Consider the following 223267-nt stretch of genomic DNA (forward strand, 5'->3'; position numbering starts at 1 on the left):
GGTCATTTGTACTGACCTCTGAAAGTCTTATTTACAGGATGTCTGGAGAAGGACATTAAAGTTGGCATCATAAAATCTGAATACTGACAGAGAGGCCATAACACAGAGAGATAGGTGACAGTTTATGTGTCTATTTGCGCTGCTGTAGATGTTGTAATTGATTATCATCAGGAATGAAGCTGCTGTTGTGGTTATGAGGAAAAAAGCAGGCTGGGATATTATGTCACAGAAGGAGCTTACTCAGCGTGTTTGCAGAGTCCACTGTATATCTCAGAGCCAGCTGACTCTATAGAGTCCAGAATACATGGTACTACGTTCTGGCAAGTTCCTGTGGTGACGAATGTGAACTAATGTAATTAATTTCCTATTCAGCCAAAACTTGCTTATTTGTAAACCTACAGGATTTACACCCTGAATTTTAGTGAATTGAATTTTAGTGCCTAGTTCAATGAAAGTACATAAGTACTGACACCAAAATTAACTTATTACTGAAATATCGTGGACATTGAATTGAAAATATCCTGCCAAACACATATTCAGGTGATTTTCGCGAAATTAGACTTATGAGGTGTCATGAAACATTTTGATAAAAAAGTAAATGAAAAGAGTATCAAAATAAGAAGCATACAGTTACAAACATCTCTTCAGGTACTATTTTGCACATGATTTCAAATGACATCATACAAACCAATTAAGTTGTTTTTTCCACATTTAATGGGAAATTTTTAATTACCGCAACGTGTCTGCATTTGGATTCTTTGACATGGAAATATTTATAATTAAAAAATCTAAACAATAAAAAGCTTCAGTGCATATTATACTATAAACATTTACAGTAAAGAAACATGTGGTATTTGGTGATCATTGATAAATGTTGAGACAATAATAAGGAATATAAATGTGTCCAAGACCAATTTTCTCATCCTTCGCACAATTTTCAATCATTGTTTAAGCTCTCAAGGAACGTACATTTAAAAAAAATGTTGGAAGGGACATAATTGACTGTGACACTCAAGATGGCTACCAGGTAAGCAGTTTTTATTTTTTCTCTCAAGATAAAAGTTGAAATTTTGTTTGTCATAGCACCTAGACAACTTTTTAGTTCTCATTACCGAAACATGAGTTTGTAAATGCATATATTTAATGTAATATCATGTTGCGGAAATGATCATTTTTGATAATGATAATCTAAAAAATTTAGTAATTCTATGGGAAATATTTTTAAATCCTCTAAAAATAATGGTTATAGTAAGTTCAGACATTAATCTTATATGTGCAAAAAAATGGCTTCAAGGACTTTTTAAAAATTCTGATGCTGGACACCTTCTAAATCTGGATTTCTTGAGAATCACCCGTTTGTGTATTTTGATTTACTTTTGATTTGTATACCGCATGCAAAATATAAAATAAATTGTATCTGCATGATGCACCAAACAATAAAATAAACTGTATCTGCATGATGCAGCAAACAATAAACTAAACCCTTTCTGCATGATGCACCTAACAATGCAGCACTGCTTTCTGCAAGTCACTTTGGAAAAAAGCGTCTGCTAAATGCTTAAATGTAAATAGTCTCCTTAGTGTTTAATTTATTTCTTCTCATAATTTTTAACAGTAAAAAAACACTTTTGTATTCTGCACTGAAAAACAACAAACATAAAGAACTTATTCAAACAATCCAAGCAGTGTTTCAAACACAACACAACTTCCAAAAATAATGCATAATTCTTTACTGGTAGAACAACACAGTCAAGCCAAAACGTATGTGAAATACAGTACAACTTACATGACAAATGTCCAATACTGTATTTTATGTTAGTACCACCATCAGTCTTTGTAGGTGTGCCAGTTTTAGGATATCAAAAGGATATGCTTTCTAATAGCAGCAAATGTTTATGGGCTAAACGTTTCTCCTGTTCTTTTCACACCATGTAAAAACCCTTTAGAGAATTCAGCATTCTTAACGTTGAGCATCTCTACTAGGGAATACATTTATTTTCTATTAATTGCACTTAAGGAATATAATTTTAACCCCTTATAGAGAGAAATAGGTTTGGCTTACTCTGACATATTCTGTCCTTGTTTCCTGTAAATAAATAACAAGGCAGACACACTAAAAGCTGATACAAAGAAACAATTGTAGGTTTAACACAGATAAAAACCAGAAAATGAATGTCTGATTCTAAATTTTTACATTTGTTTTTTTAAGAATACAGTACAATATCAACTACAGGACATATCTTATATTTTCAAATGCTTTATCTGCAATTCATTTCTTGGATTGTGTTAGACCTACTTTACGCTTCTCTTCTCTGTTCTGAGTCTTCACATTAAAATCACTTAATATAGAAAATCTGCAGGTTCGCATGCAGATATCCAAACAGTTATTCTCCATTCAGTAAGGCCAGATGAATAGATCTTTGTTTCATTATGTATCACATATGAACCTCCTAATGTGTGCAGTCACAGGGACACAGCTCTTGTTTCAGGACAGTGTCATGCACATCCCCAAGTTCAGTCATGATCAATACAAGGAAAGCTGAAGAGAAGTGAAAATAGGTTTCTTAAAAGAACTTGTCATCAATACGGAAGTGAGGTCGGGTGACATCATCAGGGTTGATGAACACAGAGATAGACTTGCCTGGATTTTCTGTCACCAACTGTTGTAACTTCTTGGCCAACCGGTCATCTGGCTGTTGTTGATCTGCAGACGAGGGATCGGCCAGTGGGGAAGGCAGACCCGAGGAGCTTCCACGACGCTGCATCTCCTGTGTAAGTCTATTGGCAGCCTTGGCCTGCTCAATGATGGAGCGCAGGTGCTCAGCTGGATCGGACCGTACCAGCGCCAGCTTGCGAGCGTGAAACATGGCTGTCTCGTCACATAGGTGCTCTAACATGTTACACTGGGGAATGAAATAGTTAGGGCAGTTTTTGTTAACCAAGCAGTGCTGCAGGTCGTCGATGAGACCGAGCATGAAGTGTGAAGCGTAGTCTTCTTGTGACAAATAGGTTGAAGGTAGACGGTCACAGGCCCACAACATAATGCTGCGTAAAAAATATGGACTAACAGCTGTAGGTTGGGCAAGCAGCTTGATGATAATGGCCTTGCATGCCTGGTAAGCTTGCATGAGTCCCGGTGAGATACATTTTTTTAGCTGCACCTCACTGCGGGCAAAGGAGAGACGCCACTCGTTGTCCCGGCAACCGGAGACTGAGGAGGCAGGCAGCAGATAGAAGCCACTGATAACCTCTTCCTCCGTGATCTTCCCGTCCCAGAAATGGTTCTCCATCAACCAGCTCTGGGCAACTGCTGGCCAGCCTTTGAAAGACACCACAGGAATAATGTCATAAAGCATGCGGCTGCTGCCCACACCTAAAACCATGGACAGCAGCGTGCTGTGACGTTCAACTCGTTCCACCCTCGGCGTGCCCCTTTGCGGCTTGCGCTGTAACTCTGCCAGTACCAATCCAACTGCTTCTTGGAACCACTCAGCTACCAGTGTGGGCGAGAAGAAGTAGTTGGTGGTGCCATTCAGATGGTCAGTCAGCGTGCAGCAGTCCCTCCAGCGGCTGATGGTACCCTCGTCAAAAAGCCGCAAGCTTAGCCACGAGTGACCCAGCGTTGAATGCCGCATATCCAGTGTGACAGGTTGGTTTCGGTCGTGTAGCTTTAGCGCGGGAACCAGCAGGGTGAAGGCCATGTCATAGTCAGAGCCACGATTGTAGATACCAAGCTCATCAAGATCCATGTCCACCACACCTTCTCGCACACCACCGGACAATAATAGATACTCGTTTGCGACCGGCAACTTTTGGTCCAACTTTTGCACCATGCCTGAAACAGAGAGAAAACGGAGGATAAATGCAAGGTTAATATTAGGTGAATTGTTAAATAAGTGTATATTATTGTTTTAATAAAAAGTTAGTTCTTGTTGTGTTTTTCAATGTTATGTTTCATTTTTTGTAGTATATTTACATAATATTTTAGTTTTAATATTAAATGACTGACAAAGATAATGCATTTACTGAATTTTTTTTTAATGCTTAATAACTTTTGTGAACCCATGCCTTGAAAGTTACTAAGGGGACTATTTTCGGCTACTGCGTAATATCACTACGCCTCCTGCAGCCATGTTACAGCAGCAAGTCCTTGATTATTACACCAGAATGAGAGTATAGTTCCTAGACATATCTGCCTAGAAAATCGCAACTTTTAATTTTCTGACGGTCTTAATACACGCTTTAACTATGCAGAAGAGTCAAGTTTTAAATAGGAAAAATATCGAAACTCTTTGGTTATTTTTTACCGCGATGCTAATGGTATAATCAGATTCAATGGATTGTGCTAAGCTATGCTAAAAGTGGTAGCGCCACACCCGTACATCGGCTGAGTGGATTCCAAAACGGGAAAAATTAAATATTTAACTCTTGGGGAGCTGGAAAATGAGCATATTTTAAAAAAGAAAATAATTTTCTAAGCTCATGTCTCCCTCTAGTGCAAGAAAGCGATGAAATAATATTTTTCATAAAACGAAAACAATACTAAATAAATGTAATTGTTTAAAGCAACACTATGTAGTTTTTTTTACCTTTAAATAATGTCTCCAAAATTATTTCAGGGATAGAACAACTTTTAACTGGACAAATTGTACTGTTGCTGCAACCTGAGCAGCCTCCTAGCTGCTACAAGCACACTCTGAAAGTGGCGGTGGAGGGTAGGAAACACAGCCCCGCCCCTCCCCCTGCCTGCAGAAGAGTGTCTGATACCAGGCACTGTTGCGCTTTTCAACCACATGGGGGAGCTGTAAGTCATTTTTACATGGAAACTACATAGTGTTGCTTTAATATGTTTATTACTGTTTGTTCAAATAACTTACAATCTGTTGAATAAGAAAGATACTGCTGCTGACTGTCAGGAGGAAGCGCCACATTAATGTGATAAGCTTGATATGTCACCATAAAAAAGTCGATTATAAATTGCAATTTACCTCACACCAGGAGGACACTTTTCACATTTTAAACATATGTGTGAAAACAATTCTTGGTCTATTTAATGTACAAACACTTTTTCACTGTACAGGTACTGGTCTGCCTCTGTGGAAGTCTCATACAATAAATAGAAATACGTCACATCACTTACTTCTGCATTTGAAAATAAGTTGGATGTGTGCTAAAAACTGAAGCAAAACTCTATAGCTTCATCTGAATGTATTTTATATTTTCCAAATGTTATTTTGGAACAAAATAAGAAGTGTGTAAAAATTATATAACCACATTCCTGTACAACCAACTAATTTGATAGTGCACACTTCCTGTCACATGACCACAGCTCTTTAACTTCTCTGCAGATGGCAAAGCACTTTCCTCGGGCATCTATTTTCAGTTGATCAATATGAAGACCTGAAAGCCAACACCAGCGCTAGGAAAAAGCATCAGATCAATAGAGAATGCAACGTCCTTTATGGTTGTTATTTGCATCCTATAGTGTGTGTGCTGGCTTTAAGAGTATAAAGGCAGATCTTTAGGCATACACACACACACAGTTGTTGCTGGTTATGAATGCAGGCAGCATATTTAATCGTTCTTAAACAGGGAGTCCCCCACCAAGATTAACTCTTACCTATTATCTTTAGGGATGAGGATATGAGAATACAATATTTAGAGATGTTTTCAGTATGAGAAAGTTTAGATAAATTTTCTTTGGAATCTTTTACAACTATAAATGTCAGAATATTAATCAAAAGATCAAGGTTTGGCTGTTGCATGAAGCTGTTTGGCTCTAGTGGTTGATACTGTAACCATAGCTTCACGTTGACTGGTATGAATGAGTGAGTGAATGCTTGTAAAGAGCTTTGGATGGCCATGGGTCTATTGAAACCGCTATATAAATGCAGTCCATTTACCATAAAAATTGAAACAAAAACAATTGAGATAAATAAAAAAGCACTACACATAGAGCTCTCCATTCATGTAAATCTGGATTATCAACTGTAGATGGCACTGCATTTCATTCATTAAGTGTTGGTGATAAAATTATAACATCTGTTAAAAAACTAATTCAAAATAAATGTGACAGATCATTTGTGTATGGGAGCATATGCCTCCCCATTAAATTACATTACGGAGGCCAGTGAGCATTTTAATTTTCTTATTAAATCTTCTAACATATCCATGACCCCACCTCTGTGTTCAACAAGAACTATTGTGAACTATTTCCCACTCCTCCGCCCCTTCCTATCCTTCTTTCAATTTTTTTCTCACAGTGATTCCAACTCTCACAGACATCCAGTATCACTTTTGTTCCATCTGTCTCATTTGCATACACAGACACTGCTGGCCAATCAGCCTCCTGCTATCTGAATTGAGCCTGAATGAATGGAAGAGACTAAAACTGTGAGAACAGAATGAGACTGAGGGCTGTATATTACTTCTGCCTCAGTGCATATGAGGTTCTCACAATCGTTGGAATGCTGGTTTACTCCCATTGCCGCCTAGTTTGTAATGAAAACCCAGTAGGTTACTTGACAGGCAATACTATCCACATAAATATCCACAATACTAAATCTGTCTCAGACCACATGGTGCCATGCAAGCGTGTTTAGTGCGTGTCATTAAATAAAAGAGGATTTAATGCATCTTACTGGAGTTGTCACTGTGTCTAGGTGTGGTGCCAATAAACATAACTATTAAACTATTTTAATTTAGGTTTTAAATGAACAGTAATATAACTACTCAACAATTATGCACATATGAGGTCTGCTCTGTCCATGGTACTGACCATTATCAACGTAAAGCGATTTGTCTACCTTCTCGAGTTTTCCATAATAGCTTTCAACAGATTCAACATGTGGACATCTGATCCCGTCAAACAACAGATTAAGTATTCACCCGATTAAAGCTGTGGTATTAATTTTTCGCAAGGGGGTCAAACATGAAACCGCGTAACAGACCGTGGATTCAGTATAAAGATTTTGATATCGCACAACAACACCGTAAATGTTAAACTGGCATGTAATAAATAACATATGCAAATGTTAAATTTTAGTACATGCATACCTCATATTTAATTTCTGCGTACTGTAAATATATTGTAGCAATTATAAAACGACAATGATAAGTACAACGTGTGCTTTATCAAATCAATAATGGGAGATGATGTTACCGAGCATGGAGAAGATGAAATCCTTGGCTGTGTGTATTTCCAGTGCCCTCTGGTCATCATACTCGCGTTGGTCTTGTTTACTGAATTCATGGATAAGATGGTTGAGCTCCTCAATCTTCACTCCGGACCTGAAATCAAGCTCATGACAGCGCCACGGTTTGTGGTTGTTGTTGTTGTTCAAGCCGCCCGGTGTTGCCGTTGGACTGTTTCCCAGACTGCTAACGGACCCGGTCCGGCTGGATTGAGCTGGGACCGCCATCTTCACACACTAGAGAAATCTTGGGGGATGTAACGTTTTGTCTGTCGTGGGTTCCCCTCCTTTAAACATCAGGTGGTCTTTGAATAGGCGTGTGATGTCATGCAATCCACAGTTTACACCTATAACAAAATTACAAATACTGTATTGCCCAAGTAGTTGTAAATCACGCAGTCGCGTGCGTGTCTTCCACAGTGAAAATATGGAGAGAGAGTGAGAGCTAGGGAGAAAAATAGGAAAGCCTTTCCTATGATAATTGGAAAAACTGCAACAAACGATTATTTCAATTCACAATTTTTTATGCAATTGGTTGATCAATCTGACAAATACTTTTATTTTGTGTATTATAAATTCGTGAATTAAATAACCAATAAATAATAATACTGCTATTATTTCTGCCACCAATCTTAAAAAAAAAATCTGCACATAAAAATTGCTGTTCATAATACAAGTGTTCAATAAATACAATATTATGTATACACCTTGATGTACTCTTTTGGCCTTTGTACTATAAGGAGGTAATACAAATAGGCTATTTAAAGGGGTAGAAGGGAGAGGTGGTAGGTAGTGATAAGCTGTGCACTATTTGAGGAAACAACCATTTTAATCAGTGTACGAAACCATCCGGTGCACTCATTAAAGCAACACTATGTAGTTTTTTACCTTAAAGTAATGTCTCTAAAATTATTTCAGTGATACAACAACTTTTAACTGGACAAATTGTACTGTTGCTGCAACCTGAGCAGCCTCCTAGCTGCTACAAGCACACTCTGAAAGTGGCAGTGGAGGGTATGAAACACAGCCCCGCCCCTCCCCTGCATGCAGAAGAGTGTCTGATTCCAGGCACTGTTGCGCTTTTCAACCACATGGGGGAGCTGTAAGTCATTTTTACATGGAAACTACATAGTGTTGCTTTAACATGATGGACTGCAAAAACGAGTATACAACTCACATTTAGCCATTACCCATTGACATACATAACATACATGACAAGACAAAGAATCTGACACAAAGTGAAAATGCTTTATTATTTGTGTGCCAAACGTATAAAACCCGCAAGACTCTTCTGACACCTAAACAGAAAATATCTGTCAAATAGTACATTTAACAAAATATACATTTAGCACACATTACAGTCTTAATAGCCTCAAATAAAATTCACATTTTTTACATTCCTTAAAGGACAAGTTCGGTATTTTACACTTAAAGCCCTGTCTTCAGACCGTTCACGATGAAACAGAACGGTCCCGACCGAAACCCGGACATACGATGCTGTCCCGAGAACCTTCAGGTGTCTGTTCCATCACCTCCCTCCTCCACAATGGCTGCATAGGTGCACTGGAACAATCCCTCCCAAAATGCACCAAACCCTCGTCCACAAAGACGTGAAACCCACCGAGTGGTCAGGGGCGTTCACCGACACGCTCACACAAAAATCGCCGCAAAAGATGCTTTCCAACAGGTTTTATCGTAGTTTTTGTCCAACTCCATTGACTTCTATTAGATGTGCTGTGAGGTACGGTATTACTCCATGCCGGGAACTTTGTTTGTATTCTTGCAATTGGCAAAGGCATTTATCGCCACCAACTGGGCCGGAGTGTCTATTATTCAAGCTCTCAACGGAAGAATATACGGGTGTGAGGCGTTTGGAAAAATAGGTCAACAAGTTTACAACGAATGGTAAAACACCTGTTGGAAAGCATCTTTTGCAGCGATTTCCGTGCGAGCACACCAGTGAACACCCCCGACCACTCGGTGAGCCCCACGTCCCTGCAAACGAAAGTTCAATGCATTCTAGGAAGGACTGTTCCAGCGCACCCATACACCCATTGCAGAGGTGTGGGCCGATACAACAGAAACCGAAAAATACTCGGGCAAGCATCACATGTCCACATTTCAGTCAAAACCGCTCCGCTTCATCACAAACAATCCGAAAACAGGGCATTAAGTGTAAAAACCGAACTTGTCCTTTAAGCACATTACCAAACATCACATGACAAACAGCTACAGTTTGTCAAGCAACTTTGTCATGAGAGCCTCGAAACCCTGCTGAGCCGACTTTAGCTGCGCTAGAGTCTCCTCATGACGCCGTTGACTGGCTTCTTCCGAGTCCAGCAAATATTGCATCAATTCACTATCCACCTTTTGACGCTTACAAGGAGGTGTTGGTGTGGACGTTGGTGGTGTTGTTTGGCATGGTGCAGCTTGAGGTCTGCGCACATCTAGACCCACTGATGTGCCACTGCCAACAACAGGGAAGACCACATCATGCTGCTTTCCAAGAAGGTCATCCATTTCTGAATAAAACTGAAAGCGGATTTTGTGCTTCTCTGGCGTTTTATTGCTATCTTTAATTTTTTTATAGGCATCTACAAGTGTATACCACTTCCTGGTCACTTTGTCAGGGCTAAAAGACTCCTTAAAATGGGTGGACAACATATCTGCAACATCTTTCCAAAACGCTTTTTTGCTGCCCTTAGGAGATTTTAGCCGTGCAATCAGCTCGTCCAGAGTTTTGGGTAGTCCTTCGCCTTTACTTTCGATGTGTTCCCGCATACGGTTGATCAAAAACAAAGTCTGCTCTGTGTTGAAGGCAACATTTGCTGGCATTGGCACAGGTGAGTGTGATGTACTAACAGCAGGAAAGACCACATCATGCTGGCCTGTAAAAAGGTCATCCATTTCTGAATAAAACTGAAAGCGGATTTTCTTCTTCCCTGGAATTTTATTGTTTTCAATAATTTTTTTGTAGGCTTCTGCAAGTGTATTCCATTTCCTTGCCACTTTGTCAGGGCAGAACGACTGCATGAAATGGCCAGTCAACTTTTCTGCCGCATCTCTCCATAGCTTTTTTTTACTGCACTTGGCAGTTTTTAGCCGTGCATTTAGCTCTTTCAGAGTTTTGGGGTGTCCTTCACCTTTACTTTCAATGTGCTCACGCATAAAGTTGATCAAAAATAAAGTATGGTCTTTGCTGAAGCCATCATTTGCTGGCATTGGCACAGGTGATGGAAATGCACTGGATCCAGCATCAATGCTCTCTTGGCAGCCCTCTAAAACACACATAAAAGAAACAGGTTAACAACATTAATAACATTATTACTATGTGTGTATTATTATTACCGGTATTTATATTATTGTTATCTCACCTGTTATGGTTTGCAAGTCTTCAGCTTCAATCACGTTGATCTGGAAAGTCAGGTCCTCATTCAAGTAGAATGTGGTGGGGTCTGCTTCCTTCTGATACAAGGGACCAGAAAATGGAGTGCTTCTCTGGGCATCCATGAACATGTTCATGTTGGTGTCCAAATATACTAGAAAAAACATACACTGTTAACATCACTGCTGCAGTGGAATATCACTTGATCAAAACACATCTTTAAAAAGCTGAGTTTTGCAGAACATGCAAAAGTAGCATGTGCTTCAACATATAACATGATCAATAACTACAGGTATCATAATGCCTTCACATGCTATCGTAAATACGTGTTTCCCAGGTAAAATTAGCAAATAAATGCCCTCTAATGTCGTGTTAACCTCTGGGAAGTATAGAAATCATTTTGAGACCCAAATTGCTGAGATGGACAGCCCTTAAACTTTAAAAATGGCAGGTGGGAGAGGGATTTCTGCTGTGGCATGCATGCTTCATTACTTTTTATCTGCACAGCTTCATTGCCTTGTTGTGTTGTTAAAGTAGTACATATTGTGTTTAAATAACATTTTCCCAAGACACATGCAAGTATACCTGGCGTCCCGTCCTCTATTATTTTTGACATCAATGCACCTGAACACAACAAGCTTGTAATCACGACTTCGGATGTGGGAATTATCAAATTTGCAATAGCACGTGAATGCAACATTACTACTCTCTCACTTACCGTTGGTTGGCTGAGAAGCCATTTTGGATTCTGAAGTCGGAGTTGCTTCGGTTTCTCCCTCTATTCCAGTTTTCAGTCGCTGTGTTGAACGCAGCATTGAGGATATAAGTATGCTAAGTCAAAGAAAAACAATTTAAATCTTAACAATGTAATTCTTAAGCAATATATTACAACATTCGCAATACATATTTGATATAACAGACTAAAATGATACAATGAGTTAGTATATGGTTACAATATAAGTGAATAAAACGCACTCAAGGCTTATCACACATATAAAATACACAGAAAACAAATTACCTCCTGCGTCTCTTTTCTTCTTCCATTACATTTTTTAGGTGGACTTCATATTGGTCCTTTAATTGTTTGTATTCCTCAACAGCAAGAACAACAAATTTTTGCTTGGACGTATCCATCTTGGGTTTCCGACTTGTGTAGCGTAACTCGGGTGTGACGTAATTCCCAGCGCCGAGTTCACGTACAACGCCGCCGCCATATTGAGGAGGGCAAAGCTCCCCAAACAGAACACGCAGAAGTGGACACAAAAAATAAAAACACATAACGCTTGCATTTCCTAACCGATTGCAATGGTCACGATATACGTGAAGTTCTCCACTTTAGATTTTAAGTTATATAATTATTTTATCAAACGGTGCTGCCTACGTCAAGTCAAGAGTTCAAGTGAGATGTGAGGCGTGACCTACTTCAAGCCGCGCTGCGCAGATTCAACGAAATGACATTAAAGTACCGCGAGAGCGATGGCTTTCGCGGTGCTTTGATGTCATACGCCGATCGGTCTGCGCAGCGTCGCATAAAGTCAAACACGCCTGTACAGTATCGGTTGACTGAAGTTTCTTTTCGTATCACGTGCCTCCTGACGTCGCCAAAACAAAACAACAGTGATTGACCCCCGCGTTACAAAACACTGTTTCGATTCGATAGTAGTATAAAAGGACATGGCATGGAGGAGTTTTTGTTATTATAAATGGACCAAAACAGATTCGATGAATGCATTAATGCAGAACAGGTAACTAATCAGTTCTGGGATGGGTAGTTGTCGCTGTTGCTATTGCATTGACACTAAGCTTTGAACAGTTGTTCATCCACATCGAGTCCTGCAAGTATAAGAGGACATCACAAACTTTTTACAAGCAGTGTAGGACACGTGACTTGCAAATGAACTGTAGTAGCTAGCTGAATAGGAAAATGTACAAATGCACACTTAAAGTAACAGCAAATCCTTTGTGTGTTTTTCCTGATAGATACACCATCCTTCTTAGCAAAGACGTGGCTTCCGCAATGCTCAGCGACAATCCAAAACAAAAAGGGGTGTTCCTGAGGAGGCAGATGCAGGTGGGGCAGGAGGACGTAAGAATTCTGTGCCACCCCATCCAGATGCACCTGTGCCACTCAGGAAACCAGATCGACTCTTCAGACCCCTGGTTTTCACCGTGGTGGTAGTTCTACCCTGTTACAGAGATGAGAAGACAAGATAGCTTTTTATAATGAATGTTGATGCTGTTAAACTTTTTCTCTAACACCATTTTAGATTACAGGCTGCTCGTTTGCGCAGCTGCCATCTTGCAGTATTAATCAGTACAGTCACGAGTTCAGATGGCCATGGAGGAGGCCAATAAGAAAAAACTAAATAATCTTGAAGAGGTAACTAAGACAGTATTAAGTCAATACTACAGAGTAAGAGTAATCTGCACTTTATGCAGGTTCATGACACAACTGGCACAACTAGTGGAATCAGCTGTCAAACCTCCAGAAGCAGGTGATTATGTTGATGTCTGGCATCGATGAGTTGTGGAGTGGGCTGAGTGAAGGACAGAAGACAGTCACAGGTTGGTTGTGCTTAACCAAAAAGCATGGCTTGTAATTTAAGTCACTATTTCTAGGTCCAAACTGATGTGTTTTTTTCTGAATTAAGATCACAGCCCATTGTCCTCTTGTTTTTTAGGTATCATAGCTCTAAACACTTTGGTATTGTGTTGATGGAAAATACGATCAGCGCTTCATGGTCAAGTACTTCACCTCTAACCCTGCCTCCAGTAAGTGAGCGTGAAAACACAGAAATATGTTACATATCTATAGTCTACAGTTCAAAAAAGATTTCAAAAAATAATAGTGGATTCCACTTGGTTTTGCATGTCCCCATTATTTTGGGGTGGATTAGTTGCTTTCACCTCTTTGCTTTTTGTAATAGAGACAAGGTGTTTTCCTATGGTCCTGTCGTCCTTCAGCCACTACTCTGTCATTCACATGATGGTTAACATGTATGTGCTGTTGACTTTTTCCACTACCATTGCCTCCCTGCTTGGGAAGGAGCAGTTTCTGGCCCTTTATCATGTCTGGAGGTACTATTGAAGGTAAACAATTCCACCACACCGTCCACACATTTAGGATACCGGGTTTCAGATTAACACAATCCATACTCACAACGCTTCGGCATGTTTATCTCACTCGTAAGCTTGACAGACCTCCCACGCCTACTTACGGTTGCTAAACCACAATTGGCCTGTGGCGTTTTTCAGGCGTGGCTTAGCGAAGGAACAATTAATTTATCTCTATAACTCTGTTTTTATATCAACGTTATACATCCGGAAAGTAGAGGTCTGAAGTCCAAACCGGCCGCTCGCTGTAGTCCTTGAAAAGCAAATTTTGTTTAAGAAAATATATCGTTTGGCAGCGAACTTTGAGCTTTATAATATAATATAATAATAAATAAATTATATAAAAATGGCGCTTTTACATAGCTGTGTTGCAAATAGGAGTGTTCAGTCAGATGGTAATTATCGCAAGAAAATGGCTTTGTAAAACAAGACCGCTTCACCTTCCATTTTGGCCTTTTTCTCTCTGTGTGTTTATTTTTAGAAGTCCTGTTGACTGTACATTCAGCTAACTGTATTCATTAGATAATTTATTAATGTATATAATTCTGTTTCAGACTGAATTTTAAGGTGTTATCTCTACATTCGTCAGTTACGTTTTTAAGACAGCTACGAGACGTCTGGGCCCATCGCTCGGAGCTGTAAGTTTCATGCATCAACTTTTAAAAGGATACTCACCCTCAATTTGTTCAAACTTGTATAAATTGCTTTGTTCTGCTGAACACAAATGAGGATGTTTCGGATGATGTTTGTAGCCAAGCAGATTTGGGGCACCACTGGAAAAATAATAAAATGCAAGTGCCCCAGATGTGTTTGGTTGTTAACATTTTTCGAAATATCTTCATTTGTGTTCAGCAGAACAAAAAAATGTATATAAATTTTGAACAACTTGAGGGTGAGTAGATAATTACAAAATTTGCATTTTTGGATGAACTATGCCTTTAAGTTTTAAATCCAGCCTTAAGACCATGGACATTTTTCAATTCAATGTTATTTATATAGCGCTTATCACAATTTGTAATTGTTTCAAAGCAGCTTTACATTAATAGAAGCAGGGGAAAACACAGAAAAATCAACAGACAATAAAAGTAGCAAAATACAGCGTGAAGGCAAGCAGAAAAATTATGTAGTCACTTTTATACTAACTGACAATTTTTTCCATTGACAAAATCTATTTTCAAATCAATTTCCTCAGTTATTAACTTAAAGCTCAGATGCAGCTTTTAAATGGTATTATGAAGATGTCATAACATTGAATATTAAAGACCGCCAATGTTCTTAAGCGCAAGTGTAATTGAATTTACAGTAAAAGCTGAGATGTGAGTATTGATCTTTATCCTGCAGTCAGGTGCCGTCATGACTGTATTGGCTGCTGTCTGCACAAAAATACCAGAAGCTTAGCTGGGGATCATTTTACTTCCTGTGGTCAGCTTAAGTGCTGGAAATGTAAGTGTGGCTAGGCGCATTCGTATGTATTTTGTTCTGTATATTTGGCTTAGTATAATCATAAACCTTTTTAATGTGCTTTAGGCTTTGAAAGCCCTTGTTGCCTTGGATACAGCTGGTCTTCTTTTTGGCTGGAGGTTGTTCGACCATGCGGCCCATCTCGGGGGGGCTATATTTGGAGTGTAAGTGCCTCATTGCTCTCCACACTACAAATATTACTAGTTTTATCATTTTACAGCAGTGACCCCTGAAGAATTTTGATGTACACATTTTTGTTTAGATGTTGTCTGGTCTCTGGATTAAATGAATATTTTAAATGTTGTAGCTTCTCTCACACCTCTCTTCTCATCTCCTTTCTCATAATTTCTTTCAGGTGGTACATCCTGTATGGTAATGATATGATCTAGAGGAGGCGTGAGCCACTGGTGACATTTTGGCATGAGTTAAGGAATGGGTCACCTGGGAGATCCCAACCAAGTTGAGGTGGGGGTCAAGTTTAGGATTGTTTTATTACTTCTAGATCACAAAACCCTCTCAGATTGGAAAAGTAAATGGGAACATCAAGCTGTATACTCCGTGATGACTGACATAGATTTCATAGATGATTAAAACTGCATATAACAGGCAGTGCCTGTCAGGCACGTAGGCAATAGGCCTATAGCTCTTTACAAATAACGAAAAAACATCATAGGGTTTATAAATTGGTTGATTGAATGTGTACAAAGACACTGACTGAATGTAACTCAGTGTGATTTTTCTTAGTGTGTACACATTCTGTATGTGTGTATGGAAATATGTGATGTTCTTTTGTGTACTGTACATGGCAAATACAGTGAGGTGCCCTTTATATAGATCTTATAAATCTTATATAAATATTACATATTCTACTGTATATTCCCTACAGTGTATATACAGTAAATACACAGAAGTTTTAGGCCACAATACCATTTGTTTTAGCAATGGTATAATGACAATACTGTATATAATTATTTTTCAGTCTATTTATTAGAATACCTCCAGAAATTGCAGCATGCAGTATTAAAGAAACAGTTTTTATAAGCTTAAGTGTCAGGCATAAAGTATTTAGTGTGAGCTCCCTTACACTTGAGCAGTAAAAGGAACCTACACGCGTTCTTAAACCTAAATGAAATAAAAGAATAATTTCTAATTCAATCTAATGACTTCAGTCTTCTCAAAAGAGTTCAAGGGTTGCAAAGTGCCAAGGGAGGTCAACACTAAATACTGACTTTTGCCATTTAGTTCTGAAAATGGTGATTTTTGTTGGTATCTTAAAGGTGCAGTGTGTAATTTTTAAAATGATCTCTTGACAGAAATGCAAAATAATATACAAAACTATATCATTAGGGGTGTATAAAGACCTTTTTATAATTAACCATTGTGTGATTATTACCTTATAATGAGACTTTTTTTATGTACATACACCGAGGGTCCCTTACATGGAAGTCGCCATTTTGTGCCGCCATGTTTCTACAGAAGCCCTTAACGGACAAACTTTTTTTACTAAGTGGTCTCCGACGATGACATGTTTTTCCGGTAGCGGCTACTGTTGCTTCTCTATGCGTTTCAAAAGTGAGGGGTGAGCAATGGACTGAGCCGTTGGTTGCAATTCGCAACCTCACCACTAGATGCCGCTATAATTTACACACTGCACCTTTAAAGGACAAGTTCGGTATTTTACACTTAAAGCCCTGTTTTTAGATTGTTTATGATGAAATAGAACGGTTTTGACTGAAATTTGGACATATGATGCTGGCTCGAGAATTTTCGGGTGTTTCTTGTATCCCCTCCTACCTCTATAATGGTTGTAGAGGTGCACAGGAACAATCCTTCCTAAAATGTATTCAACTTTCGTTTACAAAGACGTGAAACTCACCGAGTGGTCAGGGGTGTTCACGCAAAGAGTGAAAAATACATAGGAATTGTCATTATAACTTTTCTAAAACAACAAAGGTGGTGGTAACCTAAGACTTTTGCATAATACTGTACAGTGTACATGCTACATGCTCTTAAGATCAATCCTAAATTGTGTTTTTACAAGAGGTTTTGTCTTTAAATATAAGAATTTTCTTGAATCGAAATCAATGAAATATTTTCTGCCATCAGAAGATGTTTTCACATTTTTTTATAAAAAATAATTTTACACTCTTTACATTTGTATGTACAGAATCTTACACTTATCTGTATATTACGCTCTCAGAAAAGGTACAAGAAGGTACAAAAGCTGTCAATTGGGCAGTACCTTTTCAAAAAGTACATGTTTGTACCTAAAAGGTGAATATTACCTCAAATATACACCTTGGTACTTTAGAGGTACATACTGGTACCTGAAACGTATATCTCTACCAAAATGGTACATATTAGGACCTTTTTTAAAAGCTACCCCTCCAATGAAAACTTTTGTACTGAGAGCAGTAACTACTCGCACATTTTACAACGATGTAATACAAAAAGTTGATCCATTATGGCTCCATAACATATAAATACAATAAAATATACAGTACATGCAAAGTTCATTTAAAACTGAGAAAAGAGTATCAAAATAATACTTATATACTGTAATTATACAACGGTTATACTGTAGCAGTTCTTGCAGCGTAACCCAATGTGTCCCAGTCAGTGCATCCAAAATCGGAAATGCTGTGAAAAAGGTGCTGAAACAATAATGGCTGTTCATCTAAGCATGGCATATTAAACTTTAATTTCATATTCATGTTCTTCGTTTTACTTCACTCTGCCGTGCACTGACCCTCTTCAGGCCGGAGCCACAACAAGTGGGTCCGTTTGCTCCGATGAATTATTCATACAGGAGACAAAATTCTTGGGGGGCAAATCAAGGAGCTGGAAAAAAACAACAGCAAATGGTAGCACACAAGAGAAATACAGGGTTTTTAACACAGGACAGGTAGTTGTAATGAGCTTAAAACACTCACTGGACTGGGAAGTGGCTCTCTATGGCAAAAGTTTTGTTTGATATATGGACCAAAACGTTTTGCTGAACATCCCAAAATAATGGCCACGGCAATCACTATCACCACCGCTGTGCTCACCATAACTGGTATTCCAAATTCAGGTGTGTTCTCTAAAAGAAAAATGCCAATGTGAACAAATCTGTCAGAAGGCAAAATAGCATACAATTCAAATAAAATTCAATAAGCTAAAAAATAAAAACAAGCAAAATACAATGCAGAACGAGAAGCAAAATATTATATTTTAGAATTTTAAATAACTTCACACAAATAATTCCTGCTTAAAGGCAGAATAGGCAGGAATTATCTAAAAAAACTTTTTTACAAATTTGTCTTTATATACCAATACATATGTAAACTGTAAGTACTCTGAAAAAGAGAGTATAAAACTCGAGTGTCTGTAGACCTCTCACGACTGTTTTAAACACAGCTCATTTTTCCATTCACTCCACCCCCTCCCTTCAGGGTTTCTTCTAAAGCCACGCCCCCAAAACACATGAACGCGCTGGGAGCAGCATTTACCTCAGACGAGCTGAGAGAAAGGAGCGTGGTGCATATAGTAACATCATGTCACAATCACATGCAATAATACACCTAACTGTATCACTATGAATATAAACAAATAGGATGGCTTTTAGTACTCACTATTAAGCTAGCATATCGATACTGGTTAAGTTTAAAATATATTTTGTTTTATTCGGTAACAAACGAGCTAGTTAGATTTATAAGACAAAGCTAAAAACAGATTGCATTGATACAAGTTTTTTATTACCATCAGTTACACTGTGATGAAGGTGAATTTCGTGGAAGATTCATAACATAAACGGTGTTTTGCATGGAAGAGTTTCCGTGATGAAAGCATTGTTGATTCTAATGAGGACTACACACCGGAGACAAAACCGCTACCGCATCGTCGACTCGAGGAAAGCCACGCGATATTTACTCTCGTTTGATTTCTTCGTTTATTCCTTTTTTTGCCTTCGCTGACTGCATATGCAGGTACTGTGAGTTCTGAATGCTCTTTCTCTGACGTACTTTTGCTCTTCCTAGAGTGCCTCGTGCACGTTCAAATCAATCAGGTGTGCGCATGTGTGGGCAGATCCAGTAGCAACAGGGGTGGTGCCATGGTCGCGAGAGAGAGTGATAGTCGCTCAAGCCAATCATTTGTTTCGTCCCGAATTGAAATAATGAGCTGTGTTTAAAACAGTCGTGAGAGGTCTAAAGACACTCTCTTTTTCAGAGTACTTACATTTTAATTATGTATTGGTTAGGGCCGGGACTTTAACGCGTTAATTAAGATTAATTAATTACACAAAAAATAACGCGTTAAACATTTTAACGCATTTTAATCGCACTCTTTAACGGAGTCATTCGTAAATGCTGCAGACCCTGTTTTAGTTTGAGAACTCCGGGGTTGTGCTGCAGTGTAAATAAAAGTAGACGGAACCTAAACGAACAGCTGATTTTAACGTGACAACGCATCAATTTCAAAGTAAAAATGATTTATTCTGGTAAATGGAGGTTTGCAACGGAGGTTTTGCCCAATAAACATCTACTAACAAACTACAGATTATTTTAACATGTATCCTAATGTCTGTTATATGTTAATGTTTGAGTATTGTTGGGTTTAAATATTGTTGTAATGTTGTTGTTTTTTTTCAATTTAATTAGCTTATTACGAGTTTAATTTAAGTTTTGTTTGCTACTTTAAAACGAATTTCGTTTCAAATAATTTGTCTCGTAATTATAAACAATGTTTTGTTGTTAGGTTTTGTGAATATAAATTAAAAAGAACATTAAAAGCAACACCGTGCATCTCATTGATGCATACGCTAACGAATGCCAAAACATGCAGTGAGTAGCCTATATCACTTACTTTTTTAAAAATCAGCCTGGCAGTGCCCAGAAATTAAATTTACACGCGCATTTAGAGCATAATGTAGCAGCACGTTTGATTTGCGGAGTGCTTAAGACTTTTAAAAATCAACTTCATATTAATTTTAATAGGCTTCTTTGACGGAGGACACGCACAGAGAACAGCGACGGCAGGTAAAGGAAAAAAGTTAAATGGTGTTTTTCTGACGAATAGAGTCAGTTTGTAAGAACATTTTTAAATGGACTATAAGATCACCAATATGAACTCTGAACAATGAACTATTATAAACATAACAGCAAGAAAAACTGAAGAGCAACTCGCAACATTAAAGCAATAAGCATTTATGTAGGCTAAAGCTATCACCTCTTATTTTTTAATTTAGTTAAGTTTCAATGGTAAGACTAAAGGCACGTACATTATGCAGTGCTTTTCACATCCGAATCCCACTTAAGAAAACTATAAACGATGTGCAACTTAAAAATGTGCATAATATATTTTTTATATATTTTCATTTTAATATAGGCTATATAGTATATTATGTTTTGTTGTTTTTATACGTGAGGTGGGGGATCCGCGCAAATAGGTACCAGAACACAGACAGTCAAAACCTGAGAAGTCCCGAACCCTGCAATTATTAAACAAATGACTACTTTAAGAAATGCGGGCCAGGAACCGGGTCGGGTATAATATATATATTTTTTCTTTGCGGTCCGAGTTGCGGGCGGGTTAGATGAAAAACTTGGTCGGGACTCGGGTGCGGGTTGTTTATACATTGACCCGCGCATCACTGGTAAGCGTCGATAAGAGCATGGTTGTGTGTAAGCTATGCAACAAGGAATTCACATATCACTGCAGCACATCGAGCCTCAAGTATCATCTCAATGCAAATCATACAGCAGCTAGCGTGGACATTGGCCCGACTACGGGTACAACGACTTGGTTGAACAAAAATAAACAATATTTTGTTGCTTAAGCTTATGTATTCAGTCATTATTCATAAAAATCCATGTAAAAAATTACTTCTTAATGTTCTCAGGTCAAATATTTATATGTGATTAAAATGCGATTAATTTAGATTAATTAATTACAAAGCCTCTAATTAATTAGATTAATTTTTTTAATCGAGTCCCGGCCCTAGTATTGGTATATAAAGACAGTTTAAACAAATTTGTAAAAAAGTTTTTTAGATAATTCCTGCCTATCCTGCCTTTAATAGCTTATCAGTACAATTGTCTTCCCAATGCCTTATTATGTGACTTTGCCTGTAAAAACCCACAGTCATTTATGAGTAATTTACTGTTTCTACATAAAATTATCCTACATAATGTTAAGCAGTGGTTCTCAAACTTTTTTGGCGTGGTGTGTACAACTTTTTCCTTATGTACTGTGCATCCCTTCGTGCCCCCCCAAATAAATTTATTTGATAAAATATTCTAAAACGTAACATTTTAATTAAACAAAAATATTAATTTAATGTATTGCTGTTTGTTTGTAACCTTTTTTTTCTGAGGTTTAATTACACAGAATTTATGATAAATTAATTTATTTGATAAAATGTGTTAAAAACTAGCCCCCCCCCACCAAACACCATCTCATGGCCCCCAGTTGTAAAGAACATATGACCTTGATATCTTTAATATTGACTGAGTAAGGCCATGTCAAAGAAATTAAAATGAAATCAATACCGAAATCATATTGAATTATTAGAAAGGCTGTGACACATATGGAATGATGGGTGCATACGAAACTATTTCTTTAATCAAAAGATCACACCCTACAATAAAACTTACTAGTTATGACACACTGAGTGTCAATGTTGCAGCTCTTATTTATGGCCTCCACAAACACTTCTGCCCTGAAGCACATCTTTTCTCCTCGATGGGTCACGTTAGTGGAAAAATGATATGGAAACATTCCGATAACATGAGTTGAGTACTGCAAAGAGATTCATTATTGTCACATAAACATTCATTAGCAAATTCATCATGTAAGGAATAATTGAATTATTCAAAAGCAGTATGCATTATTTTCGCTTATACCACGATTACAAACATTGAAGAAATTGAACAATTAAAAATAAGAAATTGCTCTGTTGGTTATTTTAATACATGGTCAGGTGTACGCTTTACTTTTTTTTAACCAATCAGAATAAAGCATTCAACAGCCCGTGGTATAAACTCCTTTAAACATTAATATCAATTAATGTTAAATTGGTGGATAGCGAATTATGTCAAGATGTCTCACATTTTGTTCGGCTCCTTTTATCGAGACAAAAAGTCGGACGGTAATATCGAATGGAAGGAATGTGTTAAATCCCACATGAATAATGTCCCCCTCTATAGCCACTGTCATGTTGGGAGCCACCAGCATCGCTATAAAAGACAAAAGCATTCATTTAGGCCATTTCTGATGTATCTGATTAATAGAAAACATCATAAATCACTATTTCATCAATACTTAACTGTTTCTTCTATTAAAAGTAGTTGGTAGCTGTGTCCAAAACGTCTCACTGTCACATTTTGTCATTAGGCGGATGCTATAGTCAAGGTCAGAGGACAGGTCAGGGGTGAGGTCACATTTGTTTTCACTGATCTCTTGACAGTCGTGTGCATTCACCCAAGATCCATTTAGATTGTGTAGCTCATACTCCCTGCATTGGAAAGCAAAGTTTAATCTTAAACAGATTTTGAGTTTTGAAAAACACACAATTGGAATGCGATGTGGAAAAAGTGTGTTTGGAATAATTGTAATTATATAAGTGACTTAAAATGCTTTGGTGGAGATTGAAAGTGTAAGAAAACTTGTTCTGCAAGATAAGGCGGTGTCAACAAAGTGCAATTGTTGAAAATGCCTTAAGCCTTAGAAATACCTGAGTGAGTGTAACTTCATATGACGCATGTTTATGATAGACAGTCCTTCAAACAGCTTTTCTTAGTATATAATAAAAACTGCAGTTTGACATTTAATACAATATATTAGGACAATATAAAAAAAAACTCAAAATATACTGGCAAATTTGAAAAATACCGCAGACATTTTAAAAACCTGTGAGCACTGCCTTAGCACATGAACTGTACTTTTAGAAGCAACCCCCCAAATCTTCATTTTTAAAAACTGCTTACCCTTGAAACTGTACAGTATAGTTGACAGTGGAACATGACAAAGGGGTCCATTTCAAAATGTGCTTCATATTTACAGAGTGCATTGACATGTTGAGGGGTGTGGAAAATGAACTTGAATCTGAAAAAAATTAACAATATTTTGCAAAGATTAGAAAAATACAATCTGTTAACAGTGCGAAATACAGCATGCACCCACAAATATAATTGCATCTTTGAGAACCTGAATCCTAAAATTATCACAAACCTTTAAACCATTTAGTAACTAATACGTTAGGACCAAATGACATTACATCGCCTATAATCCCTTTCTCACTACTGTACACAGTGCAGGGCTCTTCAACAGGCAAGTCTTGTTATATTAAAAACAGTTGTTTACAAAAATACATTGTTGGGGGAACACGCCCAGATTTTGGGAATTTAGCTTATTCACTGTATCCCCCAGAGTTAGATAAGTCCATACATACCTTTCTCATCTCCGTGTGTGCTGTAACTCTGTCTGACGCACCCCCCGCTAGCTTAGCTTAGCACAAAGACTGTAAGTGAATAGCTTCAGCTAGCATACTGCTCCCAATTAGTGACAAAATAACGCCAACATTTTCCTATTTATGTGTTGTGATTTGTATAGTCACACCGTGTACAAATAACAAGGTCATATGAGACACAGCCAACTTTTAACAGTATACATACTGGGAACTATATTCTCAGAAGACGAAGCACTGCTCCTGCGGAGCGATTTGCACAACTCTGACCGAACTCTCTGCTCCTCACCAGGGGGCTTCTTGGGTCCTGCGAGCAAATCACTCCTCCAAAGTAGCAATGCTTCGCCTTCTGAGAATATAGTCCCCGGTATGTATACTGTTAAAAGATGGCTGTGTCTCATATGACCTTGTTATTTGTACACGGTGTGACTATACAAATCACAACACATAAATAGGAAAATGTTTGCGTTATTTTGTCACTTATGTGAAGCAGTATGCTAGTTGAAGCTATTCACTTCCAGTCTTTGTGCTAAGCTAAGCTAGCGGGGGCTGCGTCAGACAGAGTTACGGCACGCATGGAGATGAGAAAGGTATGTATGGACTTATCTAACTCTGGGGGATACCGTGAATAAATTCCCAAAATCTGGGCATGTTCCTTTAACTTTAACAAAATTTAATGAAGTCAAGGTTAACCTTATGTTATTATCTTTAATAACATATGAAGTATCAGAAAACGGCTCAACAACGCATCATCACTGTTTTTATAAAGCATATACAGTAAACATAACAAAATATATTTATATGTTAACATTGCGCAATACACATTATATTAAGATACTTAGTTTTGTATACTGGGTCTTGCTCCTTATATCTATCAACAGATTATCTCTATCAAATTTCTTTATGGTAATGTGTGAATTCATGTATGTGACTTCAAAAAAACTGATAAATGTGGTTAATAATACCAGGTCATACTCACAGTTAATGGTGAAAATCAGGAGCAAAAGAAACTTGATCAAGCTGATCTGTAACATAACCCCTTTCCTCCTTTCTTTGGGAATGACCAGTCCTAGTCAATCCCTGGACCAGTTTCCATTTTTCACAAAATTTGTCACATTTCCATGGCGCATGTTTTCATTAGCAGTCGAGTAATAAGATCTCCGGGAGCGATGCTGATGTGATAAAGGGTGTGAGGTATACCAGCAATCTGTGTTATGAGGTATCTTGAGTTCAGTTTTTCTCCTGTGAAGTGTATCTGTACACACTGTAAACTAAACGTGTGGCCAAGAAGTGAAAGAGATGCGAGGAACAGTGACTCGTTGGGCAGGATGCGTCACGTCAACAGAATTGAAGCTGTAAGACCTGTTTTGAAATGTAAAACGATTGCAATTTAAAATGTCAACCAGAAGAAGGTGTGACTCTTTGTTAGTGTTAATAGTTTTGGAGGTGTGCTATATTTAGGAATGTAATCTAGAGTCTCATCAATGTAATCATGCTGAAAATATGTGACCTTGTTTGTGAAGTCCAGGCTAAAGTATCATAATCTAATTTAAGATTAGGAGCATCAAAGTTTGACTTTACTCATTGATTTACATCTTTGACATGACCTTGCAAGTATTAAAGGGGTCATATTATAAGATTTTTTTAAGATGTAAACTAAATCTTTGGTGTCCCCAGAGTGCGTAATTGAAGTTCTAGCTCAAAATACCCCACAGATAATTAATTACAGCATGTTAAAATTGCCACTTTGTAGGCCGGAGCAAAAGTGTGCCGTTTTTGGGTGTGTAATTTAAAATCCAAATGAGCGGATGAAGTGCAGACACTGATCACAATGATGGTGGTTTGTTGCAATTGAAACTCAATTGTGCTGTGAATTATTTTCTCTCTCTCTTTCTCTCTGTACTAAATGGCTGTGCTGTGGTTGGATAGTGCAGATTAAGGGGCGGTATTATCTTATTCTGACATTACAATAGGAGCCAAATTACAATGACCTTTTTTCATGTGCTTGCAGAGAATGGTTTACCAAAACTAAGTTACTGGGTTGATCTTTTTCACATTTTCTAGGATGATAGAAGCACCGGGGACACAATTACAGCACTTAAACATGGAAAAAGTCAGATTTTCATGATATGTCCCTTTAAAGATATCAAGATTATATTTCACAGGGTGTTCTTTACATTATGATTCTATGTAGAAAATATAAAGTCAGTATATTTTTTATAGCGTCAAAAGGTCAATGTGACATTTACATCCTCTATTCTTCAGTCCACTACTTCTCCAAATTCAGAGGTGAGATTTTACCCAATGTGAGTTTTTGTATGCACTACTGCTTGCGTGACTATTGAACGCAAAAAAATTCTAGCATTACCACACTTTAGTTACTGGATGTAAAGTAAACCAAACAATGTTGAGCAAAATTCAACTGTAGTGAACACCAGACTATTCAAACATCAAAGTGTCAATCCAATAAGTTTCTAAGACAAGTTGAGAAAAAGTCCTTATGTGATTTGTTTAATCAATTTACTTGTTTTACATAAAAAAAAAGCTATATATGCAATATATGGTTTGAGGATGTGTTTGTTAGTCACTACTAATAATTTGAAATCTATTTATACACTGTAAAAAATTTGCTGTAATTTTGCAGCTGGTTGCAGTAACTTACTGTAGAAGATAAAGTCAAAAAATGTTTCATGTTCATTTAACTTTGAACAAAATGTTGCCAGTAAATAACATTAATGTAAAATCTACGGTAAGTTACTGGCAGCTAGTTGCCAGTAATACTCAGTAATACTGTAATTTCTACAGAATTTTTTTTACAGTGTACACTTAAAACAAATCATATCATTACATACGTAATATTCAGTTCAGTAGTAGTGAGATAATCATTATATCACTCACATTACATTATCTCACATATAAAAGAAGAAGAAGTTTAATTTATATAGCGCCTTTCCAAAGCTCAAGGTCGCTTTACATTGCACTTTACAACACATTTAGACACCCACATATACATCACAGTCACATAGGATACGTATAGTTACATTATCCAAAATGCATGTTAAATAGATATGTTTTTGATTGGGTCTTGAATGCACTCACAGATGAGGTAGTACGTAGTGTAATAGGCAGCGAATTCCATAATTGGGTAGCATTAATACTAAGGCATCTTCCACCTACAGTGGACAACCGGAAATGAGGGATGGACAATAAACCAAGTTTAGCTGATCTAAGGGACCGGGCAGGGCGGTAAGGGTAGAGTAAGTCAGATATTGGGGAGCAAGACCATTTAATGCTTTGAACGTTAGAAGCTAGAAGTGGATATGTGATGCCACGGGTAGCCAGTGAAGGTCATGTAGCAAAGGAGTAATGTGAGCAAAGCGCCTAGTGGAGGTGAGTACTCTTGATGAAGAGTTTTGGACATACTGTAATCTTGCAATAAGTTTTTTGGGAAGAATGAAAAATAAGGCATTGCAATAATCTAGACGTGAAGTGATTATTGGATGAATTAAGGTTTCAGCATCAGCTAAAGTGAGAGAAGATCGGACACGAGCAATATTGCGGAGTTGGAAAAAATATAAACATATAAAAACTAAGAAAATATGTACTCTCATTCAAAATTGTGTTTTTATGACATCACAATGCTGCTTCTATGGAATCAGTAATCGCTGTAATACGAACAGTCAGCTTGATAGTTTTTCTGCTCAAAGGTAATTAAGTTTACATGAGCTTTGTTAAACCTCACAAAACTCTGTGCTGTTCCTATGGCAGAAAATAGGCAGAAAAATCAGGCCGCAAGTCAACGCTATCCCATCATCAACATCTTTCTCTACCAGCTCACATCTGAGCACTGAAAAAAACTCATCTGGGCATAAGGAAAATGCCATTGAAACACGAAAGAAGAAGAATCACTGTAAAAAATACTTTGCTGCCCTAAAATGTTTGTCGAATCAACTCGGATTTACAAGCCATCTCAACTTACTATTATTTATCTTGACTAGAGATGAGTTGTTATAACTACAGGTGAGTTGTTATTACTTATAAAATTAAGTTGACTTTTCTCAACTATATTTTATAAGTTGTGACAACTCATCTCTGTTTACATGACTTGTAAATCTGAGTTGATTTAGCAGGAAATTTGGGGCAGCAAAGTATTTTTTACAGTGTTTGTTGTTATACAAGCAAAAATTAAGTCTTCTGAGCATAAAAATATGCATGTTTCAGTGCTAGGGGTAAAAGATGGATAATCTTGCCTGTTGCATCTGCTTTGAATAGAAATACAGAAATAATGTCAGAGAATAAATTACTCATACTGCTCACAATCGATCAGAATTCATTATTTAATTTTACTTAAAGTTGTGTTTTCAGATCTCTTGCATATAAATCAACCATTGCAATTTTCATTTTGTTAATGAATCGTTTGTTAACTAGATAAAAGTTTTAGTAATAATATGACGAGAACTATTTTAAATGTTGTTTGGTTGACCCTTATTGCCAATGTAACAAAATATAGTGCATTACATATTTAAAATCCGTTGTAGTTGCATCTTTACATTTTTTGGAATTGTTAGCACTCAAATAGAGATATGTTGTGTTAGTTGTGTTAAGTTATGGAAAGTCCACACTTTTAATTACATTTTAGAAGAATGATTTGTGATCAAGATAACCAAATAAAATGAGTACAATAAAAGAATACATTAGCAAAGAATATACACCATTAGCTGATATTTGTATATCATGAACGTATTAAATATTTAATAGAGTAAATTAAGTAAATTACAGATTATTAACCATACAAAATATGCGTTTAGAACTAATGCAAGCAATATATCAGCAATTATTTGTCATGTAATGGAAAGTCTATCCTGAAGATGGCAGAAGTGAGTCTTGCATTGAGTTTCTTCAGAACATGTTTGCAGAAAATAAACACTGATGAGAGTGAAATGATGCACAAACACTTAATAGCTGTAATTTGTGCTATTAAATATTAAGGGAAACTACCAAGAACATCAAGGCACCTTTAATGGAGTCTCAAATAGCCAATTTATTTAGTAAAACTTTATACACTCTAAAAAAATGCTGGTTATTTTCAAGTGACAAGCCCAGCCCCGTTGGTTGTAATTTAACCTATTGTTTCCACCCCAAAATGCTGGGTTTTAATGGGGTTTAACCCATTAAATTGGGTCAAATATAAACATTTTCTGGGTTAATTTAACGGCTGGGCCCTTGTTGGGGCGGTGCTGGGTTGGAAGTGACCCCAAATAGTACTCATGAAAATGTTATACAGAAGGATAAAGGATTCTGCTGGGTTATTTTGAACCCAATGCTGAGCAACTGTGATAAAAATAACCCAGCAGAATGTATGTGAGCAAAGTCTTTTTAGTCTTTTTAGTAATGTGAAAAGGAGGAATACGAGCTCAGCTATCTAATCTATAAAGTTCTCTCGCATAGTCATGAGTCATTGGCACATGGACGTTTTGGTTTCTCTTCAGTCAATAATTTCATCAATATACTCCAAATAATAATGCAGTACAGTAAGGAGTAAAACTATCGATTCAGATTTCTGCTGAATGTAATTGGTCTTCTAGAAATTAATGCTGTGCGTGAATAGCTCTAAATGGCTCTTTAGTTTGAGTAGTTAATGGTTAAATATTCTCCTAAAAGCAACTGAGTCTTATAAAGGAGACATCAGCATAGAAGACAGAAAGTGTCTGGAAATTACTGGTGTGTTTACATGTGTTAAATGTGTTTACATGTGATGTACTACAGACACAAAAAGCATTTTAATGACATCATTCGTATACTAGGACAATATGGCATTGTGTTTACAATTGAGAGAGAGAGAGAGATATAGAGTATTCTGCTTATTTAGAAACTGTGGACTTTGAGCTCTGATGATAATCATCCACTAACTGGCCAGTCATAAAGCCATAAAGCCATATTCTTTTGAAAACACAGTCCTGCCTCTCGATACCAGGTTACAGTGAAACTGTTCATTTATCTATCCACAGGGCAGATGTATTAATGTCAACTAACAATAAATATGAAGACAAAAAAATATCTTTGTTTTCTCAAATATTTGTTTTACACAGTTCAGCGTAGATGTTTTTTGCATACAATATGACAGTCTTTGTTGTGATTGTGAAAAATTACATTTAAAATAAAATAATAGTAAAATAATTATATGCTGAAATAAATGAGAACATTCAAAACCAATTTAACACTGTTTTGTGTAAACCATTGTAATTTCTAAATGATAGGAACAGATATACACAAACAGACTTACATTGATTAAAACCGATCTCACTTGTATTTAACATTAGTATAATGGTAATCCAAAGAGTATGTTATGTACATGATGAACCTCCCACGAATAGATGACCAAATGAAAACAGTCATACTCGTTTCGAGTGACCACCGATGATTATGTACAGGAAAAACACATGGAAAAGTCCATGAAATGACACATTGAAATTTTGCTTTGGCAAATTATATAGAATTATTTACATTTTTTAGATTATCATTATAAAAATTATCATTACCGCAACATGATATTACATTAAATGTATGCATTTACAAACTCATGTTTCGGTAATGAGAACTAAAAAGTTATCTAGGTACTATGACAAACAAAATTTCAACTTTTATCTGGGGAGAAAAAATAAGAACTGCTTACCTGGTAGACATACTAAGTGTTACATTCAATAATGTCCCTTCCAACATTTTTTTTATTTTAGTTCCTTGAGGGCTTAAACAATGATTGAAAATTGTTGTGGAGGATGAGAAAATTGGTCTTGGACACATTTACATTCCTTATTATTGTCTCTACATTTACCAATGATCACCAAACACCACATGTTTCTTTACTGTTAATGTTTATAGTATAACATGCACTGAAGCTTTTTATATTTTAGATTTTTTAACTATAAATATTTCCATGTCAAATCCAGTCATAGACACGTTGCGGTAATGAAAATGTTCCCCTTAAATGTGGAAAAAAACAACAAAATTGGTTTGTATGATGTCGTTTGAAATCATGTACAAAATAGTACATGAAGAGATGTTTGTATATGCTTCTTATTTTGATACTCACCCTTTGCATTTACTTTTTATCAAAATGTTTCATGACACCCCTTAAGTCTAATTTCGCGAGAATCACTTTATTGCAGTAGGAAGTGTTGAAAACTTCCCCATAATGTGAACAGGAAAAAATAGTGAGCAATCTAAAAAGCGATTACACCCATCATCACGGTATCGTCATCACAAGATGAATAGTTTCTTAGGTGTGGCGATGGCTTTATGACCCTCTGCAAAGTTTGAAGTCCAGCTGCCTAACCGAAAGACGATTCAAACTCGGGTAACAGGAGCAGTGACGGCACCAGTCGCTTCATTGTCCTTTGTTACATTGTCGTACTCTTTTGGTTTGTATTCTAGTGTAATATTCTTAGAGATTGAGTACTTTTTAAATACTTTAAGTTGTGATTGTCACTCACTTTTTGTGAGAAGTTAGGCGTGAAAATGTCGACAGCATTAGAAGTGACTGGATTCTTCATGTGTGTGGCCAGCTGGATGGTCACTGGCGTATCTCTGGCTAATGACTACTGGAAGATATCTAGTGTTTCTGGTAGTGTGATCATTTCCACCCGACAGTATGAGAATCTGTGGCATACCTGTGCCGAGGACAGCTCTGGGATAGCGGAGTGCCGGGACTTTCAATCTATACTGGCCTTACCAGGTAGGCAACAACTTATTAAGACAAGGTTTTTGGTCTTAATGGGTAAAATCTCATTCAATTTGAGTTATTAATTAATATTTAGTATATATATAAAGGAGATCTATAAATTGTGGATCTGAAATTTTTGAAAAGATTGATAATTTTTTCCTTATGACCTTAATCTCTGGCAGCCATTTTGTGTTGTAACTGTCAGATAAGAATATGGAGAACATCTACAGCCGCCATTTTTTTCTTGATTCCCTTTGTTGATTTGAATAAACTGGTTCTTTATTAACAAAGATAAATCGTAATATAAAAATCATAATAATTTATAATAGATGGCACTCATAAGAAAACCTTTTCCAAAAAAGCTATTTTATCTGTAAACCTGTCCATCGCAAAAAAGCCATAGAAATTGTGTACTGTCATTGTATGTGGTAAACATGCTCTTTATGATTTTATGCCTCATTTTCAGTTCATATTCAGGCATGCCGCGCATTAATGATCATCGCCCTTATCTTGGGTTTGGTCTCTATCATTGTATCAACCATGGGACTGAAGTGCATTAACATTGGGAACAGAGATGAGGATTCCAAAGCCAAGATTGCAGGCAGTGGTGGCGCTATCTTCATTATTGCAGGTAAGCACTAAGTATGCATGTAATCATATACTGTATACTGTGTGCGTGTGTGTGCGTGCGTAATAATGATATAATGATTGAATAAATTGAATATTGAATTTATTAAACAAAATATTTTTTATTCTCCTCAGGTCTTTGCATTATAGTTGCTACATCTTGGTATGCTTCACGAGTCATTTCTGACTTTTACGACCCATTCTTTGGTGGCATCAAGTAAGAAGAATCACTTTCATAGTTTTTAAGTGTAAACACATCTAACAAGTGTGTTTGTTTGTTTGTGACCCCATAATTGACTCACTGTGTTTGCAGGTTTGAGCTGGGTGCTGGTCTCTATATTGGTTGGGCTGGTGCAGCTTTGTCTGTTCTGGGTGGTTCATTCCTGTGCTGTGCCTTTAAAAATATCTCTCAATCAAAATCCAAAGGGTAAACTTTGTACACTTGTAAACTATTTTGTTAACCTTGTATTGTCTATTGCCTCTGATGTTTTGTGTCTTTTATCTTTTAACAGGGCATATTATTCAGCTAAACCAAAGACAATCTACACAGCAGCTTCATCTGAAGTACAGACTGCAAAAGCCTTCGTTTGAGTCACTCGCATTAGCAAGGCTGAACTGTTGTTACGTTGTGTTTGTATAACTCCTTTACGTTTTTGCTACTTATCTTTGTTTTAGAGGTACATTGTGTAAATCATGAATGTGAAAATCATTTAAATGCAATTATCATGAATGCCAAACTTTGGAATCAAATATTCTGTCGTTAATAAAATCTTAATTTTCTGATCATTTAGTTATGTAGCTACTATGAATGTATGCTTTTTAATGTATGAAGGTGCTGAAGAGACCGTTTAATATTCAATTAACTAGATAATGTTTCTATTTGGAAAGATGCTTGTCAATAAAGTTTGAATAAAATGTATAACTAAAACACTTCCAGAGGTTCTTATTTTTGAATAATCCTTTTCAACAAACTTTAAATTTTACAGATGTTGCTACTACAACATATAACATATGTACTGAAAGTAATAACATTTTAATTACACATCAATTTATTTGTAAAAAAATATAGCCATTTAAACATTTTAAAAGTCGTCTAGTCATCTAGGCTAAAACAAGGCAAAATTTTGGCTGTCAATGAAAATGTAAAAGACGTCTAACCATAACCCCAAATTATTGAAAGAAAACAAATAAACAAATACATAAATAAAATTAACTTTGCTTCCATGATGGAATATCACGTTTTTATACAAGTTAAAGGTACATTCCACTTTTTTTTAAAATATGCTCATTTTTCAGCTCCCCTAGAGTTAAACATTTGATTCTCACCATCTTGGAATCCACTCAGCTGATATCCGGGTCTGGCGCTAGCACTTGTAGCATAGCTTAGCACAATCCATTGAATCTGATTAGACCATTAGCATTGCGCTAAAAAAAATAACCAAAGAGTTTCAATACTTTTCCTATTTAAAACTTGGCTCTTCTGTGGTTGCATCGTGTGCTGGGACTGACAGAAAATTGAAAGTTGCAATTTTCTAGGCAGATATTGTTGGGAACTATACTCTCATTCTGGCGTAAAAATCAAAGACTTTGCTGATGTAACATGTCTGCAGCAGGCGTAGTGATATTATGCACTGCCCAAAATTAGTCCCACGCTATTGAAAATAACCAAGGGGACTATTTTTGGGCAATGCATAATATCACTACGCCTGCTGGAGCCATGTTACATCAGCAAAGTCACTGATTATTTTTAGGGCGATGCTAATGGTCTAATCAGATTCAATGGATTGTGCCTAAGCTATGCTAAAAGTGGTAGCGCCGGACCCGGAGATCAGGTGAATGAATTTCAAAACGATAAGAATCAAATGTTTGACTCCAGGGGAGCTGGAAAATGGGCATATTTAGAGAAAGATTGGAATATCTTTTTAAGTTATAAAAAGATGTAACCAAATTCCAGTTTATTTTGGCTATAGTGGGTTACTCATATATCGAATCTAACCTAAACCTTATAATTTGCATTGCTTGTTTCTATCATGCTGTAAAAATGGAATATAAACAACTAAAATCTCACTGGGTAATCTGGGACAACCACTCCAACAGATTTAAGGTTCAAGTGTGTATTTGGGTAATTGTGTGTATCTGTGGTTGGCTTATGAACACAATGGCTATAGCTGTCTGAAACACAGAGTTAGATTATGCCACTCATGAAGCTAATCCCTCATCAGCTTCATATAGAGTCTTACATTGCTGACCATGACTATCTGGGATTAGGCAAGGCAAGTTTCTTTGTAATGCACATTTCATACACAAAGGTCAATCAAAGTGCTTTACATAGAAATGAGAAAACAATAGGCTATAAAGAGTAAAAAAATGCACAAAAAAACAAAGATGATTATTCCCACATCATGTAATTCCTAAACACTTAAACATGTCTTATTTGGAAAGTTATATTTTTGTTTCATTTCTTCATAAATTCATCTATTTCATCCCCATGCCTTCGTCTCATATAGCATCCACCATGTCAGATGCTCACTATGCTTTTTCACAGACTCTTTCGCTATTACTGCTGTGTGGCACGTCACACTGAGCAGTTTGGGGATTTCCCTTGCTATTTGCTACACTTTTCACAGACTCTTTCGCAATTACTGCCGTGTGGCCCGTCACACTGAGCACTTTTGGGATTCCCATGCTTTTTACTACACTTTTCACAGACTCTTTCGCAATTACTGCCGTGTGGCCCGTCAGCAGGGTGGATTACTGCAGTGGACTCCTTAGTGGGATCCCCAAAAAGACCATTAGACAGCTGCAGCTCATACAGAACGCTGCTGCCAGAAATCTGACCAGAACCAAAAAATCTGACTGACCACAGCACAATGTGAGGCCGTATATATATTCATAATCTCATTATTAACCTTTACATGTCTGGTCTGTAATTGTAATATTTTCATTTGAAACATGCCCAAATTTCTCAAAGTTGTTCCTGTGTTTTGAAAATTTCTGTCTGCCTAGTCTATCTCAGACTGATCTCACATGAATCCTCATCCAGAGTGTGAGCTGTTTTCATACAAAAAGCCCACTGCAGACACCACAGTTCTCTGCATGTGAGGAAACCATCCCACCTTGAGCCCAGACTGTGTTGGGTAATCTCTTCCAGTGCTGACCAAGAGGAACCAACCCAATCCTCTCAGGTAGATACAACCCCTGCAGGAAGCATGGATCGGTATGTGCCTGTATATTTGGGAAAGATGGAGAATAAGTGAAGGGGATTGTAGTTAAACTTGGCTAACCTGATTAGTTGGGCAATACCTCCTGTCATCCTTGGTACAAATACCAGCTCCCCTACATCTCATTGCTCGCTCTGTCTCAAATCTCATTCCTCACTAATTTTGACAGATCATAACCATCAGGTAAGCCCATAATAGATTTCAGAGGGACTTATTTGATGGGTTAACACAATAATGTAGTTTGAGTTTATCATGATTTCTAGAGTGGCTACAGCAATAACCATTCTTATGCATGTATAATCTAACAGTTTAATCTAAAGTGTTTGTGATATTAAATTAAGATAATATATTGGTCATATAGTGTAAGAAGAATGTTATTGTAAAGTGGAACCTAAAATACCTTTTACATTTTGTTTAAAACCATTGACTGTCATTGGCCAATGGTGTGACATTTACATGATGGTTTACATTACAGCTGGATATTTATCTAAGCACTAATTATTAAATCAGTAACACTTTACAATAAGGTTCATTAGTTAACACTAGTTAATGTATTAACTAACATTAACAAACCATGAGCAAACCAGTTGTTACAGTATTTATTCATCTTTGTTAATGTTAGTTAATAGAAATAACTGTTTTTAATTGTTTGTTCATGTTAGTTCACAGTGCATTAACTAACGTCAACATAATTTTAATAAAGTATTAGTAATTGTTAAAATTAACATTAACAAAGATTAATGAATGCTGTAATGCTGTGCAGTTGATTATTAGTTCATGTTAACTAATGTAGTTAACTAATGCTAACTAATGAACCTTATTGTAAAGTGTTACCATTAAATATAATTCACTGTCTTACTCTGTGTTCAGGTCTCTAAGCAATAATGAGTCCAAAGCATGTCATCTTCAAGAAAATATCCAAAGACAAGTCGGTAGGTTACGATATATGTAAACAAAAAATCTATGTAGCTATACAAGTGGAAATAATAAAAGAAAATATTTTAAATATTAATAGAAAACATTGTGTTCAAAGTAATTGGTTAGGAAATAGTAATAGAGTTGTGTTTTTGAATCAGGTGGGTGTGTACATGGGTAAGAGGGACTTTGTTGACCGTGTTGACTCAGTGGAGCCAGTAGGTATGTGAGAAATTAATGTAATAAACTTCCTTGGTATGAAAACATATTTTCTTTAAACTTTATATTGTTTGCTGCTATAATTGCATTTTCACTTTTTTTCATCATCAGATGGCGTCATTTTAATCGACCCTGAACAGCTGAAGGGAAAGAAAGGTTTCTTATTTATTCCAATTACATATTGTTACATGTTTTTTTATTAAGAGTTCATTTCCAAATATATTTTTGATATATTTTTAATTTAATATATTTTAACATTTGCAAAACAAAACAGGTTTGTTTAATTGTAGGTGATAGGTACAGAGAATTGCATTCTTTTTGATTAAATTGTACTTTGCCTATTTAAAGTCACAATGAAATGGAAGTAGCAAATGTCTTATTTTCCCCATCTCGGACATATATCCGAGTGACACAACTTCTGAAATGAGAAAAGTGTAGGGCGGGAATTGAATTATTTCATCGAGAATTGGTTTGGATCATTGGTCATATAGCTATTTGCTAATCGCTGCAATCATTGCAGTCTCGCCATTCCTAGTGACCGGATGTAAAGAGATTAACGTTTTTGATTAAAGATTATAAGAGCAAATGTCTTTTTAAAAAAATGAAGCTTACAGATAAGTCTTTTGTAAAACAAATGCCAGATATTCCAAAAAAAAAATAAGTTTTTCATTTCAATTTCATTGTGACTTTAACAACACTATTATTTTCGCGGTTGTTGTCATAGATCTAACATACGGGTCACATGACAATGAACATGGAGAATGATGTTTGTCTGAAATGTATTACAAACTGCATCCACAAATGTACTGCTTAATGCCGAGCCCCTAAGGTGACATTGGAGTAAAAAAATCGAAAGTTTAGTTTCATGTGCTCACGTGAAACTTTCACGTGCTCACACAAAACTTTCATGTGCTCACACGAAATCTTCATGTGCAGATTTTTTTTAAAGTTTAGTTTCATGTGCTCACGTGAAACTTTCACGTGCTCACACAAAACTTTCATGTGTGCACGCGAAACTAAACTTTATTTAATTTTTGTTCCATGTCCCTTAGGTGCTCCGTAGTTTAACGGTCAAGAAGTATGGATTTTATTTAAAGGGCACCTATATGCAAAATCCACTTTTGGTATTTGCACATAATGTGTGTTGGCAGTGTGTGAACAAAAAAACCACCCTATGATGAAAAAAATCCACCGCTTCTTGTTTTTTTAATCCCCATTAAACCAAAGCAGTCTCATTAGACAAGCCGTTTTGATTCTCTCTTATCAGTGTGAGGTCACATTGATAAAGCCCCGCCCACTTACAGCCTGCATTACCATAGTTTCCACCCTCAGCGAGTTGTACTCTATTCACTAGATACTATTCTCTCAGACTTTATTAAACATATCTTTTTTAACTGAAAGCAGGGAACAGGGAATAATTCACCAGTGAGAGTGAAATCTTACTTTATGTTTTTGTCGCCCCCAAGCATACGTTACCTTATCCTGCGCTTTTCGATATGGACCCGATGACATGGACGTGTTGGGCATGTCGTTCAGGCGAGAGCTCTACCTGTCCACCAGACAGATTTACCCACCACTGCAAGACAAAGATCAGCGCATTCTCACCAAAGTGCAGGACAAACTAGTGCGCAAACTGGGTGACAATGCCTACCCGTTTTTCTTTGAAGTGAGTAAGTGTTTAAACTCATATTGACCTATGCAGTGAAATAAGTAGGTGTTTCTCAATGTCAGTGAAGGATCATCGGAAGCCAGAATTTCGAGGATGCCACGTCGTCGGCTTCCGTCGAGAAATATCCCATATACAGGAAAATATGCATATGTGTAGCCTTTGCACTCTTTGCACTGTCAAATAACCCACAATCCTATGCGTGCAGCACTGAAAGCAGACTTTTTCACTGACGTAATGACGCAATGACGTGCACTTGCTAGCCTGTTCCATTTACGTGCTCTCCGAATGCTAAGAGGAGCCTCGCCTAGCCTCTGAAGAAAGTGACTTGGAAAGACCAGTCCTGCCAAGGAAGTATTCTTGACATTGAGAAACACCTCTTGTGTGTTCGATTTTACACGGCGCTTACTGATAACCGATCGGCGTATGAAAATCTAAGTATCGAGAGATGTCACAAGATGCAGCGGTACTTTGATGTCATACCGTATGCAGATTGGTCTGCACAGCGCACCTAGCCTATTAAACATAAAATACCATTGTGTTGATGATTCTAAAATGATGTGGCAGTAAATGCACCATATTAAGCTGGTTTGCAAAACCACCACAAAACTCCTAAAGAAGAAGATAGCCTACTAAAATGACATGTTTTTCCGCTGTTGTGTTTTTAAGTTTCCAGATAATTTGCCTTGCTCTGTAGGACTGCAGCCAGCTCCGACTGATGTTGGAAAGGTAGGCCTTTATTTGTATCATTTTTAAATCATTCTAGTAAACTTCACAGAACTTAGATCTTACAAATATCACACTTATATATATATATAACCTATAGTCTCTACACATACTGGTAATTTTTTTAAAGGGGACATTCCATGAAAATCAGACTTTTTCCATGTTAAGTTCTATAATCGGGTCCCCAGTGCTTCTACCAACCCAGAAAACATGAAAAATAGCAACCCTGTAACTTTGTTTTGGTAAGGCTCTCTCTGCAAGCATGTGAATATATACGGACTACCGGCACATCCGGGAACTTGACTGTAAATTTCGTCACCGCCCCTTTTCGGGGGATAAAAAAGCAGCGCCTCCATTGGCTTCCATTCAAAATAGCGGAACAAAGCAACGTTTTTACACAGCCGGCAGGCGTAAATAACTTATGAAATCACTCAGATTAAACATGTCGAGTATTTATCTGTCTATCCTGCCTGCCATAGAGCGCGAAAGGTACATTAACACATTTAATTTGGTGAATATAAAAACATGTCCCTTTCATTCTCACAGCGTCAAATTTTGTGTAACAACGCCATCCAGTGATTGCTGGAAATATCGCTAAGCCAGTTAGTTGTATGGCTGGACAGAAAAGTGCACTCATTACTCTAAATATAAAGACATAATAAATAAATACGAAGTAACTTTCAAATACGAAGTAAAATCATTCACTTGCTTCCCTGTTGACTCGATGAGGTACGAGTAAATGTCCGGGTAAGACACCTCTGGCCAATAGGGAGCGTTGTTACACAAATTTGATGCTGGGAGAATGAAAGAGACATGTTTTTATATTGACCAAATTAAATATGTTAATTTATCTTTCGCGCTCTATGGCCGGCAGGGTGGACAGATAATTACTCAACATGTTTAATCTGAGTGATTTCATAAGTTATTTACGCCTGCCGGCTGTGTACGAAGGTTGCTTTGTTCCACTATTTTGAATGGAAGCCAATGGAACGTCTATTGCGATTTCCCCCAAAAGTGGGCGTGAACCTGTTCATAGACATTCTATGACGTTGCGCCGGTTGTGCGTATAGGTCATTCAGATTTCGCTCCCCCCATGACGTAGGTAAGGGATCTTATTATAAAGATACCGCCCCTTCATCTACACTATCCAAGCATGACGCTGCCTCGAGTGCGAGCGACAGAGAGAAAGTATTACTGACAGCATGACGCGTTTGTATTCCCTCAAACACAAACAGTAGCCTACAATCTTATAACTTGTAGTTTTAATAATCTTTCTACGTTGAATTAACGTTCTAAGGGATTAATGTTATCTTAGTGCAAGAGAGTGAGAGAGAGAGAGAGAAAGTGAGTGAGAGAGAGCGAGTGAGTGAACGAACGAGAGAGAGAGAGAGAGAGAGAGAGAGAGCGAGCAACACAACAGTTCGCTTTCAAGTATGTTGTTTAATATGTTTCTCTGAAGTTTATATGAATGAACACGAGGATTAATGCACTGCACGAGACAGAGTGAGAGAACAACGTGTATTCACTATCATACACAATAAGCATCAACATGTTGTTTAATGTTTCTCTAAAGTTTCAAATGAATACGAAGAGTTACAAGATAGAGAGTGAGAGACTGACAGAACGTGAATGTGTTCAATCACAATAAACTTATGTCATTTGATCTGTTTCTCTAAAGTTTAAGCATTAAACGTGTTGTTTTATTACAGATCATTTAAATGTGCTTGTGTGGTTTGATCAAAAAGTAAACTTCTGAGTGTTTGTGGAAGTGTAATTTATTGTAACATGCTGAATATCATTGTGCCTGTTTAAAACACTAGCAGCATAAGACCTAAAAGTCTTTATTTTTATTCCACAATGTTCCCCATCGGCTGATAAACATGTATTTAGTATGCATAAAACAGATGATTTATAATGCTTAACATCGCTTAACTTCTTTCGTGAGAATATCTCCCTGATGCGCTGTCATGTCTCCGCCCACCTGAGCAGCTCATTTGGATTTAAAGGGATACAAACAAAAACTGTGCATTTTTGCTCAGCCCCATAAAGTGCCTTTTTTAACATGCCACAATAAATTACCTATATGGTATTTTGAGCTAAAACTTCACATATGTACTCTGGGGACATCAAACATTTATTTAATATCTTAAAAACGTCTTGTGGAATGTCCCCTTTAAAGGGACATGGCAAGTTTAAATAAAGCTTCTGGACCTACCCACTTAATTTTGTGTGTATATTTGCCCAGGTTGCAAGTAACGTTGAACATTCCCCACTGAAATTAACATTCACACTGGTGTTATCTTCAATGTAAACTAATATTATTTGTTTTACTGTGACAGTTTAACTTATATGCATGTTGAATTTAAGTATTATACATCATTAAGTCTGTACATCATTTTTTACAGCACTGTGCAGTTGAGTTTGAGATAAAAGCCTTTTGTGCTGAGAGCCAGGATGCCAAAGTTCGCAAACGGTTAGTCGGATTTAGTTTTTCTTATCCTCTAGAGTCTAGACAGGTGGAAATTGTGTGGATTGACTGTAACAGCATTCAGGCACTATTTACATATGATCATTTGGGTCAAGAAACAGAACAATTTAGAATACTGAGCAAAGATATAAATCCAAGAAATAACACCCTATATCCCGTTCTGCTCGTCTCCTTTCTCAGGAGCACAGTGCGTTTGATGATTCGCAAAGTCCAATATGCTCCAGAGCAACCAGGACCAGCACCTTGTGTCAAGACCACACGTGACTTTCTAATGTCTGACAAGCCACTTCATATGGAGGCAAGCTTAGAGAAGCAGGTAACTTTTAACCTTACCGGATCATCAGAATGTGGTTTACTGGTGCTGTGATTCAAGTTTATAAAGAATATTACAAATGTATTGAAAAAAACATCATTATAAATGTCTTTATTGTAGACGTACTATCACGGCGAACCTATTAATGTACTGGTAAAAATCAATAATGACTCCAACAAAAATGTGAGAAACATCATTATAACAGGTGAGAAATCACATTTTTAATTGAATTATAGAACAATATAGAGATTTGTACATGTCTGGTTAATGCATAATGTGTTCAGATACTTTTATTATAATCATATCATAATTCTAGGTTAAAATTTATATAAATTTTTAAGGGAAAGTGTTTTTTATTTTATTTTAAATAGTCTTGTTGTAATGCCAAATAAATTTGATTTTAAATTCAATTCTGTATACTGCAGATTCCCCAAATGATTTCATGTCAGCCGATATACACACAGTTAAACATGCTCGAATCACACTGTCACAAAGACAAAATAATGCACTTGTGATCATATATCTTCTATTTTTAGTGGAACAAATCGCAAATGTGGTTCTGTACTCCAGCGACAGTTACATGAAGGCAGTGGCTATTGAGGATTCTGGGTAATATTTTAATTCAGACATTTGGATGGAATTTCTAAAAATGAATAAAAGTCTTAGTATTTGTGATTAATATTGTCCTTTGGTTCAGAGACTCAGTTGAATCTGGTGCCCAATTGAAGAAAGTCTACACTTTGCTCCCCCTACTGGCCAACAACAGAGAACGGCGAGGAATTGCACTTGATGGAAAACTAAAGCATGAAGACACCAATCTAGCATCTTCAAGCATGTGAGTCGCCATGCATAATTTGGGCATTATAAACAGGATAGATTTGTTTAATTTTGATAATTGTGTATTTAGGAATTCAGATATAGAAACATAATTGATTAAAATATACAAAATGGTTGCATACAGTAGATGTGTCAATGCTCTGCTTTGCATTATTAAAGAAGGTGTGCTGAAGGAGGTTCTGGGTATCCTGGTGTCTTACAGAATCGTTGTGAAGCTAATTGTTGGAGGGTGAGTATCCTGCGAAAAAACTATTATTCACTCTCAAAATAAAACTGTCGCTAGGGTGGTAAAAAATTATTGTTGTGTTTGTGGTCCATCAAGTCCTAATCCTATCCTAATCTTTTCAACCTGTTCTTCTCTTTCATAGGATCATAGGATCCAGGTAAGCATTATAGTTTCATTCAATTTTGGATTTACAATATATAAATATAGTCAATAGTAACAAAAGTGTGTGTTTGCACATACAATGGGATCCAAACATCTCCATAACACATGTTGGGATTTTTTACATTTTTGACACTTGAGGAGTCCATGCCATCTTTTACGTCATTACAGTAAAAATGGGTGGCCTATACTAAAAAGAAATGCGGACGTTCTTAATTTGAATTCTTTATCAAAAATTGAAATAATAATAAAATTATTAAATATAATATAATAAAATAAATATAATTTAAAATAATTTATAAAAATGCTAAATAAAAACATATATACAGATGTTTTGGACCCTATTGTATATTTATTTCTGTTTTTGAGCTGCTCTGTGTTTATTCTATATTAGTGAGGTGGGGGTGGAGCTTCCTTTCCAACTTATGCACCCGAAGCCTGATACAGGTATAATATACGAGCATGCGTAAGTGTCCTTACACATGTTCTTCCCTTTGTCATAAATATCTTCTAATGCACAAATATACAAATGTGTGTATGCAGTTGTTTAAAAATGTAATTTTCTTTGTTGCCTCTGGAAGTGAAAGAAAGGTCAGTAAAAAGTTTCCCATCTTGTCATAATGATTATATGCACCTTAAATTCAAAGAATTAATTGAAGCAAGGAAAAACATTTGCTTATTTTGCTCAAGTCTTTTCTAACCTGTATGCTGTTACATTTTCTGTGGACCACAAGAATACACATGGAAAACTATTCTGGAGATTTTTTTCATTCTTTTGAAGCTTGAAAGTCCTTTAAATCGTTAAATCAAGAGCTGTGATTCAATTCCTGAAAAATAATTCCACAGAAAAAACAGCATACAGGTTTAGATCAACAGGCCTCTGTTGTCTTATATTATCTTGCTTACGTGATCTATGGCTTTTAATAGTGAACTCGGGGATGAAATGGTGTTTGAAGAGTTTAAACGCGCCTACTTAAAGGGCATGATTGAAGATGAGGACGAGGGGAACGTGTCACCTGGCGAGCATTGAGAAGCGCATAACATCACTTTGCAGTAGTGCCATTAAGGTTTTTAGTAGACAGCCATATGAAAATAATTAATGCAACACTACACTGGACTAAAGATTTTAAAAGGTAAAAGTGAAATGTATAAAACAATTTAGGAGTTCTCCAGAAATGAGCTGCTTGATCTCCATCAGGATGATCTGAAACATATCACATAACAGAATAAGTTGAATGCTTTTCCAGTATATTGTGGGAGAACTGTAGATTTTAGGGGCACACCTATGGAAATAAAGAAACTGCTGTGCTGGTGTTTAGTGACACTCTTATTTTGTCTAAATGGTTCTTTAAAGCACCTTTAACATCTGAAGAACCTTTTTGTTTCGCAAAAGAAAAATGTATATGACTAAATGGTTCTTTGTGGAACCAAAAACAGGTTGGCATTGCATTATTTTTAAGAGTGTATATAAGAATAAAAAAGTAAAAAATTAAAGATGTCCTAGCTGTGTTTCTTGCTGTAATGCACACAAACTTATAGATATATTAAAAAGGTGAGGTAGCATTGTCAATGACTTGGCTGAGCCACAGAGTGCAATGTGCACAAATATACTTGTTCAATTTACTGTATGTTTGGAAAGGTGGTAGACGCTTATATTTTAAATGGTGTACTATGTACCAAAAGTTTTTGGGGCTTCTATTGCTAACCCCAGCTGTAAATTCCATCAAAAAACTATTTTGGGGCCAACAGATTATTAAAAAATCTTAGGACACCCTCTTTATGAATTATACAGCACATTGGAAACTGTAGCCACTGGAGCAAGGTCTCAATACAAAGAAGCATACTACAAGATGACTTGCTATATCATGTACCCTCATTTCCACATTCATAGACAGAAACATGTCCTCAAGTGGCATGTTTGTATCCAGAAGTGCAGTCAACCAACAAAGAGGCCTTTTCACACTTAAAATAATTAACCCTTGGTTATTCTAAACCCTGGGTTAATGGAATCCTGGGTCATCTGTTTCAAGTTTCACACTGTTCATACTTGACCAGGGGTTAAGAGATAACCCTGGGTATTCATAATCTGACATTTCACACTGTGCATTCCTAAACCCTGGGTCAGGAGTCTCCAACCATGCTCCTACACACTTGTCTTTAATTATCAAGCAACCTTGAACACCTTAATTAGCTGCTTCAGCTGTGTTTAATTATGGTCATAACATTTTAACCCTGCTTCGTTTCTTTAAGGTACTAATATGCACTTTTTGGTATCAATGCGTGTCCCTTTTTATATGAAATCTTTAGGTACAAAGGTGTATTTTTTGAAGGAGTACACTCCAGAGACAGCCAGGAACCATTTATAAGTAGAATGAACTGGAGATTAAAATTCCAGTTATGTGTTAGAAATATATGTGTTGCACTGCAAAAGAAATGATGCTGCAGGAAAAACCGTCAAAACGTTTTAAATTTTAAGAGTGTTTATCATTTTAATAAAAATGGCTGTGCCACTGTACAATTATTTATAAGACCAGTGTATGCATTTCTGTTTTTTTACCAATTATTTGTTAAGCTGTGTTTTCAGTAAGAGGTGTGTGCTGACAGCTTTTCTTTCAAAATCATTTTGTAAAGCTATAAGCTGTATTATTGAATGCAGTATTCACGTAGTAAAGAGAACAAGAATGCATTACCCATTATGTAACTGACACATGATCTGAATTCAGATGGATGGATAGATTTGTTGACATGAGTTATAAAGATCAATGTAGGACAGTTTGTACACAATAATTTGTTATTCTATTCAGAGATTAAAAAATTATTAAAGAGATTTAGAAAAAGGGAAGAAAAAAACACTTAAACCAGACTAAGGTGGTCTACCAAGCTGGTCCCTCATACAAGTTTCAGCAGGTTAAGAATGTGTTTGATCTTTTGACTAAATGTCAAATAAACATTCATTACAGATTATTGACAGAGAAAAAGTGAAATTGAAGTCTTTGTGAGGTTACGTGTCTAAAATGTGATTGACAAAGAGAATAAACAATAAGCTTGTCATGGGTATGTGTATGTGTGCAGAGAGAGAATTCAGCATTCAGACTGTGGACTCTTAGTAAACAGATATAGTTAGTCATTAACATACTTTAAACATAACATCCTCCATTTCGGTTTCTTATTTTTCTGAATGTAAGTAAATAATAATAATAATATGTGAAGTTTAGTTAAGTCATGAAGTCATGATATATTGATCGACTGATGGATTCAGCTCAACATTTGGATGATATTAATGTAATCCCTAATGAAATTCCAAATCTGATTGATCGTAGCTGCTGTTTGTACAGTGCAATGTTTGTTGGAGTTCAGTTAACTTGCTTTATAGACTCTTCATGCTGTGCTGGCTAGTTGGATTATTGACAAAGCAGAGGCAGATTAAAGTTAAAATCCTTTAAATGTTTTGTATTCATGTGTTTTCCAGTAAAGTTGTTATTTGAGGACAAATCAGACCCCTAGCTGTCCCTGTTAAACAGTTTGGAATACGGTAAGAATGATTTTTGTGTTATAGTTTTTTAGACAGAGTTTAAATGTAAATAATAAACTCTTATTGGTGTTACATTTTTTATTGTTGTTCTTACAATGCATTTTTGAAAATATTAAATTGACAAACAAAATTATTACTACCAGGTTTTTTACCACATTTCTAATTTCTAGTCTATTTTGTGATACAACAGAAGATTAAAGCCTCAATAATATTTACCAATGGGTTTTACTTAAATTAACATAATTATATTTTGAACCAAGCTTAAAGCTTAATTAAATTGGGTTTTACGGAACCCTGATCATAAAGACCGTTCTATCACACATCCATACTAAAATGGGAGATTTTCAGTCTTGTTGTATTCACAGAATCTATTGCCATGATGAGGAACCTATTCCTTTATATTTCATTACTGGTTATATTTTGCGCGGACAGGGCACTCTGCAAGTCAGGTGAGGTCACACCTCTAGAGTAAGCTTATTTAGATTATGAATTGTTTTAAAAGTGAATGAATCAATGCTTTAATCCTCGAAACAATCTGATGTATCCTGCGGGTCTGTTTTTGGCCAGTGTTTTCTAGCAGCCCTAAAGCACACATGCTTTTGCGTTCAAGAAGAGCAAACACTTTCATGGAGGAGTTTAAAGCCCCATCACTGGAACGTGAGTGCAAAGAGGAAGTCTGTGATTTCGAAGAGGCGAGGGAAATCTTTAACACCAGAGAGGCAACGGTTGGTCATTTTACCATTTAAACGTATAGTTTAATTTCGAAATTATTTTGCGCTAATTGATCTTTTCCACTCGCAGATGGAATTCTGGACAGTGTACTTAGGTTAGTCTCATCTGGTTGGTAAAATATCTTTGTAAGTCATCATAACCAACACTCATTTATATGTGTTATGCGCTCTTAGATGGAAACCAGTGCGACTCGCATCCATGTGTTAATGGGAAGTGTGTGGACCTGTTTCAGGATTACTCTTGCATCTGTAGTCCTGGGTTTGAGGGGAGACGCTGTGACCTGCGTGAGCTATTTTTTTACTTTCATGTAGCTCCATGCACAAGTAGCTCAATTGGTAGAGCATTGCATTTGCTGTGCAAAAGTTAGGACCTTGATTTCCAGGGAACACACATAAATGCATACTCGTGTGTGCAAAATGTGTGGTGTAAACTATACAGAGCATTATTTTATTTAATCTAGGTTTTTTGAGTTGAGTAGTCAACTACAAATTACTGGTGAAACATTACATTTTGACAGATTTTTGCTGTGCCTGATTTGGGACGTAAAGGTCAGGGTGTATAAATCTCTTTACAGCTTTCTGTTTATTTGTCCTCAGGTAGCACAGCCACTAACTGCTCTGTGAACAATGGGGACTGTGATCATGATTGCCGTAAGACTGAGGATGGTCTCGGTCGCATTTGCAGTTGTATTAAAGGATACCAACTACAAGACAATGCTAGAAATTGTGCCCCCAAAAGTATGTTTATGTCAACACACACATTTTATATAATGCAGTTTAACAAAATACATAGCCTACAGTATACACATGGTAAGCACATTTATTTGCAACAGATTTTTTATGGTCTTCGTGAATCTATTTCATTTACAGATGAGGCTTCATGTGGGCAGATTCTGATTACAAAATCACCCTACCCTAAACAGCAAGTGAAAGGGGTACAGCTTTGTTTTCTAGGTACAGTTAGTAAAAAGGGAGAGAGTCCCTGGCAGGTATTTACTTATATTTTCTTTAAACATAGTTTGAACAGTTATCAACTCACCTAGAGACATATTTTTGATAATTATGCAATTTATAATTTCACAGGTCCTTATATTAAATCATTTGGGCAAGTTTCACTGTGGTGGAGTTCTGATTGATGAAAACTGGGTTCTCACTGCTGCTCACTGCCTAGAGACAAGCTCACGTTTCAGGGTTAGACTGGGTACCTATCTTTGTGAAACACAATCCTTTGACAGTGTTATCCTCTATGTCCCCTCTTAAGTTCACATTAAGCTTATGATGCTTACAGTGCCAAACAGCCATGCTTGCACTTTAAAAAATGCTGGGAAATTTTTGTTTGGGTCAAAAAGGGGCATATTCAACCTGCAGGTTAAATTAACCCATTAAATGTCAATAATGTATTTGACCCAACAGTAGTAGTAGTAGTAGTAGTAGTAGTTTTTTATTGTCATTCTGTACATGTTGACACATGAGAACGAAATATGTACTCAGGACCAGCAGCGTAATAAAGTTAACATAGTATGTACATTAACTAATTAAATCACAATTTAATAGACTAAAATTATTTTAAAATAACAACTTAATAGGATATCAATAACTAAAAGTGCACCTTCTGTAATAAATAATCAAATTAATCATCAAGTTAAAAATTTAAAAGCAATCCCTAGGGCAATACGTTTGTAAGTCTCACAGCTTCTGGGAAGAAGCTACATTTCAGTCTTTTTGTCCTGGTTTTAACACTTCTTAGCCTCCTGCCCGAGGGGAGTGGATCAAAAAGTTAACAATGGGTTAAAACAACCCAGCTTAGGTTAAACTACAACTCAACAGGCTGGGTTTATCTCTTTTTGACCAAATACTGGGTTGAAAATAGCCCAGCATTTTGGTTGTGTATATACAGGTGCTGCGTGGTAATATAATTAGAATATAATCAAAAAGTTGATTTATTTCACTAATTCCATTCAAAAAAATGAAACTTGTATAATTTATTCATTCATTACACACAGACTGATATATTTCAAATGTTTATTTATTTTACTTTGATGATTATAACTGACAACAAAGGAAAATCCCAAAATCAGTATCTCAGAAAATTTGAATATTGTGAAAATGTTCAATATTGAAGACACCTGGTGCCACACTCTAATCAGCTAATTACCTCAAAACACCTGCAAAGGCCTTTAAATGGGCTCTCAGTCTAGTTCTGTAGGCTACACAATCATGGGGAAGACTGCTGACTTAACATTTGTCCAAAAGACGCCCCTTGACACCTTGCACAAGGAGAGCAAGACATAAAAGGTCATTGCAAAAGAGGCTGGCTGTTCACAGCGTTCTGTGTCCAAGCACATTAATAGAGAGGCGAAGGGAAGGAAAACATGTAGTAGAAAAAAAGTGTACAAGCAATAGGGATAACCGCACCTTGGAGAGGACTGTGAAATAGAACCCATTCGAAAATGTGGGGGAGATTCACGGGGAATGGACCGCACCTGGAGTCGGTTCTTCAGGAACTACTTCACACAGACGTGTGCGAGACCTGGGTTTTAGCTGTCGCATTCCTTGTGTCAAGCCACTCTTGAACGGCGGACAGCATCGGAGGCGTCTCACTTCTGGGCTGCTGCTCAGTGGTTCAGGGTTGTGTTCTCTTTTGAAAGTAGATTTGGCATTTCCTTTGGAAATCGGGGTCTCAGGCCACATTGCTTGAGGTGCAGTGTAAAGTTTCCACAGTCAGTGATGGTTTGGGGTGCCATGTTATCTGCTGGTGTTGGTTCACTGTGCTTTCTGAGGTCCAAGGTCAACGCAGCCGTATACCAGGAAGTTTTAGAGTACTTCATGCTTCCTGCTGCTGACCAACTTTATGGAGATGCAGATTTCAGGACTTGGTACCTGCACACAGTGCCAAAGCTATCAGTACCTGGTTTAAGGACCATGGTATCCCAACTGTCCAGCAAACTCGCCTGACCTTAACCCCATAGAAAATCTATGCGGTATTGTGAAGAGGAAGATTCGATATGCCAGACCCAACAATGCAGAAGAGCTGAAGGCCATTATCAGAGCAACCTGGGCTCTCATAACACCTGAGCAGTGCCATAGACTGATAGACTCCATGCCACCTGCATTGCTTTAGTAATTCAGGCAAAAGGAGCCCCAACTAAGTATTGAGTGCTGTACATGCTCATACTTTTCACTTTGCCCAAATTTCTAAAAATCCTTTCTTTGTATTGGTCTTAAGTAATATTAAATTTTCTGAGATATTGAATTTAGGATTTTATAGGCATTGTAACTTTCTTTGAATTCTAAATCTATTGGATAATAGTAATTTCATTAGTAATAATTTTACATTTGTTACACTGACGCTGTATTTATTTGTTGACATGGTGATGTGTTTGAGGGGTGAAGTTGGCAAAAGCTTAAGCAGTTCCTAAACTGCTTTAAAGGTTATGAAATACAGAACAATAAAGCAAAGAGTTATTGCTACCACAAACCAAAATACCAGCAGTATGAACTAAATGGCAACTTTTAACCATGTTCTTTTTCTCCAGGTGACTATGACCGGTTTAGGCCGGAAGGAACAGAAAAGACCATTACCGTGAAACAGCACTTCACACACCCACAATACAATCCTATCACACGGCACAATGACATAGCTCTGTTGCAATTACTTGGACCAGCAACATTTTCAAACTACATACTTCCAGCATGCCTTCCTAGCCACGACTTGGCAGAGCAGGTGCTGCATCGCAACGGCACTCTGACGATAGTCACTGGCTGGGGCAAAAAAAATGAGACAGATCATCGTTACAGTGACACTTTAAACTTCATTGAAATTCCACTTGTAGACACCAAAGAGTGTTCCAAGCATATGATGAACAATCTGACGCAAAACATGTTATGTGCTGGTGTGCTGGGCCAGGTCAAAGATGCTTGTGAAGTAGACAGTGGGGGTCCGATGATGACCCTGTTTCATGATACATGGTTCCTGTTAGGTCTGGTGTCCTGGGGAGAAGGCTGTGGGCACAGAGACAAACTGGGCATCTACACTAAAGTGTCCAGCTATTTGGATTGGATAGATAGTGTTCGTCAGGGGCAGGTTAAGGTTTAAAGTTTAGGTCTCTGACATGTTTCTTGTTCAACCTGTCATTGAAATTAAATCTGTCAAAGAGGTCAATGTGCACTCTTAGTAAAATGATTTATGTGTAAAGCACAATGATGCTGCTACTTCATTGTCTGTATGGTAAAGGAAATTTGACTGACAGTCACTAAACACATTCTGTGTTTTAATGAAGTTTAACATACATTTGCATAGTAATCTTGCAACATGAATAATGTTACTATGTGATTGCTTCATAGATAAAAAGTAACAAATAATTACAGTAGGATAGGGATAGGAAATTCATTTGCTAAAATACAGTGTTAAACTGTTAAGCGTCGCCGTCCCGAATACGGAACACCTAAGTTTGCATTAATATTGTTGATGTAAATTGTAATCTATCACTACAAACTATATATATCGTTGGAAAGGTCTAAGCCTCCAGAATAGACATTTCAACAGTGTTTTATAAAATAAATTATGTAGGGAGAGTAATTGATTCATTTATGAAGAGAGTGTGCCTCAAAAAATTTATTTTTTGCTAAATGTCACTGTCCCACCAGCAGGATGACTACATTCACTTCAATGTTTGCATATGAATTCTTATCTAATCATGACAAACTGTATATTGTTTGAAAGCTCCAAAAGTGTAGATTTAACTCAATAGGGTGGGGTGACACTTAAAAGGTTAATAAAGTACAATGTTTGCTCTTTAGCTTTTAACCAGATTTCGGCATCTGAACATATTCCTGAGGATGCACAATTACAGACAGCAAAAACAAAACCCATATTTTTTTTTTTAAATGGGTATCGTCGTGGATGAAGTTCACCTAATGTACAAATGGTAAGAGATAGTTTGACTGTATGACTTAGTAAATACTTAATGTTGTGATATAAATGAAATGTTGTAAACATAGTAGGTGTTGATGTACGTTCACTAACTCAGACTTAGTATAATCACAATGTTAGTGTCATTGTAGCGAAATAACTAGCAGTTCAGTCAGGCTGCAAAAGATGCCATTTCAACATACGTCACACACTCCGTTGCTCTGACTGGTCGTAGGTCTATCCAATTGAGTGCAGAGGCATTTTTCGGTTAAGACACGCCCCATAATCATAGCCCAATGGAGCGGTATCAGACTCAAATTCTGACTAGAATTGAGTATGACAACGTCAGGCTAGCAGTCAACCAACAAAGAGGGCTTTTCACACTTAAAATAATTAACCCTTGGTTATTCTAAACCCTGGGTTAATGGAATTCTGGGTCATCTGTTTCAAGTTTCACACTGTTCATACTTGACCAGGGGTTAAGAGATAACCCTGGGTATTCATAATCTGACATTTCACACTGTGCATTCCTAAACCCTGGGTCAGGAGTCTCCAACCATGCTCCTACATACTTGTCTTTAATTATCAAGCAACCTTGAACACCTTAATTAGATGCTTCAGCTGTGTTTAATTACGGTCATAGCATTCTAACCCTGCTTCGTTTCACACTGCATGCAGTTGGCACCGCAGTGTGGGGTTAACCCCAAAAAAGGGGTGCTATCCCTGCATCAGAGCACGGTTTCATAACCCTGGGTTAATTTCAGGGATAACCCCGCTTCTAAATTACAAGTGTAAAACCTAGGGTTAAATGAGCGGTTTAGAATAAAGATCACACAGGGTTAAGCACAGTGTGAAAAGCCCTAAGATGGCATTATTTGACCATGTTACTCAACAAGAGCTTATTGATTAGCGTAATCACTCAACAGTTTTTCTTAGAAAGGCACTGGTCTAAAAATGGTACCCAGTCACTACGGCCGCACCAACCTGATCTCACAAAATACGTGAGGTGGTCGTGCATTGTTTTGTTCGGTTTTGCGTGGCATTGTCACGTGTTTCCACCATATTACATGCCCCTGACACAGCTTTCTTTTCCGTGACAGTTTCACGTATTGGTTACTCAACTGTTTTTCCTATTTTCTTACAATTGTCATTTTGGTTTGGGGTTAGAACAACTTTCTGTTACATAAAATGACATCCTTACCCAAACCCAACTCTAACCCTAACGTCAGGCGACGATGGTTTAAAAAGCATACGAAAAAATTGTATAAACCAATACATTAAAGACACACTATGCAGTTATTTTACCTTAATATAACAGCTTCAAAGTCATTTCGATGGTAAACGAAGTCATAGTATGGCGAATCATCCCCCTGTTGAAGCTCGGGAAGGACGCCCCTACCAAAACCAGCAATGCAAGCTTGAGAGAACCGCCCCTGACAAATCTCGCGAGAATCACGACTTGCTTTACGGCAACGACGTCACACACGTTAGGCTTGTTCGGCTTCGTGCAGCGCTGCAGGAACCGGCAATCGGATGACGTAAAAGTGCCGCGAGAATGATCCGAGACGGCGCTTTGGCGTCATCCGGCTGGCGGTTCCTGCGGCGCTGCATGAAGTCAAACAAGCCTGTAACAACAACTGCACGTGCGCATTTGAGACGTGATGCTCGATGAGGGAAACAGCTAAGAAAACCCGTTCGGAAGAGAGTAGAAAGCGAAAAAGAGAATCTGACCGAGTTAGGAACCGGACAAGAGTCCCACTCGGTCAGGTTTTTACTCGTTGGCGTGAGCTAATAGACAGCACTTGATGCAAAAGGGATGCTGATCTGGCGATCTTGTTGATAGACTAGTAAGTAAATCTCTTATTTGTAAATTTGTTTGCGGTCTATGTTGTATGTGGTTGCGCTTGCTTGTAGTGTGTATTTTTTTACTAAGCTGTTCATTCATCCAGTGTTGATAATTAGACCAGTAAAATAACTTCAACAAGGGTCTAGCTAGCTTACGATCATAAGAGCATTTAGCAGACTTGCTAACAAACACTCGTTTCTCTTACATGTTTTTTTTGGCCATCTAAACTCAAGTGTTGTGTTGTGATGTGTACGTAGTCATTTGTCTAATTTCGATTTCTTATGGCCAACTAATAACGGCCAATGTTATGAAATAATGCAACGTATACAATTAACTTTGTCAATGCATTTTGTAATGTTTACATTACAATTAAAACACAAATAAAATTATACAGTAGACATAACGTTAGACTATAGACTGTTTACTTGTGATTAAGCTGCAATCTTGTAAAAACGTAATAAGCCAGCAAACGCGGTAGGCAACTTTATTATTATATGCCTACTCTACACTTGGCATAAACTTCTTATTATCCTATTACCATCATCTGTAGTTTAGTAGACATGCAGTAGCCTAATATTTGTATGAAATTGTGAAACATTCCCTGGTCATTATCTTCGGAGTCCATCTCACGCCCAACACTATCCTTACAGGTATGTACAGAGTGGGCGTGCGAAATTACGACAGTTGCAAGTTTTCCCCAGTGACTCTAGGGGTCGCTGTTTGACAAAAACGTCAAACTGCATGGAATGCCTTTAAGTGACATCCTAACGCAAACAGCAAATATAACCCCAAACCGAAGTGACAATTGTTTATAAACAGGAAAAACAGTTGAGTAACCAATACGTGAAACTGTCACAGAAAAGAAAGTCGTGTCAGGGGCACGTAATATTGTGGAAATACGTGACAATGTCACGCAAAACTGAGCAAAATAATGCATGACTATTTCACAGAAATTTGTGAGATCAGGTAGGGCCGCACCCTTTAAAAAGTTACTAATATGTACCATTTAGGCAGATATGCAAGGCCGCCTTAATGCACGGGCTTACGCCCAGGGGCCTCCGAAGTTCAAGGGCCTCCCATGTTCAAGTTCATGATGAGCTGAAAATGTCATTTTGTTTTGTAACTTGTCAGGTTTTCTGTCAATCACTCTAATTTCACGTTACATGTCTGCTGATTGGTCCGTGGTAACTTACCGTGAGATAAAATGTCAGACGTAACAGTCAGATTTTTCTATTCCGCATAATGTAATTAAATGCGCGTTGTCAACTTGGCATTTCTGCATGTTAGACTGAGTGTGACAGAGAAACAGGAAATAATCCACCAACAAATGAAAGAGTAATTTTTGAAATTTCATAATAAGCACCAGTGAGGTGCAGGTCTCTCTCTCTTTCGCGCGCGTGCTCGCTCTCTCTGTGCTTGTGCAGCTGAGAGTCTCTGGCATGCAGAAGTCTCTCCAAACGTGCGCAACGAAACTGTGCCGCCAAATAAAGAAAAGAGTTCCCGCACATAATGCTGTTAGTTGTTATAAAGTTTAAGTTTACTCGCGTTTATATCAGTGACGCGTGCGCATCTGGAGCGATGTAGTTTGACACAACCTTAGCTCACAGTACACACATCTGTTGGTAGAAAGACGAGAAAGAGACGCAACGGTAAAGGTGCAAGTTTAGAAAGTAAAGAGCGACAAAACCATCTCAAATGATCATCCCCTGATAGCACCATTCATATTTATAATCTCCTTATCTAAAGATCTTATATATGTATACATTTTATACTTATATGTACCTTTGAGGTACTAATATGCACTTTTTGGTACCAATGTGTATCTTTTTTATGAACTCTTTATGTACAAACAGTTATAAAAACGAAAAAATTTCAGACTGTGCCACTGTAGAATTATTTATAAGACCAGTGTATGCATTTCAGGTTTTTTTTACCAAATGTTTGTTAAGCTGTTTATGTTTTCAATAAGAGGTGTGTGCTGACAGCTTTTCTTTCAAAATCATTTTGTAAATTGCTATGAGCTGTATTATATATTGAATGGAGTATTCGTATAGTAAAGACAACAAGAATGCATTAACATTATTTATTACACGGCTCTCTGGAATGCTTGATTCTGATTGGTCAGTTGAGACATTTGCAGGTTCGTTCTTTTCAAATAATAACCGCTCCAAAGTAATAACGCATAGCCGGTACTACTTTTACGAGTAAAATCGCTCCGCGCCAACAAAGATTACTGTTTGGCGCCATCTTGTGACAAACACTGGACAACCACAATTAAGAATGAAACATTTTAACATTAATTTTAACATGTACGGAAAAAACAAAACATTTAAAAAGTTGATAGAAGAACGAACAACAACAAGACACAGAGAGCTTACTGAGACTGAACTTGACAACATAGAACATGACAGCTACGAAGCCAACACCAAAAAAAAAAACAGAATGGGCATTAAAACTTCTCAAAGACTGGCTATAACAGAAAAAAATGGAGACAGACAAGTATGAAGCAGAGGATCTTAATAAGGTATTACGATCATTTTATGCATCTGTGCAAAGTTTCGCGGAAGGATAAAAATGTTAATTTAAAACAAATATGCCAATAAAATCTTTCAAATTCATATTCATGTCCAGTTTTTTTCTTATGTGGCAAGTAGCCATGTAATAAGCGGGATAATGTAGAGGCAGCCCGTAGTTATTGGGAAATAAGACCCTTCAGTGTGATACAAGACCCTCCGCTTCGCTTATTTCCCAATAACTACCGGCTGCCTCTACATTATCCCTTACGTAACTGACACATGATCTGAATTCAGATGGATGGATAGATTTGTTGACATGAGAGTTTTAAACATCAATGTAGGACAGTTTGTACACAATAATTTGTTATTCTATTAAAGCAACACTATGTAGTTTTTTACCTTTAAATAATGTCTCTAAAATATTTCAGTGATAGAACAACTTTTAACTGGACAGATTGTACTGTTGCTGCAACCTGAGCAGCCTCCTAGCTGCTACAAGCACATTCTAAAAGTGGCGGTGGAGTGTAGGAAACACAGCTCCGCCCCTCCCCCTGCCTGCAGAAGAGTGTCTGATACCAGGCACTGTTGCACTTTTCAACCACATGGGGGAGCTGTAAGTCATTTTTACATGGAAACAACATAGTGTTGCTTTAAGAGATTAGAAAATGATTGAAGCGATTTAGGAAAAGTGAAGAAAAAACACTTAAACCAGACTAAGGGGCCAGTCACACCAAAAGCGTTTATGGCAGTTGCAGGCGCCTTTTTTGAATGATATTCTATGGGCAGGGCACGTTTGCGCGCTGTTTATGTGCGCCGAGCGCCTTGCTTTTTTTTGCCACCTGCCGCGCACACGTTTTTGAAGGAGCGCTGAGAGCGGAGAAGCGCCCGACGTCATTCTTGTCTTTCCATTGTCCAATCGAATGAGGGGAGAGGCGGGCCTTACGTTGAGGTGAGGGAAGTTTACAGTTGCTTTGAAGAACCGGATTCCACTCGCTCACTCTCTCCTGCGTGTTTGTGCACCTCTCACCCTCAAACAAGGTCAGAGCAAGCGTCATCTTTTTAAAGTTTCTGCTAATATGACAGTTAACAGCAAAAGAGCGCTCACGCTTCAATATTTGATTGACAAGACAGCTGACTCGGTGGTTGCTTAGCAATATGAAAAGCCGCGTCGCACTGCTCTTTTTTTAAAGCGCTTTTGGTGTGACTGGCCCCTAAGGCGGTCTACCAATCTGGTCCCTCATACATATTTCAGCAGATTAAGAATGTGTTTGATCCTTTGACTAAAGGTCAAATAAACATTCAAAATTATTGACAGAGAAAAAGTGAAATTGAAGTCTTTGTGAGGTTACGTGTCTAAAATGTGATTGACAAAGAGAATAAACTAAAAGCTTGTCACGGGTGCGTGTATGTTTGCAGAGAGAGAATGAGAATTCAGCATTCAGACTGTGGACTCTTAGTAAACAGATATAGTTAGTAGTTTACATACTTTAAACATAACATCCTCCATTTCGGTTTCTTATTTTTCTGAATGTAAGTAAATAATAATAATAATATGTGAAGTTTAGTTAAGTCATGAAGTCATGATGTATTGATTGACTGATAGATTCTGCTTAACATCTGGATAATATTAATATAATCCCAAATGAAATTCCAAATCCGATTGATCGTAGCTGCTGTTTGTACAGTGCAATGTTTGTTGGAGTTCAGTTAACTTGCTTTATAGACTCTTCATGCTGTGCTGGCCAGTTGGATTATTGACAAAGCAGAGGCAGATTAAAGTTAAAACCTTTAAATGTTTTGTATTCATGTGTTTTCCAGTAAAGTTGTTATTTGAGGACAAATCAGACCCCTAGCTGTCCCTGTTAAACAGTTTGGAATACGGTAAGAATGATTTTTGTGTTATAGTTTTTTAGACAGAGTTTAAATGTAAATAATAAACTGTTATTGGTCTTACATTTTTTATTGTTGTTCTTACAATGCATTTTTGAAAATATTAAATTGACAAACAAAATTATTACTACCAGGTTTTTTTACCACATTTCTAATGTCTTGTCTATTTTGTGATACAACAGAAGATTAAAGCCTCAATAATATTTACCAATGGGTTTTACTTAAATTAACATAATTATATTTTGAACCAAGCTTAAAGCTTAATTAAATTGGGTTTTGGGGACCCTGATCATAAAGACTATTCTATCACACATCCATACTAAAATGGGAGATTTTAAGTCTTGTTGTATTTACAGAATCTATTGCCATGATGAGGAACCTATTCCTTTATATTTCATTACTGGTTATATTTTGCGCGGACAGGGCACTCTGCAAGTCAGGTGAGGTCACACCTCTAGAGTAAGCTTATTTAGATTATGAATTGTTTTAAAAGTGAATGAATCAATGCTTTAATCCTCGAAACAATCTGATGTATCCTGCGGGTCTGTTTTTGGCCAGTGTTTTCTAGCAGCCCTAAAGCACACATGCTTTTGCGTTCAAGAAGAGCAAACACTTTCATGGAGGAGCTTAAAGCCCCATCACTGGAACGTGAGTGTAAAGAGGAAGTCTGTGATTTCGAAGAGGCGAGGGAAATCTTTAACACCAGAGAAGCAACGGTTGGTCATTTTACCATTTAAACGTATAGTTTAATTTCGAAATTATTTTGCGCTAATTGATCTTTTCCACTCGCAGATGAAATTCTGGACAGTGTACTTAGGTTAGTCTCATCTGGTTGGTAAAATATCTTTGTAAGTCATAACCAACACTCATTTATATGTGTTATGCGCTCTTAGATGGAAACCAGTGCGACTCGCATCCATGTGTTAATGGGAAGTGTGTGGACCTGTTTCAGGATTACTCTTGCATCTGTAGTCCTGGGTTTGAGGGGAGACGCTGTGACCTGCGTGAGCTATTTTTTTACTTTCATGTAGCTCCATGTACAAGTAGCTCAATTGGTAGAGCATTGCATTTGCTGTGCAAAAGTTAGGACCTTGATTTCCAGGGAACACACATAAATGCATACTCGTGTGTGCAAAATGTGTGGTGTAAACTATACAGAGCATTATTTTATTTAATCTAGGTTTTTTGAGTTGAGTAGTCAACTACAAATTACTGGTGAAACATTACATTTTGACAGATTTTTGCTGTGCCTGATTTGGGACGTAAAGGTCAGGGTGTATAAATCTCTTTACAGCTTTCTGTTTATTTGTCTTCAGGTAGCACAGCGACTAACTGCTCTGTGAACAATGGGGACTGTGATCATGATTGCCGTAAGACTGAGGATGGTCTCGGTCGCATTTGCAGTTGTATTAAAGGATACCAACTACAAGACAATGCTAGAAATTGTGCCCCCAAAAGTATGTTTATGTCAACACACACAATTTATATAATGCAGTTTAACAAAATATATAGCCTACAGTATACACATGGTAAGCACATTTATTTGCAACAGATTTTTTATGGTCTTCGTGAATCTATTTCATTTACAGATGAGGCTTCATGTGGGCAGATTCTGATTACAAAATCATCCTACCCTAAACAGCAAGTGAAAGGGGTACAGCTTTGTTTTCTAGGTACAGTTAGTAAAAAGGGAGAGAGTCCCTGGCAGGTATTTACTTATATTTTCTTTAAACATAGTTTGAACAGTTATCAACTCACCTAGAGACATATTTTTGTTAATTATGTCATTTATAATTTCACAGGTCCTTATATTAAATCATTTGGGCAAGTTTCACTGTGGTGGAGTTCTGATTGATGAAAACTGGGTTCTCACTGCTGCTCACTGCCTAGAGACAAGCTCACGTTTCAGGGTTAGACTGGGTACCTATCTTTGTGAAACACAATCCTTTGACAGTGTTATCCTCTATGTCCTCTCTTAAGTTCACATTAAGCTTATGATGCTTATAGTGCCAAACAGCCATGCTTGCACTTTAAAAAATGCTGGGAAATTTTTTGTTGGGTCAAAAAGGGGCAAATTCAACCTGCAGGTTAAATTAACCCATTAAATGTCAATAATGTATTTGACCCAACAATGGGTTAAAACAACCCAGCTTAGGTTAAACTACAACTCAACAGGCTGGGTTTATCTCTTTTTGACCAAATTCTGGGTTGAAAATAGCCCAGCATTTTGGTTGTGTATATACAGGTGCTGCGTGGTCATATAATTAGAATATAATCAAAAAGTTGATTTATTTCACTAATTCCATTCAAAAAAATGAAACTTGTATAATTTATTGATATATTTCAAATGTTTATTTATTTTATTTTGATGATTATAACTGACAACTAAGGAAAATCCCAAAATCAGTATCTCAGAAAATTTGAACATTGTGAAAATGTTCAATATTGAAGACACCTGGTGCCACACTCTAATCAGCTAATTACCTCAAAACACCTGCAAAGGCCTTTAAAGCGTAACTAAACCCCTGGTCAGAGCCTGACTCCACCCACTGGCAATATTTGAAAAATGCAAGAAAAGTGGGCAGATCCCAACGGAGATAGAGGGGACGAACTAAGCTCGTACCAAGTGTGTGGTGAGATCGTAACAAGGGCGTGGGGAGCTTGAACCTGCTTACGTCAAGAGTTACTTTTTGGACCCAACATCCAATAGGAAAATCCAACTGCAGTAGCCACCGTTCAACCTGAAGAGGGCAGCACTCAGACGTTTTTACACCATATATTGTAGTATAGAAACACTTTATATCCAAATGTCAAAAAACTTACTAAAATCAATGAACTGCACTAATAAAGCCCCATTCTTACAGATCATTAACTAAAAAAAGTTGGTTAAGGGTTTAGTTACTCTTTAAATGGGCTCTCAGTCTAGTTCTGTAGGCTACACAATCATGGGGAAGACTGCTGACTTAACAAATTCTCCAAAAGACGCCCATTGACACCTTGCACAAGGAGGGCAAGACATAAAAGGTCATTGCAAAAGAGGCTGGCTGTTCACAGAGTTCTGTGTCCAAGCACATTACTAGAGAGGCGAAGGGAAGGATAAGATGTAGTAGAAAAAAGTGTACAAGCAATAGGGATAACCGCACCTTGGAGAGGAATGTGAAACAAAACCCATTCAAAAATGTGGGGGAGATTCACAAAGAATGGACTGCACCTGGAGTCGGTTCTTCAAGAACTACTTCACACAGACGTATGCTAGACCTGGGTTTTACCTGTCGCATTCCTTGTGTCAAGCCACTCTTAAATAACAGACAGCATCAGAAGCATCTCACTTCTGGACTGCTGTTCAGTGGTTCAAAGTTATGTTCTCTTTTGAAAGTAAATTTAGCATTTCCTTTGGAAATCAGGGTCTCAAACCACATTGCTTGAGGTGCAGTGTAAAGTTTCCACAGTAGCCTCTTTCACACAGTAATTCTGGTAAATTACCATGAATTTACCAGAATGAATTTACCAGTAAATACGAAAATGTGCTGTTCACACATGCAGTGACGTTCCGTCTTTTTACCAGTAAGACATCATTCACACATCAGTATCAAAATACCGGTAAACTCGGAGAGAAAGCGGAAGTTACCTGTGGCGCGCGGCCGGCGAGCTCCGTCCGTGTCGTATTTGTAAACGGCGGGTTATGACTTAATATCCACGGTCCGTATTTTGTTGTTTTCACATCTGTGGCAAACGGTCGCGAAGTTGCTCGTGACCAAACAACATTGCGTTAGGCGGCGTCAAACGGAACCTGCGCGTTTGCACATTAGGCTTGTGCTATCAGGCTGGCTAAGGACGTCGGCAATTTGGCAATTAGATGGCAAGCTGTTTCAAACAACTTTGGTGAAGAAATGTGGATGTTAACATCAGGTGTGCTCGACTTTTAATAGGCGGCGTCAAACGGAACCTGCGCGTTTGCACATTAGGCTTCACAGGTGGTGTGCTAAGGACGTCTGCAATTTGGCAATTAGAGGGTAAGCTGTTTTAAACAACTTTGGTGAAGAAATGTGGATGTTAACTTCAGGTGTGCTCGACTTTTAAGCAACATGTGTGTGGAAACGTCCGTAAACAGTCTGAGGGAAACCGCGTCACCTGTATAAAAAACTTTCTGATTGGCCCGCCCGATCTGTCAGCGCGGTCTGACGTCATCTAAATGCCGGTAATGCTATATTTTTCGTTCACACACAGCGCTTACCGGTAAATTACCGTTAATCTTACAACCTGTCTTACTGGTAAATTGGGAGCACTGATTTACCGGAAAGGTTCTGTTCACACATGACATGTTAACTGCAATTTACCAGTAAATTACCAGTAAAGACTGTATGTGTGAAAGGGACTAGTCAGTGATGGTTTGGGGTGCCATGTTATCTGCTGGTGTTGGTTCACTGTGCTTTCTGAGGTCCAAGGTCAACGCAGCCGTATACCAGAAAGTTTTAGAGTACTTCATGCTTCCTGCTGCTGACCAACTTTATGGAGATGCAGATTTCAGGACTTGGTACCTGCACACAGTGCCAAAGCTATCAGTACCTGGTTTAAGGACCATGGTATCCCAACTCTTAATTGGCCAGCAAGCTCGTCTGACCTTAACCCCATAGAAAATCTATATTATTGTGAAGAGGAAGATGTGATATGCCAGACCCAACAATGCAGAAGAGCTGAAGGCCACTATCAGAGCAACCTGGGCTCTCATAACACCTGAGCAGTGCCACAGACTGATCGACTCCTTGCCACCCGCATTGCTTTAGTAATTCAGGCAAAAGGAGCCCCAACTAAGTATTGAGTGCTGTACATGCTCATACTTTTCATGTTCATACTTTTCACTTGGTCCAGATTTCTAAAAATCCTTTATTTGTATTGGTCTTAAGTAATATTCAAATTTTCTGAGATATTGAATTTAGGATTTTATAGGCATTGCAACTCGAATTCTAAATGTATTGGATAATAGTAATTTCATTGTAATAATTTTACATTTGTTACACTGACGCTGTATTTATTTGTTGACATGGTGATGTGTTTGAGGGGTGAAGTTGGCAAAAGCTTTAGCAGTTCCTAAACTGCTTTACAGATTATGAAATACAGAACAATAAACCAAAGAGTTATTGCTACCACAAACCAAAATACCAGCAGTATGAACTAAATGGCAACTTTTAACCATGTTCTTTTTCTCCAGGTGACTATGACCGGTTTAAGCGGGAAGGAACAGAAGAGACCATTACAGTCAAACAGCACTTCACACACCCACAATACAATCCTATCACACGGCACAATGACATAGCTCTGTTGCAATTATTTGTACCAGCAAAATTTTCCAAATACATACTTCCAGCATGCCTTCCTAGCCACGACTTGGCAGAGCAGGTGCTGCATCGCAACGGCACTCTGACGATAGTCACTGGCTGGGGCAAAAAAAATGAGACAGATCATCGTTACAGTGACACTTTAAACTTCATTGAAATTCCACTTGTAGACACCAAAGAGTGTTCCAAGCATATGATGAACAATCTGACGCAAAACATGTTATGTGCTGGTGTGCTGGGCCAGGTCAAAGATGCTTGTGAAGTAGACAGTGGGGGTCCGATGATGACCCTGTTTCATGATACATGGTTCCTGTTAGGTCTGGTGTCCTGGGGAGAAGGCTGTGGGCACAGAGACAAACTGGGCATCTACACTAAAGTGTCCAGCTATTTGAATTGGATAGATAGTGTTCGTCAGGGGCAGGTTAAGGTTTAAAGTTTAGGTCTCTGACATGTTTCTTGTTCTACCTGTCATTGAAATTAAATCTGTCAAAGAGGTCAATGTGCACTCTTAGTAAAATGATTTATGTGTAAAGCACAATGATGCTGCTACTTCATTGTCTGAATGATAAAGGAAATTTGACTGACAGTCACTAAACACATTCTGTGTTTTAATGAAGTTTAACATACATTTGCATAGTAATCTTGCAACATGAATAATGTTACTATGTGATTGCTTCATAGATAAAAAGTAACAAATAATTACAGTAGGATAGGGATAGGAAATCATTTGCTAAAATACAGTGTTAATAAAGTATAATGTTTGCTCTTTAGCTTTTAACCAGATTTCAGCATCTGAACATATTCCTGAGGATGCACAATTACAGACAGCAAAAACAAAACCCATATATATTTTTTTTAAATGGGTATCGTCGTGGATGAAGTTAACCTAATGTACAAATGGTAAGAGATAGTTTGACTGTATGACTTAGTAAATACTTAATGTTGTGATATAAATGAAATGTTGTAAACATAGTAGGTGTTGATGTACGTTCACTAACTCAGACTTAGTATAATCACAATGTTAGTGTCATTGTAGCGAAATAACTAGCAGTTCAGTCAGGATGCAAAAGATGCCATTTCAACATACGTCACACACTCCGTTGCTCTGACTGGTCGTAGGTCTATCCAATTGAGTGCAGAGGCATTTTTCGGTTAAGACACGCCCCATAATCAGAGCCCAATGGAGCGGTATCAGACTCAAATTCTGACTAGGCTTGAGTATGACAACGTCAGGCTAGCAGTTAACCAACAAAGAGGGCTTTTCACACTTAAAATAATTAACCCTGGGTTATTCTAAACCCTGGGTTAACGGAATCCTGGGTCATCTGTTTCAAGTTTCACACTGTTCATACTTGACCAGGGGTTAAGAGATAACCCTGGGTATTCATAATCTGACGTTTACACTGTGCATTCCTAAACCCTGGGTCAGGAGTCTCCAACCATGCTCCTACATACTTGTCTTTAATTATCAAGCAACCTTGAACACCTTACTTAGCTGCTTCAGCTGTGTTTAATTACGGTCATAGCATTCTAACCCTGCTTCGTTTCACACTGCATGCAGTTGGCACCGCAGTGTGGGGTTAACCCCAAAAAAGGGGTGCTAACCCTGCATCAGAGCAGGGTTTCATAACCCTGGATTAATTTCAGGGATAACCCCGCTTCTAAATTACAAGTGTAAAACCTAGGGTTAAATGAGCGGTTTAGAATAAAGATCACACAGGGTTAAACGCAGTGTGAAAAGCCCTAAGATGGCATTATTTGACCATGTTACTCAACAAGAGCTTATTGATTCATTAGTTTAATCACTCAACAGTTTTTCTTAGAAAGGCACTGGTCTAAAAATGGTACCCAGTCACTACGGCCGCACCAACCTGATCTCACAAAATACGTGAAATAGTCATGCATTATTTTGCTCAGTTTTGCGTGACATTGTCACGTATTTCCACCATATTACATGCCCCTGACACAGCTTTCTTTTCCGTGACAGTTTCACGTATTGGTTACTCAACTGTTTTTCCTATTTTCTTACAATTGTCGCTTCGGTTTGGGGTTAGAACAACTTTCTGTTACATAAAATGACATCCTTACCCAAACCCAACTCTAACCCTAACGTCAGGCGACGATGGTTTAAAAAGCATCCGAAAAAATTGTATAAACCAATACATTAAGTGACATCCTAGCGCAAACAGCAAATATAACCCCAAACCGAAGTGACAATTGTTTATAAACAGGAAAAATAGTTGAGTAACCAATACGTGAAACTGTCACAGAAAAGAAAGTCGTGTCAGGGGTACGTAATATTGTGGAAATACGTGACAATGTCACGCAAAACTGAGCAAAATAATGCGTGACTATTTCACGGAAATTTGTGAGATCAGGTAGGGCCGCACCCTTTAAAAAGTTACTAATATGTACCATTTAGGCAGATATGTATACATTTTATACTTATATGTACCTTTGAGGTACTAATATGCACTTTTTGGTACCAATGTGTATCTTTTTTATGAACTCTTTATGTACAAACAGTTATAAAAATGAAGAAATTTCAGACTGTGCCACTGTAAAATTATAAGACCAGTGTATGCATTTCTGTTTTTTACCAGTTGTTTGTTAAGCTGTTTATGTTTTCAGTAAGAGGTGTGTGCTGACAGCTGTTCTTTCAAAATTATTTTGTAAAGAGCTATAAGCTGTATTATATATTGAATGCAGTATTCGTATATAAAGACAACAAGAATGCATTAACATTATTTAACTGACACATGATCTGAATTCAGATGGATGGATAGATTTGTTGACATGAGAGTTTTAAACATCAATGTAGGACAGTTTGTACACAATAATTTGTTATTCTATTAAAGCAACACTATGTAGTTTTTTTACCTTTAAATGATGTCTCTAAAATATTTCAGTGATAGAACAACTTTTAACTGGACAAATTGTACTGTTGCTGCAACCTGAGCAGCCTCCTAGCTGCTACAAGCACACTCTGAAAGTGGCGGTGGAGGGTAGGAAACACAGCTCCGCCCCTCCCCCTGCCTGCAGAAGAGTGTCTGATACCAGGCACTGTTGCACTTTTTAGGCACATGGGGGAGCTGTAAGTAATTTTTACATGGAAACTACATAGTGTTGCTTTAAGAGATTAGAAAATGATTGAAGAGATTTAGGAAAAGTGAAGAAAAAACACTTAAACCAGACTAAGGTGGTCTACCAATCTGGTCCCTCATACATATTTCAGCAGATTAAGAATGTGTTTGATCTTTGATCTTTTGACCAAAGGTCAAATAAACATTCATTATTATTGACAGAGAAAAAGTGAAATTGAAGTCTTTGTAAGGTTACGTGTCTAAAATGTGATTGACAAAGAGAATAAATTATAAGCTTGTCACACTGTAAAAAGTGTTTCTGTGCCTGAATAGATTTAACAAAAATAAATTGAGTAAACTGTATTAAAAATTTTAAATTCTTGTTTTTTTTATCAAAATATGAGTTAAAATAACATAAAAATTGGAATAATTTGAGTAAATTCTAAATGAACACATTATTGAGTAAATTCAACTTCATTTTATTATGTATAATCCATTTAAATTTGTAAGAAAAAAATTAACTTAATAATTTTGTGTAAAAACTACATGAATTATTTTAGTAAACATAACTAGGCAGTGGACTTGCAGTTCCCAGCATGCCTTGCATGGGACTGCATTTGGAGAGTACAATTTGAATTGAAACTTTCTTTTTTTGTTTACTAAAAAGAAAGACTTGTTAGTGCTTAATGTTCATTTATCTTCGATATTTGGAAGAGTTTCTGTTTCTTCTTTGAGTTTTGTAGTTACCATTGTTCAGAAGACTGGTGCTTGTGCATAGACTGCATACTGAAGTATGTTATGCTTTACAGCTGCCCAAAACAAAACTGATTGGGTGTGTTGATTGAATAAACGTTTTGTGCCCTCATCTCACAGAATAAAAAATAACAACCATAAATATGTTACCTGTACCAAGAAAAGTAGGTTCATCTAACTAATTCATACTAGTACAATTAGTTAACTCAATTTTATTGCATTCATATTAAGTAATGTTAGTGTGTTCAATATACTTAAAAAAGGTTGCAAGTTGACTCAACCTAAAACTTCCCATGCAGTCACTTCCTCACTTTTTATAAGTTAGATCTAGGTATTACTTTGGTACGTGTATGTTTGCAGAGAGAGAATGAGAATGCAGCATTCAGACTGTGGACTCTTAGTAAACAGATATAGTTAGTCATTAACATACTTTAAACATAACATCCTCCATTTCGGTTTCTTATATTTTTCTGAAGGTAAGTAAATAATAATAATAATATGTGAAGTTTAGTTAAGTCATGCAGTCATGAAGTATTGATTGACTGATGGATTCTGCTTAACATCTGGATGATATTAATATAATCCCAAATGAAATTCCAAATCTGATTGATCGTAGCTGCTGTTTGTACAGTGCAATGTTTGTTGGAGTTCAGTTAACTTGCTTTATAGACTCTTCATGCTGTGCTGGCTAGTTGGATTATTGACAAAGCAGAGGCAGATTAAAGTTAAAATCCTTTAAATGTTTTGTATTCATGTGTTTTCCAGTAAAGTTGTTATTTGAGGACAAATCAGACCCCTAGCTGTCCCTGTTAAACAGTTTGGAATACGGTAAGAATGATTTTTGTGTTATAGTTTTTTAGACAGAGTTTAAATGTAAATAATAAACTGTTATTGGTCTTACATTTTTTTATTGTTGTTCTTACAATGTATTTGTGAAAATATTAAATTGACAAACAAAATTATTACTACCAGGTTTTTTACCACATTTCTAATTTCTAGTCTATTTTGTGATACAACCGAAGGTTAAAGCCTCAATAATATTTACCAATGGGTTTTACTTAAATTAACATAATAATATTTTGAACCAAGCTTAAAGCTTAATTAAATTGGGTTTTTGGGGACCCTGATCATAAAGACCATTCTATCACACATCCATACTAAAATGGGAGATTTTAAGTCTTGTTGTATTTACAGAATCTATTGCCATGATGAGGAACTTATTCCTTTATATTTCATTACTGGTTATATTTTGCGTGGACAGGGCACTCTGCAAGTCAGGTGAGGTCACACCTCTAGAGTAAGCTTATTTAGATTATGAATTGTTTTAAAAGTGAATGAATCAATGCTTTAATCCTCGAAACAATCTGATGTATCCTGCGGGTCTGTTTTTGGCCAGTGTTTTCTAGCAGCCCTAAAGCACACATGCTTTTGCGTTCAAGAAGAGCAAACACTTTCATGGAGGAGATTAAAGCCCCATCACTGGAACGTGAGTGTAAAGAGGAAGTCTGTGATTTCGAAGAGGCGAGGGAAATCTTTAATACCAGAGAGGCAACGGTTGGTCATTTTACCATTTAAACGTATAGTTTAATTTCGATTATTTTTCGCTAATTGGTCTTTTTCACTCGCAGATGGAATTCTGGACAGTGTACTTAGGTTAGTCTCATCTGGTTGGTAAAATATCTTTGTAAGTCATCATAACCAACACTCATTTATATGTGTTATGGGCTCAGATGGAAACCAGTGCGACTCGCATCCATGTGTTAATGGGAAGTGTGTGGACCTGTTTCAGGATTACTCTTGCATCTGCAGTCCTGGGTTTGAGGGGAGACGCTGTGACCTGCGTGAGCTATTTGGTTTTCTTTTCCTTTCATGTAGCTCCATGTACAAGTAGCTCAATTGGTAGAGCATTGCATTTGCTGTGCAAAGGTTGTGAACTTGATTTCCAGGGAACAAACATAAATGCATACTCGTGTGTGCAAAATATATGTAAACTATACTTAGCATTATTTTATTTAATCTAGATCTTTTGAGTTGTGTAGTCAACTACAAATTACTGGTGAAACATTACATTTTGACTGATTTTTGATACAGTGGGGCAAAAAAGTTTTTAGTCAGCCACCAACTGTGCAAGTTCTCCTACTTAAAAAGATGAGAGAGGCCTGTAATTTTTATCATAGGTACATTTCAACTATTAGAGACAAAATGGGGGAAAAATTCAGAAAATCACATTGTGATAATTTATTTGCGGATTATGGTGGAAAGTGAGTATTTGGTCAATAGCAAAAAACAAGATTTCTGTCTTTAACATACCTGTTACATCTTCCTTAAGAGGCTCATCTGTCCTCCACTTGTTTCCTTTATTAATGGTACCTGTTTGAACTTGTTATCAGTATAAAAGACACCTGTCCACAACCCCAAACAGTCAGACTCCAAACTCAACTATGGCCAAGACCAAAGAGCTGTCAAAGGACACCAGAAACAAAATTGTAGACTTGCACCAGACTGGAAAGTCTGAAGCTGCAATAGGTAAGCAGCCTGGTGTGAAGAAATCAACTATGGGAGTAACTATTAGAAAATGGAAGACATACAAGACCACCAATAATCTCCCTCGATCTGGGGCTCCATGCAAGATCTCACCTCATGGGGTAAAAATGATTACAAGAATGGTGAGCAAATATCTCAGAACCACACGGGGGACCTAGTGAATGACCTGCAGAGAGCTGGGACCAAAGTAACAAAGGCTACCATCAGAAACACACTACGCTGCCAGGGACTCAAATCCTGCAGTGCCAGACGTGTCACTCTGCTTAAGCCAGTACATGTCCGTGCCCGTCTGAAGTTTGCTAGAGAGCATTTGGATAATCCAGAAGAGGAGTGGGAGAATGTCATATGGTCAGATGAAATCAACTTCTCGTGTTTGAAGGTGAAAGAATGCTGAGTTGCATCCAAAGAACACCATACCTACTGTGAAGCATGGGGGTGGAAACATCATGCTTTGGGGCTGTTTTTCTACCAAGGGACCAGGACGACTGATCTGTGTAAAGGAAAGAATGAATGGGGCCATGTATCGTGAGATTTTCAGTGAAACCCTCCTTCCATCAGCAAGGGCATTGAAGAGGAAACGTGGCTGGGTCTTTCAGCATGACAATGATCCCAAACATACAGCCCAGGCAATGAAGGAGTGGCTTCATAAGAAGCATTTCAAGGTCCTGGAGTGGCCTAGCCAGTCTCCAGATCTCAACCACATAGAAAATCTTTGGAGGGAGTTGAAAATCCATGTTGTCCAGCAACAGCCCCAAAACATCACTGTTCTAGAGGAGATCTGCATGGAGGAATGGGCCAAACTACCAGCAACAGTGTGTAAAAACCTTGTGGAGACTTACAGAAAACGTTTGATCTCTGTCATTGTCAGCAAAGGGTATGTAACAAAGTATTGAGATGAACTTTTGTTATTGACCAAATACTTGTTTTCCGCCATCATTTGCAAATATAACTTCGTTAAAAATCAGACAGTGTGATTTTCTGGATTTTTTTCCTCATTTTGTCTCTGATAGTTGAAGAGTACCTATGATAAAAAAATTACAGGCCTCTCTCATTTTTTAAGTGGGAGAACTTGCACAGTTGGTGGCTGACTGGATGCTTTTTTCCCCCACTGTATGCTGTGCCTGATTTGGGACGTAAAGGTCACGGTGTATAAATCTCTTTACAGCTTTCTGTTTATTTGTCCTCAGGTAGCACAGCCACTAACTGCTCTGTGAACAACGGAGACTGTGATCATAATTGTCGTAAGACTGAGGATGGTCTCGGTCGCATTTGCAGTTGTATTAAAGGATACCAACTCCAAGACAATGCTAGAAATTGTGCCCCCAAAAGTATGTTTATGTCAACACACACAATTTATATAGTGCAGTTTAACAAAATACATAGCCTACAGTATACACATGGTAAGCGTCAATATTTGACGCCACTTGACCATGCGTCAATAGTTGACGCGGAGGGTATACCTTTCGCGTCATTTTTTGAAGAACTGGGGACTTCAATACTATTAGGTACGCGAAATTAAACAGTTGTCACCTGGCGTTGGGGTTAAGGTTAGGTTTGGGTAGGGATGTCATTATGTAAATCTAACCCTAAACCGACACGAAAATGGTAAGAAAATAGGAAAGAGAATGCAACGAACTTAATAGTATTGAAGTCCCCAGTTCGTCAAAAAATGACGCGAAAGGTATACCCTCCGCGTCAACTGTTGACGCATGGTCAAGTGGCGTCAAATATTGATGCCATGGGGTGAGACTGGGTTGGGTAAGCACATTTATTTGCAACAGATTTTTTTATGGTCTTCGTGAATCTATTTCATTTACAGATGAGGCTTCATGTGGGCAGATTCTGATTACAAAATCATCCTACTCTAAACAGCAAATGAAAGGGTTACAGCCTTGGGTTGTAGACGGTGAGGTTGGTAAAAAGGGAGAGAGTCCCTGGCAGGTATTTACTTATATTTTCTTTAAACATAGTTTGAACAGTTATCAACTCACCTAGAGACATATTTTTGATAATTATGCAATTTATAATTTCACAGGTCCTTATATTAAATCATTTGGGCAAGTTTCACTGTGGTGGAGTTCTGATTGATGAAAACTGGGTTCTCACTGCTGCTCACTGCCTAGAGACAAGCTCACTTTTCAGCGTCAGACTGGGTACCTATCTTTGTGAAACACAATCCTTTGACAGTGTTATCCTCTATTTCCTCTCTTAAGTTCACATTAAGCTTATGATGCTTACAGTGCCAAACAGCCATGCTTGCACTTTAAAAAATGCTGGGTAATTTTTTGTTGGGTCAATAGGGGACAAATTCAACCTGCGGGTTAAATTGACCCATTAAATATCAATAATGTATTTGACCCAACAATGGGTTAAAACAACCCAACTACCCTGCTGAAAAAAACAGCATCAAACCAGCATGGACCAGAATGGGAATTATGCTGGTCTATGCTGGTGGTCACCAGCATACCAGCACCAAAACACAACATATGCTGGTCTTGCTGGTATGACCAGCATGGGATACTGGTGCTAATGCTGGTTTGGTGCTGGTTTAGCTGGTGCTAATGCTGGTTTGGTGCTTGTTTTGCTGGTGCTAATGCTGGTGCTGATTAGCTGGTGTTCACTATCAAACCAGCACCAAAACACAACATATGCTGGTCTTGCTGTTATGCTGTTTTTTTCAGCAGCACGAGAATGTTAAATTAATTTAGTATTTTAGTTGTAATAAAAACCAGCCCCTCCCCCAATTTATATTTTTGTGCTTTATAAGGGGTCCCTCAATGCTTACAGGAGGTCTGGGACCACGCCAAGCTGGGAGCCCATCTAAAACCAGCTCTCCAGCTTATGCTGGTCTTCGCTGGATTTTTCAGTAGGGTACAACTCAACAGGCTGGGTTTATCTCTTTTTGACCAAATACTAAGTTGAAAATAACCCAGCATTTTGGTTGTGTATATACAGGTGCTGCATGGTCATATAATTAGAATATAATCAAAAAGTTGATTTATTTCACTAATTCCGTTCAAAAAAATGAAACTTGTATAATTTGTTCATTCATTACACACAGACTGATATATTTCAAATGTTTATTTATTTTCCTTTTGATTATTATAACTGGCAACTAAGGAAAATCCCAAATTCAGTATCTCATATAATTTGAATATTGTCTAAAGGATCAATATTGAAGACACCTGGTGCCACCCCCTTATCAGCTACTTAACTCAAAACACCTGCAAAGGCCTTTAAATGGGCTCTCAGTCTAGTTCTGTAGGCTACACAATCATGGGGAAGACTGCTGACTTAACATTTGTCCAAAAGACGCCCATTGACACCTTGCACAAGGAGGGCAAGACATAAAAGGTCATTTCAAAAGAGGCTGGCTGTTCACAGAGTTCTGTGTCCAAGCACATTAATAGAGAGGCGAAGGGAAGGAAAAGATGTGGTAGAAAAAATGTACAAGCAATAGGGATAACCGCACCTTGGAGAGGACTGTGAAACAAAACCCATTCAAAAATATGGGGGAGATTCACAAAGAATGGACTGCACCTGGAGTCGGTTCTTCAAGAACTACTACACAGACGTATGCGAGACCTGGGTTTTAGCTGTCACATTACTTTATTACGCCACTCTTAAACAACAGACAGCATCAGAAGCGTCTCACTTCTGGACTGCTGCTCAGTGGTTCAAAGTTATGTTCTCTTTTGAAAGTAAATTTAGCATTTCCTTTGGAAATCAGGGTCTCAAACCACATTGCTAAAGGTGCAGTGTAAAGTTTCCACAGTCAGTGATGGTTTGGGGTGCCATGTTATCTGCTGGTGTTGGTTCACTGTGCTTTCTGAGGTCCAGGGTCAACGCTTCCTGCTGCTGACCAACTTTATGGAGATGCAGATTTCATTTTCCAAAAGGACTTGGTACCTGCACACAGTGCCAAAGCTACCAGTACCTGGTTTAAGGACCATGGTATCCCAACTGTCCAGCAAACTCGCCTGACCTTAACCCCATAGAAAATCTATGGAGTATTGTGAAGAGGAAGATGCGATATGTCAGACCCAACAATGCAGAAGAGCTGGAGGCCACTATCAGAGCAACCTGGGCTCTCAAACACCTGAGCAGTGCCACAGACTGATCGACTCCATGCCACCCGCATTGCTGCAGTAATTCAGGCAAAAGGAGCCCAAACTAAGTATTGAGTCCTGTACATGCTCATACTTTTCATGTTCATACTTTTCACTTTGCCCAGATTTCTAAAAATCCTTTATTTGTATTATTCTTCAGTAAAATTCTAATTTTCTGAGATACTGAATTTGGGATTTTATAGGCATTGTTACTTTCTTTGAATTCTAAATCTATTGGATAATAGTAATTTCATTGTTATAATTTTACATTTGTTACACTGACGCTGTATTTATTTGTTGACATGGTGATGTGTTTGAGGGGTGAAGTTGGCAAAAGCTTTAGCAGTTCCTAAACTGCTTTAAAGGTTATGAAATACAGAACAATAAACCAAAGAGTTGTTGCTACCACAAACCAACATACCAGCAGTATGAACTAAATGGCAACTTTTAACCATGTTCTTTTTCTCCAGGTGACTATGACCGGTTTAAGAACGAAGGAACAGAAGAGACCATTACCGTCAAACAGCATTTCACACACCCACAATACAATCCTATCACACTGCACAATGACATAGCTCTGTTGCAATTACTTGGACCAGCAACATTTTCCAAATTCATACTTCCAGCATGCCTTCCTAGCCACGACTTAGCAGAGCAGGTGCTGCATCGCAACGGCACTCTGACGATAGTCACTGGCTGGGGCAAAAAAAATGAGACAGATCGTCGTTACAGTGACACTTTAAACTTCATTAAAATTCCACTTGTAGACGCCAAAGAGTGTTCCAAGCATATGATGAACAATCTGACGCAAAACATGTTATGTGCTGGTGTGCTGGGCCAGGTCAAAGATGCTTGTGAAGGAGACAGTGGGGGTCCGATGATGACCCTGTTTCATGATACATGGTTCCTGTTAGGTCTGGTGTCCTGGGGAGAAGGCTGTGGGCACAGAGACAAACTGGGCATCTACACTAAAGTGTCCAGCTATTTGGATTGGATAGATAGTGTTCGTCAGGGGCAGGCTAAGGTTTAAAGTTTAGGTCTCTGACATGTTTCTTGTTCTACCTGTCATTGAAATTAAATCCGTCAAAGAGGTCATGTGCACTCTTAGTAAAATGATTTATGTGTAAAGCACAATGATGCTGCTACTTCATTGTCTGTATGGTAAAGGAAATTTGACTGACAGTCAGTAAACACATTCTGTGTTTTAATGAAGTTTAACATACATTTGCATAGTCACATTTTTGCATATTGCAACATGAATAATGTAGTGATGTGATTGCTTCATAGGAAAAAGTAACAAATAATTACAGTAGGATAGGGGAAATCATTTGCTAAAACACAGTGTTAATAAAGTACAATGTTTGCTCGTTAGCTTTTAACCAGATTTCAGCATCTGAACATATTCCTGAGGATGCACAATTACAGACAGCAAAAACAAAACCCATATTATTGTATTGCATAAAAAACCCTGTTAAAAATAAAATAAACAATCACAATTGTTCAATAAATCATTATCTATACATTTAGATTAACACTATGTTGAATGTCCTCTCTGTAAAAAGAGCCAACGGAAAATGAAAAGTTGCCATTTTCTAGGCCGATATGGCTAGGAACTATACTCTCAATCCGGCGCAACAATCAAGATTGCTGCCATAACATGGATGATATTACGCAGTGCCCGAAAATAGTCCCCTGCTATTGAAATTTACCAAGGGGACTACTTTCAGGCGCTGCGTAACATCACTGCGCCTGCTGCAGCCATGCTACGACAGCAAAGTCCTAGATCACCATGCCGGAATGAGAGTCCAGTTCCCAGCCATATATATCATCCTAGAAAATCCCAACCTCCAATTCTCCGTCTGTCCCAGCACACGATGCAACCACAGAAGAGTCAGTTCCAAACAGAATTTTTTTTTAAAACTCTTTGGTTATTTTTGAGCGGGATGCTAATGGTCCAATCAGATTGAACGGACTATGCCACGCCAAGCCAAAAGTGGCACCGCCAGACCCAGAGACCGGCCGAATGGACTCCAAAACGGCAAAAATCAAATGTTCAACTCTAGGGGAGCCGGAAAATGAACCCACCTTCAAAAATGGTGGAGTGTCCCCTTAAGAAAGCTGCGTCTAGAGGCAGCAAAGTCAGAAAAAAAATTGCATTTAGTTCAACAGTTAAAGTTGCGAGTTCATAGCTTTACTAACAGCATACTGTTAAAAGCTATCCTTCCTTCAAAAAATCAGTCTGTCGGCCATAATGACAGTCATCTGTACAGCAGTATTTGCTACTTTTCTATTCTATTCTATGACGATAACAATTTAAGGCACACATGCTTATTTAAAGGGATACATGAGTTCCAGCTTAAACAGTGAAGTGTCTATAGCCCAGAGTATAGTCTGTTTTTACATGTAAATTATTGTATGTGCACAGTACGAACACACAGCCTTGCACAGTATAGTTTATTTGACTCGTACGTGTATATAGACGTTCGACGCATGCGCATTGCAACAAAATGCAATGCATCTCCAGAGCTACATACTACATTTTCCTGTAGGCGCATATGCAATACGCATACAATGTACGTATCTGGCTGCGCACTGTACATGGACCCTCACGCTCGCGTAACAATTTGACTTTACTTTGGCCTTAAGGCCTCAAATCTTTGACTAGAATAGAATAATAATTTTAAGAACATTAGTAATAATAACATTAGTATTTATACAAAGTTAAAGTGAGTTGGATCTTCATCTGGCTGACCTCCTGATCTTCAGCTCCTGTTCATATTGTTCCAGCTGAGTCCAAAATCCCGGGTTAGGTTCCACTACTGGTCGGACACTTTTCACAATCTGAAGAAAAAAAAGAAAATTTAAAACACCACAAGATTCAAATGATAAACTAAAAGTGCTAAGTGAGCACTCATACCTGAAAGGCATCTGTTAGAGTAAGTCCCTGGTGCTTCATTAAGTATGCAACACAGACAGTAGCAGAACGACTGCGTCCATTCTTGCAGTACACAATGGTGCGGCCACCCCGCTCTGCCTCACTCGCTATGGCATCAGCACAGCGGTCAAAATATTTATACAGGTCTTCATTAGGGTCATCATAGACCGGCACGCGCAAAGTGCTGACCCGTATGGAGGGAAAGGGTTGCTGCTTAGACACGTTAATACAGAGGGTGACCGCCTCCTTCTGGATTAGTTCATCATTACAGGCTGACCGTGCATTACTGATCAGCAGACAGTCTGTAACTGTGCACAACTGCAGCATTTTGCACTTGTAGGTGTGCCTATATCCTTGAATGTGTGTCTTGAAGGAACTTTAAGATTATACTGTCCATTATAATCACATATTAACTAATGATGCATTTAATTAACATGACAGTAGATACACATTCTGTAGCCCAGCATGAGCTGGAAGAATTGGTTCAAGATTTTACTCTGGTCCCAATGCCCACATGTTTGTCAGCAGTAATCTTGCTGCTCACTTTATAAGGATAATCTAAATTAGACAAGAGAGAACATTATTCATGTACATGTGTTATTTGTGTAAAATAACCTACCCTATTGTAAAAGGTAAAAGCATGCTAAACTGGTTGGCTGGTCTTGACAGAAGGGTCTTGACAACTTTTTAGTTAGTCAGGGTGACCAACCAAATAAAACCAATTTGGCCACCAGCTTTGCCAGGCTTAAAGACCTGCTTTGCCATGCTGGGGAGTCCATCTTAAACCAACCAAACACTTAAGAATGGTTTTAGCAGTCTTTCATTTTATTAACATGACATGCCATCTATTCCTGTCTTCACTATATATACAACACGGCATAAACATTGATAAAGAAATCATGACCTACAGTTTTGGCTGAGATTATCCTCGGGGTTTCTTCATCCTCGCCACTACCGTCCGAGCACGAGCACTCGAAATGGGATGCACGAAAACGTGAAGTGGACACATGCAGCTGACTGACCACGCCTACACACCCGTCAATCATTGCTGTCTTTAACCTTATGTGACTGTAAATAGCCGTAACTTGATACCTAAAATTGGCATCAAGCTTACAAAGTCTAGATTTTATGCCTGATCTGCTGAGTCTTCACAGGAGAGGGCAAGCTGCTGTTCGGTATAGGGGTGGGAGAATATAATAATAAAAATATATAATGTTTTTGGCAATTCATAATCTAAGCATAGCGCCACTCTGTTTGGAGACAGATCTATGCTCTTTATCTACAATATAACACTTAGAAATACATAATAATAAGTTTATACATAATAATAAGAAATAATACGTATTAGTATTAAAAAAAACACACAAGTACGGTCCTCTCTCCCGCCGTTACGCTGGCGTTATGACGTCGTTTCCGGTGTACGACGCAACGAGATGAGAGGAAGCCTTGAGATGGAGGCAGGGGGGTAATTTAACGCAAAATAACAAGTTTACAGATCATTGGGAGACAGTTTACATTTCAATTTCAGAAAGAGAATACAACAGTCTCCACCACGAAGAGTCGTGTATTAAATTTAGATATATAGACAGTCAGCACCGGATATTTTGGGTGAGTTTCTCAAGTATTGACCGGGCGCCATTTAAACACGCTGTGCGGGAGACAGGGAATGATCAACCACTCTCACAGCACACATTTAAAGCTTTCAGTGGACATATTCTGTTTTCAAATAAACTAAACACACTTTAAATTTTTACTGATGGGGAATATTTTGTTTTTCATTACTTCAGACGGTGTGTATGTGGCTTGTTTCTAAGGGCCTGCGATAGCGTCAGTTATTGTGTTAACGTTAGCCGGCTAGCGGCTAACAGACCTCAAACTAAACACCAGATCTAGAGACTAACTACAAGAGTAGATTATACATCAGCCGCCAATATTGCTTTAGTGCGTAAAATTAAATATAAAAGCATCTTTAATATTTAAACCACGATTGTTTTTTATTTTGCTTTGTATTATTGCAGTGTGCTATGTAACTCGCCATCTAAAGAAACCTCATGGGACAAGCGCTTTTTTAATTTTTGTCTTGGCTTTCACAAACCCGTCAATGCAACCAAAGTACCTAGATTATCTCTTCATCGCTTTAAACTAGAGACCGTTGATCTATTTGCACAACTGCATTGTATTTGTTATTTACCCCAATATCACTAATTTTTAAACCACTTATCAGACACTAAAATTCCTTCACCCTATGATAGTAGAGTACATGTGACTGGGCTACATAAGTTACCTGAGTGCAGAATAATCAATCTGTTTGTTTGCATTTGTTTATTATGCAGATCTATATGGTGTGTGAATTATTTTGCTGAACATGTTTCATTGAGGATTTCAGCACATTGTGGTGTGTAAATAAAATACAAAAAAGCTTTTGAGAGTGTTAGGCTAATACTCCAGATGTTTTGACACTTTTCCCTAAGGGCTGCTCAGGGCTACAGTTTTGATATTATGTGTGACACATGACAAACATTATACTCTTTGTATTGATACATTTTCTGTTTTAGTTAAATTTCCAGTGTCAATTACTCTAGTACCTCTTTCATTTCATTGGCACAGGGTTCCCACAGGTCCTTAAAATCCTTGAAAGTTTGTGAATCTGGGGGAAAAAATTAAAGGCCCTGGGACGTTTTTGAAAATATACATACATAGATATAGGTCATTAAAAGTTTTCTGAAAAAAAAAACCATATTATTCCCTGTGTAGTGTAGCATAATATCATAAAAGTTCTAGACTTTTTAAGCACACGTGCTAAACTGTTTGCTTGAAATGCTTATATCTTCTGTATGCGAATGTTGATTCATACCAAAATGCTTTTTGCATAGTTGTGTTTGACACATGAAAACGTCTCGGGTTACGTATGTAACTGTTGTACCCTGAGAAGGGAACGAGACGCTGTGTCTCCCTTGCCATACTTCCTGCATCTCTGTAACGCCGTCTTTGGCAATATTTCAGATAGTGATATACTTCCCGGCTCCCACGTCACCCTGTCTTTGTCGTTAAGCCTCACCATTGGTTGAATTTGATATACACATTGAGACGCACTTACCCTTGGAGGTGTCCCTAAAGAGTCACCACAGTGACACAGCGCGAGTTCCCTCGAAAGGGGACTGTAACAATATATCTTTAAAGGTAACCTTGCTCTCACTTGAAATGTGTCCCCACATTTAGTCCTTGAATTTGAGGGTTTTGGACCTGAAAGGTCCTTGAATTTGAAGTTAACTAGGGTGTGGGAACCCTGTTAGCATTAGGCAGGTATAGTATTTGTAACCGCAGATCAAATCGATTGCCAAGATTTTTTTATAAAAAAAGTTGCATCTAGAAAAACTTGCATATGTTGTACATATATGAATGCATATGTTGATGTAATGATTTGTGTTATTTTACGTCAACTTTTTACAATGCTTGTTTTATGGGTTACAAATTAATAACAACTAAAATCTTTACAAAAAGTGTTTGCATTTGCCAATTACAGTTACATGCATCAGGCTTGGCTTAACTTTTAATTTTGAGTCAGTTAGTTTTCATTCAGCGTTCTCTCTCTCTCTCTCTCTCTCTCTTTTAAATTATGATGCTGACTAATATATTATATTAATAAGTGGTTATTGTTTTGATGTCGTGCCCTGTTGAATGCAGTTCAGTTTTTGGAGGGCAGCATTCTGACCACTTGTTTTCTGTGCTGTACTGTACCTACTTTTTAAGTGGCTTTAAGAAGAGACTTTCTTTTTTTTGATAAAACAATCTGTAGTGCTACTTTTTTCATGTAGTCTAATCAAAACGTTTTCTTTTTACTTGTTGAATTATTTTATTTTTGTTGATGTGTTTTATCATTGTTTAAAATGTTAACATACATAAAAAAATGTAATAAATTAATATTAAAATTGAGGCTATTATTAATAGAATGGCCTTTGGCGGGCAGCTCATAGACTTCGTGCCACCAAGTTGGAGGCCACTGCTCTAGAGGTTGCATATATTAAAAGATAACAGAATGCTAACCTTTGTACTATCGTAAGATCAACTACAACTGGGTTTGTCTGCCACCTTAAGAAACATTTGAAACTGTTGCAAGTGAAGTGTGACTTAAAGGGATAGTTCACTTTAAAATTATAATTCTGTCATCATTTACTCATTCTTATGTTGTTCTAAACCTGTATGAATTTCTTTTTTCTGATGAACACAAAGGAAGATATTTTAGAAATGATGGTAAACACACAGCAGTAAGTGACCATAGACTTCCATAGTAGGAATAAAAAATATGATGGAATTTAATGGGTACCGTCAACTGTGTGCTAACCATCAGTTATCAAAAAATTTTCTTAGTCATTTATCACAATACTTCCAAAATATTTTTTTTCTTACTATGGAAGTCTATGGTCACTCTCTGCTGTGTGTTTACCATAATTTCTCAAAATATATCTTCTTTTGTGTTCATCAGAAAAAAAGAAATTCATACATGTTTAGAACAACATGAGGATGAGTAAATGATAACAAAAAAAAATATTTTATTGTGAACAGATTTAAAGTTGAGTGGTTTCCCAAGTTATTCATGGTTAAATTAATAATATTATTATTATAATTTTAAGTTTTATACACTCAATATTTGCATGTGAATCTTTTCATTTTAATGTATAGTTTTTAAGGTGAATACCTCTGGGATAGTTTTTTCCGCATTCAAACACATCTGCAAAATGAGGAATGTTTGTTGGAAATTGGTTTTGTCTTTTGCCAAAATTTTGTCCTATTATAAAATGAGCAATGACAAGTCATAATGCTTATTTAAAAATATTTATTCTATGTTAACCTTTAACGCAATGTAACTAAACGTTAGAATAAGGGGCAATTTGTAAACATTAGTTCCATTTATGCATTTGGCAGACACTTTTATTCAAAGCGTCTAACAGTGCATTACAAGGTGTAAATTGTTTATCTGTAGGTGTGTTCCTTTGCGTTCAAACCCATGACCTATTGCACTACTTACGCAATGCTGTACCACTGAGCTATACAGAAGCACAGGAGTTATTGCTTGATGTGTCAAAATATCAATAAAAAAATTTATAGGATTTATTTGGATTTAATCAGATGTATTAATCTTGGTGAAAGCTGTTAAATGTAGTACATAGAAATTAACTTTAACTAGGGTTTTTTGTAAAAAAAAAATGTTAGTAGTTAATTTTACCCTGTTTTTTAGTCCGTTATACATTTTCACACCTTAATTACTATTTGTTCATACTCTTCTTCCAGCCTAAAGAGCTTTTATTAATCACAGTATCATATGGATTTGATACTTGTGGGAAGTTATGCAGTATACATAACTCTTTATATCGCTTCACTTGTACAATAGCTGTTGCCTCTTATTGAAAAAAATAGGAGGCAATTGCAGTTTGTTTCAAAATGGCATTTTCACACACATTTTCTTAGCTGTTAATCCCTAAATTTATTTTGTGTGTATGTTTTTTGATAGCTTTAGCCATAATAATCAAAGTGTTCATTCTGTTTTTCTGAATTCTTATTTCTCAATGTTGAAATTTCTGTGCCTATTAATCTGAGATATGGACAATTATTTTAAGAAAATTAGCATTGTTGCAGGTGTAAGTTAACAGTGGGGAATCAATTATTATTGAACTACAAAAGGTTAAAAAAATTAATTCCTGTCTTATCTAATGAATAAATGTGCCAATATCATATTTAAGTCTTTTGGAGTTGTATTAAATGTGATTGGCATTGATGTGTTTATTGTCTTTGCCACTCTGTTTATTTAAAATATTTGATAAGTTGATGTGTTGTCAAACTTTAAGTAAATGGCCTTCCTATTACATTCTCAGGTGTTGAAAAACTGTCACCATGGCAACGGATATCGGCTCTCCTCCCCGGTTCTTCCATATGCCTCGGTTTCAGCACCAGGCACCTCGGCAGCTCTTCTACAAGAGGCCAGACTTTGCCCAGCAGCAGGCCATGCAGCAGCTAACTTTCGATGGCAAGCGCATGAGAAAAGCTGTTAACCGCAAGACCATCGATTATAATCCTTCTGTCATCAGACATTTGGAGGTAAAGAGCTAACAAAAAATGTAACAGAAAGAGAGACCCCATACCCCCAGTGATCCTAATATTTTGTAAATGTTTCTGTTTCAGAGTCGATTGTGGCAGCGAGATCACAGAGATTTCCGTGCTATTCAGCCAGATGCAGGCTGCTACAATGATGTAAGTGTAATTTAATGGTGTACTGCCCCTTTTACTAGTTGTCTTACAGTTTATATGTTACTAATAACATGACCGACTGTCTTGCAGCTTGTACCTCCAATTGGTATGCTTAGTAACCCTATGAATGCCGTTACGACAAAGTTTGTCAGAACCTCCACCAACAAAGTCAAGTGTCCCGTGTTTGTTGTGCGGGTAAGTTTAAGGCTTTTGTTTTGAGTATCTAAAATCCATGTTTGTTTCTGTGATTTTCTTGTATTGTTTAACCCAAACATAGATGAATGTGCTGTACTTTGTCATCTGTACTTTTTCCTGGTTGTTCTAATTCTTTCTCTGCCCTTTTCGCAGTGGACTCCTGAAGGCAGGCGACTTGTAACAGGTGCCTCCAGTGGGGAGTTTACTTTGTGGAATGGGCTCACCTTTAACTTTGAGACAATTCTGCAGGTAACTATAGGCCTTGTTTATACTTGTGACAGATGACATATCCTCACAACCTCAAACGCTTATTTAAAATAATGATTTATTTATCTTGCCTTTTCCCCTCTCACAGGCGCATGATAGCCCTGTTAGGGCAATGACCTGGTCTCACAATGACATGTGGATGTTGACTGCTGACCATGGAGGTTACGTGAAGTACTGGCAGTCCAACATGAATAACGTCAAGATGTTCCAGGCTCACAAGGAGGCGATTAGAGAGGCCAGGTCTATACAAAATCTACCATTTTCTGTAGTTAACCCAAGCCTGTTACCGCCCCTGCAAGGGCAGGGTTCTGTCTGTAGGGGGCTCTCCTCAGTGCTGTCAGTTATGATATACTCTTTCCTGTGTTGCTCAGTGTTTATGTGCTGCATTATTGATATGTGTGCGTTGTTGCAAGACTGCATTTATTTGTCACCTATGGCTTATGAAATATGTATTCTAATATTTTATATACGTAACTATTTGTACAGACAAGGTGTATTTTCACACTTTTAAATAAAGCATTCCCAATTATCTTTATTCTATGACACGTGCAGCCTAGAAACATGAAACTGGCCATTTAAAAAGCCCCTCAAAGTGTTTGTTGGAAAAAAGTATTATGGATCCTCTGTTTTGGAGGAGATGGACACTTGTCCATGCAATTGTGTACTCTTTAGAAAACATACACTACTCCAGGTCTCATTCACACTGGTAAAACAATGGGGCAAGAGCTGTGCTGCCCCTGCTGGCCATCAGAGTCTGTGCCATGCTTTCAGTCAGTCCCATAAGATGACTTTTCCCTAGCTTCTAATAAAAGTTCTGCGGTTAAATAAAGATTTTAGCAATAAAGACAACTTTTTACCTCAAGACAACTCTCACATGGGTACAGATGCATCACAATTTTCAGTCAAAATACACTGAATTCATTTATTTACTTTTTTACTGCTACTCCCATTCATTTTGTGTACCAAAGCACAATCCAGAGCACCTTAAAGTCCCTTCTGAAGCAATAAAAAGAACATTTAAAACCCCAAAACATAATAGGGAATGCACATATTTTAAACCAACATTATTGTATATTTGAGATGCTCATGTATTTGGTTCTTTTTAACATGCCATTTAAAAAAAAACAAGTGCAGCTTAAGATCATCTCTGAGCACTGTGGTTAAGGATTGTACGTTATGACGTTATAGTAAACTGAGGCAGGCTCAGTTTTGGCAAATGCTCAACTACCTTGTGTGTTTTCCGAGGAATAAGAGTAAAAAGTCAAAATCATACTTGAAACTAAGTGCATTTCATATTTCTGTGGGAGGAAACATCCATTTTTTAGTTCTCCACGTCAGTGCCTAGAATACAGAGAGGATGTTGCGGTCAGTTTTACATTTTTATACTTTTTGCTTGTAAGGAAAGAAGAGCTGTTTGGGTGCAGTCCATATTTGAATCTTAGCATGCGTCGCATCCAATTAAAATTAGATTTGCATTAAGCATGTTTTATGATAGATGATAGTTGTGTTTTGTAGATTAAGTTGTCTTAAAAGTTGGTGAAGGAGATGCTTGGGTCCTTGCCAGATAAAATCAAAGGGCCCCCACAGTATGTAAGGTGTCCATCCATCAGAGAGCTGCTTTGTCATCCTTCATTGTTGATTTTCTTCCTGCTATGTCTTCAGTTTTTCTCCTACGGATAATAAATTTGCCACTTGCTCTGATGATGGAACTGTACGCATCTGGGATTTTCTGCGCTGTCACGAGGAAAGAATTCTGAGAGGTAAGTTATGTCAGATATGGAGATTTTCAAAAATGCATTCCTTTAAACACGAAAGCGCACTGTCATCTGGGTTCACACTCACTTTCACACAAACCTGCACTCCTTGTCATGGGCTTTCCATATAAGTTTTTGCACTGTTTCTGGCAGTTTTAGGGGTCTGTTATTTGATTAAATAAATGTTACTTGGGTTTTGTTTTGGGGATGTTATTAGTAATTGACTGTTTAGTAAGTCCAAGTGGTCCAAGCTCTTTTTTGTATGATGACCACTAATGCTAAAGACGTTATAGTTTACTTTGTTAAGAGTGTTTTGTGTCTTTCTGTATAATAATTAAAAGAGTAATTTTATCCACATGAATTCAGAAAAAAAAACATTTGGCTTCCTGCGTATGAGTATTTTTTGCGTAATGTTTTTGTACTATCATAAATAAATTTCCTGCATATATACTGGTCAACAAATAGTACTGTTTTGTGTAGAATAGTTTTGTAATTTATCAAGCATAACAAAGTTAAAACATAATTTTTAGGCACCACATGTATTTAATTAAAATTGTTTTTATGAATTGAAAGTTAATCATTTCAGGTTTGTTACTTGTGTAAATAACCGTGTTGTTGTTGCTGAGTTTAACTATCCACCAAAACTAGTTATTTCTTTTAGTTACTGATGCAGCAGCACACAGTGACATTTACTGCCACTCAGATTAGTTGCTTTTTACTATAAAACCTCTTGTGATTATTTAAAATTCTTACCATGTAGTGAGATTAAAGTCTTTATCGCCTTCAGTTAGTAATAATGGGGCGGTTTACCGGACAGGCATTAGCTTAAGCCAGGACTGGACCTGAGTTTAATTGGGAAATATAACTAGTTTTAACAAACATGCCTTACTATAAAGATTATGTATGTGCATCTTGCAACAAAACAAAGGGCACTGATGTATTTTAAGATATGTCAGTGCAAGTTGTTTTGAGTTTGGACAGATATTATATTTATTTTAGTCTAGGACTAGCCTAAACCCGCTCCCCCAAACCGCCCCAATAACTTAAACATTTACTCTTGACTTAAAATAAGCTTTTCATATTTACATAACTGTTTAAAATAAAAAAATACTGAGGGAAAACATGAAAGAACTTTACAAAAGAAACATGAGAGGTGTGTGTGAGAGATTTGCAATTTGCAAACAGATTTGCACTTAAACAAATGTAATGCTTTATGTAATTTTGTTGTGTCTGTGAATAATGGGTTGTATTTGCAGAGGCATTTTTGAGCACTTGTATAACAAACTTTGCATACGCAAACATTGCTGTTGTTGTGACTTGTGGTTACTCTCTTTTTCTTTGTTAAACTGTAGGATTTTTATATTTAATCTTAAACCGAATACTTAATATACTTTCCCCCAATTTCACAGACAAGGCTTAAGGCAATTCCTATACTAAAACACATGTTTGTGCTTTATCATTTGATAATAACTTCATGTACAGATCTTAAAATATGCCAGTGCCATTGATTTGTCTTAAGATACACACCAGTAACACTTTTTTGTCTAAGGCATGTTTTTAAAACATTCTTAAACCTCTTAATTTAAATAAGGCGTAGTCCTGGCTTTAGCTAAGCCTGTGAAACCAAGCCTATATCTTATATACACTTAACTCTCAGGGTGCATATTTTAGGCTCTTCAAGCTTTCAGAAACATTTACAGGCAGGTGAATTAAGCCATAAAAAAATACCAGTCCTGAATGGCATACTAAACTTGGCTACAAAGAAAACTATTGTTAATGTTAAATTAAAGAAATAAAACACAACAGTTCAAGAAGGATTTCTAATTGCTAAATTAAAATTTTCCTAATTAAATTTTGTGTTATTCTTCTGTCTTGGTTACAGTAACGTGGAGTGGGCATCAACATTTCAATTGTTTTCCAGATATAGGGGTGTTTTCCCAGACAGGGATTAGCTTAAACCAGGACTAGAGTTTAGTTTAAGTAGGAAATATAACTAGTTTTAACAAACATGGCTTAGTAAAACATTACTTGTGTCCATTTTGAGGCAAAACAAAGGGCATTGATGTATTTTAGGATATGGCAGTGCAAGATGTTATTAGTTTGGACAGCTCTTACATTTATTTTAGTCTAGGACTAGTCTAATCCCTGTCCGGGAAACCGCTCCTTAGTGTTTAGTTGTCCCACATGTTTTTTTTATAATTTATTTAATTAAATTTTATTAATCATGTTTCACTCTGGTAATTAAATATCAATCTAATTAAATATCAATCTAATTAATTTGTTTTATAACAAATTAACATTTTACCTTTTTTGTATTTGTGCACACACACAAGTGTTTGTTTTATTTAATTCTAATCAAGAATGTGTGTAACTCAGACAAAATGACAGCAAATTGTTCAAAATTAGTGAAGGAATTTGCTATGAAATTACATTTTAAGTAATCATAAAATTAAATAATATACAAGGATAAAATTATGTTGCTTTGAAAAATAAGACTTAACTGCAAAAACACAAATACATAGAAGAAAAGGTCTTTCTGTATGTCATACATTGAAAACCTGATTGTGTTGGTGTTCAGGTCACGGAGCAGATGTCAAGTGTGTCGACTGGCACCCCACCAAAGGCTTGGTGGTGTCTGGGAGCAAAGACAGCCAACAACCCATAAAATTCTGGGACCCTAAGACAGGACAGAGTTTGGCAACACTGTGAGTTAACAGATTGCTCTGATAAGATTGCTCTGATAAAAAGGTGCAGGGTGCTGTGTTCTTTGTATGGCTTAAAGATGGACACGTGACACTTTGTGAATTGAATTAGCTTTTACTTTAATGTTATCGTGCAACCATTCATTTGTAAAAGTTCATTGGGACAAATCATGGAAGACTTTAAATGGAGCGAGAAATATGGGTACTAAATTAACTTATTTCACTTCTGCCTTCAGACACGCACACAAAAACACAGTCATGGAGGTAAAGTGGAACCTTAATGGTAACTGGTTGTTGACTGCATCACGTGACCATTTATGCAAACTGTTTGACATACGCAACCTCAAAGAGGAGCTGCAGGTTTTTAGAGGACACAAGAAAGAAGCCACAGGTATAATCCTAGTTTTAAAAATGATAAACTGTGTTTTTATAAAGTAATTCATATACTGATATGCACTACTGTTGGTTGCAGCTGTGGCGTGGCACCCGGTTCATGAAGGTCTGTTTGCCAGTGGAGGCTCTGATGGATCACTGCTATTCTGGCATACAGGGTAGGCACTGGTCACATTTTCTTAGTAGTATATAACCACAAATATACCTATTGTCATTAACCGTAACCCTAGACGTTAATGTAATGTGGTGAAATATTTTGGTAGTGTGGAGAAAGAGGTGGGAGGAATGGAGATGGCTCATGAAGGAATGATCTGGAGTCTGGCCTGGCATCCGCTTGGCCACATTTTGTGTTCAGGGTCTAATGACCACACTAGGTGAGTGTGCATGTAGTAGGCTAAAATGACTTATGACTCTTACCTGAAATTCTCTAGTTTAAATGTTAGCTCATTACTATAACATCTTCACATTTGTCACCCGTTCTTCAGCAAATTTTGGACCAGGAATCGGCCGGGTGACAAGATGCGTGATAGATACAATCTGAACTTGTTGCCAGGGATGTCAGAGGATGGCATGGAGTATGGTTAGTATTACATAACCACTTATAATTTGTGAGCTTTAAAGAGAATAAGCATATGAAATAATTTTTAATTTTGTAAATTCTAGATGACTTAGAGCCCAATAGTATTGCAGCCATTCCTGGCATGGGAATCCCAGAACAACTGAAGGCTGCCATGGAACAAGAACAAACAGGTAAGCAAATATACAGTGATTTATAGCTGTTAATAAATGCCAAGAAAAAACCCTAAAAAAAAGTAATTTGCAAAGGTAAAGAAATGGCGACAGAACCTGAAATGAGCATCCCAGGACTGGACTGGGGAATGGACGAAGTCATGCAGAAGGACCTAAAAAAGGCCCCGACCAAGAAAGTTCCTTATGCAAAACCTATTCCAGCTCAGTTTCAGCAGGTCAGTGCGTAACATATTGCATCACATTGTAGCACTGTCAGACACGATGGTTTAAGGTATAATTTTGCTTGATATTTTTTGATACTGCTTTAACTGATCTATTCCAATGCACATTTTTCAATTATTTATTAGGCCTGGGCAGAAAATAAAGTTCCAGCGATGGCTCCCGGAGAAGTTCCAAAAGAGAGGAAGGATGAGAAAAAAGTGGATGGCAAGAAAAAGACTCAAGCAGAGATTGAGCAAGAAATGGCTGCCCTTCAGTATACAAACCCTATGCTGCTGGAGGTTAGTAAACATGCGGACACATGCAGTTCTGCATCTCTTGTGTATTATTTCAAGTAAAATCAGAATGTGAATGTTAGTTAATTTTTTTTTTAATTGTATTTTTGTTCATAGCAACTAAAGATTGAAAGAATGGCACAGTTACAGGAGCAGGGAATGCCTCCTCCTGGACAGTCAGGGCCGATGCCTCCCTTTCCGGGGCAGGGTGGTCCAATGCCCCCTCCTCCACAGGGCTTTCCTCAGTCGATGCCACCCCAACAAATGCCCCACAACATGCCTCCAGCTGGCCCTGGTGGAATGCCTGGTCCATTTATACCTCCAGGCCAAATGGGTCCACCAGGACCGCCTATGCACCAGGGCCCCCCACCACAAGGCATGATGGGACCCCCAGACATGCATGGACCTCCACGTCATCCTGGCCCTCACAGGAACATGGGACCGCAAGGTCCTCCTGGCATGCCACCTGGCCCGAGAGGCATGCAGGGTCCTCCTCCAGGGGGAATGCCTCCAGGTTCTGGTGGACCCCCAGGTGGCATGATGGGCCCACCACCGCGAGGACAGGGGCCACCACAGGGAGGTATGATGCATCAAGATATTAGGGGGCCTGGGCCTCATGGACACATGAAGGGCCCTCAGGGTCCAATGCCAGGGGGTATGATGGGACCTCCACCCAGGACTCATGGCAATATGCAGGGCATGGGAAATATGCATGGGATGGGGCCTCCTCCAGTGGGTATGCATGGACCACCAAACAACATGCAAGGTCCCCCAGGAAACATGCAAGGCAATATGCAGGGGCCTCCACCGTACATGCAAGGCAAACCGCCACACATGGGTGAAGGAAACAGAGGACAGTTCAATCAGGTAATAAAACAGAACTGTAATAGCCTGGTTTCAGATAAAACTGAGTACATATTCTAAGTTACATGTTCTGCTTGTCTTCTAGGGGCAAAATTCTGGACCTCAGTCGATGATGCATGGAATGGGACAGCAAGGCCCCAATGGTAAATGTAACAGTTGTTATACACTTTAGTTAATACTTAGCAAGTATTTGAGTTTTCATTGTGCAAATTAATAGCGTCCTCACTGTTAAGTTATGTTTCTCTTTGTGTGAGAAGATGGACCTCGAGGTCCACCCAACCATCATATGGGCCCCCCACCAGAACGACAAGGCCCAGGAGGACCAGGTCAGGGCTCAGATGGGGGTCAGTACTGGGGTGAAGAGGGAGGTTACCAAGAAGGATGGAGAAGAGGTCCTGGACAGGAATACCAAGGAGACCCCAGGAGCCACAGAGGAGGCCCTGGAAACCAATGGGAGGAACAGGACGAAGAAGAGTACGACGGGTACATTGAACTTTTTAATGGTCAGCATGTCATGGATTAGAAAGTAAAATCTCAATTACATGGGTGGCTGAATTGTTTTTGTCAGGTATGAAGGGTATGAGGGCTCTGGTGAGGAATTTGACCAAAGGCAGAGACGGCCACCACCACATGGAGATGAGACGTAAGTGTTGAGCATTAGTCTGGAATCATCTTGGCTATATAATTACAAAAAGAAATGGAAAAGCCAGGGCACTAAATTATTCTAGTTTTATTATGGAAGGAACTGGATCATAAAAACTGGTCTTGTATGCAAAATATCAACTCTCAAATTACATGCTCTGTATTGTCTGCTTCTGAATTTGTGCAGATTCAGAAGGGGTGGCATGAGCGGGGGGCGTGGTGGAATGGGGGGATTCCAAGAAGAATATGGTGGAGATGAAAGCTTTGATTCCCAAGAAGAAATGGGCCAAGGTTGGAGAGGAAGAGGGAGACCACGTGGCGGGCCACCAAGAGGAGGTAAAACCATCAGCTGGTTTCACAAACCAGTCCATCAACACACCTTCCATCCAATTAATCTGAGATGTCAGGTTTGAACATGACATCTTTCTTAGGTGGTGTAGGAAGAACGGGGCTTCTCCCAACTCCTGAGGATTATCCCTCTCACTATGAAGGAGGAAGAAACCAGGAGGGCTGGGAGGGTGGGCGAGATTCAGGTAGAAGTGCATGTAGGGGATTTATAGAAATGTTCTTGTAGTTGCAGTACAGTTAGACATGCTTGAGCAGGTGTTAAGGATTTAACAAAAGTAAAAGTCCAGAGTGTCCTTTCACAGGCAGATTTTTGAGATCCTAGGAGTATATTTGAAATGATTGAAAAGAAGTGTTATGACAATTACATAAGTGACTAGTAATGACCATAGATAGGCTGAGGGGAAACTACGTGGTTGGTTAATATGACTGATATGACTTAAAATTAATCGGTCACTCCTTGCTTGTCTTCAAGGTGAAACAGGACTGTCTTTTGAAGATCAGTCTAGGTGGATCATTTTGAAAGTAGAATTGCGGCACGATTATGTCAAATGTCTTGTGTACACTTGGCATAACAGCTGGTCTTTGCACCAACAGATAAAGTGTAACGTTACACGTGTAATAAAATGAATGCTGTTATGTGTTTGTGTTTAGGTCATGATGGCTATCGGGAGGGTCAGCGACCAGACCACAATATGCATGACAGTCCCTCCCCAGCAAGTAGGGAGCGTTCCTCTTCGCTACAAGGTATGGATATGGCTTCACTACCACCACGTAAACGGCCGTGGCATGATGGCCCAGGCACAGGTGACATGGAATCTTCTGGCCCAGGACCCGAAGACAGAGGAGCAGGTAAGGGGAGAGTAGAGTTCGCAAATGATTTTCGACAAAGTATGTGGTACAATTACCTTCATCCTATATCATTTAACTGCTCTTAGGTCGACCATCACCAAGAGAGGAAGGTGGATATGGGCCACCATCCCGTGGAGGACGAGGTGGTTGGGGCCGTGGTGGGCCCCCTAACAGGCCTCCACGTGGTGTTATGAGGGGAGGTCGCGGGCGGTAGGAGTGGTGACATGCACAATGGGACAATAAAGCGACTGCTTTGCCCACAAGGACGAAAAAGCCGAACCACACATGGCCATAATATCAGCTTCTTGGGAGGTGTACTCATTTATGCAGGCTTGGAGGCACATCAACAAGATCACGGTGGATTTCTTTGCAAGCCATTTATGACAGCTGTAATTGTTGGCAGTGGTTTTTCACTTTGACTTGTTGGACAGAAGGTGGTGGGTTCATCGCTGGTGAACAAAAACAAGGTCCTTTGGTGCATAATGCCTCTTGCTACCTGCTGATCTGAATTTGGATTTTCATGTATTTAAGGTACATGAAACTTGTTTTCACGTCAAATCCACGGACACAGTGATAAGGATACAGACTGATATCGAGGGGGGGCTCATCGTGGTGTGATGTGGTCCAGGAAGCTTATTTGTGATGCATGGTACAACTCGATGTAGAAACTATAAGAAACATCCCTTCCCAAATATCACATCGGCACAAAGCAACTGAACTGCTTTATGATTTACTTGAACAATGGCAATCTTCAGTGAATTTGTACCAGCATCTGACACCCTTTTGTCTTTTCCATTTCGACTTCTATGACTCTGAAAACACAAGTAACTTGTCTATCACCAAGAGTCAAATCTTGTCATCCAACAGCTGGAAGTCAATTTAAGTAAGGGCCAATGCAAACTGGCATCATGTTTGACAACTAAGTCTGTTATGGGAGAGAACTGGACTCTTGAATGTTTCGTTCCTGAGTGGCTCAGCGCCATGTATTTAATTTCATTTTATATGTAAGATAATGGAGATCTTTCTGTAACATTACCAGGCTACTCTAAGTGACGAGGCTGCAGACTTTGTTTCTATGTGTACAGTTTGTCACAATAAATGTATTGTTTTGTCCTTTTTGTATGAAACCAAAATAGAATCTGTGCAAAATTTATGTAAATTGTTGTGTGCTCTTGTCATTTCTTTGGTTAAATGCATTTATTTGAGATGCTCAGGAAGAATCATACTAGCTCTGTTTTTATTATTTAAAAACGTTACTGTACATTGGGTTTTCAGATCCAGTAATGTTAAAATCCACCAATATGAGGTAACTTCAAAAAATAACTTTATTGATCCAAGGACAGAAGGCATCAAATCCAAGAAATTGCCTGGGATTGCAAGGTAGTTAGCAAAGTACAAAATGTAATAAAAGCAACTTGTCATTACAATCACCTCTAGATACGCTTTAACTTTTACATTTGGTCCTCCAAAATCTTAAAGGTGCAGTGTGTAATTTTTAGAAGGATCTCTTGACAGAAATGCAAAATAATATACAAAACTAAATTATCAGGGGTGTATAAAGACCTTTCATAAAGAACCGTTATGTGTTTATTACCTTAGAATGAGACGTTTTTATCTACATACACAAAAGGTACCCATACATGAAAGCCACCATTTTGTGCCGCCATGTTTCTACATAAACCCTTAATGGACAAACATTTTTTACTAAGTTATCTCAGATGACATGTTTGTCCGGTGGTGGTTACCGTAGCTTCTCTATGCGATTAAAAAACGAGGGGTAAGCAGTGGACTGAGCCATTGGTTGCAATTCACCAGCACCTCACCACTAGATGTGGCTAGAATTTACACACTGCACCTTTAAATGCATAACTGAACTTTATCAGAATGAGCCCACTAGGCTTTCCAGTTGTTTATTTACAAGGATAAAGATAATACAGAATGCAATGTTCAAAGTTGCGTTTGATGTATTAGTCAAATGTCAATAAGTTCAGTGTGTGGTACCCGTCACAGTTAAAATTACATAGTTTGGACATCCCCATCCATGGGTTCTGCGTACACTCCTGTATAAATATCCAGTTATCCCAATCCAACTTGGAAGTACCATCACTTCAAAAAGAGTGTAAATGTTTTTCACAGAACGTCAACAGTTGTAGTGTTGTGTAGTCCATAAAAGTGCTCATATCGGCATTGTTTTACCAGTCACTGTTCTTTTAATAGCCGAAGCGGCCATGCCACCCACAAACCTCATCCCAGCGCTCCCACCGGGCAGCAACGCAACGATATATCCCACGATAGCACCGATTTGAAGGCAAGCTCCGAGAGCGGTGAGCAGGGTGCTGTGAAGGCTCAGGGCCGCGTACAAGGTGCCCACCAAAGAGCACAAATACACCGCGCCTCCTGGTGTGGGGGTCGCGATGAGTTTACTGGGTCCGCGGAGAATGGCAGCACCAAGGAGCGCGAACACGGAGCCGAGAGACCACAGCAGGGCGAACTTACGCGCCTTTAGCAACAACAACGGAGCGTAAAGCGCCGAAAGTCCGAAGCACAGGGCCGAGAAGAAAATGCACGTCCCGAACGCGATCAGTCGCTGGGATCGGCTCATCCCCGGCAAACACGGGTCCGGTTCTGATGACCATGGCCACGAGAAGCCGCTGCTCGATCCCTGGCCTGATGAAGTTCCGCGGCTGCTGCTCGAGAACGGACTGGACCACCTACCGAACCAGCTGCCTGTTGGCGAAGCGGACTCTTCGATGTCTATAGTAGTGCTGGAGCTGGACTGTGATATCGTCTTTGCGCCGCTTTTAGACTGAGACAGATATTCTTGTAGTTGTCTGTTTAACTCAGCCATCTTTTTCGCGAGTGTATGTGTGGAACGCAAACAGGAAGTGTGATGACGCACCACAATGACGTTGCTGTACAGAATAGAAGTCACGTTAGTAATAGGAATATAAGCGCATTTGTGTCGTTACATCTGTTATATTTTTATAGCTTATTTTTTTAAAAATTTGTTACATTTTATTTGAGGAGTTCAGATGCTTTGTTTCTCCTATATATACCCCCCCATATTTATTTTATTTTCCCTACATTGCTTTATTTGCTAAAAATCCTTTATTGAGTAGATAAAAAGAATAGGTGCGTTTATAATTAAATCTGTCTTCATCAGACCTCATCTAACAAGAAAATATAACTCGAGTTTGTAACTTTTTCACATCTATATCACCATCTCTTAGAAAATCAAATAAGAGCCAGGCCTAGTGCTCCATCTATCGGTTCAGGGCCCATAGAATAGTCCATAGTATTATAGACCATAGTATTATTTATACTATAGTATTTCTATGTATAAATATATGTTATGTTATGTTATGTCTTGTAACATATTTAAATAGTTTGTAGTGTTCACGTGTATCGTGAATTATTTGAAACATTTTGTAATTATTTTAATCTCTGGCTGGACATTTAGCATTTAGATAATTAAATAATTGTGAAAGTGAATTATATTAAAGGGACATCATGAAAATCTGACCTTTTCCATGTTTAAGTGCTATAATTGGGTCCCCAGTGTGTCTATCAACCTAGAAAATGTGAAAAAAAAAAACCCAGTAACTTAGTTTTGGTAAACCATTCTCCGCAAGCATGTGGAAAAAATAGGTCACTGAAATTTGGCTCCCCTTGTGATGTCAGAAGGGGATAATACCGCCCCTTAATCTGCACTATCCAACCCATAGACTGTAAAAAAAGATGACGACGGCCAGGGTTTATGACCTATACTGGCACGGGGGGGGGGGGGGGCGATCGAGACGTTTTGGCTTCACTTTTCAGGGCTTGTGTGGCACTGCCATGTAGTGCAGAGCTAATTTGCATTTTAAAAGACACCCAAAATGACACACAATTTTTTGGTCACACCTACAAAGTGAAAATTTTAACATGTTATAATAAATTATATATATGGTATTTTGAGCTAAAACTTCACATATGTGCTCTGGGGACATCAAAGATTTATTTAGCATCTTATAAAATGTCCCCTTTAAACATCAACGGATAAAGGTGTTAAACCATCCAGACTTGTGTTCATTCATTTGTCATGAAGAGGCTATGGGGCCTACAGGCTCCTCCAGCGCTGCGGAGTGAGTTTAAAATTAATCTCTCTCTCCATTGGCCAGTTGTTTTCAAAGCCTTTTTAGGGTTGAACGTGCCAACAGGGGTCTCTACTGCACTGTGAAGAAGAGCCTAAATATAAGACCGACCACACCAAGGGACCAGGTCAGTTGTGGAAAATATGCCTTAAAACAAAGTTTAGTTAAATTGTAGATATACTTGTATAGTATAAAAACAATATAAATGTAAACTGAAATTAAAACTACTAGTGTGTATTGATTGTGTATTTATAACATACTTGCATGTGACATGCTGTAAACAATGGGCAACATACCACAATGTAGTGGAAAGTTCATATGAAACTGAAAACTGGAGTCTTTATTTAGCTGTTCGCATGTGCCCGGTTTAGTGCCTGCATCTGGCAAAATGTTTTTGTTGTCGTTCTGTTTAATTTATCCTTTATTTACAATAATCATTAACGTTTTACCTATTTGTCGGCTTTAATCCTTTTGCTGTTTATATGTATTATAAATTGACATCATTTTGTAATAGGCCTGTATACTTGGATTATTCCTTATTACTTTTCTTATACGAGTGCACCAAGGGCACCAACAGCAATTTTCTGTAAATTTTATATTGACCCAAATAAATACTGTAAGCATAGCTTCACTCAAAATTTACAAAACTGTTCTAATCTCTTTCCATACAGACCAATGTCTTTATCACAGATAACACCAACCCTCTTTCTCAGCGGGGCTGATGCTCCAATGAATCAAGCACTTGTGATCCGTAAAGGTATTACGCTCATTGTCAACGTTACCGTGTCCCACACCTACCCTTTCTACCCGGGTGTGGAGTGCATACGCGTTGCTGTGTCCGATCTCCCGAACGCCCGTCTACGTGATCATTTTGACACCGTAGCAGCTCGAATCCACAACAACAGGGCTGGTGGAACCTTAGTGCACTGTGCAGCGGGCATGAGTCGCTCACCCGCTCTGATTATGGCCTACCTCATGAAGTACAAAGGAGTGACCCTGCGGCAGGCGCATAACTGGGTTAAAGAGAGTCGACCCTACATTCGCCTAAATACGGGATTCTGGGCCCAGCTTCTAGAATATGAGAAGAAACTCTATGGTAAGAATACTGTGAAGGTGGCCGAACCACTGGATTCACTTCCACTGCCCAAAACACCAAAACTACCTTCCAAGTATAGCATAAAACAAAGTCCTCCATCTCCGAGGCTTGGCAGGCTTGGCCAGCTTAGAAGACACAACTTCAGTGCGCTTTTAAAATGACTTTTTGTCAATAATGAACTGAAAATGTTTACATTGTCATCACTTTGGTACAAGAAAGAGAGAAACTATGCAAAGAACCAGACCTCAACAGGTCCAATTGTTTTTATCACCATTGTTTTTATTTTACCAGGCTTTTTATCCGTTTACTCCTGGTTCTAATTTAATACAAAATGTTATGGATGTTTATTCAAAATTTGTTTTTCATGTGGGCTGGCTGGAATTCCAGGTTATAATAAAAACTATGTGAAATCTAGTATGTACACCTAGTATTTAACCAACAGAGGACACTGTTGGGCTATCAACACAACAAAGGACTTAATAGAAGAGAAGATTTAACAAAACTGAGTTAATAATGGACATTTTGCATTGTTTTATTGATCAATGTAAGGCTAAATGTGCTTGAATTTGTACTGCATGCTGTTAGATACAAAACTGTACCTTTTCTGTCACTGGGGTGGCATCCTCAATGGTTCATTTTTGAACTTCTATGGGTATTAGGGCTGTCACGGTTATTAAATTTGGCTGACGGTTAATTGTCTTATAAATTGTGGCGATTATGACAATTAATTGACTGTTTTAGTGCTTTGACGATTATAATGATTAATTGACTGTTTTATTGCTTTGACAATAATTCTCATACATTTTTTGTTTTTTGTTCATGAAATAATTTTTATACATTGTTGTGATTATTTAAATTAAATATTTTTGCAAAGTTTACCTGCCAGTAAATATTAATACACATAACACATATTTAAAAGTTATTATTTAATGAATATATCTTTCAAGATCTAAAAAATTCTTCATAAGAAATAAACACAATAAAATGTCTGAAAAATAACAAAAAAAAGCAAAATCAAAATAAACTGACTATACCAAAACAAACTTGACATTTCTTCAAATGCTGTTTTTCCACTGTATTGAATAGCTTTGCAATGTATCACGTTACACTGTCAGTAGAAAGCACCACCTGATACCATGTTATTTATATAGGCACAGCAGCTCCCCCTTGTGTTTTTAAAGAGGTGTGCAATCATTGCGGTGATCTGAAATCATCATGATGAGGTCAAACAATTGCGGCGTGACGATTATTTAATTATTGTGACAGCCCTAATGGGTATACACAACACATTAAAATTTTGTATCTTTTGTGGCACAATATAATACCCTTAGGACCTATTGTGTACCTTTTTAATGGATAGTTCACCCAAAAATGAAAGATATTTTGATATATGATGGTAAGCACACATTAGATTGTATTGACTTTCATAGGATGGGTGTTACCATCATTTATCAAAATATCTTTTTTTGTGTTCAACAGAATAAAAAAAAGCATACAGGTTTAGAACAACATGATGCAAATTATGACAGAATTTTCTTGTTTTTTCGTTTCCCTTGAAAGGGACATTCCACGTTTTTGAAAATATGCTCATTTTCCAGCGCCCTTGGGGTTGAACATTTGATTCTTGCCGTTTGCGTGTCCATTGAGCTGGTCTCCGGGTCTGGCGCTGGCGCTTTTGGCGTGGCTTGGCATAGTTCATTGAATCCGATTGGACCATTGGCGTCGCGCCTAAAGAGTAACCAAAGAGTTTCGATATTTTTCCTATTTAAAGCTTGACTCTTGTGTGGTTGCATCGTGTACTGGGACCGACTGAAAATTAAAAATTCTGGCGTAATGGTCAAGGACTTTGCGGATGTGACATGGCTGCAGCAGGCGAATGCTCGAAAATGGTCCCCTGCCATTGAAAGTAACCAAGGGGACTATTTTCAGGCAGTGCGTAATATCACTACGCCTGCTGCAGCCATGTTGCATCGGCAAGGTCCTTCATTATTACGCCAGTTTGAGAGTATAGTTCCTAACCATATCTGCCTAGAAAATCGCAGCTTTTAATTTTCAGTCGGTCTTGGTGCACGATGTGACTGCGGGGGAGTCAAGTTTTAAATAGGAAAAAACATTAAAACTCTTTGGTTATTTTTTTGGGTGCGATGCTGATGGTCTGGTCGGATTCAGTGGATTGTGCTGGGCTATGCTGGAGGTGCTGCTGCCAGACCCGGAGATCGGCTGGATGGATTCCAAAACGGTGGGAATCAGGTGTTTAACTCTGGGGGAGCTGAAAAATGAACATATTTTCAAAAAAGTGGAGTGTCCCTTTAAGGAACAGTTACATTTAGGGGTACAAACAGTCAACTGTATCTTTACAGGTACATGATGTATCCTTAAGGTACAGTAATGTACAACAAAAGGTTGTATTATGTTTAGTATACATGTAAAGGTTTGTGTACGGTGCATTCCTTCGTTGCCCCCCAAAGAAAAGTTGTGACAAAAAACTGTTCTAAAACTCAACATTTTAATTAAAAAAAAAAATTAAATCATACAAAAAAGTAGTGCTTTTGGTTAGTAAACTTAATTTTTTTTTAGGTTTAATTACACAGAATTCATGATAAATTAATGTATTTCATAAAATGTCATAAAACTGGGGCCCCCCTGGCACCATCTTGCGCCCCCCAGTTTGAAAACCACTGCTTTAGGGTACCACCTCAGTGACAGAAAAGGTACCTTTTTTCTGACAGTGTCTCATTCCTGAGTATAAGCACCCTAAAAAATGTAATTTGTTGACAATTGATTTATCTGTTCACTTACTTTTTTGTTTGATTATTTGCTTGATTTTTAAAATAAAAAGCGTGACAAGATCTCTATTAGTTTTGGCTCATTGACACAAGGTGAGCATTTCACTAAGTAAATAAAATCTGGGATTATCTCTCCTCACCTCTCTAATACAGTTTGATTTCTCCCGATCGCTCTTTAGTAATGTGTGTTTAGTGCTTTTGGCAATGTTTTGTTGGTGCTGAGTGAGCGGAGAAAGGTTTTAGACATGCTTCTCTCGATGGGGCGAGGGAATGTGCTGAAAGCTCAGAGACAGTTAAGAGAGCCGAAATGTTTTGGATGGAAAAGCACTTATTTATCCTGAAAAATAAATAGAATTTATTTTTGGCCAGAGGCGTGCCATCTAGCGCAGTTAATGAAACAAGCTGGTAAAGTACGTCTGAAGTGTACGTGTGCATCGTGTTTGTGTGTTTAATGAGAGACAGCTTTCAGTAAGTCCAATAACCATGTCATTACCATGCACTCATTTATCTTTCTGCACATTATTTAAACCATCCTTGTAAGGTAATGCAGAACAACCACAAATGCTATGTTCGATGTTCCCTGGAAGGTATAGCAGAGCATTGATTTAGATTGTGTGTGTGTGTGTGTGTGTGTGAAAGAAAGAAAGAAAGAAGGCTGGGGAGGCACAGTGCCAAACACCAGGCGCCACTCTTCCAGCGTGATGACCTCATCCCAATCCACTCGAACGTATCGTCTAAATTCATCATAATTTCACAGACTCTGTGTCTTCATCTGTGCACATTAAAATTCGCCAGCACCACTAGCCAACATTAACATTTTACTGTTATTAATTGTGTAATGAAGGACTGTAGCTGCATTATATCGCCCTAAACTAGTGCACTTTCAAATTTGGCTCGATCCCTGCTGTGAAAACAGAACATATGCTGATGCTGTTTATTCTTGCAAATCTTTTCGCGCAGGTCCACCCTGCAAAATGGTAGATGTACAGCAAATGTCCCTATACTTTTAATTGCATTCCACCTATACGTGCATTAAAAAAAACAACGTACCAAAAATGAGCAGGAGCTGTAGGCTGAAGCGTTGAATGCATGTTGAAACACTGTCCGTAGGTGTTAACAACTCTTGGGTTTATATAAATCATTGTACATTTATTCCCCAGAGCATGTTTCAGCAGCGATAGAAGTGTTTTATTACAAACGTACGAGAAATATCAGCAATCATTACAAAAAGCAAATAAATAAACTTCAACCCTGCTAGAATGGAATATATAAACATACCACATGAAAAATTACATACACCTCTATGCACAGCATTTAGTTGTTGCCATTATTTTGGAAATAAACAGCAGTGCTATCCTGCTGCCCCAGCAACAGCATTAAGGATAATTACTGAAGCGGCTTAGAGTCTCATTCAGATGCTTTAAAAGCGTCCCGATGCAATGATTCTGCTGTGTCCTGAATGCTTTTCATAAACAAAGACGTGTATTTTGGGGGGGCGCAGTGACGCTGGTATTTGTTTGTTGCTGCGTCGCTTCATACTCCAATAAGGATGCCAGAAAACAAACTGTCTTTGAGAATTGTGAGGGCTGAGCCTGTACCATTGTCGATGAGGATAGACACATACTCTCCAGCCTGGACAAAACAAAAAACATATCTGTTTGTGAAGGTTTTAACATCTTTGCACAGTATGTGGATTAGGCAAGTTGAGCAATCACATTCCCACAGAAAAGGCCCCTAGGGTCCCCATTATAAAGTTTATCCCAACTCCTGTCAGTGTGATTGGCATTAATGTTTGTTATGTGTTTGTGTACCTGTAGGTAAAGCGTTCCTGTGAGCAGAATGCTGAATAGTCCTCCTGTAGCGCTCACACCAGTCACTGTCTCCAAAGACCTGTGTCATTATAAACACATTAATCACAATTTTGGACTTGTCTACTTGACTTCACTGTGTGGTTTTATCATAACAGACAGTTAAGACTTTATTTGGATGGATCGTTAATACCCACACATTACTCTGGCAAAGAGACTCTATGCATATGGAGGCTTTGACGCTGTCCCTCTGCCTGGCCTGAGGTCTCTTCGGAGACTCGTTTGAGTCTGAGGAAACACACAAACGCAGATACACAATGCAAAGTTACAAGGATTTAGTGACAGGCAGTGACAGAATTTAGCACAAGGACCCCACCCCAGTTCTGCCGAGCTTTATCTGAATGGCAGACTGCTGGATAAGTCAATTTTGACAAACACTCTCTGAGAAAACGACATGATGCAATCAGGAATAGGGCATTGCATGTGCTTCAGCTTGCAGCATGATGCAATAAAGCTTGTGTTTCTCTCATGTTTCAAACGGTGGTCTAACAGATCAGCTGAATTTCCTGTCAGTGCAAATTAATTGTATCACTTTGGTTGACGTTAGAGCCTACAGATATTGTTTTAGGAAGTGCTCTAATCTGCAGTAGTGCCAGTAAGGCAATTTTCCTTTATTTTCCCATCAAATGTATCAATTTAACATGTTCCTCTGAAAGAATCAAAACAGAGTTTATAGTGAATCTTTATCATAAAGAAATTACACTATAAACATGCTGGGTTGTTTTAACTTATGGTTAGAAAAACAAACCTGGGTTTACCTTAAAGGGGGGGGTTCAATGGTATTTCATGCATTCTGACTTATTAACACAGTTATAGAGTTGTTTCCTCATGCTAAACGTAGGCAAAGTGTCAAAAAAGCAGTTTCTGTGCCGAATTCACTTCGCCAGCGTTCGTACAAGTTTCCGAAAGGGTCCAGCTGACGTTTCATGGGTTTCTATACGTATCACTTCTTTATATGGGCACTTCCCCCGGAAAACCCCGCCCACCTCTCAATCAGCGGGAGACGGTAAAACTTACAAACATCACTTCACGCGACACAGCTTTGTTTCATTTCAAAACTCAACAATGGCACGAAAGAAGAAGTGTGTTTTTGGATGTAAGGAGAAGAAAGTCAGCCTTATCGAAACAATGGATATAGTTTATTATCCGGGGTAGCAGCGGAGTTTTGCGTGTGTGTTTGATACGCTGGATTTCATTGAAAAGTCCCAACCGGGTCATGAGTTGCATGCGGTAAGTAAGACTTCTGTCTTATGTTGGAAATCGACACGTGCATATTATATAAATGACATGAACATGTAGTGAATCATAAGTGTTGTATAAAGTGTTGCATGACTCGTACTCGCTCCTCCCGCGGTAGTAACTCCTCCTTCCTCATTTTTTCGTATATTATCAGAAAGCTAATCTTTCTTTTATAAATCTGATTAAACTAAAGACTCTTCGGAGATATAAAGGATGTCATACTACTCTATAGATACTCCAGATTAACATCAGAAATGCAGAAACAGCGTGTGTTATGTGAGCTTTAACCTATTTTGGGTTGTTACAAACCATAGTTCTATAGGTCAATTATATGCATTAACTCATCAATGTCGGAGAAAGAGTTAACTCGTCAATTAAAGTAAAATGCTTCCCTGCCAATGACGAAGTTTTACGACAATCCATATTTTTCATTATTATCCACCAGGTGGAGCTCTTACCCAACTTTTAAACCTGGAAGCAACCCCTTAGTTCAAACAGTAAGAACTCTGTGTATGTTTCGATAATCGCTCTCAATCTGATCTCTACACAAAAACACAATTATCTCATGCTTTTTGCTCAAAATTTTGTATTTTTGAAGAAACCTACCAATATTTGAGAGGTGATAAAAAAGAGAACAAATGAACGTAGGATCAAATTTTTTTTTTTAAGCAGAGGGTCTGTTCTTTCATTTGATATATTAAATGTTCATATATTTAAAGAAGAACATTTTCTGGAAGGCATAAAAAAATAAAAATGCTTGCGCTTCCTGGCAACTTTTCTGAAAATGCTGGCAGGGAAAGAGTTAATATCCAACCACAGCACTGCCATTTAGTGCAGAGAGAGAGAGAGAGAGAGAGAGAATTTATGTCACAATTTCAAAAAATCATCATAGTGATCAGTGTTTGCATTTTATCAGCTAATTTGCATTTTAAGGCTTCTCACACCTACAAAGCGGCACATTTAACATGCTATAATTAATTATCTGTGGGGTATTTTGAGCTAAAACTGCACATAAGCACTCTGGGGACACCAAAGATTAATTGTGAAATTTCCCCTTTAACGCCAGCCAGCCTTTTTTTAAAAAGTTGCCCGCCAGCATTTTTTGTGATTTTCACAAAAGTTTCACAAAATGCCTTCCAGGAATTTTCTTCTGAAAATATACAAACATAAAAATACATCAAATGAAAGAACAGACCCTCTGCTTTCAAACAAACAATAAACAAACAAACAAATAAAACGGGAAGAAAAACATTTATCCTATATTTTTTTCTCCATTTGTAAATTCTTAAATATGGGTATTTTTCTTCAAAACTAAAATTTTTTAAGCAAAAAGCTAAAATAATTGCAATTTTGTGAAGGAATTTTGTTAGAAATCATTTAGACCGATTATCAAAACATACACGGAGTGTAAAATTTATAAATAATTTTTGGCTTCAGTTTTTTATAAATTGAGTAAGTGCCATCTAGTGGATAATCGCGGTATTACATATTACCATAAAAACTCATCAGGAACAGTTTTTTCATGCAAATGTTTTCTCTTAATTGACAAGATAACTCGTCAATGTCGAGAAAGAGCTTATATTGACTATTGAGCAAGGCCATGTCAAAGTTTGAGATTAAAGTGAAATGAATGATTGAAATTAAACTTTGATGCTCCTGATCACAATATGAAAATGAGTCTTTACAGTCTGAACAGATCTGAATGTTGGATGTGAAGAATGCATCCCTCTCAAAGCTTTACAGCCCTGTATCTAATCATTTCTGAACCACATACCCAGTAGGAGACTAGCAGTGAGTTGGTAGAAGCCAGATACTGGAGCTGTATATCGGCCACTGCTGGTGTTAAAAGCCTGTCCTCTCTGATGGAATTGCTCCGTGTTTGAAGGCTGTGGAAAACACACATTGAATTATTCAATATGCCAATCTCATGCCAGCTGCTCGGAAGTCTGTTTCACCATCAGCCAAAGCTAACCTCACTATTAAACCAATATACTTTATGAATCTAGATTAAACTCATGCATTTGTCACACACTTTTATAAAAAGGAACTTACGGTGCATCACAAGCTATACATTCATCTATCAGCATCTGTTCCTTGGTATTTAAACCCATGACTTTTGCAAAGCTAAGGCTGTGTGTCAATGATTGAGCTACAGAAAAAAACAGTGCTAAATAGCATTCAAAGTGGCTCCATTAAAAAGAGGAACCATTTTAAGTGCCATTAAGCACCGATGAAGTACCTGTGTAGCACCAAATTGTGCTATGTAGAACCATATGTGGTGCTATATGACCCCGTTTGGTTCTTCATAGGTGCTTCAAAGGTGCCATATAGCACCAAAAATGGCTCCCCCATGACTACGAGCCAAGAACCACTTTCAGTGCTATTTAGCACCGTTTGTTTTAAGAGTGTAGTTTGGATGGGATTGTTATTTCTCCACTTACAGTGCTGAAGGGCTGGAGCTCCTGAAGGCTACGACGGGGTATGATCACGTTGTGCTGCAGTCGGCAACGGAAGGCCGTGGCCACGCGAGGTGGTTGATCACATAGCAGACAATGAGTTCCTACCATCTCTGAGTAGAAAGAAGATATGGGTTAATTGTAAATGTTTAATTCTTCAATTCTTCTATCTATCAACCCAGATACATGTGACTTCGTTGCCTGAAATGTGACAGGGCAGATCGCCGCCGTTCAGACTCTAAAACACTGAAACACAGCCAGTGGAAAATGTTTGGGATTGTCTTTGACTGACACTTGGCTGCATATAAAGTCATTAAACAATCTCACAGTGAATAGGAGATGTAAATATTTGGAGTGTGTGAATGTGTATGAGCAGACGAAGTGGATGGAAGCGTGAGGCAATGAGAACGCTAGAGCGTATGAGCGAACGGCGCCACTGCGCTTTTCCGTGAATAAGAGCCTTTATGTTTTATATTGCTGTCAGAACAGCCTGCAGCTCACGGCACCAGAGCACAAACAGACCTGTGTCTGCTTTCCTGGCAACGCTCCAACACTCATTCCACACACACATACACACGCATACAAAATCTGGAATCCATGGAATTCTTTGGCTAGGCCAAGTCAAATCCACGTCCTGGAAAATTACACCTATTAAGAGATCAGCCCGGCCCACAACCAGAATAGCTGCCTCCCCAACAAATGAGCATGACAACACCAATCCCTGAAATTGAACTAGCCAAAATAAAAACATACAACCGCAGAACCACACAGTGGTCAGACCAGTAAGATACATACATTTAAGTATTCTTTAAACATTTGGAGTTAATGCTATTATATAATACTATACTATTAAACTAATCGAACTATTTGTGAATCTGCAATATTGTTGCCTTATCACTTGTATTCTGAATATTTTGATCAGGCATGATGTAAGTCAAAGGGCAACCTAGAAATTGCCTCAGGTGTGTCTAATGGTATTGTGACAGCTGTCTTGGCATTGCCATTAAGACTATACTGTAAATGGGTTAATGGACTATTACAATATATAAATGTTAAATACTTGAGATTCATACAGGCAGTGTATCATGACGTGTGGTTTTGCATTTTTCTGTCGGGTTTGATTGGAAATGAGTGTGAACTGACAAAATCTCCTCATACCTTTCAATCTGACCTGGAAGTCCTGTATCAGTTCTGCATGATGAGGCAGTAGGGGGCCAGGAGGACCTGGAGGCCCCTGGGGGCCCGGAGGGCCTGGTGGACCCGGTAGGCCATGCTGGAAGTATAAAAAGTTTTCAAGTGACATGGAGTTAACTTGTTAACTAAGCCCCCCACTCTTTCATCACTTTCAGCCCCCACCCTTCCACCCCTTTCACCCTTCTTAACCCCCATCCTTACATCCAGATCAAACCCCCTACTCTCCTTCCTTCCAGGTTGCATTGTGGGGGTCCTACATTTAATCAGGACTCCTACATTGGACCCCTGACCAACCTGCCTAACATCCCATCCCTTTATCGTACTCCAATAATTCATCCTAGATTCTATACAATAAATTATTGCTGCTACACCAGGTTGTGGTGTAGTATTAATTAAGTAACATTAATAAGCAAAGAGTAAGGCGAAGGAGTGATTATTTCTGCTAGGAGTTGATATGTTGTGTTTAGGCCTCATTGGGTTTCTCTGTGTGTTCTGTGGTAAATATTAAAGGTGCAATGTGGGAATTTTAGAAGGCTCTCTTAAAGGTGCGATTTGTAAGATATTTGCATTAAAATATCCAAATTGCACTAGTGCAGTGTTATATATTTTGTCCAGCTGATTTCTAACAAAATATCTAATGTTTTAAAATACTTGTAAATTATGAGAAAATTGCCATCTTAAAAAGTGACACGGGTCTGTGCAGTCGCCTGTCAATGACGTTAATATCCACGTTACCCTTTGTTCCGCTTTTACTGACATAGGAACCACATAACAACAGTGTCGTGGACAAATGCGGAAGTAATAGCGTCTGTTGGGCTACTCGCTTGTTTATGGTAATTTTGTTAATCTGAACCATCGACTGTAAAAAAGATGGAAGAAGTGAAGTCGCCTCACTCCATTGTAATGAATTGAAGCCAAAAATGTCCGAAAAATTGTCGCCGTCATGTTACCTAAAAACGTCAGTTTGGATGCACAGAAGGGATCGTCCGTGGAGCCAGAGGCGGAGCTGCGGTATCAAACTTCTGCCCAAACGCTCGCGCAACCAATTTGACCACGCCAATCATAACGACACGCCCTGTTTCTATAGAATCAAATTACTAGCTTAAATGAAACTTATCATAAAAATGAACACTTGAACATATATTAGCATGATGACAACTACCTTAAAGGACCAAAACTATCTTTCTGAAACTTTTATTGGAAGTTTAAATAATTTTTTTATTTAGTACAGAGTCTCATTTGTTTGAATGGAGAGGGCAGGGTTTATGACCTGTACTGCAGCGAGCCACCAGGGGGCGATCAAAGAGCCAGCGGCTTCACTTTTCAAGACTTATGAGGCACACCCGATCTGAACAGTTAATTCTGTGCTGTGTTAACACACCATCGTATTGGACTAATACTGTAACATTTATGACTAACAATTGCGTTTTGAACATTACATAATGAAATAAAACAATGTCATCAAACACAACATTTACCAAACTTGATTACTTTACCTCATGTGTTAACATGATTTCTCGTTCCCATCTGATTGATGGCCATCAGCGGTTGAGTTAAAGACAACTAATCACATAATTCCACGCCGCTGCAGAGCTTCATTAATCTACGTCACTGTTATTGTTTTGATTGTGCGCCCTCTAGTGGTGCGGATTATACAAATTGCATCTTTAACAGAAATGCAATATAATATACAAAACTATATTATCAGTGGTGTTTATAGACCTTAAATAATGAACTGTATTGTTTTCATTGCCTTAGAATGAGCAGTTTTATCTGCATACACAGTGGGTCTCTGACATGAAAGTCTGCGTCATGTTTCTACAGTAGCCTTAAACGCACAAACTGCTCTATAGAGTGCGTTTCACCCCTACGTTGTGTCAGACGACGGAATGTTTGTCCTGTGGCAGCTACTGTAGCTTCACTATACGTTTTTCGAAATGAGGGGTGAGCTGAGGTCTGAGCTAGAGGTCTTCACGGGTCCACCTAGATCCAAAAACCCGAGGTCCGACCCGAGACCCGATCGGGTTCGGGTCTAAAAGTTTCACATTTGCCTCGGACACGGGTCGGGTACAATAATAGCGGCATCGGGTCTCGGGTAATTTAAAATGAATGTGTTTTTTCTGAACGGACCCAAGAAGACCCGAACTCCCTCGCCAGTGCGCATCAATGTCCTTTTCAAACCTCTCATCTGTTTGCCAAGAGCGCTTGCGACATTGTGTGTTTGTCGGAAGGTTCTTTTTCGTTGAGACAAACATGTCAGTCAATTATAAATGTACATTTTAGCGGTTACGGTGGTGTCGTCGCCAGATAACAAAGTAAAACGAATGGAGCAGCTCGCCAAATTGGTTTCAAGGCCACCCGAGTTTCTTTCTGTCTGACTGCTGCGCGTGGGTCTGCAGAATGCACACACGTCAGTGCCGTTTACATTCGGTTCCAGACGGGTTAAAAAAATATTGTCACTAGTTCGGGTTGGACTCGGGTCTAAATTTCTCGAGTTTGTCTCGGGTCGGGTCTTTCTTTTTAAAATAATATTTATGCACGTCGGGTTCGGGTATAAAGTGATTCGGGTCATTTCGGGTTGGGTACATTTCTTTGGACCCGAGAAGACCTCTAGTCTGAGCTGTTAGTTGTAATTCGCAATCTGACCACTGGATGCCGCTAAAAACCCACACTGGACATTTAATGCTAACATACATTATAAAAATGTAACTCTCCGCCAGCATTTTTGAAAAACCAACCAGCGTCAGCTTTTTTATGATTTATACAAAAGTTAGTGTTTTATAAGTTGGGTAAGAGCACCACCTAGTGGATAATAGCAGAAATATGGATTGCCATAAAAACTCGTCATTGGCAGGTAAGCGTTTTCACTTAGTTGACGGGATAACACATCAATAGCGGGGAAAGAGTAATAAACCTTCAATAAAAATTCAATGTACTCATTCTATGTATCAATCTTTGATGTTCAGCAGTGGTATTAGATTACCTTGGAGAGTCTTCTATTTACTCTTGGTTTCTTATTTCCACCCTTGTTGGAGTTGTCCCTAAAGACTTCCCAACTCTTTTTAGGGCTCACGTAGGTTACATCAGAGGAAACAGTCTCCTGAAAAAGTTACTCAGCATTTCAGGGTTTGACATAACAGCACATTCTTAAAACTTGGTCATTAAGCTATCACAACAGCAAATATATATGCAGATAAATGTCTAATGGTAGATTTGAAGAATTATCGCAAATAATTTACAAGGTGTCCCACAGTTACTCCCTTAAGGCCCTGACAGGTGAACAGCAGGTGTGTGTACTTACAGGGCTCTCTGTACTGACTGTATTATTCTCCTCCGGCAGCTCCAGATTCTCATCGCTGTCCTGTGTGATGCAGGTTGTCAGCAGTAAGCTCAGCAGCAAGGCCATAAGTGCCCCATTTGCCCCATGTCTGAGCTTCATGCTGCAGTGTCAGTATCTGAATGTCCAACGCGCTTGACCACTGCTCGGTAGCTCAATGCACAGCTTCCATCCCACTAGAAAAATGTGACCGAACGTCCTCTGGGTTTACAGGATGAAGAAGATCCAAGGGTGGAGGTCAGAAGTACAGGTGAGGAACTTAGGCAGACCTGCTGACAATACTTCCTAGGCTTCTGACTTGCAGATGATGAGTCTATAGTTTGAAAACGTTCCTCAGTGATTTCCAAGGTTTTGGTTCTTTTGGAAGGGGGAAAGAGAATCCGTATTTGGTTTAAATCAGTTCACATCAGTCATCATCAGTGAGGGTTGTCCGCTAGGCCTTGCCGTTCAGTCAGCTCTTGTGTCATCCAATACTCTTAATGCCTCCTGACTATAGTCTAAACTCTCTAAGCTTGAGTTGTGGATGTCTAGTCTGATGTGTTGCAGTCACACAATGTGTAAATGTGTGTATTCCATTAATACTCTGTGTGTGGTTTTAAATATGTTTATTTATTGTAAGTCGTGACGCGTTTGGCTGTGATAAACCCTGTGTGTGGTATACACAATCTCTCTCTGTGGGTGGTATCTCACCTTGTTACATTGAATTGTTTTCTGATCCCCCTGGTGCCTTCGCACAGTTCGCTCTGTTTATGTTTTCTGTAATTCCTTCAGTGATGATAATTCATTTTGCCAGTTGAGTTCTTGCCAGGCCGTAGTTTATTCCTTATCCACACCCCTGTGTCCCACCTTCAGTTTCAGTGGGTCTCACTGTTTTGAAGGCTTCTTCTCTCACAGCACTCCTTTTAGCTTCTTCCCAGACCAGACTCCTCCTCCCCCTTTAGTTTGTCCACTCCTCTTGATATCTTTCGCTCAATCTTGACCTGTCACTGTGTGTCTCTCTTCAGCATTCTCTCTTTTATCAGACCCTCTTTTTCCCTCTCCCTCTCATGTAGTCCCATTTTCTCATTTGTCTTGTGTTGGGCTCATTTATCTGTTTCTGCCAACCCATACTCTTGCCGTCATCATCAGCTCCAGGGTCCTAGTGCCTATTTATAGGCTTACTTGTGGATTTAGTGTAATTGCAGGGGTTTATCGTGCTCATAGATGTTCCTTCCAGGTGAGTTCGAACATATTTAAGGACTAAATGTCGAACAAGGTTATTTTTAAAACCATTTTACATTTGGTTTCATTCCTTAAAACCCAAGCTCAATTCCAGCCCTAAAACTTGATCTGTTCCAGTGCTTGTAGCTTCAGACTATATCCAATATATAGCAGTAAGCAGCATTTGGGTGGGGCAGAAATGTGCCTTTCAGATAGGCTGAATTGTACTGATGAAAATGATGACAGTTGAGAGGAAAGTTGCACACTTCCATGTAGTAAACCACCACACCTCTCTCTTTATCAGTCTTTGGCTCTTGGTTTTTCCTGGCTGACAGAATTGCATTTGTGTTCGTCTTTACACTTCACCTCTATTGTGCTACTGAAGCTTGGACAAAATGTTGTGAGTGTAGATGTTTACAAACTTCATATAAAAGAACATTGGCGCAATATCTTGGCAATATTTTTCTAAAACAATCAAAATAATAAAAATGAGAAACGGTTGCCAGACAAGCCACAAATGCTATGGGAAAACAATATTAGTGTCAGCTTGAATAAACAGATTAGAGTACAATAGACTGAATCAGTGTTTCCCAACTGTTTGTCTTCCAGAAATGAACTCACAGTATCCATCAGTGAAGTACCTCTTAGGCCATTCGTGCCAGTTCCGCCGGACACATCCCGAACATGTTTTCGGATGCGTTCTCCGGAAGTCGCGTTGGGCGACCGCATACGTCATCAAGGTTTAATACTTCGGGTTCAATTTCAGAAAAGCAACAGTTACATTTCAAGGTAAGAATGAAACTAAAATGACTGTATGTCTTAAAAGAAATCAATCTTAATTTTAACTGAAATGTGAGAACCTAGATGAAGTATGTGATCGAGCAACACGACTTCCGGAGAACGCACCCGAAAACATGTTCGGGACGTCTCCGGCGGAACTGGCACGAATGGCCACCCTAGTACCTCTTCATTGACATTACAGCAGATCAATAATCAGTGGCGGCTCGTGACTGCTCATCCGAGGGGGGCAAATTCAAAATAAGTGTTCTGAGTGTCATAAGTGATGCTTGAGTTTTCAAAATATGTGTTTGTTGCGTCATGTGAACCATGTGCATCACGTGTTTTGTCAAAATAAGTGGCTGCTGCAAACGCGTCAAAACCTTTTATGATAAGAGACACTCACGTTCACAAAATACACGCAAGACACTCCCTTAACAGTAAACTCTGATTACGCATGAGATTATGCGAGTATCTGGCAAACGTGAGCGTCTCTTTTATCATTAACCCTTTAGACGTGTCTGCAGCAGGCACTTATTTTGACAAAACACGTGATGCACATAGGATAACTCGACGCGCCGTACACATATTGTGAAACTACAAACCACACACATGGCGGGCTAATACATACATGTTGTGATGAAGTTCGCATCGGGCGCCCTCGAAAAAAGATGTCACTGGCCGCCACTGTCAATAATGTTGTATTTCATTTAATTAAAGCTCAAATCCAAACCATACATTTTCAATGTACCCAAGTCTGCAAACCCACTGCTTGCATTCACTTAAGAAAGTAGAATTATACACCCAGATGTAATTAACAAATTCACTTCTGACTGCCAATCCTGAAGCTGTCTACTGATGTGGTAAATAACAGTTTGTGGTTAGATAAAGGTGATAGTAGGCAGTGTGCTTAATTAAGTCTTGGTTAAGAGGATTTGAGATAACTAGTGCTGTTCTGCACAGACTTGCTCAGTATTTGCAAATGTGCTCAGTCTCAATATACTGTACATGGACAGACCTCCCTAATGATTACAAGACTTTTAAATACAACAACAGGCTCAGAACAGATGTTTTGGAAAATGATTAATGTTCTCATATTGAAGATCTTTGATGGCACCACTGATCTTTTGCTGATTTAATTCTGTGAGTACTTAGGCTTAGTCATAAATTTACTGTGCTTTAAGTTTCCCAGCATGGAGCAAGACAATATTTCACCACTCCAACACTTTGTGGTGGCAAAAAGGACAATCAGTGCTGTGTTTGATCAGCTGCTGGAGTTTGTTAGAAAGGGATCAGATTTTGTTGAAGGTAAGATGGATCTTATTCTATTTGAATTACAAAGAGGTACCATGGTATTACCAAAAGTAAGACATTCAATATACTATTTTTGTGTCATGGTATTATTTTTAAGTGTGCAATTTTTGCCCTATAGCTTCACCAATCGGGATTTCAAACAACTTTATTGATTTCAGAATAGTCTGCCTGCCATTGATCACACAAACAAACAGTCGCACCCCAAACTTGTGTAATTGGTTCAGACAGTTTTGCTATGAGACTGGATGAATAAGCTAACAGAGAAATGTTTTGTTGTACCATGCAACAGTAAATTGTTTTAAAGGTTGCTATTATTTCATTAAGTCTTTGGAGAATAACTTTGTGGTGGTATTTAACGTCAGCTATGTGTATATGTGGTACCCAGAGATGTGGAGGAGCGAGGATCTCGAGCATGTAGCTAAAGAGGAGCAGTGCCTGCAGATCCAGGCCTGCTCCAGGAAACTTACCGTCATTAAAGATGTGTTAGCCCGCAGACATATGAAGGTGGCTTTCTTTGGCAGGTAAAACCACAGTGATGACTGATCTAAGCTTACTGGTATGTAAACCAAATGAAGACAACAGGCCAATAGAATAAGATGGATCATTAATGTTTTTAGTTCAGCCAGATTAAACAGTGTATACACTATTGTTCAATATGCAGAATATAACATACTTCATATGCATATTGTATAGTAAGGAGCTCAGATGAAAAAGCTGCTGAACGCCACCTAAAAAATGGTTGATTTTGACTTAATGCTCTTGGCATGTATTATACTTCCATCAATTTTATTTGCATTAAATCAGCTTTATCCTGCCCTCTGGCCATTCAGCTATACCGGTTTGTACCCAAAATCCGATAAACGGCACATAACAAACAAGGCAAAAGCTGTGTTGTCGTCATACAGGAACGGCTCATAGTGTTCTAGCACCTAAACTGTACTTTCTGTCTGAGCTACCCTTAAGTGAAACTTAATAACACGTTTCTGGATCCTGTATGTTGTTGTTCAGGACCAGTAATGGAAAGAGTACAGTAATAAATGCCATGCTCTGGGAGCGAGTTCTGCCCAGTGGAATGGGCCACACCACCAACTGTTTCCTGAGTGTGGAGGGCACAGATGGAGATCATGCCTACCTTACAACTGACGACTCTGAAGACAGAAAAAGCATCGAAGTATGATGAAAACCTTTAGTAGTACCCTCCTAGACCTAGGCAAGGTTTAAATTGGGGCGGGGTCTCGCTTGTGCACTGATGCGAAGCCAATACCGTGTTTTTACTCATTGCTATGGATTGTAGGTTTCAACACGGAATGCGTGACAAACACGGAATGCGCGGCCGGGTTTTTACCGCTCATTTGCACGATGCGTCAATCTTTTTTGTCACCATGCACTTATGTCGAACACAACGCATCTCACTCAGAACCTTGAGAACGCAGACTCGCGTAGGGTCATTAGACATTGTAGAGATGAGAAATAGAGAGAGATAAGAATAAAGGGTGCCCAGGTCAGGAAAACTGGATCGAAGAATAGAATTTAAAGTAGGATTAAAGTATGTATTTAGCCATGCCACTCATATCCTTACAATATGCTAAGTGAATAACACTGAATATAACTAATTATATATATATATATATAGCTTAATAAAATGTGTTACCAGCAAAAACAAATTTCATCCTAACTATAGTCAGGGGTTAAATCAGTAATCTGACTATAGTAATTGTATTTACTAGTTACTGAAGATCAGCATAGGGAATCGTAACTAACAAGAACAACTTTTTTGTTTCTTGAGTCTTCTTGAGTGTTATGCCTATTAGTCAAGAAGGTTATATGATTCTTATAACTTCCTTTTCTGAAAGTTTGATCAATTGTGCAAAAAGGGTGTCAGACTCATTAATTTGCATTAGTTACTGCAAATTCAGACTATCTTTTTAAAATATTTTGTGTCAACCTCTGGCACAGCTTCAAAGCTGAAACTTATCAAATCCTATCAGAGGTCCATCATGTCCCTGAAACACACCAGAGGCTTTGCTGTCAACCCCCCTCCCACATAACAAATCCCAATTTAACCCCTGTTTATAGGCTATACTGGTGTTTAATTGAGAGCATTATTCATAATATATCTAATATTATTAATAACCAGCGTTATCTTTTACACGGTGCTTTGGAATGCTGATTCTGTTCAGTGGTGACATTCCAAGATAAGTGCCGCAGGGATGACTTGGATTATGGTTTATGTCTCTCAACGTCATCACCACCAAGCTTCAGAAAGCACTTACAAACTTTATTAAACACGTTCAAAAACATGTTCCCTGATAATACTTGAGAATGAATGGAAATTATTTGTTGGAAATTATGCCCATTTTGCATTGTTTTAGAGATCTTAAAGGGTGTAGCAACCACCCTTATAAAGACACATTAAAGCTTTAAAAATCATGAGTGGGGTTAATACTGGTGTGTTTTATGTTGTAGAATAAAACGTGAAAATATCATACGATATTTGATCGACTTCATACGGTGCCAAAAGAATTGACAGGCAAATGACATCACAGTACCGCGAGAACGATGCGAAAGCAGGCTCCTATGTATGATTTCTGTAATGTCATTCACCTGTCGGTTCTTGCGACGCCATATGAAATCCGGGTACTGCAAGTAATCCTGACAGGTGCAGTTTAATACTTCCAAATCAATTTTAATACTTTCAAATAACATATATGAGATTTAATTTACAAATGAGTAAGCCTAAAGCATGCTTGCCTTGTTTAAACACGTCTTGGCTTCCGGTAAGAAAAGTTTTTCCTCAGCGAAGGTTTGCATTGCTTATAAGGGATAAGTTCATAAACATATATAAATCACAATTTGGTGTACATAATATTTACTCTTGTGGCAAGTAGCAGTGCAATAAGCGGGATAACATACAGCCAACCAATGTTATCACAATTAATCCCTTCAGGGTAACACAAGATCGATTCGTGTCGGTCTGGATTTTTACAGAGATAAACGTGGCTGGCTTTACATTATCCCTTGCATAATGCAGAGTTAGGCATTGTGTACATATTCTGTAACATATGTGTAAATGTCTTCCAATGGTGTGGAATTATTTGAATACTTTGTGCCATCCTCTATCTTGTTGAAGTTCAAAGTTTATTATTTCTTTACAGACAGTCAATCAGCTGGCCCACGCTCTTCACATGGACAGGAATCTTGACTCAGGCTGTCTAGTCAGAGTATTTTGGCCCAAAACTAAGTGTGCCCTGTTGAGAGATGATTTGGTCCTGATGGACAAGAGCATTATTAGACGCTGAGCTCGGGTTGTCAGGTTTGGATTAAGGTTCTACAGGGTGAATTGGCACACAAGCAACAGACAATCACTGGCATACTCAGTACATCCTTGGCAGATATGTGGACTAGAGCTTTACAAGGTTTGACGTGTTTTAAAGGGGGCCAAGTGAAAGCACTAATGGATTTTGGCATTATCGCCCTAAATGTTTCATAAGTGGTAGAAGCATTCTTGATGTTATTAAACTCAATCTTTAACTTCTATTTGCTGTTTACTGAGAGACACCCGACAATCGCCTGATCTCAGATTATTGATACATTTGAATAGTAGTTTATTGAAACAGCAATGAATGACCCATACTCCTCTTACCTCAGCCCGGGCATTGATGTCACATCAGAGCTGGACAGCTGGATTGACAAGTTCTGTTTAGATGCTGATGTCTTTGTTCTTGTGGCCAACTCTGAATCAACCATCATGAACACTGTGAGCGGACAAAACAAAACAAAACTTTTATTTCATTTGCAGTTTCTCATTTTTTTATGATATATGAGGCTCTAGTTCATGTGTGTGTTTCCCTTCAAAGGAAAAGCACTTTTTCCACAAAGTGAGTGAGCGCATTTCAAAGCCCAATATTTTTATCCTAAACAATCGCTGGAACGCATTTGTCTTGGAGCCAGAGAATCTGGAAGATGTAAGTTTAATGACATTTTATGACGTCTCATAAGCTGTATTTATTAGTCAGTGGTGGTAACCACTCCACGAAGTGAGTTTTTTATATGATTTACATTTTTCCTCATTTCATATTTATAGATTCAAGGATTCAAATTTGCTTAAACTTACATTTACGCACTTAAAAAACACATTTTTCCAAAGCGACTTATAATACATTTTTATCAGTATGTGTGTACCCTTAAAATCCTACAAACTTTTGGACTGCTAATGCATCATTCTATCAATTGAGTTTCAATTCTATAATGCTTAAAGGTGGGGTGCATGATTTTTGAAAAACACTTTGGTACACACACGCCGAGTACCAAAACACACTTGTAGCCAATCAGCAGCAAGGGGCATGTCTACTAACCGACATCGTTGCCTGGGTTGCGTATGTGTGGGGTGGGTCTATCAAAAGAAGGTCAAGATTCTATTGGGGTAGGGGCGTGTTTGTTTAGGTGCTTTCAAATGTCAACATTGGCTTTCAGAGATTATGCACCCCACGTTTAAGAGATTTAATGCATATTTAAATAAGAATATAAATGTCCGGCACGACGCAAAGCTGAGTTTACAGAAAAATAAAATAGTCAACACCCATGGAAAATTTCTCAGCCAATCAGAATAAAGCATTAAACAGGCCCGTAGTATAAAACATAATATATAACTCTTATACACTGTAAGTTGCTTTAAACATCTTCCAAATGTCTCATAATTGAACATACAATCTGTTGTTCATTATCCTGTACTAACCCCAACTCCAGGTGAGAATAGTTTTAAAAGCGGGGAAAAAAACATATAACAACAAATACATAAAAGTACATCCTAACCCAAACTCCAAATCTAACCCCAACCCCAAGCCAAATGATTTAAAAATGGGGGAAAAGAAACTATTTATAGAAATTTATGCGAGTGTCACGAAAAAGACATTTGTGCTCAAGGCGCGAAAAAAAAAGCAGAATTTCGTGCCATGGACATGAATAAATTGGTCAAATTTTGCATGACTATAACACGACTTTCCGTGGGATCATGTTGTGTTTATGATATGAGTTATTCTGTCTGTCTCATTGTACAGAATAAGTTATAACATTTTGGTTTGTTTGTTTTTCCTTTATTGTCTTTCAGGTACAAAAGCAGCACATGGATCGGTGCATCAGTTTCTTGGTGGAGGAGTTGAAGGTCGTAGACCTTAATGAAACACCTGACCGTGTCTTCTTTGTCTCTGCCAAGGAGGCCCTGAGTGCCAGGATCCACCGTGCCCAGGGGATGCCAGAGACTGGTAGACTCCACTGCTTTGTGTCCCACAGCGCCGAGCCTTCTGTTTTTGACACTGTTCTGGAGGGAGACCAGGAAAAACTAGGCCTAGCCAAGTTAAAAATGAGTCTGAAACAGCCATAAAACTCTCTGAGGCAGATGTTAATAAATCAAAGTTGCCCGTTGAGTCGATACGATGATGCTTAACATGTTACCATAAAGCGTGGAAAAATACACAAAAATAATGCTCAATTGCACATGCCTCTTTGCTATATTTTATAAGCTGTTGGCTGGTATCATGGGGGCAAAATGGCTCGTGTGCTTTTAATATTCACAGGCGGCGCCTTGGCTGAAGGTTTCCAGGAGCGACTGAGAGAGTTCCAGAGTTTTGAGAGAACATTTGAGGTGAGGATACACTTAGACTGCGTTCACAAGCTCTGAGATTTTCATTGCCTGACAATGAGGTCAAAAATAATGAAGAGTTTGGAAAGGCACCAGATTCTCAGTCCTATGTGCTGTTTAGAAATGAGTTTATAATAGCATTAACCAGAAACGTGACGTGATGACTGTCCCCTTAAGCAATGCTGCACTGTGTCAATCCAGGCCATCTGCGTCTGGATCCTAGATATGCGACATGCTTTGCCCTCTTCATAGATTCCAGACAGACGTTGCCATAGTGGCACCTTTCTGAGCCAAGTTAGTGGTTGTGAGTAGGTGAGCGTACCTCACATTCTTTGAATCCTGGGATGAAAATTCACAGTAATCTATGATGGCATAATAGGTCGCTCTGTTCAACCTAGAAAACATTCAACAACTAAGGTAAAAGCGGAGAGCAGCAAAACATGTCATTCAGGTTGACGAGTGTAGATAAAATCTTACCACTGGAATCTTCTTTTGATTAATTTAGCTTTTTATCACAGCATGATCCCTAATAACTGCACAATAATGGCTGAAGAACATGCTTCATGAATTTCACAGGAATTTATATTGTGTGCTGCTCAAGACCAAGTTTGAGCAGCACACAATAAGAGCCTGGCAGATTACTGAGTCAGTCAAGGCTATCATGGATGCCATAAATATTTCTTCAGCAGAGAAGAAGTGAGTTGCAGAATATATTTTTCAATATCCCAAAGGAATTATTTGGTCACACTTTTAAGATAAAACGTCACAGATAAAAGTTGATCAAAACCATAAGTTCCTCAGAAAAGTGTTTTACATGAAATCCACGGTTTTATATATGAAAACATTTATTGTATATAAAAGCTGTGCTTTTCATCTGTAGAGTTTTCTCATTGGAAGAGCGTGAGACTTTCATCGACCGGTTGGAGTTTGTACGAAATCAGCTGAATTTTCTAAATGAGGATGTCAAAGACAAGATAAATGTCGTAATGATGAAGTGGCTGTCAAGGTAAACTGTCCTTAAATTAATCCTTACTTCTGGTTATTATGGTAACCATCCATTTTGACTAAATATAAAATAATATATTTTTTACAAATCTAATATAGTCTCTCTCTCTGCCGATGAAGTAACATTCTTAAAGGAGCATTTCACCCGTAGAAACATTAATCTTTATTGAAAGTGTGTCATATTTGTAGTCGAAATGTAACATACATTTCGAATTTGGTGCCATTTGACCAAGAAAAGGGGTGTTTGTAGTCTCACCCCCTCAAAAAAGATATTGGACTTCCTGCTTTCAATGATGCAAAATGTTGATTTTTGCATCATTGAAAGAAGGAAGTGCAACACTGAAATCTGTATTTCTCCTGTCTCAGCAGAAACTGAAGAAATGATGCACGACCATTCAAAAACATGACTGGGGTTCTAACTATACAAAGCTTAATGCAAATGGGTAAAGTGTCCCTTTAACGTTGCCCTTATAGGTGGCCAATGCACTGGCAGAGGAGATTAGTGGCCTGTCTGCTTTGTTAGATGAATTCTGCATTGATTTTAGTCCTGCTCCTATTGCCTTAGCCCTGTACAAAACTGTACGTTTTGAAAATGTCCCTTATCAAATATCAAATAATAACAATAAATGACTTTTTTTTAAAGATGAGATTGTAAGAAACATCCAAAAATATTTGATAACAATTTATTTGAGGGGGTGTTTATGGGACTGACATGACACCTTCGTGGTCATGACATGACACGGTTCATGAACAAGAAGATTTTATGCACGTTTATGACAACTGTTATTAAGTGTCATTTGTTGAATTGTGTCATTTTTGGTGCGGGGATGACATTGTTTGGGGTGTCTTTGTTGTGACATCTTGACATAGACCAATACATCATAACTTGTCACGACAACTTGACATTACCAAGACAACATAACTGACCACTTCTTTTTACCAGTGGTACAAATATAATTTGTCATTAAAATGTCATTAAGTGTTAATTCTCTGTCAAATAGTTTTATAACAGCGTCATGAATATTTTTCTTGACCTCAACTACAGTGGTACAAATATAATTTGTCATTAAAATGTCATTAAGTGTTAATACTCTGTCAAATAGTTTTATAACAGCATCATGAATATTTTTCCTGACCTCAACTAGTGGCCTCAACTTAATGTAATGTTATAAAGCTAGGTAAATTCTTAAATTTGATAATTATTCTGCTATGTCATGTTTATGACACATTTATGAGAAGTTGTGATGTATTGGTTTATGTCAAGATGTCATAGCAAAGACATCTCAATCAGTGTCATCTTTGCATTGAAAATGACATTTGATGACAGTTGTCATGGACGTGCATACGATATCCTTCGTGTTCGTGACACGTGTCATGTCATGATTATGGAGGTGTCGGTCTTGTGAACAGCACTTCGGGTAAAGTGTTGCCAAATATTTTTTCTAGTACAGCCTACCATATATCAAAGAAACCTACAAACACACGTTTTAAATTAATAATTTATTATATGTTATGATTAGTTTAAAAACCTTCTTTAAGAATTGTAGTGACATTAATATTTTAAACCACGGACACAAAACAACTTTATGCTGACCAAAATACTGGCAAAAAGTGTTCCCTTATCAATGTCTGGCTGGTCTCAAACAACATTCCTGTCGAACAACCATAATCCTGGCCCCATCTTTAACCAATAACTACCCCTAAAATTAGAGGCTAATGATTGTTGATGATAGTTGATAAGAATGTTATTCAAGACACATCCCAACGCCGGCTCCAGCCCTAATCCTAAAATCTGATAGGCTGATAGGAATGTAGTTCAATGACTAACAAAGACCCAGACATAAGGAACATATCCTACTTGGCAAATATCAGTGAGGGTGATGTGATTCCCAATTGTATCAGTTATGTTTCTGAAATAATTTGTGTCCATTTTGCAGAAACTTCTGGCATATGTAGAAGAGAGAATGGCAAAGAATTTGGAACTCCGTTGTTCTAGTTGTATTAATGGCTGTGTGAAGACATATCAGAGAGATATTATGGGTACATGTACACTACACACAAAAATCACACGTCTCATGCAAGAGATAAAAAAGCAAACTTTACTGGCCAGGGTATTTGATAATAAACTGTTGCAAGCATTGACTGCCGTATTTTAACTCTCATGCACAGACACAATACGTCCTCTGCTGCCCCCTGCTGCCCGAGGTCAACTACACCTGCCTAACAGAAAGTTAAATATGACTTACGGCCTGAATTTTGCCAGCCTATGTGCAGATTTCGAGGAAGACATCGAGTTTCAGTTCTCGCTCGGCATAACATCTTTGGTAAACCGTTTCCTGGGCCCTGCTAAAGCAAGACAAGCTTTGACCCTGATGGGCCAACACGCAAAAGTACATATAATCTCTTGTTTATTGTAAAAATATTGCTGTTTTCATCAATCTCTTGTAGCCAATTAAATGTGTTACTGTTAAGTAAGGGATAATGTATAGGCAGCAGTTTGTTATCGCAGAAATATTTCGCGAAACACCTCCTACATGTACATTATTTGCGCTTATTACACTGCTAATTACCTCATAAGTCAGGTAAGGAACGTTAAATATTAATCTGAAATATTTTATTTGCTCATTTTTATTATTTGCTCATTCAGACCTTCCGTGAGGAAAACTGTTTACCTGCGGTTTTAAGATAACGTTAAGACAAGGCGTTCAAATGTCACGAACACACTATTTGGTTTAATCATTTAATGTCATATATGTTATTAAAATACATATTTAATGTTTGTGTGATATTAAACTGTAACTTACCTGTGAAAATGATTGGCAGCATCCAGGTTACCGTGTGTGTTATTCGTTTCAGGCGGGAATAACAGAGGTTGGGCTTGTTCGACGTCGTGCGGCGCTGCAAGAACCGACAGCCGGATGACGTCAAAGTACCGCGAGAACGATTAGTGAAATCATACGAAGTCTGGTTTCGTCTCGCTCTCGCGGTGCTTTGGCGTCGTCTGGCTGTCGGTTCTTGCGGCGCCGCATGGAGTCGAACAGGCCTATTGTTTGTTATGATGCGACTGGCCAATCAGAATGAAGCATTTTAGCGCCGTGTAATAAAAATAATAATTTTGCAATTTACGTTTACAATATTAATAAAGGCAAATGCTGTGAGGTAACAGCAGTATTTTGACTCATAAACAAAGTGACATGATTGTGCACAGGCCACCTCTTCCTCTGCTCTCATGGGAACCCAGGCCCATGAGGAGCTGGCCATCTCCATGGCAACAGGGCTGCGCTCTCACACTTTAAGAGCATCAGTGAGCATGTTGTTCATTGCTGGAGTGGTAAGAAAATTTTGATTAATATCGCTTTTTACTAAATGTGTTAAGTTCCCAAAACGTGTATACCTACATTTGGTTTTTGCACAAGTGTGGCGTTCTGCAGGGTGGAGGTTTGTTGTTCTTTCTGTGAGTCTCTACAGTTTGCTCTACCTGTATGAAAGACTGACCTGGACCAACAGCTCGAAAGAGAGAGCTCTCAAGCATCAGTTTGTGGACTATACCACTCAAAGACTACAAACTATCATTCATATCATCAGTAGCAACTGTGGACAGCAGGTCCAACAGTGAGTGTGAAAAGTAAAAAAAATGTCAGTGCAGGTACACTTCTAAAAAATAAAGGTGCCACAGAAGAACCATTTTGGGCTGTATGCTTCCATAAAGAACCATTAACATTTGAAAAACATTTTACAAAAGGTTACGTATAAAGGTTCTTTAGACTATAAAAAGGTAAGAACAAAACGGTTCCTTTAGGATGATGAATGGTTTAGGAACCAAAAATGGTTCTTCTATGGCTACCTTTTAAGCCCTTTCTTTTTAAGAGTGTATATATTTAACAGTTTCTATAAATAAAAAGAGTTTGAGTTTAATTGAGCAGGTTTAGATGTGAATAAGTGTTCTGAATTAAATTAACCTAATTACAGACATCTACTCATAATTAAGTTTCTGCACTCGGATATCTAAAGGTCAAAGCATGTTATGGTAAAGTATAAGGCAGTTAATAATGTGAAACATTTAATAATCACACTACAGATCCACTATAGACTAAAGTGAATACTTTACCCACAAGCTGTTGACAAATGAGGAGTAGCCTAAAGACAACAGTGAACTTGAGTCATCTCCAAGCAAACATAGAGCTGATGAACATATTTAGACACTCGAAATATTGGTTTACATGCTCTGAGCATGAGGGCGATGTGTGAAGGATATGCGTTTGTGCATTCTTGCAGGGAGATGGTGGCCGTCTTCGCCCGCATGTGCCAACAGGTTGACAAGAGCGAGATGGAGCTTGAATCGGAGATTCGCAGCACTGCCAGGATCCAACGTCTGGAGAGGGTCCAGAGACACTCCAAAATGCTCAGGTATGATAGTCACGATATGCGTGAAAGAGAAATACTAATAAATGACAGCACACACTAGAGGTAATTACTTGTAATTGAAAGCAAATCCTTTGTTAAGACTGGTTTCTAAGAAAGGTAAAGGAAAAGTGGGGCATCTGTATGTACCAGGGGTGGGCGGTGTCGGTCCTGGAGTGCTGATGTACTGCAGATTTTGGCTCAAACCCTTATAAAACCTTGGCTACCTGTAGTTACAGGTGACTAGACCTTGATTAGCTTGCTCAGGTGTGCTTGGTTAGAGCTTAAGCTTTTGTATTTAAATGCATTACATTAATCTTGTTTTTCACAGGCATAAAGCCACTGATCTGGAAGCACAACTGGAGCTTTTCTCGGCTGAGTATCTACAGATTCAACATTAACAACACATCAACGTGAGACTGTTTGTTGGGAGCACACTGGTGAGCTGGATATAGATTGTCCTCTAGTGTTGAGAGATGTAACAACAGCCTTTTTTTAACAGCATTGCAAAGTCGAGGCTAGTTGTCATATCATTAAATATTTAAATTCAGTATTCAATGTAGGTAATGTCACTAGCTGCATTATGTTCAATAATGAGTATCATTACAAACAGTCTCCTTGATGAAAAGCCTTTATTGGTTATGAGAACAAATAGTAACAGGTGTCACTGCCACTTTACAAGTACAAATAAATTTCCGGGTGTTAAAAAAGACTTAAAAGATCCCATAGCAAGTGATCATTGTTTTCTGAACCAACATGATGCCATAAAATCTGTTTTCAATAACAAAGCAGTTAAATTAAGAGGAATGTGTGTTAAGAGTGAAGAGGCAGTTACGCTATTGTCCCTGATATAAGTATACGTTTGTGGGACAGAACCGCAAAAGTTAATGAAAAACAAAATTATTTGGTCTTTAATCATAGTTACAGCATATGTAGGATAATGTTTGCCCACCATTAAGCCAGCAAGGTTCATTCGTTTTGTAATTTACAGGCACATTTAACTGAATCTCCACATTTTGACTATATCTAATCGCTGGAATCTATATAAAATACATCAAAACCACTATGAATTACACAAACTTTCTTTTTTGGTAAGCCACAATTTCACAAGTGTTGATGGTTGGTGAGTCTCTTAAAATGCTTGGAAGAATGCACTTCGGTTTTCTGTGTGCTGCTGCTGTTCATCTGTGTTTATAAACCTTTATATTCCTGCTGTGCCCAAAATGTAACAAGTGAAAACACACTGACACAACAAATATTTTGCTGTTTGAGGTGCTACTTTGCACCGAGTGCAAAGTTAACACCCCTGAATCTGTGATCATGCCACAGCAAATGTAGGCTGCAATACCTCGCAATACTTTCATTTTTAAAGCTTAGGGCAGAGCGCTTCTTTTTAGTACTGTGATCACGTGATTGATGTGAACTGCTGCGATGAGGAAATCTTCCTCTGGGTAACAATGCAGTAATTTCGATAGGTTTGACAGCACAAACACCTCAGCAAAAACAACCACGGCCTAGTTCCGATTGAGAAAACTGAAGCTCTCGCAGGCGCTCACTTCCTCTAACAGTGAGGCCAACACATATGGAAAACGAATGTTGAAGAAGTCAAATATAAATATTCAGGGTTCATCACAGGTTACTTGCTGAGTGTCTACTGTAAATAAAAATGCTGATTGAAAAAGATTTGGATTTTACAGAAGCCACATCGTTGTAATATGATAGTTAAACATCTAAGATTTTAAATCATTTTCACAGTCGAAACCTTCAGTTTCGTTTTTACTACTTCATAAAGGGCAATATTTGGATTTTTCATACTTCGATATGCAGTGAGAAACCGTTAGGGTGTTTTTCGTAAACAGTATCAAGGCAGCAAGCCGATTTCTTCTTCTTCAGAGTCACTGTGGCCTCGCTAGCACAGTGTTTGATCTTATCCATAGGATAAGGCTCAGTTAGCTAGCTGAAATATCCATAGGATAGTCTGGAGCTTGCTCCTTACGGCTATGTTCACTGCAGTTTTGGACTTTTCTGGTTGAACTTTTAAAAAGATGTTCAAGGTTCAATACATTTGTGGCATAATAATTACCACAGAAAACAGGTACTCACAAATCATTATGATATCCCCTGGAAAAATCATTAAGGACATCTCAGCAAAAGCTGTTATTCTGATTTTGATTGTATGGGCAACATGTTTATACCTTCACAAACACATAAAATTAGTACAATTAAAAATATAATTTCTTGTTAGAATGAAAATACTGAAACAGAAATCACTTTGCGACCATCTCTGTGCAAAGTCTGTTATCTGTATTAAACCACAATGTGGTTGAATCATTTCAGTTTAAAACGTTATACCTTCACATTATGCCAATTCAACTTCATGTACCATTTTTAGCATCTAAATATTGTAAACACCCAAAAAAAAACAACACCCGATGAACATCACTATTTGTTTGGATGTCCTTTCATGGCACAACTGTGACTGTGTGATTAATAAAACATTAAAATGGCTGCTTAACAAAAGTTTATCTGATGAACAGTAATGTCAGGAGATGAAGACATGAAACAGGATAAATCCATTCACAGTGAATGCAATCCTATATGGATAATCAAAGCAAGTATTCTTAATACATCAGAAATTCATTTGGAAAATGCCCAAAATGCAGTGTGTAGAATTAAAAGCAAAACGGCATCATCAATACAGTTTATAATACACTCACGAAACCAGTCATTGTTGACTGAGTTCCTCTATATTGGCACAAAATTACCATTACTTAATGTTCAAGTGAAAGACATTAAGGCTTGCTTGCCATCTCATTCATTAACATTTTTTTTCTGGCACAGGCAGAGGGCACTAAATCTTCAATACTCACATTTGTGAAAAACACGCACAGTGTAGCTTTGGGTCCTAAAACCATGTGTTTTCAGCCTACTTGCCGAAAAGCCAAAGCACTAAATTAATTTAAAAATATGTTCAGGATCGGTGTCTAACTGGTTAAATCTATTGCGAACACATACAGTCCTAGCTAGAAATGGGCAGGTGTTAAAAATAGTGTATGGGAAGGCAGACGACAATGCCGAAAGTCAGACTGACATTAGCCAAGGTCTCTTGTTAAGCATTAGGCTGCACCTTCAGCCTGCTGACTCTTAGTGGAAAGAGGTGTCCAAAGCATCAAGGCCATGCTCACAACTTTTATCCTTAAACATAAATCGGTAATATGTCTCTCCAGTTGGCTTGAAATGGAAAGAAACTCATTTGAGCCTTAGTGACAATATAGGCATAGGACAAGAAATATGGGTTGATGCTAATTTCTCTTCAACAGTCAGTAATAATCTAGTACACTAAACAAGCCAAACCTTTTTGTCAGGTTTAAAGGATGGCAAATATGAGCTTAGTTATATCAGTTTCTCTCATAACTACACACTACCAACCATTTATGGTGGAACAGACCAACAGACAGGTCATGCCGACACGAACTAAACTTAAAGCTAGTTCACCCAAAACTAAAAATCTCTTCAGTGGAACACAAAAGTTAGGCAGGTTGTTAGTGATCGACACCATTCACTTGTTTATAAAAAAAATAAATCAAGAACGTTCGGAACAACACGAGGCAGAGTAAACAATTTTCATTTTGGAGCGAACTATCCCTTTAGACGTCGAACACTGATGCAAAATCTATGACCCAATGGCCTACAATGCTTTGTCAGCCCCACGTTCATCACTACACAACTAGTCCTTCTGTTCATGACATTTGACTAATGCGTGGCAAATATAACTGATCAGAAAAATGGAAAATCTTTAAGCAGGAAAAGAAAACGGGGACAGTCAAGACACCCACAACCAGTATCCACACACCAGAACATCCAAACACTGTCAGAAGTGCATATGTTATACATACAAGCACAAAGTATAGCGGATATATACAATACAGGCTGTCCCCCACCTCTCGAGTCCGACATGAAGCCCTAGAGACACACAGAGAGAGGAAACCAATGGAGGGTCTTCTGTACTAGTCCTCATCTCTTTGACTGACTGCAGAATGGAAGGATAGTGTGGTCTAAGAAAGAGAAGATGAAGAAAACCAGGCCATCTGTAGGAGGAAGAAGTAAAGGGGGCGGTCCTGTGTGGCAGCGGTACACTACAGTGACTGTGATTGGAAAGAGTGTCTCCCCGGAGTCCCGCCCAGTGAGGTCAGTTCCATATCCTGAGGAAGCTGTCCCAAGAACCAGTGGCCACAGCCATGCCATCACTGGTCACACCCAAACAGCTCACCCTGTTGTCATGGCCAGCCAGTACGCCTACAAACGGAAGAGAAACACAGTTAAAATCTGTAATAGTAACACTGGTCAATGCCGATATGGTTACCCACGTGTTACTGTTACAAAGTACTGACCTGCACGCTCTCCCTTTAACGTGTCCCACACATTGCAATTAAAGTCATCGTAGCCAGCCAACAGCAGGCGGCCGCTCTTGGAGAAGGCCACAGAGGTGATGCCACAGATGATGTTGTCATGAGAGTACATCATCAGTTCCTGGTCTGCACGAAGGTCAAACAGCCGACATGTGGCGTCATCAGAGCCCGTGGTGAACGCATTACCATTTGGGAAGAACTGATAAAAACACAAAACCACTTGGCATGTTAATCATTGGTTCATGTTACTATTGCACCTACTAATTTTAATATATACATTGTAAAATGCCATAAAAGTACTGTTTTGTTTAAGTTTGTTATCATTAACCAAGAATCTATAGTGACTCACAAATGAATATTCAAACTATATGCATAGTTCAATCTATATGCGTTACCAAAACATGTAACCAAAGTAAAACATTAGCAATCCATTCAACATCAGAAACCGATTATGACTTTTTATTTTGACACTCACACAGACTGCATTGATATCAGACACGTGTCCGGTGAAAGACTGTCTGCACATTCCGTCTCGGATGTCCCACAGTTTAGAGGACGCGTCACAGGCGCCCGACACAAAGGTCTTGGAGTCTGGGCTGAGGGACAGGCTCATCACATCTCCGCTGTGCCCTGTGAACGTGGTAGTCTGCTGACCGGTCTCAATGTCCCACAGCGCACTGCAGAGGAGGACAGTCGGGTCACACTCAGTACAACACTCTTATATAATGTGTGCCTGGTAGTTGTAACAGATTTGCTAATAAGCAATAAGTGGGTACAGATCACATTTGAATTACCGTCTCCTGACTGCATGTTCGACCTCTGATGCAACGAATTGGCAGTGGCTCCTACTATTTTTAACTTTAACTACTAATTTCCAACTAAACTACTTTTCCATGCCCTATGGTCAGGCAAATATGTTATTATCACCCATAATGTAAAGAATATAACCTACACTCCTGTACACATAGACATTAAAGAGCACCTATTTCATTGCTAAAAAGCAAGGTTATTTTGTGTATTTGGTATAATACAATGCGTTCACGTGGTTCATGGTTTAAAAAAAACACAGTATTTCCACATACCGTACATTTTTGTAGATCTAGATTTCACGCTTTTTCTGAAACGCACAGATTTGAAAAACATTGGCCAGCTAATCTGTACGTTGCGATTGGCCTGAAAACCTCTGACATCAGCCGGAAACGTGACACTCCTTACAATGTTTGAAAAATTTGGTTGCTAACAAGAGTTATTTTACAGGCCGAGTCCGAAGCGGGAGGAATTATGATAATGTCGATCTTGTCTACATCACCAATCCCAGGAAGTAAACTGTTGCCTACAATCCGTGGGTTTGTTATAGTCCAAGAAAAGAGATTTACGTTGGAGATGATAACTTGCGTCATCATTTACTTTGGGCCATGTACCTTTTGCATATCATTAACATGTACTAATACACACTCACACACCTAAGAAAAATGTAAAAACGTGAATCCGACAATAGGTGCTCTTTAAATTAGTCATTCACTAACCTGCTCTCTTGATGCTAAAAAAACCCCATATTGGTTTTTCACTCAAATTGACTTTGGGGTCTTTTTATCATAAAGTCATGAAATATGCAAGTAAATGTATTTAAATACTGCAGTAAAATGAGATGCCTCACCAAGTGGTATCTCCAGAGCTGGTAACTATCTGGCTATCATCCAAAAAACGGCAACAAGACAAATAACCTGGTAAGAAACAAAGACAATACACTTTATTGTATTTTCCCCTTGGACTCACTACCTAAAACCTATACAGATTAAGGATCCAGGGTAAAACACCTGACTAGTCCTTGTGTGTTATGTTTACCTGTATGTCCGGGCAGTTCTCTGGTAACTCTGACGTTGCCCTCACGGGTTTTAAGGCTGTAGATAGAGCAGATGTTGTCTAGGCCTCCACAGGCTACGTAGTTCCCTGATGGAGCGTATGCACAAGTCATCACCCATGATGATCGTAAGGGAATGGCATGCATCTGAAATAAACGGCAAAAACAATTCCTTTACTTGAATTTATAGATGGTACCATGAGTTGTTGAAGTGGCCATGAGGGGGAGCTCACTCTGTAGTCTATATAGGTCCAAAAACCCTAATACAGTAATGTTTATGCATTTATTGTACATCCTCTCTTAAAAAAAAAGTAAGGCTGTCAAAAGGTTAATCGCAATGAATTACATATAAAAAATAAAAGTTTGTGTTTGCATATATGTGTGTGTGTGTGTGTGTGTGTGTCTGTGTGTATTACATGTATATAAATACACACATACATGTATGAATTTAAGAAAAATGTTTTTAGGTATTTTTTTATTTACAATATAAATATATCAAAATATATATAAATAAATATACATACAAGTAAATGTTTCTTAACATGTGAGTTTTTAGATATAAAAAATTATTACACACAGTGCACACACATAAATTATGCAAAAAGACTTTTATTTCGTAAGCAATTAATCGCGATTAATCTTTTGACGGCCCTAAAAAAAGTATTTTTTAGCGGCATTAACATAAACAAACAGCTTTTGTTGCCCAAACATAACTTACGGTAACATCCAGTCATTTGCTGGGGTAAACGTACCTTGTTTGTGGTGTAGCTGTCCCAAATGATGAGTTTGCCATCTTGAGAGGCACTTACTAGTAACCTTGAGGTTTAAAAACAAAACAAGTTAGAGTAAAACAGTGTTCCTAATTCAAACACTTTAATGCTTTCCTTTACCCACCATAAGTAAGTTTCTAGTGAGTAAAATCATGGCCTCTGTTCCAACCTCGAACAATTTTTCAATGAGATGTAATGTTTAATATACATTATTGTGAGAATGCTCCATATCTTTACACAAGCACACTGCTAGGAGCTATGGGCATAAGCCTGCTCCATCTAACAATCGTAAGCACTAGAAGGGATGCACAGATGGAGAAAGAGTGAATGATAGAGGGAGAAAAGAAGGGAGGAAAAGAGAGACTGGAGCAGGAGGCAGCCTGCATAATCCCAGAACACCCCTGAGTTGTGAGAGGCCTGCTGTATTATTCATTGAGTGTACACTGACAGAGCTGCAGGGTTTCTCTGAGAGAACCCATCCTCCAGCTCCCACCTGCTTTCTTTCTCCATCAACTGACCTGGAATCAGTAGCCCAGTGCATGGCGTAGATTTTCGCTAAATGGCCTCGAAGTGTCCGCCTCGTCCTCATTTGGATCCTTCCCACTGAATCCAGACCAGCCGTAATCTAACACACAAAAGTCTTATCTTAGAATGACATTATAAAGCAAGCGGGACGTGGTTCATAAATACGAGTCATGCTGTTGCTCTAATGTGCTACTAGTTGATTTAAAGGTTTGGGAATGATATTGACCAGGCAAATGACTGAAATACTAAAACGAACAAGTTAAACAAGTCACACAATCAGCAGGGCGTGGGCTGATGTTTAAATTTTGATGGAGGCCTAGGCATGTAGGAGTGCGTTTAATATTTTAGTGCACTTAAGTGCATGTTCAGCATGTTTACGTCAGTGGCCGATTTGCATGTCTGTGCTGAGCTCAGAAAACAGGAGTGGGAACCTCCTAGTCCAAAGATGGGACACAGCAGGGATGGTGGCACAGCTGCTTACCTGGGACAGGCTGGAGTCGCTGCATGCTTTCCTGGCATCCTGCAATGGGAACAGCAGCATGTCAAGGGTATGCCATTCTACAGATTACGGCCAAGGAAATGTAAACGTAACACATGGGAAGTGTATGAGAACATTTAGCCCAAACTATGTATTGAATGAATACAAAAAGCTGGACACTGAATGGATTTGTATAGTTATTTTAAAGTATTTTGCTTTCATTGTGCTCTTGTACACATTGAATTTGGTGCTTTTTATGTAGGGATGTACCGATAGGATTTTTTGGGCCGATACCGATTTAAACAGACAACTTCCTGCCGATACCAATACCGATATTAAACACTTGTATACAATACTATACAGTTGGTCTATTTGCTAGTTTATTTCTGCATCAAATTATTTTTACTGAACATGGATTGCATCTAATTAACATTCAACTGACCAACATAATAAGAGAGGCAGAAATTAAGCTCAACCAAATATAATAAGACAGCATGACAACCTTCAAAGGTGGTTTTTGCTATTCAGCATTTATTTTATTAACAACATTAACTCGTTTTTTTTTTTTTACATATAATGGATTTCTTTATGCAGTTAATTAATAAACAATCGGTATCGGCCTTTCTCGTGCTATTGCCGATGGTTTCAAATTCATCAAAAATCGACCGATAAATATCGGCGGCCGATACATCGGTGCATCACTACTTTTAAGTATTTTTTTAATAATGTAAAGGACATTCTTTAAAAATATAACCTTTAATTTTGATATTCTTCAGCCTGGATTTCACAGACAGGGTCACAAATATTTTCTAGGGAGAACTTGCCCTTCGACTGATCAGCCATACAGGCGCAGCACAGTTATCAGGCTGATAATCTCAAAATGCAGACAGATCTGCCAGTTATTCAGCTTGGGTTGGACTACTGTCCTGATGCTATACCAATAAATCTGGTGCTAGTTATGTGTAAAAATGGCGTGGTAGAGCAAAAAAGGTCTTACTCTGATCTGATTGCGCAGCTGCTCCGCCTCCTGCCGCAACTGCTCCAGCTCACTCATGATCTTCTGAGCAATTCACTCCCTTCTGCTTAATAATACTGACAAAGACCTGCAACACATGAGCATAAAGTCACTTAAAAGTTATGTATCAAGAAGAAATAGTGGTGGACCACAAATTAAAGGCACTCATCACAATGCTGTACTACAGATACATTAAACGATCAATTTTCATACATTAAGACACTTTAGATCAGATGTCCCATAGACTAAACTCAGACAGGTCCTATAGAATACAGAGAAAGTGTTGTAAGTGTTTCCACTAGGCTGTAAAGAAACCAAACACTCCAGCTATAGCAGTGCCAACTGTAGAGCCGGGCACGGTGTGCTCCTTTGTTTAATGAGGGGCAGCACTGCTTGGCACCGCCTAAAGGTCGACTTTCCTAAAAATATAGTCAACACCAACTTAAATAAACCATCAACAGATTACAACGCTCAAACCTTTAGCGTCACACCGTGCGTGACTTCCCAAAGCATGGATGCAAAAGATGAGGTCCATTCAAAGGCCATATGCAAATAGTTACTCCAACAGTTATTCCAGCATAACAACTAGCTGCCATTGAGCTTCTGGTGTTATTGCAGTACTAAATACACTACGATACTCACACAGGGCAACAAATTAATTGACAAACTTGTCATTTGTGCTCTGACACAAAATGGGAATACCCCTAAAGACAACTCTGACCTTTGTTAAGCATGTGAAATTTGTACATTTCGGCATGAAGGTTTTTAGGGAACAACAGTGGCATGACTACAAGCAACGTTGCTAAAAACAGGAAGACCGCTGGTCCCAACCCTACCAATACAAAATACAGGAAAAGCAGGCAATGACTAATGTCATTTTACAACACTATACTATAGTAAATATAATAAAAATGTCAACCATTCGAGCATATTTCGCTCCGACTATATAAAATACATCTAACTTAACAATATGTAGCTTTATAATCTGATAAACACTTCTTAATCTATTATTTCCTTTTGTCAAGCCTTTGACACTTAAAAAACTGCCACGACATAAAATATCACGTTTACACGATGTTGACTGTTTACTTAGTAAGCTTTCATTATTTTAATATACAGCAGTTTTAATTATACGATTATCCTTTCAATGCCGAGAGTATTGCTACACTTCAAAGCTAATCAACTATAACAGATTTAAAACCACATGTTGCACTACACAGAAACATCTATCTACTTCACCATTTGCACGACAAGCTGTGTAAAATGACCTTATCCTGCATATTTATAATCGGTTGAGCGAATTAAAGAGATACGTTATGATATGGTTTGGTTAGCAAGAGGCTAGCGAGCTGTGAATGTATCATGTCAGTTACTACAGAGCACAACACAAACACTGACACATTACCTGCTGTAACAACACTACTAATTCCTCGTGCCGTACGTAACGATGTCCTTATGCGCTAAGTAATCGTTTCAAAATATTAACTTGTTCATTTCGTCTTATTTACATCCAAAACAGGGCCTCGGGCGCCAAATTTACGAGATTCAAGGCAATTCACAGTACGATTACCACACCCATACTGATATTGAGAGCATGGCAACATTTGGGTAAAGGGGAGAACGAAAGCTAAAGTATTGTTTAACCAAAGTTATTTAATGTAGATAGATGAAAAGTTATTAGAATGTATGTTTTAATGCATGATATTATATATTATAATGACATATTTTGCCTTTTCAACTACAGAGCGTAATTTTAAAGGTGGCGATCCAAACGTGTCACCCCCGCGCTTAAAGTGGTTCTGGCTATCAGCTTCCTCAATTATCAAAATGACTTAAGTAGTTTGATACGTTTGGATGTAGTGTCAAAGGCCTTTGATTTGTAACATATATTAGTGCATATGACTTATATGAGCATTAAGAGGAAAATTTATATAAAATTTCCAACGCTTTTGAAAGAAAAACTGTATTATAAAACATAGATGTTTACAATAGTATTGTCCATAATTGCGTAATGTTTAAAGGGGTCTTGAACTGTAAGTTGTTCAGCAAAGCTTCATGTACTAATTTAATTTTGAAGTGAACCGGACCCTCTCACATAATAAGGTCACAGTTTAGCCTACTAAGTTACCTATGCAAAGCCATATGAAATGAGTGCATGTTTGCCATGTGTCAAATAAACTGTCAATTTCAGTAGCAATACTAGTTAAAAATTAATAGTTTGGATTAAGTTATTTTACATTTACTGTTAAAATAAATAATTGTGTAATATTTAAAGAGAAACAAGATTATTTAGACTTTAATGCTTAGAATAAAATATATGGCATGCCATGGGTTAAGAAACTCCACCCCTTACGATATTTAACCACTACAAATAAAACCAAAAAGTACTGTTTACCATAGTTAAACCATGGTAGCCACCATGATTTTGCAACAGTAACCAAAACTAATCAATATACACATAAAAACAGTGGTTACTACACTTATTATTATTTTTTGTTTAGATAAAATTAATTTATCTTGTTGATCTATAGCTAAAGTACTTAAATAAAAAAGTAACAAAACCATTATTCAGTGACATCAAGGCTTACCTATTGTGTAGGTTAAGTCACCAATCTCAATGCAAGGCTGGTCAGTGGAAGCACACGGCTCCCTCTGTAGTGTGCTGGTTTGTGCTGATCTGAGTGCTGTCACTTGGATAAGCAGTGGGCACTTTAGTAAACCACCAGTGCATCTACACTGAGAGCTGCTCATAGTGGTGACAAGGTGGGGTTGGATGGGGGAGGCTGTGTATTGAAAGTGGAAGGATGAGGTCTTAAAGAGACAGTATTGATGTCACCATCTGTTCAATTTGTCAATGTCACTACCGAGTATATGTTAAGAAAATGAATGAGTTTTGTTCTGTGCCTTTAATAATTAACCCTTTGTTTAGATTATCTGTATGTTTGAACAAAATGCATGAACGGTTTCTGATTGTTAGATCACCACATAACAAATGGCTGTCAATAATTTATTAAAATGGATAGCTTTTTCATGTAATGCACTGTCAACACATTTATTTTAAGTGATTCATTGAACTGCTTCCTGTTAATTGTTCATATTCACAGACAAATGTGTGCTATAAATTTGCTGATCAAAAAATGCCCCCCCCCACTTCATGAAGATCACATTTGAATTAATGTGTTGCTTTTGACTTCAAGTTAAAATATCACAAGAGCAACTTAAAGTCAAATTTTCCTTGCACATGTCCGCCCAAAGATACTGACAACACTGGAGATTTCTATTACAAAGGAAGCATTTTGAGTCACTGTATATCCGATGATGATACGATAGGTCATGAAACAGGACCCTGCTGAGACATCTACCTTACATCCTCAATGGTCCCTAAAATCCTGAAGAAATCCATAAACTAATTTAAGCCATTGTCCTTCTCAACCACACGGTTTTATTTTTAGAGCTTTGTTGATGACACTGTCTAAAATTTCAAGCTGTGAAAGAGGTTAGCTATATATTCATCTACAGTGCCATCCATAAGTATTGGGACAATAAAGACAAAACTGAAATTTGTAAGATGAATATGAGGCAAAAGTACAGAATGTTACATTTTATTAACATTTGATTATGTTTCAACACATACATTTATCCTGACTGTGTCTGTACTGCACACGCAAAGGTCAAATACTACACTTTTTTGAACAATTAATGCATCAGGAAACACAGTTCATCACCTAACACTTGTCAGACAACTCTCTTCATATGATGCCTTTAGATAGAAGAATTAAAATACAAATATGTTGCTCCGTTAAGTTGGTATGTTTTTTAACCCCTAGGGTGTCAGCTGGCATTAGCTTAACTTAGAACCTTCTTCTATACGTTACATTAATACTCCGCTTACTACGGTTTAGCTGCTGTACTTTGCTACATTTGTTGTCCTCTGATTTTTTGTGTTTTCTCTTGCTTTTATTAATGCAAAACTGCTTTCGAACTTTTAAACAATTATGACAAGCACTTTATTAATAAAATAAAATTAAACTAAACTGAACAGGTGAAAGATAAAGTGTGACATTCTGTACTTTTATCTCATATTCACCTTTTTGGCACGGTTTCCCAGACAGGTCTTCCTAGTCCTAAAATAAATTTCATGTTTGAGCTGCCTTAAAGTGCACCTATTTCATTGCTAAAAAATGTTCGTTTGTATATTTGGTATGGCCTTGTCTATACGTCAACAGGCCCAGGAAGTAAACTGATGTCTACAAGATATTTACATTGAAAACGATAATTCGTGTCAGCTTTTACTTTGGGGCATGTACCTTTTGGATATCGTTAACATGCAGGGCCTACTAATAAACACTTACATACCAGAGGAAATGTAAAATCGTGAATCGGACCATAAGGGACATACCTTTTTTTTTTTAAATACTAATTTTCCAGCTCCCCTAGAGTTAAACATTTGACTTTTATAGTTTTGGAATCCATTCAGCTGATCTCCGACTTTGGCGCTAGCACTTTTAGCATAGCTTAGCACAATCCATTGAATCTGATTAGACCATTAGCATTGCGCTAAAAAATAACCAAAGAGTTGCGATATTTTTCATATTTAAAACTTGACTCTTCTATAGTTACATTGTGTACTAAGACAGACAGAAAATGAAAATTTTGCGATTTTCCAGGCAGATATGACTAGGACTATCCTCTCATTCTGGTGTAATAATCAAGGACTTTGCTGATGTAACATGGCTGCAGGAGGCGCACTGATATTACGCAGCAAGCAAAAATAGTTCCCTTAGTAACTTTCAATGGCAGGGGATTATTTTCGGGCAGTGCGTAATATCACTACGCCTGCTGCAGTGCAAAGTCCTTGATTATTACGCCAGAATGAGAGTTAGTTCCTAGCCATATCTGCCTAGAAAATCACAAATTTTAATTTTCTGTTCGTCTTACTACACGATGTGGCTACAGAGGAGTCAGGTTTTAAATAGTAAAATATCAATTTTTCAGCGCGATGCTGATGGTCTAATCAGATTCAATGGATTATGCTAAGCTATGCTAAAAGTGCTAGCACCAGACCCGGAGATCAGCTGAACTGATTCCAAAACAATAAAAATCTAATGTTTAACTCTAGGGGAGCTGGAAAATTAGTATATTTAAAAAAAAGTGGAATGTCCCTTTAAAAACATCTTGCAGTGACACATCTTATACAGTATATCAGTGCCATTGTTTTGTCCCAAGATTCACACCAGTAAAAACGACTTAAATGTCTTAATATAACTAGGGCCTAGTCCTGGATTAATCTAAACCCTGTCTGGGAAACTCCCCCTTAATGTTTCGACATTTCTTGACTTCACAGCAAACAGAGCAATTTTGCCTTTATTTTCCAAATACTTAAAAGGGCACTATATATCAGTGTTTCTCAAAGTGTGGGGTGGGCCCCACTGGTGGGGAATAGGTATAACATTACAAGTGGGGCATGATAAACAAGAAAAAATATGGTAATTTTTGTGATCTCTATTAATTCCTTTTTTTATAAACTCAAAATGACACATTTAAATATAAGCCTAACTAAAAACAAAGAAAATGTCACATACCATAGCTTATACAACAAATTAACGTTGGAATGTTAATTGAAGCGGAATAAAAACTTTAATGTGAAGAGGCGATATAGGCGATAAAAGCGGTAGCAGGTATAAAATTAACAATGGATAAGTTTGTGACATGGAACAGAAAAAAAATGGAAATTTGGCACCAGCAGAGAAAACCAAGACAGACAGTGGACCTAATCAACCAAAAAGCCAGCTGAAAAGAAAGTATGATAACTTTTGTCAGAGACAAAATGCAAACATAGTTGCATTCTTATCTTTAATTTCAACCTCGGGGGCAGTAATATTGACTGAAGTTTGAGCAAGAGGGAGAGTAGTCAGGAGTCATGATGTTACTGCGTGCCGAGGTATGCAAATATAGTTCTGATTTATATCCGCCTAAAAAATTGCCATGTTTTATTTTGTGCTACCATACTTACTCGTGGAACTTCTCATGTAACAGTATTTAAATAGAGAAAACATGGAAGTGTTAGGTGGCTTTTAAATTCACCCCTGTTTGGATCCTAAGGAATGAATGGGGCTAAGCTAAAGGCTAACACATTCACCACACGTTGTACAAAGATTAAGTGCACGCATTGAAAAAAGATAGGCATGTATTAATTCATCTAAGCTGAGGTAATAACATAGTAAAATCTAAAAAAAACGATAACCATTTTGTTGGCGCGATTGGAGAAATGTGGAGCTTGGAACCCTTATACCTCCAAAGTGGGGAATGGCAGAAAAACTTTGAGAAACACTGCTATATAAATACAATTCCATACAAAAGTAGTTGTAGCACTGCCTAAGTCATGACAGTCAGGGACCACAATGCACTCACATCTTAAAAAAAAACGGAGAAGAGAATTTTAATTTCAGTCAGTTCTTCTAAAATACAATTTTATTAAATAGATTATAAATACATCTTGAGTTGATAACCTATAAACATAAGTGGAATGGAAACATGATAGTTGACAGCTAGACATGCATACATTTTTTTAATCCATTCCGTAAATAAATTGATTTCACATTATCACAAAGTAAAATACATTTCATTCTGCTATTATATTAAACTAGTTATTTCTAATTATATTTATAGTAACAGCTTTGATCATAGCAAAACTAGATTCTAAAAAGGCTGGCTTATTTTCAACCCAGCATTGGGTCAAAATGGGACGAGCTCAGCCGTTGGGTTAAATTAAAGGAACAGTATGTAGGATTGTGGCCAAAACTGGTATTGCAATAACAAAACTTGTGGCTAAAACTGGTACTGCAATCACACAACTGGTGGCCAATACACAAAATGACAATAAACATCAGTTGAGGGCTGCAACTCCACTTTTTAAATGACAATATCCTGGCCGGACCACTGTTGTCAGTGATACAAGTATTTGAAATTAAAATGATTTCTTAGTGTCTAGTGATATATCAGGGCCATTTTATGATTAATTGATATAAATTTCTTACATACTGTTCCTTTAAGGTAGATAATGTTTATATTTGACCCAACAATGGGTTAAAACAACCTACATTTAATTGGCTTGCCTTTTAGACCCGACGCTGGATTGAAAATAACCCAGCATTCTTTAGAGTGTAGTGTGATTAATGCCCCTATAATGTGCCCAGACATGCAAATAAATATTTTTATATATAATTTTTGGTGGTTTAATCTTATTATATTGCAATGTCGGTTTATAAAATTGCACATTAATAGTAGTTACATTCAGTAATGTGGAAAACAATGTTTTTGTCATGCAATAAACATTTATGACTTTTCCAAATGTATAAATTAATCTATGGTAATATTTAAGCAACAGGTGCATCTAAGGAAACACTCCTGTCTCTCACACAGAAAAAATCCATTGGTTGTTTGTTACTAATGCTATTTATTTCTAATTGCAAATCATTTCTATCTTTAACTTTTTAGGAAATACTCAGTGCCCTTTCAATAATCTCAGCTGACTTTCACCTGTTATAAAGACTTTACCCAAAATGCATAGTGGTGAATTATAAAGACAAATTTGATTATAAACCCCTACTAAAATATTTGGTAAATTTAGCAATTCCAGTTTGCATAGTTATGTCTAAACAAAATATTTGGCTTTAACCTATAAAAAGGGGCTTAAATGAACGAACCGTCCTGGTCTTCATCTACAAATGGCTTCAGTTATATATCTTTAAAGAATAAAGGGTATTTAGTCACAGGAAATGCACTTTAAACTTACCAGGCCCAAATATTGAACTACAACAAGATGTTTCTGCAGCTTACACACATATATTTATATATAGTAGATAATATATTTGTGAATGTATTCAGTTCCTTTCAAACGTTTGGGCTAATGCTTCTACATCAGCTCGCCCACTTTCAACATGATACTGCTTTTGCTGTGACCTTTCATGCAGAGTCTTTGAAGTCGCTTCCCACCGAGGCCTGATCCAGAATGCCCCACGGCACACAGCAATAAAAGAGGCTTGCTGGAAGACAGATGGCCTGGGGAACACACCCTGCCCGCACACCTGGGCATAAATCGCCCTGAGAGGGTGTTGTGTCCTAAAGTGAAATTCATTCATAATGTCATTCATCACACGCTGCACACAGTGTCACTTGGTTTGGTAGAAGATGGACTGAAATTATGGATGTGCTTTTTCTGTGGGGCAACAGCGCCACTTAGTGGTGAGGAATAGACATTGTAGGATGTCACGGGAGGTGCATGCTTACGAAATGCACATGATAAATAGATCGTTTTTATACGATTCATTAATCCATAAACTGAACAAAATACTTCCTACATTCCCGATGAAGTCTGGTTGACTTTCTCAAGTATACAAAGTTAAGAAAAGCTTAAAATATTACAATAAAATATTATTTAACATCAAGAAAAAGTGCTTTTGCTCTCTCTCTCCCTCGCTGTATATATATATTTCATATTCATATATTCCTCTAGTATTGAAACCCTTCATTTTGTGCTCTATAGAATAAATGCCCTCTTCAGTGGAAGCCCAAAGGTCAAGGCTGCCTCTTACAGCGCATAAATACATCAAAAATAACTGTGCACACTCGGCATATTATATTGACGTTCTTACTCAGCCTAGCTTTGTGCCTACTTTTAAAGTGAATGAATTCACAGGTCCTATATTAATCACATGTTAAAGGCCCTCATTAGAAGGTCCAGATCTCCCACGCTGGCTGCCTGGAAAAGCTCTGGCTGGTCCATGAGGGAAAGGGCGATTCGCAGAGCTGCCCAAATGTTGCCGGACATCTCCTGATGACTCCTGCTCTTCCGCTGCTGGTGCAGTGCAGTCAGAAAGTTACTTACTGCCTCCCTGTAGGAGAAAAGAAACCACATACATAAGCATTTAGGTTTAGAAGAGAACCGTATGCCATAAAGGTGCTGCAAGTGAGTTTTTAATAACACACATAAATGATGGATCACCTGAAAAGGTGTTTCTGGTGTAACCCCCTGAGGGATCGGCCCGCTATAAAACTTCCAGAGAACATTATGCGCCTCTATGCCAAGGACAAGTAGGCACTATTATTCCAAGAGAAAACTCAATTCATCTCAATTTACCTGCTTGTTTGGCACACGCCCCTTCAGAAGTAGGGGAGAGCGGGGCACAACCTAACGCTTTTTGGTTTTGGCTCAATCATTCATAAAATATTTGAGTTTGAATAATTATATTTTTACACAAGCAACACACACATCTCTGCTACAAATGAACATTTGAAGTTTGTTTCTAGTACTTACCATTCTTGGACAACTACACCAAACGTGACAGAAGTGCAAACGTTACAACTTACCCCATAGGTGGGGTTAAGGCAGGGGGTTAGTTGTAACACTTGCTAAAAATTAAGTTTGCAGGCAAATATTTCAATACTATTTTGTCTATATACTTGAAGTGAATATTTGTACACTCACCTAAAGGATTATTAGGAACACCTGTTCAATTTCTCATTAATGCAATGGTGTAATGGTGTGGGGGATGTTTTCTTGGCACACTTTAGGCCTCTTAGTGCCAATTGGGCATCGTTTACATGCCACGACCTACCTAAGCTTTGTTTCTGACCATGTCCATCCCTTTATGACCACCATGTACCCATCCTCTGATGGCTACTTCCAGCAGAAAAATGCAGCATGTCACAAACCTCGAATCATTTCAAATTGGTTTCTTAAACATGACAATGAGTTCACTGTACTAAAATGGCCCCCACAGTCACCCAATCTCAACCCAATAGAGCATCTTTGGGATGTGGTGGAATGGGAGCTTCGTGCCCTGGATGTGCATCCCACAAATCTCCATCAACTGCAATAAGCTATCTTATCCAATATGGGCTAACATTTCTAAAGAATGTTTTCAGCACCTTGTTGAATCAATGCCACATAGAATTAAGGCAGTTCTGAAGGCGAAAGGGGGTCAAACACAGTATTAGTATGGTGTTCCTAATAATCCTTTAGGTGAGTGTATAGCTGTCTATAATAGACGGGTATCCACACTGTATTCATTCATCTAGCCCTTTTCTAATAATAGTTCAATTATAAATGGATATAAATGTCTAAATATGTGAGAAAAAGCAGCACAATTATGACAAAACATTTTTTACATGTGACCCAGTCTGCAATAACCATCAACCAATCAAAATCTGAGACAATGAGCATCAAGATAATGAGTCTGATTTTAGCCATTCATTTCATTATGATGTGAATCTTTGAAGTGACCTTATTCAATCAATATTAAAGATGTGAACAAAAATAAATTAACCCCGCTGGGTCAAAATATTTTCAAGCCCACCAAAAAAAAAGTTTGCTAAGAGCTGCAGACATATTTCAAAACGATGCTATGTTATAGCACCTTTAATGTGGTATACCATTAGTTGACAGGTCGTGGCATGTGCTTCATTCACGGCAACCTTCGGCTTTACTATGTTTACACAAAGGAAACATATACACACTCTTAAAACATAAGAGTAGGTGCTACATGACGCCACAGATGAAACATTTTTGGTGGTATGGTTCTGTTAACATCTAAAGAATTATCTTTCTGTGTGACAAAAGGTTCTTTATAGTGGAAAATGTTCTACAGTAAGAAAAAAAATGGCTCTTCTAAGAACCTTTGACCGCTTTTTTGTAGCACCTTTATTTTCAAGAGTGTGGTCCTTTTCATCAACCTAGCGGTGTTTAGCGTTTTGGTTTATTACCGATGTGCCCCTAGGTTTATGCAGCTGATGCCAAGGTTGTATCTGGAGCGTATGAAGCCTGGCTGGAGCTCTAGAGCTCTGGTGTAGGCCTCCACTGCCTCCTCACTGCGGTCTCCATTAGCCAGCGTGGCTCCGAGCCGATTCCACAGCAGATAGTCCTGTGAAACACATAAATATGAGTAGAGTCAAAAGCAGTCCAGGGCAATGGGTTCTGGCTAGAGGGGATACAGCTACGGCCAAAACTGGCGAGATGTTGGGTTTAGGGATAGGTTGAAATCGGTAATTCCAAGAGATTTTGGCAGTAGCTGTATGCCTTCTAGACACAACCAGGGCAATGTTTACACATTGGGGTGCAGGGACCACCATAGGCCACAAGGGGGTGCTGGGTAGTCTTCATTATAGTCCTGTGAAAAAAAAATCTTCAATAATCATCTCCTTCATTGCAACAATACATTTTGATTACTTTAAAATAGGTTCTTTAAATGATTATTAGGTGTAATAAACTAATATTTTAAAGAAAAATACACAACTTAAATGTATATTAAATTATATTTTGACAATTTGTTTTTGGTTTTAGAACAATGAAAAACAAACCACATTTAATATTAAAAACATGTTGTTCTTATATCTATACTATAAATGTTAAACATTTATGTTTACAATGGAATGTACAGATTTTATATTAGAATGGTGGTCCCTTGCAAGTGGGTCATCATATTTTTGGGTCCTTGGGCGATTTCCAAACGGAAGTGAGCATCCCTATGCCCTACTCCCTGGGGCCAGTTACCTCCAAGGGCCCCTCTCCCATGCTTTACCATGTTTTTAAAATGGTAAAACAGCATCAGATGGCTGTCTCATTGATATGCTGATATTACTCTGCATTTTTAAATTGGATATTTTTACTCACTTCGAAGAGCAGAGACCTTGAAGTGAGCTCGTTGAAGAGTGTAGGGGATTTATGATCTCATGTATGCGTTTGGATATCTCTTGGCAATGTGACTGATAGACCAATGTTACCTTGACAACATTGCACTTGCGCGTGGAATCCAGGATTGCATAATATTATTTTTAATTTTTCTTGTCAAATGTTGTTTATTTTTGTCTCATTTTAAACTAATTTGTTTCCCTCTGCTTGGTGCTTAAAGTAGATACAGTGTGTTAATAAACACAGCAGCTACTATTAAACACTTTCCTAAAATCTAATCTAAACTAGCCTTTACCATCTTTTGGGGGTAGTCGTAGTGTAGAGTCGGGCTTGTAATCTGAGAGTTACCCTTAACCCTAATTGCTCCAAGGGTGCTGGGATAGCTGTCCACTGATCCAGGTGTGTTTTGTATTCATGACTTGCAGTGCATGTGTTCACTACTCACTGGGATGGATTTAATGCAGAGGTCACATTTCGAGTACTTGACAAGCATGTCACTTTTACTTTTAACCTCAGATCAATATTGGGCATTACATTAAAAGGTAAATAATTCTACTTAGATTTTTTCTTTAAAATGCATCGTGAACTCATTACCCAAGATCACACGATCACAAACAGATTTTACTTGAAATGACCATCATGTACTGTGTACTTATACTTCGCAAAGACCCTTCAAGGGTGCATTAATGCTGTTTGGAAAATGCCCCTTTTTTAAAAAATGGTATAAGGCACAACTGATGTACAAAAGTACATTCTTAAATGGCTCAAAGTAATTTCTGCTTTGAGGATAGTGTGTATTTATGATATATTGTATGTGATGTATTGTATTCATAAGGTAGGACATAAATGCACATTACGGATAGATGATAACCAGTGATGGCTTATGACTGCTCTTCCGAGGGGCGCTAATTCAAAATAAGTGTTCGGAGTGTCATGTGTGTTGTGCCTGCTGCACACGCGTCAAAACCGTTTATGTTAAAAGAGACGCACACATTCACAAAATACACGCAAGACACTCCCTTAACAGTAAACTCTGATTACGCATGAGATTATGTGAGTATCTGGCAAACGCGAGCGTCTCTTTTATCATAAACCCTTTAGACGCGTCTGCAGCAGGCACTTATTTTGACAAGACTCGTGATGCACATAGGATCACTCGACGCGCAGAACACACAAAAGGAACCACACACATGACGGGCTACATACATGTTGTGACAAACTTCGCATTGAGTGCCCTCGAAAAATGAAGTCAACGGCCGCCACTGATGTTAACACAATCTGCAGCATTTGAAAGATGTTTGATGAATGTGACTGCTTAGCTTACCTCGGGTCGCACAGACAGTGCAGCGTTGAAGGCATCGACAGCTTTGTCAAACTCTGAGCTGAGGTTAAAGAGCACACCAAGACCTGTCTGAAGATCAGGGTCCACTCCCTCTGCGTTTTGCTGCTCTGCTTCCTGATAGAGCTCCAACACCTCCACCAGCTGAGAGCTAAATATACACACACAAGGAAAGTAAACCTTACCCTGTCCACCAACATATATTTTGGATGTTGGTGTGCTGGTGTCCCAACCAAATATTATACCTAGCTTAAAGCGATACTCCAGTCAAATATCAAAATTACATGATTTACTCAATTATGTCAATCATCTTTTAGAAGAAAACATTTGAAGTTATTTTGAAATAGGTTCTTGCTTTTTCAACCTTATAATTGGAGAAACCAGAGAGCAGGGGGGTATTCCAGAAAGCTGGTTATGTGACATACCCGGGTATGTTTGAATTTGAAAATGTCTATGTCTTCCACATGTGCGCACATTAACTTTCGGTTACCAGTAGGAGGTTGACTGAACTTACTCTTATCAGGTGTTTTGGAAGCGACATGATCAGTTTAAGCTAATTTTGGTTTTATCAACCAAAAACTCAGGGTTTCGCTGACGGTAGGTTAACCCCAGTTTCTGGAACACACCTCAACTTCTGACTCTGAAACCCCAAAAAACTGCATCCATCCCCCACAGAAGCAATTCACGCAGCCCCAAGAGGTTAATAAAGGTCCCTTGTTGATAATCGATACAATATTGTAAGAAAAATATCCAGATTTCAAACTTCACAAACTACAACAACTAGCTTCTAGTAACGATGCCATCTTTAGACCCGAGAACTTGATTCATGAGAGTCACTGCGCAACGTATCTATGGCAACCAACACTCACTACGCTAAAACTGTCATGAATCGCGAGTCCAAGATGGCACCGTTACCAGAAGGTAGTTATTACAGTTTATAAAGTTTGAAATATGAATATTTTTAGGGGAGAACGGGGGCGAAAGTACAATTTTTCAGAAAAACTTAATTTTAAAAGATAGCGTTATAGACAGATATATATTTTTGCTGTGGTCAATAACTCTATCAATACCAGAAGGAATTTTGTAAAAATGTAAAACAACTTCAGTATAATTTCACTTTAATCATAAGTAGTGAATTGTTACTTTCGACCCCACCTGCAGGGACGAAAGTAACACAACAAAACAAGATAGATTTTTGGTTACACTTGTTTTTATTAAATATGACTATGACCTCGTCAATATGTTACTGCAAACATATTTTGTAATTTATCTTTGTAAAACAGCACAAACTTTAATTGTTGAGAATAAAAAAAAATTAACAGTTTGAACACTATGAAAATTAAATTAAATCAAATTATAATAATATAAATTTTGAACATATACAACAGTATTAACAGTGGGACAAAAGTAACAAGTGTTACTTTTGTCCCGACAGGATCTCCTCACATTTAAAAACAATTTACTTTTATTTAGAAAAACTCTGAGAAGTCAAACTTCAGGATGTGTTAGAGCACTAAATAACCCGTAGATTAATCAGTACTCCAACACATGAAACCAGAAACACAACACGTTATAAGAAAAAAATTACCACTTTAGGAAATTACTTATCATGGTTGAAAACACTTTTCTGGATCTACACATGGAAAACGATGAGTAAATAACGCAATATTTGTCAGGTCTGTCAGGGGTTGTGTGCCTAAGATGCTGTCGTAATTTGAGATGCAAATGTTATCAGGGCTCGGAGAAAATCGCTTTGTTACTTTCGTCCCCCGTTACTTTTTACGGTTCTCCCCTATAAAATAAAATCGCATCGCCTACCCACAGAGAACCTCCCCTAAACCATTGGAGCCACGTGGACCACCTCTGCCAAGGATGAACGCACTTCCCCGGGGTTCAAAGTCAGAAGTTGTTCCCTGATCCCTGTTCTCTACCACTAAAAAACTTGGAAGAACAAAAAAAATTACCAAAGTAACTCCAAATGTGTTTAAACCATGTGCATCATGCCACTTGTCAAAATACGAGCCTGCTGCACGCACGTCGAAAGGATTTATGATAAAAGAGATGCTTGTGTTCACAAAATAGTCGCAAGACATTAACACTAAACTCTGCTAAGTGAGTATCTTGCAAATGCCTCTTTTATCATAAACCCTATAGACGCTGTCTGCATCAAGCTCTTATTTTGACATTACACGTGATGCACATAAGTTTACATGAAGAGCCACACATATGACGGGCTACATACATGTTGTGACGAGCTTCGCATCATGCGCCCTGGAAAAAGAAGTAGATTTACATAGATTCTAGCATGTGTGAACTATGATCTGAAGTTGTATTTTAAACCTTAAACAAAAGTTGCCCAAACTTTATTAACAACGTAATAAAATCTTTAAGGTACCATTAAGTCAGATTGCCCTTCCAAACAAACAGATGTTCAATATGACTCTACATTTATATGTTTATGTATATTACATTTGCACTATTTAGGTTGCAGCGTTTTATAGACACTGAAGTAAACAGAGTGGACTGTACCATCCGAGAGCAGAGATGGAGGAGATGGATGATCCTCTTCGATGAGGCAGTGGTGAGCCATCCAGAGGGCTTCGATCCTGTAGCAGATGTCTGTATCTAGGGCTGTATCTGATCCAGCGGTGGAGAGCCTCACACGCTTCCTCCTGCTGTCCTGTGTTGGTCAGGCTCACTGCGAGGGCCATTAGGGCCTTTAGGTTATTTGGGTGAAGCTCCAAACATCTGTTAAACCAGGACAGAAAAATCTATTGGTTTATGCAATATACATCCCCTTTAATAGAATGTCCTTTGATAAACCACAGCGAGTGGTGCAGACTTTGACCCAGCAGTTGTTTTGGTGATTACTGGATTAAGGACAAAATCCTGAACACGTTGCTTTCTTTAAGATGATTCAGATATATCTGTAGTGTCTGGAAAGTGTGTAATCCCCCATTAAAATGCGATTTATAACATTATTCACCCTTAGATCACACAGTATTATGCCCCTCCTGCAACATCAAAGTCAAGCATTAATTGCAATACACCAGTGAATATTCACTCACCTCTGCAGGCAAACAATAGCTGCCTGCTCGCTCTCATTCTCTGCCTGTATGTTCCCCAAAACCTGCCAAGCCTTTGCAGAACATTGAAACAAACATAATTATGGCAAAAAATAAATTGATTGAACATAAATAGCTCAAAGGGAACCATAAAAACAATGTTCAATTACCAGGGCTGCCAGTTTTATACAACACTATTGTATCCTTGCGTTATACGCTTGTCCAAAGCATTTAATGGGATGTCACTCAGAGGATGCTGACAGTGGAGTTTAATATGTTTTGACTCGAATTAAACCGGATTGTATTTATAAGCCATCCCAGAGGTTTACACCATCTGTCCGCCATCGTCTTGGCTCATAAAACATGGGAAATTTCATTAAATGCTCAACGGTGCTGACTGGGCAATAATGAGGGAAGGACGGAAATGAATTTCCACTGGCTATCACATATGCTTGATTTGGGCATTAACAACAATAAGTCGAGCACTTATGTAATCCTCCGCCTTTTATAAGTAACTGTTATTAAGTAAAAGGATTTGAGCAGGACATGATGGCCTATTATAAAACTTATATAAAGTAGACAGCTAAATAATATTTTTAATATAAAATCCTCCTTCAAAATATTTAATATAATATAACATTAACATTTTTAATACTGACAGAGTAATCCATGTCAAGACTAAATTTAATGATTGAAATGAAACTTTAATTCTCCTAATCTCATAATCAGATTATGAGACTTTATCATAAATTTCACAAACTAAATAAGCGTCTCTTATAACCATGGCTGTAACCGCTACAGATATAATGTGCCTCAGGAATGAGGTATTTTTGTAGGCCAACCTGGAAGTTAGCGGGACATTGGTTCTCTCCCCAAAAAGCGCATTCATTTTTCCCATAGACTTTTGGATTATTGCAAAAAATAAGCTTTGTAAAAGTTTATGACACATACGTTTTGTCCAACAAGTTAATCTTCACTCTAAAAATGGCTGGGTTATTTTTGACCCATAATGGGTAAATATTGGACAGAACACGTGCCGGGTTAAAAAATTACCCCGTGCTGGGTTATAAATGACCCAATGTTGGGTTGTTGTAATGCAACCATAGGGTGTAATAACCCAGCATTGGGTCAATTTTAACCCAGCATGTGTTCTGTTCAATATTTACCCATTATGGGTCAAAAATAACCCAGCCATTTTTAGCGTGTTCACATATGAATAAAATTTTTATGATTTTTGAAGTCTAAATGCGTTTATTAGAAATTTAAAAAATGTAGACTTCAAAATTAATTATCTTATTGGACAAAACATGTAAGTGATTATATAAGGGATTATATTTTGTGATAATCCAGAAGTCTATGGGAAAAATGAATGGGCGCTATAGCTAGGGAACCAGCAAAGATATGTACAGTAGATGTCGCATTGACTACGGCAGTTCATTGGAACGAATGCGTCAATAAAGCTGCCATCTTGGAACAGGGGAGCTCATCCTCTTTAATGCATCAGTGTCAATGTAGGCAAAGGTCTAATGGAAATAAAATCGTCATGAATGCAATTTTTTTTTTTCATTCCAATGTTCAGACATGTATTTAAATTTTTTGATATTAAGATAATCTACTTTTTATATCTACTTTAAAATATATACATAGTGCTAGTAGGCCTAACATCCATACGCAGCACAAAATTCTGGCATCGTCCATGAATTCGAAGTACAGGTGAATATCGCAGTGTTACCTAGCTACTTCCTATGACAAGACCCCTGTTCCAAGATGGACGGCGGTTTTGAAGCATGCTTAGAACCCCAAGGCAACATCTAGTATATATATATATATATATATATATATATATATATATATATATATATATATATATATATATATATATATATATATATATATATATATATATATATATATATATATACCTTAAAACTTCAAATAATAGCCCGGGCTTTTATTTTCCCAAACCTATCATCACACCAGGCGTCTAAAAGAGACAATATATATATGTGGAACCAGTGTTTTGCTAACTTCCGGAGTTAGCCTACAAAAATACCTCATACTTGCGGCAATATTAAGAGGGACGCATTTATCCAGTATTCAGATCCATGACATATTGTTAACTTTTGGATTTGGTAGCCTAATCTTAAACATTGGGGGGGGGGGGGGGGTTGCGGACAGGGTTTATCCTAGTCCCAGATTAAAATGTATGTTTGAGCTGCCTTAATTTCACAACACCTTGCAGTGACATATCTTAATATATGTCAGTGCCATTGTTTTGTCTCAAGGTGCACACCAGTAAGGTTTGTTTGTGAAAACTACTTAAAGGGGACATTTCAGAAGGCTTTTTTAAGATGTGAAATAAATTTTTGGTGTCCCCAGAGTACATATGTGAAGTTCTGTCCATGAAACCACCCCATAGATAATTTATTATAGCATGTTTAAATTGGCACTTTGTAGGTGTGAGCAAAAATGTGCGTTTTGGGAGTGTCCTTTAAAATGCAAATGAGTTGATCTCTGCACTAAATGCAATGTCGTGGTTGGATAGTGGTATTATCCCCTTCTGACATCACAAGGGGAGCCAAATTTCAGTGACCTATTTTTCACATGCTTGCAGAGAATGGATTACCAAAACTAAGTTACTGGGTTGATCTTTTTCACATTTTCTAGGTTGATACAAGCACTGGGGAAACATGGAAAAAGTCAGATTTTCATGATATGTCCCCTTTAAATGACCGAATATAACCAATGCCTAGTCCTGGATTAATCTAAACCCTGTCCGGGAAACTCCCGCCCACCTCATTGCTAATGAAATACAGAGAAGCATAAAATCAAAACAGGAGAACTTTCCGTTTACACTTCTTTAACTTTGAATGAAATACTAATATATTTACAGTCTACAATTCCTTTGCCTCACCATTGAACTGTTTTGTTGACCTCTGCACAATGCAATAAAAAGTCAGGCAAGACATTATAAGCAATACTACAGGTAAAGCCTTTTTACCTCAGAGTCCTGAGGGTCCTGTAAGATAGCAGCTTCCAGTAGCAGTGCAGCGCTGTTTAGATCGCCCTCTTTCCACTTCTGCAGCCCCTGCACAAAGGCATTGCCGTAGTCTTTGAATGGGTTATTAGTATGGAAGAAGTAACCCTGAGAGCAGAAGAACCAGAGAGCAAGCATAGCTGTAAGCCCATCTTAGAGAAAACAAACATAACCATGAGTTCATATCATGTATATTTTAAGATGGCACTCGAGTGAACAATGTGGTATCTGGAGAGTTAGCTGGTGGAGTACTGATTGGATTGGATCATGCTGATGTCTTTAATATTGCATAGAAACGTGAAGTTGGCCTCATCAGAGGCATGCGGTGAAGAAAAGGCCACATCAGCTCAAACTACACATGACTTGATCTATAGCAGAGACACATGCATTCATACTACATTTAGTATCTCTATCCAGGACACTATGGGGCAGTTTCCCAGACAGGGTTTAGATTAATCCAGGACTAGGCCTTGGTTATATTAGGAGATTTAAGTCGTTTTAACAAACAAACCTACAAAAAACATAACTGGTGTGCATCTCGAGACAAAACAATGTCACTAATCAATGTCAAGATATGTCAGTGCAAGGGGTTTTAAAATTAAGGCAGATCAAATATGCATTTTAGTCTGGGACTAAAGTACCCTATCCGGGAAACTGCCCCTAAATGTGAATTGTTAAGAAAAGATGTGTATTTACTTTTGTAAATGACTTTCCTTTGCCAGACAACAAAGCAAAAGTCATAGTGATATCCAGTTGCCAAGATGTGGGAAAGATCTGAACAACTCAGACTTGGTCACTTTTGAGCCAGGTTGGTAAGCAACTACCTAGCAACCACCCAGAACACCCTAGCAACCATACTGTGCATTGCACTGGACAGCCTAGTACCATTTACAAAATCTAGCTGTAAACTGCTATGCAAAACAAACAGCCAATCTACGCTCGATCATCATCATTTATGTTCAGTGTTTGACCTCCTTCAGTTCAGTAGAAATCATACAATTGAAATTGCAAACTGAAACAGTAAAATTCAAAGTCAGTGTTAACCGATAATGATTTCTTGCTCCTTTATCTCATACGGCTGCATAATTGGCTCTATGATAGTTTTAATCTAAAAATGTTTTGCTTTTCGGAAGCACACAATGATAAAACATGAGAGAGAATTTTAGATGAAAGCGAGCATTATCTGACATCTGGAGTCTGTAATCTTTGCAGTGATAGTCTACCACTATAACAGTACTGCGTCATAGAAAACGTAATACTTAATGTCTGAAAGCATCATTATGAATCAATCCTTTTGACTGCAAGGTATAGTTCATTTGGTGACCAGGTGCTTTTATATTTAGTAATGCTGCATAAACCTTCAGATAGTTGTGTCTTTATTTAACAGGGTCAACTGTTCGCCTGCCGATAGTAAATAAGTCTTTTGATTGACCACCATGCAAAGAATTCTGATTGGCTGAAATACCTTTTCAGTGGGTGAGAAGTTGAGTGGAAGCACGCCTTCACTGTCAGCATCCTCCAGCCAGTTCCTGCGTGCCAGCTCCTCCCATTCAGCCTGCATTTTATCCCAGAACTGAGTGTCTGACTGCAGGAGACAGATACATTTACAACACAGTCAATAATGGGATATCGCACAAAAATAAGATCCACAGCCATATGAGACCATGCAGAGAGATGCCAAAATGTAGCTACTCACATACACTAATACACTCACCTAAAGGATTATTAGGAACACCATACTAATACTGTGTTTGACCCCCTTTCACCTTCAGAACTGCATTAATTCTATGTGGCATTGATTCAACAAAGTGCTGAAAGCATTCTTTAAAAATGTTGGTCCATATTGATAGGATAGCATCTTGCAGTTGATGGAGATTTGTGGGATGCACATCCAGGGCACGAAGCTACCGTTCCACCACATCCCAAAGATGCTCTATTGGGTTGAGATCTGGTGACTGTGGGGCCATTTTAGTACAGTGAACTCATTGTCATGTTCAAGAAACCAATTTGAAATGATTCGAGCTTTGTGACATGGTGCATTATCCTGCTGAAAGTAGCCATCAGAGGATTGGTACATGGTGGTCATAAAGGGATGGACATGGTCAGAAACAATGCTCAGGCAGGCCGTGGCATTTAAACAATGCCCAATTGGCACTAAGGGGCCTAAAGTGTGCCAAGAAAGCATCCCCCACATCATTACACCATTACACCACCAGCCTGCACAGGGGTAACAAGGCAAGATGGATCCATGTTCTCATTCTGTTTAAACCAAATTCTGACTCTACCATCTGAATGTCTCAACAGAAATCGAGACTCATCAGACCAGGCAATATTTTCCAGTCTTTAACTGTCCCATTTCAGTGAACCTGTGCAAATTGTAGCCTCTTTTTCCTATTTGTAGTGGAGATGAGTGGTACCCGGTGGGGTCTTCTGCTGTTGTAGCCCATCTGCCTCAAGGTTGTGCGTGTTGTGGCTTCACAAATGCTTTGCTGCATACCTCGGTTGTAACAAGTGTTTATTTCAATCAAAGTTGCTCTTCTATCAGCTTGAATCAGTCGGCCCATTCTCCTCTGACCTCTAGCATCAACAAGGCATTTTCGCCCACATGACTGCCGCATACTGGATGTTTTTCCCTTTTCCCACCATTTTTTGTAAACCATAGAAATGGTTATGCTTGAAAATCCCAGTAACTGAGCAGATTGTAAAATACTCAGACCGGCCCGTCTGGCACCAACAACCATGCCACGCTCAAAATTGCTTAAATCACCTTTCTTTCCCATTTTGACATTCAGTTTGGAGTTAAGGAGATTGTCTTGACCAGGACCACACCCCTAAATGCATTGAAGCAACTGCCATGTGATTGGCTGATTAGATAATTGCATTAATGAGAAATTGAACAGGTGTTCCTAATAATCCTTTAGGTGAGTGTTTACTATACTTTACACAATTTTACTGTCCAGTCTGTGTTCTTTTTATTTCTTATTGTTCCACATAGGAGCAACAAAATACAAGTGTGCTTTGGTTTTATAAGGACAAACTGTTTTTATTTGTAGCTCAGATGAGAGCATTTCCAGTATTATGATTAGTATGATATGGTCAAAATCCTTACAGATACCATTTCTCTCCAAGCTGTGAGCATACCACCTTTTCATATAAAAAGTAGATTTAAGATCAGTTTCTAATTTCCTAGAATGACGTTGTTTTATAATGGGAGGCTTAATAACACACAGTTTTAATGTTTTAACGTTAAGACGAAGATCTATGTCAGGGTGGCATGTTTATAAATGACACTTTGTTATTTGAAACCGCAAGGTCAAAAGAAAAGATCCATATTCATCTTTATACATTTGCCATCATCTGCAGGAAGCACATTAATAACTGGATTACTGACAGACCTCTCTGATTTCATGCAGTATCTAGTTTATATCAATCTGAGAGATCAGCAAAAGTAGTTTACAATGCGTGTGCGTACAGTATTTATTCACTGAGCTTTATAATGTCAGATCTTTTTATAGCTATATAGTCAGAGCAGATTCCAGTTAAAGTGTATCATTGACTTTAAACCTCAAGAGGAAGTATTATCATTACCTGACTCTTTGTGTGCATGCGCATTTATGTGTCTGCATATGTGCTTATTGTAAAATACAAATAAAAAAGTGACCACCCTTTTTATTGCAGTCAAAATGCATATGCTGAAAAAGTATGTTTCTTATATAAATACTGTACACTCAGCTGGAGGATTACGTGCTCCAAATCGGTTTAAATATTCCTGTATACATTGCTATCCACATAATTGAATTACACTATAATTAATATGAAAATATTCTTGTGCGTGTAAACATATTCACTGTCATCTACATTTCCTCTGAACATCCGAGGCTGAAAATCATCATCATTTCAATGAACGGGTGCAATCAGCCTTCTTCATTTAAATCGCCCACCTGCCACGTTTTTATCAGGCTCAAACAGCAGCTGACCCTTTGAACCCCATTCTCTCCAGTGACATGATCCAAAAGACCCGTCATTCATTTGTACATTCATCTACCATTCATTCTTTGTTTTGTTTCTGGCTCCCTTAAGAGCAGACTCATCAAACATATCTTGAGTGTTTTTATTTTCCTGGCAGCTGAAATTAATCTTGTGACACAAAAACAATCGCTTAAGCTTCAACGATCCTCCTCCCGTTGATTCTCTATTTAGTATTTGCATTAAGAGGAAATGAGGAAGAGTGCTGCGTCTGTGATGAAGGCACACACGAGATGAGCCAATTCATCACAAAAAATCCACTACTAGACACACAAAAAACACTCACAAGTACAGACAGTCACACACACTTATCCTTTTCCATTTGCATGACTGATATGCCGGGCTAGATTAAATCTAAATAAATAGTCACTCCGATGGAATACGGATGATCAATCTTGTCCTAGATTGCATTTCCTTCAAGCACTTTTGTCGCCATGATGAAGAGGCGCTGTGCAGATGCAACACCGTGCGGGATCTTCAGAGTCATTCATCTATGCCCAAATAATCGCCCGCTGGCACAGGCACACCTGCTTCACAGTTTCAACCACTGTTCACTGTTTTAAATATGTTTGATTTCCTCTTACAAGCACCATGTATAAGCTTTTAGTATTACAACTTTAGTATTTAAATTAAGTATGCATTACATATACTGAAATGCTGTCTTCAAACTAGTTTAATGAACACTCCCCCGTCAGCCATTGCTCTGTGAACAGGTGACTCCACAAACAATAGGATGAGAAAAAAGGAAAATTTTTGATAGCACCACAAAGACAAGGGGCTCTATCATACACCCGGCGCAATGCAGCGCAGTCTTTTGCTAGTTTCAACCCGGCGCAATTATCACTTTCATGTTTAGCGCCACGTTGTTAAAATAGCAAATGCATTTGCGCCCATGGGCGTTCTGGTCTGAAAACGAGGTGCGTTCAGGCGCATTGTTGGCGAGTTGCTATTTTGAGGCAACTAAAATAGACTATGCCATTGACCAACAAAAACCTGGTCAAAAGTCAATGGCACAATGTTTTTTGTTATTTAAAGAGCGCAGTAAATTATGTGCCTACAGTATAAACGGGACGACAACGCGGGTTTGCTTATCACATACATGAATGCACAAAAACGCTTTTAAATATGAAAGATTAAAGGATTGAATGTAAAATATTATTATTGAGTCTCTTGGACATAAATGAGGACTAATAAGGATACGTTAGAAGGCACAAAGAGCTTTAAACAAATGCATCTATTTTTAAATGTTTTTTAAATGCTACCCTACTGATGTATTGTATATGATGACTCTGGATATGGTGAGATGAGAAACATTTTAAAGGGACATATTATGAAAATCTGATTTTTCCATGATTAAGTGCTATTATTGTGTCCCTAGTGCTTCTATCAACCTAGAAAATGTGAAAAAGATCAACCCAGTAACTTTTGGTAAACCATTCTTTGCAAGCATGTTAAAAAATAGGTAATTGTAATTTGGCTCCTATTGTGATGTCAGAATAGGATAAAACCGCCCCCTTTATCTGCACTATCCAACCACAGCACAGCCATTTAGTACATAGAGAAAGAGAGAGAGAAAATAATTCACAGCACAATTGAGTTTCAATTGCAACAAACCACCATCATTGTGATCAGTGTTTGCACTTCATCCGCCCATTTGCATTTAAATGACACACCCAAAAACAGCACACTTTTGCTCAGGCCTACAAAGTGGCAATTTTAACATGCTGTAATGAATTATCTGTGTGGTATTTTGAGCTAGAACTTCAATTACGCACTCTGGGGACACCAAAGAATAAGTTTACATCTTAAAAAAATCTCATAATATGTCCCCATAAAGTAATGCTTAGTAAAAATCCCATGGCACTGTCCGAGTGCTGAAACGGCCGTGCGCTTTAGATAATGCACTTAGATTGTTATTATAGGGCCCAAAGTGTTTCAAATGGCTTACTAATACTTGGTTTAGAATAATTTATTTTAAAATAAAAACCTGTACATCTTGGCTTTAATTCTAATGTAGTAATACATACAGTAAATACACATTAAAGTTTTTTTTCCTGTCAGTATTAGATCATTATATATAACAGTGCCATTATTTGAATACCAGGAATATAAACACTGACTCATTCTTCTTCTTGCATCATCATTCATATCAAACCTGGACAAATTATTTTAATAATAAACGTTGCTATTTTTGAGAAAAATGCATTGGATGACGTACTACAAAAGTTACAGCAGGCAGATTCACGCTTTCTATGGAAACACTACTGAAAAATCCAGCTAAGACCAGCATAAGCTGGTAGCATGGTTTTAGCTCGAAAAGCTGGTGGATCAGCTGGTCTTCCAGCCTGACCAGCTAAATCCACCTAGACTATATTAAAAAGTGACCAAAACACAGCTAGACCAGCTTGCTACACCAGCAAAACCAGGTAATACCAAGCAGGGAGACCAACACCATCTTAACAGTTTATGCTGGTTTAAGCTGGTTTATTCAGTAGGGAAAAAACAACATTATTTTGTGTATTTGGTATAATACAATGTGTTTGCGTGGTTTATGATTAAAAATAAAAAAATTAAAACCAGATTTAACTCTCTTCCTGAAACGCACGAATTTGAAAAACTCTGTGTCCCTGATTGGCCAGCTAATCTGTACGTTGGGATTGGTCTGAATACCTCTGACGTCATCTGAAAAATGTGACGCTCCTTACCATGTTTGAAAGATTTGCGCACAATGCAATACGACAGGAGTTAACTTACAGGCTGTAAGTCCAAAGCGAGAGGAATTATGATAATGTTGGTCTTGTCTACATCACCAATCCCAGAAAGTAAACTGTTGACTACAATCTGTTTGTTTATTGTAGTTCAAGAAAAGAGATTTACGTTATAGACGATAACTCGCGTCATTGTTTACTTTGGGATTCGTACCATTTGAATATCATTAACATGTACTAATACACACTTACACACCAAAGGAAATGTAAAAACGTGAATCGGACCATTGGTGCTTTTTAAAAGACTGCATCAGGATATTGATTGTATCTCAGTGTCACTGTTAAATATAGCTACACAGCTGCTCTGGCTTTTGCCATTTATCTTTATTGAGCGCATTATTTTACAATAAATGTCTCATGAATATTACTGCCCAATAAGCATTTCTGTATGCGAGACTAGAAAAGTAAGAGCTGACATCATCATAAACCAGCTTGTCTGAGATGTTGTTTGTGTTGATGTTGCACTCTTGAGCTAAAAATACACCAATTATGCAGTCTTAACTCACAGGGTGAGACTGACCTTACAAAATGCAAGAAACTGCAATTCCCAGGTGACTAGATACAATGTGAACAAGTCCTTAGATAACATTTGTCTGTCATCAAAGAAGACTTTATCCAAACTTTCATGAATAAATAACTTTTTTGTAAGTGTATGTGTGTGTTGTAGGGTCTCACCTCCACAGCAGCCTTGGCTCGGACAAACTCCTCCTCTAATGAGTGTTGTCTCCCCAGTAAAACTCTGCCCAGCTGGGGCTTCGGCCGCTGTGAATGCAGATGGCCATAGACATACATGCAGACAAGGTCAGACAGCAGTCGCTTAGTAATACTGTACTCAGATCATGCTAAATAGGAAACTTTAAAGTTATGGGTAATTTTCATTTTAGTATACAGTGCCCCCCTCTAAAAAAGTATTTGTACACAAGTCACAATTAAAAATGTTAACAACTTCTGATAATTTATTATTTAAAGTACAAGTTCGGTATTTTACACTTAAAGCCCTGTTTTCAGATTGTTTATGATGAAATAGAACGGTTTTGACTGAAATTTGGACATATGATGCTGGCCCGAGAATTTTCGGGTGTTTGAAGTATCAACCCCCACCTCTACAATGGCTGTATAGGTGCACCGGAACAATTCTTCCCAAAATGCACTAAACCCTCGTCTACAAAGATGTGAAACTCATCGAGTGATCAGGGGTGTTCACTGATATGCTCACACAAAAATCGCTGCAAAAGACGCTTTCCAACAGCTGTTTTATCGTAGTTTTTGTCCAACTCCATTGACTTGTATTAGATGTGCTGTGACGTACGGTATTACTCCGCGCCGAGAACTTTGTTTCTATTCTTGCAATTGGCAAAGGTGTATTATCGCCACCAACTGGGCTGGAGTGTCTATTATTCAAGCTCTCAACGGAAGAATATACAGGTGTGAGGCGTTTGGAAAAATAGGTCCACAAGTTAACAACGAATGCTAAAACAGCTGTTGGAAAGCATCTTTTGCAGCGATTTTTGTGTGAGCGTGTCGGTGAACGCCCCTGACCATTCGGTGGGTTTCACATCTTTGTAAACGAAAGTTTAATGCATTTTAGGAAGGATTGTTTCAGTGCACCTATACACCCATTGTAGAGGTGGGGGCTGATACAACAGAAACTGAAAAATTCTCGGGCCAGCATCATATGTCCAAATTTCAGTCAAAACCGTTCTATTTCATCATAAACAATCTGAAAACAGGGCTTTATGTGTAAAATACCAAACTTGTCCTTTAAAGAACATTCAGTGGAAAATAACCTTGATACTTTTAACTCTTTCCCCGCCATTGACGAGTTATCTCGTCAATTAAGAGAAAACATTTGCATAAAAGTGTTTTTGAAGAATTTTTTTGTTATATCTGCAACACTGCGATTATCCACTAGATTACCCAATTCATGAAAAAACTGAAGCCAAAACGTTATTTACTAATTTTAAACTCTATGTATGTTCTGATAATCGTTCTGAATCTGATCTCTCTTCACAAAAATGCTTTTATTCCAGCTTTTTGCTTACAAATAATTATTATTAAAGAAAAATACCCATATTTAAGAGTTTATAAGCAGAGAAAAAATATAGATAGGATGAAAAAAAAATTCCCATTTTGTTTGTTTGAAAGCAGAGGGTCTGTTCTTTCATTTGATATATTTGTATGTTTATATATTTTTAGAAGCACATTTTTCTGGAAGGCATTTTGTGAAACCTTGTGAAAATCACAAAAAAATGCTGTTGGGCAACTTTTCAAAAAAATGGCTGGCGGGGAATCAGTTAATATTGACTGAGTAATAACATATTGAAATCAATGATTAAAATCAAACTTTAATTTTTATAATCTTATGAGATTTAGCCTGCATTTCAAAACAGAATAATTTAAAAACTAAAATAGTTTTTGGGTCCTCTTTTTATTTGTCTAATAAGATAACATTCAAGACGATAACTATTTTTAGCTTACTGTATATCTCAGAATCATAATAATTTATTCTGACAAATATAAAATCTGTCAGATGAAAAACTTGTTTGTAGTTCATGCTCAGAAAAAGTGCACATTTCTGTACATTCTGCACTTCAACAAAAAACAAATTTGTCCCCTTCCATCAAGTGAGCTATAAAACATGGAAGGCCTTTTATAGTAACATTCTGTATCTGTCAGGTGCAAAGATGTATGGGTATATAAATTGTGCTTCTCTAGCGTTACCTCGCCTCACTATTCCGAGTATCAATCCCCACAAGTATTTGGTTCTTTATCTAATGAAACAATTTTGTTCCACCAAAGGCCGCAGGGAGGGTTTGTTTCACTTTAGACACACAGAAAAACCTTTCTCTGAGAACGTATGGAAAGAAGATCAATACTAAACACTGCTGTAGTCTTTTACATTGTGATTCATGAGATCAAACTATCATTAGTGCGTATGATACCTCAGGTGCCGGTCCAGGGTCTGATTCGGTGCTAATGCTGAGCTCCAGGGCGCTATGCCTGTTAGAGAAATCTGTTTTGAAATCGGCAGACCTGAAGAGAAAGAGATGCCACAAATCATTAATGTTATTATTTTTTGGCAATAATGACTATACCGCACAGAGACAACTGAATTAACTGTCCAAATCTGACATCCATTATGAATGATGATGCTCTTAAAAATGTACTGTATTGATTTGTCTTTTATAACAAGTGAATGGAGATGCCCTCACCTCCCGCTGCCCATATGTTTTCTTCTGGTAGGCTGTCATTAAATGACTTAAAATAGTATGTGGGCACCCCAGTAATCCCTATTTAAAGCCGCTACATGCCACCTTTTTTAAAAATTAAATAATGATATTGACCGAATGCTCTTGGCACGTATTATAAGTTCATCAAATTCCGACCTCAGGCCACTCAGAAATACTGATTTGTTGGCAGATTCAAAAGTCCTCGAAGTGCACAGAAAACGAATTAGATGGAAGGCTTGCGAAATGACATTTAAACTTGGGTCAGCCTCAGACGTCACGTACCGTTGACTCAAAGTCTGATACATACAAAACACTTATCTGAAAAAACTTAGCAGATTCGAAGTCATCCTCTGATTGGTTGAATTACACATGTTTGCCCGGAGTCGTTTGTGTGGCGCCTTTACATCAGTGACAATATGCTTCTTTAAAGTCGAATAAACGATGCATTTCTAAAAGTATGCAAGATTTTTTAGTGTCTTTGCAGAAAATATGGTAGTTTAGGTGGTAGGGTTGGGACGGTGGGCGGGGGCGTGGCAATCAAAGGGGCGGTTCATACGCATCATAATGAAAATGAAAATATTTTTATTAAAAACACTCAAATAAAACTAAATTTTGAAGAAAATATGACAGAAAATGAACACATACTAGATTATTAATGAATTAAATGTTTTTAACAGATACCTAAAACGGGAATAGCTGCGTGATGAAGTGAAACTAAAGGGTTAATAAACATAAACTGAATCTGAATGGCGATCGATGATAGATAGCGTGAAGACTGTAAAAACTGATTATTTCCCACTATTAATGACATTATCTCAAAGGAGTGTAACTACTGTAGCATGTAAATAATGCAAAAAAATAACTTGAGCAAGAGCGCTCAACAATTATATCGAATCAACAGGCACGTGCAACCTAGCTAGGTTGCTCAAAATCACCAGCTAACATTAACTTACTTTAAATTTGCAAGAACTATAGACTAATACAATAACAGGCTTAAATTAACCCAAAACATAAGTCCACTTACAATTCTCACGGACACGCGTTTTATAAACTGGCTATCCTGCAGACAGTAACCGCGTGCCGCGCGTGGTGTGAAGCGCGTCCGCGCTATTCTCCGAGATGCACTTCACGGCCTTTTGTGCAGCGAAATTTGTTTTTTTTTGGAGGACCTAGTTAAGCCGGTAAGGTTTCCTAGCTTAGGTGGGCCACCCGAACTGCAAAGTGCTTCGGGAAACCCTGTGTTTGCCATTGTTGTTATAAACTTTAGAGACGTTCGTAAATGATGGTTGCACACAGGTCTGTTATTGTGGACGAATTTTTTACACCCTTGACGCAGCACAATGCGAAAAGTGATCATTTGCTTTACGTGTTAGTCATATGGACTCTTGGGCGGTCCTTGGCAATTCAAAGTGGCCATGGCTCCCAGACCTTCAGTCTGGCTATGTGAGACTAGGTCCCTTATGAGTACTTGGACCTGAATACAAATCAAATGTGGCCACCACATGAATCAGAATGCCCCCTAATATGCAATGTTTTGTCGTATCTTAGTGATTTTGCAGGCACTTAGAGGGTTCTGCATCAAAATATTGGTTAAATATGAATTAAATAACTGAAGTGGCATTCATGAAAATAAGACATTTAAACCTTCTCATTGCCATTAAAGGGGACATTTCACGAGACTTTGTTAAGATGTCGAATAAATCTTTGGTGTCCCCAGAGTACATATGTGAAGTTTTAGCTCAAAATACCACATAGATAATTTATTATAACATGTTAAAATTGCCACTTTGTAGGTGTGAGCAAAAATGAGCCGTTTTTGGGTGTGTCCTTGGCAGTGTCGTGGTTGGATAGTGCAGATTAAGGGGCAGTATTATCCCCTTCTGACATCACCAGGGGAGCTAAATTTCAATGACCTATTTTTTTCACATGCTTGCAGAGAATGGTTTACCAAAACTAAGTTACTGGGTTGTTCTTTTTCACATTTTCTAGGTTGATAGAAGCACTGGGGACTCAATTAAAGCACTTAATCATGGAAAAAAATCTGATTTTCATTATATGTAAAGTAAAATTGCTGAACCAAAACATAGGAGGCTGAAAAAAATGCTCATTTACATGAAAAAGGTTTCCCCTCACATGCACCCAGGAGCCCAGCACCCTAGTGGTCTGTTTGAACTGTTTAGCTTCTTTTGGCTGTTTGTGGCTGCGTGGCCATCATGCAATCAAAATTTGACAAAAGCAAGCAACTTTCGTAGCGATATAGGCACTTCATGCTTTCGGAAATCCAATTTGCTGCATTCCCCCTTGATTTCAAACTGACCTTCAAACTGATCTCACACATTTCTTACCCATAAAAGAGCCCTTATTTAGTGTAAACAGACGTAACGAGAGCTGGCCATACCACAGAAGCTCACTGGAAGAATGGTTGGAGGTGCATCTCTTCCTCTCATACCTCCACTTCCTCCCTCCATTCAAGGCACTGTCTGGGTGAAGGCTCACCTCTTCCCATTTCTCCAGGGGCGAGCTGCTCACTGAAGAGAAAGGACAGTTAGCATGCCGTGAGACAGAAAATCATAAACGACAGGCCGTCATAAATTTTGTGCTATTTAATGAAACAATATATCAGTGCAAAGCTAGCCTTATCCAGCAGCACGTAAGGAATATATCTGATAGGTCAAGGCTTGCCGTTCGCAACCAGATTGTAGCCTGCGGCTCGCAATTGAATAAAAGCGGTCGCGCTGTTGGATGATAAATTTAGTACAACAGGGAAAACACACCAATGCTTGGCTTACAGTAGCTTAAGGCGTAATCTACTGGAAATGAACTTTACACTGCAAGTTGTTTAATGCTTTCCAGAGGATTAAGATAAACCAGTGTAGTGTTTAATTTAAAACCACATCTAGTGTAAGCTGCAGACAAACGACATGGTTGAAATAAAAATGAATACATTTCTACTTGGGCCTTTCCATAATTTTACAGCGTTTCAGTTCTGCTCCATTAAATTTAATCATATGCTAAACTCAGTGTTGATGCCAAATTAACTGTTTTCTGATGAAGAGGGAAAACATAGCAAAAATCTAATTACATTGAGAGCCTGAATTAAATCAACTGTAAGTTTAATCATGAGCATCTCTTAAACTGATTAAAAGAAATCTATTTAATCTCTGTTCTTTCACAAATTATAAGGGACAACTTTTCTAATGGGTTTTATTAATTAACAGTTTTGTTCATGGTGGGAAGATCCAGCAGTTATGTAGTGAATCCAGGTCAGGGTAACCGTGGTAAAATATAATGCCCGATCCTGTAGGATTTTGCTTTGTGCCAGTTTGTACCTCAGGAGTCTCCAACCTTTTTGTGAGCAAGGACTACCACAATAGATAAAACAATCTGGAGGGCTACACAAAACTTTTTTGTTTTACTTGTTAACTCTTTCCCCGCCATTGACGAGATATCTCGTCAATTAAGAGAAAACGCTTCCCCGCCAATGACGAGATTTTCCGTCTTTCCGCAATACCGCTATTATCCACCAGGTGGCACCCTTCCGCAAATTTTTAAACCCGGAAGTATTGCACTCTGGCAAGCTGCTGCATGTCCGTGTCTGTTTAAAAGATCGCTCTGAATGGGATCGCTATGAAAAGTCCGTCACAAACATGGAATTATCTCATTTTTTTTTTTTTAAATGTGGTGTTTTTGCAGAAACCTACCCATATTCAAAAGCTGATTACCAAAGAACTACTCAAGGTAGGATGAAACGTTTTTTTTTTTTTTTGAAAGCAGAGGGTCTGTTCTTTCATTTGGTATATTGTATGTTTATATATCTGAAGAAGAACATTTTCTGGAAGGCATTAAACTTTGGTGAAAATCATGAAAACGCTGGCGCTGGCTGGCAACTTTTTTAAAAAATGCTGGCGGTGAAAGAGTTAATATGTTTGATCATTATTTTAAATGTTAAAATACACTAAAGAAGCTAAGCTAATATAAAAATATGTAATAAATAAATAAATAAATATTGAAATTGAGAGTATTAATAGAATGTGTTTGGCGGGCAACTCAAAGACTCCGTGTGAGAGTCTATTATTATGATGCAACTTGTATACTTAAATGTTCTGATTTCTTTGTATGAATGCAATATTTGGCTTGATGGCTACATCTGGTGGAAATTGTGTGTCAATAGCCCACTGAGAAATCCCCTTACTGATAAAAATGCTGATGTGTCAAATACTTATTTTCCCTGCTGTAACTTATTATTTCTTATAATATTTCGCTATAACAACTGGCTGCCTGTAAATTATGCTGCTATTTACCTCATAAGTAAGATAAGGAACATAAAATATTAATTTTATTTGCTTTTTTTTATGAATGCAGACGTTCTGCGAGGAAAACCAGTTTACTTTCGGTTTTAAGATGTTCAAATGTCACAAACACACTATTTTGTAAATATAATGTCATATGCAGCTGTGTGTTATTAGTTTCAGGCGGTCGTAATCTCGGAATATCATACTCTGGAATGTCACAACTGGCCAATCAAAATCAAGCATTTTGCCGTGTAATAATCACAAGTAATGTTGTGTGCACTAAACACTTTTTCAGAGTTAATGTAAACGCTCGAAAAATTACACACATCACCTTTGAAGCTCTTCTACTTGCATCTCCCTTACGAAAATTAAGTTGGTTACTGTGGAAAAACCATGGTCACCACAAAATAACAATGATTTTGACAACCATGGTATTTAAAACCATAGATAAACCATGGTTGGTGTAGTAAAACCATGGTTTTGCTGATAGTAATCAATACACCAAAAAACCATGGTTACTACACTTTTACCACAATAAAACCATGGTTAATTTTTTCGTAAGGGCTACTTCACTAATTTATTGTTTCTCCCATTAAAGGTAGGTGGGGGGGAAGCCCTGGCAACCTTTTACAACATACAATTATTAAAAACTTAATTAACAGAATTAAAGTACCTTTATAGAGATATACCTGAATCTAAAGAGGCTCTTTCAGCATTGGAAGGACTGGGAGATGAAGGTTCAGTCTCCACCTGGATCAGCTCTGTCTCTTCGGTCTTCTTCCTGCGGAGGCTGCTTTTGGAGAAGCCGTTCTTACGAGACCCGCGGGGACTGCGTCTGTCCCAACTCCAGCGCCTCTCACACGGTTCACTTAAGTCCACCAGATCTAATGCTGTGGACAAGACTAAAAACATGGAGGAATGCATCAGAAACCATATCTGCACATGTTCTGAAGATCCAGAACTATGCAAATCTTCCTTCCACAATGCAAAGTTTTGCTTTGGGTGACTGGCAGGGTTGCTATGCAATAGCTAAGGTATTCAAAGTAGTTTGTAGCACATTGTTATTCTAGGCTGGGTTTTCTGGGGTATTTTGGGTGGCTGTTAGATGGTTGCTTACTATATTATGTAAATGAGGCAACAGCATTCTGAGGCAGAAATATTGGCTGCTGAACTTTGCAATGCCTTAATTAAGCTATGGGACAGAAAAAGAGCAGAACAAATGAATGGGACAAACAGGAGGAACAGATGACAGTGCAGTATAATTATAGAGGAACCTGCTGTGTTGGAGGTGATTGGTCGTGTGGCTCCATCACTCTTGCTTTCAGTCTGGAAGTCATCGATGGAGGGACTCAGCAACGGCCGGCTCTCCTGCTGCTCACTACACAACTACAAGACAACAGAACAAAAAAACACAATTATTTTATTCTTCCCACACCCTATTAATTGTAACGTTTGTGGAGCTTTTGCAAAACCTATTACATTTACATTTATTAATTTTATCCAAAGAGATTTACAACTGAGGAATGCAATAAGCGAGTCATCGTGAAGAGGCAAATAACAGACACAAGAAGTTCACAATACAAGTTTCAGACCTTGCTTAAAGGGACATTCCACTTTTTTTGAAAATATACTCATTTTCCAGCTCCCCTAGAGTTAAATATTTAGATTTTTACCGTTTTGGAATCCATTCAGCTGATTTCCAGGTCTGGCGCTAGCACTTTTAGCATAGCTTAGAACAGTCCATTGAATCTGATTAGACTATTAGCATCGCGCTAAAAAATGACCAAAGAGTTTGGATATTTTTCCTATTTAAAACCTGACTCTTCTGTAGTTACATCGTGTACTAAGAATGACAGAAAAATAAAAGTTGCGATTTTCTAGGCATATATATGGCTAGGAACTATACTCTCATTCTGGCGTAATAATCAAGGACTTTGCTGATGTAACATGGCTGCAGCAGGCGCATATTACGCACTGCTCGAAAATAGTCCCCTGCTATTGAAAGTTACCAAGGGAACTATTTTCGGGCAGTGCGTAATATCATTGCACCTCCTGCAGCCATGTTACAGCAGCAAAGTCCTTGATTATTACGCTAGAATGAGAGAATAGTTCCTAGCCATATCTGCCTAAATCAGAACTTTAAATTTTCTGTCGATCTTAGTACACGATGTAACTACAGAAGAGTTAAGTTTTAAATAGGAAAAATATCCAAACTCTTTGGTAATTTTTTAGCACAATGCTAATGGTCTAATCAGATTCAATGGATTGTGCTAAAAGTGCTAGCGCCAGACCCGGAGACCAGCTGAATGGATTTCAAAACAGTAAGAATCAGATGTTTAACTCTAGGGGACCTGAAAAATGAGCATATTATTTTCAAAAAAAGTGGAATGTCCCTTTAAGAGTAGGATAGAATAGGGAAAGATTAAAGGAAGGGAAATCATTTCTTTTTCAAGGTATAAGATTAAGTGCTCTCGAAAGAGATGAGTTTTCAGCTGGATGAAGGGCGGGAGATCATTTCACCAGCAAGGAACATTCTGGATCAATGATATATTCTGGAGAGCGATTTATTAAAAACGAATTATATTTGATGGTGCAAAATGACACAGTTTAACTTAAAATACATTGTATGCGTCACATGCTTTCATTACTTCATGTGTCATGTTCTCATTGGTCTATTGTCTTCTTGATTGTTATTGTGTTGCATGCTGACATGTTTATGCCCTCGTTTATGTCATGCCATGGACTATTGTTCGCGCTTTGGATTTATTAAATCACTTTTATCGACGAAGACCTTGCCTATGTCTCATGTTTATACATGATTTTTGGTTACAGCATGCAATAAAAAAAATGATAATGTCTTATTACTTCAACAAATTTTACATAATTATATTATATGCTGTATGAACCAAACAGTTACCTCAGATTGTTTGTCAATTTTAAACAACCCAATATGAGAGAAGCTGTCCTATTACTGGTGGATGTTTCTATTAAAATTAGGCTTTGAGAGGTTCAATCATGAAAATCTGACTTTTTCTAAGTGCTATAATTGGGTCACTAGTGCTTCTATCAACCTAGAAAATGTTAAAAAGATCAACCCAGGAACTTAGTTTTGGTAAACCATGCATGTGAAAAAATAGGTCATTGAAATTTGGCTCTCCTTGTGATGTCAGAAGGGGATAATACCGCCCCTTAATCTGTACTATCCAACGATGACACTGCCATGTAGTGCAGAGATCAACTCATTTGCATTTGAAAGGACACACCCAAAACTGCACATTTTTGCTCACACATACAAAGCGGACATTTTAACATGCTATAATAAATTATCTATTGGGTATTTTGAACTAGAACTTCACATATGTACTCTGGGGACACCAAAGATTAATTTTACATTTTTAAAAAGTCTTGTGAAATGTCCCCTTTATAAATCAATGCTTACCGCCAGTTGTAATGCATCTTTTGGTAAAAGTGATACAATGCGGCAACAATTTGACCATTGAAAGGTCTCTTGTTGTAAATATTACATTGACATGATGTATGTAACAATTATTCTGTGGTGTGGCTGGATATGAAGCAAATTTCTTTGGATCTGGCAATAAGAAATAATGCAATGGTAACATTTACAGAATAAGAATTGCCCTTGTCACGGGTCATCAATGTGCCTCTCACTTTACAACAGAGGTCATAAATCATCAATAAATACAAGTCATCATTGGCAGATTTATTTATAAGTAGGGATGCACGATATATCGGCCGACATATCGTTATCGCCCGATAACTGCTTATTTTAAAAATATTATCGGTTATCGGTCTGATAGCAAAATTAGGCCGATAGATGAAAGCCGATAAATTATGGATTATTTTGGTTTGTTGAACCACTTCACTTGCTCATTGCTGGCCATGTGGAGTTTTGATTGGTGCTTTCTGTGACATAGCACGAAGATGACACGTGTTGCGGGCTTAAGAAGAGTATGCTAGTCTAGCGCAAAGACAAGATGTCCGCGGTCTGCGAGTTTTTCATTGTGAAAATAATAAGAATATTTATCGGCCTATAGATATCGGTTATCGCCCCCTAAATACTAAGAGTTATCGGTATCGGCCAAAATTTCCATATCGGTGCATCCCTATTTATAAGCCTTGTGTTTCATGGACACAGAAACCATGAGGTATATAAGACTACATACAAGTACAAAATCTTTACACCCTGTGTCAAAATAAACATTTCTTAACTTTACTCAACTGTTTCTTACTTAAAACTCAAAGATGCTCATTGTAGCTTAGTTTATAGACTTTTAAGACCAATTTTTCTAAACTCTAAAGTTCACCAATTATTATAAAATTTCACTTGCTTTTTTGTTCAGAAAAAGCTATCTGCCCTTATTAAGCTCATTTTCAGTATTAATGCTTTCAATAGTAACTGGCAGTAAATTCCCCATTGAGCAGTATTGAGGAATCCATGGCTCTTTGCCGTTTCCCAATGGAATAGAAACAAGCCTTTAAAAATTACATAATCCTCAAAAAGCGAGCTAAAGCTTTTCACAGACAGCCAAAGATTGAGTCCAATCTTCGTTTAAGACACAAAGAGCTGGTACAACAATAAACATGAAACACATCGGCAGATTCGGCACCCCACATTGCTGCAGAAATACACAAAATCCACATTTTAATTTGCCTCCTCCTACAGTCAAATTATTCCCTAACAAGCAGCCAGCAAGTAACATCAACATGCAGGTCTGGCTTAAAACATGCTGTCACAATAAATGCAAAACAAACAAAAAAATGAAAACAGCAGAACCATCGACAGCTGCTTATGGGGAGTGAAGATAAACAGATAGCAAAGAGTAGCATTCACATAAAGCAAATGCCACAAATCTGCTTTGTCATGTAATACTACGAGTATACAGTGGTCCCAATAGACCTTTCCATTGACAAGGTTCTTGATGATATCATCTTGTGTGAACCCCATAGAGCAGCTTGCTTTAAAAAACCTCAGCACTTCCACACACACACATGGCTCAATAATGGGTACTTCAAACAGGGTGCACCAAGCTCTACATCACTAATAAAAGATGCTTGGTGCTCCCTGTTGGTGGGTGTATGTGCTCAGCCCACCTTGGTTGTGACGGTGAGCAGGGGTTTTCCATCAGAGGATGCCTTACTTGGTAGCTCCATCAGCACCATAGCAACGGCCCTAGAGTCTTTACCCTATAACAGTGAAATCAACAGTGAATTGTGTCAGTGTGTGCTCCGGTTCGTGCAGGGATTGTGTGGTTTTTGAGAAAAAACACATTACCAATTCAAATGATTTCAAATTGATTTACAGGCACCAACTCTTGAAGACATTTTTGTTTGTTGAAAAAAAACTGCAATTCACCCAACTGACACAAAACAATGTGCATAAGTGACATGCTACCATCTAACAACAGGCACAACATAAGATCTATTTGATATGAGGGAAAAAATGATCATAGCCAAAACCATACCACAACAAAAACAACTTGCAGACCTCATCTTCAAGACATGCTTAAGCAGTAAACTAGGTGGGGGATATTAATACTACTGCCCAAAAACACAAGGCATACAAGTCAGACAGACAGATCAAAGCACTTAAGCCACTACTGGGACATGAAAGCCATTTACTGGCAATGTTTAACACTGCAGACTGACATTTACACCCTTGTTTGATGGGTTCAATAATTATAGTGTTTGACAAATTCAAGATAATCCCCGTGTTGTTTTATATACAGATCAATGATGTGAAGAGCCAATTCAACACTACTGGATCCATAAAGAATATTTCTGAAATGCTGGTTAAAGGTGCAGTGTGTAATTTTTAAAAGGATCTTTTGACAGAAATGCAAAATAATATACAAAACTATATTATCAGGGGTGTATAAAGACTTTTCATAATGAACCATTATGTGTTTATTACCTTAGAATGAGACGTTTTTATCTACATATACAGAGGGTCCCCTTACATGGAAGTCGCCATTTTGTGCCGCCATGTTTCTACAGAAGCCTTTAATGGACAAACTTTTTACTAAGTTGTATGCGGTGATGACATGTTTGGCCGGTGGTGGCTACAGTAGCTTCTCTGTGTTTCAAAAGCGAGGGGTGAGCAGTGGACTGAGCCGTTGGTTGCAATTCACTAAAATTTACACACTGCACCTTTAAGTAACAAATAGTAATTAAAAATATTCAAATGCTGATTTTAAGAAATTAGATGTTTTACCTGATTATAACCCAGCACAACTAATAAGGCCAACCCATATCCTCTGTGATATTCTGGTCTACAGTATTTTGTGTATAATCACATTTTTTATAACTTTTTTGCAAGACAAAAAACATATTCTGTTTGCTTGGAAAAATATCACTCTTGTTAAAAAGCTGGACGAATGGTGTGTGACAAAGCAACACGGTAAAATATTAGGGTTAAGCCCGATTTATAGTCGTGCGTAAGTTCTACGCAGTAGCCAGGCGTAGGCTATCCGTAGCCTCTGCGTAGCCTGACGTGCACCTCGCAAAAATTTTAACAGGACGTCAGTTCTACGCGGACCGCAAGCAATGTGATTGGTCCACCAGAACCCCTCCTGTCAGGTAAAAAAAACTGCGTCATAGGTATTTCCGTTTGCGACAGTGAAAACAAAGATGAGCCAAGTTGAGGAGTGATTTAACTCAAACTGCAACAAAAGTCACTGTTTATTTACTTACATCATTGCTGGTCTTCTCAAATCATACACAACAAGTTGCTGTTTCTTCTTGTTTGTGGGTTAACTTGCCAAGCTTCTTCTTCTCTGACGGCCGTGCTGCTACTGTGGTTACACGCGTGGATACTGCCTACCAGCGGTTTGCGCGCGTGTTTGCACGTCGACACGGACGACGACGATAAAGTATAAATGAAAACCGACGCGGAACTATGCCGTAGGACCTACGCACAACTATAACGAGCCCTTTAGGGGTTAAAGGCGGAGTGAACAATGTTTGAAATGTTGATATTTGAAATTACCTAAACAAACATGCCCATACCCCAATAGAATCTGGACCTTCTTTTGATAGACCCGCCTCACACATACGCAACCCCGGCAAGGATGTTGGTTGGTAGACACGCCCCTTACTGCTGATTGGCTACAAGTGTGTTTTGGTAGTTGGCCCGACTCCCTTTTCCAAAGCACTCCGCCATTGTGCACTCCGCCTTTAATAGGCAGGCACCAGTAATAACACCTGACCATATCTATGTTTTACAGAAAGGTAAAGAAACAAAGAAAAGCATTGAGTCAGAAACAAACTTTAAAAAATCCCTGTATAGACCCAGTAATAGTCTCTGAGAAACCATAACAAATCCCATCAGCAGCTATATATGCCCTCCCTCAAAATTGCATCTTTTTATGTGCCTTCTGCTTCTAATATATTCAGAAATCTGTAAAGTCTATAAAACATGTTTTTTATTGTAAATATATGCCAAATATTTAAATAATTGTCTGAAAGTGATGTAAGCACAAACACTGTCACATGTATGTTGTTCTTTGTGTTGGCTTTGTGGTTCTATGTGTGATCATCCCAAATACTTAGTCTTCACAAACAGCAAACTTAGTGACATTTCAATCCAACTCCCCTCAGGCTGACCGGAGGTGCTACTGCAGTAAACTGACCACAATGGTGCAACCATACAACATTTAGCAGCACTGACTCCAAATTTTGTATGATAAATGATTTACTATGCACAGCGTAACAGGCAAAGATTATGTAAATGTTTTTTGGGGTCACCCAATGACTCCATCAGTGTTGATGTGTCTGGTTAGTTATAATCATGTGCTGCTGCTGTTGGTTTGATTGCTTTGAAACAAGCACGAAGTACTAAATTATTAATAAAACAGGAAATTACATGTTTCAGCTTTTTCCCATAGTGTTCTCCATAAAAGGGATTTTGGAGTACAGAATTATAATACAATATGGAAGGGTATCACACTATGACTGCCAGACATGTATGTGCACAGAACTGTTATACAATACAGTTAGGCTTATTAAAAAATTAAAATTCACCCTAATGACATCAAGGACGTTTTGAGAGTTTAGTGTTTACACGGGAAGCATAACACTTTCTAAATGCATTTTTCATTTATATTTTACATTAAAGTTACATAATGCATAAATGACACCTTATGCAATTTTATTAGCAACACTAAAAAACATTTCTATAGCTGGGGGCGTCATAATAACAACTAGCTCCATCAGTTTGATACATTTCCACATGTGGTGGTGACTCAGGTTGTGTTGACTGGGTGAAAATTGACCGTTCCAAAGAAAGGATCTGCAAGCAGAGGAATTGTGGAGAATGCTAACACAAGCGCTAAATGATTTACACTTAAACAGGAAAGATATGTAGTCTCCAAAGCTGCTGGATACTAGCACAGATGACTGATTTATCTACATTGTATTACGCCTAAGACTCGTAACTGACACTTGAACATCTGAGTACTTCTTATCTGACTTTTACTATATCAAATAATATAGCTGAGTGAGGTAAATAGAGGAAAATAATGCTGCATACTGTCAATGGGTATGATATATTTACATAAAATTTCTATATAACAATTATACACTCACCTAAAGGATTATTAGGAACACCATACTAATACTGTGTTTGACCCCTTTTACCTTCAGAACTGCCTTAATTCTACGTGGCATTGATTCAACAAGGTGCTGAAAGCATTCTTTAGAAATGTGGGCCCATATTGATAGGATAGCATCTTGCAGATGATGGAGATTTGTGGGATGCACATCCAGGGCACGAAGCTCCCATTCCACCACATCCCAAAGATGCTCTATTGGGTTGAGATCTGGTGACTGTGGGGGCCATTTTAGTACAGTGAACTCATTGTCATGTTCAAGAAACCAATTTGAAGAGATTCGAGCTTTGTGACATGGTGCATTATCCTGGAAGTTGTCATCAGAGGATGGGTACATGATGGTCATAAAGTGATGGTCAGAAACAATGCTCAGGTAGGCCGTGGCATTTAAACAATACCAAATTGGCACTAAGGGGACTAAAGTGTGCCAAGAAAACATCCCCCACACCATTACACTACCAGCCTGCACAGTGGTTAACAAGGCATGACGGATCCATGTTCTCATTCGGTTTACGCCAAATTCTGACTCTACCATCTGAATGTCTCAACAGAAATCGAGACTCATCAGACCAGGCAACATTTTTCCAGTCCTCAACGGTCCAATTTTGGTGAGCTTGTGCAAATTGTAGCCTCTTTTTCATATTTGTAGTGAAGATGAGTGGTACCCGGTGGGGTCTTTTGCTGTTGTAGCCCATCCGCCTCAAGGTTGTGCGTGTTGTGGCTTCACAAATGCTTTGCTGCATACCTCGGTTGTAACGAGTGGTTATTTCAGTCAAAGTTGCTCCCAGTAACTGAGCCGATTGTGAAATACTCTGACCGGCCCGTCTGGCACAAACAACCATGTCGTGCTCAAAAATGCTTAAATCACCTTTCTTTCCCATTCTGAAATTCAGTTTGGAGTTTAGGAGATTGTCTTGACCAGGACCACACCCCTAAATGCATTGAAGCAACTGCCATGTGATTGGTTGATTAGATAATTGCATTGATTTGAAATTGAACAGGTGTTCCTAATAATCCTTTAGGAGAGTAAATTTTCTAAAGGTTTTTTTAAAGATAATGGTTGCACCTTCAAAGAGCACCTATTTCGTTGCTAAAAACAATGTTATTGTGTGTATTTGGTATAATACAATGAGTTTGCATGGTTAATGGTTAAAAACATTCTTTTGAAATAATGGCAAATGAAATAATTGGAACAAACTAATGAAAACATATCTTGAATTGCACGTCAAGTTGCTTTAAATAAAGCATCCGTCATATCCACAAATGTAAATGCAATGAAACATGTAATAGACATGCTACATACTACTTCATCTGCAGATAGAAGCAAAAGATAATTCAACATTTCTATTATTCTAGAATGCACATATCAAGCAAGGATCAAAGAACAAGAACAAAAACATTCTGTTACCTTGAACACCTGCCAAGCGATACCTTGGAGAAGAAGAAATTCTACAGCTTCATCAATCTTTGCTCATATCGGAGGTCAGTGTTGGCTCTGCTGAGACCCACCTGGGGCTTATTAACATTAATCTTACCATCAGCAACTTATTCAAAGTCATTTAAATTGCCCCATGTTTATATATATATCCATGCAATAATTCTGTCAAACGTTTGAACGTGTTCGGCTAGCGCATATTTGCACAAACCATGACACAACATTATTTGTAAGTCTGGCAGGATGTGTGTGGTTGTTTCAATAAAGAAAGCCACTGCACTACGCTTATAGTTCAGACAGAAAAAGCCTGTGCTATTTGCACCATGCTTTTTTCAATTTACAATAATCCTCTGCGCTCTGCACCTATTTTCACCAGGGAATATCTGTGCCATCCACCGTGTCTCTGTTGTGTCAGATGGCCGTCTGTGGTCTGTGGACCGTGATCCGGTTCAGGGACTGTGGCACATGAGCTGCACTGTCATTAGAAATATCCAGATGTTTTAAGCGATTAGCAGTTTAAGCTGCAATGAACAGCAACCTGGCTCATGGTTTGCATGATCTGACCCACTTTCTGAAGTCTTGCTAAGAATGATCTCCAGGCAGACTGTATAAGCCCTGCCTTTAACCCTCCAAGGACTTAATGACATTTAAATATTCAGTATTGAATTCATGAATGAGACCAACCTATTAACTTACAATGAAACTGGCAAGTTCAGCACAGTTTAAAATAAGGGACTAAGGCCGTGTGAGGTTAATTTTTAGCCTTTGGGAGAAATAGCGTATGATTAGCATACGTACACATTTTTCTGTGTATTTTCCGTAATCTGTGTGAGAAAAGGGCTAAACTATACGGATTGGCTGTATACACAAATACGCAAGGGTGTTGTTTCAGATTTATCCACTCTGGGACCCTGTTTTAAAAAATAGGGGATTCAGGCTCCCAAAACGTTGGATCTGTCTGGACAAAACGCAGTTGCGATAAAAAAATTGTACGTATACAGCTAAACACGTCTCCGTGTGGACTGCCTCTAAACCCAATGTCCAATAGGGTATGACAATTTGACATCCTCTAAAGCAAGGTCTTTGAACAGTGCTTTATGTTACAGTTCAACTTTTATTCACTTTCAAAAGCAGCTATCCAACGCCAACGTAGACCAGGCTGTACAAGTTCTGCACCACACAAAAACCTATTCAGTCTCACCTGCAACCCAGTCTCACGGCAAGTTGTGTTATAGTAACGAAAATTTTGATTCATTTATTTGTGTTTGATGACACGAATTTCCACTGTTTTTCGTGTCTCTGGAGACGAATGTCTTTTTTTGCCTTCCCAGCACGGATTTCTATCAATGGCTGTTCGAGTCTGTGTCACGACTTTCTTTTTCGTGTCATTTTATATTTTGTTTTCTCATCGTTGTTTTCTATTATTTAACAATTGTCGCTTGTCGACACTCTAACCCCAACTCCAGAAGAGAGACGGACAAAAAACATGTAGAAACCAATGCATAAAATGACATCCTAATGCAAACACCAAATCTAACCCTAACCCCAAGCGACACAATGATTTAAAAATAGGAAAGAACAATGAGAAAACAAAATATATAAAATGACACGATAAAGAAAGTCGTGCCACAGACACGAACAGCCATTGATAGAAATTCGTGCTGGAAAGGACGAAAAAGACATTAGTCTCCAGAAACACAAAAACAGCGGAAATTCGTGTCATCAAACACAAATAAATTAATCAAAATTTTCGTTACTATAACACGACTTGCCGTGAGACTGCGTTGGTAACTATTATCACGTAATTTTTAAATTCTTTTTCGTGATACTGTGTCGAATTTCCATGTTTTTTCATGATCGTATCACAAATTTCTGTTTATTTGTCATTGTCACGTATTGGTTACTCAATTGCTTTTTCCTATTTTCAAACCATTTTCGCTTCGGTTTAGGGTTAGATTTGGTGTTTGCATTAGGATGTCACTTGAAGTATTGGTTTACACTTTTTTTTTCAGATTAATTTTTTTATATTTTCTGAATTTTAAACGATTGTCGCCTGGCTTTAGGGTTAGAGTTGGGTTTGGGTAAGGATGTCATTTTATGTAAATCTAACCCTAAACCGAAGCAAAAATGGTAAGAAAATGGGAATTGAGTAACCAATACGTGACAATGACACATAAACAGAAATTCGTCATACGATCACAAAAAAACGCGGAAATTCGTGACAGAATCACGAAAAAGAATCAAAAAATTACGTGACTATAGGTACGCAATGTCGTGTGACTGGGGCTGCCAAAACAGGAATCGTAATTTTCCCCAAAAATTCTTCTTTTATTAGTTAAATAAACAGACAGTTCCATCCTTAAAGAGACCCTATTTTGGTCTGTAAGTGTGTATTAGTAAATGTTCGCGATCTGCAAAGTTACAAATTGCTAAATCTATAATGACGCGAGTAATCTCCTCCAACGTAAATCTCTTTTCTTGGACTACAATGAACACAAGGATTATAGGCAACAGTTTACTTGGCGGCACACTGACGTGGACTTGATGCACATTATCATCATTTCAGACTCTTGCTGCTCTGTCAAAGTTGATCGATCAGCTTGGTCATCTGCATTTTCTGGATTAGATCCGACTCATATTGATAAGGTAGTAAAGACGATATTATCACCTGTAAGTATTGCTTTGGGAGCTGATCTTCCCAATATGGTAAGAAGCGTCACATTTCCGTCACATGCTGGAGGTATTCGGCCAATCACAACGAACCGGATAGTTGGCCAATCAGAGCACACCACGCTTTTCAGAACGATGAACTTTGTACAAATAGACATGTTTCAGGACGGCGGGGCATAGAAGAGCAACAATAATGTTAAGCAACATCATAGGGCTCTCTAACTCATTCTATTGGTTGAGGAAATGTTTTGATCTATTGGTCAAAAGACGTACTTACAAACAGCATTTTTTTATAGAACCACGGAGAGACAAAGCATTTAAGGAACAAAGCGCCTGCAAAAGCTTTTTTGAAAAACTAAATTGTCTTCCTTTCATCCTTGAATTTGTACAGAGCTTGTTCAGTCATTGTTATTGTAAATTACTTAGTCAAAAAGTTATTTCTAGAGTTTGAATCCAAGAAATTGAATTTTTCCATCACACCCACTACCCAGTCTGAATGACACACATTGTTAGATATCTACAAAGAGTAATATTAAAGTATAATGACTCGAATGAATGAAAAATATAATAGCCTATGTCCTTTCGCTTACCATGGCACCTGTCAATCCTTGAACAGGTTCGTACCGTTCTGAATTTCTAACTATCTCAAAATGTATGAAAAGACAAACCATTGCACTAAGAATGTCCTGTGATGTTCAACACGGCAAATGTTTCAAAATCAATCATTTTCACAGTAACTGTCAATAAGCTAAACGTAATTTTATTTCAAGAATACTTCAGTATATCTGAGTGGCCTGACGTCTCAAACGGCTAAAATGTCTGAGATCAAATTTGTGGAGAAGGCAAAAACCATTAGTGAATTTGATTCATTGTGTCTTATTTAATTTCTATCCTTCTTAATGCTTGATAAAATGCTCTAAACCGTTTAATATAACAAAAGGACTTCTTCACACACCTCAGTCTACTGACACAAATGAGACAAAGCCAGTATTGCAAATGCAAAAATCCCAACATGATGATTTAGTGGAGGTGGGTTTGCTTTGAGAAAAGGAAAGCAAACATCAAAGTTTTTTTTATACTTGTCTTTTCAGTTTCCAACAATCCCACGCAATGCTAAAATAATGTACCCTCAAGAAAGTGAAGCTTTAGCTAATACGTGCAAAGCCATCATCAAGGGTGTTTAAGTGGGCATGAGGTTGTTATGTTGCAACCTTACAAACCTTTCTCTCATCTGAGAATTTAGGAAGGTAGAAAAAGTTATTCCTTATGTCAATCCACAGTAGATGGATGATTATGCTAAAAAGCACAGAATCAGCTAAGCATTGATCTCATTCACAAGCATATCTGCAAATTCAATGCATGCAGTGCAATAAATAGCAGTAAACTGCAGGGAGCTTCTGTAACATCCATAAACCAGCAACATTCAAGCCTCCAAACACAATTTTACACTTAAAACATGTTTTTCAACATCACTGTGGCTTCTTCTATAGATTAAGAATAGGTCTATCAGACATGCAAGTGGGAAAAGTAGGGAAATGGTATGCAGTGCATTGCTAGCAAAGGCTTAAAAAGAAGGACAGTGTTTTACTTGAAAGGCCTCTATTCACACACATTCGTTTTACTTTGTCCAATGCTGCAAGATGCGAGACAGAACTGTGAATGATTATCAGACTTCTCGGGTTTACAGCTTGGTGAGACACAAGACTTATTTATCTTGAGGACTTAGAAGTAAACCACACTTGATGGCAGTTCCCTAAAGTGCAAGCACAGCATCATCAGTCATGTGAACAGCGGCAGACAACATCTAAGTTCACGGGACTCTATGAAGGTCAAATTGCTTCCAAGTGCATGAAGCAGATGTGGAGCGTGCAGTCATATATTTGTGTTCGGTTCAGTATTGTTCTTTTCATATTAGACAAATCTGTATTTGCTATTTTATTATTACAATAAATCACATGCACAAACAATATTAGGCCTGGAGGACATATACATATATATATACATACATATACATTAAACAGCTGGTATTTATGCACTGAAATTATTGTTAGATATTGAGAATATTTAAAATGTATAAGTATATTTTCACACTACACTGATGATGAGACACCAACTTATGTTTACCAAAGTAGCAAAATTACTAGTCAATAAAACTTACTGCTTTTCTGATCAATACCCAATCCTTGCCTCTCTGTGGTCAGGTTTTTTACATGATTAATGGATTAAATCGACCAATACAAAGCAAAACCAGAACAAAATCGTCAAAAAAAGACAAAAATATCATAAAAATTTTGTTGCCAAGCATCCTCTTCTGGCGTTATATACCTTTAAATAAAATCGTACGACTTGGTCACATGCGATATTATTTATCGATTTACACAGAAACAACTTAAGCTCCTCAATCTGAGAATAATGTAGTTTCCACATACACACGTGCCGGTGAGACCGGTGAAAAAGATGCTTCACGCGCTGTGTTGTTAAAAAATATCACGTAAAGACACGCGAGCTTACCTGTGAATGCCCCTGATACATATTTCGTCCAAATGCTGAAGACACAACTGTAAATAGTGAACGATGAGATTAAAACAGCAAAGCGATCCCTGAGTCTCTGGAACTGAAATGTTTTCATGCTCCAGCTGCGCGCACGTGAGGATTCCTCATACAGGACCTTTGACGAGACCGCGCATCCGAGTTTCTTACGTTCACATCACGCTGTGGGCTTTGAGACAGAGCGGTGTGGCGCTCCTCTTATTTCTTTGGGTTATCTCACTCTGCAATTGATCGTGTCCCAGCCCACTTCGTGGCGGAAACGCCTCATTGATCGGTATGCCACCTCCCATGAATAACATCAAGCAGTTGCTGCTGCTACTGCTGGAGGGCGTCATATACAGTACACAACTGCTGTAGACTTTGTTTGTATATAGCCTATTTACTTTATAATGTGTTATGAATTTCTTAGTGGACATGTTTAGTGCTGTCTAGTGATAGGAAAGCCTTTAGAATATAGTAACCACACTTACATTTAAATATAACTAGCTGCGCAATATTAAATGGGTCACATTTTTGCTTGGGTGATTAAGGGAATATAATCTAACATACAGATACACGCTGACTTTATGTGAAAATATGCATTGCTACATGTGCAGAAATAATATAAATAGTGTGTAAACAGTCTTTGAAAACCAAACTAAAGTCATTTTTGTGTGGTTTGCTAGATAAAATCATACATAATGTAAAAAAATGGGTGAGGTCATGATTGGAATCAAACTTTCTAATCTCATAATTAGATTATGAGACTTCAATTTGGATTTTACAGACAGGGTCACATATGTTTAATTTATATAGCACCTTTCAAGGACCCAAGGACACTTTACAACACCAACAGAAAAGTAGTACTTTATACAACATGTCACAAAAAGTACAGAGATACGAGCATATAACAACAAAAAGGACAAGTAATCAGACAACAAACATAAACAAAAGACTAATAAAACAGTAATTACTAAGCAGAAATACCAAACCATTTTTTTTGCTATTGTAGGCCTATATCATACACATTGTATATTAATATTGTAATTAATATTCATATCATATTTAATAATATTACCACCCTACCCTGTCCTGAAAACTCCACAGTTTTTTTGTTAAAAATTCATCTTCATTATAATGAAACATTGCGTTGATGTATTGCAGAGCGTGTGCTGTGTTCCCATTTCTACTCAGAGTTTTTATTTTATTTAGTTTGGACATATTAAATAGACCGTGTTTGCAGTAGCTTGTTCCCCAGACTCACTGGAAACATTTATTATGATTGATTGTCTGCTGTTCAGTGTAGCAGTCCAAGCTTAATGACCTATTCACAATCCACTCTGAGTTGTATGTCAGCTTCAAATTAATGAGCTGACATGTAATTAAAAATATTTCTCCTCCTTGAGGCCTGAAAAGCTAATTAGGTCGATCCATAGAAATCCCCAAAAATGGCATATTTCCAATCTGTATTTTTTTATTATAAAGTCTGGCAATGAATTCAGCAGATTTTTGGTAAACTTGACAAAAGGGGCCAGTTTATAAAATAATAATGAATGTTTATATCCAAAAGTATTTTTTCACTGTAATACAGCTGGACTGTACAGTCTGTCTAAAAGCAGGATCAATTTATTTTTCCCATAGACTTTGGATTATCACAAAAATAAGCTCTGTGTTTAACAAAAGTTGATGACACTTAATCCTGAAATACTCATATCTTTGTTGGGAATTGTGCACATGTTGTGTTGTTTTCCTTTACACACTAAGTCCCTTATAAAGTAGTCTCATGTAGCAACTTGTTAACAACTGCCCTTTTAAAGACACTTTAAAGCTTTTAAAAGTCATGAGTATAGAGGTATTCATTTGTTTTATGTCCAGGGCTCCAGACTAACTTTTTTCACTAGGGGCACAGTGGCCCCAACTGAAAATTTTAGGGATGCAACCAGAAAATTTAGGGGCACAAACTGTAAATCAATGCTAACCAAATATTAAAATTCCTTAATTTCCACTGAACTAATAAATACTTTAATGAAAGATGCAGAAAGTACAATGTGCTGTTTCAAATTCAGTGTCAAATCACAAAAAAAGGTCAAATTTACTGGGCGCACATGTGCAACTGGATGTAAAATTCAGTGGCACACTCTCAAATTTTGGTGACAAAATGCCACCATTTGGTGGCAGTCTGGAGCCCTGATGTCGTAGAAAAAAAACTTGATAATATATTGGGTTTATGTTAACCTAAGATCTTATTTAAGGACCTTAACAAAAACCCCATTAAAAAACATTGACTTTGGGACATTTGAACCAGAAGTGCTATAATGCTAACTCGCTTCCGGGTTTCGCCTTAAAAAATACGTCATCCCTGTGGTACTCTATTATACTGCCTGAAGGGAAGCACCCTGGAGAGACCAGTCCATCACAGACTATAACATTCACACCTATGGGTAATTTAAAGTCTCTAATAATAAATATGATTGGCATGTCATTGGAGTGAGGGGGAGACCAGAATACATGGAAGAAACCTATAGGTAAAGGCAGAATGTCCACACTCCTCAAGCACACATACTCTTTAGATTATTTATTACCTAACTCTAAAGGGTAATAATTTATTACCAGAATAAATCTATATGAAATCACTGCATGGTTACTAACATAACAATAGCCATATTAATCAAAGTAGTTCTTTATCTTCTGTATTACCATTTTTTCCTTTCTCTGCTCTGTCAACACAGCAGTAATCTTTCATATCTACTTACCTTTGCTCTTTTTTACAGCCAGTTAATGTTTGTCATGGCAAACACAAATGTTATCAATCAATAAATTAGCCACAAAAAATCTCATTCTTATTATCATTTAATAATCATGAACAGTTCAACCATAAATGAACCTAAATTTGGCTACTAAGTATTGCTGTTTTGTAAGATAAGATCACAGTAAAATTAAATCATTTAGCATACATTCAATAACCTTGATGACCAGTGAACAATAGATTATACACATATTTACATTATGTATCAAGATCAGTTCAATATAACTATCACTATCAATATAAACTTTCCTATTTTGCTCTACAAAATAAACCACACACAGTCTTACCCTTACACATATATTTTAAAACTTTGGTGTGCTGCAAGTGTCTAACAGGTTTTAATGGACACAGACTGTGTAATTTATGTTGTATAACAAAACCTAAAAAGTAAAGCCTCTTAAACTAATGTTAAACAGACTTTAAAACCCCATAGAAATTCATTTTGGGATTACAAACCAAACATTCATGAGTGAGCACAGATTTCTCATTTTTAATACACTCATTCTGGTCTTGCATTAAGAGCACATGTCTATCCAGGCACAAAATTGCTTCTGCATGACAAAAGAATCTTTTTATGACATTAATTCACTGTCATTATGCAATGTTCATTCGGACTGACCCCAATTCACTGAGTGATTGATTTAGGTTATTCCTTCTCGATTTTGGTTGACTATTGATTTGACATTATCCAGATTTGTGGACTGTTTGTAAAGGTCACACAAATATTTGTATACTGTAAATATAGTTAAAATATTGTATGTGCTTATTCGTTTTATCTAATGGAATTTTTATACGGCATGAACAGAGATGGAATACAGTACGTGACGACATCCCGAAGATAATAATTTTCCTTAATAAGTTTCTGGCTTTATTCAGAGCCCTATTTGAACATGTGACTATACTGTTTAATTCATGAGCCTCATTTAAATTCTTTACATGATACTTCTTAAGCTATATTATATTCTCATATAGTATCCACTTATTTAATAGGCCTTATATACTGTCTAAAGTCAATTTAAACTCTCAGTGCCCTTTTGGCACATATATCATGTTCTTTTGTGTGCATATAGAGTCAACACTGAAAAAATGAAACAACTGTGTCATTTTTACATTGCAGTTTTACATTGGTCTAGCTGAAAATGTTTCTATATTGTTGAGTTTGGCTATGAGCAAATTACACTCACCCACTCTAAAAAAATTGCTGTAATTTTGCAGCTGGTTGCCAGTAACTTACTGTAGAAGATAAAGTCATTAAATGTTTCATGTTCATTTAACTTTGAACAAAACGTTGCCAGTAAATTACAGCAAGTTACTGGCAGCTAGTTGCCAGTAATACCCATTAATACTGTAATTTCTACAGACATTTTTTACAGTGAAAATGTAACTAAAAGAAACAGTTTAGTACTGTTAAATTATATTTTTGATTAACCCCAGAGCTTTCATGTCACATGATCATGTAACATAACATTTGTCTTCCAGTGTTAATTACAGCAACACATAGACAAAATGAAAAATATTATATTATATTAATATAACTTGAAAAGCCAATTTATTTAAACCTAAAAATTTAAGGCTGCATTTTTTTGATAGTGTCTAAATTAGTGATTGTGTATCAGCTAATATATGAACTATTTGCGCTTATATGTGTAAAGAAAATAATTTTTACTTTAATTTAAAAAATCTATTTTGTGAATTTACTTAAACGAGTTTGGTTAAAACAGCTTTATTATAGCATGGGTCAATATATTACAAATTAAAATATAAGATGATGAGAATAAATCATGATTAAAAATTAACTAAATCTAAATCTATCGAGTAAAGGCGTTGTGAATGATTTATGTTGATCTACAGTAACGTTGCAAGATTTACAGGTCCCAGAATCATATGCACGAGACTGAATGATAGTAAATGTCAAAATAAAGTGTTATTTTGTGCATTTTAATCAAGATGAGAATGGGAGGTGGCTTTTAAATGTTTTGTATTCTGTTGTGTTGGTATTTTAAAGAGTTTTTATTACAAGTTGATAAATGTGTTACAATACCACTAATATAATTTAAAATTATAATAAATATCAGTTCATTTGCACAGATCATTGTAGACTTTTAAAAAACGTCTTAATCAACTTGATTGTTTTTTTAGATTGGTGAACTACACCCAAGATGCACTGAAGTGCATGCCAGTGATAGAATGCTTTAGGAAAGGAGGTGCCAGATGGGCTGATGTCAAACTAGTCAAAGGTCACACAATGACAGCTCAGTGAGCATCACATGGGTGTTGAGAATGTCATTGTCACAGTGCTAAATTCACACATCTGCCATCTGCCACTGAGAGGAGTAAAAACAATTTATTCAGTGACAGGTTCAGCTCAAGGTTTTGGAGTTGCTCAGTCAATCATGTCAGGTATCTCTGACAGAAAGAAACAAATACACTGTGTGTGTCAGACACGGGTATCCAAATTTAGTCAGAATCACTTATTTGTATAAAAAAGATAAAGTTAAAGAGACATTTTCAAAGTATTCAAAGTATAACATCCAATGCCTGATTGTCTAAGCATCTCTTCCCTGGCAAAAAGAGTCTGGTTAATATTTTGATAGTTTGTCCAAGACAACATTTTTTATAGAGAGCCAACTGAATCTTTTGTCTCACACTTTCAAAATTTCCCGTAAAAAGGCCTTACAAAACTCACATCTACTTTAGCGTTATAAAAGTGACCTTGTTATAAAATGGTTTCACTGATCAAAATTACAAATTTCGGTATGAGGTCATACAACAAATGAACCAAAGTGAACAAAATTATTTTACTTTAGCTAAATTCATTTTTAAGTAAGCTATAGCTTTCCTAAAATGTTGTATTGTATTGTATTGTATGTTTCAATTTCTCTTAGGGAATTGTATTAAGTATCTGTGTCAATGCATGAACTGAATATAACTGAGATCCTCAATAAGTCTGAGCTTTAAAGAGCAACATATGAACAATAGAATTTGCCCAAAAACATAAAATAACAAAGAGGTTTTGAGGCAGACAACCACCTAACAGTCTCTTTCATCTATCAAACCCATGGTCTGTTAAACAGAATTGAATAATATAAATAAACTAATTCATGCTAAACAGTGATTTGAGCTAAATGTATTTTCTATGTAATCATAATGTGAATTTAATTCCTCAATTAAATTCAGAAAAATAAATGTAACTATTTGTACAGCATAAATATTACAGCTTTACAACTGTTATCTGAGAACTAACAGAAACTTACTGCTGAAAACACAGAAAAAAATCAGAAAGATTTTTGCATGTTTATATCAACATGCTTTTAATGTCATGCAATAATAAAAATGTTCCCTTGTAAACAAGCGTTTTATACTGCCACCTTCTGACAAAACCAAGAAATCTCGTCTCAAACATAATAGTAGTAACCTAGTCGTGAAATATATTATCTTTACCCAAAATAACTCTAATAATAATATAAGCTGATATTTAAATATATAAAATAATAAGCGGATCATTTTAAAAGATCTTAGCAGTTTATTTACGTTGACTGCGCAGGTGCGCTGCCGTACGGTCAACTAACAGTGCAACACAGGAAGTGGAATATCACGTTTTAGAAGATCACCGTGACGTACAAGCGAGAGCAGAGCATAACAGCATGGCGAGTAATGATCCCGGGGTAAGTTATTTTATGTTGTAAAATCTACCAAAACTGAACTATCCAGACATTTTGTTTATAATGGTTGCGTTACACAAAAATCATATTTTGAAGTTTGTATTAAAGAAAGCTACGCAAGTAACGTTAGTCTGCTAGCTTCATTCAGGGGTCAGTTATAGTGTGTGATGAAACTGTACAACTCTGCATGTAACTGTATGAAATCTATGAATGTGAACTTAGTTGAAATGTTAATACGACGTACATCACGCAACACTCTCACTATTTGTGTCAGTGATGTGGTGAATAAATAATTATGTGCAAGTTATTTTTTTTTAACTGCGCAACAGCATCTTTGTTGCATGTCGTCTGTCCTAAGGACAAGGTCAAAGTTACCTTTTACAGAAAGTAGCGCTCAAGGTTCTGCTGTTCAAAAGTCACTTTTGATGTGTTTGTTTATTCAGAATGCAAAAAAATGTAATGCAAAATATTTTATACAAAATTAACTCTGTAGTGTAGAAACACATTGTGCACATTTCCCCTCCTGTATCATGAATCTAATGTGTGTGCATGCTTTGCACAGGCTGACGAACAATTGGGATCATGATATCATCCTATTATTAAGAAATTAATAAAACGGCAGCAAAAAATGAATTTTTAATACAAATTTAACCCAATTTTTTAGTAATCTAATTCAAGTGTGCATTTGTCTCAGGGCTTTTTGCAGCTGCTTAGGCAGATCGCTGGTAGAATGGGGTCCGGGCCTGGCCCTCGAGGAGTCGGACTGGGTGTAAAACTACTCGTTGGAGCCGGAGCCCTTGCTTACGGTGTCAAAGAAGCCACATACACAGGTAGATAACGTGATGAATATTTAGCTTTTGTTTGGCCTTTAATGTACATGCACTTTAATGGACTATGATTTGTTTTGTGTGTGCAGTGGAGGGTGGGCAGAGAGCTGTCATCTTCAACAGAATTGGGGGAATGCAGATGGACACTGTGCTTTCAGAAGGATTGCACTTCAGGTAGATTTGACAGCCATCATACAACCACGTTTTTAATTTATTAGGCAGTGGTTCACAGATCTATTCCTAAATCTAGGATACCATGGTTCCAGTATCCTATCATCTATGATATCCGAGCCAAACCCAGGAAGATTTCATCCCTCACTGGAAGCAAAGGTGACCTTGCAACAGATGTTTAATCTTAAGTTTAAAAGATGACGTAATTTTGCAGTATTGCTCTTAACTAAGTCCTGTGACTGTTCATCATAGATCTTCAGATGGTCAGCATAGGTCTTCGTGTGCTGTCCCGGCCCTTTGCTGCCAACTTGCCGACTATGTACCAGCAGCTGGGAACGGACTATGATGAGCGTGTACTGCCTTCCATTGTCAATGAGGTGCTCAAGAGTGTGGTGGCCAAATTTAATGCGTCCCAGCTGATCACACAGCGAGCACAGGTATGGTTTGAAGGCCAAGGTCACATTTAAGAGTAAGATCTTATGCATTTTATCGTTGGACAGCGCATCCATTTAGCCTAGCACCATTCATTCCTTAAGGGCTGGTTATAGTTGTGCGTAGGTCCTACGGCGTAGCCGCGACGGCGTAGGATCCGCGTCGGTTTTCATTTATACTTTTGCGTCGTCGTCCGCGTCGACGTGCAAACACACGCGCAGACCGCTGGTAGGCATTAACCACGCGTGTAACCATAGTAGCAGCGCGAATGTCAAAGAAGAAGCAGCTTAGCAAGTTAACCCACAAACGAAGAAGAAACAGCAGCTTTTTGTGTATAATTTGAGAAGAACAGCAATGATGGAAGTAAATAAACAACGACTTTTGATGCAGTTTGAGTTAAATCACTCCTCAACTTGGCTCATCTTTGTTTTCACCGTCACAAACGGAAATACCTCTGACGCAGATTTTTTTCCTGACGGGAGGGGTTCTGGTGGACCAATCACAGATCTACGCGCTGTAGGATAGCCTACGCACGACTATAAATCGGGCTTTAGGATCCAAACAGGGATGAATTTAGAAGCCGCCAAACACTTCTATGTTTTCCCTATTTAAACACTGTTACATGAGTAGTTACATGAGTGTGTCTGGTGGCACAAAATAAAATGTGGTGATTTTCTAAGCGGATAAAAAGAATAACTATATTTTATGGTGCATGAGCACTTAGTTTGCAGCACTTCGACCTCGGGCACAGTAACATCATCACTCCTGACTTCGGAAGTTTGAGCGAGAGTGTTGATTTTGTATTAAATCCAAAACCTGCTAAACAGAACTACTTTTACTAGTCTTATACTTTTTGTACCTCATTGTATCTTTGTAGCATGCTTGCTGCTGGTAAAAAAGTCAGTCACTCATTTAGTGAAAAGCCGAGCAGATATTAAAGTGTTTTTAATTCTTGTGTTTTCAGGTTTCATTGCTCATAAGGAGAGAGCTGATTGAAAGAGCTAAAGACTTCAACATCATCCTGGACGACGTGTCTATCACAGAGCTCAGCTTTAGTAAAGAATACACGGCTGCTGTGGAGTCTAAACAAGTCGGTAAGTAGTGAGGAAGCAAACTGGTCCCCTTTGACGTATGAAAAGTATTTTCAAATGAAAGCATTTTCTTTATATGGTACACTTTGAATACGGTAATGTATTACATGGGTGACAACATAAGTATCTTGATGATTTAATATATTCCCCAGCTCTAGTCCATAACAAAAATTATTAGCAGAGCCAAATTTTCTATAATTTTCTATGTATGGCATTCAAAATATTTAAAGGTCCCGATTTCCTATGTTTTCGAAGCCTTGCTTGTGTTTACGGTGCGCAATCTAATGTTTTTATTAGAGCCCGACCGATAAAGGATTTTGAAGGCCGATACTGATACAAATGTTTGTTGGTTTTAAAATCCGATATTCCGATATATCGGCCGATATTTTTCTCTATTTCAGAAACGCGCAACAAAACATTAACAGATTTCCCTAACATTAGTTATTTGTAGTTATTTATGAGTTTAAACTAAAATAATATGATAATGCATTTTAAAAAGAAACTTGTTTCTTTTATTGTCTCGTGACCAACTCACCATGAACTCACTTAAGCGTTGTTCTCTCTGCCCACCTCTGGCTGGATCAGCTGGTTGCAGGATGTGAGTGTTGCCAACAGGGAGGTTGTAAAGTGCCCTCTGGTGGACAAACTATACAATGGCAACACTCATGATGACATGGTTGAAGGCTGTTTCATCCGTTTTTTTTTGTATTTATTTATCGGCCATTATGAATACCGATAGTTTGGAAAATGCCTTATATCGGCCTGCCGATATATCGGTGGGGGCTCTAGTTTTTATGTTTTGTCTGTAAAAAAACGCTGTATTTTTCACAAAATGTTCTTATCTGTATAGGGCTGTTTCGCTGTCCTAAAAACTGATGTCTTCCTTGTTAAGTCCTTCAGAAATACGTAACGAGTTCCGTTTGTGTAGCTTGTTTAGAGCCGTTTGAGCTTAGCTGGTGACTAACGTATTCCTGTGGCAGGAGTTTAGTTAAAAACTCTTATATTAACATAATTTAACCGGGAAGCAGAGGGCTATAGTCCAAACCAGTCGTTCGCTGTAGGCTTTGAAAAGCAAATTCTGTTAAATAAAATATATTGCTTGGCATTAAACTTTGAGCTTTATCATTTTGCATGTATTATTTATGCTTTAACAGCAACCTTACACACCAACTAAAGTTTGAAAAATGGAATCAGGAAAAACATGACATTTAATTTTAAATATTGTTCGCTTATCCTAATACTATCCACTAGGAGGCACTCAGGTCATTTCATGATTTTGTTCTCTTCCTTCTCTCTTGATCACACGATACAAAATTGTATTCTGTGTGAAAGCACTGAAATGTCATGATTTATTTACATCACTTAAAAATAAACATCGTAATACGCAGTTCGGCATTGAATAGTAGAATGTCTGTGCTTGAGCTGTATTATTTTTCTCTTTAAATAACCTGTCTGTTGTTGATGTGCAGCCCAGCAAGAGGCCCAGAGGGCTCAGTTCTACGTGGAGAAAGCCAAACAGGACCAGAGACACAAGATTATCCAGGCTGAGGGGGAAGCCGAAGCTGCTAAAATGGTTTGCTGTTTCACTCATTTTCATTTAACAGGGTTCCCACGGGTCCTTGAAATCCTTGAAAGTTTGTGAATCTGGGGGGAAAAATTCAAGGCCATTGGAAGTTTTTGAAAATATACATACATAGATACATGTCATTGAAAGTGCTTAAATCTATTTTATGCAAGAAGTTTTTTGGAAAAAATCCATATTATTCCCTCTGTAGTGTAGGATAATATCATAAAAATTCTAGACTTTTTAAGCAAATGTGCTAAACTGTTCGCTTTAAATGCTTATATCTTCTCTATGCGAATGTTGATTCATACCAAAATGCTTTTTCACACGCTTTACACATTCAGACGCACTTAAAAAATACACATTCAGGCGTCCCCAAAGTGTCACCACAGTGACGCAGCGCGAGTTCCCTTAAAAGGGAACTGTAACAATGTATCTTAAAAGATAACACAATGTAACGTTGCTCTTACTTGAAATGTGTCCCACATTTAGGCCCAATCCCGGTTCTCTGTCTTGCCCCTTGCCCCTACCCCTTAGTTTTGCACGAGGGCGAAAGGGCTATACCAATTGGGCCTTACTCTCACGTGAACGTGTAAAGCTGGGGGGTAGGTGTAAGGGGAAGGGGTGGGACAGAGAAATGGGATTGGGCCTTAGTCCTTAAATCTAAGGGTATTGTACCTGGAAAGTCCTTGAAAGGTCCTTGAATTTGAAGTTAAAGGAATAGTCTAATCATTTTCAATATTAAAATATGTTATTACCTTAACTAAGAATTGTTGATACATCCCTCTTTCATCTGTGTGCGTGCACGTAAGCACTGGAGCGCGCTGCGACGCTTCGATAGCATTTAGCTTGGCCCCATTCATTCAATGGTACCATTTAGAGATAAAGTTAGAAGTGACCAAACACATCAACGTTTTTCCTATTTAAGACGAGTAGTTATACGAGCAAGTTTGGTGGTACAAAATAAAACGTAGCGCTTTTCTAAGCGAATTTAAAAGAGGAACTATATTTTATGGCGTAATAGCACTTTTGGGAGTACACAGCACGCTCCGGCGCTTGCGTGCACGCACACAGATGATGGAGGGATGTGTCAACGGTTCTTAGTTGGGGTAGTAACATTTTGGTGTTGAAAATGAGTAGACTGTTCCTTTATCTAAGGTGTGGGAACCCTGATTTAAATACAAACCTCAAAGCATTAAAATCATTGAAACAATGTCTCAATGACAAACAGTGTGTTCAATTGACAGAAACATAAGGGGTTTCTGTGGTTACTCTCAAATGCCCCGATCGTACAATTTGCATGTATAAGCACCTAATTTCATATAACTGTCAGTCATGGTTATTACTCACATGTTGTCTGTAAGTGGCAGATGAGTGCAATTATCAGATATAATTAATGAACACCACAGTAAATTGTTGGCGTCATATATCTGTGCTATGTTCAAGTGTTGCCTCCTCAGTCTCAATTGCCTGTCAACAAACACAACACATTTGAATGCATTTGTTTTCTTCACTGTTGGCCCATTAAGGGCACTACTCCTAAATGTTCTGCTTTCCAGAAGCTTGAAGTTGTTTGTTTGTTTGTTTTAAGGTTTGCACTCCCTTTGTCATCAGAAATGACTTTGCAGTTGGGCTTTTTTTCTGCTGATATGATGCAACTGTGTTTGTAAAATGAGTCGCAGGCCATTGGCTGTCTGCTGACGGTGAACAAAGTCTTAAGCAAGGGTCATTTGCTTTGTTGTAAATGTGTGTTTGTGCTTTCCAGTTAGGTCAGGCTGTTATGAAGAACCCTGGTTATCTTAAACTCAGACGCATCAGAGCGGCACAGAATATCGCCAAAACGGTATGACATATTTTTTATATTGTTTTCTATTGATTTGAAATTATAGTGTTAGCTTTATAGAATTAAAGTTTAATAGTACAAATGAGATAAACCGTTAAAATAGTATACTAGAATGCTGGCTACAGTGCAGTATACTATGTGTACTGTGGCTACATACTGCCTAAGTGAAACTGTTATCACATGAATGCTCCCAATTCAAGTTTATTTCTATAGCGGTTTTCAAAGTTTTACATTGTTGCAAAGCAGCTGTACATGGAACCAACAAACAATTAATAAAAAACCATTAAAACCTTAAAATAAAGATCCACTATATTATAGAATACAGAATTCTTGGTATTATAGCAAATTATTGAAAATTAAGTTCACGGCATTGTGCGTTACAGTAGATATTATAGTATAGATTCTGTGATGTGTTGTGTTTAATGCTCATTTTGTCAGATGTAATTATTCAGAAATACAATACAATATTTACCGTCGTACTATAAATAGTATGCTAGTTTGGTTTTTCAAATATAGCTTGTTTCATACACTGTGATGTTAAATACTGTAGTGTAGATACTTGTCACCAGGTGTCAACATCTCAGAATAAGGTGTACCTGAGTGCAGACAACTTGGTCTTGAATCTCCAGAATGATTCCTTTAACAAGTAAGATCCCAACCACATGCTGCTTTTTCTACTCCAATCAGCAATCATTTTCAGAAGTAATTGAATCCCAGTCCTTGCTCCTGTGCACATAGCAAATGACCTCAGTCATAACGTGTGTCATTCACTGTTCTGAGAGTAATGCAGGGCAACTTGCCCCGATCTGCTGGTTTTGCTTATTCTAGCTGCTTTGATTCTGTGCCATTAATTCATTACTAGCCTCACATGCATTATTTCTTTCTATTAGCTATGATTACTGAACAAAGCAAAAATATGTCAAATATGTTTGTATAAAAGTATTACTTAGTTTTTTATTAATGCATACATGTTTACATGGTTGCCTCGATGGTAATGTGTACATTTGTCTTCTGTTGCAGCTTGCCGTCATTTGCGAAGTGAGAAGCATCAATCGTGGACAACATATTCATTCTGTGTTAGCACTTTGCTGAACCACTGTATTTATTCCTTTTAATAGAAACAACACTGTGTCCCCAAAGAGATGTCGCTGATTACATTTTTTACTCAGATTTGGGTTAGACAACATTACACACTTACGTGTGTGTATATATACCCATTATACACAGTGTTTTGTGGTTTGGCAGGTCTTTTGTGTAATGATGCTTAAGAATTGGCACTGTATTATCAATTGGTGCAGTGAAAAACAAGTTTTTGTAACCTTTGAAACAATATGTGAAGACCCCTAAGTAAAACAACTTTAAAGTAAATAATTGCTGGTTGTTGTTTACAGAACATGCTCTTATTTTTGTTTTACCTCCCAACATTTGTTTTCAGTTGTTGATTCCTCTATATAATTTGTAACAAACATTTAAGTACATAAAAGTAGAAACTTGATTGATTAATTGACGTTTGTGTTTACTTTTTTTTTTGTGTGTGTGTGTATATATTGTCCAAAGCATATTTTGTTGTTTCACTGAAAGCAGGGAAATCTTTGTATAAATGAGGTAATATGGGCAATATCCTAATATTTTTATTTTATAACAATTTCAAATGCTATTCGATGTTTAACGCTTTCAATTTAGCTTGGTCTTTTTTTTCATTTTTGTGAATTAGGGAAAAAGATGATTATTAATTAATGTAATGTTGAGGAACAAACACCAGAGGATGTTTGGTCAGTAGATGGCGCCAAAACAACGCTAGTTTTCCATGTCAATGGCCGTTTCTCAATCCAAAGAAAGACTGCAGCTTGCGGAGGTCTCATAAATGCAGGGTGCATACGTTTTTAAGTCTGGTTTATTTAAGTGAGGTTAGCATTACATTCGCAAGTCCTAGTCATATTACAACAATTTACTATTAACTAAGAATAATAGTCAAGTTTATAATTTTGAAATAAGACCGTCTTGATGACGTATGCAGACTAAAAATGCGACCTCCGGAGGCTGCAGCCTTCGGATTGAGAAAGGGCCAATGTCCTTCTGAAACCCCGGAGATATTAGGCTTGTTCGACTGATACAAGAACCGACAGCCGGATGACGTCAAAGTACCGCGAGAGCGATTCGCGAAATCATATGGAGGAGTTTGCTTTCAAATCGCTCTCGCGGAACTTTGACGTCATCCGGCTCTTTGTTCTTGCGGCGCCGCATGAAGTCGAACAAGCCTAGTAGCTGTGTTTGCGGTCATGCGGTTCTGTGCAGGGCTATCGTCTTGTGACATCAAAGTAACGCGATAACGAGTCGAAAGCTACACTCTCGCGGTACTTCGATGTCATACTTCGATCACTTCTTCATTCAGCTTATGGTAAGTCCAGAGTACTAGCGGCCCTTAAGAAAAATTAACAATTGTTTTACTATCGTACAAGTGTAGTTACCGTGTTTATTGGTTTTATTTGTAGTTAAAAAAACAACAACATTTATATTCGTATGGGAGTTCTAGGGGACTTTTGTGTTAGTTCATTTGTCATCGTTGTACGGAGCTCCGACCCACAGATTTGCTGAAGTCTCAAGGGCATGTTTCCACACGATCTTTTGAAACAGGGTCTCCTGGGACACTTCTCTTCAGGAGGGGCTGAGTATGAAAGGGACTAAAACGTTTCACAATTGTAATATTCATGATAGGGAGGAGATTTGAGAGAGGCAGGGCCAGTGGAGTGATCCACAAGGTCACTCCCTTTCCTAACCTCAAGGGCCTATAACGTTGAATGACTTTTTTGAATGTGATGATGTGGGTTGCAGCTTATTATGCATGTTCCTCAAGTCAATGCTAAATCAACAAATGTAAATGTGGTCTTATAAGTTCAGTATATGTCTGTATTATTGTATAGTTCTCATATCTAGTGCCTCTGACCTCATTTAAGATGCAAGGGTAATCCTAAACCGGTTCATGTTTAATCTGCCCAGTGTGCTTGGCTTTAATATGCAAATGCACGCAGACGAGAAGACCGTCACGTCCCACCCCTCCCCTTTCCTCTGTACTCTCTTGCCCCTCCCCTCCCAGGCAATGCATAAACAAGAGGAGATTACCACTCAGCTGGTCCATCTCCATGGAAACGCTGACCTCATGCTGGGACGAGAGATCTGGGCCAGTCACCATGGCGATTCGTCAGGACAGTAGACCTGATCTCCCTTACCTTTAGCACAGTGCACTTAATAGCAGCTTTGCAGCTATTTCTGGAGGTCAACAGCACAACATCCTCACGGTGTGCCGTTTTCCCCACCATTGCACAAGGCACTGCAGATGGCTGCTCAAGAACCGTTTTAGCACTTGCTAACTGTGCGTTCACGCTAGATGTGTGACCTACATCCCACTTCAAAGTCATGATGCTCTGCAGTTAGCGCATGTCTGTGGTGTCCGTGTCTCTCCACAGATTATCAGAAATGCACACTGAAGTTTGCTTAGTCATTTGCGCTGTCAACATTGCATTTTTATGATTCATAATATGTGAATGGCATACATGAAAGCCAATGCTGCTGCATGTCTCGGCCTGCAGCATGCATCCATGATGTCATACAATTAAAATCATATAGATCATAGTAGGATATAATAGATAAGATCAAAGTTGTTGTGCAAAACAAAATAACAAAATTGCATTTTTCCGACTTTCGTCTATAAACAAGATATCCTCTTTTTAATCTATGTCGGACAGAGTTAATCCTATAATGTAAATTAGGATTGTGAGGTAATGCAAAGCATTTATTGGTTATAAAGGAGATAAAGGTCCCTTGTTTTCAGGTTGAATTTGCTCCCCTGGAGATGAATTGATAAATTGGTCCAGTCTGTAGTGAGCATAGGCCTCCACAGTAATTTACTGCATGGATTTAATTAACCCGTTTCTTTTATATGGCACCCTCATTATGATGTCAAAAGGGATTTGGAAAGCTTGGCCTAGTTTGGTTAATATTGCTCTTTTTACATCTTCATTTTTGCCTCAGATTACCATAGTTCAACACTCTAAAAATGGCTGAGTTATTTTTGACCCACAATGGGTAAATATTGGACAGAACACATGCTGGTTTAAAAATTACCCCATGTTGGGTCAAAAATGACCCAATGTTGGGTTGTTCTAATGCAACTATGGGGTATAATAACCCAGCAGTTGAGTTAAAATAACCCAGCATTGGGTCAATGTTTAACTCAGCATGTGTTCTGTCCAATATTTACCCATTATGGGTAAAAAAAAAACCCTGTAAGAGTGAAGTTACACTGTAGACTCACATATACAGAAATTTAGCCTGGCATTGGTGTTTTACACTCGGTTCTTTGGACACCATTTCTATGAACAGCCCATCTTTTAAATTTTGTCATTATCTATGACGTTCCAAATCTGTATGTCATGTATGAAACCGTCTCCGGTTGTGTAGTGAGGTGAGTGATGGCATATTTGTCATTTTTCGGGGGGGAATTATCCTTATATTAGGACTCAAAAACAGAAAAAGTTAAAATTTGTTCTCCAATGAGAGATTGTGTTTTTCTCATAAAAAATGCATTTTGTTTTTGCTACCTGCGAAACACTTATGTCTTTATTCCTCGCTACAAGAACAGGAATGCTAAGTGGAATACTGAATGTGTGTTAGCTTCTGGTTCACAAGTAGGTACGAAATTTGAACTGTACCTCTTTGTATGCACAGCTATTATTTTCTCACTTCAAGGTGTCATGCAATGGCGTATGGATATGCAGTTTGTGCGCATTAATATAGATATATTAATATAATGTAGAAATATTGCGCATTAATATAGATATATTAATATAATGTAGAAATATTGCGCATTAATATAGATATATTAATATAATGTAGAAATATTTAAGTAACTTAATCCGTTTTGGACTGATTTGGACAGCAGTTACCTGTGGGCTCAACTACTGTAAACCATTAATAATGATTTCTGCAATCTTTCATGTTCAGTTGAATTGTCTCTTAGTCTGCTCAACCTGTATTTTGAAAAAAGAGCTTGTGGGTTTTATCATCTTCATCCAAAGCAGTTGCAGCAGCTTCCTCTTTCATTGTGTGTCAGGAAACTTGGTCCCTTCATGTCAGTTCCCACAGGTGCAGAGTCTGCACATCAGTCTCACATGACTGGCCTCTGTGTCGAAGCTGCTATTCAGTTTTAACTGGTTGGCATAAAATCATTTTTTGTAGGTTAGGTTTAAGTCTTGACACCAAATGCTATTTGTGCTAGTCTGAGTCTTATTTTCCATCTTGGTAGATTTAGCTCCGAAACGGGTCGAACAAAAATGTTCCAATTAGATCGAGTAGGTTACTCAACAGCCATATTGGCAATGCCTTTGGGTAGCTGCTTCCAGTCATAATTTCCAAAGAAGTACAGCTTCTGTCTATTTGAATATGGACAGTTCTCGAGAACTGTTTTTTAATATTATATTTTATCTGTTAAAGAGCCTGCGTTTTCAGTATGTTTATTTAAATGAACTTTTTATTTGTATTTTTGGAGCTTTTTGTGCTGACTTTCTATACTTTTCTGCTCTAATATTTAAATTTGAAAAGATGTCACTTTTATCAGCCTTTTTAGTAGGATGGTAAAGGACACAATTGCATGTCACATGATCTGCTGGGGTCTCTGGCATCTTACCTCCCTTATGTTGTGGGTTAAATATACCCCTGTGTGTTTACTCAGGTTCACTCCCACTAATGACTTTGTGTCTGGCACAGATGGTGAGTACTGAGGGTCTCCAGGCTTTGACACACTCTGGGTAGATTAACTGGGTCTCTCTGGGCTCTTCCCCTGTGAGATTACATGGCCTAAAGCCAATATGGAGGACTTTGCCTTATGACAACTTACTTTAAAATTAAACCGGGTTGTCATTGTACTAATGCATTGTACTGATCGGGTTAACCAAAGTACACCAGTCTTGACATTTTTGTAACGCGGATGTAGAAATCTCACCTAGGGATGAGTGTTCCTAAAATTATATTTGTCATTTAGTCTCAAAAATCATCTCTCGGTTGCTTCATAAACTTAATGACGGTTATTAACACAACACATCATTCAGCCATTAAATATCATCATTATTTTAGCCGTGTTGTGATGATGAAGGTGAAATTCACCTTAACTTTCAATAAGGATGAATATTTAATGTGCAGATCAGCAGGACACTCCCATGCTTCTGTTGCTGGCCCCCAAGGGTTTCCAGTTACAACAAGGAGTGGGGAGGGGCCGTAAAGAAGGTGGACCTTTTTTGAAGCAAGTTCTCCCTCCGTTTTTCTAGTTTGCTTCATTGTTTGCCGCATTTTATATTCGAAAAGATTTGTGAAGGATTACATACCACTTTTTACTACTTGTGTATATATATATATATATATATATATATATATATATATATATATATATATATATATATATATATATTAGCTTTCTTGGCATTGTGTTTAATAAAAGAGAAATATTTACACATTTTAAAATGATTTATAATGAGAATGATAGTGTAACTTCCTGATGCATTTATATGTGTAAAATTCAAATTAGCAAATATCTTTGAAGTTTGAAACTTATCCAGTATGAGGTCTAAGCAATAGGGAAAGGGACTAATTAGAACCTTACATACGTTAATTATTAAAAAATAATAAGTTTTTCAAGCACACAGGAGAGAAATAATGTATGTAGCCTATTGTAACAGAGAAAGAGGGAAAATCAGTTAAACTGCTTTGATGTTACAAGAAGAAACATGTAACAACATGACAACTGCACCTGTAACATTCCTTTCACTCCACAGGTGAACTAAGTATTTCAATGGGCGGTGTAAAGCTCATTTAATTGTTATTTTAAAGTGTCAGACATTGATACAATCTCAAAACTGATTTAGAATAAAGAATATTGTATAAAATGCAAGAATATTGTATAAAATGCAAATGACGTAAGGATGAAAGCTGATTACATTCACTGTTCCTATAACTTAGTATTCAATTTTGTCAGTAGCCTGTGTGTGTTCCTTGGGAACCGAACCTATGACCTTTGAGATGCTAAAGCAATCCCCTACGAACTTAAGTCGATTGGGATAAAAAAACGTTTGCCAAATATAGGAATGCAATATTAAAACCGTGCTGCATCGCGATTTAGCGAATCCAGATCCGCGTGGATCACCGCCCCGTGTTTTCGCGCTTGCCTGTGATTGTTAGGTGGGATTTCAGTGTCCTCGAGCTCGACGCTGTCCGCCATTTCGCGCTGTTCTGCTGGGCTCATCGCAAGTCGCGTCATGGAAGGACAATAAAGCGTCTTTGTTTCACTGCAGCTGTGACGCGTGGAAAACATTCAAGAAAGGTGTCCCTCGAAATGATGAACACAAAGAAAAACATCAAAATACACGATACATGCCGCACACAAATAAATATAAATATTATAAAAAAATTTTTTTTACAAATGGATCATTCTGTTTAAGCCCACAATAGACCTGCGGGACACGGACAGTGCAAAATATCTTATATAACATAGTGATTTACTCAATTAATTTATATTTTTCATTTAGTAAACACGATAAAAAATAAAATAAAAACAGGAACAGCATGAGCCAACAATATAAGCAGCAGGCTACCACAATACATAATTCGGTCAATTATTATCCCTAATGCAAGCTTTATTTGTTTTAAATAACTCTTTCACAGTTACTGAATAAATATTTAAAGCTGTGTGAATATTAATATTTTAACATTTAAATGCATTCTTTGTATTAGGCCTATATTTTAAGAACTGTAATTTTGTTATTACAGTTCTTAAATATCTTTATTTCAGGAACATTTTCAGTGGCATTTGGGGGGGCAGCAATCATTTATTCAAGTTGTTAAAGCTTGCATTGTGCCTTCAGGACCTAACCCTAATACATTACAATAGCAAGGAACGACTTGTATTTAGCATTTCACATAGCTGTATTTAAATGGAAAGCTATACAGCCAGACCACATTCTGAGGTAATTGCTTTAGTGGTCTTCTTGGCTTTTGTGAAAAGTTCAGAGATTACAATGAACATTCAGAAGACTTCTGAGCATTTTTGCACAAAATTTGTGATTCTTCTGTTCTGTTCCTTTATTCATTCATTAGTCATCATAAAGTCTTTATTGGTTCGTTTTAATGTGTTATTTTCTTTATAATATTTTAATTTTGTGTGTGATATGTAGATATACTCATTAATCGATAATATGCATGCTGCTAGCATGCTTTATGTGCAAGTGATCCTACTCCTAGCTTTACTTATTTATTCATTCGTACATCAGTTGATTGCAACTGTCATGAAAAATGAATAGACTGGAATATTTAACGTTTTTGGTTTCATGTAATGTCACATGAATTACGCTAGATGGTAGTAAATTAATAAAAAACACTTTTAGGCTACAGAGGACACGCTGGTATGGATGTACATTTGTGCTTAAGATATATAGGCAAGAAGACAGATAAACGCAGTTCACTAATTCCATATTTACTATAATAAAATGCAAATGATTTGACCATTAGACCAAATAGATATAAATTGTTATTTTCCTCTTGGAACTATTCGTACTTGTTATTCAGGAATTAACTTTGGCATTGAGTTATTCTGAAAATATATTATTTGGCTGTGCTTACCTTGAAATTCTTTGAAAAATTAATTCAAACCACATATCAATAGCACATATAAAAATTCCTTGTTGCACTTAGATTTATAAGTTTAATCAACTTGAATTTACAATTTATTTTAACTTTCAAGTAGTGACAAGTTAATTTATAATAAAAGTTGAAATAACTTTTTAACTTGTAACTACTTAAGAAAGTTGAAATAAATTGCAAATTCAAGTTGATTAAAGTTATACATTTAAGTGCAACAAGGATTTTTTACAGTATAGTTTAACAGTGCATTATTATGTTATTTATGAAAGTTATTAAGTAACAATAAGGCATACGCTATTAATTCATATTAAATGTAGACCCTTTGACGTATTACCTATATCTTTATAAGCCAAGGTTAAAAAGACATTCTGGAGTAAATTTTCCCTTTGGTTTATCAAGTTATGTTATTTGTTTTTTTTATGTGGTTCTATCATGGTCAGTTTAAGTTCCGAGTACAAGGGAGAGGTTTGGGTTACTCTTGGATGTGTTACTGCTTTTGGCCACAAGAGGAGGCTAGAGTATTAATATCATAGGCACAGTTTTTTAAATGTCTAACTTTTCCTGTGGCAGCTTGTTTTATGCTGCTCACTCAAGTGTGTGAGATAATGAGAGGAATTTTAGTACAATTTCCCATTGCTCATTTTTTCTCTGCAGAAATGTGATTAAATCCAGATACTTTATTCATTCAGTATTACCGAATAAAGATGTACTAACTTTTCAGGCTAAAGTGGTGAACTAGTGTTCATATAAAGACTGTGAATAAACTGCTGAGATCAAAGTCCAGATCCTGCCCACTTCCATACATGGTCTGATGGCTCCAGTTTGATCTGTTTTTTTATATGTTAAAGCCAATTTACACTGATCCGACAAAGCCAATAAACAGAATGAATGCATCTTTGTTGCTGTTTGCTGGATCATTGTGGATTAGCCTTTACAAAGCATGTAAAAATAAGAGCTGACAAGTAGCTGTAGGCAACATTCCCTTAAAAAGTTTAGTTTTGAATTTGTCTTTTAGAGAGAATAACATGACTGATCTCACCCAAGCTGAGATATTATTAATTTTTAATCTGAAAGGCATGAATACAGTTCTGAAGTCCATTGAAAAGATCTCTGTTATATTCCTTGACTTCAGTTATTTTGTGGATGATAATTGTGTCAGTGTGCATGTTAGAATAATATTAACTAAAGCAATACCTTTGATCCCATCATGCTTTGCATTTATAATAATCTTTATAAAACTGAGTTTTTCCTTTTCACCTCAATATTCATAATAATAGTACGCTATTAATCCACCATTAGGCTCCTAATAAGTTTACATGGTGAAATGGCAGAAACATAAAGCTTTATTGACACTTTAGTTTCCCCGCTGTGTTTTGTGAACCAACTAGAAGATACAGAGCCACAATGGTACTCTCTACTCTTAAGACCTGTATACAATAGGCCCAGTTCTTCTCTTCATCACTGTTTCTCACTATTATTTTTGTTTTCTGTGCGACTGTGAATGCTTCTTATTACAGTTGATAAAAAATTCACAATGCAGCCATTATGCCTGAGACATTCCTATAGTTTAATTGCACAATGTGTGTTGCAGCTGAGGACAGGCCTTTTTTAGGATCATGTCAATGTAAGGAAACTGTTTTATATTCGATACTGTTTGTTGTGTTGCTTAGATGCTATTCACAGCACATATTAATTCAGCCTATCATTTAAGGTCTATATTGTTCTGCCTTTTAATTTGACCTTATCAGGGAAGATGTGAGGGGTGAACAAATGAGAAAAGTATTTACAAGTGCTGTAGGTAAATTGGGGGGTTGGAGAGATTGTTCAGCAAATGTTTGAATAAATGTGCCACAGTTGCCTTATACTAGGAAAAGTCAGGGTCATTGTTTTAAGAGTTCATGCTTTTTATAATAAACTTAATTTCTTAGTCAGCTATTTGTGTGAAGAGAAATAAGATGTATATGTCAGCAACCTTTAAATGTTGATTATTGATTAGGTCAATAACATTTAACATGCACTAAAATTTGGTTTGGCTCTACTTTGAGTCTAGAAATTTTTGTTAATAAAAAATGTTGTGCTATCTCTATCATAATTAATATACAATATAGACAGGTTCTGCACTAAAGCTATGTAAAAACTTCTTAGCTTCAGGCACTTTCTGCTGCATACTCTAATATTTATATTCAGTCCTAAGGGGGCTCTTATATGATAAAGTACTGTATACCGGTCTATCCTTTAAAACACATAGTAATTATGATATAGTGATTTGAGCTTAACCACTTACAAGTACTGTTACATAATGGAAGCAGACATTTAGTAATTTTTCTAAATCTATATTCTTCACAATTTTAGCTTACTTATACTTTCACCACCTTTTAATAGGTGTGATGTTTCACAAGTTAAAGGGGCCATGGCACAAGACTTTTTTAAGATGTCAAATAAATCTTTGGTGTCCCCAGAGCACATATGTGAAGTTTCAGCTCAAAATACCATAAATAATTTATTATAGCATGTTAAAATTGCCACTTTGTAGGTTTGTGCAAAAATGTGCCGTTTTGGGTGTGTCCTTTAAAATGCAAATGAGCTGATGAAATTTAAATACTGACTACAATGATGGTGGTTTGTTGCAATTAAAACTCAATAGTGCTTTTCTCTGCACTAAATGGCAGATTAAGGGGTGGTATTATTATAATAAGAGCTCCTTATGACATCATAAGGAGAGCCAAATTTCAACGACCTATTTTTTCATGTGCTTGTAGAGAATGGTTTACCAAAACAAAGTTACTGGGTTGATCTTTTTCACATTTTCTAGAAGGCACTGGGGACCCAATCATAGCACTTAAGCATGTAAAAAGTCAGATTTTTATGCCATGGCCCCTTTAAAGCATGTAGTGGTTAATATATACAGTGGATTTGGATCTTATCTTTCAGTAGATGTGGGCCTTATATGTGACCCTAAAATCTCGTTATCTAATCATGAAATTTGGAGCATTAAAGTTTAATTTGACTCACAGATTTAACTTTTATTTCAATTCTTTACATAACCCTACTCTGTCAATATTAAAGATACCATGGGTATATTGTTCACTGAATTTTCTTTACATTATATAGGATGACTTTAGATGGGATTTCACAGACATGATCACTTATATGATATTTGAAAGAATAGAGAATTAGAAAGGTGTAAATTTAGATGTGTCGCCAGAAAACTGATGTGCATATGAAACAATGTGGGTCACAAATGCATTGAATTGGCTTTACAGTACAAAAAAGTTTGCCTGAAGCCCTAAATTTGAGACATATCAATATACGGTGCTATTACATCATTTCCACAATAGCACTTTCAAGTTAATTTTGTGCCAAATAAAACAAAAGTGTTTTTTAGGAACTATTGTGTGTGAATTCTTACTTCCTCGTTTCCCTGACTAAAAACTGAAACCGTCATGAGAAATCTTTGGAGCATGTGTAATAGTCAAATCTTGGTCATTTACATGTATGCGTTTGGCAGATGCTTTTATCCAAAGATACTAACAGTGCATTCAAGATATACATTTTGTGTCTATGGGCCTGCTTTTTGAATGCTTAAATTATGGTTATAATTCATGCTTATATTTACAAACAGCCCCATGCATTGCAAACAGATTGTATTGATGTGATAATAACTCTGCATATTATTAAATAATCAATTAAAATTGAAAAATCATACAATTTTGCATTAAGTACATAAGGAGAGTAAACACTGACAGACATTTAAACATTTTGAGGTGAGATAATATGTGGCTAACATCCATTAGCCATTTGAACTCAATGTTATTAGTAAAGAGTGATGTTGTTGTGAGATCTTAGTATGATTGTTGTTCTAAAATCATTTCTATGGTCTGTTGACAGTATATACACATCAATTAGCCAACATTTTTTTAATATAAAACTGCCATACTTTAGAGCTCTCCCATCTCTCCTCTTACTCTCATTTTGATATCGATCATTTTACCAAGGGCATCATGCCTAATTTATGACTTCACACTCATGTGGGGAGGACGGGAAGAATTGGGTTTCACTATGTTCAATGTGAAAGATTAAATTCTAAAATCTCTTTGGATGTGTACAATTTTGATACATTTGATTGTATTCATCTGATATTATATGTGCCAGTTCAGACTACATATACATACAGTGATCACTTGTGCAGTCACAAAGGTATAATCAAACCTGTAAGTTCAAAAAAATATTTTTTCATAAAGGCGTTTTACCATAACATTCCAAACATTTGACTTTTAATATGTATCATATTAGTACATTAATGTGTCTAAAAAAGTAACAATATTACAGTTGTCATTTGAGATTGTAAGTGACATTTTTTTATATCCTCTTTTAGGAAGAATTGTGAGCCTCTATGAAAACGATTACTGTATGTGTAATTGTCTGCTAAAGATTACCAGATTGTGCTTCCTCTCTTGCTCATATTAAGCTTAAAATACTTTTCTCCTTCCGGAAATACCATGTCTGTTGAGAAACATTCCTCCAGAGGAAGTTTAATACTGATCAGCCAGTCTCTCCTCTTGCAGGCAAACAAATATAAAACTGCTTTCAAATATGTTATCTCCACAGCTACCTCTTTCTGTAAGAAAGAAAATGAGATATCAATAGCCGCAATAATATGTAGTTCCCACTAGAGGGAGCAAGTATCCGAGTAAGATACTTTCACATATGAGGTAGGGATCAAAAAAATACAGAGATGGTAGAAAATAACCACAATTGGGGAGGATCATGAAAAAAATGTATGGCTTTGGAATGCACATTGATGGTGTTGTGTTTCCAAGGTCAGACAACAACACTGGATGTAAGACACATTCTTGTTTGTGTCTGGATGTCTTGCACAAGCAATTATTTGCCCTTTCCAGAAGACTACACATGTCTGAACCTCAGAGAGTGAGAAGCGCCTATTTGAGTTGCTTCTTTCACAACAGTGCTTCCCTCTTCCACATCTCCCTGACAGGTCCACACATGCACTCTCTTCACTGCCTACTCATGAGGAAGTGTTTCTCTGTGTCTCCTACTCTGTACAATAATATATACTTTGCCTCAGGGGAGATTTGCAGGAGCAGCAGGAAATGTGGCCTAATGCACACGTGAACTGGGCTGCTCTGCCATGCAAGGGTGCTGTAGACGGGAGTGAGAGAATTATTACAGGTGTTCAGGTTTTGTCACAGCAGAACAACAAAACTTAAATTAAACTTAAACATCCAGTGTTGGGTAATATAAATATATATACATATTATTTTTATTTAAATACTTAACCTAGTTATAATATCCACAGGATTTTATCTGCTCATACAACACCATCCATTCCAAGATCGTCTCAAATCCGTTTTCCGTGCTTTGTCACAAACCGTGGGTCATTCCGTTGATTGACGTCTCTTGCATCCAATCGTTCAGCGCAAAGCGTCAAAGGTGGGTTGTGACAGTTTGAGCAGCCAATCAGATGCGCTCAACTGCAAGAAGCCTCGTCATCAAAGTAGAATTTGAATGTAGGTTATGATGAAGTATCCGAAATTCCCCTCCCCTCTATGTTCTCTGGCGAGGTTATGGCTTCTGCTTTGTTTAAATTCTGCTCATCCCAAATAATTAAGAGACACGGGTGTGTTGTTAACGATTGTAAAATATAACTTCTAAAGATGTTGATACAGAACCCAACTTAGTGAGTGGAAATCATGTTTGATGTAAAACGGCTGTGATCTCTTTGCTTGCAACGTGTGGTTAGTTTTATATAGCCTAATAAAATCAGGCTAACAGCCTATTTGTTGTTTTGAGAGTGTTTACGCAATTTAAAGCAAAATGCCTAAATAAGTCATTATGGTTTGAGTATGTTTTTTCAATCTTGAAAGAAAAAAAATCGATGAAAAGAGCTGTTTTTGCGTTTACTCGCAGTGCTAAGTTTAGCGCGAAATTCACGGAAAGGGGAGGGGCTGCATCTGGCATGAAAACGCTGTTTCCCAAATACCGCCCAATCCCCGTATATGTGCTTTTAAAATCGTTTGTGTGTCAGTGGCTCGCACTCTTTGGCGTGTAGACTCGTAATCAGAAATGTGTTTGGTGTTGAAGGGCAACTTGGGGATCGATAACTCTAAGCAGATCATTGACAGATGAAATGTGTTATGCTTTCTGTTAACCAATTTTTTCACGGACTTCAAACAGTGGCACGACATCAAATGAAGAAGCTGGCATGTCGCATTTGTTGAGGAAATGTGGACAAACGTTGTACAGATATGTCCATTGCGAGGAAAGCGGAGGTTGGAGGTGTGTCTTCTCTGTCGGCTCTGTTGAAATACCGGCTGGGGGTGTGTCCTTTTACGTTTAGAAATACTTTCCATTGTTCCACTCTAATGATTACAGCCACGCCTCCTATGAGTCGGCCGACAAATGAAATAGAGATGACCGCCTCCTAAACTCCGCCCACAAATCTATATTAAAGCCTCCATCATCACATGCCGTCGGCATAAGAAAGATTCATTACAATAGTGATTGTCGGAGGATACAGGCGGATTATTTTTGCGTTTTCTCCGTTCTTGATTTTATTGCCACACAACATAAACTATGGCAGATACGAAGGTTGATTCCGCGACAGAGATCTCCGCAAAGGTAAGAAGGATGTCTTTAGATAAACGAATCGTACTAAAAAACATTTTATGTTTCGTTTCATTTGTCTCTTAGTTCAGATTTTATGCGAACGCGTGGGCTAATTTTGGCTGTAGTTTTGCCGGAAAGAATCGCTTATGAACTGCGACGAGTACGGAGCGTGTATGGCGATAACTGTTCAACAAATACGCGATTTAAATGTGTACACTGTAGCGAGGGATTTAATTGATACATTGTAACGACTTAAAATAGCGCGTACGGAATTCAAGCGCAGTTTCTCATTGTCCGGAATGTAACAGTCTACGCGCGCGGGTTCTTTGTTTATACAAGCTTGTCGGTTCCCCTTTGAACAGCGGCGATATGAGCCGAAGACGGTAACTGCTTCACTGTAATAAATCCTCCAGGTTGGTTAAGCGTATCATTATTTTGGGTTACGTTTAACGGGTCTTCGGCACATTTAAAGGTTACACAATTTTACTCGTTATTTATGATTATCATTTCTATAACTTCATAAAATGCTTCGGGTTCGTGTTCATTATAAGTCCGTTCATTCATTGTCGTTTAGTGTTGCTTACCATCATTTCCGCGGGATTGTGAATCGGTTCATCGGTCGATGGTTTCGGGACTGAAAGTTTGCCGGTTTCTCTCCGTATCTCGTAGTCTACTGATAGTCATGAAATCGATTTTAGAAAAATTACCTGACTGCACTTCTGACGGAATTTACGAACCATATCAGGTAAAGGATAATTTTAAGTAAATATTGGTCTGCTTAACTACATCCATGGTGATTCTGATGCAGCCGATACGCGGAACTTACAATGTCGCCACAGTGCATCAGATTTCGAATACAGTTGGTAAAAAAAATTTGGTTACGCGATAATTTTGAACAGTGAAATCAATTTTGACCTACGATGTATAGACATTGTATTGGTGTCGTACAGTAGCCTACTCAAATGCTCTTTAAACTAGTCAGGGCAGATAGCAGACCATAACAATAATCAGTCACGTTATGTGAGCACAGTATGTTTTCGACGACTTGCATTTCTGTATGAATGTAACGTGGGGTTGTTGGTTTACTAGTTTGAAGACAGACGTCGGTGAAAATGTATGGGGGCGGTCCTTTTTGATGTGGTTGATAAACGGCTTAAAGGCTAAAGATTATGTAAACGAATGAATGAAAATATTTTAAACGGTAAGATTCACTTTAGCCTACCGCGCTGTGTGTGAAGCTTAAAACGAAAATAATTGCGTAATAAAATAGCATAGAGTACATGATATTTTGGCATTATCACGGGTCGGATAGTTTTCGGTCTTCAGTTTCTTGTCTTCTGCGACTGCGCGACCTAAATCCAGGTTAACTTGAAGGCTGTGACGGCGAGCGCACCGAACTCGGTCGTTTATTGGATTGATAGATGGACGAGTGGTGAAAGCCATGCGTGCGCGTCCTTTGTCCTTTAGCAGAGTTCGGCTTCAGTTCACTGACCCATAATTTCGTAGTTCTGAATTATCTACTTGTTTGATATCATAAACCTTACCGGGAGCTACAATTGAATCGTGCGTAAATATCGAAAAGTGGTAGTTTATAGAATTAACAATCTTCAATACCCACATGAGCTGTATTGCACTAAAGTGTCAGATTACAAACGAGGCTACTCGGATAGAGGCGGGAGCAGGATTCGTTGATGGACAGCAAAGAGCTTTGCATACAGCCAATGAGGTGTCAATGTCATAGGGCGTCATTAGGGGTGCAATTTAAATTTGTGCGCATAGGGGGCGTTTGGCTCACGTCAATCGTAATCTGCACTGACTCTGCCTATTGGCCACAGATGGCTCCAATTCGACAAAGTGAAACGTTTCATCACGTTTATCAATTATTGTTTGTTAAGCAACACATTTATATTTTTTTTTTTATAGGACCTGAAGGAGAAGAAGCTTATCGAGGAGAAAGAAAACGGAAAAGAGACAACTAATGGAAAGGTAAATAAATGCCAAATGTTTTTAAATACTTGACTATTTTATGTCATTATATTAACCCCTTATTTTTTCAACAACAAAAAACGTGTGATCAGGAGAATGAAGAGAATGGAGAGCCAGAAATTGATGACGAGGAAGAAGATGAAGTAGACGAGGAAGAAGAGGAAGGAGAGGGTTGGTGCAACATCAATGTTCACATAAACAAAAATTGAGATGTGTTGGAAAACATTTGACTTGCATGACTAATGATCTGTCCCTGCAGGTGATGAGGATGAAGACGAGGATGAAGATGATGATGAGCTGGGTGGAGGAACAAAACGAGCTGCTGATGATGATGATGATGAAGAGGATGAGGATGATAAGGAACAGACAGTAACGCCAAATTGTATTGTTATTAAAGCAAGGTATTTTAAATAGCACTAGCCTGTATTGAATGACACTTGTTCTGTTTAGGATGATGTCGACCCCAAGAAGCAGAAAACGGATGACGATGATTAAAGGGAGTGTTTCGTACTGCTGAGCAGGTGTAGATGCCTCTGCTTTAACACAACCGGTTAAGCCAGTGGCAAAAAGGACTCAAATACATAAAACATGGTCATTTTCAAGTTTGTCACTCATGTCCAGCATCTGACCCTAATTCAAAATTTTCTAGAGGACCGACCGCAACCCAGAATTCCAACATTTGCAATGAAATACACAAGACAAGGATTTGTTTGTATTTTTATTTACATTTTATATTTTTGTACATATTGTGAAGAGATCAGTCACTTTATCATGATCTCCTGTGACCAAAACGGTGCTTCTATATGAAATTTTACTTGTTTGACCATGTCTCGATATTTCAACATAAGACAACATGTATAAAATCAACAGCCATTGAACTCTTGAGCATTCCAGTAAATTTTATGTATGAACTTTAGTTGTACCATAAACTAGTTTTTGTATGGGAGGGCTAGGCCAAAGAAAAGGAGTTTTGGTTTCTTGTTATTTTGTCTACATTATTTGTTTTACCCTGGCCTGTTTGTTGTATGTGTGAAGTTTGTTGTTCAACAATAAACTTAACTTTTATTTTGTGAGTGATCCCAGTTTTTGTTTCAGAATTCCATTTGATAGATACTAAATCCTTGTTTTAAGTGAATTATGTAGGACAAAGTTGAAGAATACTTTCAACTATTGTATAATTCATAGACTCAATCAACATCTGATGAGTTGCATCCATTAAGTCAATTCATAAAAACTACATCCATCTTCCTTTATATGATGCATTGATAAGCCTCAATCCATACTCCAGTGTACCATTAAAGAATTTCTAATAGATGTGGCTTCCCAACAAGCAATTTTGCATTTAAAATGCATCTAATGAGAATCCAGACACTATCCAGTCATCTAAGCTAAAACAAGGCGAAATTTGGGCTGGCAGTGAAAAATAAATGGATATCTTACCATAGTCCAAAAATAAATTAAATGAAACCTAACACCTCTCCCAAGTTATTTTGGCAAAAACCGCATGTAACCAAATTCAAGTTAATTTTGGCTAGAAGTGGGTTACTCTTAGCCAGACTATTTTGGGTCTAGACGGTGACATTACAATTATTATTTGCTGGGTTAGTACAAGCAGCTTTGTAAACCCCTAAGCAGCCCATGTTTGTGTTATAAAATATACTAGGATGACAAAAAAGTGATTTATTAGCTTTTTTCTGGGCAATGAAAAAATCTTATTAAAACATATTAAAACATTTGATTAAAGAACCATCCTCTGTATGTCTGCCAACAGATGCCTAAGGTCTTAAACAAGAAGGTTTTCTCATCAGGTGTGCTAAATCCAAATGGTTAGACTGTTCTTCACTGGGAACTTTCAGTATATAGACCCAATTTACATCCTCACATTTTCCTAATGTGCGATGCCTGAGTGAACTAGTGACAGATGTCATGTCTAAGTAGATGTCTATTTCAGGCTTATATGTCAGGGTCAGGTTTGTGGAGGCTTATGTCGTGGTCTACTGTAAGTGAAAGTGAGAAGGTCAGTAAACTAAGCAGCCCCATTACTTTATAATAGAGTGGTTTTACCAGGCATGCTATTAAGGTATTAATAGATTTATATGAGAAGAATGACTTAGTGTATAAGGTAAGTGGGTAGAAATTCACATTGAAGGTGTACAATAATTACACTCTAACAGAAACAAGCAAATATTTCTCATGAACCATGTCGAACATCACATTTCATTTTAACACAAACATCATCTGACATCAAGTGCCTCATTACACTTTTCCTAAAAATCTCTCACATTTCACGGTTTTAGTGTGTAAGCTTGTGCTTTGGTAAAACTGTTCAGTCTAGACAGATGGCAGCTGTCGACCAGCTTCATGTGTGTATCTCAATACGCAAGCACCAGCTTGAGTGTGCGAGACTTATTGGTATGTGACAGGAGAATGACGCTAATCTATCAAACATGTTAATGCATGTCATCATTTTGCCTCCTGATAGTTAGTGACTTGATATGCCTGATTTGACAAACTGCCTAAACAGTCAGGTATCTTAGGCATGCAAAAGTTTATAATATTACAAGCCAACTACGCGAATCTTCTCAGTAGATTCAGCTCATTTAAGGAGGAAGCGAAAATGAGGAAGAAAGTATTTTTACAAACATGCATTAAATAACATCTGCAAGTTCAGAGTTAATTTGGTATTTTAAGTGAAAGGAAATGTATTTATAATTTAAAGTTAGAAAGATAATTTTTCTTAATGATGAAATAACATGTAAGATAAATAATATTTCATCTTACCAAAGACGAAGAAAAAACCGTCCGAATCGATGGATATCCCCCTTTAAAAATCTCTCCCTTTTACTAACAATTGTTCAGTTGTAAAAAAAAACTATGCAGATATGTATTTTGTTTAAATGTCGCCAAAAAAAAATCACTGGTCAAACACCGTCCACCTTACGTCGAGGTTCATGTAAAATAGAAACAGGTCTGTTTCGTAACATTTCAAGCGCAGTCTGCATGAATTCTCAGTAAATCTGACAGCAAAATGTGAAGCTCAACCCATTCAAATAGATCCACAGAGGATTTGGACGGTTAGTGGACAAACGCAATGAGGTTTGACTCATTTGACTTTCTCTCGTCCTTTTCCTCCTCCTACTGGTGGCCATAGGTATTGCACATCAATATGTGAGTGTTTTTAAGCATGGGGCTTAAACAAAGTTCTTAAGGGAAGCACCAAGATGGCTTAAAATTATTTTCAATATGACAAAAAGAGCATTAAAAATATATATATTTTTTGTATTTGGTCATGTTAAAAAAAATATATAGCCTACATCTTTCTAGTTATGCCAATCACTATTTTATTGAAATTGTGAGTGGGGGTACAAAGGAGAGGGAATGAGATCAAAAAGGTTGAGATGCACTGGTCTATATACTGGTCTACATTACTGTAGAGCTGAACTATTTCTTTGGGAGGAACCTGTTTCTAAAACACACACTTACAAAGTAAACAGAAATTTAAATGTGTTAAGAATAATTATCTAGAGGAAAACCAGCCTTTATAAATAAACAATCATTTAAAAAAGTTTGAAAACAATAGTTAAATTGGATTGCATTGAGTGTCAGTGTTTTAGTCACTTCACTTTTAACCCAAATACGATTGTTAGGCTATATGCAGTCCATGTCATTTCCCCACAAAAAGTCCAAGTATCACTCATCTCACTTTAGAAAAAGGAAATGATTGTATCAGGAAATAATGCTATGGTCATATTCAATGGATGATTTAACTAAATGATTTTTTTAAAAATCTTTTTTTATTAGAATTTAACTAGACTGTACATAGTTATACATTCAATGAAAAATAATAGATCACAAATTGTCTCATTATAAACCCCTTTTAGAGCCCTCCCACCCCAAATTATATATGCAATATGAAAGCAAACAAAAATACAAATAAAATAAATAAATAAGTAAATAAAATAAAATAGATAAAATAAATAATAATAAACAAATAGCTAGACATAAATTCAACTGAATGATTATAAAATAAATACTACTATAATCTACTTTAAAGAATATAATACTATTACAATGGTGCATATCAATACCACTACAGTATATCCCCCTTCTTCAACTTCCACAAACCAATAACTTTATTATCAAAGTTAAACTTTACATCAGTTCCAAAGCCTTTGTCTCCAGCCCCATACAAATGCAGGTGGCCAGTTGCCTTTTAAAAACACAGACATGACCAGCTGTACCCACTGGGGCATTCAACTGCTTTGCTTGCCTAAAAAGAAGCTCAAGGGAGAAAAAACTTTGGGGGTGGGGGGTAGATAAACCATTCCTCCCCCAACCTCTTATATGTTGCCTCCACCCCCATCAAACAAGCACATCAACTCGCCTTTTGTTAACCCACCTTTTTCTTAAAAAAAAAAACAGCCCTTTGCTTAGTTACAAATAGGCAAGGGACAACAAGTAGTGGTTATGGCAAGTGGCACTGAGAGCAAATAGCAGGGGATGCTGTTAATTGCCCATAAAGGCAAAGCTGTGCCTGCTTGTCCAATCCAATGGGATTCACTGTTAAGACAATAGGTTTGAAATAAATGTGAAATGTAAAAGTTCAGTCTATATTAGCTTTAAGGTGAAATATGTTATATTATTCTATTGTTGTGTGGTAAATATTCAGATTTATATAATTCTCTCAATAATCTCAATGTTAAATATTCAGTTTGTTTATTATTTTTATTTCCATGTACTTTTATTGTTCTGTATGCAGATATTCATATCAAGCATTTCACTACATGTCGTACTGTGTGCGGTTGTGAAAGTTCAGTTTAATTCAAATTTGAATGTATTAGGTTCGATTCAAATTTATTTCTATGGTGCTTTTCACAATTTTACATTGTTGCAAAGCAGATGTAGTATCAAGTTTTTCTACTTTTATGTGTTTTTATGTGATCAACTATGATAAATGGTTTCTAATAGCCTAATTGTACAAATGCATTCATAGGATTATAATTATTGGTTGATATATTTATTTGATTAACCCTGATGCTTAAATAAACATTTTTCTTTCAAGACTTTATTACAAAGTTTATAATAATGTAAGTCAAGTGACCTGCATGGCTTTTATGCTCCTAAAATCGTCGTTATGGCTGTTTGTGTCCCGTCACTTTATATCGTTGTCCACTGCGTGGCAGACTTGCACAGGAATCGGTTGACGCGGCGTCACATGCTTGATCGACGTCATGCAGCGCTGCGCAGACTGTTTCGCGTATGACGTCAAAGTACCGCGACAGCGAATCGTTCAAGTCGAGCACAACGAATGTAACATTAAAGATCAAAATTGGAACAGAAGGTGGCAGTAATTCAACAAATTGGATGCCAGCTGTCGCAAACCCCTAAAGAAGAAGTTATATTAAAAAAAAATTCAAGGGACGCTCCACATTTCAGCTGATTTGCGAGTACATTCACGACAGGAGTATCCTAGGGGATGACGTCATTCCCCTACTCTCGACTTAAGGGGGAGACTCTTGCTTTCTAAAATTAGATTTTGTTAGGATTCCAGAGTGTGAGCCTATGTGTGTGTGAGAGCTCGTGGAGAAGAGAGATTCTATAGCAGTGTCTGTGCGGTCTGATCCTATTCCTAGCTTGGCTGTTAATCGGCTTACTGAATCCTTGTGTCTGTCTTGCTCCCTCCTGCTTTTGTCATATCTCACTGTCAGATCACAGATCAGGCTGAATAATCCACTGCAGGTAGAAACTAACCTTTACCCAGGAGCAATCTCTGTCATAGAAGCTTGTTATCATGCATATGTTATTAAAATTATATATCGTATAAAAAGAGACTATCTCTGCTGAAAAAACCAGCATCAAACCAGCATGGGAATGCAGGTCTATGCTGGTTTGATGCTGGTTTAGCTGGTGGTCACCAGCATACCAGCACCAAAACACAACATATGCTGGTCTTGCTGGTAGGACCAGCATGGGATGCTGGTGCTAATGCTGGTGCTGGTTTAGCTGGTTCTAATGCTGGTTTAGCTGGTGTTCACTAGCAAACCAGCACCAAAACACAATATTTGCTGGTATGCTGTTTTTTCAGCAGGGATGCCACTTAGGAACATTACCACACACCTATTTACACATATATTTAGAGTGGTCAGGGTAGTTACCCATGGCCTAAGTCATGTTAAAAGTATAAACAATAGGGAATAAGTTACGAAAAAGAAAACATGAAGAAAAATAGTGACAACAAAATACAGAGCAGCCTAAATGTAAAGGCCTGCAAGCCAAAACATGAAAAAGGATAGTTCACCCAAAAATGAAAATTCATCATTTACTTGCTTTCATGTTTTACAAACCTGTATAAATGTATTTGTTCTGATGAACACGAATGAAGATATTTTGAGGAATGTTTGTAACCAAACCGTTCGTGAGCCCCATTCCCTTCCATAGTAGGAAAACAAGAATACTATCGAAGTGAAGGGGGCTGAACTGTTTGACTATACAGGTTTGTAACAACACAAGAGTAAATGATGACAGAAATGTCATTTTTGGGTGAACTATCCCTTTAACAGATTAACAATATCTCTCTTTTTAAAAGGTTCCTGATGTGAACTCGACTGAAATTCAGTGTGCAATAACAAATGTCCTTTATCTCCTTAATGCAGGTCAATAAAACAGCCTGCGAAATTCAATGATTCACTTTGTGAAGGGCAGACAGATATTTCCCCAGTCATTCCCGAAAGGAGACTCAACGCTGCTCACCTAAACTGAGTTATCAGATTTCTCCACACATATGATGATCTGAGATTAAAGATCAGATCCCAATCTGAGTCAATTACTGAAAAGAATAGATCAGATGAAGTGACTCTCTAAATACAATGCCAAGGTTAAGTCTATAATTAAAGGATTTTGCCAGTTTTGTAGTAACATTAAATGATGTATTTTATGCTGCGTGTATCCCATGCTGTGTCGGATAATGTGTGTAAGATATGTGTAATGTTGACTGAATGTTTTCAAGGGCAGTGTACCTGTAGTGTGAGGATATTGTTGATCTAGCATGCTGGGTGTGTATGATAAAAAAGCCAAGTTCCAGTTGAGTTTTCAGCAGTGTGTGCCATCTGAACCTCCACAGGCACTGACTTTACAGGCACTATCTATCTATCTATCTATCTATCTATCTATCTATCTATCTATCTATCTATCTATCTATCTATCTATCTATCTATCTATCTATCTATCTATCTATCTATCTATCTATCTATCTATACTATAACCTACTATTACTATTGCCTTGATTTAACCCTACTGTGATATTAGCCGTATTCAAATTAGGGCAGGGGGTCAGCAGAACTCATTGCACCCTCAGGCATGCATGCCATTGATCTTATATGTCATGTCATTGTAGAAGTGTGGTTGCCACACCCATTCAGAAAGACAGCCAGTGAGAACTGAAAGCTGCATTATGGGTAAAATGTGGTTGTGTGGTACATGCTTTAATAATACTTCTACTGCTGTGTGCTTAGACGTAAAGACTGGGTTTTACAAAGCTCTTCAAATTAAGATGCTTTTTTCAGTAATGCCTTCTAGTTATAAGCCAATTTATATTTTTTATAAGTTATTCCGAACAAGCCCACAATATTTTAGCCATCAACTTTATAAGTCTAGACTTTAAAAATGGCTGGGTTATTTTTGACCCATAATGGGTAAATATTGGACAGAACACACCGCTTGGTTAAAATGAACCCATGCTGGGTTAAAAATGACCCAATGTTGGGTTGTTTTTATGCAACCATGGGGTATAATAACCCAGCAGTTGGGTTAAAACAATCCAGCATTGGGTAAATTTTAACCCAACAGTGTGTTCTGTTCAATACCCATTATGGGCCAAGAACAGGATTAGAACAGCATACACTCTAAAAAAGGATTTGGTTGAACAACCATTACTTATAATTAGATTAAACACAAAAAACTTAGTGTTCATAACTTTTCAACCTCTACTTAACATATTTAGTATGTGTAACACAAAAATTTAAGTTACCAGGTGAACTTAAATGTATGCAAAAATAAAATGAAAAATCATGTAATGCCAAATATTATAACAATCGCGTCAAAATTAAGTAAATCTAGCATAACATTTAAAGTAACTATAGAGCCACGTGATATGCAAATTTCCCATGATGCCTTTTCAGCCAAAAATTCTGACATCTGTCGTAACCATTTTGTGAAGCACATGCACTGTAAAAAATCCAACTTCAAAATTTCGGCAGTGGTTCAATGGTTCATGTAGGTTGTCTACCAATTGGAAGGTTGGTTGTTCAATCCACGGCTCCACCTGACCAAGTGTTGATGTGTCCTTGAGCAAGACTAACCCCAGCTGCTCCCGACGAGTTGGATGGTGCCTTGCATGGCTGACACCGCCGTCGGTGTATGAATGAATGAATTGGTGAATGTGAGGCAATATGTGAAGCACTTTGGATGGCCATTGGTCAATGAAAGCGCTATATAAATGCAGCGCTATATAAATGCAGCGCTATATAAATGCAATGGTAAAATGCATTTACCATTACCTTTCAGTGTTCCTTTAAATCTTATCAAGACTCCTGTAGAACACAAATCAACACAAATGCAATTTTCTTGTCCATTGAGTCTAATGTCTGGTAAAAACAGCCTATCTTAAGCCTAGTAAGGATTTTGAACTGTCTTTGGCAACCTAAGCAGCTTTGCCTCTTCGGTCCCAGAGACAGAAGACCACCTGAAATGTACTAAACCAAAGTAGTTTAGGAATCATCTTTCCACTGTCAGACCATCATTAGTATCTCACATTGTTAGTGTTATTTATATTCAGTAGTTTTAGTAGTTCAGTAGTGGAGGGTGTACAGACAATGTTGTCATGCTTAGTAATAGTAAAAATAAATAACCCCAACTAATCTAATAATCGCAGTAATGTTTTGGGCCTAGTATTTTATCAAGCTCCCTTCTGATTTTGGTAAGGACATAATATTGGTTCTTGGTTCAAAGTATTATGGAGCAAACAGGGTTTAGATTATTCCATGACTAGGCCTTGGTCATATTAGGACATTTAAAAAATTTTTACAAACATATCTTACAAAAAACAATACTGCTGTGCATCTTGAGACAAAACAATTGCACTGATATATGTTAAGATATGTTGGTGGAAGATGTTTTTCAATTAAGGCAGCTCTAACGTGCATTTTAGTCTAGTCCTGTCCGGAAATCTGCCCCTGTATGTTACAATCTACTCAGCCATTCAAAGAATAATGCCTTGTCATGGATGGCAATATATAACTTCCAAAACTGCCAGAAACCTCTGCGTAATGTTTGAAAATCATGTCGATTTGCCTTAGACAATATAAGGAAGATACGCCCATTCCTTATGGAGCATGCTGCACAACTCCTGATCCAGGCCCTGGTAATCTTAAGGCTGGACTACTGCAGTGCTCTCCTTGCTGGCCTTCCTGCACAGATCATCAAACCACTCCAACTGGTTCAGTACGCAGCAGCTTGGCTCATCTTCCAAGAGCCCAAAAGGGCTCATGTAACGCCGCTCTTCATCTCTGTTCACTGGCTACCGATTGAAGCACGTGTCAGGTATCAGTCACTTCTGATCACTTACAGAACTTTCACAGGCAGTGCATTGGCATACTTTCACACTTTCCTGCATTCCTACATCCCATCCAGAACCTTATGTTCAGCAAAGGAGCGACACCTTGTCTTACCTTCACATAAGGGCACTAAATCACATTCCCGCTCATTTTCCTTCACGTCTTCTTGCTGGTGGAATGATCTTCCTGTAGTAGTACGATCAGCCACATCTCTCGCTACATTTAAAAAATCAGCTAAAACATATTTTCTAAAAATACTTGACAAATTGACACTGACTGTAGACACACATCTTCTATCTTCTAAAAATAAAAACAATTTACTCACTCCCTTTCTTTCTCAACAGTTTAGGAATTGTGAAAACTTGTAACTTGGATTAAGCACTTCTGGTATTATTGTTGCCCTATGACAAATGAGTTGATTGTCGCTTTGGATAAAAGATTCTGCTAAATGTAAATACCATGGTATAGAAGCTCACAGCTTTTTCGGACACAGCTTTTTCAAAATCTGTGGGATGATCATGACACTAAAAAGTGATTTTGTTACTACACCCCTCTGTGGTTGTTAGGGTAGACTTGAATGTGAATCAGTGGTGGCTCGTGACTGCTCATCTAAGGGGGGCGCAAATTCAAATTATGTGTTCGGAGTGTCATGTGTGTTGCTTGTGTTTTCAAAATATGTGTTTGTTGCGTCATGTGAACCATGTGCATCACGTGTTTTGTCAAAAGAAGTGCCTGCTGCACACGCGTCAAAACCGTTTATGATAAAAGAGATGCTCACGTTAAAAAAATACACGCCCTTAACAGTAAACTCTGATTACGCATGAGATTATGCGAGTATCTGGCAAACGTGAGCATCTCTTTTATCATAAACCCTGTAGACGCGTCCCCTACTGAAAATTCCAGCCAAAACCAGCACAAGCTGGTAGCTGGTTTTAGCTGGTTTAAGGTGGTTTACGCTGGTCCTCCCAGCCTGACAAAGCTGGTCATGCTGGTTGGCCAGCTGGTATTCCAGCATGACCAGCTAAGTCCAGCTAGACCAGCTTAAAATAGGACCAAAACACAGCTAGACCAGCTTGCTACACCAGCAAAACCAGCTTCCTACATCAGCAAAACCAGCTAAAACCAAGCTGGGGACCAGCTAAAACCAGCTCACCAGCTTATGCTGGTCTTAGCTGGATTGTTCAGTAGGGTCTGCAGCAGGCACTTATTTTGACAAGACACGTGATGCACATAGGATCTCTTGATGCGCAGAACACATATTTTGAAATTACAAACCACACACATGAAGGGCTACATACCTGTTGTGAACAACTACGCATCGAGCGCCCTTGAAAAAAGAAGTCACCGGC

At 37.8% G+C, this 223267-nt stretch overlaps 18 protein-coding genes and 1 long non-coding RNA gene across 33 annotated transcripts; 10 read left to right on the forward strand and 9 right to left on the reverse strand.

Annotated features, from left to right (window-relative positions):
• Nucleotides 1-1715: 1715 nt before the first annotated feature.
• On the reverse strand, nucleotides 1716-7619 carry mb21d2 (Mab-21 domain containing 2). The gene is made up of 2 exons (XM_055202697.2): nucleotides 7163-7619; nucleotides 1716-3835 (listed from the first exon to the last, which is right to left on the reverse strand). Exons 1-2 carry the CDS (start codon nucleotides 7419-7421, stop codon nucleotides 2565-2567), a joined length of 1530 nt encoding a protein of 509 aa, XP_055058672.1. The 5' UTR covers nucleotides 7422-7619; the 3' UTR covers nucleotides 1716-2564.
• Nucleotides 7620-8422: 803 nt separating this feature from the next.
• Nucleotides 8423-12191, reverse strand: LOC129442543 (uncharacterized). The gene is made up of 4 exons (XM_055202703.2): nucleotides 11597-12191; nucleotides 11297-11409; nucleotides 10568-10732; nucleotides 8423-10471 (listed from the first exon to the last, which is right to left on the reverse strand). Exons 1-4 carry the CDS (start codon nucleotides 11854-11856, stop codon nucleotides 9423-9425), a joined length of 1587 nt encoding a protein of 528 aa, XP_055058678.1. The 5' UTR covers nucleotides 11857-12191; the 3' UTR covers nucleotides 8423-9422.
• Nucleotides 12192-12755: 564 nt separating this feature from the next.
• Nucleotides 12756-44233, forward strand: saga (S-antigen; retina and pineal gland (arrestin) a). 9 transcript variants are annotated; one of them, XM_073853733.1, is made up of 24 exons: nucleotides 12756-13143; nucleotides 13260-13350; nucleotides 13506-13668; nucleotides 14247-14330; nucleotides 15034-15135; nucleotides 15220-15317; nucleotides 15509-15618; nucleotides 34655-34818; nucleotides 34953-35131; nucleotides 36038-36099; nucleotides 36244-36304; nucleotides 36413-36457; nucleotides 37768-37967; nucleotides 38637-38696; nucleotides 41099-41166; nucleotides 41362-41497; nucleotides 41615-41699; nucleotides 42031-42103; nucleotides 42192-42325; nucleotides 42479-42560; nucleotides 42700-42714; nucleotides 43111-43163; nucleotides 43298-43307; nucleotides 43644-44229. In XM_073853733.1, exons 10-24 carry the CDS (start codon nucleotides 36052-36054, stop codon nucleotides 43744-43746), a joined length of 1173 nt encoding a protein of 390 aa, XP_073709834.1. In that variant the 5' UTR covers nucleotides 12756-13143; nucleotides 13260-13350; nucleotides 13506-13668; nucleotides 14247-14330; nucleotides 15034-15135; nucleotides 15220-15317; nucleotides 15509-15618; nucleotides 34655-34818; nucleotides 34953-35131; nucleotides 36038-36051; the 3' UTR covers nucleotides 43747-44229. The 9 variants fall into 9 exon arrangements, with proteins under 9 accessions (XP_073709834.1, XP_073709799.1, XP_073709808.1 ...); XM_073853698.1 differs by having other exon boundaries at nucleotides 43298-44233; XM_073853707.1 differs by having other exon boundaries at nucleotides 13506-13656; nucleotides 43298-44233.
• On the reverse strand, nucleotides 17534-24956 carry crfb16 (cytokine receptor family member B16). The gene is made up of 7 exons (XM_055202716.2): nucleotides 24579-24956; nucleotides 23121-23238; nucleotides 22461-22648; nucleotides 22243-22370; nucleotides 21789-21933; nucleotides 18087-18235; nucleotides 17534-17994 (listed from the first exon to the last, which is right to left on the reverse strand). Exons 1-7 carry the CDS (start codon nucleotides 24631-24633, stop codon nucleotides 17908-17910), a joined length of 870 nt encoding a protein of 289 aa, XP_055058691.2. The 5' UTR covers nucleotides 24634-24956; the 3' UTR covers nucleotides 17534-17907.
• On the forward strand, nucleotides 30924-32876 carry cldn15la (claudin 15-like a). The gene is made up of 5 exons (XM_055202718.2): nucleotides 30924-31331; nucleotides 31786-31950; nucleotides 32082-32163; nucleotides 32260-32373; nucleotides 32459-32876. Exons 1-5 carry the CDS (start codon nucleotides 31115-31117, stop codon nucleotides 32535-32537), a joined length of 657 nt encoding a protein of 218 aa, XP_055058693.2. The 5' UTR covers nucleotides 30924-31114; the 3' UTR covers nucleotides 32538-32876.
• A 1819-nt stretch (nucleotides 44234-46052) lies between the features above and the next one.
• On the forward strand, nucleotides 46053-51141 carry LOC141349732 (vitamin K-dependent protein C-like). Its single transcript, XM_073853690.1, has 9 exons — nucleotides 46053-46248; nucleotides 46614-46697; nucleotides 46816-46973; nucleotides 47050-47074; nucleotides 47154-47264; nucleotides 47577-47717; nucleotides 47850-47968; nucleotides 48063-48180; nucleotides 50516-51141. The coding sequence occupies exons 2-9, from the start codon at nucleotides 46625-46627 to the stop codon at nucleotides 51073-51075; spliced, it is 1305 nt and encodes a 434-aa protein (XP_073709791.1). The 5' UTR covers nucleotides 46053-46248; nucleotides 46614-46624; the 3' UTR covers nucleotides 51076-51141.
• Nucleotides 51142-57940: 6799 nt separating this feature from the next.
• Nucleotides 57941-64078, forward strand: LOC129442545 (vitamin K-dependent protein C). Its single transcript, XM_055202706.2, has 9 exons — nucleotides 57941-58134; nucleotides 58500-58583; nucleotides 58702-58859; nucleotides 58936-58960; nucleotides 59037-59147; nucleotides 59460-59600; nucleotides 59733-59851; nucleotides 59946-60063; nucleotides 63353-64078. Exons 2-9 carry the CDS (start codon nucleotides 58511-58513, stop codon nucleotides 63910-63912), a joined length of 1305 nt encoding a protein of 434 aa, XP_055058681.2. The 5' UTR covers nucleotides 57941-58134; nucleotides 58500-58510; the 3' UTR covers nucleotides 63913-64078.
• LOC141349741 (uncharacterized) lies at nucleotides 60647-63358 on the reverse strand. The gene is made up of 2 exons (XR_012357748.1): nucleotides 62090-63358; nucleotides 60647-61933 (listed from the first exon to the last, which is right to left on the reverse strand). It is a non-coding gene; the product is annotated as an uncharacterized lncRNA (long non-coding RNA).
• A 3623-nt stretch (nucleotides 64079-67701) lies between the features above and the next one.
• On the forward strand, nucleotides 67702-75063 carry LOC129442544 (vitamin K-dependent protein C). Of its 2 annotated transcripts, XM_055202705.2 has the most exons (10): nucleotides 67702-67791; nucleotides 68081-68143; nucleotides 68510-68593; nucleotides 68712-68869; nucleotides 68944-68968; nucleotides 69046-69156; nucleotides 71047-71187; nucleotides 71679-71800; nucleotides 71895-72012; nucleotides 74439-75063. In XM_055202705.2, the coding sequence occupies exons 3-10, from the start codon at nucleotides 68521-68523 to the stop codon at nucleotides 74996-74998; spliced, it is 1308 nt and encodes a 435-aa protein (XP_055058680.1). In that variant the 5' UTR covers nucleotides 67702-67791; nucleotides 68081-68143; nucleotides 68510-68520; the 3' UTR covers nucleotides 74999-75063. The 2 variants fall into 2 exon arrangements, with proteins under 2 accessions (XP_055058680.1, XP_055058679.1); XM_055202704.2 differs by lacking the exon at nucleotides 67702-67791 and having other exon boundaries at nucleotides 67889-68143.
• Nucleotides 75064-75150: 87 nt separating this feature from the next.
• Nucleotides 75151-78280, reverse strand: dusp28 (dual specificity phosphatase 28). The gene is made up of 3 exons (XM_055202720.2): nucleotides 77812-78280; nucleotides 76886-77461; nucleotides 75151-76809 (listed from the first exon to the last, which is right to left on the reverse strand). The coding sequence occupies exons 2-3, from the start codon at nucleotides 77228-77230 to the stop codon at nucleotides 76708-76710; spliced, it is 447 nt and encodes a 148-aa protein (XP_055058695.1). The 5' UTR covers nucleotides 77231-77461; nucleotides 77812-78280; the 3' UTR covers nucleotides 75151-76707.
• Nucleotides 78281-78299: 19 nt separating this feature from the next.
• Nucleotides 78300-93563, forward strand: wdr33 (WD repeat domain 33). 3 transcript variants are annotated; one of them, XM_055202699.2, is made up of 23 exons: nucleotides 78300-78511; nucleotides 82774-82996; nucleotides 83081-83149; nucleotides 83237-83341; nucleotides 83495-83590; nucleotides 83697-83848; nucleotides 85271-85368; nucleotides 87941-88067; nucleotides 88301-88455; nucleotides 88537-88615; nucleotides 88721-88831; nucleotides 88943-89037; nucleotides 89121-89207; nucleotides 89283-89422; nucleotides 89555-89707; nucleotides 89819-90568; nucleotides 90651-90708; nucleotides 90823-91048; nucleotides 91134-91208; nucleotides 91395-91543; nucleotides 91639-91740; nucleotides 92207-92404; nucleotides 92491-93563. In XM_055202699.2, exons 2-23 carry the CDS (start codon nucleotides 82793-82795, stop codon nucleotides 92616-92618), a joined length of 3357 nt encoding a protein of 1118 aa, XP_055058674.2. In that variant the 5' UTR covers nucleotides 78300-78511; nucleotides 82774-82792; the 3' UTR covers nucleotides 92619-93563. The 3 variants fall into 3 exon arrangements, with proteins under 3 accessions (XP_055058674.2, XP_073709775.1, XP_055058675.2); XM_073853674.1 differs by having other exon boundaries at nucleotides 78300-78368; XM_055202700.2 differs by lacking the exon at nucleotides 91639-91740 and having other exon boundaries at nucleotides 78301-78511.
• A 737-nt stretch (nucleotides 93564-94300) lies between these two features.
• Nucleotides 94301-95322, reverse strand: sft2d3 (SFT2 domain containing 3). The gene has a single exon (XM_055202717.2). The coding sequence runs from the start codon at nucleotides 95250-95252 to the stop codon at nucleotides 94581-94583; it is 672 nt and encodes a 223-aa protein (XP_055058692.2). The 5' UTR covers nucleotides 95253-95322; the 3' UTR covers nucleotides 94301-94580.
• Nucleotides 95323-96329: 1007 nt separating this feature from the next.
• Nucleotides 96330-99212, forward strand: LOC129442554 (dual specificity protein phosphatase 18). Its single transcript, XM_055202719.2, has 2 exons — nucleotides 96330-96664; nucleotides 97209-99212. The coding sequence occupies exon 2, from the start codon at nucleotides 97213-97215 to the stop codon at nucleotides 97792-97794; it is 582 nt and encodes a 193-aa protein (XP_055058694.2). The 5' UTR covers nucleotides 96330-96664; nucleotides 97209-97212; the 3' UTR covers nucleotides 97795-99212.
• Nucleotides 99213-101585: 2373 nt separating this feature from the next.
• On the reverse strand, nucleotides 101586-122720 carry LOC129442550 (erythroferrone). 2 transcript variants are annotated; one of them, XM_055202715.2, is made up of 10 exons: nucleotides 122694-122720; nucleotides 117448-117559; nucleotides 110478-112041; nucleotides 110160-110276; nucleotides 107141-107255; nucleotides 105968-106095; nucleotides 105301-105412; nucleotides 102425-102515; nucleotides 102231-102309; nucleotides 101586-102051 (listed from the first exon to the last, which is right to left on the reverse strand). In XM_055202715.2, exons 3-10 carry the CDS (start codon nucleotides 110613-110615, stop codon nucleotides 101953-101955), a joined length of 879 nt encoding a protein of 292 aa, XP_055058690.2. In that variant the 5' UTR covers nucleotides 110616-112041; nucleotides 117448-117559; nucleotides 122694-122720; the 3' UTR covers nucleotides 101586-101952. The 2 variants fall into 2 exon arrangements, with proteins under 2 accessions (XP_055058690.2, XP_073709879.1); XM_073853778.1 differs by lacking the exons at nucleotides 117448-117559; nucleotides 122694-122720 and having other exon boundaries at nucleotides 110478-110870; nucleotides 111204-112052.
• Nucleotides 113500-125344, forward strand: mfn1a (mitofusin 1a). The gene is given in 18 exon segments (XM_073853781.1): nucleotides 113500-113798; nucleotides 114190-114325; nucleotides 114813-114975; nucleotides 116960-117081; nucleotides 117450-117561; nucleotides 117662-117769; nucleotides 118912-119065; nucleotides 119378-119445; nucleotides 120019-120038; nucleotides 120040-120138; nucleotides 120323-120426; nucleotides 120429-120448; nucleotides 120922-121026; nucleotides 122385-122487; nucleotides 122617-122837; nucleotides 123656-124059; nucleotides 124723-124854; nucleotides 125180-125344. Coding segments are annotated over 18 exon segments (2256 nt in total). The 5' UTR covers nucleotides 113500-113683; the 3' UTR covers nucleotides 125250-125344.
• Nucleotides 125345-125461: 117 nt separating this feature from the next.
• On the reverse strand, nucleotides 125462-136616 carry gnb4a (guanine nucleotide binding protein (G protein), beta polypeptide 4a). 2 transcript variants are annotated; one of them, XM_055202713.2, is made up of 10 exons: nucleotides 136495-136616; nucleotides 133889-133994; nucleotides 132895-132933; nucleotides 132407-132513; nucleotides 131871-131934; nucleotides 131103-131265; nucleotides 130915-130981; nucleotides 129733-129934; nucleotides 129240-129456; nucleotides 125462-129144 (listed from the first exon to the last, which is right to left on the reverse strand). In XM_055202713.2, exons 2-10 carry the CDS (start codon nucleotides 133943-133945, stop codon nucleotides 129038-129040), a joined length of 1023 nt encoding a protein of 340 aa, XP_055058688.1. In that variant the 5' UTR covers nucleotides 133946-133994; nucleotides 136495-136616; the 3' UTR covers nucleotides 125462-129037. The 2 variants fall into 2 exon arrangements, with proteins under 2 accessions (XP_055058688.1, XP_055058687.1); XM_055202712.2 differs by lacking the exon at nucleotides 136495-136616 and adding an exon at nucleotides 135312-135501.
• Nucleotides 136617-140343: 3727 nt separating this feature from the next.
• Nucleotides 140344-182896, reverse strand: pex5lb (peroxisomal biogenesis factor 5-like b). 2 transcript variants are annotated; one of them, XM_055202701.2, is made up of 14 exons: nucleotides 182596-182896; nucleotides 172465-172557; nucleotides 168627-168738; nucleotides 168042-168254; nucleotides 165459-165588; nucleotides 162773-162863; nucleotides 160506-160592; nucleotides 154502-154621; nucleotides 153001-153144; nucleotides 150003-150073; nucleotides 149464-149682; nucleotides 146920-147085; nucleotides 144671-144828; nucleotides 140344-142800 (listed from the first exon to the last, which is right to left on the reverse strand). In XM_055202701.2, the coding sequence occupies exons 1-14, from the start codon at nucleotides 182614-182616 to the stop codon at nucleotides 142617-142619; spliced, it is 1809 nt and encodes a 602-aa protein (XP_055058676.2). In that variant the 5' UTR covers nucleotides 182617-182896; the 3' UTR covers nucleotides 140344-142616. The 2 variants fall into 2 exon arrangements, with proteins under 2 accessions (XP_055058676.2, XP_055058677.2); XM_055202702.2 differs by lacking the exon at nucleotides 172465-172557 and having other exon boundaries at nucleotides 182596-182894.
• Nucleotides 182897-188940: 6044 nt separating this feature from the next.
• On the forward strand, nucleotides 188941-196512 carry phb2a (prohibitin 2a). Its single transcript, XM_055202714.2, has 10 exons — nucleotides 188941-189084; nucleotides 189776-189911; nucleotides 189998-190082; nucleotides 190159-190238; nucleotides 190332-190516; nucleotides 191476-191605; nucleotides 193072-193175; nucleotides 194932-195009; nucleotides 195579-195655; nucleotides 196030-196512. Exons 1-10 carry the CDS (start codon nucleotides 189064-189066, stop codon nucleotides 196049-196051), a joined length of 918 nt encoding a protein of 305 aa, XP_055058689.1. The 5' UTR covers nucleotides 188941-189063; the 3' UTR covers nucleotides 196052-196512.
• Nucleotides 196513-210172: 13660 nt separating this feature from the next.
• ptmab (prothymosin alpha b) lies at nucleotides 210173-213384 on the forward strand. The gene is made up of 5 exons (XM_073853789.1): nucleotides 210173-210333; nucleotides 212245-212307; nucleotides 212400-212478; nucleotides 212567-212656; nucleotides 212756-213384. Exons 1-5 carry the CDS (start codon nucleotides 210289-210291, stop codon nucleotides 212800-212802), a joined length of 324 nt encoding a protein of 107 aa, XP_073709890.1. The 5' UTR covers nucleotides 210173-210288; the 3' UTR covers nucleotides 212803-213384.
• Nucleotides 213385-223267: the final 9883 nt, after the last annotated feature.

Source organism: Misgurnus anguillicaudatus, chromosome 2, assembly GCF_027580225.2.
Source record: "Misgurnus anguillicaudatus chromosome 2, ASM2758022v2, whole genome shotgun sequence".
Classification (NCBI taxonomy): domain Eukaryota; kingdom Metazoa; phylum Chordata; class Actinopteri; order Cypriniformes; family Cobitidae; genus Misgurnus; species Misgurnus anguillicaudatus.

What these genes read in the sequence shown, in the direction of transcription:
- LOC129442543 (XM_055202703.2), bottom strand. Translation starts at nt 11,856, where the DNA reads ATGTGTTTTTATTTTTTGTGTCCACTTCTGCGTGTTCTGTTTGGGGAG. An exon ending in GAAGAAAAGAGACGCAGGAG is followed by an intron (nt 11,410 to 11,596) that starts GTAATTTGTTTT and finishes TCTTTGACTTAG; the next exon opens with CATACTTATATCCTCAATGC. An exon ending in AGACTTGCAAACCATAACAG is followed by an intron (nt 10,472 to 10,567) that starts GTGAGATAACAA and finishes TGTGTGTTTTAG; the next exon opens with AGGGCTGCCAAGAGAGCATT.
- LOC141349732 (XM_073853690.1), top strand. Translation starts at nt 46,625, where the DNA reads ATGATGAGGAACCTATTCCTTTATATTTCATTACTGGTTATATTTTGC. An exon ending in ATTCTGGACAGTGTACTTAG is followed by an intron (nt 47,075 to 47,153) that starts GTTAGTCTCATC and finishes ATGCGCTCTTAG; the next exon opens with ATGGAAACCAGTGCGACTCG. An exon ending in AGGGAGAGAGTCCCTGGCAG is followed by an intron (nt 47,969 to 48,062) that starts GTATTTACTTAT and finishes ATAATTTCACAG; the next exon opens with GTCCTTATATTAAATCATTT.
- LOC129442554 (XM_055202719.2), top strand. Translation starts at nt 97,213, where the DNA reads ATGTCTTTATCACAGATAACACCAACCCTCTTTCTCAGCGGGGCTGAT.
- phb2a (XM_055202714.2), top strand. Translation starts at nt 189,064, where the DNA reads ATGGCGAGTAATGATCCCGGG. An exon ending in CAAAGAAGCCACATACACAG is followed by an intron (nt 189,912 to 189,997) that starts GTAGATAACGTG and finishes TTGTGTGTGCAG; the next exon opens with TGGAGGGTGGGCAGAGAGCT. An exon ending in AAGCCGAAGCTGCTAAAATG is followed by an intron (nt 193,176 to 194,931) that starts GTTTGCTGTTTC and finishes TGTGCTTTCCAG; the next exon opens with TTAGGTCAGGCTGTTATGAA.
- cldn15la (XM_055202718.2), top strand. Translation starts at nt 31,115, where the DNA reads ATGTCGACAGCATTAGAAGTGACTGGATTCTTCATGTGTGTGGCCAGC. An exon ending in CGCTATCTTCATTATTGCAG is followed by an intron (nt 31,951 to 32,081) that starts GTAAGCACTAAG and finishes TATTCTCCTCAG; the next exon opens with GTCTTTGCATTATAGTTGCT. An exon ending in CCATTCTTTGGTGGCATCAA is followed by an intron (nt 32,164 to 32,259) that starts GTAAGAAGAATC and finishes CTGTGTTTGCAG; the next exon opens with GTTTGAGCTGGGTGCTGGTC.
- LOC129442544 (XM_055202705.2), top strand. Translation starts at nt 68,521, where the DNA reads ATGATGAGGAACTTATTCCTTTATATTTCATTACTGGTTATATTTTGC. An exon ending in CAGGGCACTCTGCAAGTCAG is followed by an intron (nt 68,594 to 68,711) that starts GTGAGGTCACAC and finishes GTTTTTGGCCAG; the next exon opens with TGTTTTCTAGCAGCCCTAAA. An exon ending in ATTCTGGACAGTGTACTTAG is followed by an intron (nt 68,969 to 69,045) that starts GTTAGTCTCATC and finishes TTATGGGCTCAG; the next exon opens with ATGGAAACCAGTGCGACTCG.
- pex5lb (XM_055202701.2), bottom strand. Translation starts at nt 182,616, where the DNA reads ATGTATCAGGGGCATTCACAG. An exon ending in TGTATCAGGGGCATTCACAG is followed by an intron (nt 172,558 to 182,595) that starts GTAAGCTCGCGT and finishes TCACTGTTATAG; the next exon opens with GGTAAAGACTCTAGGGCCGT. An exon ending in CACTGTCTGTGCGACCCGAG is followed by an intron (nt 144,829 to 146,919) that starts GTAAGCTAAGCA and finishes TGTGTTTCACAG; the next exon opens with GACTATCTGCTGTGGAATCG.
- mb21d2 (XM_055202697.2), bottom strand. Translation starts at nt 7,421, where the DNA reads ATGGCGGTCCCAGCTCAATCCAGCCGGACCGGGTCCGTTAGCAGTCTG. An exon ending in TTTCATCTTCTCCATGCTCG is followed by an intron (nt 3,836 to 7,162) that starts GTAACATCATCT and finishes TCTCTGTTTCAG; the next exon opens with GCATGGTGCAAAAGTTGGAC.
- dusp28 (XM_055202720.2), bottom strand. Translation starts at nt 77,230, where the DNA reads ATGCTGCAGTTGTGCACAGTTACAGACTGTCTGCTGATCAGTAATGCA. An exon ending in CTCTAACAGATGCCTTTCAG is followed by an intron (nt 76,810 to 76,885) that starts GTATGAGTGCTC and finishes TTTTTTCTTCAG; the next exon opens with ATTGTGAAAAGTGTCCGACC.
- gnb4a (XM_055202713.2), bottom strand. Translation starts at nt 133,945, where the DNA reads ATGAGTGAGCTGGAGCAGTTGCGGCAGGAGGCGGAGCAGCTGCGCAAT. An exon ending in AGCTGCGCAATCAGATCAGA is followed by an intron (nt 132,934 to 133,888) that starts GTAAGACCTTTT and finishes TTCCCATTGCAG; the next exon opens with GATGCCAGGAAAGCATGCAG. An exon ending in GCGACTCCAGCCTGTCCCAG is followed by an intron (nt 132,514 to 132,894) that starts GTAAGCAGCTGT and finishes TTTGTGTGTTAG; the next exon opens with ATTACGGCTGGTCTGGATTC.
- sft2d3 (XM_055202717.2), bottom strand. Translation starts at nt 95,252, where the DNA reads ATGGCTGAGTTAAACAGACAACTACAAGAATATCTGTCTCAGTCTAAA.
- LOC129442545 (XM_055202706.2), top strand. Translation starts at nt 58,511, where the DNA reads ATGATGAGGAACCTATTCCTTTATATTTCATTACTGGTTATATTTTGC. An exon ending in CAGGGCACTCTGCAAGTCAG is followed by an intron (nt 58,584 to 58,701) that starts GTGAGGTCACAC and finishes GTTTTTGGCCAG; the next exon opens with TGTTTTCTAGCAGCCCTAAA. An exon ending in TAGAAATTGTGCCCCCAAAA is followed by an intron (nt 59,601 to 59,732) that starts GTATGTTTATGT and finishes TTTCATTTACAG; the next exon opens with ATGAGGCTTCATGTGGGCAG.
- LOC129442550 (XM_055202715.2), bottom strand. Translation starts at nt 110,615, where the DNA reads ATGAAGCTCAGACATGGGGCAAATGGGGCACTTATGGCCTTGCTGCTG. An exon ending in CAGTCAGTACAGAGAGCCCT is followed by an intron (nt 110,277 to 110,477) that starts GTAAGTACACAC and finishes TAACTTTTTCAG; the next exon opens with GAGACTGTTTCCTCTGATGT. An exon ending in CAGGAACGCTTTACCTACAG is followed by an intron (nt 102,052 to 102,230) that starts GTACACAAACAC and finishes TGTTTTGTCCAG; the next exon opens with GCTGGAGAGTATGTGTCTAT.
- saga (XM_073853698.1), top strand. Translation starts at nt 36,052, where the DNA reads ATGAGTCCAAAGCATGTCATCTTCAAGAAAATATCCAAAGACAAGTCG. An exon ending in AAATATCCAAAGACAAGTCG is followed by an intron (nt 36,100 to 36,243) that starts GTAGGTTACGAT and finishes TTTTTGAATCAG; the next exon opens with GTGGGTGTGTACATGGGTAA. An exon ending in TGACTCAGTGGAGCCAGTAG is followed by an intron (nt 36,305 to 36,412) that starts GTATGTGAGAAA and finishes TTTCATCATCAG; the next exon opens with ATGGCGTCATTTTAATCGAC.
- wdr33 (XM_055202699.2), top strand. Translation starts at nt 82,793, where the DNA reads ATGGCAACGGATATCGGCTCTCCTCCCCGGTTCTTCCATATGCCTCGG. An exon ending in GGGACAGCAAGGCCCCAATG is followed by an intron (nt 90,709 to 90,822) that starts GTAAATGTAACA and finishes TTGTGTGAGAAG; the next exon opens with ATGGACCTCGAGGTCCACCC. An exon ending in GACGAAGAAGAGTACGACGG is followed by an intron (nt 91,049 to 91,133) that starts GTACATTGAACT and finishes TGTTTTTGTCAG; the next exon opens with GTATGAAGGGTATGAGGGCT.
- ptmab (XM_073853789.1), top strand. Translation starts at nt 210,289, where the DNA reads ATGGCAGATACGAAGGTTGATTCCGCGACAGAGATCTCCGCAAAG. An exon ending in AAGAGACAACTAATGGAAAG is followed by an intron (nt 212,308 to 212,399) that starts GTAAATAAATGC and finishes ACGTGTGATCAG; the next exon opens with GAGAATGAAGAGAATGGAGA. An exon ending in GGAAGAAGAGGAAGGAGAGG is followed by an intron (nt 212,479 to 212,566) that starts GTTGGTGCAACA and finishes CTGTCCCTGCAG; the next exon opens with GTGATGAGGATGAAGACGAG.
- crfb16 (XM_055202716.2), bottom strand. Translation starts at nt 24,633, where the DNA reads ATGTTACAGATCAGCTTGATCAAGTTTCTTTTGCTCCTGATTTTCACC. An exon ending in TATACTGTACAGTTTCAAGG is followed by an intron (nt 22,649 to 23,120) that starts GTAAGCAGTTTT and finishes TTTCCAATGCAG; the next exon opens with GGAGTATGAGCTACACAATC. An exon ending in GAGAGCCACTTCCCAGTCCA is followed by an intron (nt 17,995 to 18,086) that starts GTGAGTGTTTTA and finishes GTTTTTTTCCAG; the next exon opens with CTCCTTGATTTGCCCCCCAA.